Raw genomic sequence first — 253,681 nt, forward strand, 5'->3', positions numbered from 1 at the left:
AACATCCTGTAGAAATTCCAAAACATCCTGTAGAACCCCTGCAGACAGGGAAAATTTTAAGAACCCCCCCTAAATTTATAAATATAATAAATGGGCGAATCTCCATGGTATATAGGAAAAATGGAAGGCGATTTTATCAATAATATAATATGTATATATAATTTTTTGGCGAATCTCTCACCAGCCATGGTGAATATTTTACTCAATTATAAAATCTTGTAAGATCTTAGCGAGTCTTTCACTAAATAATAAAACTTTGTAAAGTCCTAGTGAATCTTAGCATAGGCTACATGCTGGTTTAATTCCCCCATTTAAATAGGCTACATTCCAGGTGAATACCATGGGTCAATACCATGTGCCATTTTGGTGAATACCATGGGTCAATACCATTTGCCATTTTTATTTTTATTAATTCTAATATTAGGGTTAATAATGGTTTTTTGCATGGTATTAATAACAATTTAGTCCATGGTATTTGTCCCATAGTATTTTGGCCATAGGTTTCACCTAAATATAACCCATTTTTTGAGTGTTCGTAAATATAAGGTGACTTATGGAGTAAATATAAAAAAATGTTTTATTTGTTTACCATACCTCTCGTTTATTTATATTTTTATTAATTTACCATACCTCTTTTACAAATATGGTATTTGGCCCATAGGATTCACTTAAATAAAACCTCTTTCTTGAGCCTTCATAAATAGAACGAGGGTTATGGACTAAATATAAAAAGAGGTTTTATTTATTTACGATACGTCTAGTTTATTTATATTTTTATTTATTTACCATACCTTTTGAGTAAGTATAAAAAGACGTTTTATTTATTTACCATACCTCCACTTTACTTATATTTTTATTTGTTTACACCCTTACATGTATATAAGGTGACTTATGGAGTAAATATAAAAAATGTTTTATTTATTTACCATACCTCTCATTTATTTATATTTTTATTAATTTACCATACCTCTTTTATAAATATGGTATTTGGCCCATAGGATTCACTTAAATAAAACCTATTCTTGAAAATGGGCGAATGGAAGTTTGTAAGTCCTAATTTCAAGGGCTAAATTTACCTTTTTTATCCTCTCCCTTAAAATAAGGCGGGCTATTTGAGGTGATTTGTAAAAATGTACTATGATACAAAATATTCACCCACTAAAAATTTAAAACCCCTTAATTTCGCCAAAGGGCGAACATTCGCCCCTAAAATTATCCTTGCCTGCAGACTTCCTGTAGAAGCTCACGAATGAGGTTTCTTGATAGCCAAACTCTGTGAAACTCTCTGGAAGGGTGTTAGGGACCCCTTAGGCCCTCTCTGAACCTTCCCAACCTCCTCCAAGAATTTCCTCTAGCCAATCCACCTCTGCACAGTCAAAAACAATTAAATTGCATGAATGATAATTCTGCCAACTTACTCAAAAATACAAAAAGATGTTTCTTTTCAGATTTCACTTCAGAAGTAGCTTAGTCACATGCATTTTACATTTCTAGAAGTCAATGGCATCTCTTTGAGTAGCTTGCATCCTCTTTCTTGCATCAGTAAAGCTAGCTGGTAAAATTAGGGTTTGTTAGGGTTTGCGTTTTCTTTCAACCTTTCAGTTTCTTTTTGCAAGTAGATTAGCTTCCTTTGAGTTAGCTTCCATCCATAAGTTAAAAAGATTCTTCTCAGAGCTCATAGAAGTTGGCTTAAGCTCCTAGCGGACTTGTGCCAGCTGACCAAGTGACAGCTGCAGCAAGAGCTAGTACTTGTGCATACAGCACCGTCGCTTCTAAGTTTGTTATGAACTTCCGGGTTGACAAAATTAAAGAAGGGAGTCCCAAGAGTTGCAGCATTATTGCTGCAATACTGGGGCCCACCACTTCCCCAGATATATTCAAAAATACTAAATCTGAGACGCATAATCCTATTGTGCTCTTTGCCTTTTGATCCAACTTCTTCCATTCTTCATCGGACACTCCCATTGGTTTAGTACCCAGATCTACCATGATCCAATGATCTTTATCCACCAATAGATCCTCCATCTTGAGTTTCCACAACTCAAAACTCTGACCATTAAATTTCTCGATCTCTATCTTTCCAATGCTCGCCATATTTTTTAACCACCAGAATCAATCTCGTAGATCTCCCACTGAACAGGGTCTACCACAGGCCCAAGCGAAACCCCTCAGCAACAAAGGCATCCCCTTGAAGCCAAAACTGCTCTGATACCAAATGTAGGTTTTAACCCCATACAGAAATTACCTGCATATGAATTCTAAAACACAGAAAATAAACAATGCGAGAGCATAACACATAAAACACATATACACAGAGATTTCCCCTAGATCCGAAAATCGGGACTACCAGCTTGATTTTTCATTATGCTCCTTTCAATGTTACAATACATATTTATACATGTCAAAGCATCCAATACCCTCGACCGAAAAACCATCGCGTCCAAAACCATGGACCGGAAACCATTGCGTCCAAAAACATGTGCAAAAATCATGCACCAAACCATAAGTGGGTCCACCCAACCTAACATAGGGTCCAAAACCAAAATTTTCCAGGGCGCTACCCTAGACCCCATAAAGTGGGGTTACGGGTGCCCCTCAAACCCCCTGTTACCTCCCCCCCTCTAACCCCTGGTTAACTACATGGGCTAGTCATGGAAAGAATATAACACATCCCAACAAAGATGGCTGGATGCGACCAGACCATGAGTTATCATATGTGATCCTTCTCACTACTGGATGGCTGCGACCATACCTTGGTTTCATTATGATCCTCTTTGACGGATGGTTGTGCCTATACCTGGATCCATTTACATGATCATTCTCTAGATGTTTGCATCCATGCCATGATTCATGTATCATTTGACAGAGATCTCACTTTATGTATATGTATATGTACTTTCTTGTAGGTTTTTCGATGACGGATTAGTTCCTCGCACTAATTTATAAAATAGTTTATCCCTCTCTCTGGCTCGACCTTCACGCTTTAGGGGGCATCTGTTACAGAACATTTTGTCACTATCCATGTACTCCCTGTTCCTTGATCCTGGAGGACCTCTATAGTGAACCCCAATGCTTTGCCTTCATGAAGAAACTCCCATTATGTCCCTCTTCATGAGTAGATCATTTCCATTTTGCACCATTTTCCCTGAAACTTTTTCTTTTCCCAGTTTTCAAGGCATGTGCAAATGACCTTTGTCTCCCCCATGCTGATGTGCAAAGATTAGCACTATTCCCCACATCGACTAGTGCAACCGAGCTGTGTTACAGTCACATGAGTCATGTTATGGAATTTTTTTTAAATTTGGAGTCGAAGCTTCCTGCTCTAGAAGCTCTGGAACGGAAGTCTAGTAAATGTTTTGGTTGGATGGGGTCAAGGATGATAGTTTGGGCTCCTTTCCCCTATAATGATGGAACTACCTAAAGGGATAAGTCCTTCTCCCATGAGAAGAGGATCCATCTCCCATTCATATTTCATATATAAATCTCCCTTCTTCCCAAGCACAAGCTAGTTAGAGTGTTAGCTGAGTGTGAGTATACTACTTTGATTATACAAGCAAGCTATTTCTAGTTGTAGCCATCTAGTTGTGTAAGGGAGAAGTGTGTTTGGTTTGGAGTGAAGTATAAAGGGAAGAGCCTTTAAATTATTTTTGTTTGAAGCCATCATGGAATGCTAGCATATGTGTGTGGGAACCTGGTCTTGTCAGAGGAAGACTGTGACATCAAGACGAATGGTTGTAATCTCTCTTTGGTATTAATATATGCAACTATTGATTGATTTCCTATATGTTTTGTAATATTACATATTCGTGTCTTGATGCTTCTTGACTCATTAAGTAGGTTGAATTACAAATTTTCTATTATTATGTTTGTGTGTTGTTGTTGTTTATTGGTTTCAGGAGCTCAAAGAAGGAAGCGGGAGATTGCTGGAGCAAGCAAATGAGGACATCATCAAGTAGGATAAGTGACCAAGAGGTAGGCCCTCTTGATTGATTCTAACCTAAAGAAATATTCCATAGAATGTATCTATTGTGGATAGACCCATTATCGGGCTAGAGGAATTCGTTCATGTCCGCACTTATAATTTTACTTCACCACACTTTTGTGATGAAAGGATAGTTGCAGCGCATATATCTAAGTTTTCTTTGTGTCTAGATAGGGATTTCAACCACATCAAAAGATGCAGAATGGTCATTCTATTTCCAAAAATATGTTATTATAAATATTTTGAGTTATATTGGCCAAGTTATGCCCATTTTAAATTAGTTTTTATATCTAAAACATCATTTGGAGTGGGTTCGCTTTGGAGACGTGCCCTCCCAACCCTCTTTAGTAGGCACCCACTTCAAATTCTTCAGTTTCAGCATAGAAAAATCTAGCTTGGGTTCTTTGGGGACATGCCCTCCCACCCCAAGCTATGTAGGCACTTGCTACTTCATCAATAGTCAGCATCACAGTAATGGATCAAAAACACAAAATCCCTGCCATCGAAGTCATTTGATAGGCTACACAAGTATCACAATTGGTTACAATCATTACATAGTATCTTTATCCTCGAATCTTCATTTTTCATTGTTATAGGTCATCTAAAAACCCACACTTCATTAAAGTCCATTTGTTGGGACGCATACTATCAATATCATAGTTGGTTACAAGCATTACAGGGTATCTCTATCCTTAGATATTTGTTCATCAAAGTTATGGGTTAACCACACAAAAGCCTTCTCTTTAGTGACTCTTCATATTCAACCAATGCTTATTATGAGGGAACTTCACACAATGGGGACCATTTCTTCTTAAGGAGGGAGGAATGATCTAAATGGAAATTGGCATCCACCCATGCTACTCACCAACTCATGGTATTTATCTGTGTTTAGAATATTCCCATAGTATAGTAAGTGAAATCCACGCATTGTATTCATCTTCCCAAGGTATTTATCCACCCATAGTATTGTAAGTGAGATCCACACATGGTATTTAATCACCCATGGTATCTACCCACCCATGGATTTTACCTATTGTATAATAATTTAAAAAATACTATAAGTAAGACGTCACATATTGCAAAAGGTCATATTGTCCACCACAATGTACATTTTACAGTTATTCTCTATTTTAATAAAAAAAATCTTTGTGGTTTGATTTACTGTGTGTTCTCCTTTTTCTTTTTCTCGCATTTAAATTTTTTAGATCTTGAGGGCCTCCTCCCAGGATCTACATCACGTTATCATAACCTAGATCTGGCTTTCACTTTCATGAAGCATAAAATTCGTAGCCTACATAACTGTAAAGCATTCAGCCGACTAAGTAACGCCTTGATACGTCAAGAAATCTGCAAAACCAAATTCTTGAACCAAATTCTTGCTAGACCACCTATCATTTATAGCCTTCAAAAATAATTTAAAGCTTGGATCAACAATTAGACACGACTTATGGGTTATCATCGCTGCCTCTACAACTCTTAAATAAGATAGGGAAGGACACTTGAGACGAATAAGAAAATTAATAATTTGAAGCCTTGGGGGATGGGTTGTCAAAATTCTGACTATGCTGCAATCTCAAAAGAAAAATGTCAAAACGCATATATGTCATGGAGATCAAGAAATTGCGTTAGGTTTGGCATCAAAAAGCATTATGATGAAATAAATCAAGGAAATACCTCGGTTGACCAGCGAAGAAGTGCTCACAAAATAGTAATGATAAGCTTGGAGGGGCTACGACCTACCTATCATAAGAAGTCAGCAAAACTTACTCAAGTGCAGTGACCTATATGAAATGTTATAACATTATAACCTGTGATGAAAATTCTACAGAAGACATGACATGGGTAACATATGACATAAACAATACCATCGAACTACGACCCTCAATAATTGAAAGATGCAAGAGTAGCATTGATCCCACCTATACGGGTTCCAATATGAACTTAATTAACATGAGTAATAATAGCGTTCCTAGCTCCACCCCTAGAATTTTAGGTAATAAAAAAGCAAATATTAATTTAATTAACATGACCAATCGGGTTTCTATCTCCAACCCTTGCATTTTAAATAAAAAAATTCATAAATATGTCTTCATATGAATTAAGAAGAGATGAAGTGGATGTCCTTAACAAAGGGCTTAACTTTCCCATAACCCCGAAAGTATTCTAATTGAAGAAATTATTTATAATCTTGAAGATGGGATTCAAGCTTTGAGGGATGAAGATAAAGAGAAAGTTAGACAAGAATGTGTTGTCATCTTAAGAAAATCAAGGCCTTCAAAAATCAATTTAAACCATGAACAATTAAGAACCCTAAAAGGTTTAAGGAATAATGAAAACATTGTCATTCTAAAAGTAGAGAAAGGAGGGGAAACAATGGTTATGGATAAAAATGAATACATCACCAAAATTAAAGACCACCTTTATAACAATAACATCTACAAGAAGCTAAAAGATAACCCTATTTCTTAAATTACCAGAATTGTTAAAAAATCCATCAAGGACTCAAACCTGAATGAAAGAGTGAAGAAGCGCCTATCTCCTAATAGTGAAATCACCCTGCAAATTTATGGAGCCCCAAAAATCCATATAGTAGGTGCCCCTCTCAGACCTATTGTCATCACTACTAGGTCACTAACATACGAATTGGAAAAATATGTTGCTAGAACCTTGACCCCTTTGGTTGGTAAGACTAGCTCATTCATAAAAGATTCCAACCATTATGTTGAATTGATTAAAAAAGGAAAAATAGATCCTGGTGATAAAATTGTAAGTTTTTATGTTGTCCAACTCTTCACGATGATACCTCTGGAGGAAGTTGTACAAGTTGTAAAAGAGGTCATGGATGCCAAACCGCAAAGCTCGCTGAAATATGTCTTCGCTCCATTTTCTTCACCTTCCAAGGTGAATTCTTTGAGCAAACATCTGGAGTAGCTATCGGGTCTCCACTCTCCCCTATGGTAGCCAACCTCTTTATGGATAAATTTGAAAGGAAATCTCTTGATACTTTCATGTTAAAGCCTAGATTCTAAATTACATTGGTTGATGACACTGGTGTCAACTGGACGCATGGGGACAAGGAGTTAGGTAAATTTATAGACCATCTCAACTTTATATCTGAAGATATCAAGTTGAAAATGGAGGTTGAAGAAAACAAAATCATTTTGTTCTTAGTCATTCTCCTCATAAGAAATGAAGATGGATCTCTTAGACATAAGGTATTCAAAAAGAAAACACATCCTCACACCATCACCCAACATAAAATATGGGGGTACTCAGGACTCTATTCACAAGAGCTTTCAGAATATTGGACATCTTTCATGTTGAAGATGAAATTGAATATTTAAGAAAGTTATTTGTAAACATCGGATATAAAAATATGGACATCATCAAGACCATCTGAATAGCTAGATCCAGAAATAAAGACAGACAACCTGTATCAAGAACCGAAATTTCTTAAGAAGAGAGTGTATATTCCATACATTCAGGGAGTCACAGGCAAGTTGGCTAGGGTTCTCAAAAAGAAATATATTGAAACTTCTTTCAAGCCACATTTAACCATTAGACAAAGGACGAGATCAGTTAAATATAGTCCATGTCACCTCCAACAAAAAGATTTTTATAAAGTCATTTGTTCATGTGGAAATTAATATATTGGAGAAACTTGAAGGTCCTTCAAAAATAGACTAAAATAACATGGCACAAACATAAAAAAAATGGTAGAAATTGATCTTCAACACTGGCGAAATATTCAACAAAAACTTGTCACCATATCTAACACTAAGGTTATCACCAGAGAAGACCACAAGTATAAATGAAAAATGTGTGAAGCCCTTGAAATTACTAAGCATGCTCACAATCTTAATAGGGATGGGGGACTGGAAGTAAGAAGAAACTAGATTCCCTTACTCTCCCACATAAGTGAAATACATACACCATTACATTCCTCTCCCCATTGACCCCTTTTTCTCTCCATGAATGCTCTTTCCGTGTCATCACGTATTACGTAACCTCTTCATGTTCAATCATCCCTCTCCCTTCTTTCCTTTATCTTGTTTTTAAACACTTTAACAATTCATTCTAATCCATAAATATTTTAATTAACCCTTTCTTTCCTCATATTATCTTATTAGTCCCTGACATATTAATTCCTTTTCATGATCCTTCTTACATCTTATTATTCCTAGATCATTATTATTATCACTATGATTTTTATCAACAATAATTTTTATAAGACCATAAAATTAATAATAATGTGCTTTATTATTATAATTATAATTAACACCATTATTAGTAATAATGACATTACTACTAATAATAAAATATTATAATTATTTTTTTCTTTTAATAATTATTATTATTAATATTAAAAGTGCCTATGATAATATTGATTTTATTCTAACATTATATTTAAAATTAGAATTAGAATTAAAATATTTTTTATTTTGTTTTTTGTTTCATATCTTTTTCATGAAATATTTTTTCTTTCATTATTTTAGGCTAGGGTTGATTGGTTGGTTCTCATTTTTTTTCTTACTTCCATACCGTATTTATTTCCTTTATACCCTTCTCTTCTTTGCAAGTTTGTCCTGATGTTGAGTCTTGTTGTAGACTCAAAACGTCGACTCAAAAATGTACACTGTGGATAGTCTGAATTCTCAATCTCAAAATTCTTGCCACAAAAATCTTCAAACTCTCATTAGTATGTTGTATGGAAGGGAAAATTGGACTAAGATTCGTAATTTGGAAAAGGTTAGGGTTAAAATTGAAAGAACAGAAGTTGATCTATTCTTCTTAAAAAATTGTTGTGATTATAACCTAGTTCCTACCTTCACTTTCGTGAAACATAGACTTCGCAGCCACCATAACTTTAAAGCATTTGACTGGCTAATGAAGTCCCTGATACACCAGGAAATCCACAAAACTAGATTCTCGTTGGACTGCCTATTGCTTGTAGCCTTCAAAAATCATTTAATGCTTGCATCAACAATTAGACATGACTTGTGGGTTATCATCGATGCCTTTGCGCCTCTTAAAGAAAATAGGGAAGGATGCTTGACATAGGAGAGACATAATAAGAAAATTAAGAATTTGAAGTTTCATGGGGTGGGTTGTCGAAATTTTGAATACGCTGCAATCTCATAAGAAAAAAGTCGAAATGGATATATGTCATGGAGATTAGGAAATTGCGTTAGGATTGGCATTGAAAAACATTATGATGATATAAATCAGGGAAAGACGCCTATTGACCAGCAGAGAAGTGCTCACAGAAATGGTAATGATAAGCTTAGAGGGGCTATGACTGGCCTGTCATCAAAAGTCAGCAAAATTGACTCCCGCGCAGTGACCTGTATGAAATCTGATAGAATTATAACTAGTGATGCATATTATACTAAAGACATGATAGGGGTAGAATATGACATAAACAATAACGAAAGAAGTACCATCAAACCATTGCCTTCAATAATTAAAATATGGAAGAGTATTGTTGATCCCACCTACGGGGGTTCCAATTTGAACTTAATTACCATGAATAATAGTAGCTTTGCTAACTCCACCCCTATAATTTTAGGTAATAATAAAGAAACAATTAATTTAATTAACATGACTTCTCCAAACCTAGCCTTTTAAATAAAAAAGTCGTAAATATTTCTTCATATGAATTAAGAAAATATAAAGAGGATGTCTTATCAGAACTTAAACAAGAACGCAACAAATTACAAATATAACCATAAATTCAGAGATGTAGCAAAAATAACACTTCATTTCATTAATACCAAATATTTAAATATGCTTACAAACATAATGAAAATAAGACTAGCTCGAGCGAAGATAGCTTATCTATGATAAGAGATGTGGCGACTACATGCCTGTGAACTATCTTACAATGAGGCTCGAAGGGATATCTCTTATAGAGAAAAAATGGAAAACCCTAAATATCCAAAAACCTATCCCTAGGAGATGAAGTGCCAAAATGAAGGGCCCCGTTTGGGTAAATTGGTACATCAACTTCCCAGGGGTCGTAACTTTGGCATACGATCTCCCTTTGACGTGCACAATGCCTTGTTATAAATATCTATCTGAGGATTACAAATTATGAGAAGACAACATAGCATGGTGACCCATGTTGGCCCCAATTTTCCCAAGAAACGTCACTTAGGAACTCAAAATGGCTCTAGAAGTTCAAGACCCGAAAAGCCGTGAAAAATAATAAACAATGCTACAATTAAGTCAATTGAAAAATTGAAAGAGACAATTGTGGGGGTCCAAGTGGAATCCGCTGTTGGCCATAAACATCCACTTGGATCAGTCCTCCTCCTTTTGGAAGCAATGGTCCCCATTGCATTGAGTGCCTCCACGAGATGGGGAAACTTCTGCTGAAATTGGTCCTTGGTGAGCCACTTTCCTTGGTGCAGGGGTTGGCCAGCTTTGATGACCCAATATAGTTGGATCTTCTGCTAGTGAGCGGTATTGAGCTATGTGTCCATAATCAAATCAGTTGTGGCTTGTCCCATGCAATTTGGGTTTAACTATGTTGGTGTGAGTTGTTCTACAATGTCTGATGTGTCCAGTAATGGTGGGAAGTATGGTCAAAGGTGGTCCGCATTGAACACTGGGAGTAGGCCAAGGAATGGGGTAATGTTGAGCTAAAGATAATTTTCTCCCATAGCTTTGGTAATGCTGTAAGGACCATATCGGAGTGGTCTAAGCTTCTGATGGTCTTGGTAAGGAATTCTTTCTGCAAATGCAACCATATTTTGTCACCCACCTAAAACTTGTGTGGCACCTGATGTTGATCATGTCGTTGCCTGTACTTGGCATTTGAATTCTCCAAGTTGTCATGAACCTGCTGGTGGATGTGTTGGATGCCTTCAATAAATCTGGTCACTTTATCATCCTTAGCCGATAAATGTGTGGATTGTCTTTATGTAGTCACATGAGGCATGGCAACATCAATCAGACACAATGGTTGAAATTCTAGACCAACTTGAAAGGGACTGCAACTAGTCAAGCTATGGATAACTCTATTATAACTATGTTGCACATAAGGAAGACTCTCATCCTAGATTCATGGATGCTTGGACTTGTACATGTGGAGTATCTGCACTATCATCCTATTAATCACCTCTATTTTTCCATCAGTCTAGGGATGGAAGGAATTCAACTTGGTGAGCTTGGTGTCCAACAGTGTCCAGAGGATTTACCAAAATGTGCTCACGAAGTTGTTATCTTGATTATATATAATGGTCTGCAGGATCCCAAAATGTTCCCATACTCGTTCAAAGAAGATTTTGACAGTGTCCTCTGCTGTGATACCTTTCTTGCAGGCCGCAAATATAACAATCTTAGAAAATTTGTCCACAACCACAAATACACAATCATTACCATGCATGGTTGAAGGGAGGCTAGACATATAGTCCATGGAGATGGATACCCATGGCTAGATGGGAGTAGCCAGAGGAGTGTACAAGCCTTTCTTCTTGATAGTTGGCTTGGCGATAGCACAGGCAGTGGAGGATCTGATATATTTCACAACATCCATTTGGAGTTTGCGCTAATAAAAGTACTTTTGTCATACATCCATAATTTTCTCCACACCAAAGTGTCATGCTACTTGATTGTAGTGCACCTCCCAAATTAGCTTGGCATGCTCACTTGAAGGAACACAAAGGTGGCTGAGGTCGAATAATAATGTGTGATGGAGGTGGAAATCAAGAACTTTCTTTCCATCTACTAGCATCTAGTATGTCTAGGTGAACTCTCGATCATTTTTTTATAGTTGTGGCCATCGAGAGGTGTTGTGGCCAGAAGAGTTGACAATAGTAATCAGTGTTGAACTGGGGGTCAGTTGAGACAATTTGCAATATTATTGGTGCTACCTTTTTTGTATTTAATGTTCAAGTGAAATTGTTACAGAAATGTATACCACTTATGATGGTGATCATTCTACAACTTTCCTTGTGTCTATATAAACTTAAGAGGTTAGTTTACTAGATGATAGTCTCCTTCCCCATGATGTAATGTTTCCATTGCTAGCCATCATGCATGATGGAATACATCTCTTTATCATAGATGGGTTACTTTTGAATTGTATCAAAAAGGGTCTCACTATGATAGGCCAATAGATGCTTGTGTTGGGTGAGGACTGCACCAATAACATAGTCTGTCACTTCTATCTCGATTTCAAATGGTCGTTGCAGGTCTAGAAATGTGAGTATCAGTGTTGAGTAGAGTCAATGCTTCAACTCAATGAAGGCCTTCTATTGGGACTCAGACTAGGAAAACTTTGCTTTCACCCCACCCATATTAATATGAATCAAGGGCCAGATGATATGGGAGAATCCCAACACAAACCTTTGATAAAAATTTGCAAGAACCAAAAAGCTATGAAGCTTCGTTAAAGTGATCAAGACTGACCAATCCCAAATGACTTGGATCTTAGTCGAATTCGAATGCACGCCACACTCATCTATGATGTAACCCAAATATTGGACCTGGATCATGTCAAATTTTCATTTCTCCATGTTGGCACATAATTTGTGCTGCTGAAGGGTTTGAAGGACCTGCTGAATGTGTTGCAAGTGTTCTTCTCAACTCTTACTGAAGATGAGGATGTCATCCACATAAAAAACCATGAATGAGTTCGTGAAAGGCCACAATATGTCATCTGTTAGCCTCATAAAAGTAGAAGGGACATTTTTCAACCCAAAGGGAATAACCAACCATTCAAAAAGGAATTCCTTGGATTTTAATGGGGTCTTCCATACATTCGTGGGCTCTACTGGAACCTGTGATAGCCAAATTTCAGATCGATCTTACTAAAATATTTGGCCCCCTTGAGTTGGTCCAAAAGTTCATCAATCTATGGGATTGGATACCTGTTCTTGACAGTAATTTTTTTTAGGGCCTGATAATCAATGCAGAGCCTCTAGGTCCCATCCTTCTTATGTACAAGTACAATCAAGCTCCCACAAGGTGAGGAACTTGGTTGGATGTGCCCTTTTTGCAGCAACTCCTAGATTTTCCACTTGATCTCTTCATTTTCCATAATAGATTGACGATATATCATCTTGTTTGGTAGAGGTGCTTCGGGCATCAGATGGATCGAATGCTTGACCTGATAGTGAAAGGGTACCCCTGTGGGTGAGGAGAAGATGTCCTTGTTTTCTTCCATGACTATATTCACCAGATTTTGCTACATGGAGGAACCCTTCCTAGGGGCCATAGATGTGGCTACGGTCTTCCCCTTACTTTGGGATCGAATCAGAAAGAAAAAAAATCTCCCAATCTCGGAGATGATCTTACTACATTTCTTAGTAGAGATCAAAGAGATGGTGATAGGTAGTGCTACCTCTGGTATCCTGTATAACTTACTACCCAAATAAATAATAACAAAGCGGGGTCTAGACTCATATGGAGCATGCCACTTCCACAAGTATGGTTGTCCTAATAATACATTAGAAACTTCAAGAGGACTAACATCACAAAGTACCTCATCCGTGAAGGGATTGATGATGTAGGGAAGGTGGCATTGTTGGATGATGGGGAGATCTCGTCGTTGGTGAATCCACCCGATGGTGTACAATTGCGGATGTTGTAGTTAGTAGACCCAGCAGCTTCATGACCTCTGCTAAAATGAGCTTCTTTTAGCTCTCGATGTCGACAATGAACTATAGTGAGAACACTTCACCCACATCTATGAGTGGAATAGGCATTCCCCCTCCTCTGGATATTCATGCTCAATCTTTTGGATCTTGGTGATGGCCACAATGACAGTAGGACCCGTGTCAATGACATGCTTCCCTTTATCATTCCCCTTATCAGGTTTTGACTCGGAGTCAGAACATGTGTCTTACTTGGAAGCCTTCATCTCAGCCACTAGTGACTGCTTGGCCCAACACTCACCTTTGTTGTGAGTGGAGCTCTTATGGAACTCACACCACTTTCCTGTGTCATTCTTTGTCTTCATGGTGTTTTTATTTTCATGTAGCTTTGGTGGGCTATCTTGGGTTGCCTTGCCTTGGCTTTGCCCTTTTCTCTATGGTTTGGGGGCACCTTTCTATTGCTTCAGATTCGTAGATCCAAAGTCTTGCCTTTTTTTGTTTAAAATTCTACTCAATATTGATAGTGGATCGGTACATCGTGCCGAGCGAGGAGATGTCTAGGAAATTCATCTCATCTTGGATGTACCTATGTAGGTATCCACAATACTTGAGTACCAAATTTTTATCATAATCCTTGATAACCAACTTCGTCTAAAGGGTATGAAAAACATTGGTAAACTCTGGTACGTCTTGGTCCCTTCCCTGACACAGCATGGTCTAGTTTTTGTATTTATCCTCATAGCTCTTGATACAGTAGCATTGCTCCTTGATGGCATCCCAGAAAGAATTCCAAGTGGTTGTGGCCGAAAATATTGAGGGTGTACTTTCTTCCTTCTTCTCATGTAGGTTTCCCACCAGTCCTTGACGGGGGGGGCAGCTTTGAGAAGTGAATAGGTAAGCATTTCCTAGCTGGAAAAATCATGAACAAATAAATATCCTTCTAGCAAATTTAACCATTTATCTATGGTGTCCACATCTATCTGGCCCTCAAATATGGGGATGTTAAAGTCAAACTGTACCTTAATGTGTGTGGCACTTCCAGAGTAGTTGTTGAAAGGAGATGCATCGCCCTTATGTAGAAGTTGAAGGATCTAGGAAAAGTTGTCCACTATCGCGTTCCTATGTTGCTTGAGCTCTTCTTTGAGCAATATTTTAAAAGGATTTCATGCTCCCTCATCTTTCTTCTCTTCTTCCATGTAAATTCGTCGGGATTTGCGAGGTTGGCCTTGCAAAGGTTCGACTAGTTCGAGCCTTAACTCCTTATATCATGACCTCATTGGGGACATGCAAAGTAAAACAAAGAAAGAGAATACCATTGTGATACCACTGGTTCGAACTTAAACAGGAACGCAAAAAATTACAAATATAACCATAAATATAGAAATGAAACAAAAATAACACTTCATTTCATTAATATCAAATACTCAATATGCTTACAAACATAATGGAAAAAAGACTAGGGCAGGCGATGGTAGCTTATCTCTGAGAAGCTATGTGGAAGCTACATGCCTCTAAAGAGTGTTAAAATGAGGCTCGAAGGCCTATTTATTATTGAAAAATAATGGAAAACCCTAAACATCCAAAAGCCTAACGCTAGGAGATGAAGCACCAAAACTATGGGCCTCATTTGGGTAAATCGGTACATCAACTTACCGGGCTCATAACTTTGGCATACAATCTTCACTTGACACGCACAATACCTCGTTAGAAATATCCATCCGAAGACTACAACTTCAGAGTGTCCATAATTATTTTAAAGCCCATATTGGCCAAGTTTTCCAAAAAAACATCATTTACGGCCTCAAAACAGCTCCAAAAGTTGAGGCCCTGAAAAACTGCCAAAAATAGTAAATTGTGCTACAGTTAAGTAAATTGAAAAACTGAAAGAGGTTGTGGTGGGGATCCAAGTGGAATGGAGGAGTGGCCACCAACATCCACCTGGATTAGTCCTCCACCCTTATCAAGCAATGGTCCCCAATGGATTGAGTGCCTCTATGAGATGGGGAAACTTTTGCTAAACTTGGTCCCTTGTGTGCCACTTGCCTTAGTGCCAAAGTTGGCTAGCGTTGACAACCTGATATAGTTGGATCTTCTACTGGAAATTTTTCTTGACCTATGTGTCCATAATATAATCAGTTGTGGCATATTCCATGCAGTCGAGGTTTAATTTTGTTGGTGTGAGTTGTTCTACAATGTCTGATGTGACAAATAATGGTGGGAAGTATGGTCGAAGGCAGTCCACATTGAACACTGCGTGTAGGACAAGGAATGGGGGGATTTTGAGCTTAAAATAATTGTCGATGTTGGTGCCCACTTTCCTATTCCACTTGGATCAATGTCCCTAACAAAGGGATTAACTTTTCCATAACCCCTAAGCATATGTTGATTGAAGAAATTATTTGTACTCTTGAAGATGGGATTCAAACTCTGAGGGATGAATATAAAGAGAAACTTAGACAATAATTTATTTCCATCTTAAGAAAAGAAAGACCTCCAAAAAGAAACTTAAACCATGAACAATTAAGAACCCTAAGAAATTTAAGGAATAATGACAACATTGTCATATTGAAAGCAGACAAAGGAGCTGGGGCAACAATGGTTATGGATAAAAATTAATACATCACCAAAATGAAGGACGACCCTTATAACAGTGGTAGCTACAAGAAGCCAAAAGATAACCCTATTCCTAAAATTACTAGAATTGTTAAAAAATCCATCATGGACTCAAACCTGGATGAAAAACTTAAGAAGTGCCTGTCTCCTGATAGTGAAATCATCCCTCGAACTTATGGAGCCCCAACAATCCATAAAGTAGGTGTCTCTCTTGGTCATATTGTCAACAATATTGGGGCACCAACATATGAATTGGAAAAATATGTTGCTAGCACCTTGGCTCCTCTAGTTGGTAAGACTAGCTCATTCATAAAATATTCCAACCATTATGTTGAATTCATTAAAAAGGAAAAAAGCTAGATCGTGGTGATAAAATTGTAAGTTTTGATGTTTCCCAACTCTTCACGAAGATACCCTTGGAGGAAGTTGTACATATTGTAAAGAGGTCACGGATCCCCAAACTGCAAAGCTCGCTAAAATATGTCTTCGATCCAATTTCTTCACCTTCCAAGGTAAATTATTTAAGCAATTATTTGGAGTAGTTATGGGGTTTCTACCATCCCCTATAGTAGCTAACCTCTTTATGGAGAAATTTTAAAAGAAAGCTCTTGAAACTTTCTTGTTAAAGCCAAAATTTTAGATTAGATTCGTTGATGATACTAGTGTCAACTGAATGCATGGGGACAAGGAGTTAAGTAACTTTCTAGACCACCTCAACAATATATCTAAAGATATCAAGTTCACAATGGAGGTTCAAGAAAACATCAACATTTCGTTCTTAGACATTCTCCTCATAAGAAATGAAGATGGATCTCTTGGACATAAGGTATTTACAAAGAAAGCACACATTGATAGCTACCTACATGCAGACTCACACCATCACCCAACACAAAATATGGGGGTACTCAACACTCTTTTCGCAAGATCTTTAAGAATATCGGACACCTCTCATGTTGAAGAAGAAATTGAATATTTAAGAAAGGTATTTGTAAACATCGAATATAAAAATATGGATATCATCAAGACCATTAGAAGAGCTAGATCTAGAAATAAAGACAAACAACCTAGATCAAGCAACTAAATTGTAAGCAAGAGAGTGTATCTTCCATACATTCAGGGAGTCACAGACAAGTTGGCTAGGGTTATGAAAAAAATAATATTGAAATGTCTTTCAAGCCCCTATCAACCATTAGACAAACGATAGGATCAATTAAAGATAGCCCAAATCACCTCTAACAAAAGGTTTTTTATAAAGTCATTTGTTCATGTGGAAATCAAAATTAGACTAAAAACACATGGTCTAGACATAAAAAAATGGCAGACTTGGATCTTCAACATTAGAAGAACATTCAACAAAAACATGTCATCATATCTTATTTGAACATACTAAGGTTATCACTAGAGAAAACCACAAATATAAATGAAAAAGTCATGAAACCCTTGAAATTATTATGCATCCTAACAATCTTAATAGTCATGGGGGATTGGATGTAATCAAAAACTAGATTCCCTTACTCTCCCACATAATTGAAATGCATACACCATTACCTTCGTCTCCCCATTGACCCCTTTCTCTCTTCATGAATAATCTTTCCCTGTGATCTCATATTACGTACCCTCTTCTTGTTCAATCCTCCCTCTCCCTTCTTTCCTTTATCTTGTCTTTAGAAACCTTAACAATTCCTTCTAATCTATAAATATTTTAATTAACCCTTTATTTCCTTATATTAGCTTATTTTTCCTTGACATATTAATTCCTTTACATGATTTTTCCTCTTCTTGAGTTCAACATCACACACCTTTGGGGGTGCCTCTCCAACTAGTCCCCCCTTGGGATGTAATCAGACCTTTGTGGTAGCATGCCTCTCAACCTAGTTTCCCCTTGGGATGTAATAACACATTTATCGTAAAACATAATAAAACATGCAAAAAAAATTGCAATAGGGTATAATAAGAACCTAGAGCATCATTACCCAATATTTTTCTTTTCTCAAACATGGAAAATTAGTATATTATAATTTAACTAAATAATTTTATTATTATTATATATCTTTCTATACCTTATTAAGTAATCGATAATATACTACATTGTTTTCTATTTTTTTAGAATATTAGCCAAGAATTTGCAGTACTTTATAACCTAGTGAAAAAATCGCCAAGATTTTAAAAAAAATTATAATTTAATGAAATATTCACCAAAAAAATTATATATGTATATTATATTATTGAAAAAATAGCGTATACATTTTTCTATATGCCATGGGGATTCACCCATTCTTTATACATATAAATTTGGGGGTGTTTTATTATTAATATTATAAATAACACCATTATTAGTAATAATGAAATTATTTCTAATAACGTTATAATACTAATAATAAAATATTATTATTGTTTTTAATAATTATTATTTTTAATAAAATTGCCCATAATAATATTGATTTTATTCTAACATTATATTTAAATTAAAATTAAAATATTTTTATTTGATTTCCTCTTTCATATCTTTTTCATGAAATAAGTTTTCTTTCATTTTTTTTATGTTAGGGTTGGTTGGTCAACTCTCATTTCTTTTTCTTGCTTCCATCCCTATTTATTGCCTTTATACTTTTCTATTCTTCACAATTTTGTCTAGCTGAATTATCTTGTTATAGACTCGAAACGTCGACACAAAAATGGATATTGTGGATAGTCTGAATTCTCAAACTCAAAAAGAAATAGCTCATTGCAAAGTTTGTAACACAAGGAACATGTTTGGAAAATTATATTTTCTATAAGAATAGCAAAAATATGTAAAAATATTGGTTGAGAAAAGGCCCATAAAGTTTCTAAGAAAAAAGGACTAAGAGCTTGTGAAGAGAAATTGGGGAAAATATTAAAGTTTATAACTCCTATATATTATGAAAATTCATCCAATTTGACTATATTTGAAGTTAATATTTTTACCTAATTAGATTTATTTCATTTTCTAAGAACATAAGAGGGAGTTTTGAAGAAGCCAAATATTATGGGAAAAATAAATACTAAAGATTTATTTTAGATATTAAAATTCTGTCAATATTTGAAGATAAGAAAATATTAATTAAACATGAATGAGTTTGCAATGATTTAATCAATATTTCTCTTATTAATTGATTTTTACCTTTAATTCTAATAATAATCTTAATAGAATATTTTTCTAATATAGACATTTATGATTATTTCTAATTGGTTTGGTGTAGATAACAAATAGACCATGGAAGAAAAAGAGTGTGGAAGATAAAAAAATCCTATAGCAACATAATTATAGGAAATTATATTATATCCTTTTTGTTTGGAGGTAAATCCCCTCTGCGGACAGAGGCGATCCCTACTAGTCCAAATAGGGTCTAGCAACAATCAAACAACGCTAACACGCAGGTTCCTAATTGCAAACTAAAGATTGATGATGAAAGCCTACCTGGATTCCAACGCTAGTACTTGTAGAAGAGTCGACGCTCCCGCTCCCTTACTCCGGCTGGTCACAGTCCCCACGATCCTCGTGCACGGACACCTGCACACGCAAAGAACGATACAAACACAAGCGTAAAATCCAATAAATGCAACTATATATCAGTCAGAAAGGATATAGCTCAAACACCATCATAAAGACAATAAGAGTGGAACCATAATGGTAGTCGTCTATTATTGATAAACAAAGAAGAATACAACCATAGTTCTGACGTCAAATCCTTCTCAAGAGGGCCCAGCCAACAAGTTCCTCAAGCATTCACCCTTCAAGGTAGATCTCCCAAAACAAAAACTCTCTCACTCACATGTTTACACAAGATCAAAACACTTCACAACCTTCCTTAAGCTCTCTAACAATCCCACACTTGTCACACGAGCTACCTATCAAGCTCACACACTATCAACAACACTCCAAACACTATGAATTCCAAACTAGAAGCTCATAGAAATGGTGGAGGCTTAAATAGGAGAAGGAGTCCCCATAAATGGTGGGAGGATGAGCTTATCTCCGAGGAAGGTGGCTCAAATGACGAAATAGACATGCCAGAGAAGGGAGGGCGACATATACAAGGCCAACAACCAGGTCTAGAGTCATCTAGAAGGCCGGCTGTTAGAACAAACTCGCCCAGACTGGATCATCATGGGTACATAACTGTACTGGAGCGCTGACATCACTACTGCATAACGGAGAAAGTCATGTCAGCGCGATCAAATATAAGAAACAATCGTGTTGTCTCATGAAATTCGACCATCGCGGGAATCACGTGTACTTCCGCGATGGCAGCGTGTTCGGTTTGTTTTGGGGCACTCATCAGTGTGTTTATTTTTACAACAGTCGCGATGATGAAAAAAACTTTGGCAAAGTGGGTCATTTGGCAACATCAGAGAGCATGAGCATGAATGATTTGGACTCATGACACAGTAGGAAGACTGGTATGAAGGCAGTGGCAAATTACTGTGTAACACTTTTTATCAGAGAAATTTAAAACATGAGTTGAGAAATGCAATATTATAGCCTCGAAAGAAAGAAGAGAAAGATAGAAGATATCTCATATTAATTATAAAAAAAAAAAGATCATACTTGATAATGAGGGGTTAAAAAATCTTGAATTGTGAATTTTATATTTTTATCAAGATTAAAGAAAGGATTTAAGACTTGATAGTTGAGTAAAATATGTAATTATAACTTGTACATTGTTATCAAATCTAATAAGAGATTCAAGGTTGGAGAACTTTTCTTTTAGATCTAATATTGAGGAACTATTACCAATTTTTGTTCATTATTGAGATTGTTTGAAGAAATATGGTAATATGTGTTATAGACATTTTTGTGTCTCACAGCATTGAGCTTGAAATGTCCATAATCCAAGGGATCCAAAGTCCCTAAAAGAGTTGTTCCTGCCCCTAAAGGAACAAGGTCAACCAATGACAGCTTCTCCCAGAAGTTCTCCACCAAAAACAACTCAGAAACAGTCAATTCAGGATCAATTCAGATGCTCTACTAGCTGCCTGCATTGCAATGCACCCCAGTACACAAGTAGGTGCATTGCAACGCACCTAAATGCACTACCAGGGTGCGCTGAGCGAGAAATGACAAATGGCAAGCTCATTCAACAAGGTGGAAAGACCCTGGAAGCTTCCAGAATCTTCCTCAATGACACTTGCCTCAATGAATTCGACCAGTGATGAGTAAGAGGCTCTCAGCCTCCAAGTGGAAGCAAGAACTGACAGAGAGAAGCCACAAGTCAAAACATAAGCTGACTCATCCTCTCTGCTTACATCTATATATGGATCCCTCATCCAAGAGATCCAGAGGCTGGAATTTTGTACTTTGCAGAGAATTGCTGTTGGTTTGAGATTGAGATTAGTGCATTGGGTGATTTATGCTTTGTTGGAGGAGAGGAAGGGATTCCTTTGCTGGGAGGTAGATGCTGGATCGGGACTCACTTGGTTGTATCTCCTCTTGGACTTTCTTATCATATCAATAAAACTATTTGAGTTTCTCCTATATGCTTGTATATCAATGATGCTTTGTTATATTTGCATGTTTAGTTTATATCTGATCCTAAACTAGTTATGAATGTAAATCTATGTCTTTTGTGTAGTTTCTCTCTTCTGTGATCTTGCAGGAACTTGGTGAAGCTGGACTAGTGAGGGAGTAGGCAGCGAGAATCGAACAAAGAGGAGAACGAGTGGATCAACAAACTAGCGAAAGACACAGGTTAGTTACATCCTTCTTCTCCATTTACATTTTATAAAGAAGAATTCGAAGATAGTTTTCCTTGTTTGTTGCTAAGGCACTATCACACCTTAGAGTGGGATAGGGGCATTCCGAATGGATACTTTTCCCAACAACAAATTGGCGACTCCACTGGGGATCGTATCTAGTTAGTTTGTTTGTGTTTCTTGTATTGTTTGTTTCATAAACACAAAAGTAGCAAACGAACTGCACTTGCCATTATCAAGTGCAAAGTAGCTGCTACTTCAATCCTTTCACTAGGATTTGTTTATGATCTGAACAGCTGATCCACAAATGCTCTAACAGCCCTTTGTGATAGCTCTTAGTCCTCCTTTAAATCATCCCTCTAATTGTACCTTATTGATAGCTTTTATCCGGCCAAAAACCGTAGATTAAACTGCAAACCGTGACCCAGAACCCAGAGACAATTCTCGTTTCTGCTTCAGCGCAGGCTCTATGAAGAGGTTCTGCATTTCAACGCAGGTCCCGAGAGGGCTACCTGTGCTGCAATTCAGTTTCTCTGTGTAAGGGGTGCGCTGATCAGCCTTTGCCTTGTGCAGCTGTGGTTCTCTGCTTCTTTTTGCTCAGTTTTCTCTCTGATTTTTGCAGCCTGTTATCAGTGTGTGTACCTATCTGAAACCCCTTTTCTTTGCCTTAATTCCGCCTCAGTTGTATAAAAGAAACTGTATTTGTTTTTGTGTATTTGTTACATCATTTGCAGTTTCCCATTACAAAAGTAAACTAGTCATACTGTCGCCCTTAGATCTAGACCTGTCGTAAGTGTCGTTTTGATCTTAGGAGTGAGTTTGTTTGTTGTTCACAGTTGATTACGCTTTTACTTTTGTCTTTTGGTTTGAATTTATGCATTTCTAGTGTCGAAACAAGTATTTAATTCAAAATCATAAAGTGTCGTAATCGTCTTTTTGATTTCGAAAGAAGCTTGTTTGTGTTTTCACTTGAAATCGAATTCAAATTTGTACAACAACTTTTTTTTTAGGCATCAATATTAAGAAAGTGAAAACAAATACATGCATATGTGCATTTTCATTTTGACAGTTTGTATGCTGATTTAGGAAAAGTGCATTTACAGTGTGCTCTATGCTCTTTGAGAAAAGATTGTGTCTTTCGTTTCCCCTTGTAGCTAGGATTTTCATTGTTGAAAAGAGAAAAAAGCTTGCTTATCATCTTTAGACTGCATTTAGGAATTGTATCATACATCTCGTGGTGATCCAAAAAGGCAAACTTCTAAGAAAGATCAACCTAAAATAAATTGAATGAACTTAACAATGCTTTGTAATTTAACGCACAACATAGAGGTCTAGGCTAGAGACGTGTTCCGGCGTCGTAAAACATGGTCACTGGTCGCCTCACTGATGGTTGGGTGATTCCTCCTTGGAGACGATAAGTGCCAGTACGAATTGTGCTCCCATGTATCGTCGAGTATATATTGGGAGACCCCTATAGGCATAAAACCTTTATCCATAGGAAGCCGTGTCGACCGCCCTACTGATCGCAATGCACTGAACACAGCATTCGGGAAGATTGACCGCCCGTACCTTAAAAAGTATTCTGCGGTTTTGCGAAAAGTTTGGCACACCCTCTACCTAGAACTCCAGAGCAGTCCCTTTCGTTCCTTTTCAGACTCCTTAATGGAAAAGGTCCATCTGAGAACTTGTCACTTCAGGCTCATTAAAAATCGAAGGAGACTAGAGTCATCTTTTGCTTTTTCTCGACTCTTTAAAATTGAAAAAGCAAGTTGTGTCTAAAGCGTCTAAAATTCATTTAATTCGGAAACATATTTCCCCTTTTGTATTTTAGTTGATCGAGTAATCCGCAATCGTGGAAGAAAGTCAATTGAAACCCCGTCATTCGCGGAGACTTACGAGTCAACCGTCTTTGTCTCCGGAATCGAAAAAAGTACGGACAAAGCGAACTCGTTTAACCAGTTCAAAATCTCCTATCAAAGTTAGAACAAGTGTTCCAACAACATCCGAGATTCCGGTTACTCCAAACATTTCTAGAAACCCTGCCTCTACAGAAGAAGTTCAACAGCCACAGAGGGACAGTGATACTGATCCCAGTCTGAGAGCAAATACTTGTGTAACTGAACCAGTTCCATCTGCAACCGGTTCGGAGAGTCTTGCTCATCAAACATCTGTCGCTGTCGATTCAACCCCTTCTTCGGCACCAGAAATATTTTACGGACCTGACGGTCTTCCCCTTCCACCTAGTTTGATTGCGATAGAGGAAATTATAGAAGATCCGCAAGCAAGTACTCCAACACATTTTGGAGTTGGGGTCACTCTATTTCCTTCGACATCAGAAGTTAGTCTACCACCAGTGGAAGTTCCTGTAGAATCGCTAGGTAATCTTTTGGATAGACTCAAAATGTCTGAACAACCGTCAACATCTAGGACTGTGTCGACTGACACAGCGACAGCAGAACTCCCTGCCATCACTCCGACAATGTTTGCCGGCGTACCATCTGTCCCGACTAGCTCACAACCGCTAGAAGGAGTCCATCCAGGGGCTATTTCGACAGTATGGTCCGTTCCTGTTTGTTCCTCCTGATGAGCCCCAATTTTTGGTAACAATTTGGGCTCATTTGGCCTACTTACCTTGCTCAACCCTTCATCTTTTATCACTTATGCATCATTTCTTAGTATATTCGTGTTATTTGTAGGAAGAAGTGTAGGCATTATATCTATGTGGCTAATACATGATGATTTCAGGTTTTTTGACACTAAATGGAGAAAAGACCACGCAGATGGAGACAAGGAGACAGCAAAGGTGGCATTGCGGGTTTATAGGGAGGTTGTCCACAGTCTTGAATGACCTCCCTCGTGATCTCCACCCTAACTCCGAGCTCCAACAGCTATCCCCACCGAGCTAAAAGGCAGCCAACGGATTCTACAGGAACAGCAGTTTACTTTTAGTTGGACAGCCAAGCTCCACTAATTGAGGAAGCCAACTTGATCCTCATCATGTATAAATATTGAGGCCGTAGCCTTTGATATGAGCTTTTTGAACTTTTGAACTACTGTTGCAATTTCTGAGTACGAGCTACAGCTCGGTTTTTGCTTTTTGTAAGCCAGTTTTGGCATGTTGTTAGACTCATGATTATGATATTTTAATAAAAGGTAGGCAGCTTTGGATTCAATTTTTAGTTCTTAAGGGAGCTATAGCTCTCAGGTTAGGGCCCAACCTGAGAGCAATAGACCTCCTTTTCCTTGTATTGTTACTTGTCTTTCCTTTCAGCACTTCATTTCTTTGTTTTGACATGCATTTGGAAAACACAGTCTGCTGATTTAATTTCTTTAATGTGATTGAGTAGGATTAGTTTATGGTTAAAGTGCTGTCAGCAGTTTAGATTAGAGTAGGAGGATTAGAATTCATTAGAGCTCCAAGAAAAGGTTGATAGTGCACTCACTGCCATCTCTGTTTAGAGATTGGGGGTGTAGACCGTACCAACCACCAAAAAACGCAGTCTTATACGTTCATGCAAGCTGCAACACAATCATTTCAGTCATAAAACCGTCCATGCATTCTGATCTTGAGCAATACTTCTTCGTTCCAACACCATGCACGATTCTTCTCCACACCTTACATTGCTGTTCGTTGGTTAAATAACATAGTTAGAATAAGTTGATGAATTCTTGGTTTTGTGCAGATTTGTTTCCTTTACACTGCATAGCATCACTTTATTGTGTTCTTCTTCTTCTCAACCGTGCCTAAAGCCACCTACTCAACCTCTGTTCAGCTCGTTTGCCTTCCAACCCTTCCACTGTCCACGTAGCTCCATCTTTTTGACCTTTCATTGCTTCCACCCTTCTATCCACCAACCAACTTACCCCACTCTCTCTCCATCTCATTCTCTGCCCCTGAGCCATCTCAAGCTCCATTTTCATCCTACCTATCCACCCATACCGCTCCTGCACTCCTCCATCACCCAAAACTCCAACTGTAGATCATCCTGTAGAAGTTAGCAGACTTCCTGTAGAAATCCCGAGCTTCCTGTAGGATCCCCTGCAGACATCCTGTAGAAGCCTGCAAACTCGGTTGCCAAGCACCTGAACATTGTGGACTTCTGTGGAATGATGTTAGGGATCCCGTGGAGCCTCTCCTAGCCCTCCTGACCTTTTCCAAGCCTTCCTTCCCTTCGAACCACCCCTGCACAGTCAATACCCAATAAGAAACAAAATCATAATAACTCCAACCACTTAAGCAAAAATATAAAAACATGTTCTCTTCAATGGAAGTAGTTTAAATTCATGCATCTCATATCACTAGAAGTAATGGCATTATGGTTAGAAGTTGCATTCCCATCGTTGCATTGTAAGAATTAAGCTAGTCAGGTTAGGGTTTACTAGGGTTTCCATGTTTGGTTGGCTTTCAGTTCATTCTTGCAAAGTAGGTTAATTTCCCTTGAGATAGTCTTCGTTCATCATTTAGAAAGCTTCTTCTGAGAACATATAGAAGTTGGCTTGAGCCCTAGCGGACTTGTGCCAACTGACCAAGTGATAGCTGCGACAAGAGCTAGTACTGTGCATACAGCACCGTCGCTTCCAAGTTTGTTACGAACTACCGGGTTGATAAAATTAGAGAAGGAAGCTCCAGGAGTTGTAGCATTATTGCTACAATACTGGAGCCCACCATCTTTTTGGCGCCGTTGCCGGGTATTAGTAATTGTTGCTTTTCTTCTATTTTCTTACTCTTGCTTTCCGCCAAGTAGTTTATTTCATTTCCATTTTGCAAAAGTAGCATAGACATTTCCTGCTTTCATAGATTAGCATTTCAATTCCGCAATTTCAATTTTGCAAGCGTAGATTAGTATTTCAATTCTACAAGTGTAGACTAGCATTTCCATTCCTACAATTTCATTTGAGCAAAGTAGATTAGTTCTTTCCTGCTTTCAATTCAATTCTGCATCTTTATTTCAGTAAGATAGTTAGTTGTAGATCAATCTGTTTCAGTTTTGCAGGTACCAAAGAAGAAAAAACAAAAGCAATCAAAAAAGTCTTTCCATTTCATGCCTCGTAGGAATTGAGATAAAACAGGCAAATTCTTACCCAACACCCCCACTACATCACTGAGTCACCCTTCTCTCTTCTTCGGTGACAGTGATCCAGAAGAACCTATAGGTGAACCTCCTGAGATATACGAAGATCCTATAGTAGAAGGAGAATTAGAGACCATCCCATCTGAAGCTATGGCTGACAATAGAGGAGAAGATGAGAGAATAGAAGGTGCCTTCCCCATCCGAGAGACCAATGGAGAGATGAAAATGAAGAACATTAGCCCCTCCGCTTTACCTCACTTCCATGGACTGACTACTGAAGATCCTGATACCTTCCTGTTTGAGTTTGATTTCCTTTGTAGAACCTATGACTATACTGAAGATGAGCAGAAGCTGAAACTCTTCCCTTCCACTCTTAAGGATGTAGCATTACGCTGGTTCATGGGCTTACCTGGGAATAGTATCACCACTTGGGCTCAGATGCAGCAAGCTTTCAATACCAAGTACCGGGATTACTGTAGGTCCAAGAAAACCAAGGGAGAAATCTTTCAGATGACTATGGGAAATGATGAGTCCTTAGAGGATTATGAGGAGAGGTTCCAACTTAGCTATAAGAGGGCCAGGTGCACACTTGACCCTGAATCCCTCAAGTTGGTTCTGCTCCGAGGAGTCCCTGAAGACCTCTTAGATACCCTTCACATGTTAGCTGGGGGGGATATTTACCAACTGCCTTATGAGGACATCAAGACTGTGTTTAGAAACCACTCCAGGGCAGCTCGGAAACGAGGTAGAGGAAACCTCCTCTCAGCTGGTGTCCCTTTCTCCAAACATGAGTTTGCAAATCAATTAGAAGACCTTAAGAGTGAGGTGAGATAGACCATTGCCATGCAACTGGACACATTCAGGATCCAGCAGAAGAAGGAAGAAGCTGAGAGAGCCTTGGCTATCTTCTGCCCTAGATGTACAAGGAGACACCCTAAGAACGAATGTCCATTGCATTCGGTTGAAGTGTGTTTCGTTTGTGAGGAGGACCATCCCACAAACCAATGTCCAACCTTACGTAGATTCAAAGCCATGTACCAAGGGACAGAAGCTCCCACTGAACCTCTCTATTTCCTCAACCAAAGGAGGCCACAAGGACCTAGACCTTACCAGCAGGGGATGCAAGGGGCACCCCAAGCTTATTACAGCCCCAACCAATCAACTCCTATGCCTTCCTCGGGTCCCCCTGCTCATCCTTCCTGGTCTATGCCTCCTCCATGGTCTTACCCACCTCAGTACCCTACTCAACCCACTACTCATTCATATCACTCACATGCCCAGCCACAGCCTTAGTGGAATGCACCTCAGTCGGGGTGGAGGCCCCAGTACAACACTCCTCCCGCCATTTTGCCTCCACCGCCAGTTCAACCTCAACCATTACCTCCTGCTCCTCGAAGGCAACCTCAAATGCCTGCTCAACTGAACCCGAACCCCAACAATAGACAGGCCCAGCAGGTATACACTGGGGAAACATCATGTCCTACCTATGCTGTGGAGATCCAGGAGATAAATCTTCGATCTGGAAACACTCTTCCGGATCGCCAACCTCCTCCCCCAGAGGATGAGGAAGATAAACAGGAAAGTGAACCAAAGGCTATTCCACCCTTTCCTGAGAGACTAACAGCCACCACACAAACCAACCCAGAGGAGGATGAGCTTCTGGGAGAGCTCAAGCAGTTGTGTGTAAAAATACCACTTCTCCAAGCCATCAAGGATGTGCCAATATACAACAAACTGGATAAGGAAAATTGTTTTAAACACCCAGGCAGGCGAAAGAGAGATGCTTCAACCATTGATGTCTTAGGAAAACTGTCTGACCTTATGTTAGGACAAGTCATCTACCCAAAGTATCTAGATCCTGGGAGTCCTGTAGTAGATGTCCACATCAATGGCACCATTATACCTCACACCTTGATTGATTTGGGGGATGCCATTAATGTGATGACCAGGGATACCATGCTCAAACTCAATCTTCAGGGTTCCTTGAGGAAGACCTCGACAGTACTGCAACTAGCAGATCGCTCCACTGTGACTCCCAAATGGATTGTGGAGGATGTCTTGGTCTCTGTCGACTCTTGGGAATACCCTGCAGATTTCTTGGTTCTGCAACCCAAGGCAAAGCTTACTGGATATCCTCTTATTTTGGGAAGGCCTTGGTTAGCCACTGCAGATGCTTACATAAGTTGTCGTGCAGGAAACATGACCATCAAAAATGGTCCTATGTCCAACCAGCTAGTCCTATACCCTCCTGCCCAACCCTCCTTAGAGCATGACTTACCATTGTGGTTGGAGGAAGGAGAAGAGGATGAGGTGTACTCAGCACCTCTGTGCACCCTAGATACCACTAGAAGAGACCCCCCAACCGAGGATGACTTGATTGAGACCTTCATCTAGAATCCACCTTCCAGTGCACTATCCTTAGAGAAATTGGTGGAGGATGCACAAGCCAGCACCTTAGTGGACCTTTGTACAACCAACCCTATCACTCCCAGAGTCAAAAATGTGGAGTTCGGCCTTGAGAGAATGTTAAAGATCAGCTCCTCCCTATCTCCTTCCCAGGAAAAGGAGCTGTGTAGCCTGTTGGCCAGCCATCTAGATGCTTTTGCTTGGAGCTATAAGGAGATGAAAGGAGTCCATCCTTCGGTCTGTACCCATCACATATATATCAAAGAGGACTGTAAACTAGTTAGGCAACCTCAGAGGAGAATGAATCCAGCCCTTAAGGACATTTTCAAGAAAGAATTGCAAAAACTACTGGATGCCGGATTCATTTACCCCATCTCAGATAGTGAATGGGTGTCCCCTCTGGTGTTGGTTCCCAAGAAAAATGGGAAATGGAGAATCTGTGTGGACTACCGAGAACTGAAAAAAGCTACCAAGAAAGACCATTTCCCTCTACCTTTCATAGATCAAGTGTTGGATGGACTGGCTGGAAAGAAGTTCTTCTCTTTCTTGGATGGGTTTAGCAGGTACAACCAAATCCAAATCAGCCCGGAAGACCAAGATAATACCACCTTCACTTGTCCTTGGGGTACCTTTGCCTACCGAGTCCTTCCCTTTGGGCTATGCAATGCTCCTGCTACCTTCCAGAGAGCTGTCTTAAGCATCTTCTCGGAGCTGGTCCCTGATGCAGTGGAAATCTATATGGATGACTTCACTCCTTATGGGGCCAACTTCCAGGAAGCATTGTCCAATCTGGGAAAATTCCTAACCAAATGCATTGAGATGAACTTGTCCCTTAGTCCTGAAAAATGTGAATTCCTGATGACTGAAGGGACCGTGCTAGGCCATACCATTTCTTGCCAAGGGTTGCAGGTGGATCCTAACAAAATTGCTCTCATCAAGAAGGTTCCACCTCCTCAAAAGGTAAGGGATGTTCGGAGTTTCTTAGGATTAGTAGGGTATTACAGGAGATTCATTAAAGACTTCAGCAAGCTAGCCTTGCCATTGTTTGGCCTGTTGGCAAAAGATGTGGAGTTTAAATGGACTGACGATTGTCAGAGGGCTTTGAATGAATTGAAGGACAAGTTGGTGTCAGCCCCAATCTTGAGAGGTCCAAACTGGGCCCTACCTTTCCACATCCACACTGATGCCTCGAACAAAGCCATAGGTGCAGCTTTAGGACAAGTTGAACAAAAACTTCCATATGCCATTTACTTTGTTAGCAAAAACTTGTCCAAAGCTGAACTAAATTACACTGTAACTGAGAAAGAGTTTTTGGCTGTGGTCCATGCACTGAACAAGTTCCGACATTATATCACTGGCTATCAAACATTTGTACATACAGACCATGTTGCAATTAGATATTTAATGAATAAACTAGATGTGAATGCTCGTATTATTAGATGGTTACTTTTGTTGCAGCAATTTGATTTGACCATTGTTGACAAACCAGGTAGAGAAAATGTTATTGCTGACTTTTTATCTAGATTGGATTTGTTTGCAGATGAGGATGGAACAGTGGATGACCAGATGCCCGATGAACATCTGTTTGCTATCTCAGTACTCTCTCCATGGTTTGCTGATATAGCAAACTACCTTGTTTCAGCACAATTCCCTCCGCACCTATCTTCAAGAGAGAAGAGCAGAATCATCAGAAAAAGTGCCTCATTTACTTGGATCGGGGGCAATCTGTTCAAGCTTGGCCCTAATCAGATCTTAAGGCGTTGTGTAAGGGAGGAGGAAGTCTCTGATATCCTCCTCACCTGTCATGATGGGCCTTATGGAGGACATTTTGCAGCAAAGAGGACTGCCTTCAAAATCCTGCAGGCAGGCTAATATTGGCCCACACTTCATCAAGATGTCAGAAGATATATCAGCCAATGTGACCAATGCTAAAGAATGGGGAAACCGACTCAAAGGGATGAGATGCCTCTCCAACCTCAAGTGACTCTTGAGCCATTTGAGAAGTGGGGTATGGACTTTGTGGGTCCAATCAACCCTCCTTCGAGGCAAAGGTCTTACATCATTGTGTGTACTGACTACCCGACAAAGTGGGTAGAGACCAAAGCAATCAAAGCAGCAACAGAAGAAAAGGTGGCCGAGTTCTTAAGAGAAAACATCTTCTACAAGTTTGTCTACCCAAGAGAGCTAGTCACCGATCAAGGGAGCTAGTTCACATCCAACTTGATTGAAGACCTACTAGCTCATCACAATTTCAAGCATAGGACTTCCACCCCCTATCACCCTCAAGCAAATGGGCAGGTGGAAGTCACCAATAGAGCATTGGAAGGGATCTTGACTAAGGTGGTGAGCAGCAGCAGAAAGGACTGGGCAGATCGTCTGGTTGAGGCCACATGGGCTTACAACACCACCTGGAAGACCACCACCGGCTTCACACCTTATGAGCTGCTGTCCATTGAAGTTGAATACAACACTTTGAGGATGGCAGCTCAGCTGGACCTAGATCTCAGCCATGCACAACAAGAAAGGTTATTGCAGCTGAATGGACTGGATGAACACCGAATGCAGATCCTTATCATGCTGTCAGGAGACCTCACCAGCACCTCCTCCAAGAATACTCCTTTTCTCCAAGGTATGTGCACAATTTCATCACGGCTTGAGTCTTCTACAGGAAGATGCAGATTTTCTACAGGAAGATGCAGACTTTCTACAGGAAACGCAAACTTTCTACAGGAAGCTCTGTATTTCTACAGGAAACTTCCTGTAGAAGTTCGGGACGGCCCAGAATTCATTGTATGAGGAGATCTAACGACTAAGGATCAGTTTGGACGCATGCAAGCTACTGTTGTCACCCTTGCACACTGCTGTCACCTCGTTCTACCATCCTTGTCGACATGCAATGAAGTTACCTGCACCAGCAAAGCAGATTGTTGAGTTATCAAAGAGAAAGCAATTTTTAAGGTAAAAAAAATGTTGAGATGTCATACCATATCCATCCCAGCCATCCATGAGCTCTGGGAGCGTGATCGTGAGGCCAAATCCTTCGTCGTGCAGCATGCACCCGAGGAGGAAAAACTGTTACAAGACATCTTGCGGGAGTCCTGTAACAGTTAAGCCCGCTAGAGTGCACACCATTCACAGCGCTGGCCATATGCAATGAAAACGCGGGCGCATGCAGCCAAAGCATCAAATCCATCATCGGCAGCCTGTAAACATGAACCTCTGGGCCTGTGCAAATTCATCAGCGGCAAACGAATCCACTCATCATCGTCCGAAAGCCGAAAAATCATGTTGCAGCCGCACAGGTAAGTGTCTCGACCCTTTCTTCCGTCAGATTGCATGAATTTTACTTTCAAATTGTTTGCAAAGTGTGAGGTGAATGGGTTGAGCAGTTGTATGGCCATTTGACTGGCCACGTCGACCAGTTAATGGTCTAGTCGGATGTTTGGGTGGCGGCCATGAAAAAAGGAATGGGCAGCACACACGTGAGAGCAATCCCGTCGGGAAAAACGAGTTAACAGAAGAGATGGCGGCGGATCTGTGGGGGGATGATGCGGCAGTAAGGGAACTCGCAGGTAAATGATGGGATGACGTCGTCCAACGGTCTGGCAGGGACAGCTCACCCCCGCGCCACGGATTCCGCTGATTCAAATCTAATCGGCTAGATTTCCACCCCATGTATTTATCATTCACCGTTTGAAACTCGAGTGATCATCCGGATCCCTCTGCAGTTCGATACTCCGAGCCTTTGGCCATCAGAACGCCTATGAAGCAACACCAAGAGCGCAGACCAACTGCAGTCTTTCCCAGAAATCGCGCGCTGCTCCTACAGGAACGTTGTTTCTACAGGAAGGCGGGTTCCTCACCTCAAAAGGTGGCGGATTAAAAAGGTAAACCTGAACTCTCCATGCAATTGGCTTTTGAAGGTGGCAGAATCGTCGTCTACAGTCTGGTCGTAGAAAATTGTTGCAATTGCTGTCTGTTGTGCATAAACTGTCATTCTACAAGATGTCAGTGTAATTAAGCTGTGTTAAGGTCCTCAGAGATAAGCTTCGTGGATTTTGTGCATGACAGAAGCGTAATTCTAAGCTCTGTCTCAGTAGACCAAACTTCTTCCGAATTCGCCACCTCTGGTTAAAGCAACAGTTTTTATCATGCCGGGTGGGTTCATTAGAAGGGAACCCACTGATTCAACAAAGTTAAGGGAAAGTCTTGAGGTGGTGGAGCTCTTCACACGGGTGCAATGGATATCCTTCTGTGACAAATTGCAGGGTTATGACGACGAAGTGGCAGAAGAGTTTTTGCAGGCTCTGAGGCCGAAATCCAAAACATTGGCCACCGTGAACTTCAGGGGCCTAAGCCTCAAGCTCACCCCGCAATATATCAGTCGAATTACTGAACTTCCAATGGGTTTGCCATGGGATAAGGAAGAAAGGAAGTTGGGCCAACAGGCCAAGAAAGAATTCTTTCCCCCAGAGGAGGAATTCTCGGAGGACAAAAATGGGGTGCGTAGACCCAGTTTACTGCCACCATGGAATGAAGTTAGCCTGCAGATCATGAAGTATATAACCTGCGAAGGCCGTTTTAGCATTGTGTACGGGTATCACTTTCGGTTGCTCACTAAATTGAGGCACCAGATTGATCTTCCTATAGAAAATAAACTGAGCATCCCTTATTTCCTGCTACAGTCTCTAATTGAGTGTGCCACAAAGTTAAAAGAAGGCATACCAGACTAGGTAGCCCACCATGGATTGATCAAACTTCTCGTGGAGGATGCGCTTCATTCATACAAGGTTCCTATCTCATGGGAAGCATTCAAAATTTGACAAGGGATGGAGACATAAGGATGTTGACTGAAGAAAGCGGTTCCTCCAGCAGTGAGGAGAAGGAATCAGTGGCCGTGGGAAAGAAAGAAACAGGCCAGAAGACGCCAACCACAGTGCAGAAGAAAGAACAAAGGAAGAAGCACAAGAAAAAGGATGCCAAGGAGAAAGATGACACACCCATATTGATAGCAAGAGAGAAAAGGTTGCAAGGCAGAACGGACAAAGCTGAGAAGGTCCACATCAGCAAAAGTACCTCATCAGCACCTGCAACCAAACCAAAAAGCAAAACTCATGCAGCAAAGCAAACCAAGGCGGCAACACCTGCTTCTACAGGAAAGCCGAAACCAGCTTCTACAGGAAGCCCAAAATTAACAGAAAAAGGGTCTTCTACAGGAAGCCCGAAATTGACTAAAACAGGGTCTTCTACAGGAAGCCCTGAAAAAGTGAAACCCAAGGAGAAGAAGGCTGACATTCTAGCAAGGGAGGCAACAGCTGTGCTGGCCGCCCTCAGCATGCCACCTAAGCCAAAGGAGAAGAGAAAGAGGGAGACCCCTCTATACTTTAAAGCTCGAAGAAGTGTCAGAATAAAGACGGGTAAGCCACAGCCTCCGTCTAGCAGCCCGATTGTTATTGAAGATACCCCTACTTCACCCAAGGAAAAGTCCCCCTCGAGGATATCAGTCACCTATGAGAGGGGGAGCCCAACGAAAACTACGTGGCAAGAAAATTTAGACCTATTGACTGAAAAAGCTCAGCTACAGGATGCCGAAAATGTTCTACAGGAAACTCTGGCCCGTCTACAGGAAATAGAAAAGATGGAAGGAGAAGGACCCTCATCACCACCAAGGGAGGGCGAGGTAGAGCCACCTAAAGAGGTAGAAAAAGAACATATACCAGAGCCCAGCCCTCAGCCTAGTCTGAGTTCATACTACACCTTTCTAGAGGCTGGCAAAATCATACCTTAAAAATTTACTGTGCCACTGTTTTTCGCATTAGAGGAAGAAAGAGTCTGTACACACACGTGGATGAAGATCGCCAAGTCAAAGGGTGTGGCGGACATAGGTCCTTTACAAGAGCAACTCAAGGAGGCCAGGAGTGAATTATCCATGGCTAAACATGTGGCCAATTGTCAAAGAGTGTACCTACAGGAAGAAAACCAGAAGCTAAGATTGCAGCTACAGGAGCTGAGGGTAGGGACAGGTACATCCTCCAAGGACACCACAGAAGAACAGCAGGGGAAAAAGGAACTGACCACCGGTCTTGAGGAGCCAATGACACATCTACAGGAAGCAGAGCAGCAAGCACAAATTGAAGTGAAAGCTTTAAAACATCAGCTGCAACAAAAAGAGGCACAGTTGGCCTGCATGGCCAGTTGGGCCATGGAGGCAATACAGTGCAGACAACCTGCCAAATCCTATGGTTTGTACTTGAAAGACCAATGGCTGCAGTTCCAAATAAATACCTTGGCACAAAGAGGTATTTCTCAGATCCAAGACCCACAGCAATTTTCTGAATTGTGCAGTACTAGTTCGTCAGAGGATAAGGCTAAATTAGCAGAGTTCTACCTCCACAATTTGGCCTTGCCTAATGTAGTCTTCTGGGATCCCAATACTACCTTGGGTGATATGCAATTAATGGCGTTCGCTTCATGGTTGAACCATGAGGATCAAAGAGCAGCAGAAGCAAAATTGGTCATGAACCGAGAATTAAATGAGCCATTGCTCATTCAAGCAGAACCAGAGGATCCAGTTGCACTCATCTCAGCACACCAACATTTGTCCACTGATCCTATAGCTTCATTAAGATATATGGATCAACAGGCCCAAGCCATAGCTCATTTTGAAGACATGGAAAGACTGTTAGGAGAAAATGCTGTCCAAGCATGCACACGCAGATGGAATACATTGGCACACAGTTTGAAAATCCGAGAGTACCATACCCCAACTAGGATGAGGCAAGCTCTGGTAAGAGTAGCCCTTTACAAGAAATCCATGCAAAACCTCCAAGCCAGCTGGATTGGCCTTAAACTCAGCCCACCACTACTGCTAGGATTGACTGAAGGGAGCACAGAAAAGGATGACAGTGAACAATGGGAAGAGGTGAATAGGAAAGCTGGGTTTCATATCAGCAAGGAGGACACTACTACAGAGGCTTGGGATGTAAGGGTAGCCATAAAAGCAATGAAGGATGAAGAGTTGGACTAGTTGCTCAAGGATGAGCAAATATTTTAGCTGGGGGGTGATGATGAGCCCCAATTTTTGGTAACAATTTGGGCTCATTTGGCCTACTTACCTTGCTCAACCCTTCATCTTTTATCACTTATGCATCATTTCTTAGTATATTCGTGTTATTTGTAGGAAGAAGGGCAGGCATTATATCTATGTGGCTAATACATGATGATTTCAGGTTTTTTGACATTAAATGGAGCAAAGACCACGCAGATGGAGACAAGGAGACAGAAAAGGTGGCATTGCGGGTTTATAGGGAGGTTGTCCACAGTCTTGAATGACCTCCCTCGTGATCTCCACCCTAACTCCGAGCTCCAACAGTTATCCCCACCGAGCTAAAAGGCAGCCAACGGATTCTACAGGAACAACAGTTTACTTTTATTTGGACAGCCAAGCTCCACTAATTGAGGAAGCCAGCTTGATCCTCATCATGTATAAATATTGAGGCCGTAGCCTTTGATAGGAGCTTTTTGAACTTTTGAACTACTGTTGCAATTTCTGAGTACGAGCTACAGCTCGGTTTTTGCTTTTTGTAAGCCAGTTTTTGCATGTTGTTAGACTCATGATTATGATCTTTTAATAAAAGGCAGGCAGCTTTGGATTCAATTCTGAGTTCTTAAGGGAGCTATAGCTCTCAGGTTAGGGCCCAACCTGAGAGCAATAGACCTCCTTTTCCTTGTATTGTTACTTGTCTTTCCTTTCAGCACTTCATTTCTTTGTTTTGACATGCATTTGGAAAACACAGTCTGCTGATTTAATTTCTTTAATGTGATTGAGTAGGATTAGTTTATGGTTAAAGTGCTGTCAGTAGTTTTGATTAGAGTAGGAGGATTAGAATTCATTAGAGCTCCAAGAAAAGGTTGATAGTGCACTCACTGCCATCTCTGTTTAGAGATTGGGGGTGTAGACCGTACCAACCACCAAAAAACGCAGTCTTATACGTTCATGCAAGCTGCAACACAATCATTTCAGTCATAAAACCGTCCATGCATTCTGATCTTGAGCAATACTTCTTTGTTCCAACACCATGCACGATTCTTCTCCACACTTTACATTGTTGTTCGTTGGTTAAATGACACAGTTAGAATAAGTTGATGAATTCTTGGTTTTGTTCAAGACATAGGTGATTTGTTTCTTTTACACTGCATAGCATCACTTTATTGTGTTCTTCTTCTTCTAAACCGCGCCTAAGCCACCTACTCAACCTCTGCTCAGCTCGTTTGCCTTCCAACCCTTCTACTTTTCACGTAGCTCCATCTTTTTGACCTTTCATTGCTTCCACCCTTCTATCCACCAACCAACTTTACGCACTCTCTCTCCATCTCATCTCCCTGCCCTTGAGCCATCTCAAGCTCCCTTTTCATCCTACCTATCCACCCATACCGCTCCTTCACTCCTCCATCACCCAAAACTCCAACTGTAGAGCATCCTGTAGAAGTTAGCAGACTTCCTGTAGAAATCCCAAGCTTCCTGTAGGATCCCCTGCAGACATCCTGTAGAAGCCTGCAAACTTGGTTGCCAAGCACCTGAACATTGTGGACTTCTGTGGAATGATGTTAGGGATCCCCTGGAGCCTCTCCTAGCCCTCCTGACCTTTTCCAAGCCTTCCTTCCCTTCGAACCACCCCTGCACAGTCAAAACCCAATAAGAAACAAAATCATAATAACTCCAACCACTTAAGCAAAAATATAAAAACATGTTCTCTTGAATGGAAGTAGTTTAAATTCATGCATCTCATATCACTAGAAGTAATGGCATCATGGTTAGAAGTTGCATTCCCATCGTTGCATTGTAAGAATTAAGCTAGTCAGATTAGGGTTTACTAGGGTTTCCATGTTTGGTTGGCTTTCAGTTCATTCTTGCAAAGTAGGTTAATTTCCCTTGAGATAGTCTTCGTTCATCATTTAGAAAGCTTCTTCTAAGAACATATAGAAGTTGGCTTAAGCCCTAGCGGACTTGTGCCAGCTGACCAAGTGACAGCTGCGACAAGAGCTAGTACTTGTGCATATAGCACCGTCGCTTCCAAGTTTGTTACGAACTACCGAGTTGATAAAATTAGAGAAGGAAGCTCCAGGATTATTGCTACAAAACTGGAGCCCACCACCTCCGGAATAATATCCGGCAACTCTTATGTTGAGACTCGACAAATTGATCCATTTGGAGGTCAATTTGGGCAATCCAGTCCCCAAGGGCAGACAATCCCCTTGAGTTCCGTATTACCACCGTATGGGGGGCAGTATGCCCTTTCATTACCCCCTCCAGGAGGATATCCATACGGGAGTTCACAACAATATTCAGGTTATACTAGAGTTATGTTAAGTGGTTGGGTACCTATACTACCCCAACAACCAAGGGTTGTATATTCGATGCAACAATGTGTACCTATGTCGAACATCCCGACAACACCAGCTATTGTAACAGTGTCACAAGTTCAAACACTGCCTGTTGTATGTCAACCTCAGATTTCTCAGGTTGTAATGCAACAGCCCCTTGACCCTGTGACTCAACCACAATCGCCAACTGGTGGGACGACACAGGTCCAAACGGGTACAATTACCCCACACCTTGGTCCAACAGTTAGTATAGCGCAACAGAACATGGCTTCACAACCGTGGCTGGTGCAATACCAACAACCACAATTCCAACAAGTATACCAAGGTTCTGAGCAGCAGATCTTTGCGAACAGTGGACAGCCGTACATTCAAAACGGTCAAAATCAACCAATTTACAGTGGTCATGTCCACCAACCGTATCAGTCGTACCAGCATCAATTACATTATGCTGGTATGCAAAGGCCAACTGCTCAGGAAATTCCATCATACCCTGGGTATGCTTCACCTAACCTGAATCAACAGTTACCATTCATGGCAACTTTAGAGTTACCTGATTTACACCATTTAACAAACGATCCAATTGCTTACGCCCCTTGGTGGCCAGTGATTCCTCATAAACTTCCATCAGATATTCCTAAATTTAATGGCAATCCAGGTGAAGACCCATCGAATCACGTGATGACATTTCATCTATGGTGTTCATCAAACACCCTAAACGATGATTCGATAAGGCTTCGCCTTTTTCAGAGGACGTTAACGGGTCCAGTGGCAAAATGGTATATTGAATTGCCTAGAGCTTCGTTCGACAACTTCAGCACCTTAGCCACGACTTTCTTAACCCATTTTCAATTACCGATCAGGTATGAAATGGGAACGGAAATCTTAACCATCTTCAAACAGACAACGACCACTCACATATCTAATCATATACATGAGTGGTGACGTCGTCGTAGGATGGTAAAAACGTACGTTCCCGATTAGCTATTCGCTGAATGGTTTATCAAGTCATTACTTCCTGCCATAACGGAAGATGTGGCGAAGGGGGGAGTCGTAATGGAAGAGCAAGTTATCGCTCGTGCGCAATATCTAGACTTGGTCTATACTCAGTCTGGCACGCTCTACGACAAAATACCTGATGCCCCTAGACCGGAATTCTCAATTCCTCCTCCTCCTAAATCAAACAATGACTCTCATGTCGGCAATGGTGTGATTGGCACGACAAACGCGAAATCGACAAAGGCTGCATCCAAGAAAGCCCGTAAGATTTCATATCAAAATGAAAAAGACGAAATTCTTGCTTCGGAAGTAAATGCCGTATCAGCAGATAAGGGCAAAGAAACCAAACAACCAGGAAGCAAGAAGAAACAAAGCAAAGGGAAGAAGAAGAAACAGGATGAGTCATCTCCTAAAAAATCTTCTTCAAACCCTCCTGGAAATAGGAAACAAAAATATCCATGCATGATATGCGATGAAGATCATCGGACTTTAGATTGTCCACACAAAGCTGAGCTTAAGAGATTCTTTAAAAGTTCGAAAACCTCAGCAGTGTTAACTGATCCGTTTCCAAATCCAGGAACAAATTTGGTTGATAGTGGAAATGCTTCCCCGTCTCAAGTGCTAATGTTGTCGATTTTGAAGCAGCAAAATGATGCTTTGATTTCGACAAGGAACAAAGATTATGGGAATCCGTAGTTGTCGAACGACAAGGGTAAAGATCAACCAAGTAGTTCGACAACAACTTCGACAGAAGTTGTACCACCCATCATTCCTGAATTAACAATAAAACCGCCAAAGGGAGTAGTACACAAGTCGACATTTAATCCTCGCGCCAGAGCGGCACAACATTATAACATAGTGGAAGATTTGGCCCAATCGCCATCCGCTATGTCGACTCTTGGTGGGGTTGATCCAAGGGATTCCAATCTTGTATCCTTTGACCACAAAGGATACCATCCTCAGTTACCAGCTCAACTAGCTTTCCTTATTCAAGTGAAAGCCCTCAACAAAACTGTTCACAGAACGATTATTAATGAGGGGGCATCTACATGTATTATGTCGATGAGTTGCTGGAAAACATTAGGGTCTCCAACCTTGTCGCGATATTCGACGACATTAAAAGCATTCGACGGAAGGACATATACCCCATATGGTATCCTAAATAACTTGAAGGTTGAACTAGGGGGAAAAACAGTAGAAATAGATGTTGAAGTCATCGATGGGAATCTTGATTACAACATCCTGCTAGGAAGACCATGGATATACGCCATGGAAGCTGTTGTGTCAACCTATTTTAGAAAGATTGCATTTCCCTTTCAAGGGGGGATTACGATCGTCGACCAACAAAACTTCCTCCCTAATGGTTCACAAGTTACAGGAAGCATTCCCAGGATCCATGGAAGCCCCCATTCGCTTCAGAATATCGGAGTAGGCCTACTAAAAGATCCTATACTAATGGTAAATTTCGCTCTTCCACCTCCAAACAACTTGGCGGAAGTAGCGTCGATAGGAACCTGCAATATGATATCTTCCACGAAGATCTCAGAAGACGACATCAACATGGATCATGCAATGGTTTTGCCCCCAAGCCCAATAGAAATATTGTAGCAATCAATGTTTCTAGCATGGGAGGTGAACCCAAATCAACGCTCATCAAGCATTTGGGTAGATAGGTCTAGAGAATATGGTACCCATTCAGATCCTTGGTCGCGAGTGCATGGAACCGACGAAGGAATTATACAATCAATGCTGATTGAAGGGACACCATGGAATGATTGCCACCATCGTTCCCTTCTTCCAGATTATGAAGAAGATACTCAAGATGACCTTTATCATCCTTCAGTTTTTGAATTCCTATCAAATACTGTAAATATGGTGGATTCCGAGCGAAACTTATCCAATATTGAAGAGACTATAGCCATAAATATCTCGACTAAAACGGATGTTGTAGAGAATATTTATGTCGACAAATGTTGTTCTCCTTCAGAACTGGAAATATACAACGCTCTTTTTCGCGAATTCAGAGATGTCTTTGCTTGGTCATATGATGAAATGCCAGGCATTGACTCGAGTATCATTGAACACGAAATTAAGATGTATCCAGATGTCAAACCGGTATGACAACGGCTCAGGCAGGTGCACCCCAAGAAAGCCGCTGCCATTAAGGCAGAAGTTGAAAAACTTCTCCATGCTGGTTTCATCTACCCGGTTCCTCTAACCGATTGGGTATCGAATATTGTCCCTGTTATGAAGAAACAAGGGACAATTAGAGTGTGTGTCGATTATAGGGATGTAAATCAAGCTTGTCCGAAAGACAACTACCCTACACCCTTCATCGACCAGATAATTGATGAATGCGCCGGATGCAAAATCTTTTCATTCATGGATGGATTTTCCAGGTATAATCAAATAAATATCCACCCACAGGACCAGTCAAAGACTGCATTCACTTGTCCGTGGGGCACATTCGCATATCGAAAATTACCCTTTGGTTTAAAGAACGCAGGGGCGACCTTTCAGAGGGCAATGAATCATGCCTTCCATGACATCAAGAACATCGTTCAACCATACCTCAACGACCTTCCGGCTCATTCGCGAAAGTGGACTGATCATCCGCAACATTTAAGAGCGATCTTTCTACGTTGTCAACACTACAAGATACGACTCAATCCACACAAATGTGTATTTTGCGTCGGTTCTGGTCGTTTACTTGGCTTTGTAGTCTCCAAGGATGGGATTCGTCTCGACCCTTGCAAGGTCTAGGCAATCATCAATTTGCCTCCACCTTCAAATTTGCTTCAGATTCAGAAACTCCAAGGGAAAGCAAACTTTCTGAGGAGGTTCATTCCAAATTACGCCGAACTTGCTAAAGGTTATACACTTCTTTTGAAAAAGGAGGTACCCTTCATCTGGGATCAGGTTGCGCAAGATTCCTTTGATGCTTTAAAAGACTCCTTAATAAAAGCATCATTAATGTACGCCCCCAATTATCAAAGAGATTTTAACCTGTATCTGGCTGCAGCAGATACAACCATAGCAATGGTTTTAGTCCAAGAAGTCGATGGAATTGAACACCCTATATATTATTTAAGTAGAAACTTAAATGATACAGAAAGAAAATATTCTTATGTTGAAAAACTAGCCCTTGCAGCTGTTCAAGCGATACAAAGGTTTCGACACTATGTCCTCTTTCGGAAAACTACCATTCTGTCAGATTGCAACCCCATGACTTATATATTGTCGCGACAGTTGCTGGGGGGCAAATATTCAAAATGGATAGTGATCCTTCAAGAGTTTGATCTGGAATTTGTAAAATCCAAGTCAAAGAAAGCTCTAGTTTTCACAGAATTATTGTGCGATTTCCCATCGTCGTCCAACGATGAAACATCCGAAGAATCAATCATGGATGAGAATTTGTTTCTGATATCTACAAGCAATGAGTGGTATGGAGATATAATAATTTATCTCCAGACCCAAAAATTCAGGCCAAATACCTCTCACTCTGAACAAAAACGTATACGATACCAAGCAAAAGATTACATGATCGTCGGTGATACGCTTTACCGTCGTGGTATCGATACAGTTCTGAGAAGGTGCCTCACCCACGAGGAGGCCGAAAAAGCCCTGAATGAGTGTCATTCAGGCACGTGTGGGGGGAATCAATCTGGATATACTACAGCACAAAAAATCTTACGAGCAGGATACTTCTGGCCAACCATGTTCAAAGATTGCATAACCGCAGTCAGAAGTTGCCATGCTTGTCAAATTTTTGATAGCAAAACCAGAAGACCACCCGCACCATTACAGCCGATAGTTGTTGTTGGGCCTTTTACCAAATGGGGCATCGATTTCATGACATGTAACCCCACCTCGACCGGGGGGCATGGGTATATTATAGTCGCCGTTAACTATTTTACCAAATGGGCCGAGGCGATGCCTACATTAGATAACACTCGTGAAACAGCTGCCCTTTTCTTTTTCAATCATGTAGTCGCCAGATTCGGCGTACCACAGGCTATAGTTACGGATCATGGATCGCATTTTCGCAATCACATGATGCTCGAATTAGCTACCAAACTAGGATTGTCTCACGACAGCTCTACTCCGTATTATCCGCAAGCTAACGGACAAGTTGAAGCGATCAACAAAGTCCTGAAGCGTATGTTGCAAAGGATGATCGGAGTTCACAAAAGAAGATGGCACCTAATCCTGTACTCAACCTTGTGGGCTTACTGAACATCGGTAAGGAATGCGACCGGGTTCACACCCTTCCAACTGGTATATGGCCTGGAAGCAGTCTTACCAGTCCAGTGCGAAATCTCGTCCCTTAAACTCGCAATCGATCTCCTCCCCGGAACTTCAGAAGAAGAGGCCCGTTTCTTGGAATTAATCCAATTGGATGAAACCCGTTGTGATGCCGCTTTGGCTAACGAAGCCCATAAGAAACAAGTTAAGGCACAGTTCGACAAAAATGTCAAACCCCGTGTCTTCTCAGAAGGTGACTTGGTCTTGCTTTACGACCAAGAATCCGATAAATTGGGAGCAGGTAAATTCAATTCTTTATGGATGGGCCCCTACATTGTTAAACGAGTGTTAGCAAAAGGAGCCTATGAGTTAATGGATTATGACGGAATTCCACTGGCGCAACCTCGTAATGGGTTGTACCTCAAGCGTTACTATGCTTAAATAGTAACCAATATGCTTTTGTTGTATTTTGTTTTCGCTAAAGTGGTCGTTTTGGTCGAGTAATCCACATTTTTACATTTATTGTAGATGTCAAACCTTTTGGAGACATGTGTTGGATATGCCGATGGAGCAAGTCGTAGTTCGCGGAACCTGTCCTCCGCAGCCTGGGCCATTTTTGACCCAAGCGGCGAGTTAGTAAGTTTCAGAGGTGTATGTATCGGTCAATCAACGAATAACATCGCTGAGTATAGCGCGTTGATAGAACTGCTCTCTGATGCCATCACCCATGGTATACGCCGACTAATCATCAGGCTAGACTTACAACTCGTAATAATACAACTCAATGGTATATATTTTGTCCGAAATCCAGCCATTTATCGCATGTTCCTAAGGGTTAAGATTTTGGAAAGACAATTTGAGTTAATTCAATACCAACATATTTCCAGAAACTTAAATACATTAACTGACTCATTAGCAAACTATGTGTTAGATAGACATTTGCGACATTTATAAAAAGAAACACATCATCAATGTTTTACATGTGGATCATATAACTCAACCAGAATAAAACCCCAGAAATCAAAATATATATATAACTGTTTATGGTTTACATATAATGTTCTGTAACCAAGACAAAATCGGTCACATGACCCAAAAACTCAAAATTCTAGGGGGCACCCTAGTCTCGTGATGCTCGTGATAGCACGTCACATCCTATGCGATCATGCGTAAGAGACGAGTCCATCGTCTAGGCACACCAGTAGTATGCCGCTGCAACTGTAAAGGTAACTCGTCGATCCTCACATCTGGAATACAGAGAGTAAGGCTCTCAACCTGCTCCTGCACAGCTGTGAGGGTCTCGGCCACATCAAGGTCACAAAGAATAACCCTCCCGGAAACCTCTCCTGCTGGGGCAGCAGCTGGCACTCTCAAGCGAACTACTGGACGAACAGGACCAACATCTGCATGTACACATGAGTTTGATTAAAGTCTTGATAGAATAAAGCACAAGGACATTATAAATAAAAACAGTAAACAGTGATATGGTCGAAGATTTTACCAATAGCGCCCCACTGCTCGCCATCTGGCAGTACTAAATCCGGATCACCCCGAAAGTCCATGCCAGCATATGGATACTCGGAATAGACCATCTCCTGACGATCAAACCACCTGAAGAAGGTATCAGAAAAAGAAATCTGAGATTGACCAGCATGCCTAAACATATGGTCAACCCATCTCTGCATGCGTGGTTCAGTAGGAGAAGGTAAGTCAAGATCAATGTACTGCGGCTACATCAGTGGTATCTTCTCCAAGGCAAAGGCGGTCAAAATAGAACCAAACCCAAAGTTCTTCAACCTCCCATCCTTTACCTTGGTCAACTAACTCTTCATCACAAGAAGTACTGCATCACACCAGTTGAATATTTTCAGTTGGAGGCACTCCAAGGCATGCTGCATATAGGATCTGTTGGCTACATGAAGAGACGCACTTCCGGCCATCCTACCAAAAGTATACAAGATAGACCTAAGGGACCTGTCAGTAACATCACGGATGACGATCTTGTTGTCTTTACTCGGCTGAGATCCTTCCCTGCAATACTAGCGGACATAATCTCTCACAGAGTCACTCCCTCAGGCCGAACCTGACAAAGAGATGGGGGCACCCCGCCTCGACAAGCCAGTCAAGAAGTAAATGTCTACTGCGGTCAAGGGGATAGATTTGCCCCTAATCTGGAAAACTTGATTGATAGGATCCCAAGCATCGAGCAAATACTGCAGTAGGTTGATCTGCTGTCTCATGGTAGAGATGCGGAAGAACTTCAGCAGACCACAGTTCCGCAGCACGTTCACTGTAACCGGATCATGTAGGGCAATCATGTCCTCTTCTTCATGTTCTCGTTCTCGCCATGTAAGGGTCATTTTTCTCCAATATCTCTGAAAAACAAACATGATAGGAGTTAGATCCTGGTTTTGATGAGAAACAGGCAAAAATTTTCATCAAAAACTGTGCAACAAAATCCTTTTCTGCGCCCAGCGCACCTGCACAGTGTTCCACCTGCGTTGAAGGTCAAACTGCCTTCATACTACTTGACATTTAGCGCAGGTTTCGAGTTCCCAAGGTGCGCTGATGGCAGAGCGACCCCATCAAACCCCAGGGGCTCAGAAAAGTAGGGAATGAAGCACAGAATGCAGAAAAGAAACCATGAAATGAAAGAGCTCAGGTTTAGCTCCTACCTGGTCCAGACGGCGCCGAGAATCGTCCACAGAATCTCCCGAAATCAGCTGATGAAAATCAAGGGGGAAGAGGCACCTCCAAAGCTCCAACAAACCAAGTTCAAATGAAATGGTAAAATGAGAGGTAAAAACACTTTTTAATTGCTTTTTACGTAGTTCAAAGTGAAATATTAGCGTTTTAATCTCATTTTCAAGCAAATGTTACTCATTTCTAACTAGTTTGATGCAGCAATTGAAGGTACAGTACTATCTTTGAAAAAGGCAAAGCTATTTATGGTAAAAAATCAAAACTAGACCATGTTATCGAGCAGTTTTAGCACATAGTTCATGCTCGTTAAAAAATAAACATAAGATCGAGCAAGTGTTTCAATCCGCATTTAAGCTCATTAAAAAATGAACTATCCTCCGGTAAATAACCACCGTGAATGTAAATTTATCAGCCATTAAAACCTTGGTCGTGTTTGCACCATTACCTCCACTTTTCCATTGGTCGATCATTCACCTCCATTTGATTGTTTACCCATTTTGAGGAACAGCTGCGAAGAGTGATTTCACTAACCATCTTTGTGACACCTGCCATGATTGGAAAATTCCAACCCTTACCTGGAATCAGCTGCTACCCGTTTTATCACTCGTTCCTCAAAAGACGAGTCTTCTTTAAGCTCTTTTCATCTAACTCGTAAAATATGAAAAGATTGACGAGTTTCGGCCTTCCAGCTCGTTAAAGCGACCGGAAGTGCTATCCCTCCTCTAGATTTTAATCTTTTTGGACCTGAGGGATTATTGCACAAAAAGATCGAGCGCTTGTTTTGTTCGGCTCGTTAAAACTATCGAAAATTCATCCCTTCTGTATTGTTTTATACTTTTTCGGACTTAAGGGATTAGATGACGAAAAAGGAACTTTGGAGTTATCTTTATGTACCTTTTCAGACTCTCTAAAAATGAAAAGGACCGAGTTATCTTTATCGTTAGACTCGTTAAAAAGATTAATAGCGACAAGCTTGTCTTTAGACGAGAACGAGTTTCACTGTCGCTAGGCTCGTTAAAACATAGCGATGGGTTTGCCCGAAGGGAAAATTATAGAACAAGCATATGTTATCCTCCTCAAGCTTGACAAAAATAAAGAGGTACTGGTCAGCAATGACTGGGGAAAAATTGGGAAGAAACTCAAAGAACTTTTATTGGTAGCAAGTCGCTCTTGAACATGACACTTCCACTCCGTGCCTGAGTCGGGTTGGGTTGTTGCATTCACCGGTCACATCACCATGGTCTCGCCATACCATCCACCTTTGGGGTAAATGCTACCAATCCATCATATAAGTGTCGCCGATATGTTCAAGAGAAGTCATCCAGTGAAGTCAACCGTGTCCCATCCACTACTGTACATTATCCTTCACTCTTTCATGATTGCCACCCTGAACCATATATCATCAGATCGTTTTCACCTCCATAAAAATCATTTGCGTCGTTCCGTGTCACTGATGTGGGATACATCAAGGCCCTCCTTTAACGGATCGCTTCTTGTCGACATCAACTCATTATCCAAGAAGTTGGTCTAGGAACACCCCCTTCAGTACTTTGAAGCTTGCATGCCTCAATGGCAAGTTTCTCACTTCCGGCGACAGGTATACATCAATGACCTTCGACCGAAAGATTTTGCGTGGTGTTCGACGCCAAGTCCTTTATTCACACCACGTGAATTGTACTGTAGTACCTTGAGGGTCATTATCATTATCGGTGATTCCTCTCGCGCTTGTTAACAGTTTACATCATTGACTGGTAATCAAGCGATGTCTTTCCATGTTCGACTTCAAAACATTTCTCACATGGATCGAATTGTACTTAGAGTGAAGATCGGACGAGATTGAAGACCCCGGATCTAGTTTCATCCATCCGGGCTGCGATATATATTCAGGAAAAATAAAGACATTGACATGTACAGCATTGCAGCACAGATAATCATCCTACCAAAAGGATGATGATTTCATCAAAATCATCAGTCTACCATCAGACGATTGTCTGTTCTATGTACAGAAAAATGAATTTATAAAGCTGAGCATGGGAATGCCCGCCTCAGCTAGATCATGAAAACAGTGTGAAAAATAATGTATTGTATTGTATCTTATTACAGGTCTCCTCCCAGCATTGAAAGAACTTCGGATCCTCCTAATAAAGCATTTCACCCGATAAACGGCCTCATACTTTAGGGGGCAACTGTTATAGACATTTTTGTGCCTCACAGCATTGAGCATGAAATGTCCATAATCCAAGGGATCCAAAGTCCCTAAAAGAGTTGTTCCTGCCCCTAAAGGAACAAGGTCAACCAATGACAGCTTCTCCCAGAAGTTCTCCACCAAAAACAACTCAGAAACAGTCAATTCAGGATCAATTCAGATGCTCTACTAGCTGCCTGCATTGCAATGCACCCCAGTACACAAGCTAGGTGCGTTGCAACGCACCTAAATGCACTACCAGGGTGCACTGAGCGAGAAATGACAAATGGCAAGCTCATTCAACGAGGTGGAAAGACCCTAGAAGCTTCCAGAATCTTCCTCAATGACACTTACCTCAATGAATTCGACCAGTGATGAGTAAGAGGCTCTCAGCCTCCAAGTGGAAGCAAGAACTGACAGAGAGAAGCCACAAGTCAAAACATAAGCTGACTCATCCTCTCTGCTTACATCTATATATGGATCCCTCATCCAAGAGATCCAGAGGCTGGAATTTTGTACATTGTAGAGAATTGTTGTTGGGTTGAGATTGAGATTAGTGCATTGGGTGATTTATGCTTTGTTGGAGGAGAGGAAGGGATTCCTTTGCTGGGAGGTAGATGCTGGATCGGGACTCACTTGTTTGTATCTCCTCTTGGACTTTCTTATCATATCAATAAAACTATTTGAGTTTCTCCTATATGCTTGTATATCAATGATGCTTTGTTATATTTGCATGTTTAGTTTATATATGATCCTAAACTAGTTATGAATGTAAATCTGTGTCTTTTGTGTAGTTTCTCTCTTCTGTGATCTTGCAGGAACTTGGTGAAGCCGGACCAGTGAGGGAGCAGGCAGCGAGAATCGAACAAAGAGGAGAACGAGTGGATCAACAAACTAGCGAAAGACACAGGTTAGTTACATCCTTCTTCTCCATTTACATTTCATAAAGAAGAATTCGAAGATAGTTTTCCTTGTTTGTTGCTAAGGCACTATCACACCTTAGAGTGGGATAGGGGCATTCCGAATGGATACTTTTCCCAACAACAATATGGTTGTTAATTTGGTTTTTGGGATATGTTATAATATCATTTTATATGAAATTTATTTTCATTATTTAAAAATGTTAGTTCACTTAATGATCGAAAATAATGAATTTATTCTTGTTTTTCAGTATTGAATTACATTGTATGATCAATTAAAAAAAAATAAAAAATAAAAAATAAAAATAATAATAAAAAAAAAATTAAATAAATAAATAAATACATTGGCCGTCCTAATTTCTCACATCATTCTTTAATAACCTATATATATCTATATATATATATATATATATATATATATATATATATATATATATATATATATATATATATATATATATATATATATATATATATATATATATATATATATACCCTAAACCCAGCTCATGGATACATCATTAAGATTGAAGATTATCTATTGTCGCGTCCCCTGATGATGGACTCACTTGGTAGTCCGAAACGTTGGGTTCACAAAACTCTACAACAGGTCATTACTCCTCTATCTAAAACCATCCTCACCTGTATGGATTCCCTATTTAACAATAATTTTATCATTATTAGATTAGGATTATATATAAGATTGCATTTACATAATTAAAAAAGAATGTGTTTAGGATTCATAAGAACTTCAATGAGAAAGTCACATTTTCATAATAACTATGTTTAGTGGAAAATCAACCACATATTAGTAGAAATCACTACACCAAATAACAACAAGTCTAATTGGGACTTACCACTAGGGGAGTTTCTATTTTTTGGTGTAAGAAATATTCCAATTATCAACAAGTCCATAACTATTTTGCTAGTGTTTGAGAAGAAGAATTCATTTTGATGGAGCCCAAATAAAATCATCATCATTCCAATCCAAAATTGACACTTTTCTAGGTATATTTGGCCACCATAAACATGATTTATTCATCCATAGTTATCCACTTGGGATTGGCCGCATTCCACACATGATTCTCACTACTCAAGCACCCATTTGTCTATACTCTCCATGGGTGACTCTCTTTGTGCATGAATGTTGAATTCCCTATGTCAATGAATGTTTAAGAACCTTTTTTTATTTGCTAGCCTCTATCCCCTTCTGTAATTTCCATGTTTAATGCAAATTGTTGCTATATAATCCCATATTTACCTCAGTCTCCTAGGGAATTTGTGGTTCAAGCTTAAAATCTAGGGGATGTACTTATCCCATCCCTTCCAAAAAATTTGAAGCATTATTGTAGCTACAAGTCTAACTTCTATATTTATAAGGGTAATTGTTCCAATTACCCAGTTATTCACAATCAATTTATTCCTAGGAAAGAGTAAAAATGATTAAATTTTATATTCAAATTAATCAAAAAGTATTGGCAAGAAAAATACCTACAACAACCTCACCACTTTCTTAGTGGCATCATATCTCATATCACTATTCATATGTCCCGAGTTGGGTGGGTTGCATTATCATATTAATTACTTAAACATTTAGATTACATATAATTTTTTAATGGATTCATCTAACTTGTTTTTATCATAATAGTGACAAATCTATGTCAACATAGAAAATGCAACACTGTCAACATAAGTAATTGCAATTAATTAAAAATTAACCTAAGGTTAAAATAACAATGTTATAATGAAGGTTTACGCCTCAAGAGATTTGATCTCCTTATCCCTTTATAGATTTGGAATTAATATGGATCTTAGTTACAATATTTCAATAGATAGTTGTTTGATATAAAGAAGGTGAGGAAATTGTGTGCACAAGAGAGAGAAAAATCCATCTTTATTTTAAATCATCCATGGTCAAGCTATCATGGATCAAGTAGGATCAAATCATTTTAGTTCAAAAGTTTGATATTAAAAATCTTGAAAAAAAATATGGACTTAAAGGAATTTCATCCGTCTTAATATGTGATAAATATGTACTTAAAACGGACGTATGGTGGTTTTATGTAAGCATGTCATCGAGTAATCAAACATCCTAACACTATTAAATCATATAAAATAATTACCCTTGGATATTGGCAAGCGAAAATATAGCAAGGTAAATATATGACCTTTTGGTACCTCTAAAAGTGCCAATTACGTTTCTTAGTGATTCAATACCATTTTCAAGTTTGTGATTCGGTCTTTCTTAAACCAATAATGATGCGATTAGGTTTTGTCCATATGTCATATCTATTAGAATATAATATATTTATTGAGTTTGAATTATAATAATAATAATTAAAAGAATTATTCTTTAATAAAATTTAATAAATATAAACTTTTTCGGTGGGAAAATAAATTATGGTAATGGAAATATTCCTATTATAATGTAAAAACCTTCCTCATTTTCGTAATGACGGAAGATCATATTTAATGCAGGCATGTTTTAGAACTTGCATACCTTCTTTTTTTAATCTGATTCAACATTACAGTTAAGAATATGCATGTTAATTATGATAGGCTCGAAACTAATCAAAAGAGAATATGTGCATGTTTATAAAGTTTTTTATAAACATATTTTTAGATTTCCAATAACTACATTTTAGAGAAGAATTTTCAGCCTAGGAATAAGGAAACAATATTAGCAAAGAAATGTGTTGGTAAGTAGTGTGCAGAAATTCCCTCATGAGTTAATTATTGAAACAGTCATAAAAATATTCCATGTTCGACAAATCTTAAAGTTATGGGTATCCCTCTAAAAAATGATGATAAGGTCTGCGCCTCAACTACAAATGATAAAACTATTGGTTGGGTAGAAGTTCATAGGAAAAAGAGAAAAAAAGGAGGAAGTCATGAAAAACTTTGGTGTGTAACACTAGAAATATTATGAATTTTTTTTTCAATTTAATGTAATTATCTTTCTTGAGTTAATATAATATAATTAAAAAAAAAATTACCTTTCAGCGCATCAACTTGTAGAGAGATTCTTTAAGTAGACCATGTAACCCTTAATATATTGTTTTCAAATATAACATTAAGTTAACAAATATAAGATTTAAAAACCTTTTATTGCATAATAGTTTCCCTAGAACTATGATCTGAGTTTTAAGATTTTAAAACCAATCAGTTGCAAGCTCATTGTTGAGATATAAAAACTTTTTGATGACCTGTGTATAAGGTCATTTGATTCAAAGAAATTCCCAATAACCTTAATGGGAAACCTCTCAAAAGCTCCATGCTTTGACTATTGTTGGGATATGTCAGCTACCTATACCAATAGGTTTCATATTTCATGATTGGCAAAGAAAGTTCCAAATATGCTCTGCTTTGGTGATGCAAAGATCCCATATTTCCAAGAGAAGACAATGTGTGTATATAGCTTGATGTTGTCCCAATTTTGATGGATGGTCCAACAGCCTAATCTGGATCATGCCATGTTTCAATTTTCTGTTGTAGAATAGAGAAAGAAGTCTATCCAAACTGTTTAATCTTGGCAGACCAGTAGCTTAGGTAGAGAATTAAGGTTCCCAACTGCTTAATCTAGGACCTTGGAAGCAATAAGGGTAGCCTTGGATAGAAAATCAAGAGAAAAAAGCCAAAGAAAAGAAAACGCACATAAGGGTCTGCAAATCTAAGTGCACCCTCCATGAAGAAACAAAAAATGCTAGGCAAGTAGATGGGTAGGTAGATGGGGTTGCAGAAATGTCACTCCTTTCAATTGAGTGTTTGATAACCTAGTCACAAAGGAATATCAGTGGATGGAGAAGCTCCTCTTCTATATCATGTGCAGCAAAGCAAAGGAGCATGTCTAACTTCCCATTCTCCCCTTTCCCATTCACTACTAACATCCCTTCATCAGTTGGGATTCATGGAAGAATTTGAGGTCTTATGGTGGTTCTTATTCCTTTAAAAGCCACATTTCTTGTCTAAAATTCTTTTCATTTTGATCTACTCTCTAAGCTAAGTGGTTTTCAAATAAACTTAGTGATATCACTCCTCATTCACCTGTTCATCTATATTAACCCCTAACTTCTACTATCTAAATCCCCTATGTTACCCTTTCCCTACTATTATAACACTATGGTGTATAAACCCCAAGCATTGTATAAATATCCCTCCCCTTGGCATTATAGCCATATGTTCACTATCAGGGATTAAATTGACATCTGGTCAGTTTAAGAGCCCTAAGCTTTACCCCTCTTTCCCCCTTCAGAAGTCATCTAACCCATTAAATCCTTCATTTGCTAAGAAACCTTGTGATAAACCCCTCCGTACCCCTAACCCGCTTCATTTGCAAAATACACATAAAAACCCAATTTTTCCCATTTACCCAAAGTCTTAGCGCTATGCGCATTTTTGTGAAAAACATTGAAAAACAATACAAATCCGCCAAATATTCCAAAGGTTCCCGTTGGGCTCAATCTCCAAAAGAAATATTATTTTAATCCCGCCCCCATCCGTATCGTCCGGCCACCTCGGCGATCCGTCAACCGTCGGATCGGGCCCTTTTCATCCGACGGCCCTCGTACATTTCGGACCGGCCCCGACGTCTGAACAATAGCTTCTGAAATCTGTCAGAGGGTGACATCAGGCCTCTGCCATGCGTCACCCCCACATCGTATCGGAGGTACCTCTAACAATTCCGCGTCCGTATGAAAGGCGGTGCGATATGAAACCGCTAACCACTTCCGGTTTCGGTGAACCCACCTGCCAGCGTCACCGCCAGCGTCATCACCGCGTCAGTGCCCTGTCCGCCATTTGCTCCACCTGTCTGCCACCTCACCATCCCCGTGGACCCCTCTTATGCCGCCACGTCACCCGATGACGTCATGCTGACGTCATCCAAAAAAGCGCCAATGTTCCAAAAAATCCATATTTTGGCCGAAATTTCGTGTTTTTTGCACTTTTTGCCAAAAATGTTGTTGTTTTCTCTGCATGAATTTCACGTCCAAGTGCACGCCAACCTGCTGAATTCGACCTGAAGACCGCTGGCGCGCCATTTCCACCTGCATTCGTGACCATTGGTCTCTGTATACCAGGTATTTATCCCTATGAATCCTTCCTGCACCTGTTTCGTCTGTGAATTGCCATAAAAAGCTTAAAACACTAAGAAACATATAATTCACCGGCAAATCCCCTGTGCCTGGTCCCCATTTGCACTCTAAGGTCGAAATTCACCAGCTGAGCTTTATATTACCAGAGTTTTCATAAAACTCACATTCTGTTCGCGCAATCGTGGACTGGTAGCTTAGACTGCACCAATTTGCTGTGAAAAAGAGTTTAAAGCCAGGCATTTGCCTTATCCATACTTTGAGCAGTATTTCAATTGCTGCAATTAACCATTTATCCTCTGTTCACCAGTAATTCACCTTCTTTTTGAAGAAAAATTCTTTGGTGTTGCTCTGCACAGTAACACCCGTTTACAAACAACAGAAATCCTAGAAGTAACCATGGATCCACCAGTAGCTCCTGTAGCATTGAACATTGCGCCTTTAAATGCCCCACAGAGAGAATTGGAGTGGCAACCTCTAGCAGACCTGGATTATCAAATATCAGAGGAAATGTTGTCGAAAACCAAGTTCCACATCCACCTGCTAAATGAATTGAAGACTAAACATGAGAGTGGAACAGATGTACTGGGCATATGGGATTCTTTCCTCCCCATCTTCAAACTCCCTCAGGTCAGACAGTTCCCTGACCTCATTCACCTATGTGCCGAATGCTATGACCCTACTCAGAGGGCTGTGCTTGACCCTTCAGGCTCAGTTGTTTTCTATATCACCCCTGAAGCTATCAAAGAGATGCTGCACTTCAGGACTGAGAAGAAACTAGTTCCTTTATCACTGATAGATTTGATAAATCAAGGAGCTAGATTGACAGATGCTCAGGTCACCAAACTCAATCAACTGTACATTGACTCTGACAGAGTGAAGAATCCTCCTCTCAACCAAGTATACCTCAACCAATTGGGCAGAGATCTTGCAGACATGATTAGTCCCATTCTGGGCTATAATTCAATTGAATATGTTGATGAAACTGTGCTGGTGGTCATGCTCATGTTCGCTCCTGGCAAGTCTCCAATCTGCTATGACTATGCCACCTATATCTCTGATAAAATACATGAGCAGTTGATGAACTTGGCAAGAGAAAAGGTGTTCAGATACACCTCTTACATCTACCACTTAATCCTATATTATCAACATGAAAAGTTTTCTTTTGTTGTGAAAAGAGTGGATGCCCAAGGCAATCCAAGGTCAGTGGTTTATTGGTCCTCTGTCTTCCATCACAGAGCTCACTCTCCATATACTTACTGTGAGTTCATAGATCTCTTCATCCACCCAGCCATGTCTCTACTGATGAGCTCACCTCCTCCAAGACTAACTGATGAGATGCAAAGGGTACTTCAGTTGTCTAAATTATACAGCATTGGGGACTGGTACTTCTACCAGAACCACACAGTTATAAGGATATATGGGTGTGAGTTGCCCCCATACAGATTGCTCAAATATGTGCCCATGAGACTATTTGCCCTAGAATACTTCAGGCAATTTGGGAATGCTGATGTGCTACACTTTTCAGGCAGAGGCAAGAAAGCACAGCTCAAGGTCAGGAACCAATTAGGCCACTTTGTCTACAACAAAAGGGAGGAAGGTTGGCAAGAGGCGGATAGAATGTTACAATCACTTGGCTTGCAAACCAGTTTCCTTTGGAAACCATATGACCCCGCTCACTTCATAAGCCTAAGAAGGGTCAAATATAGGTTGGCCAGTTATGACCACGTAAGGATCCCTCATATAGAAAAATATGCAAATCAAACAAAGTGGAGGAGGGGAACCTTAGAGGAGCCTCTCACACAAGAAGAGTTAAATCAGAGAGCACTAAGAAATCTGAAAAAGATGGCTGACCTAGAACTTTGTTCACAGGTGTTCAATCTTCCAAGCAGTCAAGAGGGAGCAGCTGCCTCTTCCTCCACAGCAGATCAGCAAAAAGCCAAAGCTACTGGGCAAACCTCTACCAAAGGCAAGGAAAAGGAAATGGAACCAGAACAGCCACCTCATGAGGAGGTGCAGCAGCAACAGCAGCAGGTAGAACAGCAACAGCAGCAGGTACAACAGCCACAAGAGGGGCAGCAAGAGAAAGAGCAGCCCTTACAGCAAGAAAAGGCAACTGGGGCCCCAATTTCCACTGAGCAGCAGGCTCAGGACACTGTACCTCCCAGGCAAGAAACAACCACTGAAGCCTCAGTCCTCCAAACCCCACAAAAGGAGGATATAAGTAGAAAGAGGGACAGAGAAACTCCCCTCATAGAATCCACCAATCAGGGAGAAAAAAGACACAGAATGAATCCCCTATCAGAGGAGGAAATGCCAATAGGACAGTCGCTGGGCATGGGCCCACCTAGTAGAGAAGCATCTGCAAGTTCCTTTCAACAGGGACAAGACAGAACAATGGGAGGAGAAGTCAGCTCCTCAAGCCACCAAAGAGAAGGTGAACTGGGCATCAAATAGCAGTTCATTGACATAAAGAGGAGAAGTGAGCCAATAAAAATACAACTATATAATCATTTGTTGAAGATGGTTCCTACTAACCAGCAAAGACTTATGTCCGCATATGATGTCAATGAGGGCAAGATGATCATGAGTCACTTCATGCCAACTGCATTGCAACCACAGTCCCCTACAGACTACTTGAGGACCAATCTTGAGGTCTTTGCCAAGGACATTGTAGGTTTTAACCCTGTACAGAAATTACCTGCATACGAATTCTTAAACAAAGAAAATAAACAATGCGAGAGCATAACCCATAAAACACATATGCACAGAGATTTTTCCATGGATCCCAAAACCGGGACTACCAGCTTGATTTTTCATTATATTCCTTTCAATGTTACAATACATATTTATACATGCCGAAGCATCCAATACCATGGACCGAAAAACCATCGCGTCCAATACCATGTGCGAAAAACATGCACAAAACCATAGGTAGGTTCGCCCAACCTAATATAGGGTCCAAAAAAATTTTTCCCGGGGCGCTGCCCCGGACCCCATAGAGGGGGGCTACCCGCCCCCACTCAAACCCCCCGGACATGGGGGGCTGCCGCCCCCCTCTAACCCCCCGTTTAACTACGTGGGTTAGTCGTGGAAAGAATATAACACAACCCAACAATCTCCCACTTGTTGTTTTCTTTCCACAGGGGGCCACAGGAGAGCTTAGTCATTTTTCTAGCCCTGAAACACCCATTGTTTCTCTACACCAAGAGAACTTCTCAGAGCTCACAGATTTTGTCAATGCATCTGCAGTATTCTTCAAAGTGTCCACCTTTACCAGCAACACCTTTTTGTCTTCTATCATATCCCTCACAAAGTGATACTGAACATCAATGTGCTTTGTCTTTGAATGATAAGCAGGGTTCTTTGCCAAGAAAATTGCACTTTGGCTGTCACAGTCTATTCTTATAGCTCCCTGTACTAACCCCATACTTGAACACAATCTCTGCAACCAAACTGCTTCCTTGCTTGCATGAGTGGCTGCCATGTATTCTGCCTCTGTAGTTGATAGTGCCACTACAGATTGTTTGTTACTCATCCAACTGACTGCACCTCCAAATAGGTTAAACACATACCCACTTGTAGATCTTCTCTGATCCAGATCTCCAGCCCAGTCTGCATCAACAAAACCATGAATATCCAACACTCTGTCCAATCCTGGCTTCCTTGGTAGCACAAACCATAATCACTAGTGCCACGCAAAATACCTGAAAACCCGCTTCACTGCTGTCCAGTGCTCCTTCCCAGGTTTTGACATAAACCTGCTTAATACTCCCACTGCATGTGCAATGTCTGGTCTAGTACAGACCATTGCATACATCAGGCTACCGACTACACTTGCATATGGAACACGGGACATGTCCTCTTCCTCTTCTTGTGTCTTGGGACACTGTTCAGCAGATAACCTCACACCTACAGGAATAGGAACCTTCACCGGTTTACTATCCTGCATATTAAACCTCTGCAGTATTGTCTCGACATACTTCCTCTGGTTTAACCAGAGCTTCCTCTTTGCCCGATCTCTTTTAATTTCCATGCCCAAAATATAGTTTGCAACACCAAGATCTTTCATGTCAAATTTGGAGGACAATTGGGTCTTCAAATCCTGGATAATTTCTTTGTCATTTCCAACCAGCAACATATCATCCACATACAAGACCAGATAAATAACACGGTCACCAATTAATTTAAAATACACACAATGATCTGCTTTGCTTCTGGTGAAGCCAAGTCCCCATATAAACGTATCAAATTTCTGATACCACATCCTTGGTGACTGTTTTAACCCATACAGAGACTTCTTTAACTTGCATACCAGTTCTTTCTTACCCTTCACCGCAAAGCCTTCAGGTTGCCTCATGTAGATTTCCTCTTCCAAATCCCCGTGAAGAAATGCTGTCTTCACATCCATCTGTTCTACCTCAAAATCAAAAGCAACAGCAACAGATAAAAGTAATCTAATAGAAGCTACCTTGGCAACAGGAGAAAAAATATCACCAAAATCAATTCCCGGCACCTGGGAATAACCTTTTGCTACCAACCGAGCTTTGTATTTCTCCACCTTTCCTTCTGCATTAGTCTTCTTCTTGAACACCCATTTGCTGCCAATGGGTTTCCTTCCAGCCGGCAACTCTACCAGATCCCAAGCCTCATTTTTGTGCAAAGATGCCATTTCATCAACCATGGCCTCTTTCCAGAGTTTTCCATCCTCTGAATCCACTGCTTCCTTCACAGTTCTGGGATCATCATCAGTAACAGACAAAGCAAAATTTGAACTGAAAGCAGATGGACTATACCTTTCTGGCTGCCTTTTTCTTCGACCTGATCTTCTCACAGCCGGAGTTAGTGGCTCTTCATCTTCTGATTCCTCATCTGCTGCAGAGTCTGATTCTTCCTCCTTTGGCTCAAACTCTATCTTCTCAGGTTCCTTTGGTTGGACTTCATGTTGAATAACATCTTTTACCTCTCTGAACACCACATCTTGGCTGTACACAACCTTCCGTGTGACTGGGTTCCAAAGCTTATAACCCTTTAAACCATCCTTATACCCAATAAAGATGCACTTTTCAGATTTACTATCCAACTTGGTTCGTTTCTCCTTTGGAACATGTACATATGCATCACATCCAAATACCCTCAGATGTGAAAGAGAGGGTTTCTTACCAGTCCATACTTCTTGTGGAGTCTTATCCTCCAACGCTGATGAAGGTGATCTGTTGATCAGGTAACATGCAGTATCTACCGCCTCTGCCTAGAATTCCTGTCCTAACCCGGCACCACTGAGCATGCTTCTTGCCCTTTCCATCAACGTCTTGTTCATTCTTTCTACAACTCCATTTTGCTGAGGTGTATATGGAGTAGTCTTATGCCGTGCTATACCACACTTCTTACAGAATTCTTCAAATTCCTTGCTACAAAATTCTCCACCATTATCTGTCCTCAACACCTTTATCTTCTTCTCTGTTTGATTTTCCACCAGAGCCTTAAATTCTTTAAACCTGTCAAAGACTTCAGATTTCTTCTTAAGGAAATATATCCATGTATTCCTTGAGAAGTCATCTATGAATGATACATAGTACACAAACTTACCTATTGATGGAACCTTCACAGGTCCAAACACATCACTGTGCACAAGCTCTAATATCTGTTTCGTCCTCTTACCACCAGAGGGGAAACTCACCCGATTCTGCTTCCCATACACACAATTTTCACAGAAATCAAAATCTAGAGAGCTATCATTCATACCTTCTACCATACCTTTACCATGAAGTATTCGAAGGCCCTTCTCTCCAATATGTCCAAGTCTTTGATGCCACAACATGGTCTTCTCTCCAGAGACCACTAGATTTTCTACTCCATTTTCAGGAACCATAGAACTATTGCACCCATCAACAACAGTGCTACCTTGCAGCTTGTACAGAGTTCCAATCTGAACTCCCCGCATCAATATCAGTGCTCCTCAAACCATCTTGCAGGTATCTTTCTCGAACACCGTCTTTACACCTGCATCATCCAACTTGCTTACAGAAATCAGATTTCTAGCCAATGCAGGAATATGTAGAACACCCGGAAGTGTTCTAACCCTTCCACCTTGCAGCTTCAACTTTACTTTTCCCCGACCAATGATTCTAGCCTTCCTATCATCTCCTAAGAAGACATCACCACCATCGTATTTCTCATACTCGCAGAACCACTCTCTATGGGGAGTGAAGTGAAAGGATGCACCTGAGTCAATCAACCATGCCTCATGATCTACATGTGTACTTGAAGAAGCCAAGTACACATCCCCACCTTCATCTGAGGTGGTTTTCGCCTCTGCAGAAGGAGCATCATTAGATCCCTTTCCTTTATCAGGAGCTTTAGATTTACAATCCCTTCTGAAGTGTCCTTCCTTTCCGCATTTCCAGCACACCACCTTTGTAGGTTTTCCTGGAGATTTAGATCTCCCTCTAGATTTAGATCTCCCACTCGATGACTTATTTTTGTTTCTATTCTGGGACCGTCCTCGTACAGACAAGGCATCACCATTCTGGTTGTCCATATTCTTCCGTCTCATCTCCTCCGTCAGCAAGGCTGAGACTATTTCATCAAACTGCAAAGCAATTGCATTGCTACCTATTGCAATAACCAGACTATCCCACGAATCTGGTAGAGAACACAATAGACTGATGCACTTATCTTCATTTGAAATTTTAATATCAACAGATAATAATTGACTTACCACAGTATTAAATGCATTCAGATGCTCTGTCACCGAGTCTCCATCTTTCATCCTCAAGTTATACAGCTTTTTCCGCAGGAACAGTTTATTCACCAGAGACTTAGATTGGTACAAAGTCCCTAACTTGACCCACAAAGCCTTTGCCGTAGCTTCCCCTGATACATTCATCAATACTGAATCTGAGACACACAATTGTATTGTGCTCTTTGCCTTCCGATCCAATTTCTTCCATTCTTCATCGGTCACTCCCGATGGTTTAGTACCCAGATCTACCGTGATCCACTGATCTTTATCGACCAACAGATCCTCCATCTTGAGTTTCCACAACTCAAAACTCTGACCATTGAACTTCTCAATCTCGATCTTTCCACTACTCGCCATCTTCTTTCACCACCAGAATCGATCTCGCAGATCTCCCACTGAACAGGGTCTACCACAGGCCCGAGCGAAACCCCTCAGCAACAAAGGCGTCCCCTTGAAGCCAAAACAGCTCCGATACCAAATGTAGGTTTTAACCCTGTACAGAAATTACCTGCATACGAATTCTTAAACAAAGAAAATAAACAATGCGAGAGCATAACCCATAAAACACATATGCACAGAGATTTTTTCCCTGGATCCCAAAACCGGGACTACCAGCTTGATTTTTCATTATATTCCTTTCAATGTTACAATACATATTTATACATGCCGAAGCATCCAATACCATGGACCGAAAAACCATCGCTCCAATACCATGTGCGAAAAACATGCACAAAACCATAGGTAGGTTCGCCCAACCTAATATAGGGTCCAAAAAAAATTTCCCGGGGCGCTGCCCCGGACGCCGTAGAGGGGGGCTACCCGCCCCCCTCAAACCCCCCAGACAGGGGGGGCTGCCGCCCCCCCTGTGACCACCCCGCTGCGCAATCGGCGCAACGAAGGGGGGCTTCCGCCCCCCTCTAACCCCCCCGTTTAACTACGTAGGTTAGTCGTGGAAAGAATATAACACAACCCAACAGACATCCACCCGATGGATCAAATTGAACTACACAAGCAAATGGGTGAGATGGTGTATGCCTCCTTGGAAGACAGGACTTTGGTGAACTACAGGCTAGAAAATAGCCTAAACAACACCACTGCCCAGCTGGAGTTGGAAAGAGCATCCTCTCAAGCAAAGGACAACAGGATCAGGGCCTTAGAAGACATAATCATAGAGATTGGGCATGATCCCAAAGACATCAAGGGCATACAAGCATTACTAAAATTGAGGGATGCGGACATGGCAGCATTGAGGAAAAAGGTCAAAGTCCCAGCAACTATTCACCCTCAAACTGAAGAGGTTGCTCAGCTAAGACATGATCAAGATGCTGCAGCTTTGCTGGTGTCTTTATACAAACAGCTGATCCAAACACAAGAGAAGCTGGGAGAATCAGAGGCTGCACAGGCAGCATTGCAAGCAGCATTACAGCAAAAGGAAGGAGGTCAAACATCTCAGCCTCCTCCAGAAATAATTAACCTTGAGGAAGCTCCTCCAACTACTGCTCCCCTTACTCAACAAACAGAACAGGCAGCACCTTCTACCTCAGCACCAGCACCAACAACAGAGCAGGCCCCAAGCCTGGACATGCAAAAGCTGAGGAATGAAATTCAGGCCCTGGAAGCCCAAATGACAGAACTAAATGAGGCCAGGGAGAATTTAGCCAAGGTAAATGAAAGATATGATAAATCAAAACAAAATGTGGCTGAGAAAGGGAGAGAGATAAAGGCACTCAAGGAGAAGATAAAGGAGCTGGAAAATGAGCTCAAACTGGATAAAGTAGTGGCTGAGCTCAAAACAGTGCTATGGGCCAATATTGGCCAATCCATCACTGACCAATGGCAATTTATTGAGACAATTCATGAGCAGATGGAGCTCATTGCAAAAGCACATAGGGAAATCCAAAGAGCTAGGGCATCTCTAGGCAATATGCCTGAGGTTGCCAATAGAATGATCAATGTGCTTAACAACAGAACCAGTGCTCAGTTGGCAACTATGGGAATCTCCAACAGGACTGAGACTATTTTGTTAATAAAAAGGGTCCTAACACTAAGAAGCCTGGTGCAGACACTAGATAGAAGGACCCAGGACATGCAGACAGAGGTGAATAGGTTCATGGACAAATTTGTGGCATTACAAAACAGAGGTCTTCCTGGCTTACTGAACAGCGCAGGAAAGCTACTTACACATGAGCAGTATGCCAAGAGGGTGAACACCTTTGCCACAAGTCAGATCACAGAAAAGGCCAGCACCTCAGAGGAAACAGGGCCAGCAACAGGACAAAGTCTCTACAACAGAGTAGAGAACTTATTTTTTATCATGGATGAAATCAAACATCTGTTTGAAGTGCCTCCCAATTTCTACAAGTACACAGAGGCAGATGAGACATTAGATGCAATTTTGAGACACCAATTGCCCACACAGGAATACTGGACCAAAATGATACAGCTGATATTGTAAGCCAGAGCCTGTAAAATCAAGTTTTGTTTTTATTATTCAAATTCATAAGTGATCATGCACAGAAAAAATTGGTAAAATCAGCATGAATGAAAAGGTAAAGGCTGAGCCAACTCAGCAGAACTATTCGGCCAGCAAAGCAACATAGACAGCTAATAGGTGACAGGGCCGAAAAGCTACAGCACGACAGCCATAAAGGCACATTTTCCAGCATTAAAGCAGAATGTTCAAACCGACTCAGTGGCCTCCTAAGCTCAAAATATCTTCTGACAGACATAAAGAGCACTGATTTTGTATTCAATGATGTAATAACTTTCTTATCTAATATCTTGAAAGTTGGTAAACGCATTCATTTCTGAGATAACTCAATGCTCAGATATTTTGTATAACCAATTGTATATATTTCCCCCTCGCATAAGCTTGCAGGGGTTGTTGTTTGATTTCTTTTGAAGAGCTTCTCATGCTGTAATTTTCCAAACTATTAATACAAAGGCTGATGGAATTTCCAAAGCTCTGCGTTATCTGAGTCATTGTGGTGTTTTGCTGAATGTTACGGGATTCCTGCGTGTTTCATGGCACAATAAGTTTTCTTTAAACTCTCGTTATGTGTTTTTGTTATCTTTTCATAGCTCATTCATGTCTCTGTGTTCTATAGTTAATGGCAGAGAAAAAGAATAGTTTCAGGACTTATTCACAGAATACCCTGAACTCAATCTATGTTGTTATGAATGTTTTCTTCAGTTATGGTCATAAGGTGTAATTCTTAATTGCTGCACTTTCAAACTATAGTTTTCACAGTGATTGTTGTTTCAGGAATTCAAGTTTGCTCCTGTGCAACATATCTCTTTCTCACACCCAGCCTAGTGAAAAATTCTTAACTGCTTTTCACTGATTATGTTCACTTCACCATCACAATTTCAATTTTGTTTCATGAAGTAGGTAAATGGCCCTGCAATTCCAGCAACTCAACTCAATATTTCAGACAACCTGTAGCCACAGACTCCATTGCCCAATGGATTAATACTACCTGAAAACTTACACCTTAGATGCAGAAGACATCCCTCAACCAAAACATAAAACAAAACCCTGAATATTATAGCTAGCATAAAATACTATCAAAACATAGACAAATCATAAAGAGAGAGCCCTCTCTGATTACAGTTTGGCTAGAGGCTGTAACCCAAAGATTGGTTAGTGGTTACCCCGGCCGTATTCCCTTGGGAGTCAAAGGGAACAACCTGGGTGTTAACAGGATAAAACTTGAAGATAATGTTTACATGATAAGTTTAGAGTTGGTTTGGGATTTGTTTCAGAAAATATCTCAACCCCCCATATTCATATTTAGAATCAGTTGGATCTCAATCCAACTATATAGATGTGTATAATATTTGTGCTTGGAAGGGTGAAAAAAAAAATTGAGTGCAATTTTGTTTTCTTACTTGGTATTAGAGCCCTTTTGGGGCTCACTCCCATAAGGGAGGGCCTGGGGATATGCAGGCTTAATAATTTCTTGTTTTGTGTGTTTATTCGTCCATCATTTGAGTGATTGTTCTTGTTTGGACATTTTCTCTTATTTTAAAAAAGATACGCATTGACAGATATGTGTCATCCAACAAACGAGAGTCGTGCTATATGAGATTTGTGTGAAAAAAGTAATTTTGTGATCCCATAGTGCAGTGGGATTTTGTAGAGCTTGTCATTCATTATTGATGAAGACCTGACATAGGTGTGCATATTGATACACGGTACCTTGGAGATAGTCACATCTTTAAGGCTACTCATATTCTAGCCACGCTTTTTTCAATCCTCAAGAAAATTGCAAAGACAAATTTGAAAATAGAGGTTGTTGATTATTGTACTAGGATACCACTTTATTGTTGAAACTCACAAAGTGAGCTCGAAGACTCTCCAAGAGAGCTTAACGACTCACGGAATGAGATTTCTCATTTCATTTCTAGAAGTTACAATTTATAGCTGGTTGAACCGTAGATTCAATAGTGAACCTGCCAACAGTAATTCATTCTTCACCTAAATCTACCGACTCATGCCAACTCTTAATTCCTCACAGCTTGCCACCGACTAGCCATCATGAGAACATGCATCTGTATTAATACTCTAACAAACCTCCCCTTAATCATGATGACCTAAAGTTTAAGGTGCATGTTCGTCTCAGTCTCAGCTAAGGCATACAATAGTACATAAAAAAACTTGATAAGGGGGCTTTTATATTTTGTAGTTGGTTTCACACAGCATAACTCTCTTCAGTGGACACAATGTTGCAGACACCCCTATCTGCCAACACTCCACTAGATACTCTCTGTGATATATGCCATATAAGCATCACGATCGTCACAACATTCTTCAATTGACACTCAGTTGCAGACACTCATATCTGTCAACACTCCACTAGATACTATAGGCGCCACACAGGCATCACGATCAACACAATCCTCTTTAGTGTAAAATTGGTTGCAGACACTCCTATCTGCCAACACTCCACTGGATCTACACCACACATGCATCATGGTCGGCACAACCCTCTTCAACGGACACTCAGTTGCACACACTCCTATCTGGCAACACTTCACTGGAAATTATATGTGCCACATAGGTGTCACGGTCAACACACCCCTCTTCAGCAGACACTCGGTTGTAGACGCTCCTATCTACCAACACTCCACTGGAAACTCCTACACCGCAGAGGCATCACGATTGTCACAACCCTCTTCAGAAGACACTTAGTTGCAGACACTCCTATCTGGAAACACTCCAGTGGATCTATGTCACACAAGTTCCATTGTAGGTTTTAACCCCATACAGAAATTACTTGCATACGAATTCTTAAAACATAGAAAATAAACAATGCGAGAGCATAACACAAAAAACACATATACATAGATATTTTCCCCTGGATCACAAAACTGGGACTACCAGCTTGATTTTTCCTTATGTTCCTTTCAATGTTATAATACATATTTATACATGTCGTAGCATCCAATTGCATGGACCGAAAACCATTGCGTCCAAAACCATGGACCGAAATCCATCGCATCCAAAACCATGGACCGAAAACCATCGCGCCTAAAACCATGTGCGAAAACCATGCATAAAATCGTAGGTAGGTTTGCCCAACCTAATATAGGGTCCAAAAAAATTTCCCCAAGCCGCTATCTCGGACCCCGTAGAGGGGGGCTACCCATGGAAAGAATATAACACAACCCAACATTCTCCCACTTGTTGTTTTCTTTCCACTGGGGGCAACAAGAGATCTTACTCATTTATCCAGCCCTCCAATGCCCATTGCTTCTCTACACCAAGAGAACTTCTCAGAGCTCACAAATTTTGTCAATGCATCTGAAATATTCTTCAAAGTGTCCACCTTTATGAGCAACACCTTTTTGTCTTCTATCATATCCCACACAAAGTGATACTGAACATCAATTTGCTTTGTCTTTGAATGATAAGCAATGTTCTTTGCCAAGAAAATTGCACTTTGGTTGTCGTAGTCTATCATTATAGCTCCCTGTACTAACCCCATACTTGAACACAATATCTGCAACCAAACTGCTTCCTTGCTTGCATGAGTGGCTGCCATGTATTCTGCCTCTATATTTGATAGTTCCACTACATATTGTTTCTTACTCATCCAACTGACTGCACCTCCAAATAGGTTAAACACATACCCACTTATAGATCTTCTTTGATCCAGATCTCCAGCCCATTCTGCATCAACAAAGCCACGAATAACCAAAACTCTGTCCAATCCTAGTCTTCCTTGGTAGCACAAACCATAATCACTAGTGCCACACAAATACCTGAAGACCCGCTTCACTGCTGTCCAATGCTCCTTCCCTAGTTTCGACATAAACCTTCTCAATACTCCCACTGCATGTGCAATTTCTGGTCTAGTACAGACCATCGCATACATCAGGCTACCGACTGCACTTGCATATGGAACACGGTACATGTTCTCTTCCTCTTCTTGTGTCTTGGGACATTGTTCAGCAGATAACTTTACACCTATAGGAATAGGAACCTTCACCAGTTTACTATCCTGCATATTAAACCTTTACAATATTGTCTCGACATACTTCCTTTGGTTTAACCTGAGCTTCCTCTTTGCCCGATCACTTTTAATTTCCATGCCCAAAATATAGTTTGAAACAACAAGATCTTCATGTTTAATTTGGAGGACAATTGGATCTTCAAATCCTGGACAATTTCTTTGCCATTTCCAACCAGCAACATACCATCCACATACAAGAACAAATAGATAACACAGTCACCAATTAATTTAAAATACACACAGTGATTTTCTTTGCTTCTTGTGAAGCCAAGTCCTCGTATAAATGTATCAAATTTCTGATACCACATCCTTGGTGACTGTTTTAACCCATACAGAGACTTCTTTAACTTGCATACCAGTTCATTCTTACCCTTCACCACAAAGCCTTCAGGTTGCTTCATGTAGATCTCCTCTTCCATAACCCCGTCCATCTGTTCTACCTCAAAATGAAAAGCAACAACAACAGATAAGAGTAATCTAATAGAAGCTACCTTGGAAACATGAGAAAAAATATCACCAAAATCAATCACTGGCACCTGGGAATAACCTTTTGCTACCAACCGAGCTTTGTATTTCTCCACCTTTCCTTCTGCATTTTTCTTCTTCTTCAACACCCATTTGTTGCCAATGGGTTTCCTTCCAGCTAGCAACTCCACTAGATTCCAAGCTTCATTTTTTTGCAAAGATTCCATTTCATCAACCATGACCTCTTTCTAGAGTTTGCCATCCTCTGAATCTACTTCTTCCTTCATAGTTCTGGGATCATCATCAGTAATAGATAAAGAAAAATTTGAACGGAAAGCATATGGACTATACCTTTCTGGCTACCTTCTTTCTCGAACTAATCTTCTCACATCCAGAGTTTGTGGTTCTTCATCTTCTTATTCCTCTTCTGTTTTAGAGTCTGATTCCTCCTCCTTTAGATCAAACTCTATCTTCTCAGGTTCCTTTGATGGCACTTCATGTTTAATAACATGTTTCGCCTCTCTGAACACCACATCTCGGTTGTACACAACCTTCCTTGTTACTGGGTTCCAAAGCTTATAACCCTTTAAACCATCTTTATACCCAATAAAGATGCACTTTTCAGATTTACTATCCAACTTGGTTCTTTTCTCCTTTGGAACATGTACATATGCATCAAATCCAAATAACCTCATATGTGAAAGAGAGGGTTTCTTACTAGTCCATACCTCTTGTGGAGTCTTATCCTCTAAAGCTGATGAAGGTGATTTGTTGACTAGGTAACATGTTATCTCCACCGCCTCTGCCCAGAATTCTTTTCCTAACCCTGCACCACTGAGCATGCTTCTTTCCCTTTCCATCAATGTCTTGTTCATTCTTTCTACAACTCCATTTTTCTCAGGTGTGTATGGAGTAGTCTTCTGCCATGCTATACCACACTTCTTACAAAATTCTTCAAATTCCTTGCTGCAAAATTCACCACTGTTATTTGACCTCAGCACCTTTATCTTCTTCTCTATCTAGTTTTCCACGAGAGCCTTAAATTCTTTAAACCTGTCAAAGACTTCAGATTTCTTCTTAAGGAAATATATCCATGTATTCCTTGAGAAGTCATCTATAAATGATACATAGTACACATACTTACCTAGTGATCGAACCTTCACAGGTCCAAACACATCACTGTTGCTAAAGCTCTAATATCTGTTTCACCCTCTTTCCACCAGACGGGAACTCACCTGATTATGCTTCCCATATACACAATTTTCATAGAAATAAAAATCAAAAGAGCTATTACTCATACCTTCTACCATACCTTTACCATGAAGTATTCAAAGGCCCTTCTCTCCAATATGTCCAAGCCTTTGATGCCACAACATGGTCTTCTCTCCAAAGAACACTATATTTTATGCTCCACTTTCAAGAACCACAAAATTGTTGCATCCATCAACAACAGTGCTACCTTGCAACTTGTACAGAGTTCCAATCCAAACTCCCCGCATCAATACATGTGCTCTTCGAACCATCTTGCAGGTATCCTTCTCGAACACTGTTTTTACACTAGCATCATCTAGCTTGCTTATAGAAATCAGATTTCTGGCCAATGCAGGAATATGCAGAAAACCTAGAAGTGTTCTAACCCTTCCACCTTGCAACTTCAACTTTAATTTTCCACGACCAACAATTCTAGCCTTCTTGTCATCCCCCAAGAAGACATCACCACCATCATATTTCTCATACTTGTAGAACCACTCTTTATGGGGAATGAAGTGAAAGGATGCACCTGAGTCAATCAACCATGCCTCATGATTTACATGTGTACTTAAAGAATCCATGTACACATCCCCACCTTCATTTGAGGTGGCTTTCGCCTCTGCAGAAGGAACATCATCAGATCCCTTTCCTTTTTCAGGAGCTTTAGATTTACAATCCCTTTTGTAGTGCCCTTCCTTTCCACATTTCCAGCACACCACCTTTACAGGTTTTCCTGGAGATTTAGATCTCCCTCTACATTTAGATCTCCCACTCGATGACTTATTTTTGTTTTTGTTCTGGCACCGTCCTTGTACAGACAGGGCATCACCATTCTAGCTCTCCATATTTTTCCATCTCATGTCCTCTGTTAGCAAGGATGAAATTATTTCATCAAACTGCAAGGCAGTTGAATTGCTACCTATTGCAATAACCAGACTATCCCACGAATCTGGTAGATAACACAACAAACTGATGCGCTTATCTTCATCTGAAATTTTAATATCAACAGATAATAACTAACTTACTAGAGTATTAAATGCGTTCAAATGCTCTGTCACTGAGTCTCGATCTTTCATCCTCAAGTTATACAACTTTTTCCGTAGGAACAGTTTATTCACTAGAGACTTAGATTGGTACAAAGTCCCTAACTTGTCCCACAAAGCCTTGGTCATAGCTTCCCCTGATACATTCAACAATACTGAACCTGAGACACACAATCATATTGTGCTCTTTGCCTTCCGATCCAACTTCTTCCATTCTTCATCGGACACTCTCATTGGTTTAGTACCCGGATCTACCACGATCCACTGATCTTTATCCACCAATAGATCCTCCATCTTGAGTTTCCACAACTCAAAACTCTGACCATTAAATTTCTCGATCTCTATCTTTCCACTACTTGCCATCTTCTTTCACCACCAAAATCAATCCCACATATATCCCACTGAACAGGGTTTACCACAGGCCTGAGCAAAACCCCTCAGCAACAAAGGCGTCCCCTTGAAGCCAAAACTGCTCTGATACCAAATGTGGGTTTTAATCCCATACAGAAATTACCTGCATACGAATTCTTAAAACATAGAAAATAAACAATGTGAGAGCATAACACATAAAACACATATATACAAAGATTTTCCCCTAGATCCCAAAATCGGAACTACTAGCTTGATTTTTCATTATGTTCCTTTCAATGTTACAATACATATTTATACATGTCGAAGCATCCAATACCATGGACTGAAAACCAAGCACAAAACCATAGGTAGGTCTGCCCAACCTAATATAGGGTCCAAAAAAAATTCCCCGGGTGCTGCCCCAAACCCCATAGAGGGAGTCTACCCATGGAAAGAATATAACACAACCCAACACTCTTAAACAATCCTCTCCAACAACGTCAACAATAGAGTATACTCCACTCTCCCATCACAACCATAGAGCCCACAACTCTGTACACCATCGAGCTTATAGATTTGGCTATGGGCTCATAAACTTTTAGTCTCACCCTTATGCCCCCTTCTAGACAATACTAGACTACACACAGCTCCATGGGCTTTGGCAGTGAGTCTACCACATCTCACAACATCCTACTTGAGATTTGAACAACACTTCACGGCACAATGCTACACACTCAGTGTCTTTCACATGCTCCAGGGTTACACACAACTTCAAACTCAATGCCTCCTTTACACAGCTTAACAAAACTGAGCCCACACACATCTTCTTGCTTCAACTACACTTCACTTCATCCTTAACTTACCTTTCGACCTCACACAGGAGACTTAGATTCTTCTTGTAGCAACTTTAGCTACAACAATCGGTCAAGAAAATTGACCTCCTTCCGTGGCTCAATCTCCTTAGGCGTATCCACTCAATCTCCGCACAAGCTCGACATTCTAGTACACCAATTCATGCTCTCTACTCAACAACAAAATATTTCACTTTCAACACAACTCTACGTTTATGCACTGCACCACAACGGTCACTCCTTTTAAAGATTGCAACTATGCCCAAATCAATCCACTGGATTTCTTGTACTACCAACAAGGATATCTCTGTTATATCCTAGTAGCCACAAGGCCACAGGACGAATTCTAGGGCCCTCATAACCAAAATGTAGACCAAATTCTTATGCTTCATTATAATTATCATCAACTCCACGCCCTTCGCCTTAATGAACCTCTCTTTGTTTTCTGCGGGCATCACAATTAGAAGAACTCGAGGAAGAACGACTTCTATCTGGATTTCATCAGCAGGTACAAAACCAATGTGAAAAGGCCTGGCACAACCGCGATATCAAGTTTCGCACCTTCAAGGTAAACAACTTAGTGATTTTGTATGACAGTAAGTTTGAAAAGTTTCTGGGAAAATTTAAAATGCACTAGGTGGGACAATACGTGGTTAAGGAGATCATAGACAGAGGCATGGTCCAGCTAGTCAAACTAAATGGAGAACCCTTCCTAGGCAAAGTAAACGACAGTCACTTGAAGCCCTACATGGGTGGGCCGGCTATCTGACTAACCGGCCGAAGCATAGTCTTCGCGACTCGAGGAGTCGGACAAGGGCACGGGACAATAAACACATGTAGCAGATGTCAATACCAAGGTAAGGACACAATTCAGACATAGATGATTAAGAAACAAGAATGTAGCAGGTACAACAGGCAACAGTTCAATGCATTGTGGACATTAAGGTCGTTCGGGACCAGTTGGAGGGACTCCATGCCAAGATGGTCGCCTCGACAGAGTGACTTGAGGGCGTGTCATGATTTTTGTGTTGGGGGCCTGTTGGGCATCAGATCCCCCGGCAGCATGTTTTGGGGCTCAAAGCCTAGGTTTTGGTCAAATGTATTATAAGACTCCGCCAATTATGGGCGCGAAGTGCGAAGTATAGGTTGAGTCATAGGGTTGTCCACCCTAAGTTTTGTAATGTAATGTAATGTCATATCAGCCTACCCACGGTTCGCGGACCATGGGATTGTATAAATAGAACGAGGCTCTAAGTTGTAAAGATAGCTAACTAACAAATTAGAGATAGAGGCATACGAATTGTTGTAGCATAGAGTAAGATTCTAAGTGTATTGGGTCGTAGTAGTAGGAAGATGCTCTGCAGCTGAGTGCGCAGAGGCCTAATAGAGTCCACAATTGAGTGCACAGACCCCTCCAACTGAGTGCACAAGGCGGTGTTAGGTCAGTAACCTTGAACGAAGAATAATAAAGAGAAGTTGATTCCAATTTCTATGTATCTGCTTTTGTATTACGTTCTATGCATTTAAGTTGTTTTGCTTATCGCACACACTTATACAAATGATGAATACAGTGGTAAATATCAGTAAACTTACACAGATAAGTAAGTAATAGGATAATAACAGGTTAATAGTAAGGAACTTGGGTAATAATATGCTTTGCGCCCCGAGTAGGGTTGCAAAAAGGCAGCATCATAGGTTGCGAGGGACTAATAGATGCGCGTAGTGATGTGCGGAAACTGACGGAGCTCATCGGACATCCCCAGGGTGCGGAAACCTGGTTCTAGCACCCTCCCATACTACTTCGGGTGAGACCTCAGCCCGCGCTCCACGAACTGTTGCTGAAAGGGCCAGTAGTACCGGGATTTGTTTGGCTAAATCACCTCTGAACCTGGGTCAGGCACCTACAAGCCAACACACGACCTCGACTATGCCCTCTAATTTCTTCAAGGCCTCCAGGAGGCTCAAGTCTACAACATTTTCTTACTCCATATTCTCGCACTCCCACTTGTTGTTGTCCTCCATGGCCTCCACCATGCTCTCTCACACTGAATTCATTGTGTATGTTTCTTTGCAAGACTGACTATTGAGGACCAAGCAATGGAGGCTTTGATCTTGTTTTTCCTCTACACAGAAGTCAACAACAGGTTAAATCTTCTGACTCGACATCCTCCAAGCATAGGGCAGACAACTCCTCCACACCACCACTCAGGTTTAACAATCACTTTGGTTTAACCACCGCTCTAGAGCTTACTTGAACATGGCTCTAATACCATGTTTAAAATCAGAAAGTGAGCTTCAAGAATTTCCAAAAGAGAATGAACACTCACAGAATGAGCTTGATCATTGCATTTCTATATGTTACAATTTATAGCTCGTTGAGCCACAGATTCAATAGTGAACCTACTGACAGTAATTTATTGTTCACCTAAATATACCAACTTCTGCTGACTCTTAATTCCCAGAGACTGTCACTGACTAGACATCATGGGAATAGGCGTCGAGATTAATACTCTATAATTTATTTCACAGATCTCCAAAGAAGAGAATTTTTGCATGTCGCTTCCATCATAGACCTCAATCCCTATACTTGATGCATGAGACCACAACCACTGTCTTGGCTTATGGCATTTACAAGACTGATTTGCTGGAAAATTATAAATTGAACTCTACCATGCGAGTATGAAAACATGTGTCAATGCATTTAAAAGGGGCCAGTTGAAGGTTCTAGCTCACATTTTTTACAGAACACAATGCTCGAGGTCGAAGAGGGTTGTAGAGGAAAGTGGAGCTTATAGTATTGCATAAGAAGCTAATGGCATGTCAGACTCAATATAGTTAGAGTGCTAAATTAATGAAATCAATCTTAATATTCTTTTCCCTGCACAAGTCCTTTATCAAAGATGAGATCTAGTCATAAGAGTCATTGGAGTTGGGCCCTAATATCTAACATAGCCCATCCCCATCTCCAAGCTGGAGTTGTACCAACATTTTGTTGTTCATGCCCATCGAAGTATTACAAAAGCGAGGTGGTGTTGTTGAAGTTAAGAATTGTTTTTCTTTCAACAACCCACGTGGATGATTGCATGGGTCAACTAGTTAATGACCAATGTGCCCAAACCCATTGTTGGCAATGTTTATAGCTGTCAAATCTCTTTTAGCCAATGGGTTGGTGCATTTGATCCTCTGCGCATTGTGCTTTCATGAGCGTAGCTATGAGAGCATTCAATTTTATGCATTTCTGATTTTGTTTTGGTGTGTAGAATTTTATAATGAAAAACCAATTAATGAATAGAGGAATATAATTAAATTAATGGTTCTATATCTTCATCGGGGCTGAGAGAACTTATCATTAATTTGATTTTGTGAGCCTATTATATGGCTGCTCGCTCCTATGGTGATTCAGGCTTCAAGATCCATGTGTGTAGAAATGTCACTTGCATAATTTATTGCTTGATAAAGTCTAGTATTGAGATTTTCTTTTGGTAGATGGAGAAGTGTCAATTATACAAAGTTCATCAAAGATAGTTAGAGGCAGTTATGTCTTAAATGAGTTGAATGGAAGGCTCAAAGGTTGTGGTGGTGAAAAGATCGTTGTGAGGAAGACTTCAGAGTAGGGATAAGTGTCGAGGAAGACCAGTCCCACAAATGCGACATTTTAATTGTAATATTATTGGAATGTAATTTCAACTGCAGTAAACAGTTGAACAGCAACGACGTCTGCAAAACAGTCAGCTTTCCACTTGTGATGCAATTCATCACAAATCGCAGATGTTACCCTTTCGTCTGCTTCCCTTGTTATATGCGATGCGATCGCAGATCGCCATCGCGACTTACCCTGTTGCTTCCCCGATCATGATGCGATGCGATGCGATCTTATCGTAGATCGCAGATCATGAATATTAGCCCGTGCGTCTTAGCCCTCCGCAACGTTGCGATGCAATCTGAACCATCATAGATCGCACTTTCACCTGCATATGGTCTCAGCCGGTCATACGCTTTTGATCCAACGGCCATTATTTGTTCTTACCTTGTTCATGCCATCGCCATAAGTGTCTTTTCGCCATTTACTTATTTATGTTCCCAAAGGAGAAGGAAGATCAGATCCAGCTCTTGGACATTGAATGCTCAGCTACAACATTAATAAACAGCATGGTCGAGAACAAGAAGAATGCGCCACGTGCTGGTGCAATAAACGATTATGGGTTTCTTACAACAGAGCTGGCCGCAACATTTATCAATTATGGGTTACCACAAAACTGACTCAAGAGGCACAAGCAAAATGTATGTAAGATATTTTGTGTTGTTCATTATATATAAAAAAGTGCAAGGGCAGACACAGTAGTGTAGAAGTAAGAGTGAGTTATGTAATTTCTGAAACACACAGCAGTGCTGAGATAGTGAAATTAGTCTCTGGAACTGAAGCGTTCCTGTTGTAATCCCTTTGTAGAGGAAGACTATTTTGTAACTGTTTTTTTTGTTATGATTAAGATCCTATATTGAAACAGAGCATTGTTCTCTGTGCAATTTCTTTTGTGTTTGAAATCAACAAAAATTTACATCATGGTATCAGAGCTAGTCTAGGCAATCAGTGAGTCAAAAACAGAGTTTGTTTTTCACTGTAGGAGCTGTAAGAAGCTTATCGAGCAGAGAATTTTTTTTTTATTATACAGTCAGTATCTCTTCTTTACTCATACACGTTAAGATGGCACATGCTGGAACTGGTTTAACAAATTCCCAACTGCCACAGTTTAATGGGAAAAATTATAGTTATTGGTCCATAACAATGAAAGCATTGTTTTCTTCTCAAGGAATATGGGAGCTGGTTGAAACTGGCTATGCTGAACTTGCAGATGCAATAGCATTGGCTGCTTTGACAGTAGCAGAAAGAGACCAGTTGAAGAGTGACAGGAAGAAGGATGCCAAAGCTCTCTTTTTTCACTTCCAATCAGTACATGAAAGTGTTTTTCCACGGATTGCAGCAGAAACAAAATCCAAGGAGGCATGGGATATTCTCAAAACTGCCTATCAAGGCATGGAGAAGGTGAAGACTGCAAAGTTGCAGATGTTGAGGAGAGAATTTGAAACACTCAGCATGAAGGAATCTGATACAATAGATTCATTCTCCACTCAGGTTATTGGGTTGATAACCCAGATAAGATCTCATGGTGAGATTCTTGAAGAAAGAAGGATTGTAGAGAAAATCTTGAGAAGTTTACCCTCAAGATTTGAAGCTATTGTGGTAGCAATAGAAGAAACAAAGGATCTCTTATAGTTAACAGTAGATGAACTGAGTGCTTCACTTATGTCTCATGAACACAGACTGAGTAGAGGAACAGATTCCTATTTTGAGCAAGCATTCAAGACTCAGATGTCTTTTGGCCAAAGAAAAGGTCGGGGCAGAGCAAATAACAGAGGTCGTGGAAGAAGCCAAAACAAAGGCAGAAATAATCCTGCAAGCACAAGTGGAAGGAGCTGCAATCAGAACCAAGATGAAGGTTCAAGCAAACAACAAGCTCATGGACAAAGGTATGACAAATCCCAAGTCCATTGTGATTATTGTAAGAAATATGGGCACTACGCCAATGAATGTAGGAAAAAACAAAATGACATGAATAGTAGACAGAATGCTAATTTTGCAAATGAAGAAGATAAGAATCCAAAGATTGTGATGTTAACATGTAACATTGCACAAGACAAACAAGAAGATTTTTGGTTCTTAGACTCGAGTTGTAGTAATCACATGACTAGAAATATTGAAATGTTTGCAAATCTGGATGAAAATGTGAAATCTGAGGTAACAACAGGAACTGATAGTAAGATATCTATCAAGGGTAAGGGTAGAGTCAGTATCCAAGCAAGAAATGGAGAACAAATGATTGTGCCAGAGGTATACTATGTACCTGGTCTGAAATGTAATATTTTGAGCATTGGACAGCTCATTAACAAAGGTTACAATGTTTTCTTCAAAGATGATATGTGTACAATAAGAGACATACCTCCAAGTAAGAAGATCATTGCATAGGTACATATGACCAGCAATAGAATGTTTCCTCTCAAACTCAGCGTAGACTTGAAGGAAGGAAGAACTATTGCAGCTGTAACACAAGAAGCCTTTCAGGAACAAGTGAAAGATGAGAATTGGTTGTGGCACTTGAGATTTGGACATCTCAATTTCGGAGGCTTGAATCTGTTGCACAGAAAGAGAATGGTAAAGGGATTGCCATTGATCGAGAAACCGGACAGCCTTTGTGAACGCTGCATCTTGGGCAAGCAACACAAAGAAAGATTTCCAGCAGGAAAGAGTATAAGGGCAAAAGCACCCTTGGAAATTGTTCACTTTGATGTGTGTGGACCGATGCAAATACCATCATTTGCCGGAAATAAATATGTTTTAACTTTCATTGATGATTACACTAGAAAGACATGGGTGTATATGCTGAAATAGAAGAGTGAAGTGTTTGAGAAATTCCGCCACTTCAAAACTCTTGTTGAGAAGCAGTGTGGGCATTATATCAAAGTGCTCAGAACAGATAGAGGAGGAGAGTACATCTCCAAAGACTTTCTGCAGTTTTGCAGAGAGAATGGCATACAAAAGCAGTTCACCGCAAGGTATACACCTCAGCAAAACGGTGTTGCCGAAAGGAAGAATAGGACCATTCTTGACATGGTCAGAAGTATGCTGAAGGCAAAACACTTGTCGCATGAGTATTGGGCAGAAGTTGTTACTTGCGTAGTTTACATCTTGAGTAAATGCCCAACTAAAGCTTTCATGAACAAAATACCAGAAGAAGCATGGAGTGGTCAAAAGCAAACTGTCACTCACATGAGAGTATTCGGTTGTGTGGCATACGCACATGTACCAGATCAGCTAAGGAAGAAGCTTGACAGTAAGGGGGAGAAGTGTGTCTTTATTGGCTATTCTGATGAGTCAAAGGCATAAAACCTCTATAATCCATCCACCAAGAAATTGATAGTAAGCAGAGATGTGTAGTTCATTGAAGATGAAGCTTGGGATGGAAGCTTAGAGAAGAGAGTGAATGTGAAGACAATTGTGTCTCATGAAGAAGAAGAGGAAGGGACAACAGCAAATAGTCCTTCCTTGGTGGTTCCTCCTCCACCACAGCAAGTACAACAAACCACACCACAAGCTGGAATTCGAAAAGCCTTGAGAAGTCAAGGAAGTGCTTCTCCAAGCACATCACAGGGATCAACAATACCCTCAAGTTCAGATGGAACTCCAAGCACACCAAGAAGACCAAGATTCAGAAATCTGAATGAGATTTATGAACAAGGAGAGGTAAGTAAAAATACCGGTCTGAATTCATTATTCGCTTTGTATTGTCATGTTGATGACCCAGTTCATTTTGAAGATGTTGTAAATGAAGATAAATGGATTGAAGCAATGAATGAAAAAAATGGTGCAATTGAGAAGAGTAAAACATGGGAGTTAGTGGGCCTTCCCGAAGGCAAAGATGCCATTGGAGTTAAGTGGGTATATAAGACCAAAAGCAATGCTGAAGGCAAGATTGATAGGCATAAAGCAAGGCTTGTTGTGAAAGGCTACAAGCAGCAACAAGGCAAAGACTATGATGAAACCTTTGCACCAGTAGCAAGGATGGAAACAGTCAGAACAGTGTTGTCTATTGTGGCACAACACAAATGGAAGATTTATCAGATGGATGTTAAATCTGCATTCCTGAATGGAGTGTTAAAAGAAGAGGTTTATGTTGAACAACCTCCAGGCTATGAAGTTAAAGGCCAAGAGCATAAAGTCTGCAAACTGAAGAAGGCTCTTTATGGGCTGAAGCAAGCTCCAAGAGCATGGTACAGTAGAATAGATGCTTATTTGATTGAGAATGGGTTTAATAAGTGTGATGGTGAACCCACACTCTACATAAAGGAGAATGACAGTAAGATTCTTATTGTTGTTTTATATGTAGATGATTTGATTTTTACCAGTAATGATGCTTCTCTCATTGTTGATTTTAAAGCAGTCATGAAAAGTGAATTTGAAATGACTGACTTGGGCTTCTTAAGATATTTTCTTGGAATTGAAGTAGACCAAAGTGAAAATGGTGTTTTCATTTCTCAAGTTAAATATGTAGAAGCAGTGTTAAAGAGATTTAACATGCAGAACAACAAGGCAGCTGTGACTCCAACTGTAATGGGGTTGAAATTGACCAAAGAAGACAACAGCAAGGATTTTGATCCAATTATACAAGAGCATAGTTGGCAGCCTTACATACTTGACTGCAACTAGGCCAGACATTATGCATGCTGTGAGTTTAATCTCCAGATTTATGGAAAGACCGAAAGAGACTCATTGGCAGGCAGCCAAGAGGATTCTAAGGTATGTGAATGGAACGAAGGGGTTTGGTATTTTATACTCCTCTTCTGAAAGTTTCATGTTGACAGGTTACACTAACAGTGATTGGGCTGGAAGTGTTGATGATAGGAAAAGCACATCGGGATATGTGTTTCATATGGGATCGGGAGCCATCTCATGGGCTTCCAAGAAGCAATCTGTTGTGTCTTTGTCAACAGCAAAGGGAGAGTATGTGGCAACAACAACAGCAGCATGCCAAGCAGTGTGAGAAGAGTTCTCAGAGATCTGTGTCATAAACAAGAAAATGACACAACCATTTACTGTGACAATAGCTCGACAATAACATTGTCTAAAAACTCTGTTTTTCATAAAAGGAAAAAGCACATAGACACCAAATTTCACTTCATACGTGAATTGGTTAGCAATGGTGAGATTGTTTTGTAGCACTGCAGAACAAAGGAACAGTTGGTTGAGATCTTGACAAAACCATTGGGCAAGAAAAGTTTTGATCATTTTAGGAAATGCCTGGGTATGCAGAAAAACCCAGCAATTAAAATTAAAGGGGACTGTTGGAATGTAATTTCAACTGCAGTAAACAGTTGAACAACAACAGCGTCTGCAAAACAGTCATCTTTCCACCTGCGATGCAATCCATCGCAAATCGCAGATGTTACCCTTTCGTTTGCTTCCCTTATTATATGCGATGTGATCGCAGATCGCCATCGCGACTTACCCTGTTGCTTCCCTGATCGTGATGCGATGCGATCATGCAATGTGATCTTATCGCAGATCGCAGATCGCGAATATTAGCCAGTGCGTGTTAAGCCCTCCGCAACGTTGCGATGCGATCTGAACCATCGCAGATCGCACTTTCACCTGCATATGATCTCAGTCGGTCATACGCTTTTGATCCAACGGCCATTATTTGTTCTTACCTTGTTCACGCCACCACCATAAGTGTCTTTTCGCCATTTACTTATTTATGTTCCCAAAGGAGAAGGAAGATCAGATCCAGCTCCTGGACATTGAATGCTCAGCTACAACATTTAATAAACAGCATGGCCGAGAACAAGAAGAACGTGCCACGTGCTGGTGCAGTAAAAGATTATGGGTTTCTTACCGTAGCATTTATTAGTTATGGGTTACCACAAAACCGACTCAAGAGGCACAAGCAAAATGTATGTAAGATATTTTGTGTTATTCATTATATATAAAAAAATTCAAGGGCAGACACAGTAGTGTAGAAGTAAGAGTGAGTTATGTAATTTCTAAAATGCACAGCAGTGTTGAGATAGTGAAATTAGTTTCTGGAACTGAAGCGTTCCTATTGTAATCCCTCTGTAGAGGAAGACTATTTTGTAATAGTTTTTTTTGTTATGATTAAGAACCTATATTGAAAAGAGCGTTGTTCTCTATGCAATTTCTTTTGCGTTTGAAATCAACAAAAATTTACATCAAATATGTCATTTTTTAAATTTATGCTCATGATGTTAATTTTGATCATGTTTTAAAAGAGAGACTTGATAATGTTTACATGATAAGTTTACAGAAGTTTAGAGTTAGTTTGGAATTTGGTTGAAAAAATATCTCAACCCATATTTATATTTGGAATTAGTTGACTCTCAATCCAACTATATATGTAATATTTTCATTAGAAAGGTGGAAAAAGATATTTCTGAATGCAATTTTGTTTTGTTACTATAAAAGGTCAATGCACGTTCATCGTTATAAGAATATCATTAAGAGCGAGGATTTTCAAAATATGTATAGTTTTATCAAAAATAAAATATTCCAATAACACATTTTCAAAATATTCTTACATAAGCCATAATACATTCAATCAATCTTAATAAACAAAATCAACTGAAAAGATATACCTTGATTACTGACCGAGGTGGTCTCTTTTCATGGAAATGCTTAGAAGATTAAGATTTACCAGCAATTTTTCATTTCGAAGGATTTGCCAGAAAATGTTCCAAACTTATTCGATACCATCCAAAAAAACTGTCACGATTATGATGAAATGAAGCAGTATCTCCTGAGCCCTTGCTGGCCTGGTGCTATGTTTTAATCCATACACTCAGAACAATGCATTTTGGAAAAACATGACATATTAGAGACGATATAGTGTATGCGCCATAATGTTATTTCCTGGCCGTCCATTCTGCAATTTCAGGACTGTCACCCTTGCTCAGATTATTCAATGGTTAGAAACCAATGCGTAGGACGGTTGCTGATGTTTGGAGTTTGGAGGTTCTGTTCGACGTCAGTCTCTGTCGACATTAACTCTGAGCAAAGGACGAGAGCGAAGAGTCTATTTCAGCGATGGGACGTGGGGAGTAAAGGGTGATTGTTGACTCACTGAAATTCACGGACCTTCAAAAGTGGTTTTTTGTTTGTGTTATGTGCATGGTTTGCAAGTGATAGCAGATTATGATCAGTTGTTGGAAATTATATCTAGGGGATTTGCTAATTGGTTTGTTTGAGTCCGAAAAAATGCGTACTCGGCAAAATTCTGAGTTGATCAATAAGTGTATTTGGCATTCGCCATTGAGCGAAAAGTTTGGTTGCTCTCATTAATTTTCTGACGGACTGCATCTATCGAGATTTCTCACCCATGTTTTACGCGAGAAGGCTGGTTGCTTTCATTAACTTTGTAATCGACTGCAACTATTAAGACTTCTCAACCATGTCTTGCGCTTTAAACCATGGAGCCAATCGAACGTGATTGAAAACTAAAAATATGTTCAAAACATTCGAAAGCAGAAAATAATCCCTAAGTCACTGAAAAGTTAAAAATGTGATTGATTTTAATATTAATTAAAAAGACAAACATAAATAAAACATAATGAACAAAAGCACTAGAAGAGTAACCATCTTAATTAAATGGCTAGTTGTTTTAATAGTCATATATCACTCTTAATTAAATGGCTAGTTTGTTTTACTAGTCATATATTTATCGTATGTTTTAATAGGGATATATTTGTGATAAAATGATCTGATTGATTTTTTTATGTATATATTTCCCAACAAAATAATTTACAGAAGACTTTTAAATTAAAGCAAAATATATTTTATTTATTTCATTATTTATATTTATATTATTTTGAAATTAGATTTTGTGTATTTTTAATTTAATTATTAATAATTATTAAATAAATAATAGAAATTTAAATAAAGATAAAAGGTTGAGATTTATTTTCAAAATAATTATGTTAATTTTTTTATTTTAATTAAAAATCAATATAAAATTAATACTTTATTCTTGCTAACAAAAATTACCTTTTTGTCTTGACTAGTTAGAATGAATATTGCAAAAATTAGAACTAATTCTCATGAGCTTAAAGGTGAAACACGACATTGGTCTATTCCCAAAATACCTTGGCACAAAATCTTTTGGGATACTAAAAAGATCACAATATTAAAATCATTTTGTCTTGGACTGTCACACCCTTACTTAGATCCGTTCCTTTTTTCAAAACATTTGCCACACTACCAACCTTCTCTACTTGTTAAATCAACAAAACTATAGTGACCTAGACCATATTAATCTTATTGAATATTAATCATCATTATCATTATCATTTTATTCTTTTATATATATGTATTTATTTTAATAATAATATTTTAAAATAAAATTATAATTATTTATTTTCAATATTTTTTTAAATTCTTATTGTTTAAAAAAAATATACTTCATTTATATATATATGATGATGATGATGGTTAACGTCCACTGAGACCAAACAATGGTCTATCGGACCTAAAGAAACAAATTATTTATTTTGATTTAAGATTTGATTTAAGATTTTATTCCTATCTATATAGATAGATAGATATATATAATTATAATATTTTAAAATATAATTATGAATTGATGCATTTTCATATTTAATAATAATTTAATTTATATAATTTATACTTAGTTATATTAAAAAATTAAATAAAAAAAACATTTTGAATATTGAAAAGTACCTATGTTGCGTGAATATGTGGAACGTAGGAAGTTGGGCACTTAGGTACGGGTTCGGAAGTACTAGAAGTTTCCCCAAAATTTACAGGAAATTGTGTTCGGAAATGCTAGAAGTTTCCCCAAAATTTACAAGAAATGGCTAATAGGGAGCAGTAATATTATATAATAACAAAATTAAAATATATTTTAATTATATAATTTATATAATAATCAAAATTAATATTAAATTAAAATATTCAAATATTAACATCACTTTAAATATATAATCTCCTTTATATATAAATATATTTTCTGGTGTCTCCCTCCCTGAGTCTCTCCCTTATATATATAAAATATTAAAATGTCAAGTTCATTATCAGTTCTATATTCTCTGACAAGTCTTTGAAACAATCTGCCTTAAAAAAACAAAGGAACAGTTTTACCTATGTTTCTCTAATTATTCTTAAGAGAAAAAAATAAAGCAACTCTAATAGTTAAGCATTCACTTCCACATACAATATGCACACAATAGTATTTGTAATAGGTTTCCTCCCACCTCTAGGGAGCAATTCCAGTGTAAAAGAGAAAAATACAATAATATTTGTATTATCAGTTTTTCATATTACACTTGACAGTTGATTGTTTAGAAAATAAATAGAAACCATAATACAGTCTAATGAGGTTTCAAAATTTTTGAGAAATTTTAGTTATATTTCTTAAGTTTTCATATTTTGGGTGTTTTATAAATTTTTTTGATGGTGCTAAATCTATTTCCACTATCAATTCTACCATCAAAATCAATATTTAAACCAACTTACTATCAAATTTTATAAATAAATAAAACAAAGGCGAATTAAACCCATTTTTCTGAACTCCACACAAATTTGCTACCTAAATAGACAACGCCATAACCTGATTTTCGAATTAATACCAAGTGACACACGCATATAATTAACATGTGCGTGTTACCGTGTTCCTTTAAAATCTAATTTGGCAGACCAGTTGGTAAGCTAGATGGAGAGCATACAGCAACATCCCACGCTGAGAATACATGACAAATGTACAGATATGCAGTTGCAGTGCCATTCTGCTAGATGCTGAGCCACATAAAGAGCATCCAGCAACATCTCACGTTGAAAAAACATGACAAATGTACAAACGATGCACCGTCTGTGCTATTCTGCGATTTCAGGACAGTCCACCCTTGCCCGCACTATTCTATGGTTGGACAAAAAGGTAAGGACCGCAGCTCATGCTGGAGTTTAAATGGAGCTTGAAGGCTGTATTGTACAACAGTCTCTGTCAACATTAATTTAACCAAAAGAAGAAACCGTACAGTATCTTTCGGCAATGCGACGAGCGCTCTAAAAGTGAATATATTTACTCAAAAAAATACCCGCCTTCCACTATATGCATAGTTTGCAAGTGATAACAGATCGAAATTAGTTCTGGGAAATTCTAAATCCATGGAATGTGGTAATTGCTATGTTTTATAATTTGCAAGTGATAACAGCTCGTAATTAGCTGTAGGCAATTCTCAATCCCAGGTAATGTCCCAATTGCTATTTTTTAATTTAGAAAAAACATGCTTGAGCAGGGAATTGTGAACTGCTCTAATACGTAGATCGTCAGTCCTGATTGGAGTGAGAAGGGTAATCAGTTTCATTAATTTTCTGTTCGACTGCGTATGGAGATATCTCACGAAAATATTTTACGCGAACAGTATCAATGTGATTGCGACTCTGACTGAATTATTGCAATGGAATTCAATTTGAAGGCAAACCCCACTGTATTATTGAAATTGAATTCAATGTGAAGGGGACTCTGACTGAACCAGACATCACTTATAAATTTCAGCAGAACAATGAGTACTCGTTTTCAATGACCACACCAATGCACGTCTGAACCATATTCATATGTGCATGATGTGGCTGAGGTAGGTCTAGTTAGTCATTCTACGATAAATTCAAACAGAATGAAAGCAGTAAGTTATTAATTTCCAGGCTTGTACATACAAGTGGACCCCAAAACTTGATTGTTACTTCAGAGGAGTAATGGGAACCGCCACCCAAGCAACTTTAGCGAGGGGCCCTTTCGCTTCAATAATACATGGGTTCATAGATTTTAATTATTTTAATGTATAATATAGCTGTTGATGTTTTATTAGATAGTTACTCACAACAAAATCAATGAAATTATATTAAAATTTGAAATCTAGGGTTAATTTCTTTTTAGATTTTTAGATTCATTATTTTATTTTTTATTTTTATTTTATTTTATTTTATATTATATGTAGAGAAAAAATGAAATATTTTATCATTAAAGAGAATATTTTACATGATTTTAGTTTTTGTTAGTGACTGTTTTTGTTTGCTCTCTAAAAATAGAACAAATGTGTTGTTTGATATAAAATAGACAAAAACCTCGGAAAGGAAAAAACAAATGACACAGAGGGGAACAACAAAAAACAGATAACACAAATGTACTATATCGTAAATAGAACGGGACGAGAGACCAAAAGACCAATGCAAGAAAAATATGCCAAGGAGCCAATGATTGGATCTCCAAGGAACCTTGGCTTCTCATCGAACCATCCACAAGCTAATCAAAATACATATGCCAAAGGAGAAGAGATAGAGCACGCTTGGAGAGAGCATCACTATCTGAATTTTTTTCTCTCTAAACATGCTCGAAAGAAATCTCATAGAAAAAGGCCTTTAATTCTTGAAAATACATATGCCGAAGGAGAAGAGATAGAGCACGCTTGGAGAGAGCATCACTATCTGAATTTTTTTCTCTCTAAACATGCTCGAAAGAAATCTCATAGAAAAAGGCCTTTAATTCTTGAATCCTTTGCATATAGTTGCAAAGAGAGGGAACCTCCAAAGCATTCTGACCATGGATCCAATGGATCACAGAGAGAGAATCCCCAACGATCAGGACCATATCAATGTTAAGCCACAAAATTACATGAAGGGACCCCATAATGCCACCATTTCAGCCCTATAGTTATGCCCATTGCCTTGAAACCAATGAAAACGAAAGAGTAAGGAAGGGTCAATTTGGAGATAGACACCACATCCACAATTCCCACCAGAGGAGGCCCTATCAAAATAGTATATCACAAAGATGTCGTCCAAGTCAACAAGCGAAAAGGTCTCAGGGGTGGTGTTGAGAACCCAAGGGCCAAATTCATGGAAATGAGCTACAATCCGTAGAGAAGACAGCTTGACATCTCGAGGAATGCCTTCGAAAACATACTCATTCTAAGTGCGCCAAATGCCCCATAAAACATATAGAGGAGCTGGCTTATAGGATTTTACTTGGCATTCCCATGAACATTTATAACCAAGTATAGATGAACTATCACTAATAACATGGATTCCTAAGATAGTGGACACCTCCACCCAAATGTCAGTTGCAAAGGGACAGAGTAAAAATAGATGGTGGCAATCCTCTATGTCAGACTTACAAAGGGAGTATCTACCAAGGCCCATGAAGCCTTTCTTCAGCAAAATATCCCAAGTTAAAATACAATTATTAAAGATTAACCAAGTGAAACATTTGACTTTAAAGGGACTTCCCAACTCCATAGATGTGCAAAGAAATCTGCATAAGGTAAGTATTAGATACTAGAGGCAATATGATCATACGCTTCATTGACAACAATGCTTCCATCGAATATATGGCCTCCCCAAACCAATCTATCTAGTGGTTGAGACAAAGAGATTCTTGCCTCATAGAGGAGGTTGCGATCTCCTTCCCATTCGCCCTCCAAGAACTATGGGATCCCAATTTTCTATGCATGAGGCCAAGATGGAATAGATAGTGGAAATCGACAACCCCTCCAAATGTTGGCCAAATTGTGAAGACGCTGCTAATTCAAGATGTTGATGATGGGAGCCGAGAGGAAATGTGTTGGCTTATGGGGGCCTGACCCAAGTTCGGAGTTATTTAGCCAAACAAATCCCTACACTATTGGCCCTTTCAGCATCAGCCCGCGGAGCGTAGACTGAAGTCTCACCCGAAGCAGTATGGGGGGATGATGGAACCGAGTTTCCGCACCCTTGAGATGTCTGAGATGCCAATTTAGTCCAACTAGAACTGTCTTCATGCAGGTCATTTCACGCACTGTCCCAACCTTCAATAGCTTCGTGATCTGTTATAATCATCTTTCACACAACCCTAACCAGGGGCTAAGATGATTTCACGTTGTTAGGACATGAACTGCACTATTTCCCCAAACTACACCGCGTATCTTGCTTATATTCTTGACATATCTTAGTTAACTTCGCGTAAACAGATGTTCTATCTTGAATTCACTTAATCAATAAAATTATACACATTCGCACATCATATAAGTATTAGAAGTGAATTTCATACCCAAGATAACATATGCATAAAACAGGAAATAAATACATAGAAATGATAGGAAACTTTTGTTGGAAATAATACTGAGAGGGGGGGGTGAATCAGTATTATCAGATCATTAAAACTTTTTCAATGCTCAAAACATATACGCTACTTCAGTTAAGTGAACCCGTGTGTACACGCTACTGTGTCTAATGCAACTAGCGTATATCCAGAGATCTTATGATTCAGTTAGCTTATCTTCAGTAAATGCATCTGAACATTATTAACCATATTAACAGTAAACAGGTGCAGTATAACAGAACAGATCATCACACAAAAGCCACACACATGAACACAAAGATATAAGGTGGAAACCCAATGTGGGTGAAAACCACCTGCTGCAAGTCATCTCAATCTTCTTCTTAATAAGAAAATCCTTTTACAATATTTGTACTGGTGCAGTCTTATACCAGTACGAGAGCTACAACCCCCTTTGCTCTTGTACTAGCCGATCCATTTACTAGTACACAGGCTGCTACCTGCTACAATGCTCCAAAGATCTTCCTTAGCTTTTGTACTAGCTTAGATACTAGTACGTAGGTGCTTGCCTACAGTCTTCTCTCCTCTAGGTACCACGTTTCATCAATTTTCAGACTGGATACACTGAAGCACAACACATAATCTGAAAGGCCACTTTTCATCCAATTTTCATACTGGACCCATAACTATCATTGAAGCTCAAAACAATCATCAAACTCTGAATCACTGAAACCCTGTTAACAACACCGTCACCAGAACACAGAGCAGACACAGAACTCTGTAATAACCATCAGACCCATCTGCAACTTCAAATGTCAAGCTTTACAATGTATACGCTACTTCGATGAATCAAACCCGCGTGTATACGCGCTTTTGCCAAAGACAACCCGCGTACAGATCTAAAAATAATTTCTCATAACTTGCAGCTGTACCAGACATCTGTTATACTCATAACACTTATAGAACAATACATGCGTCAGTATGTAGATCTAGAATAAGCATCATAAAGATAGTTCATTTCAAACCATTTGATCCTGATCTCTCCTTAGATCTTGTTCTCCATCAACCGGTGAGATCTCTCCTTAGCTCAGATCAAGCAATGCATCATCAACCCATAACCTGCATACTGGATCTAATACTTCATCAGATATTCAAGACATTTCAGATACCCTTGCCTAATGATTTTCTTCTCCTTATATAGCCTTAGGCCTTGTTCAATACCAAGAGCCAAAGCCATAGAAATCCAATACCATCAACTTCAAAACTAGGGATCAACACGTCCGTCGAGACACCAAGGTCCAAAACCATAGGCACAACTTCCAAGGAATAACCGCCATGGACCAAAGATAAGATTTCCACATACACGCGCTTTTACTGAAGCCAACCTGCGTGTACACGCGACTTGGGCTTAATGAACCTGCGTGTATGAACTTTCTCTTCTTCTTATAGTCTGATCATCAATTCCTTGCTGCTGACCTTCTGTACTATGATTTGTCATCAGTGTGGTTTGCCATCAAGGACAACACTTATCTCATAATGCCAACAATCTCCCCCTTTGGACTTGATGGAAAAGCTAACTTGTCACACTTAGAACTATCATCTGATTCCTTTGAGCTGTCCTCCATCAGTCACATCTGATATCTCTTCTGAAGATTCATCCAGTTATACATAAGTGAGATATTCTTCTGTGAGAGGGTTGCCATCAAGTACAACACATGCATCATAATGCCAACAATCTCCCCCTTTGGACTTGATGGCAACAACACCAAATCACTCTCCCCCTTTGACATCAAGGGCAAAGGGTGGACCAAGATATTCTCTTCCTTTGCTGAATCATTCCACTGTCCATACTCCCCCTGAGTACCTACTGAAATCTCTGAATATTCTCCCCCTTTGTATATGCCAAGGTGTACCAATCTGTCCATGCTCCCTCTGAGTACATGCTGAATCTCTGTACCGCTGAAGTGTGCTGTTCATGCTCTTCCTGACTGTAGGCAAGATCTGCAAAAGATGTTCTTCAAGAAGAACATGACTCTATATATCATAAAAGACCTTCCTATCACCAAAGACTCATACATACATCCATCTCTCAACTAAGTGAGGATATACAAAAATTGACTCATCCACCCAACCAAGTGGGGATACATCAAAAGTTTACATATGACAACCAATCATATTGCATCAATCATCCCAGGCATAGTGGGGAAACCAAAATAGGCCGTTACATGACCTTGACACCATGAAAGAGATACCACAAAAGAGATATATGACATAGAGACGTAAGAACTAGACCAAGACTTATGAAAGTCACCAGCAGCATCTGATAATCACCATTCAGATCAGCAACCAAGAGATCCTTCTGTTCTCCTTTCGCCTTTGTTCCACCTGAAACCAACAACAAATGTGAACCAGAACCAAAAGCTTTAAGATAATGTCAACAATGCATCATTGGAAGATTATCTGCTCCCCCTGAACCTGTGCCAGATGATCTCTGTCAGACCCATATCAGACTTTCTGCAACCAACATCTGTCCCTGCTGATTTCCTTCAAAAATCAATATACGCGTCTGCATCCATATAAACAAGCGTATATACACGGATAGGCCTTATGAAACTCGCGTACAACCATTTTCATATCAGCAACCTGTAAATGTCCTGCAGCAAGGTATGTCTGAACATAGATGTCAACTCCTCCTTTTAAACATCATCATGAAATCATTCACATTACATGTGAAACCACCATAGCCATTTCATCAACGTCAAGATCTACATGATCCAAGTATCATTACTTCGGAACATCTACATCAATCATATGTAAGTATAAACCTATCATCATATAGACACGAACTCATCATCATGTCTCCAACAAAGTGACTTTGAGGAGTCATCCATGTATCAGCACTATGTATCTTGAGCTCAAACTCTTTTGACAAAGCTTCTTGATATCATCATCAGCAACAATCCTTATCCACATGAGTGCCTGCATCATAACTGTATGATCTTTATGCATATGACAACAACAGTATATAAGTGACTCATCATCAAGTGAGGAAGATGTGTATTCAAGCTTTGTACTTCTCCTTGTCCTTATGAAGATCACCATGTAAGCACCATATATGCATCATCAAAGAATCAACCATAAATCTAATCTGAACATCTTCTATGCAACTTCAAGAATTATATGAGAGTTTATCATAGACAACTCACAACCACATCATAGCAAGATATATCATTTAGCCATATAAGAATCATCACCATAATGCCAACAATGAATTACTAAAGGCATATGCTCCCCCTCAACCAGTGCCATCTGTTAGATCTGATCATGCATATATCAGCAATAAGCATCAAAACATCATCATCCTCAAGTTAGGATCAAAACACTTCTAGATATCATACAAGTAACAAAACATTTCCACACATCCTCAGCAGACTGTAACCAATAGAGCAAATAATAGACTGAATCATATCAGATCCTTTTTCTGATCCTGTCCCCACTGCTTTTCCTCAGACTAACATATACGCAACTTTGCAGTGTCTAACTCGCGTATGTACGCGACTTCCCTTTAAGGAACTTGCGTATGAGATTCAGAATGCTGGAGTTTTACACTTTCAGCTCCCCCGAGTCTGATATGTCTGTGCTGTGCTGTGTCTCAGTACATTGTGCTGACTGTACTTCCTTCTTCCTCCATATCTTCAAGTGTGATGAGGTTTTCTCCTTTTGGTGTGATGTCCATCCTTTGTTCCTGCATTCCTTTGCTATATGTCCAAGCTTGTTACATGCATAACATCTTACATGTTTCATATTCCTCCTGTAGCAATCAACAGCTTTGTGACCAAACATATTGCAAGCAAAGCAATATCCATTAAAGTACCTTGAGTGTGATGATCTTTCTGCATGATGGTCTTGAACCCTTCTTCTTCTACATCTAGCTGCAACATGTCCAAGATTATGACATACATAACATTCAACATTATTCATAGGAGGAGTAAAAGATTTTCTTTGAGGAGTCTTTTTCCTTGATTGTTGATGGGGTTGACCTTTCATCTCCTTGTTGATCATTTTAGTTTTCTCTTTAGAGTTCCTTGCCTCACCTTGTGAGCTAGATTCACCTTCAACAGATTCATGAAAACCAAGACCAGTCTTGATAGCAGGAGACCTTTGACTACTAAGAATATCATCCAAGACTTTAGAACTATCTTGAAATCGTAAAAGCTTATCCTTTTCTTCTAGTTTACCTTTCAAGATATTTACCTCAACCTGAAGCTGTTCTTCCTTTTCAAGAGATTTCTTTTTCAAATCTTCTTCACCTTTCCTTCCTTCTTCCATTTGTTCCCTTAGTTTGAGAATCTCCTTTTCTTGTTCTTCATTCAGATCCTGTTGCATTTGACGAACTCGGAAGGCACATTCTAGTTGAGATTTTAAGCTGGTGGCTTCGTTTTCTTGTTTTGCAATAGCTTGGAGTAGATCTGTATTCTGCTTCTTTGATTCTTCAAGATCTCCTTTTAGTGAGAGGATTGTAGCTTCAAGATTTTCATAGTATCTGGATCTATCTTTGAGTTTCTTGATGGTTGTGCTTCTTTCGTTGACTTCTTTTCTTAATGATGTCACTTCATGCTGCAATTTTTGACATTGGTCTTCCTTGTCCTTGAGTAGCTTTCTTACCTTGTTTCCTTCTTCTAGTTGGGCCTTTAGTTTGGTAACTTCTTCTTTGAAAGCACATTCCCTTTTGTTCAATAGATCTTGTTGATCTTTAACTTCGTCTGTAAGCCTTCTAAATACTGCCTCTATTTGATACTTTTCTTGCTCACCCATAAAAGCATGTTCAGTATTTTCACTATCACTTCCATCACTTTCACAAGGAAATATAGCAGGAACATCAGAGGATAACACATTCATACCTGATAATGATTCTGAATCTGATTCTGAATCTGAAGAACTTCTTATACCTAATCCCCAATCGACTCTCCCACTGTCATAGATCTTCTGAGATGTCTTCTTCTTCTTATGAGCTTTCTTCTTAAGCTTCTTTCCCATTGTTCCACGGATCTCCTTCAAGCGATCAAGCTTCTACCAAAGGACCTGCTCTGATACCAATTGTTGGAAATAATACTGAGAGGGGGGGGGGTGAATCAGTATTATCAGATCATTAAAACTTTTTCAATGCTCAAAACATATACGCTACTTCAGTTAAGTGAACCCGCGTGTACACGCTACTGTGTCTAATGCAACTAGCGTATATCCAGAGATCTTATGATTCAGTTAGCTTATCTTCAGTAAATGCATCTGAACATTATTAACCATATTAACAGTAAACAGGTGCAGTATAACAGAACAGATCATCACACAAAAGCCACACACATGAACACAAAGATATAAGGTGGAAACCCAATGTGGGTGAAAACCACCTGCTGCAAGTCATCTCAATCTTCTTCTTAATAAGAAAATCCTTTTACAATATTTGTACTGGTGCAGTCTTATACCAGTACGGGAGCTACAACCCCCTTTGCTCTTGTACTAGCCGATCCATTTACTAGTACACAGGCTGCTACCTGCTACAATGCTCCAAAGATCTTCCTTAGCTTTTGTACTAGCTTAGATACTAGTACGTAGGTGCTTGCCTACAGTCTTCTCTCCTCTAGGTACCACGTTTCATCAATTTTCAGACTGGATACACTGAAGCACAACACATAATCTGAAAGGCCACTTTTCATCCAATTTTCATACTGGACCCATAACTATCATTGAAGCTCAAAACAATCATCAAACTCTGAATCACTGAAACCCTGTTAACAACACCATCACCAGAACACAGAGCAGACACAGAACTCTGTAATAACCATCAGACCCATCTGCAACTTCAAATGTCAAGCTTTACAATGTATACGCTACTTCGATGAATCAAACCCGCGTGTATACACGCTTTTGCCAAAGACAACCCGCGTACAGATCTAAAAATAATTTCTCATAACTTGCAGCTGTACCAGACATCAGTTATACTCATAACACTTATAGAACAATACATGCGTCAGTATGTAGATCTAGAATAAGCATCATAAAGATAGTTCATTTCAAACCATTTGATCCCGATCTCTCCTTAGATCTTGTTCTCCATCAACCGGTGAGATCTCTCCTTAGCTCAGATCAAGCAATGCATCATCAACCCATAACCTGCATACTGGATCTAATACTTCATCAGATATTCAAGATATTTCAGATACCCTTGCCTAATGATTTTCTTCTCCTTATATAGCCTTAGGCCTTGTTCAATACCAAGATCCAAAGCCATAGAAATCCAATACCATCAACTTCAAAACTAGGGATCAACACGTCCGTCGAGACACCAAGGTCCAAAACCATAGGCACAACTTCCAAGGAATAACCGCTGTGGACCAAAGATAAGATTTCCACATACACGCGCTTTTACTGAAGCCAACCTGCGTGTACACGCGACTTGGGCTTAATGAACCTGCATGTATGAACTTTCTCTTCTTCTTATAGTCTGATCATCAATTCCTTACTGTTGACCTTCTATACTATGATTTGTCATCAGTGTGGTTTGCCATCAAGGACAACACTTATCTCATAATGCCAACAACTTCTCTTTATTAATACTTCCAACTGTTACATACTCGACTCGCCCTGCACACTCAACTGCAGGGGTCCGCGCACTCAACTGAGGATTACTAGGCCTCTGTGCACTCAATTGTAAAGCCTTCTCCTACTCTACAACCCAAAACTAGACTTTACTCCACAGAACTATCTCGCATACATCATATGTTCATCTTTTCTTCTTTAAAATTGATCTCTTAACTACTTAGAGCCTCACTCTATTTATAATATCCCATGGTCCATGGACCATGGGTAGTCTCTACAGCCTACATTACAATAACAAAACTAAGGGTGGACAACCCTATGATTCTTTTATAAACTACGTGCTCCGCACCCACAAAATGCGAAGTCTTTACATCAGAATTACAATCTTTGATCAAAATTTGGGCTCTAAGCCCCAAAACTTCCCTTAGGGGATCCCGCGCCCAATAGGCCCCCAACACAAACATCATGACTTGCCCTCGAGTCACTCTGTTGGTGCAGAGATCTTTGCATGAAGACCTCCCAACTCTGACTGGATCGCTGCAAGTTCGGCAACGCACTGAGCGGCTACCTGTTGTACTTCCTCGACGCATTGTTCAGTGACCGCTGTGGCTGAATTGCTACCCTGGATCCTTTCCTGCATTGCTTGTAGCTGCATGAGCTTTGCTTCAATGGAGGCTGTAATGGTGTATGCCTCATCAATCCATGGTTGTAAGCGTGCCTTCAAAACTGCTTCCTTATGCTGAGTAGCATCCACCTGCTCCTTGAGCGCTTTAGCCTGCTGCATCCTCGCGAGCCTCTATGTAAGGGCAACCATCTACACGGTCCCTTTTACTTTGTCGTATCTCTGTTGTAGCTCGCGTGCCTCTGTCTCTAGGCATTGTATGTTCGGGTCCTCCTGCAGGGTGGTGAGAACCTCGAACGACTGCTTGAACAACTTTGTGTAGTCTATCACTGCACTGTTAACCTCCGCTATTGTTGCTGTAATCGTGATGGTGCGCTGTTCCTTAACCTCTGGTGGAGTTGAAGGTTGCGCCTTCAATTGCAGTTCTGCTATCTGAAGGTTCAACTCCAACTGAACCCTGGCCATTTCTTCCTTTGCCTCGCGCACCCCTACTGCTAATTTTCAGATGCGTGCCTCCACTGGTTCTTCTGCTTGGATGGCCAATTCCGGGACCATCTAGTAGGCTTCCTCCACCACCTACACCATTTGTCTATTCTGCACCACTACCTCGTCACACTGTAGGCTCAACTGTTCAATGTTGATGCGCTGCTCACTCATTACCTGGAGCGCGTGACCCTCCCTAGCTTGTAGTTCTGCAGTAACTCCATCTTGCAAAATATAGAGTGTCTCGTGAGGGAGCACAACTATGTTTAATCCGATTCCCTTCAACCCGCTGACGATAGGCCTATCAGCCTCATTTTCTATAATGAGTGCTCCATCTAGTAGCACTATGGTGTTGGTATATGGGCACGCAGCATTTCCTCGGCCGCGGACATGCCTACTATGACGCTAGTTGACACAGTGCTAGCCTGTGGAGCGTGCACCTACAACTCCTATATTTATGCCCGGAGAGCCCCCAACACCATCCGGTGTTCCTCCTCAAACTATTGGAGGGCCTCTGTGGTTACATTCCTCACTGTCTTGCCAATGTCATGTAGATCCCCCTCAGTGAGGGTGATCGGGTTGAACAAAGTCTTTGAAGCCTTCGACTTCTTTCGCAGCTCAACCTGTTCTCTCAGGCGCCGACATTTTAGTTGGGTGGACGCTGTCTGCGGGTCCGTGGCACCTTGCTCTATATCGGTCTCCATCTCTGGTGAAGGCTACTTCTGTCCTTTGTGCGCTTCTTCTACTGCTCTTCTGCCAACTTCGTAACGTCGTGTGCTGCTTGGGCCTTAGCTGTTGCTGCTTCGTTTCTGTGATTTTCTGCCAACTACATCATCCACAGTTTTGCCTCTCCCTTTTTCCGCTGCACAGTGGACTTCTTTGCTTCCACCACAAAGCTGGCTAGGGCATGCCACTCCGGCGGCCACGAATCAAAGACCGTGAAGATGACATCATATGTCACCAGATAGGGTAACTCGTGCCACGTCTTCGCGGGGTCCTTCTGCACCCTAATGTAGACATGATGAAAATATGCCTTGAACTTCGTGAAGCTTTGCAAACTCTTGTATACTATGGACGATAACCACGGCTTGTGATTAATCCCCATTCTGATGTTCATCTCCATGAGCACCTAAAATATTTTTTTGTCCCTTATCCTTTGTGCATCCCTAGTTTCTGACAGGGAAGCATACTTCACTGCCTCCGGAGGGTCCTACGCGATTGTTGGGAACTAGCTATCTTCGGGAAATTCCCATGCCACCAATACTATGGACAACAGAAGCCATGCATAGTGAAATTTTTTTCCATGCACCTATGCCTCGAAGCCGGTCTGAAGGAACTCTCCACACAAGTAGTTTGCCCAGTTGAACTGGACCCCTTCTGCGCACTGCACTGCTAGTGCAACCACCAGCGTGGGCAACTCATCCGCGCAGCACTTCCGCATAACCTTCCCTGCCAATATCTGTGTTGCGACTTTAACTGCAGGGTTGTTGATGCTAGAAAAGGCGTACCCTCTCTTTTTCTTCTCCAGCTTAAACTTCTTCTTCATGACCTCTGCGATGGCCAAATCATCGCTCTTTCCCTTCGAGATGTTTGCTGGGTCCTCCCCTTTGCAAGGGAGCTGGGTAATTCTATGAATCAAATGGTCTGTGATGGGGATGAGCTCCTCTAGCCACAAGCACCCATCATGTACCAGGAAGAGCAGTTGCCTGATGAAAAAAATGGTCACTGGGGCATGATGGTAATGTGGCACCCAGAGCAGGTTTAGCAACCCTGCTTTCTCAACTCCTCTCAGCCATTTACGCGGCTCCAATTCTACGATTTCAGCTCGTGCATCTTTCTTCTATCACATGAGCTATGTGGTCACGAGATGCGTGAATGTCTCGTGGTCCGCGAGATCCCAATCCTCAAACTTCAGCATGGGCACTCGTCCCAAGTGCGCTCCTTCAAAAATAATGTCATCAAGGAGTAGCGGAGTTTGCAGAGAGCTCTTGCTCTCATCTATATCTTTGGGCACCTTCACTTTACCCTTCCGCAGAGGAACATATGTAGGTAGTTTGGTAAGAGGGTCTGCACCCTGGGTTTCAACCTCCATTTCTACATCCTCCTCCTCTACCAGGATTTTTTCAAATTCTTCTTCCTCATCGGCCTCCAAATTGATAGCCTTCCCCTTCTCTTCCATGGTGAACCTAGTCCTCAGTGGATTTTTAGTTGATACGTGCACCAGTACCATGGCCTGCTTCTCTTTCTTGGGTCTTGGTGTGCATGGAGATTTAGGGATTTCTACGACTATCCTGACACTTTTTGGGGCTTCCACTTCTGTAATGGCCTACGTTGCTTCCTCGGCAGTCACTACTCCAGTATTCATGACTTCTTCAGGGGCTGCCATAGTGTGATTCCATAAGTATCTCAGCGTCTTGGGTAATTTCTCAAGCAATGAATTCGCCTTCAGAATATTGAACAAGTATGGGTTCATGAATTTTTGTGCGCGCAACAACTCAGTCCTCAAATTTTCAAGTGTTGTTTGTTGGACAACCCTTTGTAATTTATAATGCCTTTTGAATTTGAATTCGACCGTTCCCCCCACATTCGGTCCATTAATGCTCGATTGGCGGCATATTTTCAAGAATATAGCTCATAAAGTTCGCCTTAAATGCTTGCCACCCTGCTCCATTTGGTCTCAAAGCAAGCATCACATCAGGAATAGTCACTGTAATGGTCACTTTCTAGCCGACCTGTACGGCAGCACAACTACCCTCCCATTGTCGTAGACCCTGGGACACTTTGCTACTGCGCACAGTCCTGACATCGCACAATCCTTAGGTAGATTACTTTATAGTCTCGTGCCTCATTTCAGCTGCCTGGAGCACTAAGACTATGCTTCTATCGGCTAGTCAGATGGCTGAGCCGCCTGTGTATGTCTTCAAACAACTGCTATTGACTTTTCCTAGGAATAGTTCTCCATTTAACTTTACCAACTGCACCACGCCACCATCTGTGATCTCCTTAATAACATACGGTCCCAGCCAATGCATTCTCAACTTCCTTGGGAATTTATCGAACTTACTATCATACAAAAACACCAAATCATTTACCTTGAAGGTTCGCAACTTAATATGTCGATCGTGCCAAGCCTTTTCGCACTGCTTTTGGACCTACTGGTGAGATCCAGCCGAGAATCATTCTTCCTCGAGCTCCTCTAACTGTCCAAGCCTCTCTTCCAAGGCTCCGCAATCCGTCATACCTGTGAGCACTACTATGCGTAGACTAGGCATAATGTATGCCATAGGCATTACATCTACTACTCCATAGACAAGCCTAAAAGGTGTCTGTCCCCTTAGTTTCTTGCACGTCGTCCTATAAACCCATAACACTGCAAGTACATGCAGGTCCTAATCACTCCACTATGCATTGCATACTTTGTTTACCGCATTGCATACCTTGGTGAGGGCTTCTGCATGCAAAATCTTCTACGTGATTGCTCTTCCTGCATAATGTCATCCCAACATTAAGAACCATCTGTGAGCTCCCCCCCCCCCCCTTCCCCAACACATGCTTATTGACCATGTATTTCATCGTGGAGTACATGTGCATCTGTGTAGGTTGGGGCTCTTTTCCATAGGCCTACATCCTCCTAGCCAGATGCAGGTGCATACCATCCTGTCCATTGTACTTATCTATCAGTCACACCCTAGGCTTCCCAAATCATGTGCGCATCATTCCCCTACATTTTTGCCAGTCATCAAAGCTCCCTTTATGTGTAACCCATGATCTTGTGGGCATAGCGTGCAATACCCAGTCCAAGACCTGGAATCGCTGCTTTTCCGGTACTTCTCTTTCAATTTTATCCAAGAAGGTATCTACCCCACCTAAACCATCGTAAGTAGGCAGGTCACTTACTTCTGTCGATACGCAGCGCAACAACCTTGTCATCATATTACAATTCAGTGTAGTTACCTCATGTAACCAGTTCTGCCATCCCTCTATTTCCTCATCTGAATCCGAAGTATAGGAGCTTTCGCTCTCCCATGCAATCCTCCCATCTGCGATGGGATTCATCCAATCCTCGTTTCACGTTGCTATCTTATAGATGCAGTCCAAATCATCATCACTTTCATAATCACGCACCGGCTCCGTATAGTGGGATCCTTCACCAGGGTCCAGGGGTACAATTACACGTAGTGACTTCTTTTCAAAAAGCATTTTCCACTTTATCAAATTGATCACTCGTTCATGTCAATGGCCTAATAAATTCCTAAGAGCGTGGGGTAGGGATTGCTATCATCAACAATGTCTATCACTTCAAATTTTTCCAGCGCACTCACTCCCTCTATAACCACAGTTATTCCCTGCAATCACCCCATGGGTATTATTTTTTGTTGGTTTTCCATCCTTAGCTGAATTGGAGACCACTATAGCACATGTCTCCCCATTTTCTCCCATGTCTGCTTCGACATAACATTTGCATTTGATCCCAAATCCATAATTACTTGGTCCGTCTCATATTCTCCGATCTGCGTGGTTAGTCTCATCTCTTTTGCTATTCTTGTCTTATGCTTTCTGATCTTCCTGACTATGCATGGTTCTCCAGGCGTGGTCCCTGCACATCTATTGATGAGTTCCTGTAACCCTTTCACCGCCTTAACGTAGCGCAGTAGCTTCATACATGTTTCCAGGAACATTGTGAGCATAGATGGGTCCATTTCCAGCTCTGTTTTATCTTTGCTTCCTGAAGTGGAGGCATCAACGAAGCTCTTCTTAGCTTCCATGAAGGTTTCCTAAGTGCACTCCAAATAAAACTATGCTTCTTTCACAAGAGCTTTGTGAACCCAAGTACTATCTTCCGACTATTTACCTTTGTCATCTCCCATCGCAATTCCACTTCAGAGCACAATGTTCACATTCATATCTTCCTCACACAACTCAGACCTCATCAGCTGCAGGTTCTGAGTCGGGGGATGTGGTAGCGCTCCTTTGTCACGTAACCTAGCTATCAGTGTATGACACTCTTCTATCTCATGATCAAACAAGGTGTAATACAAACACGACAGGCACATTGGATTCATGCAATAACAAGCATAATGTCCTGGCCCTCCGCAATTGTAGCATATCAACTGTCCGTGACCTCTTCCAAGTCATCCTCTGCCTCGGCCTCGTCCGTCCCCCTGAAATATTTTTCACGCCATTCTTGTATTTTGGTCAAGGGGCCGCATTTTAGCCCGAACTCTGTAGGTGGGATTTCTATCCATCATTAACTCAAAGCTTCTACAAGTGTGCTCATCGTGTCCCACTAACCTACAAAAGTTGTAGAACAACTGTTACAAATTTTGCATATACTTCTGTAACAAGTGACAATTGTCCATGGCATGTTTTCCTGCTATTTGAAAAATCGCGAACTAGAAATCAGGTGTCGCGCTAGGTCCTGCTTGTGCTTCTAGCCTTAAGGGTATTAGTCCTCCTCCTGTGAGGTAATTTTTCAAAACCAGGTAGTGGTCCTTATCATGACCCTGACCCTTGCATTTTACGCACCATACCTCTTTGCGCACTTCTGGTTGAGCTGTCCTGTCCTGTTTCAGACTCTGCATCTCAAGGCATAAATTCTTCAGCTACGCATGTGTTGGCTTATATGGGCCTGACCCAGGTTCTAAAGAATTATTTAGCCAAACAAATCCCGCAGCTACCTTCCCTTTTGGCAACAGTCCACGGAGTGCGAACTGAGGTCTCACCCGAGGTAGCAGGGGAGGGTGATGGAACCAGGTTTCCACACCCTTGGGATGTCTAGCTATGGTCTGGAGGTTTCATGCACCGTTCCACACGTCGCGCTGCTCGGTTTCGCATAGATCTGAACAAAGAATAATCTAGTTATTGGCGCGTCGTTAACAAATCTAATCTATTTGGTGAAGCATTGTAAATCAGATCTACTTAGAAGGGTCTTTAAGTAAACATTTAACAGTTTTAACCAGTTCGTGCACTTAGACTAAACTTAGACTCACATATGTCTATACCATAAGCAAATGCGCATAGATCCAACAGTTATAATAACCATACCCAAAGTCAGATCCACAATAACTCAAATTGTAACATAGAGATTATAGAGGAAACTTATCTTTATTTTCACTTTATCACCAATACATCCAGATCTGCCCTGTGCACTCAGCTGCAAGGGTCTACGCACATAGCTACATACTCTTCCAGGCCTCTGCGCACACAGCTGCAGAGCCTCTATCCACTACCCAAACCCTCGACTTGGACTTACTGACGCTTATAGATTATTCTCCTCAAAAACCCATTACATTACAGATCCAAGACCATACCCAACATAACTGCCTCTGCCTCATAGAGCCGCACTCTATTTATACCTTCCTTTGGTCCGCGGACTGACTTACTTCCTATTAGTTTATATTATTTCTTTGGCGAAAAACCCTTTGAATCGACTTTTTACATTTCGTACTCTACATATTTCAGAGGTTTACAATGTTTTTATCCTACTTTCTAGGTTATCAGACCCAAGACTATTACGCAGGACCTCTGCTACCCAACAATCCCCCAACACAATTATTATGACTTGTCCTGCGTCACTCGTTGGTGCGGCGATATGCGCTACCATGGCTTCACGGTTCACCTACCTCTAAGTGACGCTCGTCATCCTACTGCTCCTTCGTTGTCTCCTATAACGCTTCATCCGGCTCCTGCTTCATTGTTTTTCCAAATTATTGTGACCGATACTGCTCATTTTTCTCTACTCGGTTAACACAGAACACCCCCTCCTAGGATTTTAGCTATAGTGGGGGAGCTGCATACAGGACCTCCTTGCACCATCGCAGCCATTTCCGGCCTTCATATCTACTCTTCGCACTGTCTGTGGCATCTTGTGTTGCAAATTTGCAAGACCTATGCTGCTGTCCATGAGATCCCGATCCTCAAGGTCCTTCAGAGATGACTTATTAACTTTGTTTCTACCCGTGGTCTCCATTTGTCCATCCTTTCACCTATCTCATGTGGTTTGCTGACTTGCCCTTGGGCGAGCCAACAACATCCGGACCAATTCTGCTTCATGTCTCTCCTTTTCTGGTACATCCCTTACTGTTGATGTTGCATGCTGCGAGACGCCTGCAATTGTCACCACCCGATTCCTTAGCGAGTCCTGTTTCTTCATCGGCCATATCACCACCCTCAGGCTTACACCTAGTGCAGAGATAATGAAAAGCCCTATATCGATAACCAGTAGGTCTTCTCCCAAAGTGTAGATCGCCCGGTGGATGCCTCCTGACGATTTATAAGTGATTCAAATTTCAAATTCAATCGTTCCCGCCTGGTTTAGCATCATCATGTAAAATCTGTGGCAACTCGTTCCATATCTGGCTTGTACTCTTTCTCTTAATTGCCCGCCGCCTGCTCCCTTTTTCCATAATGTAGACATCTTGTCATAAATAGTGATATGATCGGTAACCTTTTCTCGTAGCAACACAGCAGCGTACTTCGGACCACGCGACCACGATCTTGGTGATGAGCCAGATCAATGTGTATCCTGGCATGCATGCCTCTTTCCCCCAAACTGCTTTACTATCCTACGCTCTCTTTCAACTGGCTGGACTGGTGAGACTTTCCTACGAACTATCAGTATGGTTGTCGGCCCGCCCGTATAGAGCTTCAGGCGAGTGCCATTCACTCGGTCCGGGAAGGGGTCTCCATTGAGTTTGGCAAGCTGAACCATGCCCCTATTGGTAACTTCTTTGATGACATAGGGTCCCAACCAATGCATTCAGAGTTTTCCAAGAAATTTCTTGAACTTACTGTCATATAGCAATACTAGATCATTCTCCTTGAAGGTGTGAAACCTTGATATGCTGATCATGCCACGCTTTCTTGCACTATTTTTGTACTTGCCGATGGAATCCGGCCAAAAACAATTCCTCCTCTAGTTCCTCTAGCTGTGTGAGCCTTTCCTCCAAAGCCCCGCGGTCTGCCATACGTGTGATTGTCGTGATTCGAAGACTAGGCACACTATATTCCATAGGCATAATAGCCTCCTTGCCATAGACTAACTAAAAAGGCGTCTGTTCCATCAACTTCTTGCACGTGGTTCGATATGCCCATAGCACAGTAGGGATGCACAAGTCCCAGTCATTTCGTCATGCATTACAGACCTTGGTCAGCACTATCTCCAAGATTTTGTTGAATGCCTCAACGGTCCCATTCACTTGTGGGTGGTATGGCGTACTCTATTGTTAATATATTTGGAATTCCTCAGTGAGTGTGCTAATGGTTTCATTCGGGAAATGTGTTCCCTGATCGCTCATGAGAATTTTGGGACAACCAAACCTTGTCAATACGTTCTCAAACGAAAAATTCACAGCTGTTGCAGCCATGCAATCCTTAACCGACTATGCCTCTGCCCCACCGAGTCAAATAATCTATCGCAGTAATGATATAGCGCGCACCCATATTCCCTCGCGATTCGATAGGTCCTACGAAATCGATTGCCCACTTCTCGAATGGCTGTAGCATCATCTGTGGCTGTAGCGACATTTCATCTCTCCATGATGGTTTCCCCGTCCGTTGACATACGTCGCAGGATTGGCAGTACTCTTTCGAATCCTGATGTAAAGTGGGCCACCATAATCCTGCGCGAAGAATCTTCTGGGTTGTGGCACGACCTGCATAATTCCCACCAGTAACCCCCCCATGTGCTTCGGCCAGGATCTATCCTCGCCCGAACTTCGGGACATATCGACGCAATATGTCGTCATTGCCCATTTTGTAGAGGTGTCCTACAATCACGGTGAATTCTGTTGCACGTATCGCTAATTCTTTCTTCTGCTGAACAAAATAGCCATGTGGTGCAGTTCCTGTAGTTAAGAAATGGATTATATCCTCAAAGTGACCATCCGTTATGTGCACTGCATATAGCTGCGCATTTGGGAGTCCATCCTCTAGGTTTGTGGGTTCTTCTCCAATCTCAATTTGGGACAAGTGATCGGTGCCTGTTTTTAGATGTCCTGGATTTACAACGACCTCAAAGTCATACTCCTGGAACAACATAAACCATCTACAAATGCGCCCCCCCCCAACGCAGGCTTGTTCACCAGGTATTTTAATGCTGAGTGATCAGTATACATCTTAAAGTGGCCTCCAAGCAGATAGTGGCGGAATTTTTGAAGCATGTATACCATCGCTAATCCTTCACGCTCAGTAATGGAGTAATTCTTCTCAACTTTTGACAACTGGCGACTTTTGAACATGATCGGGTGGTCAATCCCTTCCGCTCCTAGTTGAGTAAGTACCGCCCCCAATGCGATACATGACGCATCGACATGCACATGAGATTCGACGTCCCATTTCGGAGAGACCAATATAAGGGCTAATGCCATCTTTGCCTTAAGCGTCTCCAAACTTTTGTTGCATTCCTCATTCCAACAATAAGTAGCATCTTCCTTCAGCAACTGTTCTATCAGAGCTGTGATTTGAGCGTAGCGTTTGATGAACTTCCGATAGTAACTCGTGTGTCCCAGTGTGGCGCGTAATTGTTTGACACTTTGTGGCACTTGCAGATTGAGTATGACGGTGATCTTTGTTGGATCCACCATCAAGCCTTGGTTACAGACCACATGGCGCAGCTGGTTCCCGAATGGGACAAGGAAAGTACACTTCTTTAGGTTTAGCACAATTTGGTGTCAGCAGCAAGTATCCACCATCAATCGTAAGCTCACTACGTGCTTCTTAACTAGTCCAAACATGGTCCAGTGATCAAGATAGACCTCTAAGAACTTGTGGATAAATTCTTTGAATGCCACTACTACTATTCGTGAAAGTATCGCCAACACATTCTTCCAAAGGGCATCACCGTGTACTAAAAGCAACCCCATTCAGTGGTGAACGTTGTTTTACTCCTATCGTCTGGTGCGATCTTGATCTAGTGGTATCCTGAGAACCCATCCATGAAGGAGTAGGCTTCCTGCCCCCCCACATTTTCGAGTACCTCATCTATAAACAGTGTTGGAAACGGATCGTTAACATAGGCATCATTGAGCTTCCTAAGATCCACATAGATGCGAATCTCACCCTTATGTTTCTTCTCCTGCACATCCATCGGACTTACCCAATCATACTCCTTGACTGGTTCAATGATCCCTACTGCCAGCATCTTGTCCAACTCTTCACGGACCTTTGCTTTATATTTTGGATTCAATCGGTAGGGTCGCTGCTTCACCAGTTTCCTATCTGGCTTCAACGTTATCTTCATCATTCCCAAGTCTCCTAGGATCCCTTTGAGCTCTGTGATCTTTGTTGGGAACAAATCTCAATATTCTCGAAGCAATTCGACAACCTTTTCCACTGTGGCATCGTCCCAATAGTCCCCCAGCATTGCATACTTCGGCTCTTCTCCAGTTTTGATATTGACTTGTTTTGGTTTTAATGGCGCCATGATATCTGGATCTTTGATTTTGGGTTCGTGCACCTCACGGCTCCCGTCTGATTCCAGAATAGTTACATTTCATGGATCATCCTCATTATCATCTACCTGGACATTATAGCATTCGAGGGCTTGACTCAGCTATCACGACCAATCAGGTTGCATAGTTTCCTCTGGTTCCAGTGGTGCCTTGAAAATGGTGGCCTTTACCAGATGTAATGCTTCGTCTATGAGATCCATCCATTGATCTTCGAAGAGGAATGTCGACAAAAACCTTGCGTGCAAGATATCCCACTCGCCTGTGTCATGTCGGAGCTCCACTTCAGTATACTAGTTTCTGGGAATGATGTCCAAGGTGTGATAAAATAAGTGCACCCATTGTGGCTGAGGTTCCCCTCTGTAGGCTTTGATCCATCTAGTAAGGTGCATGTGTGGGTCATCACGTGCATCGTATTTCTCTGTTATTCATAGTTCCAGTTTTCCAAATTTGATCTTCATCATGCGCCTACAGGCGCACCAATCTTCGAACATCCCTTCATGTGTGCCCCACCATTGTGCAGGCGTCACGCATAGCGCCCACCTCATCGCATCAAACCCTTGGTGCTCTAGTACTGCGATTTCAAATTTGGTTAGAATTCATGTATTATTGTCAACCAATCGTACTTCGGCAATTCGTGATCCTGGGCCCTTACGCAGTACAAAGATTTAGTCACCATGTTGCAGTGTAGTGTGGTTAACCTGTTGCGCCACCGCTCATCTTCCTCTTCTGAATCCAAAGTGTAGGATTCTCCATCACCCCGTGATATTCATTTATCCTCCATTATCTTGACCCATCCTTGCCTTTGGGTAAACATTACGTTGTTGTCGCGTTCTCTGTCGCGCACAGGCTCAATGTAGCGCAGTCCTGCAGCCGGATCTAGCAGAATGACAATGCGGAGTGACTTTGTTTCAAATATAATGGTCTGCTTCTTTAAATTAATAACCCCATTCATGTCAGTGGCCCAATCTATTCCTAACAATGCAGGATAGGGTGTACTTTCATCCATGAGTTCAATAACTTCAAAGTCTGTTCAGGTACTAGCGCCGTCAAGGTCTACCGTAACTCTTTGCAACCTTCCCATGGGCAGCACCTTCTGCTAGTTTCCCATCCGTAATTGGATAGGGGACCATTATAGTGTAGGCTTGCCCATGCATTCCCAAGTCTATTTCGACAGTACGTTGGCATTTGAGCCCAGATCCAAAATGACCTAATCCATCTCATAGTTGTTGATTTGCGCTGTTAACTGCATTTCCCTCCCGGTCCGTGATGCATGTCTTCCGAACTTTCGAACGACTCAAGGTTCACTCCATCCTGCGCATCTATTTATCAACTCCTGTAAGCCTTTAACTACCCTGTTTTCATGAAGAAACTTTATACATGTCTCTAAAAAGGTAGTTATCATCGAGGGATCCTTGTCCAACTCCAGTTGATCCCTACTACCTGGGGTAGAGACCTCCGTGAAGCTCCCCCGAGATTCTAGATATGTCTCCTTATCGGTCCCTAAGTTCTTTCCATCCACTCCTGTGGCCATGCCACTTCTCAATACCATGTTGACTTTGGGATCTTCCTCGCAGGGTTCAGACCTCATCATCTGCACATTTTGGGTTGTTTTTGGTTGGTCTGCCTTTTTTTGGTGAATCTGTGCTATAAGTGTAGGATAGTATATCAACTCATGATCGAATTGCTCATAATAACTACACGAAATTCTAGTTGGGTTGGCACAATCGCGTACGTAATGTCTTGGTCCCCCACAGTTGTAAAATATTAGCTACCCGCGACCCCTTCTTGGCCCCATTTCGCTCTGTCCTTGTCCACGACCCTGGAACCCACCACACGCGATCGCCACGGTTGGATCCTGACCTCGTGCCTGAGTCTGCATTCTATAAGTAGGTGACTGGTCCAATAACAATTGGTAGCAACGACAGTCTCTTTCCTCGTGGCCCACCAATCTACAAAAGTTACAAAATAGCTATTGGGGGGTCTAGTTGTATTTTGGTTATAGATGATAGTTATCAGTGTTGTGCTTTCCTCCCACCTGACAGATTGTGCACCAGAGCGGGGCTACGATGCTCGATCCTACCTGTGACTTTGGTCGCAATAGTGTTGGTCCCCTCGTTGCCACAAAATTCACTAAGACTGGGCAATGATATTTATTGTGTCCCTGGCTTCTGCACGTTATACACCATACTTCCTCTCGGACTTCTGGTCATAGTACCTGTTCTTGTTTTAACTTCTTCATTTCCAAACACAAATCTTGGATCTGTGCTTGGATTTTTTGAACTCCCAACCCCGGGTCTTGTAACAAAGTTTCGTGTAACCTCATTGCTGTCTCTAGCGCTTCGGCCTGGGTTGAGATCTTCTATTGTGATAAAGTCGTCCTCAGATGTGGTGTTAAGGATGCCATAAACCAAGTGCAATGTTGCACATCCGTCAATGTCATGTTAGCCTCGCGAATAGTACTTTTCAGTCTTTGGTCCAAATCCCACAGAGTTTCACCAGGCATCATCGTGATCTCTTTGAACCCTATAATCGATTGTGTTTTTGACTTTGACTGAATAAACTCCTTCTTCAATTCGGTCTGGATTTCTACTGTCCCCGCCATTGGGTGATCGCTTGAGTACTTTATGTACCATGTCAGTACTCGGTCCTGCAGCGTGCTGACTAAGGTAGCCTTTTTGATATTATCCTCCGCAATTCGCTGCGCGTTCCATACTGATGTTAACACAAACCAGAATTGTTCTAGGTCTTCTCCTCCTACTCCTTTGAATACCGGTAACTGGATCGCGCTCGTCATTGTTACACTTGAACTACTATTGTTCCTGGTTTCTTCCCTATTGAGTCCTCGTGTTTCACACCAAACACCCCTTAGGCAGATCCCGGTCTCAGTAATGGAACCATTTGTTGGGTTATGTGGGCTTGACCCAAGTTCGGAAGAATTATTTAGCCAAAAAAATACCGTAGCTACAGGCCCTTTCAGCAACAGTCCGTGGATCGCGAATTGAGGTCTCACCTGAGGTAGCAGGGGAGGGTGCTGAAACCAAGTTTCTGCACCCTTGGGATGTCTAGATGTGGTCTGGAGATTTCGCGCACCTTTCCACATGTCGAGCTGCTCGATTTTGCGCAGATCCGAACCCAGAATAATCTAGTTATTGGCGCACTGTTGACAGATCTAATCTATTTGCTAAAGCATTGTAAATCATATCTAATTAGAAGGGTCTTTAAGTAAACATTTAACTATTTTAGCTAGTTCACACACATAGACTAAACTTAGATTCATATATGTCTATACCATAAGAAAATGTGCACAGATCCAATAGTTATAATAACCATACCCAAAGTTAGATCCACAATAACATAGATTGTAACACAGAAATTGCAGCGGAAACTTATCTTTATTTTCACTTTATCACCAATACATCCATATTTTCCCTGTGCACGCAGCTGCAGGGGTTTGCACACACAGCTACAAACTCTTCCAGGCCTCTACACACACAACTGTAGAGCCTCTATCCACTACCCAAACCCTCAACTCGGACTTACAGACGCTTACAGATTGTTCTCCTCAAAAACCCATTACATTACAGATCCAAGATCATACCCAACAGAACTACCTCTCCCTCATAGAGTCACGCTCTATTTATACCTTCCTATGGTTCACAGACCGACTTACTTCTTATTATTTTATATTATTTCTTGGGTGGACAACCCTTTGACTCGAACTTTTACATTTCATGCTCCGCATATTTCAGAGGTTTACAATATTTTATCCTACTTTCTAGGCTATCAAACCCAAAACTGTTACGCGGGACCTTTGCTACCCAATAGCATGGATCTGTTGGACTCCTAAGTTAGGATCCTGCATCAGGGTGTCATGTAGCCTCATAGAAATCTCTAAGGCTTACGCCTAGGTCATTATATTTTGCTGTGATAGCACACTCCTTAAATGTGGCATTATCGAAGCTACAAACCACTCACGATGTTGTCCATCCATCAAATTCATATTAGCTTCGTGAATCATACATTTCAGCCTCTAATCCAGCTCCTAAGGAGTCTCATGTGGTAGCACCATGATCTCTTTGAATCCAATGATCGACTATGCTTTATACTTTGGCCTGCTAAAATCTCTATTTAGAACTGCTTGGATATCTGCGATTCTTGCATTTAGATTATCATTGGAGTGCTTAATATACCAGGTCAGTGTGTGGTCTTGCAGGGTGCTAACCAATGTCACTTTCTTTATATTATCATATGTAACTCCTTAAGCTTCCCATACAGCCCTTACCATGAACTAGAATTGGTCCAGATCCTCATTTTCCAAGCCTTTGAACACAGGCAACTTCACTGTGCTTTCCATATTGAATCGTGGTGGTGGTGGAGGTGCTATGGGTGAAGATGGAAGTGATGGTGGTGAAGCTGGTGGTGGTATGGGTGGAGGTGATATTCACGGAATTCGTTTCCTTATCAGATGGATTGCACTTCACGGTGAGACCCTCACGAGCTCTTCCTCATCCCCTCGCGGAGATGAAATCAAGGGGCTAGTTTCTAGTCCCTTAGTTTCTTTGTTTCTGTAAGCTTTTCCACTTCGCATAGCTCCAAACATCAATGTAACTATATAACCCTTTTTCGTACAATAGCATTTTAATCCAAGCATTCAAAGACTTTACATACTTACCTCGCGGTCCTTTGAGAAAGTGTCGCTCTAACTCGCTATAGCTAACTGAGGTGTCAACTGCGAACTCAGTAATGAATCCTCCTATAATACGATCAAGCCAATGATCAACAGTGCACATGATCTTATGCTCCGATGCTTCCAACCTTCACACTAACTCCAGGCTCCACACAATAGGACTGTCAAGTTTCCACCTTCCTTGGCTATCTGCTAGCTTTGCGATCCACTGGTATAGCTCAGTAGGGAAGGACATGAAGAAGATTTCATGGATCTATGTGTACAGATAGCAATCTAGCCACTCTTCTTTTGATAGTCGCAGCTTCCTGTTCTCCTGCCTCGCGAAGTCGTGAATTCTTCTGTCCAACCAACCTTCAATTTCTTTCATAGTTGGATTCCAATGATACGACATCAGACATCTCTAAGAAGATTCTGGTCCCGGCAATGGAACCATTTCTTGGCTTATGGGGCCTGACCCGGGTTCAGAGTTATTTAGCCAAACAAATCCCTACACTACTGGCCCTTTCGGCATTAGCTTGTGGAGCGCAGACTCAAGTCTCACCTGAAGCAGTATGGGGGGATGCTAGAACCAAGTTTCTGAACCCTTGAGATGTTTGAGATGTCGATTTAGTCCAACTAGATCTGTCTTCATGCAGGTCATTTTTCACACTATCCCAGCCTTCAATACCTTCACGATCTGTTATAATCATCTTTCCCGTAGCCCTAACTAGGGGTTGAGATGCTTTTGCATTGCTAGGGCAATGATCTACACTATTTCCCCAAACTACACCACGTATCTTGCTTATCTTCTTGAAAAATCTTAGTTAACTTCACGTAAATAGATATTCTATCTTACATTCACTTAATCAATACAATTATACACATTCACGCATCATATAAGTATTAGAAGTGAATTTCATACCCAAGATAACATATGCATAAAATAGGAAATAAATACATAGAAATGATAGAAAACTTCTCTTTATTAGTACTTCCCACTGTTACGGACTTGACTCGCCCCGTGCACTTAGCTGTTGGGGTCCACACATTCAGCCGTGGACTACTAGGCATTTGCGCACTCAGCTGCAGAGCCTTCTCCTACTCTACGACCCAAAACTAGACTTTACTCCACATATCTATCTTGCATACATCATATGTTCATCTTTTCTTCTTTAAAATTGATCTCTTAACTACTTAGAGACTCGCTCTATTTATACAATCCCATGGTCCACAAACCATGGGTAGATCCCTACAACTGACATTACAATAACAAAACTAAGGGTGGACAACCCTATGACTCTTTTACAAACTACGCGCTCCGCGCCTATAGAATGCAGAGTCTTTACATCGGAATTACAAACTTTGATCAAAATCTATGCTCTAAGCCCCAAAACTTCCCTTGGGGGATCCCGTGGCCAACAAAAAGATTGTTGGTCATTCCTTTGATGGCATCCATCCCAAGTTGGATCTCCTGGCCATCTCCAACTGTCCACCGAATATTACTACAAAGCCATCGGATCACTTTCCTAAGGCTCTACTAAATGAACAATACTGAACAAATCGATGGGGCCCCTCCTCCAACCCATTCCTCCAGCCCCTAATGGTGTATGTATTTGGTAAACATAATGCTCTACCACTATCCTCATTCAACAAAAATCCTCGAGTGATTCATTTCTAATAGGGCAAGATTAAATCTCCTAAATTATAGAATGCCCCATCCGCCCTTCTTGATTGGTCTAGAGATAATATTTAACCCATGAGCTAGTTCTTTCTATCGGATCCAGACCCTGACCAAAGGAATTTGGCATCGATTGAGTCAATTTTATGAATGATTGATTGGCAAATATGAAATAGGTGCATCCAAAAGACTGGAATGCCTTGCAACACCACCTTTATCATAATGACCTTGCCCCCCATTGTTAACCATTTGTGGTCCGAATAGGATAACATATTTTCAAATTTGGTGACAAGAAACTCCCAAAAAAATCCACCAAAAAAAACCCTTTGGTGCCTTAAATTACTTTTGAAAGGTCTTAGACCCCAATTTGCCAAACTAGGATCCAACAGTAAAAATTGTCCTATGAGCGAATTCCTTAACCTTTTTTCACTTTGAATGTATAAAGATGCATGAAAAATAATATAATGATGCAATAAATATCACAAGTACCCATTTTATGAGGCTTTTCATCCCCAAAAACATCTACTAATTGAGGTGAGAAAAATATTTCCTCCAATTCCTCCACCTTCTCCCTAATGTGCCATTTAGCTTTTCATGAAGGTTTTATTTTCAACCCAATCTATCGAAGGCCATACTACCTATTTCTTGTAGTTCTATACCTCTTCTACAAAATTGTATCATTTCTGAACTCTTCCTTAACATCTTGTGCCAAATCCTCTATCGACGTTTGGACAAGTTCCTCTTCTTGATATAGCCTGGAATGCTTATAGATTTTCATATTCTCATCATTCACCACTAAGTAAATTTGCATGTATGGGGTTATAATAAGTATATAGGTGTTATTTCCCATCTTCTATAGTGTCTCAAAGGGACCATATTGCACAACCTTCATTTTCTTACCAAGATCCTCTAGTCTCTCCCTCTTCAACAATAACCATACTTTTTCACCCACCTTAAGCAACATCTCTATTTTGCATTGATCATTTTTTGCCTATATTTTTCCTATGACTTTTGTAGTGTCGCTTATATATCTAGATGGCTCTTTCTAATCTTATAAAAAAATATATTTTCCCTTAAAGAATCCCTTGTAAGATCCTCCGTCACTCTTCCTTGCTACCCATATGCAATATTCAAAGGTGAAGATGGAAAATATCCAAAAATGTTTCAAATGGGTACATACTAGTAGAAGTGTGGATTGATTTGTTATAAGAGTGGTGTATATATATTATATTTTCCTCGTAAGTCTTTAGATGCCTCTTATCATAACCCCTCAAAAGTTGCACCAAAATCCTATTGACAACTTCTACTCTCCTTGTATATCGTCTATCTTCTCACACATTGTAGTCCAAAATACACTAACAAATGTTGTGTCACTATTTGAAATAATGCTCCTTGCTATCCAAAACTACACCCAAACCTATCCAAAGAACAACTTTGCTACTTATTTCCCATTGATGGTATTTTTACAAGCCATTAGAATACGCATCTTCATGAACCTATCAACCGCCATGAATAGGTAGTCATATTAATTCCTAGTTTTTTATAAAAGCCCAGAAAGTCTATGGAAATGCTTTCCCAAGGATGAGTGGGTATAGGAAAGAGATGATAAATACCCTATTTCTCATAACTAGGCTTGTTGGTATAACAAAACATGCATGCCGTTATGAACCTAACTACCATTAGGGGAATTTTGAGGTAAAAAATGGGCCTCAAAAAGAAAAATGTAATAACAAAATTAATTTTAAAATAATCAACAAGATTCTAAAGGATTATTTCATCCCAAGAGGAAAATATTTTGGAGGGATGAGAAAAAAACTATTTCTTTTATTTGTATTTTTGACTTATTTCCTTATGAGATTACTCAAATTTCAAGCACAGACATTCGTTGGATGTGGAATTAAATTTTACATCAAATGATTCCCCACTCTACATACTTTTGATTAGACCCACATTGACGAAAAATGGAAATACATGAAAAAAACATCTTCAACATGCCTTTTTTTATGTAATTTCATTTTCTTCAATGTGGGTCTACTAAGAAGTATGTATAGTGGGTATTTGTTGGATGTGGAATTCAAGTTTTCATCTAATAGGTGTCTACACCTGACATTTTAGTAATCCCATAAGGAGGTGTTATAGACATTTTTGGGCCCTACAACCCCAAGCATGAAATGTCCATAAACCAAGGGCTCCTAAGTCCCTAAAAGTGTTGTTCTAACCCCTAAAGTAACAAGGTCAACATATTACAGCTTCTCCCAGAAGTTCTCCGTGAGAAACTGCTCATAATTGGTCAAAACAGGATCATTGCAGCTGCTCCACTAGCTAAGTGCGTTGCATCTCACCCAAATACACTGTGAGAGTGCGTTGCATTTCAAAAGTCCCTTCTGTGGGGTGCGATGGGAGAAAAATGACCAATGGCAGTGTCATTCCGCGAGGTGTAGAGGCAATGGAAGATTCTAGAATCTTCTCCTGTGACACTTGCCTCACTGAATTCGACCAAGGATGAGTAAGAGGCCATCAGTCTCCAAGTGGAAGCAAGAACTATCAGAGAGAAGACACTAATCAAATCACAAGCTGACTCATCCCCCTTACAGATATCTATATATGGATCCCTCATCCCAGAGATCCGGAGGCTGGAATTTTGCATATTGTAAGGAATTGTTGTTGGTTTCTTGAGACAAACATCAGATTGTTGGGTGATCTAAGCTTTGTTTGAGGTGAAGAGGGGCTTCTTTGCTGGGAGGTTGATGCTGGGTCAGAACAACTGGTTGTAACTCCTCTTGGCTCTTTTCTTGTTTATCAATAAAAGCTATTTGAGTTTTCCTCCATGCTTTTGTGTCATTGATGCTTGTTACATTTGTATGGTCAATTTACATCTGATCCTAGATTGTTGATGGTTATAGATCCATGTCTTTGTATAGTGCTATGCTTCTGTGATCTTACAGGCACTTCGTGAAGCTGGGCATGCAAGGGAGCAGGTAGCTCAGGTCTATGAAAGAAGAGAGGGATCAAATCAGGAGATTAGCGCAAGAAAAAGGTTGGTCTTTCTGTTCCTCTCTATCTATAATTCATAAAGGAAAAACAAAAGTAGCTTTTCTCTGTTTGTTTCTAAGGGAGCTGTCACACCTTAGTGGGATAGAGCAGTTCTATATAGACACTTTTCCCTGTAACAAAATGGAGACTCCGCTGGGGATCTAATTAGTTTGTTTGTTTATCATTCTTTGTTGTTTGTTTCATAAACTTACAAGTAGCATTCGAACTGCATTTGCCATGAAAAATGCAAAGTAGAAAACTACTACTTCAATCCATCTACTGGATCTGTTTATGATTTAAACAACTGATTCACAAACTATCTGATTGCCCTTGTGATAGCTCTTAGATCCTCCTTAGATCTACCCCTGATTGTACATTACTGATTGCTTTTTGCTCGGCCAAAACCCAAGAACTGAACTGCAAACTGTGACTCGGAACCCAAATAGAGTCTCGTTTCTGGCCCAGCGCAGGTACTGTTCAGAGATTCTAAATTTCAGCGCACTTCTCGAGTGGACAACCTGCGTTGTATTTCAGATTCTCTGTGTTACAGGTGTGCTGATCAGACTAGCTCTGTGTAGTTGTGGCTTCTGTGGTTCATTCTTTCCAGTTCTATTCCTAAATTTTTCTGCCTGTGATCAGTATATGTCTGTTTGAAACCCCTTTTCTTTACTGTTATTTCGCCTCCTTTGTACAAAAGAACTATAGATGTTTTTGTGTGTTTGTTGAGTCATTTACAGTTCTCCTTTGCAAAAGTAGCGTAATCGTACTGTTGTCCTTTGATTTGAAACTGTCACAAGTGTCGATTTCAATCGTAGGAAAGAGTTTAATTGTTGTTGATGGTCAATTATCTTGTTACTATTGCTTTTGGTCTGAATTTGTAATTTTCTAGTGTCGAGAAGAAGTATTCATTTCAAAATTGTAAGGTGTTGTGATCGTCTCCATTTTTTGATTTCGAAAAGAAACTTGTTGATATTTGTCGCTTGAAAAGAAATTCAAATTTGTGCATCAACTTTCTTTTTAGCATTCATATACTAAGAAAGTCGAAAACAAATACATGCATGTGCATTTGCATATAGACAGTCTGATTGGCTTGATTTAGGAAAGTGCATTTAGAGTGTGCTCTTTGCTCTTTGTGAAAAGATTCTGTCTTTCTTTTCCCTAGTAGCTAGGATTTTCATTGCATAAAGGAGATAAAAAGTTTGTTTATCATCTTAGATTGCATTTTAGGAATTACATCTACATCTCGTGGTGAACCCGAAAGGCAAACTTCATAAACAAGATCAACTTAAAATAAATTCAATGAATCTAACAATGCTTTGGAACTTAACGCACAACATTTAGAAGTCTAGGCTAGAGACGTATTCCGGCGTCGTAAAGCCTGGTAACTGTTGTTCTCACTGATGGTTGGGTGATTCCTCCACTTTGAGACGATAAGTGCCAGTACGGACTTGTGCTCCCACGTACCGTCGAGTATATTTTGGGAGACCCCAATAGGCTTAATCCTTTATCCATAGGAAGCTGTGTCTGCCACCCTATCGATCGCAATGCACTAAACACAGCATTCGGGAAGATTGACTGTGGTACCGTAAAAAGTATTCTGCAGTTTTGCGATTGGTTTGGTAATCCCTCTACCTAGATTTCCGGAGCAGTCCCTTTCGTTCCTTTTCAGACTCCTTAACGGAAAAGGTCCATCTGAGCACTTATCACTTCAGGCTCATTAAAAATCGAAGGAGACTAGAGTCATCTTTTGTTTTTTCTCCACTCTTAAAAATTGAAAAAACAAGTTGTGTCAAAGCATCTAAAATTCATTTAATTCGGAAACATACTTCCCCTTTATTTTAGTTGATCGAGTAATCTGCAATCGTGGAAGAAAGTCAATTGAAACCCCGTCGTTCGCAGAGGCTTACGAGTCAACCGTATTTGTCTCCGGAATCGAAGCCAGTACAGACAAAGCGAACTCTTTTAACCGGTTCCAAATCTCCTGTTAAAGTTAGAACAAGTGTTCCAACAACATCAGAGACTCTGGTTACTCCAAACATTTCTGGAATCCCTGCCTCTACAGAAGAAGTTCAGCAGCTACAGAAGGACAGTGATACTGATCCTAGTCTGAGAGTAAACACTTGTGTTACCGAACCAGTTCCATTTTCAACCGGTTCGGAGAGTCTTGCTCTTCAAACATCTGTAGCTGCCGATTCCATACCTTCTTCGGCACCAGAAATATTCTACGAACCTGACGGTCTTCCCCTTCCACCTGGTCTGATTGCCATAGAAGAGATTGTAGAAGATCCTCCAACAAGTACTCCATCACAATTTGGAGTCGGGATCACTCTATATCCTTCTTCATCAGAACTTAGTCTACCACCAGTGGAAGTTCCTGTAGAATCGCTAGGTAATCTTTTGGATAGACTGCAAATGTCTGAACAACCGTCAACATCTAGGACTGTGTCGTCTGACACAGCGACAACAGAACTCGCTGCTATCACTCCGACAATGTTCGCCCGTATACCATCTGTCCTGACTAGCTCTCAACTGTTAGAAGGAGCCCACTCAGGGGTCATTTCGACAGTATGGTCTGTTCCTGTTGTTCATCCGGAATAATATCCAGAAACTTTTATGTTGAGTCTCAACAAATTGATCCATTTGGAGGTTAATTTGGGCAGTCCGGCCCCCAAGGGAAAACAATTCCCTTAAGTTCTGGATTACCACCGTATGGGGGGTAGTATACCCTTTCATTATTCGCTTCGGGAGGATATCCATACGGGAGTTCACAACAACATTCAGGTTATACTGGAATTACCTCAAGCGGTTGGGTACCTATACTACCTCAACAACCAAGAGTTGTATACTCGATGCAACAATGCTTACCTACGTCAAATGTACCAACTACGCCAGCTATTGTGACGGTGTCACAAGTTCAAGCGCTGCCTGTTGTATGCCAACCTCAAGTTTCTCAGGTTGTAATGCAACAGCCCCTTGATCCTGCGACTCAACCACAATCGCCGACTGGTGGAATGACACAGGTTCAGACGGGTACAATTACCCATCATCTTGGTCAAACTGTTAGTATCAGGTAACAACACATGGCTTCACAACCATGGCTAGTGCAATACAAACAACCACAATTCCAACAAGTATACCAAGGTTCTGAGCAACAAATCTTTGCTAATAGTGGACAGCCGTACATTCAAAATGGTCAAAATCAACCATTTTACAATGGTCATGCGCACCAACCTTACCAAAGTTACCAGCATCAAATGCATTATGCCGGTATGCAAAGACCAACTGCTCAGGCAATCCCATCTTATCCTGGGTATGCTTCACCTAACCTGAATCAGCAGTTACCCTTTGTGGCAACTTTAGAGTTACCTGATTTAAATAGGTTAAGAAATGATCCAATTGCTTACACCCCTTGGTGGCCAGTGATTCCGCATAAACTTCCATCAGATATTCCTAAATTTAATGGAAATCCGGGTGAAGATCCATCAAATCACGTGATGACCTTTCATCTATGGTGTTCATCAAACACCCTAAATGATGATTCGCTAAGACTTCGCCTCTTTCAGAGGACGTTAACAGGTCCGGCGGCAAAATGTTACATCGAATTGCCTAGAGCTTCATTCGACAACTTCAGTACCTTAGCCACAACCTTTTTAACCCATTTTCAGTTACCAATAAGGTACGAAATGGGAACAGAACTTCTTACCAATTTCAAACAGACAACAGCCACTCACATATCTGATCATATACATGAGTGCCAACATCGTCGTAGAATGGTAAAAACGTATGTCCCCGATCAGCTCTTAGCTAAATGGTTTATCAAGTCATTACTACCTTCCATCACAAAAGATGTGGCAAAGGGGGGAGTCGTAATAGAAGAGCAAGTTATCGCTCATGCGCAATATCTGGACTTGATTTACACTCAGTCCGGCACACTCTACGATAAAATACCTGATGCCCCTAGACCAGAATTCTCAATTCCTCCTCCTCCTAAATCGAACAATGACTCTCATGCCGACGATGGCGTGATTGGCACAATAGACATGAAATCGACAAAGGCTACATCCAAAAAGGCCCGTAAAATTTCAGGTCAAAATGCAAAAGATGAACTTCTTTCTTCGGAAGTAAATGCCGTATCAACAGATAAAGGAAAAGAAACCAAACAACCAGGGAGCAAGAAGAAAGGCAAAGGAAAGAAGAAGAAATAGGAGGAATCATCACCTGAAAAATCTTCTTCAAACCCTCCTGGAGATAGGAAACCAAAAAATCCCTGCCTTATATGCGATGAGGATCATTGGACTGCAAGTTGTCCACACAGAGCTGAGCTTAAGAAATTATTCAAGAATTCAAAAACCTCCACAGTGGTAACTGATCCATTTCCAAATCCGGGAACAAATCTGGTTGAAAGTGGAAATGCTTCCCCGTCTCAAGTGCTAATGTTGTCAGTTTCGAAACAGCAAAATGATGCTTTGATATCGACTAGGAACAAAGATTATGGGAATCCACAGCTGTCGAACAATAAGGATAAAGATCAACCTAGTAGTTCGACAACAACTTCGACAGAAGTTGCGCCACCCATCATTCCTGAATTGACAATAAAACCACCAAAGGGAGTACTACACAAGTCTACGTTTAATCCCCGCGCTAGAGCGGCACGGCATTATAATATAGTGGAAGATTTGGCCCAATCGCCATCCGCTATGTCGACTCTTGAAGTACTACAGAATTGCCCATCCCAAAGGCAGGCTTTATTATCAGCCATTGGTGGGATAGACCCAAAGGATTCCAATCTTGTATCCTTCGACCATAAAGGATACGATCCTCAATTACCAGCTCAACTAGCTTTCCTTGTTCAAGTGAAAGCCCTCAACAAAACTGTTCATTGAACAATTATTGATGAGGGGGCATCTACATGCATTATGTCGATGAGTTGCTGGAAAACCTTAGGATCTCCAACCTTGTCGCGATCTTCGACGACATTGAAAGTATTCGACGGAAGGACATATACCCCATATGGTATTCTAAGTAACTTGAAAGTTGAACTAGGAGGGAAAACGGTAGAAATAGATGTTGAAGTAATCGATGGAAATCTTGATTACGACATCCTACTAGGAAGGCCATGGATATATGCTATGGCGGTTGTTGTGTCAACCTATTTTAGGAAGATTGCATTTCCCTTTCAAGGAGGGATTACAAACGTCGATCAACAAAACTTCCTCCCCAATGGTTCTCAAGTTACAGGAAGCATTCCCATGATCCATGGAAGCCCCCATTCGCTTCAAAATATCGGAGTAGGCCTACTAAAAGATCCTATACTAATGGGAACTTTCGCCCTTCCACCTCCAATCAACCTGGCGGAAATAGCATCAGTAGGAACCTGCAATATGATATCTTCTAAAAAGATCTCAGAAAACGATATCGACATGGATCATGCGATGGTTTTGCCTCCAAGCCCAATGGAAATATTGTAGCAATCAATGTTCCTAGCATGGGAGGCAAACCCAAATCAATGTCATCAAGCGTTTGGATAGATAGGTCTAAAGAATATGGTACCCCTTCAGATCCTTGGTCACGAGTGCATGTCACCGATGAAGGAATTGTACAATCAATGGTAATTGAAGGGGCACCATGGAATGATTCCCACCATCATTCCCTTCTTTCTGATTATGGAGAAAATACTCAAGATGACCTTTATCATCCTTCAGTCTTTGATTTCCTATCAAATACTGTAAACACGGTGGATTCTGAGCAAAACTTGTCCAACATTGAAGAGACTATCGCCATAAATATCTTGACCAAAACAGATGTTGTAGAGAATATTTATGTTGGCAAATGTTGTTCTCCTTCAGAAGTCGAAATATATAACGCTCTTTTTCGCGGATTCAGAGATGTAACCTCTGTCTCAATCGAGGAGTTTTAGCACATAGTTCAAGCTCGTTAAAAAATAAACATAAGCCATGAGCAAATGTTCCCCCCCGCATTTAAGCTCATTAAAAAATGAACTATTCCCCGGTAAATAACCATCGTGAATGTAGTACTTCAGCCACTAAAGCCTTGGTCGTGTTTGCACCGTCACCTCCACTTTTTCATTGGCCGATCATTCACCCCCATTTGATTGTTTACCCATTTTGAGGAACAGCTGTGAAGAGTGATTTCACTAGCCATCCTTGTAACACTGCCATGATTGGAAAATTCCAAACCTTACCTGGAACTAGCTGCTACCCATTTTATCACTCGTTCCTCAAAAGACGAGTCTCCTTTAAGCTCTTTTCAACTGACTCATAAAATATGAAAAGATTACCGAGCCATTGGCCTCTCCAGCTCATTAAAGGGACAGGAAGTGCTATCCCTCCTCTAGATTTTAATCTTTTTGGACCTGAGGGATTATTACACAAAAAGATCGAGCGCTTGTTTTGTTTGGCTCGTTAAAAGTATCGAAAATTCATGCCTTCTGTATTGTTTTATACTTTTTCGGACTTAAGGGATTAGATGACGAAAAAGGACCTTAAGCGTTACTACGCATAGACTCATTGGCAAATTATGTGTTAGATAGACATTTGCAACATTTATAAAAAGAAGCATTTCATCAGTATTTTCACCAGGATCATGTAACTTAACCAAAATAAAACTCCGAAAATCAATATATATATATATATATATATATATATATATAATTGTTTATGGTTTACACATAATGTTCTATAACCAAGACAAAATTGGTCAAATGACCCAAAACTCAAAACCCTAGGGGGCACCCTAGTCTAATGATGCTGGTGATAACAAGTCACCGCCTGTGCAATCATGCGTAAAAGCCTAGTCCACCGACTTGGTACACTAGTAGTATGTCGTTGCAACCTTAGGGGCAGCTCGTCGGTCCTCACATCTGGAATACCAAGAGTAAGGCCCTCGACCAGATCCTGCAATGCTGAAAGAGTCTCGACCACGTCAAGGTCGTGAAGGACAGCCCTTCCCGCACCCTCTCCTGCTGGAGCGACAACTGGCACTCTCAGGGGTACTACTGGTCGAACTGGTCCAACATCTGCATGAGCACATGAGTTTTGATTAGTCCTGATAGAAGAAAGCACAAGAACATTGTAAAGAGAAATGATAAATAGAGATATGGTCAGAGAATTTACCGATGACACCCCACTGCTCGCCAGCAGGCAGTACCAAATCCAGATCACCCCGGAAATCCATACCAGCATATGGATACTCGGAAAAAACCATCTCCTAACGGTTGAACCACTCAAAAAAGGTATTAGAGAAGGAAATATGGGATTGACCAGCATGTCTGGCCATAAGGTCGACCCATCTCTACATCTGTGCCTGAGTCGGTGGATGTAAACGAAGTGAAACATACTGCGGCTACATCAGCGGGATCTTTTCCAAGGCAAAAGCTGTCAAGATAGAACCATATCCAAAGTTCTTTAATCTTCCATTTTTCACCTTGGTCAGTTGCTATTTCATCATAGAGAGTACTGCATCACACCAATTGAACACCTTTGGCTCAAGGCATTCCAAGGCGTACTGCATATAAGACTTGTTGGCCACGTGAAGTGCCACACTACCAGCCAGTCTAGCAAAAGTGAATAGAATGGTCCTCAGGGACCTGTCAGTGACATCTTGGATAATGATCTTGCCGTCCTTACTCGAATGAGATCCCTCTCTGCAATACCTGCGAATGTAATCTCTCACAGATTCACCCCCATGGGCCGAACCTGATAATGAGATAGGGGCACCCCGCCTCGATAAGCCGGTCAAAAAATAGATGTCCATGATAGTCAAGGGGATGGACTTGCCCCTAATCTAGAACACCTGGGTGGTAGGATCCCATGCATCAAGAAAATATTGCAACAAGTTGATTTATTGCCTCATGCAAGAGATGCGAAAAAACTTGAACAGGCCACAGTTCCGCAGTGCATTTATCGTAACCGGATCATGTAAAGAAAGCATGTCCTCTTCTTCATGCTCACGTTCTTGCCATGTAACAGGCATTTTGCTCCAATGAATCTCTGAAACAAACAAGAGAAGAATCAAGGTCGTGATTTGGTGAGAAACAGGCAAAAATTTCCATGAAAAGCTGTGCATAAATGGCCCTCCTTGCACCCATCGCACCCGCAGTAGTGTTCTAGGTGGGATGCATGCTGACTGGCCAATGGCCAAGCCAGCATGCATCGGACCTTTCGATGTAGAAGAGGTGCAATGGAGCCAAGGCGAGTTTTTCAAACCCCAGAGGCTCAGAAAAACCAGAAAACATGCTCAGAATGCAAAATGGAAAGAATGAAATTAAAGAGCTCAGGTTTAGCTTCTACCTGGTCCAGACGGCACCAAGAATCGTCCACAGAATCTCCCGGAATCAGCTAGTGAAAATCAAAGGCGAAAGCACCTCCAAAGCTCCAACAAACCAAAGTTCAAATGAAATGGTAAAATGAGAGGTAAAAAGCACTTTTAAATTACTTTTCATGTAATTCAAGTAAAATATTAGTGTTTTAACTAATTTTTCAAACATATATTGTTCGTTTCTAACTAGTTTGATGAAGCAATTGAGCAGGAAGTACAACCTTTGAAAGAACAAAGTTGTCAATGGTAAAATCAAGAAAATCAATGACCATTATTTCGAGCAGTTTTAACGCGGAATTCAAGCTCTTTAAAAAATAAACATAAGCAATGAGCAAATGTTCCCCCCAAAGTTTAAGCTCATCAAAAAATGAACCAATTTCCAGTAAAAAACCATTGTGAATGTATTACCATCAGCCTTTGAAGTCTTGGTCGTGTTCTCATCATCACCTCCACTTTGTTTTGACCGATCATTCACCTCCATTTGATTGTTTACCCTTTTGAGGAATAGCTGCGAAGAGTGATCCTATTAGCCATCCTTGTGACACTACCGTGATTGGAAAATTCCAAACCTTACCTGGAATCAGCTGCTCCCATATTTATCACTCGTTCCTCAAAAAACGAGTCTCCTTTAAGCTCTTTTCAACTGACTCGTAAAATATGAAAAGATTGCCGAGCCATTGGCCTCTCCAGCTCGTTAAAGGGACCGGAAGTGCTATTCCTCCTTTAGATTTTAATCTTTTTGGACTTGAGGGATTATTACACAAAAAGATCGAGCGCTTGCTTTGTTCAGCTCGTTAAAAGTATCGAAAATCCATCCCTTTTGTATTGTTTTATACTTTTTCGGACTCAAGGGATTATATGACGAAAAAGGATTATTGGAGTTTTCTTTACGTCCCTTTTTCAAACTCTCTAAAATTGAAAAGGACTGAGTTATCCGTGTCATTAAACTCGTTAAAATCGAATAGCGACAAACTTGTCCGTACAGACAAGAACGAGTTTCACTATCGCTAGGCTCGTTAAAACATAGCGATGGGTTTGCCCGAAGGGAAAATTATAGAACAAGCATATGTTATCCTCCTCAAGCTTGACAAAAATAAAGAGGTACTAGTCAGCAATGACTGGGGAAAAATTGGGAAGAAAACTTGAAGAAACTTTATTGGTAGCAAGTCGCTCTTGAACATGACACTTTCACTCCGCATCCGAGTCGGGTTGGGTTGTTCCTTTCACTGGTCACATCACCATGGTTCCGTCACACCATCCATATTTGGGGTTAATGTTACCAATCCATCATGTCAGTGTCGTCGATATGTTCAAGAGAAGTCGCTTAGAGAATTCACCTGTGTCTCACCCACTGCAATACATTCACGCTCCATTCTTTCATGACAGCCACCCTGAACCTTATATCACCAGATGCTTTTCACCTCCATTAAAATAATTTGCTCTGTTCCGTGTCATTGATGTGGGATTCACTAAGGCCGTCCTATTACGGATCACTTCTTGTCGACATCAGCTCATTATCCAAGAAGTCGATCTAGGAACAACCCTTTCAATACTTTGAAGCTTGCATGCCTCAATGGCAAATTTCTCACTTCTGGCGATAGGTTTACATCAATGGCCTTCGACCGAAAGATTTTGTGTGGTGTTCGATGCCAAGTCCCTTATTCAAACCACGTGAATTGTATTGCAGTACCTTGAGGGTCATCATCATTATCAGTGATTCCTCTCGCGCCTGTTAACAGCTTACATCATTGGCTGGTAATCAGGCGATGTCTTTCCATGTTCGACTCCAGAACATCTCTCACATTGATCGACTTGTACTTTAAGTGAAGATCGAATGAGACTAAAGACCACGGATCTAGTTTCATCCATCTGGGTTGCAATATATATTCAGGAAAATAAAGACATCAAATGTACATCATTACTACACAGATAATCATCCAATCTAAGGGATGATGGCTCTACCAGAATCATCAGTCTACACTCAGACGATTGTCTGTCTTATGTACATGAAAATGAATTTATAAAGTTGAGCATGGGAATGCCCACCTAAGCTAGATCATGAAAATATTATGAAGATAATGTATTGTATTGTATCTTATTATAGGTCGCCTTCCAGCTTGAAAGAACTTCAGATCCTCATGAGAAAGCATTTCACCTGACATCAACAGATTAACGACCTCATGCTTTAGGGGGCAACTGTTATAGACATTTTTAGGCACTGCAACCCCAATCATAAATTTCCATAAACCAAGGGCTCTTAAGTCCCTAAAAAGTGTTGTTCCAACCTCTAAAAGAACAAGGTCAACTGATTACATCTTCTCCCAGAATTTCTCCATGAAACACTGCTGAGAACTGGCCAAAACTGGACCATCTCACCTGCTCCATGGTCAAAGTGCACTGCATCTCACCTAAATACACACAGTAGGTGCGATGAATCTTGAAAAGACCTTCTATGGGGTGCGATGGGCAAGAGTGGACAAATGGCAAGGTCAATCTGCAAGGTGGAGGATCATGGAATCTTCTAGAAACTTCTCCTGTGACACTTGCCTCTTTGCATTCGCCCAGGGATGAGTAAGAGATCATCAATCTCCAAGTGGAATCAAGAACTATCAAAGAGAGGACACTAATCAACTATCAAAAGCTGACTCTCACCCCCCTTGCAAACATCTATATATGGATCCCTCATCCCAGAGATCCAGAGGCTGGAATTTTGTATCTTGTAAGGAAGTGCTGCTGGTTTCTTGGTGCAATATCATAGTGTTGGGTGATATAAGCTTTTCATGAGGTGAAGAAGGGCTTTCTTGCTGAGAGGATGATGCTGGGTCAGAAAAATTGGTTGTAATCCTATTTGCTCTTTCTTGATTATCAATAAAGCTATTCAAGTTTTCCTCCACATTCTTGTATGATTGATGTTATATGCATTTGTGTGGTCAATATATATTTGGTCCTATATTGTTTATGATAATAGATCTATGTTCTTGGATAGTGTTATGCTGCTTTGATTCTACAGGTGCTCTTTGAAGTTGGGTAGACGAAGAAGCAAGTGGTGAAGATATATCAGAAGGGAGAGGAATCGAGCAAGGAACCAAGCGCAAGACAGAGGTTGGTCTCCTTATTCCCCTCTTATCTATTTCTCAACGAAAGTAGTTTTAGTTTGTTTGTTTGTAAGGTAGCTACCAGCCGTAGTGGGACTAGCAGCTCTACATAGACACTAGTTTTCCCGATAACACCGTCAATGTTATAGTTGTTACATTGGTTATTAGGGTCATTACATTAGTCTGATGTGGTTGTCATCTTCTTGTCCTTCCCCCTTTCCACCTCCTCTTCCCCTGCTTGGAATTTTCCTGGTGCTCTTTCTTCTTTGACCCACTTGACTTCCTTTTGTTCTCACCTATGTTTTCTAAGTACTATGCCCATACACAAGCCTCATAAAAAAATCTTAGGTTGAACAAGATCACTTGCTTTAACAAATAGCTATGTAGACCCCCAGATACTTAAGGAGTCTATCTGGGTTGTTTTCTAGGATATCCAACATTATGGCCACATTTTTAAATTTTATGGTGTACTATTGTACACCCTATCCCAATCTCTCCCTAAAGTAATGAAATTGGATACATCAGTCCTCTACATACTTGATAAGGTAAAATTATGACTTTATGAGGGTTGAAATCCTCCCACTTAATCAGTGAAGGATCTCCCTCCAACCTCAAGGTCTTTATGTGGATTTCCAACTAGGTTACGGCATGGCCCTCTAAGTTCATCCAAGAAAATCATTTATTTTTGTTCTTCCTTTATATGATGAACATTAAAATAAGCTTCTAATTTTTGTATCCAATAATTTAACTTGATAGCGTCAATCTCACCTTGACATGGGTTGAGGTCAACCTTCACTTCCACTTTTAATAGGGATCGTGAATGGTCCATGGCACATGAATTGATTTGTTCCTTTTTAGGTTCTTTCTTAGATTCACTCTCTAGTTCTTCTCGATCTGCTATATTTTCCACTAATCTTACCTCTACATTAGAACCTCCATCTTCTCCAAATAGCCCAAGATAATTTTTTAAGGTCACCATGAGGAGGCTCGCATTACAGTTTACATCTGTGACTTCTATTTCCAATAGTGAAAACCTCTCCTATGTGGGATCTTGAGGGTTATTCATAGATTCTACAACCATGACTGGGGTTTTATGACTTTTAGATTAAATGATCTCAATCCCCTACAAATCCCTACAATATACTAGAAGAAACTTATTGTAATGCCAATGTGATTAATACACTACCATGATCTCCCACTAGATGATTAATCATAACATATATATAATGAAATCATACTTAAAATATTAAATATACACTACGAGGGTTAACTCCTTAGATTTATGGATTCATTAATTATTGTGTTATGCTTATACATGAAATAGATAACATATGTAGAAAATAAATAATAGAAAAATAAAATCAAATTCCCTAATTGATATAATATATAACCTAGAAGCTCTTTTGGGATAAGACCCAACTAGAAGATGAGGTTTCTCTATTATCCTTCTCTAAATGTAAAATGCATGCAAGTACAAAGAATTGAGACATGTGGATCATGGGCTACTATAGTCTAGAGATCCTATTTCTTTTCCTCTCCCTCTCTATCCACCATCAACTACTTTTATCCTCTACGAACAAAATGCACTTAAGTAGAATGGAACACCTTTTCCTACAAGTGGCCCGATTACAACACAACTTAGTAGCCCACTAGTGGTTATGTTTGATTACTTAAATTCTTATCTAAAGTTACAATATCAACTATTCTAGAGTCTTCTTCATCATTATAAATTCCTAACACTTTTTCCATGAATAATGGGGGCTTTTGTAGCATCCCCTAGACTCGTGATGGTCAAAGTAGGAGGGTCAAGTCCCGAGTTCCATAAATTTTGCATAAAAACTACGTTTGAGGTGATTCTTATGCCATTAGAAAGGTATATCTATGTATAATAGTGCTATGGTGTGAAAAAATTAAGAGGAGAAATTTTACCCCCCCAATAAACAACTTTTGATGACTCAAACTGCCTCCAGAAGGATTTAGACCTTAACTCGCCAAACTGGGACCCACCAATAAAAATCATCTTGCGAGCTAATTCCTCCACTTTTTCCATTTTTAAAGAATAAATATGGATGAAAAATAATGTAATGATTCAATATGGACCACATTTCCCCATTCTAGGAGCATTTTAGTCCCCAAAATATTTTACTAAATGAGTTGAGGAATTTTTTCCTCCACCTACTCTCAAGTGTACCATTTAGTTTTACCTAGAAACTATAATTCCTACCTAATTTACCAAACGTCATACTACTGTCGGCCAGATAAATCATTCTTGCGGACAAGACCAATCTCCCTAGTATCAACTGATGTCTAGTGACACGCAGAACAAGCAAATCTACCTTTCTCTAAATACTGCAATTTATAAATAAAAATGAAGAGTTGTTTTAGACCCTACTTAAGTCCAACGCTAGTTTGTGGCTGCCACGCTTCGATCGTCCGAATGAGTTTCCTTTAGAGAACCTACAAACAAAATCAAGCACACATCAAATAACACCTGCATAGCTAATATAATAAATCATATTCATCATGGTGATCAAGGAATCCATGAAATAAACCATAAAAGACAGCTTATTGAGAAAAATAAACTTGATTGTATTAACTTTGAAAATAAGAAGAACTTTACAACCTTTGGTGCCTTGATGTTGTAAAACATCCTCCCAGGGTCCAAACAAGAATCTCCTCTACTTTGACAAGCCTCACACTCTTCCCAATGAGATCAAAAGGTATGTAATCTCTCCTCTCAAGCTCAAATAGGAAGTCTAAATTCCAATAGCATTTACCGTAAAAAATATTCAGCTTTCAACCTCCTCAGTAACCAGCCCACTGCCTCATTTTATAGTGCAAAGGAAGGAGGTTACAGGTCCACCTATGAAGGGATAGAGTCCTCCTTCAAAGGGATAAGCTCCCCACATCAAGGGGTTAGCTCCTTTAGGTATGGGATGCATGCACCTTAAAGGAGCGAACTTGCCACCTCAAGATTCCCTCTAGAAGCTTCCAAAAATAACCCAAAGTGAGTTTTTAAGAATTTACTTGCGCCTTTTTGACTTTTACAGGGGTCCACACCCATTACACAGAGACAGAGTGGTTAGGTACGCAGGGGACATGACCAATAGGTGCGGGACCGCAGGTAATGCTAAGAGAAAGTGCGGAACCAGAGTTTTAGATATTTTTAATGGCTTTCTCTCATTTTTCAAGGCTTGACATGAAGAGTTGAGGTTTAAGAGTTGCAAAGGAGGAAAGTATGAGTGGTGATAGACTCACACTGATTGCAGAATGTCTTTGTTTTGAGTGATCCTCCTGACCTGCAATGTCCTTCTTACAACCTGCAATTATTCAATGGAAATTAGCTTTATTTTTCTTTTCTTTTTCTCTTTTTGTTTTCTTTGAAAAACAACTAGGGTGCCTCATGGAGGTTTCCACCCTAATTGCCTGCCTTGGGTGCCTCCAAGGGAGGTTTTCACCCAGAGATCTTATTTTCTTTTCTCTTTTTTCCCAACCCATTGACTGCCTCATGGAGGTTTTCAATCAATGAGCCAATCTAAGGCGCCTCTGAGGAGGTTTTCACCTTAGATTTTTATTTTCTTCTTATTTTCATCTTTTTTTTTTTTGTTTTTTCTACCCTACCCTACTTGAAAAACAAAATCATTTTCAAGTGTAAGAATACTTCCAATGGAGCCATGTGCACATCGAGATGAGAGACAAGATGATGTGGAGGCTTGAAATGCATGCTTGGACAACATTCCGGATTTCAGAGACCAAATGATCTGACTCTGAAGGGATCAAACATTGCTAAGGAAGAGAGTACCACTGCAACTTAGTGACCGTCTGAAACCATATCTCAATATAGCTCTGATATCCTTGGTTCTTTTGCTGATCTGGATCATGTTTCATGTCACCTTCTAACATGACTTCCTCATCTTGCTCTTTTTGTTGATCTTTCTCTTGAATACATGGAAGATTTGATGGTAACCATGAAGGATCTTTCTTTATCTCTGCTTCTGATGTCTTCTCTTCATCAAGTAAAGCCCATGGTTCTTTGATTTCCTCTTCTGAATCTTCTTTTGCCTGATGTGGTCCTTCAATGCTTTCAATATAGTCTCTTTTTTGCAATACTCTTCCTGAGCTATGGTGAAGATCATTGAGCTCAAGAGCAGTTGTTTGGACATGTTGTGCCTCAGCTTTGCAATTGGGTTGAGCTGCTCCATGGTATGGTTTTGGAAATGGTGGTACGGGTAGTTGAGTGGAGGTGTGTATTTGAGATGGATGCGGATGGGGTTGTGGTTGGGTAGGCATTTGGGGTTTCCTTGGTGGAGCAGGAGGTAATGGTTGTGGATGAGTAGGTGGTGGAGGAAAGGAAGCGGGAGGAGTGTTGTATTGGGGCCTCCACCCCTGATGAGGTGCATTCCACTGAGGCTGTGGCTGAGCATAAGAGTGAAACGAATGAGCAGCTGGTGGGCATAATAGGGATCTATGAAGGAACAAGGAGGAGGTTTGAACCAGGAAGGATGAGCAGGGGGACCCCAAGAAGGCATGAAAGTGGCTTGATAGGGGTCATAATAGGTCTCAGATGTCCCTTGCAGTTCCTGCTGATAAGATCTAGGTTCATGTGGCCTCCTTTGGTTCATATAGTAGAGTGATTCAGTGGCTCCTTTTGCCCTCTGATATGCAGCTTTGATTCTAGGAAAGGAAGGGCACTGATTCGTAGGATGGTATTCTTCACAGACGAAACACACTTCTAGGGAGTGCATTGGACATTCGTCCCTAGGATTCTTTCTAATGCACCTAGGACAAAAGATGGCCAAAGCCCTCTTGGCTTCCTCTTGATTCTTTTGGATCCACAAGGTATCCAATTGTATGGAAAGAAACTGCCTCATATCACTCTTGAAATCTTCCATCTGATCTTCAAATTCATCTTTGGACAAGGTGTTGCTCCCAACATTTCTGCTTGTAGCCTTTTGCTCCAGAGGAATGGTTTCTTCTTCTTCTTCCCTTGAGGTTCTTCAAATATGTCTTGCTATGCACCTAAGGGTTCTTTAATCACAGCAATCGAAGAAGAGAGAATGTTGGCTGTGTGAAGCAGTGGGGGTGTTGTGCAATCATTTTTCTAACTTATCTCTACTCCTACAAGGCATGAAATGAAATCTTTTTGGTTGATTTTTGCTTTTTCTACTTCTACCTACAAAATTGAAATAGATTGAACTACAACTAACTATCTTGCTAAAATAAAAATGCAGAATTGAAATGAAAGCAGGAAAGGACCAATCTATTTTGCTCAAATGAAATTGCATGAATGCAATGCTAGTCTACGTTTGCGGAATTGAAATGCTACTCTACGCTTGCGGAAATGAAATTGTGGAATTGAAATGCTAATCTATGAAAGCGGGAAATGCTAATCTACTTTTGCAGAACGAAATTGCATAATGGAAATGAAATAAACTACTTAGCAGAAGGTTGTAGTGGAAAATAGAAGAAAAGAAGCAATCACCAATACTCAGACGCTTCCCTGGCAACGGTGCCAAAAAGATGGTGGGCCCCAGTATTGCAGCAATAATGCTGCAACTCCTGGAACTCCCTTATTTAATTTTATCAACCTGGTAGTTCGTAACAAACTTGGAAGCGACAGTGCTGTATGCACAAGTACTAGCTCTTGCCACAGCTGTCACTTGGTCAGCTGGCACAAGTCTGCTAGGAGCTTAAGCCAACTTCTATGAGCTCTTAGAAGAAGCTTTTTAACTGATGGATGGAAGCTAATCTACTTGCGGAAAGAAACTGAAAGCCAAAAAGAAACGCAAACCCTAGCAAACCCTAATTCTACCAGCTAGTCCTATTGACGCAAAGGAGAGCATGCAAACTACTGACAGAGATGCCATTACTTCTATGAAGGTAAAATACATGTGTCTAGACTACCTCTATCTAAAGAAAACATCTTTTTGTATTTTTGAATAAGTTGTTAGAGTTATCATGCATGTGCTTTTAACTATTTTTTTTACTGTGCAGAGGTGGATCAAGGAGGAGAAATGCTTGGAAAAGGTTGAGAATGTTTAGAGAGGGTCTAAGGAGTCCCTAACACCCGTCCAGAGAGTTTCACAAAGTTTTTCTATCAAGAAACCTCGTTTGTGAGGTTCTACAGGAAGTCTGCAGGGGTTTTATAGGATGTTCAGAGATTTCTACAGGATGTTCTGTAATTTTCTACAGGATGTTCTGAAAAGAGGATTTTGGAGAATGGATGGAGGGAAACAGGTGGAGGAACGAATATGGAGGTGAAATAGGGGTGTAGGGGAGTTCAAGACTTGGAGGATGGAGTCGAGGAGTGGTGAAGATGGTGAGATTTGTTCAAGGAGGGATGAAACGATGTTGCACAAGAAGATGAGAATCATGGCAAGGTAAGCGAACGAGGTAAATGTAAGGTAAGGGTTCTGAGTGAAGGATGAAACAAGTAGGTTGGATGGAGTATGTGCAGGTAAGGAAGGGTAATAGGTACTCTGCAAGTGGTTTTTCAAACTGAACAAACAAACACTTATAAAACCTATGACCTAGTTACTTTACTCTATTCTGACCTAAGTAACAACAAAAGGAAATGAACAGCAGTTTATTCGAAATGGAATGCGTGAACTAACTTATGCCACTAAGAAATCATCAACTGAAGCATTTAAACACTACTAATATCAGCATCTACAAAAGCGGTTTCCAACACTAAGAATTGCATGGCAAAGCAAAACAACGTTTTTGTTGGCAGCAAAGTCACATTGGTCCCAACTCATGATTCCACTGAGGGGGAGGTGAGATCCAAGGTGTTTGGTAGCCTTTTTCTAAAGACCTTCCCTATGATTAACCTATCAAGCAAATCTGAACATGAAAAACCTTTTTAATCATCAAAAGCAACCTAAACAACAACACAATATTTAAATTTAAATAGCAGATTTTATTCTAAGAATGCAGCAAAGACACATGAAAGTAAACAAAGGAGGTATTGGGCGCTTGAGATGGGCCCAACCCCAAGAGCTACAACTTCCTAAGAGAGATTTAGATCTGGTGCAAAGCTGGATTTATCTTTATTGAGCAAGAAAAGAAATGTTACATTCCAAAAACTGTCCACAAGGAGAACTTGAAAATGTGCTGAAATCAAAGCTAATCTACTGCCTAAAAATCGAATTACAAGTTATCTATCTTCTACCTACAAAGTGACTAACTACTGGCTAACAAAAATGACTAACCACTAGCTAACCAAAATGAGGCCCTAAGCCTTCTTATTTATACAAATTCAGGACCCCAACAGTCCTCCTAAACTTTAGGGACTCGGCTGCCCAAAACTTGTAGTTAATAGCAGTCCTACTTGACTTGCTAGGCTACCCTTGTGTTAATTGATTTGGTGGCCCTTGAACTCCGAGCTGATGGTGGAGAATTTGAGGTAACGGCTCATAAATGAAGGGGACACCTTCCTACAAATCCTCTCCCTTGTTCTTCCACGAATTTGGCTGCCAAGTGCTCATTAAAACCTTCAATTTTGTCTCCAAATTGACCAAAAAGGCTACACAAAGCACCCATTAGACTTGTTGGCATAATGACTAACCCAATTCACTCTATTAGCATAAATATAATAAAAAACATGCAATAAACTAATGAGAATGGTGGATTAAGTCGAATTAGGAGGTCGAATGAGCCCAAATAATTATCCATTTTTGGGGCTCATCAGTAGGCATTCCCATACTCAGATCAAAAACTGACTAGAGAACTAACTAAACTGCTCTGATATAGGAATGTTCTTGTAATACACCACAAGTATAGAAATACGTAGACACAGTATGGGCATAGCCATATGTTTATGAATAGTCCACTGTATAATGAATAACAAGATTCCTCGCAGCCTGGATGGTGGAAACTAGATCTAGGGTCTTGATTTTTGCTTCCTGAACTAGTACGATTCTATCCATGTAAATGAATGTGTCGTAGTCGAACATGGTAGAAACCACTTGATTACCAGTCAATGATGTAAACTTTTAACAAGTGTGAGCGAAACCACCAATAATGTCAATGGATCTCAAAGTACTTAGTAAAATCCATGAAATGTGAATAGATGAGTTGATTTCGAACATGTCATAGAATCCTTTGATCGAAGGTCAATGATGCAACCGGTCGTCGAAGGCGAGAAACATGCCATTGAGGCATGCAGATTCCAAGGTACTGACGATTTCTAGATCATCTTTCTAGATAATGAGTTGAAGTCGATAGAAAGCGATCCGTCGTAGGCAAGCCCACAACACGAAATCATATATCAAGTTTGAAGAAATATATTTGGCAAGGACTAACTCAAGGATGGTCAAGATGGATGATAGATATTTTGTAGATGAATGGTTTATTTGAACTGACCTCTTGAATACATAACGACACTGCAGATGGTTTGGTAACAATTGACCCAAAGATAATACCCAGAAACCAGCTGAAGACTTTCAATATGGTTTGATTAACTGTTAGGCAAAGGATTTCCCAACCCAGGTGAACAAAAAGTGTCATGTTCAAGAGTGGTTGAATGCTTTTCTGAGACACAAAGTATAACAAACAGGTTCATTTTTCTCTCTTTTCCCCCACCATTTCTGGCAAGTACCACTTTATTTTTGACAAGCTTGAGGAGGATAACATTTGCTTGGTTACAAGCTCACCCTTCGGATGAGTCCAACTTAGTTTAAAATTTGAACCCTAAGAAGGAGTGGTCTGTTCCTGTTTTAAAATTGAACAAGTCCTTTACTGTTAAATTTTAACGAGTCCAGCATAGGAGAAACTCGGCATTTTTCAATTTTAGGGAGTCAAAAGAAAAACTTAAGAAAACTCCATGGTTGTCCTTTTTCGTAAATTTGTGTCTCCCAAGCTCGCAAAAGTATAAAATAATACTTGAGAGAACCGCTTGACCATTACGATCAAGGAGTACTTTTCATAATTAGTGTCTTTGATCCGAAAAAAAAGTAAAAAAGCGAGCAAGGACACGTCGTTTTATAACCAATATCGAACTTGAAATGACAAAAGCCCGACAATCTTTTCATGTCTCTACGGTTAGAAAAGAGTTGTAAGTGGACCTTCCTTTTAATTCCGTTTTAACGAGCTTGAAAAGAAAGACTCGGCAATATTTTCATATTTTATGAGTCAGAAAAGAGCTTAAAGAGGACTCCAATGTTTTTTGTTGAAAATGATCAATTTTCCCTAAAAAATCTGATATTCTGCACAAAAACTCAAACATTACTCATACCTGTTTAAAATAAATAAAAATGCATAAAAAAGTTACCTTTTTAAAGTGAAAAATAAACAATTTAAAAATTCATCTATTCAAAAAAGCTTATAAAAAGGGATTTTGTAAATTTATTTTTACCATTTGACTTCAGAGTGAGAAAAGAGAGCTTTTGGGTAAGAAGCTTCCTGTGAATATTGCGGAAAATGCATTTGTTGGAATCGAAAACCTTCACCTCCAGGTAATCCACATCACTTTAATCTTGCATTTCAACCATTTGAATTTTGTTTTTAGGCTTCCATTTTGATTTTTTGGAAAAAAATTAGTTGAAAAGACCGCTCGCGGGGGTCCGCAGGCGCAACACGCAAAACCTGCGGACCCCGACTTTTTCTTACAAAGGAAAGAGCCAGGGGCGCGCAGCTGCTACTTGGGCAGAGTACGAACCTATGCACTATCCCTAACTAGAGGGTGCAGACCCCACGAAATAGGTTTTAAAACTTCAATTTTTTCATTTCTGCCCAAAAAATTTTGAACTAAAATGTTCTAATCCGTCGTTTTTGCAATGTAGGATATACACAATGCTCATTTGGCAGGAACGGGAGCACGAAGATGTGGACCTTGCTGCAATTAATCATCAGCCCTCAATAGATGCATTAAGAGCATGCGGGTTATTTAAATTCTGGGCCATTCATGGCATGAGGGCCCAAGTATACTTTTTCCAGTGGCTGGTGGACAGATGGAATATACAGGACCAATGTTTCATTATTGGTGGCCACCGGCTCAAAATGGAGCTAGAGGACATTTACTTCTTGATTGGTTTGCCCAAGAGAGGTGAACGATTATCTCTATTCGGGACTAGGCCAGGTGGCCAGTCTCTTGATAGTCTCCGACTAGAGTTTTGTAATGACCAAACAAAGGACAAAGGGGTTGATGTCAAAAATATTTCCTGTCCTGAACTTAAAGTGATTGCATTTACTATCACCAGACTCTACGGAAGTGCAGCACTGCATGTAGCTATCAGATCCCAAATGCAAATGGCAGTAGATTATTATCGAGGCACCATCTTCAACTGGTGTGAAGCTGTGTTGGCAAATGTAAAAGGCCAACTGACTAGAGCAAAGAACGGACAACTAAAAAACTTTGGATATGGTCTCTTAGTTGTGATCTTTGGTCTAGAGAAGGTTCCGATGTTGGTTCCACAACAGCTTTCCATTGGAGCTGGACTTCCCCGAGAACCTAAGCTAATGCGCTGGGTTACAGTTATGGCCTGTCATCCTGAGGAGGGTTTAGAGGTTGTTCAATTTCCTCCTGAGTATTTTCGTTGGTTGGAGAACCAAATTTTCGTGATTCAGAATTTTCCTTATGCTGGGATGGATTATCGTGGTGATCTAGACATGACTCTTCCACCAGGAGAGTAGTGGGATGATTCAGGTAAAATCATTCTCAACATTTTCTAAGTTTTAATTTTTTGTTGTTTTTAAATCATCCAAAACTGATAGTAAAAAGTTTCAAATGCAGATGTGGGCCCACGGCGACTAGCCACTCTCCGGCCCTATGAGAGGAGACACCCAGCTGTAGCAGTACTGGACCCAAGGGACGAATCTACAGAGACCCTGACCAAATTGGAAAATCATCTAGAGCGTTTGACAGTAGATATTCCAGAGACTAGCATAGATGACATTCCCCTTAGGTTACAACGCTATGTGATTGGGGTCCCAAGACCTTTCAAGAGGTTCTTTTGTAGGGTGGCCCGAGTAGTGGTTTCTTATCATAATCATCACCAGTGATAGGATGATCACTTTTGTAGACTGGATACGACATTTTTTCTTTTTGTACTATCATTTTTGCCGATCATAAGGTGTTTTTCAACCTATGATCGAAGAAGATGTATATTTGACACACCTCTATGCTATGCTATATCACTATTACTGGCAACATGTAAAACATGTTATGGAATGTTTTTAAATTTACTGTTTGATTATTGCAAATGTCAATTTAACATTCAAGAAGCAATTGCATCTGCTAATGTATTTAAATATCTTGGAATATGTTGATATTCAATGTAATCAAATTCACGTTCCAAGAGACGAACTCTCAAAAATAATCTTAATAACACTGGAATTCTAATGGCATAAACTCTATTAAGTTGCAATACAACGAGTTAGAATCTAACCTAACAATCAAACTCTGAATCCCAAATGAGATGGATTCAGATAATAACTCAATCACTGCACTATACTCTGCAATGTTGTTCATTGTTTGACTGAGGCTTACCCCATGCATAGATACCAACTCATGAGAGGGTGAATAGCTAACCCAAACTGCGGAAGAAATGTTCCATGTATTACGACAAGCACCATCAGCGAAACCAATATATGTTTGAAGAGACGTCGACACCTGCAATATCAAGAGTAAAATCAAGATAAGCAGGAATAATGATGAAAACACTCTCTAAACTAAGCACACTTTTCTAATCTAAAACACACCAGCTAGAAAGAAAAACTAATCTAACTAAAATCTCCACACCTAGATTTAAGCATAATATCTCTTTAGATAAAGACCATTTCTAGGTTTACCCAAAGAGACACCTTCAAAATCTACCAATTCATAGGCCCCTTTCACCAGCTTTCACTTAACAACATAAGGACCATGCCACATAGGTACAAATTTTCCAACCCCTAGCTTATTGTTTGCTTGATCGTATAGTAAGATTGGTCCCCTTACGAAAAATTACGAGGTGTAACATTTCAATCATACTGAGCTTTAATTCGTTTGGCATGAGTTTCAATTGCTAATGTAGCATCACGTTGATTCTCATTTAGCTGAGCTAAGTACAACAAACGTTACTCCTCTTCGGAAGTGGCTGGTAGTAACTCTATGGCTATTTTCAATGACGGAATTTCGCATTCAATGGGTGACACAGCTTCCAAACCATAAACCAGTTGAGAAGGAGTGAAATGAGTTGATGTTTTTACTGAGGTTCGATATGCCCAAAGCACTGAAAATAACATGTTATGCCAATTCGACCTGTGAATACCAATGATTCGTCTGAACGTAATGACTAGAACTTTGTTGATGGCTTCAACCAGACCATTAGCCTGTGGGTAATATGGAGTAGAACTATCGTGACGCAGGCCAAGTTGATCTGTTAGTTCAGTCATCCTGATGTTTTGAAAATGACTCCCATGATTAGTAATAATCACTTGAGGAACACTGAATCTAGTAATTATATGATTGAAAACGAAAATTGCAGTAGTTTTGCCGTCTACCGAAAATGTAGGCATCGCCTCGGCCCACTTAGTAAAATAATCTACCACAACGATGATATATGCATGCCCCCTGGCCGAGTGAGGGTTACATGTAATAAAGTCGATACCCCAATTTGCAAAAGGACCGATGACAATTATAGGGTGGAGAGGAGCAGGTGGAGCACACATCTTTCGATCAAAAAATTGACAATTGTGGCATTTTCGAACCGCATAAATACAATCTTTAAATAAAGACGGCCAGAAATAAGTAGCGTGCAATATCTTTTGGGCTGTGGCATACCTAGACATATGACTGACACATGCTCTAGAGTGACAATCATTTAGAACCTTTTCAGCTTCTTCATGGGTTAAACAATGCCAGAAAACAGAATCTGCCCCACGACGATAGAGTATATCTCCAATAATTTTGTATTGTTGGGATTGGAAGCATATTTTCCATCGCTGAGATCGTGAAATTTCGGGCCAAAAAGATTGGGTTTGGAGATAAACAATGACATCTCCATACCATGGATTAAGAGTGCTGATAAGAAACAAGAATTCGTCTGCAATGGGCTCTTCCGCCACAGTTTCAGTATCAGCATGCTGGAAGTCACACATCAATTCAACAAATACCAAAGATTTCTTTGCCTTGGATTTTTCAAATTCCAAGTCAAATTCCTGCAGGATAACAATCCATTTGGAATACTTGCCCCCTAGAAATTTTTTGGTCAAAATATAGATCATAGGGTTATAGTCAGAAATTACGATAGTTTTGCATAGTAAGATGTAATGATGAAATATTTGGATAGCTTGAACAGCTGCCAAGGCCAATTTCTCCACATGCAAATATTTAATCTCAGTTGGATTCAGAGTTCAACTAAGATAGTAAATCACATTTTCACTACCAAATTCATCTTCCTGAACTAAAACCATCCCAATGGTGGAATGAGAAGCGGTGAGGTACAAGAAGTAATCCGGGTTGTAGTTGGGAGGATGCAATAATGGTGCATGGGTCAATGCATGTTTAAGTGCATCAAAAGAGTTGTCAGCTATCTCATCCCAAAAGAATGGAGTATTCTGTTTCAACAACTTGGTAAAACCCTTTGTTATCTCGGCGTAGTTAGGAATGAAACGACATAAAAAGTTTGCTTTCCCTTGCAAACTTTGGAGTTGGTGAAGAGTAGGAGGAAGCAATTTGACAATGGCTTCAACCTTCGAGGGATCGACACGAATGCCAGCTTTTGAAACAACGAATCCCAGTAAACGACCTGTTTCTATACAGAAAACACATTTGTGTGGATTCAGCCTAATTCAATAATGCCTACATCTCATAAAGATTTCTCGTAAATGAATGAGATGATCGGCTCTACGTAATGAATGGGTAGGTAAATCATCGAGATAGGGCTGCACAATGTGCTTGATGTCATGAAACGCGTAAGACATAGCTATTTGAAAAGTTTCTCCAATGTTCTTTAATCCAAAAGGTAGTTTGCAATAAGCAAGCGTCCCCCATGGAAAAATGAAAGCCGTTTTTGGTCGATCAACAGGGAGTATGTTAATTTGATTGTAACTGGAAAAACCATCCATAAAGGATAAGATTTCACTGTCGGCACAATCATCAATGATTTGATCGATATAGGTACTTGGATAATTGTCTTTGGGACAAGCTCGATTAATATCCCTATAATCGATACATATTCTTATCATTCCTTGCTTTTTGTTAACATGAACAATATTTAATACCCAATCCGTTAAGCGAATTGGATAAATGAAACCTGCTTTAAGTAATTTCTCAACTTCTACGTTAATAGCAGCAGCTTTTCGTGGATGTATCTGACGCAAACGTTGCCGGACAGGTTTAGCATCCGGGTAAGTTTTAATTTCATGAACAATAATTGCTGGATCGATTCCTGGCATTTCTTCGTATGACCAGGCAAACACGTCACGGAATTCTTGAAATAGGGCTTTATAAGTTTGGAGTTCATTTTCCGTACAGGAAGTGCCTATATGAATGTTTTCAACAATTCTAGGTTTAACTGAAATGTCAATAGGAACCATTCGAGAAATATTTCCCAAATTTAATTTAGAATCAGGATTTTGCAAAGGATTCTGTGGTTCTTTGACATAATCAGTAGTAAAAATAGATGAAAAATCATTTTAAAAATGATCAAGCTCAAGTAAAAACGAAGATCGATGATGAAGATCTTCCCATGGTAAATCATCAATAGACAAAATTTCACGAATCTGCTCATCCATATGAACAAGCTCGGAAAAAGTTGTTGAATCTGAGCTTGACATTGAAAGTGATTCTCCATGGACCACATTCATTAGATCAATTTCGGTTGAAGAAGGGTCGGAAAATGACTGTACATCCTGATACACAATTTCATAGGGACTCAAAGGCATCGCATCACCAAATGAATCCACCTCAAACTCAGAAGGTACGATCCAAGGATCATCAATAACAATAGTGTTGGATGAAATCATATGAATAGTTGCAGTAGAAGGTGATACGTTAGGAGGAGGAAAGGAAAAAATTCCCAGTAAACCAGAATCTTTAACTAATCCTACCCCAACATCCTTATAAGGGATAGTTGTTTTGCTAACATGTTGGATACTTCTAGAAGAGGCTGGGTCGGATGAAAAGTAAGTCAACTGGTTTATAGTTACGATCTTTCCATTATGAGGAAACTTTATAAACCGAAAGACCGATGAAACAACAACAGTCATAGCATAAGACCAGCTGCAACCCAAAAGAAGGTTGTAATCCAGAGGGGCATCAACCACCTCCACATCTAGATTAACGGTTTTGCCTTCAACCCCTATAGGTAAATCATGTAGAATGCCAAAAGGATGGAACCCACGACCATCAAAAGCCTTTAGAATCATCGGGGATTGATTGAGTGTAGGATAACCAAGTGATGTCCAACACTGGATCGACATAATACACGTAGAAGCTCCCTCATCAATTACAGTCCTAAAGCAAGGTCTATTTTTGACTAACACTGGAATCTGGAAAGTCATTTGATGAGGTAGGCGAGGTGTACTATTTTCTAAATTGAAGACTATAAGGTTCGACTCCTGAATATCAACAACTCCTATAGCCGACAAAAGTAATTTAGCTATGCTGGGCATGATTGCAACACCTCCAAAGCCGACATTGTTGAAGGGGAAATAGCTAAATCTTCAACAATGTTATAATTCTAAGCAGCTCTCGCATGCAGATTGAAAGCTGACTTTCGAAGTATACCTATAGCAGGCAGTTTGATTACTAAGTCTGGGTTAGGTTTCTCGATCTGTAGCGGATCAGAACCAGGAGTTGAAATTGATGGGTTTGAACTAGAATATTCTGCTTCCTTACCACCAACAGGAATTTTACTGCCATAATATTGTGATTGCGTTGCAATCCTAATATGAGACATCATCATTATGAGTTCTTCTGAGGCATTTGAGGAAGAACCGATCATCTTAAGTATCTTGACTAGGAAAAGGATCCCTCAAGACAGCAGGCATTTGAGAACCTTTGACGATTTTCGCAACCTTAGCACGATGAGGGCAGTCTCTTGTAAAATGCTCTTCATCACAAATGAGACAAGGATAGCGAGGTTTACGTTTCTCATCAGTAGATTCAGTTTTATTTGGTTTCTCTTTCGAATTTTGTTTATTTTTCTTCTTCCCTTTCTTTTTACCGCCGATTTTGATTCGGTCGTAGATGATTCTACGACATGAATATCGGCAGGAATTTCAATGGAAGAATCTCCTATCAGGGAATCTGGTAAAGTTATAATAGGAGAAGAATTCGTTGAATATTTCTTCTTAATTTTGGTGTTAACTGAACCAATCATACCGTTAGCGGCATGAGACCTTGAAGGAGCTGCAGTTATTTGATTTTTTTTTCGGAAGGTCAGGAATTTTTTCGTTTAAAGTACCCGACTGTGTATAAATGAGGTCAAGGTACTGAGCTTGAGCAATTACTTGCTCTTTAGTAACAACTCCAGCCTTAGCTACATCCTCAGTGATTTTAGGTAACAATGATTTAACAAACCATTATGCTAAAATTTGATCCGGAATAAAAACTTTCACTAAACATCGTCGACGTTTCCATTCATGAATATGATCTGAAATATATGCGGATGTTGACTGTTTCAATGAAGTTAATAATTCCATGCCATTGTCATATCTAACAAGCAACTGAAAATGAGTTAAGAATGAAGTGGCTAACTGACTAAAATTATAAAAAGAGGCTCGCGGTAATTCAATGTACCACTTGCCCGCAAGACCAATCAGAGTGTGTTGAAAAAGATGTAAGTGAATTGAATAATCTATAATGGAGTTAGATGCACACCAGAGGTGATAAGTCATCACATGGTTTGATAGGTCCTCTCCTGATTTACCTTCAAACTTTGGAATATCACTGGGCAACTTATTCGGCATTGCCGGCCAAAACGGGAGATAATTAATTGGATCATTCGTAAGGAGATACAAATCACAGAAGTCCAAAGTTGCAATAAACTGTAACTGACGATTAGGGTCACGAAAACCCTGGGTCATAAGACCAGCCCTAGGAGGAGGATATACAGGATAACTTGGAATTGGAATTGCATTTGGGATATTATATCCTCCCAGAAAACCAGGATTAACCAGACAAAACTAGGGTTGTTGAGGTTGCTGATAAGTATATCCATGGTATGGTTGGTACTGGTAAACTAGGCTTTGAACAGCAGGACCGAATGGGTACTGTCCCTGGTACGGTTGATAAGTGAACTGTGGCTGACTTGTGACAACCGTACTTGGACCAAGTTGTCCTACAAGCATCTTAATCGAAGTCTGAATTGTAGGTCCGGACTGAGGTAAAGTTGCTTGAGGAGTTGATGTAGGAACAGTAGAAACCAGAGCTGTCGATACTCCAGAAGTAGGTGGGGTAGATTGAACAGAAGCTACAGTAGTTGCAGCAGTCGTTTAAGGCAGAGTTCAAGGCGAACTAGGCCCAGACTAATGAGCTGCACGAGGTGCAGAAGTTTGAATAGTAGGCTGGACAGGTTCCTGGGTTGAACCAGAAACCAAAGGTTGTCCAGATTGAGATGACAACTGCACATTAAGTTGCAAAATCTATTGAGTTTGAGATGGATCCCACACCATGTTCATTCCAAGGTATGGACCCATAGAAGGTTGAGCATATTGAGGACCATAACCGGGTTGAGGGTAGGGCTGATAATTCAAAGGTACATTTCCAGCTCCTTGTACAAATGATTGACCAGAAGGTGGTTGGAAAGCTTGGGTTGGGTACTGACCTTGAGGTTGATAACCTTGAGGCACGTACTGAAACTAGGGTTGACCTTGAGGCATATATTGATACTAGGGTGGACCTTGAGGTATGTACTGAGTCTGGGGTTGACCTTGAGGAATGTACTGTCCCGAAGGAATGTACTGTCCTTGAGGTTGCCCCCCAGGCAATAATTGAGTACCTTGAGGTTGCCCCCCAGGCGGTAACTAACTACCTTGAAGTTGCGGATTTGGAATAGTACCAGATATCATAAGAATTTCTTCTGCGCTCAATGGTTTAGTTCCGTTATTACCAGTTGATAGCCCATGTTCAATGGGTTCAGGAGATGCTCCCGAAAAAGTACCAGTGAGTGACTGATACCTAGAAGGAACAGAAGGACCGCCATATAAAAATTCTTCCGATGATTGGGAAAACATGGATGACTGTATCGACATATTCAAAGGAGGATAATAACCTCTAGGTGTTGGATGAAAAGGAACGCAAGGTGGTGAAAAACTAAGACCCAGATTTTCTAAAAGGTTCGTCAATGAGAGGTACCAAGCATCCCTCCTAGGTGGACTGTAGAAAATTGATTCACGCTCCCTAAGTTCTAAAGTTGGTTGATTTTCAGGGAGACTTATATCTTCCTCTGGAATAACAAGTTCTTCAATAGAAATAAGTCCCAAGGAAGATTTTGGGTAATGATCCTTCCTACCCTGGGTGAACCAGGACCACTGGAAGTTGGAGAAGAAAATCTTGAGGATGGAGTAGCAACAGGTTCAGTTTCAGGCTCAAAAATTTCAGGTTCTTCGGCTAATTCGCTAGTAGAAGAAATACTACCAGTAACTTCGGAAAATGAAATTGTTTCGGAAATATACTCTGTTGCTTGAACTTGATAATCAGGATGAACAACTAAAGAAGATTCTCTATCTTTCGGTGACCCAACTCTACTGTCACTAGGAGTTACAAGAGCTCGCAGCCCTTCAAGATGGCTTGGTGAATACTCAGAGGTTGCCCCCGAAGTCTATGGGATTTTATCGATAATTTAGCCACGATTAAATATTTTAATTACTTCACACGCAAACAAAGAAAATCTCAATGAAGCCACCTAAAGTCTCTAAAGAAACAAAAAATTGAATCACACGCCTAAAAAATCTAGGAGATCAAACCACACACAAACAGTAACTTTCCATACCAAAAACACTAGTTGGTGATGAAACCAATGTCGCAGAATTCAATACAGAAAGGGTGGTTGGAACAGTTACCCCGACAACCTACTTAATGAAATAGACTGGCACAAGTTTCTTCACAAAACCATCTCAAGTGAAGAGAACCCCCTAGAGAGTCCAAGTGAGTCTAGTCGACGTCTGCTCCAGGTATAGTGGGATCTTCCCTCCACCGTCACCTTAGGAAAGAATCCTATAGATTATGGTCACTATGGTTACCAACAAAAACAAATATACCTGGGGGAACAGTCTACGATCCGATACACACGCAAGGGCAGAGTAACAAAGCTCAATCTCCTTGAAGGCTCCTTGAAATAATCCAAGGTTTACCAACAAGTGACCCCAGGCTCCTCGACAATGATAAATCCAAGGTTTTACCGTTTTTAATACGTGTATATCTGTTATCGTTCCCAATGAGAAAGGATTGATTACCCCACTGGTTCAGATATGATATTGTGCTTGACTCCTTTAATAGGAGTTTCCCATAGCATAAATGTAACAATTGGAATTTATTTCCTACCGCAAGATATAGCTACTTGTTAGTTTTAACTATCTTGGAGAGTTAATTACTCCCTACTCCAAGATACTAACCTTATGTTGCTGATAAGAGCCCTAGAAATAAAAATATTGCTAGATCAAGTTTACTCTAAGCGTTATTTTACAGGTTGTTTCTTAAGTCAAAAGGTATGGAAATGAAACTTTATGGTGTGAAGACTCGACTCCAAAACACTAAAAATGCACCTAAGATGATAAACAATTATTTTTCTTCAACGAATTTCTAGCTAAAGAAAGAGTTGAGAATGTAATTCTTCAAAAAACAAATCTTTCTTCAACATATAAACAAAAAGAAAATATTTTTGTCTTTTTCAATAAACTCAAAACGAGACTACTAATTATGCTCACGAAAAAATCCTTTTCTTTTTCAACACTCAAAAACTACAGAAAACAATTTCTTTCAAAAGATATTCTAAAATATCTAGAAAACACTCAAAACTATAAAAAACTATGCTTGAGATCTAAAAATTTCTAAAAACCTAATTGAAGTAAAAGCTTACAAAAATTCTTTTTGTGGATGTTTTACTTAGTTATTCAGCAAACTAAGGACTAATTCGTTCAGAAAAACAAATTAATAAAAAAACACCCAGCTATGTTTTCTTTTTTAGAAATGAAATTCAAAACTTTCAAGCAAGTTCTTTCAAAGCGTTTCAAAGAGAAAATGAGATCTATTTCTCAATCAGGGCAGATTTCTCAAATCAGTTAGACTCATCTGGAAGACCAAATAGACCAGGGTAATCTAAGGTTTCTTAGGCTTCTCATCTTTGAGTTACTACAAATACCAAGCGAAAATCAAACCAGGCACACAAAACTTCTAGAAAATCACCTAAAACCAAAATTCCAATGGAATTCACTTACAAGAATTTTCGACTGGACACATGCAGATCTGGGCAGAGGCTAAAAAACGTAAACAAATCCTAAGCTTAACTGGATGAAAATATTCTAGGTTTTTCAAAAATTTGACAAGATCCGCAGGCTTCTGGTATAACCAAATGCATTACCGCTCTGTGTAGTAAAGTAATAGTGCAAGGATGTCCGCACTGTGTTACAAACAGAGCATGCGGTCCTCTTTCAAAAAAGTGAAAAACAAAAAACAATTCAGAATCTAAAATCTACCCAATCCCACACACATCAAGCAAAAATAGAAACAAGAAAATGCTTCTCAAGTCAAAGTAAAATTAAAGGCAAAAACCAACATTCAAGTCCCCAGCGGAGTCGCCATTTTGTTAGCCGGATAAATCGTTCTTGCGAACAAGACCGATCTCCCTAGTATCAACTAATATCTAACAATAAGCAGAACAAGCAAATCTACCTTTCTCTAAATATTGCGATTTATAAATAAAAACCAAGAGGTGTTTTAGACCCTACCCTAAGTCCAATGTTATTTTTTGGTAGCCACCCTTCAACCGTCCGAATGATTTTTCTTTTGAGAACCTGCAAACACAAACAAGCACACATCAAATAACACCTGTGTAGCTAATATAATAAATCATATTCATCATGGCGATCAACGAATCCATGAAAGAAACCATAAAAGACAGCTTATTGAGAAAAATAAACTTGATTGCATTAACTTTGAAAATAAGAAGAACTTTACAACCTTTGGTGCCTTGATGTTGTACAAGCTCCTCCCAGGGTCCAGACAAGAATCTCCTCTACTTTGACAAGCCTCACACTCTTCCCAATGATATCAAAAGGTATGTAATCTCTCCTCTCAAGCTCAATTAGGAAGTCTAAATTCCAACAGCATTTACCCTAAAAAATATTCAGCTTTCAACCTCCTTAGTAACTAGCCCATTGCCTCATTTTATAGTGCAAAGGAAGGAGGTTACAGGTCCACCTATGAAGGGATAGAGTCCTCCTTCAAAGGGATAAGCTCTTCACATCAAGGGGTTAGCTCCTTTAGGTATGGTATGCATGCACCTTAAAGGAGCGAACTTGCCACCTCAAGATTCCCTCTAGAAGCTTCCAGAAATAACCCAAAGTGAGTTTTTAAGAATGTACTTGTGCCTTTTTTACTTTTACAGGGGTCCGCACCCATTACACAAAGACAGAGAAGTCAGGTACGTAGGGGACATGACTAATAGGTGCGGGACCACAGGTAATGCTAAGAGAAAGTGTGGAACTAGAGTTTTAGAGATTTTTAATGGCTTTCTCTCATTTTTCAAGGCTTGACATGAAGAGCCGAGGTTTAAGAGTTGCAAAGGAGGAGAGTATGAGTGGTGATAGACTCACACTGATTGCAAAATGTCATGGTGACAATATTTTGTGTAACAACTACCAATGTCCTTTAGTTCTAGACTTCTTTTGAAAAATTGTATCCTATGTCAACTCTTCCTAAGCATCTAGTGTCAAATCTTCTATCAAGGTATGACCTATTTCTTTCCCTGATTTGGAATGGAAGGCTCATATATTTTCATATTCTATACATTTACCAATGATTAAATGTGTGTTAGGTCCCTATAATACTAGTGTATTTCCCATATTTTTATTGTTAGTGTATCCTCTATTGGTATTGTTGTGCCCATGTATCCCACATGTTGTTATTGTTGTGCACCATAGAAGCCCACTATTGTTATTGTTGTTCCCTTATATTATTATTTTTATGTAGGATATGATTATATTTTGATCCCTTAGACTCCTATATATACCAAGGAGGTCTTATCATTTACATCATTCAAGAATTGTTAATTTGTATGATGTAAAGGAGGTTTCCCCCTCGAAGAGCCTAATTTTTAGGTCGTTGATCTGTCCACCATCCATCACATCATCTTTAAGAGAAAATTGTTGTGGAGCGATAAAAAGGTGTCTTTTGAACTCCTAATTACCTTCACATTAATTATCAACCCAGGGACGACTTTTTATTCCAAGAGTGTACTGAGTCTGAGGCGGCTATTTACTCAAGAGTAATGTTTAGTAGTACAGCGTCCAGAGAACACAAGAGTAGACGGATGCTAAACTATGACTAAATTACTTCAAAAGGATAAAATCACACAAGACAGCTTATCAGTCAAGGGTGCGGAAGCGATAACCCATCCCTCTAGAAACTGATGGAAAAGAAATTAGAGCATGGACCAAAGTTCTGGGAGCTAGGCAGCGATTGCTGAGGCTCACGACAGCCTTAGACCTTCTCTCACACCAAAACAACAAATGCAAGTAAATGGAACAGCAGAAAGTAAAATAGAACAGCAAATAGGAAATGGAACAGCAAGTCTAAAATGGAACGACCGTAAATGGAACAACAAACTAGAATTAAAGGAATCTGAACAGCAAACTTTAATTAATGGAAATGAACAACAGCAAAGCCAAATTAATAGCAATCTTTACTCTAAGAATAAATCGAACAGCACAAGGAAATAGAACAGCATTGATTAATGATGGAATATGAAACAATGCTGGAAAGTCAAATATAAATACACACGGCACACCTTAATAGTAATCTGATATGGTAACCCAATTATCAGTCTTAGTTATAAAGAATACGACTGTATTTTGTAATGGAACAGCAACGTTCATAGATTCAACAATCGCAAGGAAATATGATTTCTAAGATGAAAATAATACCAATGGTCAAATGTTACAACACAGGCACTCCATAATTGAATAGCAACGGTATCCTGTAAAAACCATTTATATCAGCACTTAAAGAAACAGCAATGCGTTGCAAAATCGATATGATATTTCTGTCTCAGAAAATGAGATTACGTGACAGAGCTGTGATGTAAAATAATATAACATACCAGATTACCAAATAAAATGGATAAGCAAACCACGCATAAAACAAAAGAATATAATATACAGTAGCAGCAGCAGCGTACTCCACCAGAGGCTGGGCCCTTAGCCGCCAGCTGACGCTGCTGGGTTACTTCAGAAGGAAAAGAGTGAACAGCAACGCCCAAATTATGTATTAATCATTAAATAGTGAAATCATTACAATAGTTGAAGCTTTGAGACTTACAACATAAAACAATCCTTCCTTCCTCCTATCCTATCATGAATCCTTGCTTCTGAATCTCTAATTCAAATCATCAATTCGCCATCATTCGAATCCCCAAAGTCATCCTGAAGTCTCCCCCTCTCTGATCTTTGTTTTCATTTAAATAGAGAAAGATCAGAGAGCAGTTATAACATAGATAATTACAACATGATTTCTTTTACAAATTTGGGTTGATTCTAACCAGATGATTAACAAGAAAATATATTTCCTTTCATCTCTCAACAAAAGCAACACGAATTTGGGTTTGCAGCTGAGATTTGGAGGACGGCCACAACAGCAAATCTGAGAAAATCGTGCTCAAAGAACCCTACGTTTCTCTCTGTACAAGCCGAATTTGGGCAAACAGTTCTTTAGAAAAGTTAATTAGGCCCGTTCTGGACAAAACCCATGTTCCGAATTTCTCAAATTCGTCTTCATTTGCTCAGAATCTCAACCGCAAAACTGTCACTCCTTAAACCAGCGAATTTCTGAGTTGGCAGATTTAAAAATCAAATCTTCAATCTGGAAGTTACCTTGGAGGCTAAAAATGGTGAATAATGTTATAACCAACTTATTAGAACTATCATTGATAAAATAATGCATAATCATCAATTTATTAGAAATAAAGGAGAATAAATAATATAAGAGCATAAATCATCATAAAATGGATTTATATAATAAATTATAATAAATGACATGATGAAGAATGGTAGAAATGGGTGGAATAAACGTTCACAAGTGACAATAATAATGGCATATTAACGACCCAACATACCCCCACACTCAATATGTTGCATGTCCTCATGCAACGAAAACTGAATATATTGCATGTCCTCATGCAACCCAAAGACAAAAACCCATGTGTTAACCAAGCAATAAAATAAATATGTTTATTTCAGCGCATAAAATGGATAGAACAAATGAATTCTTCGTCAATTAATGAATATTCAATTTTAGGAATCTTGATGAAGGCATAACAATTTTTACATTGACAGTCAACTATGAAGTTGCAACAAAATGTGATATAGATAACAACAAACTTCATTAACCATTTTGTCAAAACTACAAACCAGATTTTGTTGAAATGTTGCAAGTAGATTTGTAATATATGAAGGCTTCTATGATCCAAAAATCAGATCGTTTTGATGCATGGATCATGAGATATAAACAAAATGGCTGTAGGTGAGAGTGCATGATTTCCAAAATTTTATGAACCAATTTATCTTGAAATTATCTAGGTATGTGTATTTTAATAGTATGTCTGTGTTTCCTAGAGATCACAAGAATGGAGTTCATAGTTTTAAAAATATGTGGAAATCAATTTCTGCACTGTGTAAAAATGAAATTGTATGCCTTAAAGGAGAAAGAAAATAGAAAACATCCATCATGCATAGCAATTCCTCCCCCTCTCTGAAAAATTAGCATGTCCTCATGCGATGCGAGAAAACAAAGAGAGGTGGTTGCTACCAGCTGTTGAATTCTATGCTTGGTGTAAAACAACATGAAATAAGGGAGGTGTTGACAATGAATAAGAAGAGCAATGGATGATAAAGAATATGAATGACATGGTCATAAGAAAGAAATGAAGGACCACTCACCCATACTCAGAAATGATATGCTGCTGAAAAAGGGAAAGTGGTAAAGATGTGAAATGAAAGATGACAAATAATGCTCAAAATAGATTTTCATTAAATTCTCCTAAATTCATAATAAATTAGAAAACTATGCGATTTTACCTCAAGTTTTACCTCCAAAAAAAATGTGGAATGACATATATGGACTGACAGTTGTTGAAGCTGATGTAGACAGAGTTGGTGCTGAAAGTGATGCAAAAGGTGGAATCCAGGGAAGCACATCATGTCTGAAGAATTGTTCACGTTCGCGAGCCTCTACTGTGAAGTGCAATAGTGTGGTCATGCTACGAATAGAATTCTGCCCATACTTGTTGTTCTCCTGTAAACAAAGCACTATTTTGCATACAATGTGCTTGAATCCATAGTGTTAGTGTTGAATAGCAACAGATAAGATGCATGCAAAATTTCGATTAGAAAAACTTATGTATACATGCAAACTAAGATGTTGTCAAATGAACAAGGTATGGCAAAGTGCAGTAATCATATCGCATACAATCCCATAATGCATAAATTCCCCCCCTCCAATTGGAAAATGGGTTCCATAACCATAAAGCATATGAGAGGGGTGGTGCGGACGGCAAGGCAATGGAATGAACAATATATCAGTAAGTGAAGCAGAGTACACTTATCAATGATAGGACGGTGAAAATTATGGTTATGTTGAGAGCAAAGTGTGTAAAGATAGTTATGAATAAGAGATAGGACGCTTTGGATTGATGATAGTTTATACAAAACAAAAAAGGACAACAATATGCTAAAAAGATGCTTTGCTGATGGTATTCTAGCTGAAAATGATGTGATTGATCATAAAACAATTTCTCATGCATAAAGGTTCAAACAGGGAAAAAGTTAAAGAAATAACTTCTCTGATAAAAAGAAAATAAGAAAAGAGTATTATAATAATAATTGACGAAAAGATATAACTTCAATACCATAAGCAGAGCCGCTGCTGCCAGCAGGCGTCCATAGCCTCGGCAGGGTTGCTTTTTAACCCATATAAGCCAGGATCCTCAATTTATAAATGGAGAGTTTTAGTGCTATTCTACAGAAGAGATCAGTGTGCTGGTGTGGTAACCAGACAACCACACTGCCATTCACTAGGATGTAGCAAGAGTGATCAGGCCGGCTCGTGATGAGACCTCCTGTTCCAAGGATAATTTGGCTATCCAATGGATCATAACCCTGGTGTGGTGGCCATAATGGGAATGTCACTTTGTTACAGCCTTATGAACATGGTAGGCTGGCTCGTAATGAGACCCCCTATCCTCGATCTGCGAACAAATTTTTGTTATTATTACACATTTTTATGATAAAAAGAGGGAGGCTCAGTACTCCTTAAGAGCAAGGATGGCGGAAGAAGTTGAAGATGTCAATAGAAAAAAATATACCCATAATCTCATTTATTACAGACAAAGAAGATTATAACCAGGGATGATGGAACCAGCATGGTATTAAGATGATCAATCAATATCATGTTCAACAGAAAACAATGCAGTAAAGTAGTATATAAATAATTGTGTCTCTTTTGAAAAAAATCTTTCATCAAGGAGCTGTCCTGTTAAAGATCATAACGTGAATGATATTAACTCGCTTCAATAGAATCCATAATTCTTGTCCTCATAAAAGTAGTGTACTTCATGCCATGAAAGAGAATCAGGAAAATGTGGTTGAGATGAACTAGGAATAATTCCACAAGAGGAAGAAAAGGGTTGCTCTCAAAAATACTCCCAAAGTGTTGCTTTTTTGAATGAACAGCAAAAACACTCAAAAAAGTGTTATTCCTTGTAGGGAACAACAAAGGAAATGCACACACAAAAAAAATGTGAGAATGCGAATGCCGTTCCTTTGGAAAAAGGAACAACAAAAATCAAAAGTACCGTTCCTTTGAAAAAGGAACATCAAAAATGACAAGTGTCGAAGTGTTGTCCCTTTCGAAAAGGAATAGCAAAACGTGAAAGTGCAAAAGTGCTGTTCCATTTCGAAAAGGAACAACAGTTGTTCCATTTCGAAAAGGAACAGCAAAATGTGAAAGTGCAAAAGTGCTGTTCCATTTCGAAAAGGAACAACAGCTGTTCCATTTCGAAAAGGAACAGCAAAACGTGAAAGTGCAAAAGCGCTATTCCATTTCGAAAAGGAACAGCAGCTGTTCCATTACGAAAAGGAACAGCAAAATGTGAAAGTGAAAAAGTGTTGTTCCATTTCGAAAAGGAACAGCAAAACGTGAAAGTGCAAAAGTGTTGTTCCATTTCGAAAAGGAACAGCAAAATGTGAAATTGCAAAAGTGCTGTTCCATTTCGAAAAGGAACAGCAAAACGTGAAAGTGCAAAAGTGCTGTTCCATTTCGAAAAGGAACAGCAACTGTTCCATTTCGAAAAGGAACAGCAAAACGTGAAAGTGCAAAAGTGTTGTTCCATTTCGAAAAGGAACAGCAAAACGTGAAAGTGCAAAAGTGCTGTTCCATTTCGAAAAGGAACAGCAGCTGTTCCATTTCGAAAAGGAACAACAAAACGTGAAAGTGCAAAAGTGCTGTTCCATTTCGAAAAGGAACAGCAAAATGAACTGTGAAAAAGGAACAACAAAATGAATGGCTGAACCAAAAAGTGTTATTCCTTTAGAAAATAGCAAAACGAAAATGATGTCCCTTTGAAAAAGGAACAGCAGGAACGACAAAAATGCACACAAATGCTGTCCCTTCTGAAAAGGAACAGCAAAATACACAACCATAATATGCAAACACGCAAAGAATGAATTAGCTGTTCATTGCATTGATGCTGAGGATGAGTTGCACTTTGAATGAAGCAACACCTGAAACACAAAATATAAAAGAAATTAGAAAAGAAACAACAAAAAGCAGTATGTAAATAAATAAATTGAGTTACAACAACTATGATGTTATGTCAAAAAAATGATCTATTTGAAAAATGTTTTGGCAACAGTGACAAGACATGAATCTTCAAATGGAAATCAATTCTTCATTTCTTCTATTATGAATCCATTGGGTAATGATTTGGATGAAATTCCTTTGTTTCATTTAAAATTTCTTTCAAAAATCACTCGTCCATAAATTGACCTTCTTTATTTTCACAAGACCTGCAAAAAACGAGTTTCTACCTGCAATAAAACATTAAATCATGGAGAAAGAGAGGTACGCAGGCTCCCCTAATCCAAGAATTATGTAAAAAACTAACAAGTAGTTACTCTGTAGAACAAATCCTTGGAGAAAATAACAAAGTAAAGTTTATTTGTTACCTGCGGGAGAGCAGTGGCTAATCATACTAACCTGCAGTGTTTTAATCACAACTTCTTTGTTTTTCGTCGAAATTGAGTGATTCCAAAGCCAAATGAGAGCTAATTCAAAGTTTTATCTCCATTAGAAACAGGTTTTAAAGATTCAATGATATGATATGTCAATTTTAGTTAGAACAACCTGCATAATAGAGTCATTGTCGATTACTCGGCTTAGACCAACAGTTGATATTTCAAGCGTATCTTTTTCGTTTGATGTCGGATTCGAATGATTCAAATTGGAAATGAAAATATATTCATTTATTGATCTCCAATAGAAACAGGTTTTGAAGACAAGAAGAATTTATAGGTCAAATATTGTAAGGAACAGCCGGAAAGACAGAGTTTTAAGAGTGCTGATTTACGATAGACAGTCAGTATTTTGATCATAACTTCCCCATACGATATTAAAAATGAGTGATTCCAATTGAATTGTAAACTAGATTCATAGGGGAATCTACCATAGAAACAGGTTTTAAAAATTCATTCATTTAGGCCTCCAAAAACTGACTGTCCCAACTCTGTTCCTGAGCTGCCCGCTAGACATCCGGTCAATGTTTTGGCTCTAACGTTTTCGTTTCAAATCCAAATTGAGTGATTCAAATTGGGTTAGAAAGTATACATCAAGGACTACTTAGGGTAGAAACAGGTTTTAAAAATATGGTCATTTAGGCCTCCAAAAACTGACTGTCCCAACTCTGTTCCTAAGCTGTCCACTAGACACCCTATCAATGTTTTGGTTCTAACTTTTTCGTTTCAAATCCAAATTGAGTGATTCAAATTGGGTTAGAAAGTAGAAATCAAGGGCTACTTGGGGTAGAAATTTTTTTTAGAAATATTCACTTTTGGTCCCTCAAAACATGACTGTCCCGACTGTTTTTCCAGAAAGTTCATCAAGCCCGCAAGCCAAAAAAATGAAATTCAAGCATTTTTTCAAATTGGTGATAAAAATGAAAATGAGTATTTGTAGAACTTATTATTTCCATTGTAAATCATCTACATACACAAATTATTAAAAAAAAATTATCACCGATGTTGATTTCGATAGCATGTTGCAACAAAAACAACTAGTTTTACAAAAGAACAAAATGCACTTATTTATGTCCTTTATTTTATTTTATTTTATTTTTTCACTAACCTACTTTGATTGAAGGATGAATATGACTATGTATATGAGTACTTCCAGTGAAGCCATTTTCGAAATACGGCTTCACGTATGCACATACCCAAATTTGAAAAATGCATGTTAATGGATATTAGGGTATGAGAAGCCAACTTCCCTTAAAAAAATGGTATCAAAAATTGTTGAAGCATGGAGTGATGTTGCAAACAAATGATGGAGTGAAACCAATCTTCAATGTATCCTTTATTTTCTTGATTTCGCATAGCCATCATATCATGAAGTTCTTGAGCTTTTAAAATAGCTTGTTGATGCATAGTAAAAGAAACCTCATTTTCTTCCATAGCTTCTACAATTTTTGCATTTGAAACATTCTGAATCTCATTGTAGGTTTTCTCTAATAACACATGTGAGATAGAATGGGTGGGAAGGGTGGGTAAATTTGTCAGTTCAACATTGTAAGCATGTTGTACTGGTTTATTATGGTGAGGGTGTGGAATTAGTTGAGCAGGAAAATGTGTATGGAATGGAGCATTTTGATGATGTGGTTGATTGGGTTGTGTGAATGGTTTTGATGGGCAAGCAAGGTGTTGTGAAAGAGATGGTGGAGAATATGGAGAATGTGCTTGTGCTACAAGATGAGGGAGAGTAGTCATGCCATCATAAGATGAACCATGCCCAACTTGTAAACAAGATAGGTGGTTATATTGAAATTGACATGGCTGCCCTAACACATTAGCATTCCATAATGGATTATGCAAGTATGACAATGGAGAAAAAGTGTTTTGAACCATACCTATAGGCCTTGTTGCAGCTTTCCCATCTCTTTGATATGCCACTTCCATCCTAGATAAGGAAGAGTGAGTATCTATGAGATGCTCCTTTCGGTCATAAGGGCAAAACACTTCATCAAATTCTTGATTTTTCTGAACCTGCAAAACGTCCAATTTTTCATTTAGAGAGCTAATAAAATCAATTTTAAAATGTTCAAGTAAATCATTGATTTCAGCTCTCATGTCTCCTGTTCTTGTAGCAGATTTGGAAAACAAAGAAAAAACATCTCTAGGATTCTTACCAGCCTTGGAGATTCCTCTTGAATACCTTATGCACAACTCACAAACATCATCATATGATAACTGAAAAACATCACCTTTTCCTATCAGATTTAAAAGTTCTAAAAATTCATCTTTGATTCCTCTAAGAATGAGTGTTTTTAAGATCTCTTTTTCCAAATGCTTATGCTTTGATTTTTGAAGGTTATAATGAAATCGATCTACATAATCCTCCAAACTTTCATCTTCCCCTTGTATCATACCGAAAATATCTTCATTGGATTTGCAATAGTCTTGGTACTTCTTCAAGAATATGTTCTTCATGTCCTCCCATGTTTGGATGCAATTCCCACCTAGGCTCATGAACCATCGGAGAGCTGCTCCTTTTAGAGTAAGAGGAAACACTTTCAATCTTTGATCGTCAGTACAATAATCATATCCTCTACAAAGTATTTCGAACTCAAATAAGAATGTATCTGGATCTTCATGAAAATTTGGTAAAGATGGGGGAATTATTTGCGGTTGTGTCACTTCCTAGATCTTTGATAGGAAATTCAAAAGTAGAAACGTGAGCCATTTCTTACCATAATATAAGATGTTCTTCATGTGTTTCTTCAAGGCTCCTTCTTCAAATGTTCCTGTCAATCGGTTAGTGAAATGGGTGGTGCTTACATCACCACTTGCGTGAGATCATGTGATTCATTTTTTTTTAAATTTCTATCTTTTTCCTAATCATTCACACAAAAATTCAAACATCTATTTCTACTCTAGGTTCTTTAACAGTCCTGCTGGAAAGCGGACGGGGGAGCAGGGCTTTTACATGCTCCGTACGCAGGTTCTTACCTTCCGTTTTTAAGATCCAACTCTTCCCTAGCAGGCACTCATCAGATTCACACTACTCTTTAGAAATGGCTACACTCTCCCCAGCAACGGCGCCAAAATGTGGAGCGATAAAAAGGTGTCTTTTGAACTCCTAATTACCTTCACATTAATTATCAACCCAGGGATGACTTTTTATTCCAAGAGTGTACTCAGTCTGAGGCGGCTATTTACTCAAGAGTAATGTTTAGTAGTACAGCGTCCAGAGAACACAAGAGTAGACGGATGCTAAACTATGACTAAATTACTTCAAAAGGATAAAATCACACAAGACAGCTTATCAGTCAAGGGTGTGGAAGCGATAACCCATCCCTCTAGAAACTGATGGAAAAGAAATTAGAGCATGGACCAAAGTTCTGGGAGCTAGGCAGCGATTGCTGAGGCTCACGACAGCCTTACACCTTCTCTCACACCAAAACAGCAAATGCAAGTAAATGGAACAGCAGAAAGTAAAATAGAACGGAAAATAGGAAATGGAACAGCAAGTCTAAAATGGAACGGCTGTAAATGGAACAGCAAACTAGAATTAAAGGAATCTGAACAGCAAACTTTAATTAATGGAAATGAACAACAGCAAAGCCAAATTAATAGCAATCTTTACTTTAAGAATAAATCGAACAGCACAAGAAAATAGAACAGCATTGATTAATGATGGAATATGAAACAATGTTGGAAAGTCAAATATAAATACACACGGCACACCTTAATAGTAATCTGATATGGTAACCCAATTATCAGTCTTAGTTATAAAGAATACGACTGTATTTTGTAATGGAACAGCAATGTTCATAGATTCAACAATCGCAAGGAAATATGATTTCTAAGATGAAAATAATACCAATGGTCAAATGTTACAACACAGGCACTCCATAATTGAATAGCAACGGTATCCTGTAAAAACCATTTATATCAGCACTTAAATAAACAGCAATGCGTTGCAAAATCGATATGACATTTCTGTCTCAGAAAATGAGATTACGTGACAGAGCTGTGATGTAAAATAATATAACATACCAGATTACCAAATAAAATGGATAAGCAAACCACGCATAAAACAAAAGAATATAATATACAGTAGTAGCAGTAGCGTACTCCACCAGAGGCTGGGCCCTTAGTCGCCAGCGGACGCTGCTGGGTTACTTCAGAAGGAAAAGAGTGAACAGCAACGCCCAAATTATGTATTAATCATTAAATAGTGAAATCATTACAATAGTTGAAGCTTTGAGACTTACAACATAAAACAATCCTTCCTTCCTCCTATCCTATCATGAATCCTTGCTTCTGAATCTCTAATTCAAATCATCAATTCGCCATCATTCGAATCCCCAAAGTCATCCTGAAGTCTCCCCCTCTCTGATCTTTGTTTTCATTTAAATAGAGAAAGATCAGAGAGCAGTTATAACATAGATAATTACAACATGATTTCTTTTACAAATTTGGGTTGATTCTAACCAGATGATTAACAAGAAAATATATTTCCTTTCATCTCTCAACAAAAGCAAGACGAATTTGGGTTTGCAGCTGAGATTTGGAGGACGGCCGCAACAGCAAATCTGAGAAAATCGTGCTCAAAGAACCCTATGTTCCTTTCTGTACAAGCCAAATTTGGGCAAACCGTTCTTTATGAAAATTAATTGGGCCCGTTCTGGACAAAACCCATGTTCCGGATTTCTCAAATTCGTCTTCATTTGCTCAGAATCTCAACCGCAAAACTGTCACTCCTTAAACCAGCGAATTTCTGAGTTGGCAGATTTAAAAATCAAATCTTCAATCTGGAAGTTACCTTGGAGGCTAAAAATGGTGAATAATGTTATAACCAACTTATTAGAACTATCATTGATAAAATAATGCATAATCATCAATTTATTAGAAATAAAGGAGAATAAATAATATAAGAGCATAAATCATCATAAAATGGATTTATATAATAAATTATAATAAATGACATGATGAAGAATGGTAGAAATGGGTGGAATAAACGTTCACAAGTGACAATAATAATGGCATATTAACGACCCAACAATTGTAAGGTTCATGCAATGAAATATCGCATTGAGCATCAAAAAAAGTTATCCAACTCTTAAAGGATAAACTCACTCTGCCGTGGAATCAAATGAAACAATAGGCAGATCAACATCGTAGTGAAAGAAATTTTGTTGTAGGTGACTGGGTAATTTTCCAACTACACTCATACAAATAAATGTCCCTTGAGCAAGCTAAGAAGGATAAATTATCACCCAAGTACTATGGTCGTTACAAGGTGTTGCAAAAGATTCGTACTATGGCATACAAATTGGAGTCGCATGCATATTCCTGAGTACACCAAGTTTTCCATGTTTCATGCTTAAAGAAGGTTATTGATGATAAGATCCCATCTCAATCAATGTTTCTAGAACTTGACAAAGAAGGAAAAATCACATTTGAGCATGAAAAGGTCACAGAAACAAGAACCTAACAGCTACGTAAACGATTAATTTCATAGTATCTCATTAAGTGGAATAACTTACCCTCTAAAGACTCCACATGGGAGGATGAGAATTTTATACATAATCATTTGGAAATACTCAAGCATTGATGACAACACATTTTTGAAGGAGAGGGGAATGTTAGGTCCCTATAATACTAGTTTATTTCCCTTATTGTTATTGTTAGTGTGACCCCTATTGTTATACTGTTCCCATGTATCGCCCATGTTGTCATTGTTGTGCCCCATAGAAGCTAACTATCATTATTTTTGTGCTCTTACATTATTATTATTATGTAGGCTATGATTATATTGTGCCCCCTTAGACTCCTATATATACCAAGGAGGTCTTATCATTTGTATCATTTAAGAATTGTTCATTTATGTGATGTAAAGGAGGTTTCCCCCTCGAAGAGGCTAATTTTGAAGTCGTTGAACTATCACTTTTGTCATTTGGCTACATAACATTGTGCATATGTGGTGGTATACTAAGTTTATAACAATTATCTAACACATTATCTAGTATCTCATAGGGATCATATCACAAAGGATCTATTTTCTTACTAGGACCTGGTAGTCTCTCCTTGTTGAATGGTAACCATACTTTGTCTCCCACCTTGAATGACCTCTCTATTGCATGCACGTTCTATGTTGATCATGCATAACATTGTGTTTTTCCCATGACTTCTAAAGTGTCCCTTGTTGTTGGATTTGCGGGGCTTGACCCAAGTTCAATGTTAGTTAGCCAAACAAACCCCTACACTACTGGCCTTTTCGGCATCAGCCCATAGAGCGCAGACTGAAGTCTCACCCGAAGTAGTATGGGGAGATGCTGGAACCAAGTTTCTGCACCCTGAGATGGTCGTGATGTCAGTTTTTACACTCAGCCCCTGCTTTCACACAGGTCGCTAAGCCTTAGGCCTTTGTCAGTCTACCCCTTTATTCTGCCCTTCAGTACATCCCTGAAGGTGTACGATTGACCTTCACGTAGCCTTAACCCGTGATCCAAGTAGTTCCGCGAAGCTATGACAACATATTGTATAGGTTCCCAAGTTATCTTAAGTGTTATACCTATCTACTAATCAATCATAGTTAGCACCGCATAAACTGATATTCTTACTTGCATTCAATTAACCAATATGATCACATATATTAGCGCATCACATAAATATTGTAAATTAAACCCAAAACGTAATACAAGAAGATTCATTAACAACAACTAGATACATAATAATTGCAGATTAATTCTCTTTATTGATATCTTTAAGTTAATACAAACTCTATCCGCCCTACGCACTTAGCTGCAGGGGTCCACGTACTCAAATGCATAGCCTCTACCTACGCTAAGACCCGAGAACACTTAGACTCCAATGCTTAACTCCTCACTTCATTCTTCGCTATCTCCTCTTAGAGCTTACTTACTTAGCTCCTTTTTCTACAATCTCATGGTCAGTAGACCATGGGTGGATCTTTACATCCAACTTTACACCTTACAAAATAAGAGAAAACAACCGTTCATGACTCTTGACACCTTTGCACTCCGTGACCACAAAATGCGGAGACTTTACAACTTTATTACAAAATTGTCCCAAAACATGGGCTTTTAGCCCCAAAACTATCCTTGGGGGAACCCGTTCCCAATAGGCCCCCAACACAAACATGGTGACTCGCCCTCGAGTCACTCTATGGGTGTGGAGATCTTGGCGCAAAGACCTCCTAGCTTCAACCCCACTCCCATGAGGGCCCTGACAGGTGGTCTGTCAGCTTCATTTTCTGTGGCCAGTGCTCCATCCGACAACACTATCACTCAGGAGACCTTCGCACGCAGAATCTAGGAAGCTTCTGAAGTACTGATAGCGAGGCTAGTGGACACCATATTAGCCTGTGATGCATGGGTCTGCAGCTCCTAAAAACCCGTCTAGATGGCCCCTAATAGTAACTGTTGTTGTTGCTCAAACTGTTGTAGTGCCTCTGTGGTGACATCCCTCACCGTGTCTCCAATGTCATTCAAATCTCCCTCTGTGAGAGTGATTGGGTCTAGTGATGCCTTACTAGCCTTGCATTTATTCCTCAACCCCATTTTTCTTATTCCCTTGGATGCTTGATGCGATCTGATGTCGTCTGCGGTTCCCCCCCATGTTGCTATGTTCGCTCGTCCATTTCTTCCTCTATTTAGGGTGAAGGCGACCTCGTGACTTTTTAAGAGCCACGCTCTGTTTCGACTATCTACTTTTCCATCTATTGGGCGGCATCATGCTCTGCCTGGGCCTTGTCAACAACCTCCTTCTTCCTTTTCTTGGCCAGCTATGCAATCTTGAGTTTCGCCTCCTCCTTTTTGCGCTGCACGGTGGACTTTCTTGACCCCACTGCCAAGTCTGAGGTAGTGCGCCACTTTTTCGGTCAGTGATCAAGAACTACATCAATCGCGTCATCCGTTGCCAAGTAAGGCAAGTCATACCATGTATGTTCAGGGTCCTTATGTGCCCTAATCGATACGTGGTGAAAGTTTGCCTTTAACTCCACGTACTCCTATATTTTGGTAAACACAATAGGTGACAATTACAGTTTACGATTGATCGCCATGCGGATGTTCATTTCCATCAAGATCCAGAAGATCTTGCTATACTTGATGCACTGAGCATCCTTGGTCACCAACAACAAAGCGTACTTCGTTGCTTCTGGCAGGTCTAGTGTGACTGAGGGGAATTGACTGTCTTCCAGTAGCTCCCAGGCTACTAGCAGAATAGATAGTAAGAGCCATGCATAGTGGAAGGTCTTCTTGAGCTCATGTGCCTCGCAGTAGTTCACAAGGAACTCACCATAGAGATAATGCGCCAAATTAAACTAGACTCCTTCAGCACATTGGGCTGCAAGAGCAACGAGTGGTATCGACACTTCATCTGCACAACACTTCCTCATAACCTTTGCTACCAAAATCTGCTTGGCCACCTTGACTGCAGGGTTAGAGATACTCAAGATGGCATAGCCTCATGGCTTCCTTACGATTTTGAATTTCTCCTTCATGGCCTCCACGAGGGCCTACTCGCCACCTTTTTCGCCAAACATCATGGCCAAATTTCCCCTATGTAGGGTAGCTGCATGATCTTATGGATCAATTTGTTGGTGATGGGTATTGGCTCCTCCAGCCACAGAAATCCATCGTGCACCAAGCATAGCAGCTGCTTGATGACCAATACTATAATGAGGGTGCGATTGTAGTGTGACACCCATAGAAAGTTGAGAAGATGTGCCTTGTCTAATCCCTTTAGCCACTTCCACTGTTCTAATGCAGTCATCCCGGTGGTTGTGTCAACAATGCGGCACACTAGCTGCTTGATCGCCAAGTGCGGGAACTTCTCATGGCTAGCTAAGTCCCAGACTTCTAGTTTCAATAGAGGAATCAGCCCCAATCGCAGTCCTTCAAAGACGATTTCATCTGGTAGCAGAAGTGTGTGTAAGGCGACCTTGTTTTCATCAATGTCCTTCGAAACTTTGGTCTTGCCCTTGCGTGAAGGGACGCATTCGGGAAAATTAGTGATAGCATTAGAACCCTCGACTTCAACTTCCTCCACTTCCAGACCCAATTCCTCGTCATCCATTGGGATGTCCTCAATTTCTTCCTCCTCTAGCTCCAAGTTAATGGCTTTTCCGTTTTCCAATGGGGTAGGCTTGTCTTGCGGTGGGTTTCTTCCTGGTGACACACGCATCAGTATTGCAACCTGCTTGCCCTTCTTATCCTTCGCACTCTCCTTGGTTGGGGTCAGCTTCGATCTAGGTGTCCATGGTGATTTGGGAACTTCAGCTAATACCTCTGCAACCTCTGGAGCAACTCCCTCTACTTCCCTAACAACTTCCGGCATAGCCCCCTCGGCTATCACTGCTTCAGTTCTCATAGCTTCGGATCCAAAGATAAAATCACGGATGAATTTGCGGTTGGATTCTAGGAATTGATAAAACACTAGGCAGTCAAGAAATGTTGCGAGGAATGCATGGATCATGCAAATCTAAGAGCTCATCAACACAATGTTCAAAATGAAAAGTGTTTTTCATTGGGCCTCCACCTATAATTTATAAGGCCTTTTGAATTCAAATCTGACCATTCCCCCCACATCCGGTTCATTATTGTTAGATTGGCGGTAGATTTCCAAGGATATTACCCATAAAGTTTGTCTTAAATGCCGGTCGCCTGCACCATTTGACCACATTCCTACCATCAAATCATGAATAGTGATTTTAACGATCACATTCTGGATAACCTGCGAGATTTCTCCCTGGGTAGCACAGCTTTCTTCGCGCTGTCGTGAACCCTATGACATTTCCTTATCCTGCACAATCCTCTAATCGTGCAATTCCCCAACCTGGACAATATAGTTTATAGTCCCCTGCCTCCTTTTAGCTGCCTGGAGCGCTAAGACTATGCTACCCTCATATAGGCACCTAGCTGGATCACTGGTGTATGGTTTCAATCGGCTGCCATTCACCTTTCCTGGGAAGGGATCTCCATTCAATTTAACCAACTAAACTACTCCACCATCGGTAATCTCCTTAATGACAAAGGGCCCTGGCCAGTGCATTCTAAACTTCCATGGAAATTTATCAAACTTATTGTCATATAACAAAACTAGATCATTTACGTCAAAGGTGCATAGCTTAATGTGCTGATCATGCCATGACTTTTTGCGTTGTTTTTGGACCTGTTGGTGAAATCTAGCAAGAAATCTCTCTTCCTCAAGCTCAGCAAGATGCACGAGCCTCTCTTCCAGGGCTCCATGATCCGTCATACCCATGAGTGCCGCTATCCGCAGACTAACCACAATGTGTTCCATGGGCATCACTGCTTCAACATCATATACAAGCCTAAAGGGTGTCTGTCCAGTCAATTTTTGGCATGTCGTCTAATAAGCCCATAGTACTGTGGGTATGCATAGGTCCCAATAACTTCGCTGAGCATTGCAAACCTTGGTTAACGCGTTCTCCAACACCTTATTGAATTATTCCACTGTCCCATTAGCCTGTGGGTGATAAGGCATGCTTTTTTGGTGATATACCTGAAATTCCTCCATCAGCGCGCTGATTGTTTTGTTCAGAAAGTGCATACCATGATCACTCATCAAAATCTTTGGACACCCAAATCATGTCAGTACATATTCAAAGAGGAGCTTCGCAGTAGTCGCACATGTGCAATCCTTCACAGGTTGTGCCTCTGCCCACTGAGTCAAATACTCAGTCGTGGTGATAATGTACCACGCTCCCGTCTTCTTTCCTTGGGGCTAAATGGGTCCCACAAAATTTATCACCCATTTCTCGAAAGGTTGCAACGTTATCTGTGGGTTCAGAGGCAGCTCATCTCTCTGCGATGACCTACCAGTCCTTTGACACACATCACACACCTTGCAGTAAGCTTTTGAATCCTGATGGAGGGTTGGCCACCACAACCCTACATGTAGAATCTTCTACGTGGTCTCCCTTCCTGCATAATTCCCTCCCACGACGTCCCCATGAGGATATGTGAGGATACTGCTCCTTTCAAAATCTGGTACATATCGTCGTAATACTTTATCAGATCCTATTTTGTATAGATGTCCGAAAATGACAGAAAATTCTGTTGCGTGCACCACTAACTCCTTGCTCTGCTGGATGGTGTAGCATTCTGGGGTGATTCCTATCATTAGGAAGTGTATGATGTCTTCAAATTGACCATCTGCGACACGCACTACAAATAGTTGCGTGTCAGGCAATCCCTCCTCCAAATTAGTGGGCTCTTCCCCCGTCTCGATGCGTGACATATTGTCTGGTCCTGCATTCAGTAGTCCAGGCTTCACAATAATCTCAAAATCATACTCCATAACAATAAAAACCACCTATAGCGTCTCGCCCCCAACATGGGCTTATTGACTCAGTATTTCAACAGAGAATGATCTATATACATCTTAAAATGTCCACCCAGCAAATAGTGTCTAAACATCTGGAGTGTGTATACCATGTCTAACCCTTCGCACTCGATGGTGGAATAGTTCTTCTCATCCTTGGATAACCTCCTGCTTGTGAATGTTATAGGATGGTCCAATTCTCATCCACTAGCCTGTGTCAGTATTGCTCCCAGTGCAATACATGACACGTCTACATGTACATGAAACTCCTTATTCCAATCTAGGAAGACTAAAATCGGCGCGGTGACCATTTTTACTTTCAATACATCCAAGATTTTCTGACAATCCTCATTCTAGCAGAATGTGACATCCTTTTTAAAAACTTCTCCATAGGTGTGGTGATCTACTCATAGCCCTTGATAAACTTCCTTTAATACCCAGTATGTCCTAAGGTTGTTTGGAGCTGTTTCACACTCCTTGCACCTCCAATTTAAGTAACATTGCGATCTTCACGGGATCTACCATCAGTCCCTATCTACAAACCACATGACCTAGCAGAGTCCCAAAAGGAACACAAAACAGGAATTTCTTCAGATTGAGTGCAATCTGGTACCTTCAACAAGTATCTAGCATCAGGCACAAACTTGCCACATGGCGTTTTACCAACCCAAACATAGTCCAATCATCAAAGTACACCTCCAAAAACTTATGAATGAATTATTTGAATGCAGTGATGACTATGTGCGAAAAAATCACAGGCGCATTCTTCAATCCAAAAGGCATTACAGTGTACTGAAAACATCCCCACTCAGTCGCGAAGGTCATCTTGCTTCTATGCTTAGGTGCGATTTTGATTTGATGGTATCCAAAGAACCCATCAGTGAAGGAGTATGCTTCTTGGCCACCTACATTATCTAATACCTCATCAATGAATGGAGTTGGGAAGGGATCACGTACACAAGCGTCATTCAACTTCTTGAGATCTACGCATATCCTTATTTCATCCTTCCGCTTCTTTTTTTGTACCACCATTGGACTTACCCAATCAGATTCTTGTACGGACACAATGATGCCTGCCACGAGCATCTTGTCTAGCTCTAAGTGGACCTTCTCCTTATACTTTGGATTGAGATGGTAAGGTCTTTCCTTAATGGGCTTAGCGTCGGGTTTTAACGTGATCTTCATAACGCGTAGGTCTCCTATTATCCCCTTTAACTCCATCATCTTGGTAGGGAACAAATCTTGGTATCCACAAAACAATTCCGTGACATTATCTACTGTCACGTCATCCCAGTAATCTCCAATCTTCGCGAATTTGGGATCCTATTTTAGTTTCAATGTCACAGTTATATCAGGATTCTCATTCTGCGGTTCCTCAACCTCACGGTGACCCTCAGTTTTAGGGATATTAATCTTTCGTGGATCCTCGTCTTCTTCTTCAGCATTCACGTTATAGCATTCTAGCGTGTGGCTCAGTTGAGTAGTCCAATCAGGTTGAATTATGTCCAAAGGATCCTACGGTATCCTAAAGATTACTGCTTTAAATTCTTGTAGCACTTCGTCAATACAGTCAAACTCATCTTCGAAGCCGAACGTCATTATGAATCCTTTGCGTAGAATATCCCACTCACCTATACCATGGCAGAGCTCTGTTTCCAAGTACCAGTTCATCGAGATGACATCCAAGGTGTGAGAGAACAATTGCACCCATTCAGGCTAGGGCTTCGCTCCATAAGCCTTAGCCAATTTGGCCAAGTGTGTGCATAGATCATCCTTCCCATCATATTTATCTGTCACTCATACCTTCGGCTTCCCAAAGCATGTTCGCATCATCCTCCTACACTCACACCAATCGTCAAAGCTACCCTTGTGCTTACCCCACCATATTGCAGGTGTAGCGCGCAATGCCCAGTCAAAAGCCTGGAAGCACTGCTTCTATGGTACTTCCCTCTCAAATGCCTCCAAAAATACATCTACAGCGTTCAAGCCATCATAAGTGGGCAGATTTCTTGCCTCTGATGGTATATAGCACAGCAACCGGGTCATCATGTTACAGCTCAGCGTGGTTACTTCATGTAGCTGATTCTACTAGTGCTCTAATTCTTCATCAGAGTCTCAGGTGCAGGAACTCTCACGATCCCATGTAATTCATCCATCCACTGTCAGATTCACCCAATCTTGGTCTCGCGTTGTTATTTTATATATGTAGTCCAAATAGTCATCACGTTCATAATCACGTATTAGTTCAATATAGCAAGATCCTTCAGCAGGATCTAGGGGTACTATTACATAAAGCAATTTCTTTTCAAATATCATATTTCGCTTCCTTAGGTTGATTACCCCATTCATGTCAGTAGCCCAATCAATGCCAAGGAGCGCAAGGTAGGGGTTGATGTCATCCACAATTTCTATCACTTTAAAGTCAGCCAATGCACTCACACCTTCAATATCTACATTTACTCCTTGCAGCCGTCCCATGGGGATGATCTTCTACTCATTTTCCATCCTTAACTAAATCAAAGACCACTACAACGCGGTCTTCTCATCTACTAACAAGTCTTCTTTGGTAAAAAATTCACTTCTAACCTTAGATCCAGAATAACCTGATCCATTTCATATTCTCCTATCTACGTGGTGAGTCTCATCTCTCGTCCTGTCCTTGCTTTATTCTTACCAATCTTCCGTACAATGGGCGGTTCACCCGGAGTGTTTCGGTGCATCTATTTATAAGCTCCTATAACCCCTCCACAGCCTTGCTATTGTGTAGCAGCTTCATGCAAGTCTCTAAAAAGGTCGTAAGCATAGAAGGGTCCATTTCCTGATCAAGCTTATCCCTGCTCCCTGAGGTAGATTCCTTATCGAAGCTCTTACTTGCTTCCATGAACGTTTTATGTGCGTGGCCAAATCAAATTCAACCTCCTTCACTAGAGCTTTGTGAACCCATGTGTTGTCTTTGGGTTGTTTCCCCTTATCATCGCCCATTGCAATTCCACTTGGGACACTATATTCACATTCAGATCCTCTTCATGAGGCTTAGCCCTCATCATTTGTAGGTTTTGAGTCGGCTGAGGTGGTAGCACCCCTTTGTCACATATCCTTGCTATCACAATAGGACAATCCTTTGTCTCATGATCAAACTGAGTACAATATTTGCATGACGAACGCGTTGGGTTAGTGAATTCACGGGCATAGTGTCCTGGTTCCCCACAATTGTAACAGATCAACTGCCTCCAACCTCTACCCTGTCCTCCTTCGCCTTAGCCTCGTCCGCCCCCCTAAAAGCTTGTTCGCGCTATCCCAGTGCTTTGGTCAGGAGGTCCCGTTTCTGCCTGGACTCTATAGGCTGGTGTTTTCTCCATCATCAATCCATAACTTTGGCAGCTGCATTCATCATGCCCTACTGGCCTGCAAAAGATGCAGAAAAATTGTTGCGGTGTTTGTACAAACTTCTGCAGCAAATGGAAATTATTAGCTATATGTTTCCCTGCTACCTAACATATAGCGCACCATAATGCTAGCCCCGCGCTCGGTCCTGCTTGGGCTTCCGGCCTCAAAGGCATTAGTCCTCCTCCTACAATATAGTTCACAAAGCCCAAACAATGGTATTTGTCATGTCACTGACCTTACATTTCAAGCACCATATTTCTTCATGCACCTCTGGTCGAACTATTCTGTCCTGCTTCAAACTTTGCATTTCCAGGTAAAGATTTTGCAACTATGCATGGATCTGTTGAATCCCCAGATTTGGATCTTTCATCGGTGTTTCATGCAGTCTTATGGCAATCTCCAAGGCCTCTGCCTAAGTCGTAATCTTCAATTGTGACAATGCAACCCTTAGGTGAGGTAGGAGCAAAGCCGTGAACCATTCGTGGTGCTGTCCATCTGCTAAGCTCATATTGTCTTCGCAGATTTTACACTTCAATACCTAATCCAATTCCCAAGGTGTCTTACCTGGTTTCATCGCAATTTTCTTCAACCCTGTTGGGGCAAAGTGATTGCCTGTGATTTAATTTGTCAACCTATAGGTTTTGTAAACTTGTGAAGCATGCGTGCACTGTATGTTCTAGAAATTGTCTTTCAGTTTAGATCAATCTGACTACAAAATAATGAAAACCAATTCATCTAATATATGAAATCAAATAATGAAAATGAAATTCGAATAACCTACGAAATCAAAAACAACAAATGTATTCTTAGTTACTCCAGTATTCAATTATGAAGTGTTACCTTCTTGAGATGATGTGTAAGCAACTATTTATACTTTAACTTCTAATGTCCTAGAAAAGCAAGTAAAGTGTGCAAAAAATAACCCAGTGATTGCATGTAACAGATATTCAATCATTCAATCTTGAAATATGATTAAATTAATTTCTTATAATGATCTTTAGGAATATCAGTTAATGCAATTAAATGAGGATCTTAAAAGCAAATATAAAAGCATGAAAGAGTAAAGCTCAATGATTGCATAGGTTGAACATTCAATCACCCAATTTGAAGTCACCTTCTTGGCTTGATCCTTTATTCACTTATACAATGAATTGATAGTTTGATCTAAGAAAGTAAATAACAAAACATGAAAGGAAACTAAATAACTATGAGCCTTTGCCTCAAACTTAATCCAATTAGAAAATACATAAATCTTCCCTATTGAAATGTTTTTAGAAAAGAAAAGATTACACAATCATTCTAAAACTAATACTAAGAAAACAAATGAACTTTAATATATAAAATCAATTAAATCTCACAATTATTAGATGTCCATTCCAATGTTGTATGAGTATGGAAAGTGAAGAAGCTCCATATGCAAGCAAAACGAAATCTTCAAATCTCCAAGTATAAGCTCCAAATTCTCTATTAAAAACATGAGCATTTCTCCAACTTTACACATGCATTTCAAAGGAGAAGGCTCTCCTATTTATACAAAAACATAAGAAGCTACCCTATTTAATAAAGATCCACTAAAATCTCATATAGTTACAACCAAATAGCTGATAATGAGACACATATCCCCTAGGTGTCTGTTATAGACATATTTGGGCACTGCAACCCCAATCTTATACATCGATAAACCAAGGGCTCTTTAACCCCTAAAAGTGTTGTTTTATACCCTAAAGGATCATGGTCAACTGATTACATCATTCCCTAGAAGTTCTACCTGAAAAACCACTTAGAACTGGCTAAAACAGGACCATATTGAATGCTCCACTGTCAGGGTGCGATGCATACTGACTACTACACTAGCCAGGTGTGATGCATACTGAAGAAGCCTTTTGTGGGGTGCGATGAGCGAGAATGGACAAATGTCTGAGACAGTTTGCTAAGTGGATGCTCATGGAATCTTCTAGAAACTTCCTCTATGACACTTGCCTCTCTGAATTCGCCGAGGGATGAGTAAGAGATCCAAAAAATATCCAAGTGGAACCAAGAACTACAAGTGGAATGACACTAATCAAAAACCCAGAGATGATTCACACCTTTGAAAACATCTATAAATGGATCCCTCATCTGAAAGATCTGAAGGCTGAAATTTTGTAATTTGTAAAGAGGTGCTGATAGTTTGTCTTTGAGAAGAAGCATTTTATTGTTGGGTGATCTTGCTTTTCATAAGGTGAAGAGGGCTTTGATGCTAGGAGGATGATGCTGGATCAGACAGTTGGGTTGTAATTCTCCCTTCTATTTTAATAAAGTTATTTGAGTTTTCCTCCTTACAATCATGTATTTGTGAATCTTGTTATTTGTGAATGCAATTGTATATTCAATGTATTTCTAATTTTTCATTGTTTATGATATAATAGATCGAGATGCTTTGATGGTGTTTTGTTACTTTGTTTCTATAGGTATTCTCTAAGCGGGACAAGTAGGAGAGGAGTTTCAAGCTCTATCAAGGGAGAGAGAAGTCAAGCAAGGAGTCAAATGGAAGATCCAGGTTGGTCTCTTTGCTTCTCTCTTATCTATCATACATAAAGGAAATTGCAAATTGCTTTGATTGTTTGTTTCTAAGATAGCTGCCAATCTTAGTGGGACTAGCAGATTGAAAAGACACTAGTTTTCCCGGAAACAAAATGGCAACTCCACTGCGGATCGAATAGTTTGTTTGTTTTTTATTGTCGTTTGCTTTATAAACTACAGACGGAGCCTGAAGTTAGCCAGATAGCCTTCAAACTGCTCTTGCTATGCAATTGAAAAGTGGATGAATGCTGCTTCAGTCAATCTCCGGGTTGGCTTATGAACTGAACATCTGATTTACAAGCATTCTAAATGCCCTTGTGGTAGCTCAATAACCTCCCAAGATCATACCCCTGTACTTTTCTTTTTACTGACCATTATAGCTTAGCTTAAATCACTGAACTCAGCTACAAATTTGAGCAAAAACCCAACTCAGTTTCGCTCCCTGGCCCATCGCACTATCTATCATTGGAAGCCAGTATGCATCGCACCTCCCATGTGTAGCAGGTGAGATGCATCCCTGTTTCTGTGAAGCACAGGTGCGATGACTGAGTAATCCTATTTCCCTCCTTGAAATTTGGTTTTTTGTCCTTGTTTTCAGCTCTGTTTGATTGTGTTTCTGCTTATGAACAGTATCTCATTGATGAAGCCTCCTTACTTTACATAGTTCAGCCTCCATTAATTAGGATTAGTAAATGTTTTTATGTATTTGTCCATCATTTATGATCCTTAGTCAAAAATTTGCTTAAATCAAACTGTCGTCTTGATGCAAAAAGTGTCGTAGCTGTCGTTTTGTATCAAAAAAGAGAAGTGTCGTAAAGTCTTCCCTCTCTAGATAGTCGATTGAACTTTTTGAAGTGTATTTGATTTGAATTGTTAATATTTGAAGTGTCAAAAGCATCTTTCTATTCGAAATCGAAAAGTGTCGTTTAGTCTTCCTTTCATTTTGAAAAGAAATTGTCGAAATGTCACTTTGAAGAAAATATTTCAGATCTATACTCAGTTTTCCTTTTTGACATTCCTCACATTAAAGTGAACGAAAAACAAATACATGCATTTGCATTTGCATTTAGACTATTGTTGTGCTGTACAACAACCCCCCCATTTCTAAAAAGAATTTACATAAAAAATTTAATAAGAAATGGGTCCTTTTTTAAAAAAATCAACTTAGTTAAGATTTGTGTGTCCACAAATAGAAATTGGTATCAACCCATCATAAGAAAAAATCCTTATTAAAAGGCCTGATATAAATGAATCATTTTATAAAGCCTTTTAAAATAAAATTTTAGTGTTGCTTTGAGTAAATATTATAAAAATTTTCTTTATTGCGATAAAGCGATCGGAGATCGCATATCGCAATAACAAAGGAAACACACACAAAAGCGAAAACCTCATCCAATCTCTACGATCCAAAAAGGTAATCTCAATCGGGAAATCAGAGGAAGCAAATGACAAGCATAATAAAACAGAGCCCCTTAATTCCTCTGATGCGATAAAGCATATCGCAATCAACAAATCAGCAATGTCAATAATAAACAAACACATGAATAAAGGCATGCTCAAAACCCCCAATGTGATAAAGCAAATTGCAATCGGCAATCAACAGAATCGCATGACAAAGCAATAAATCCCAAGCTAAGTCTTGACTGCGATATATTAATTAGGTGCGCATCTCGGAAATACATTTAAAAGGTTTGCATGCATTGTATCACCTTTAGGTAATCGAAGATATTTAAAACAAGTGTTAAAGCCTTTCCCTTTGACATTCCCGATTGCCAATTTGTGATTTATCGCCGATCACTGATAAAAGAAATCTAAGGCACGCTTGAAATAATCATTCGGCATATGAGCAATGTGATGGGCATTTAAGATGTTATTTACCACGATTGACAGGTTAAACAGCTATTCAATAAAGCAGTTAAGGGTAGATCTTTTATTAAGATATTATCCGTGGTAATCTTTAACTATATCTCATAATCACTTGCCAATTTACGTAACTCTTTTCATTGTCATATTGGCTTGCAGAAAAATTTCTCTATATCACGGTTTGCAACTGTTTGTGTAGAATTCCTCTGAAACCAGAAATCTGGAGAAAATGGGGTAGAAATCAAAGAAGTTTGCAACAACAGCTCCTCTAGCCAAAGATCCAAGACCAAGCAAAAAAGGATTAATCTCAAATACGGCATGTCTTTGTTTGGGAAACACTAGCTGGGAGAGTATCTATAATTTGATAGAAGCAGAGGAGCGCGAAGAGTTATCAGAGGAAGCCACAGCTGATTCAACTAACAAATCAGAAGGAACCCTTAAAGAATTGGCTTATTCCTATCTTCACAGGATTGCAGCTCGAGCTAAAATCTTGTCATATACTGATGTAATAAGATGTCTGGTAGAGAAAATTCCAGTCTCGGACAGAACCTTTTGGACAGCTGATGGGAGGATATTTGGCTCATTTCAGCCTGAGGATCTCAGAAAAATGTATCACTTACCTGAACTTGAGAAGCGATACAATAAGGCGTTCCTAGAAGTGTTTGCAAAGGAAAACGATTCAGAGTCAACCCTGATAAAGCAGTGGAGGCATTTCCCAGAAAAGCACAAACACGAGTCATCGGGTAAGTACTCTGTCGACTCATTGGCTTCCCCTTACTGCTATGCTGGAGCTATGATGTGTAGGATGAGGGGAATACATGATTCTACTAAATTCACTATAGAAATGGCCCCTCTAATGGAAGCTGCAATCAATGGTTATGTGATGGATTGGGAAAATATTTTGTCTGATAAACTAGCCACAACAATTCTACAATACAGAGCAAATGCATATCAAACTACCAAGACCATTCCCTAATTCTATTACAGTGCATACATTATGGATACTATTTGTTTCAATTCTGATTTTTCGTTACTCGAATGGAGATGGACTCCCCAAGACCCTAAACCAATCCATATTTATCATGAGCAGTTATGGAAGACTCTTTACAAAAATCATCTGTATAAAATTTGCAACGGTTTTATTTTACCTATTTATTACTCTATTTTTAATAAGCCAGCTCTGAGGATATCCCAAGAAGCAAAAACAGACTTGAAAATAGTAGGTAATTGGTTCGGGGAGGAAAAATTTACTTATTTAATGCTTTTTAGTAGCCTTACTAAACCCCATTTCCTTCCCCTGTATGTGCTCGATAAACTATTAGCTAGAGAATTGGCTTATCAAATAACAGTAGAAGGGACATCAAAAACCCTTAGAAATTCAAAGAACAAGGTATGGCCTATATTCCCTTTGCGATGCGGTGTTTTCACTCTTGATGATTACAAGCACGCAGAGAAGGAGACAGAAAAGATACAAATGCTAAATCTTGCCACAATTCCTAACAGGCAATATGATCCAAGAAAAGTTTCCTATAATGTTCTGGAACAAGCCAAACTTTCTAAATTTGATCACGAAGCAGATGACTTCGATGATCTATTTGCCTCAACTGAATTATTATTTCAAGTTGAAGGATTGGCTAGAATCAGGGATCAAGATAAAGTGCTAGAAACATTTAATAAGCTTAGAGAACAGAGGTTGCAAACTTTTCTTTTAGACCTATTAGTCACAGTCCCTACAGTTCAGCCATCTAGTCAAGCTGAACAAATAGTTATTAGTAAGACCCTTGATGTGGAAAAGGTCTCCGAAAAAGAAAAAATGCCAGAACAGGAACAGGAATAGGGAAAAGGTAGTGAACTCATGGATACAGACATTCACATTGATCCCAAACTACTCAAAGAATGGCAACTGTTCGACTCAATCATAAGTAATACTGAGAGCCTACAGGGATTTAGCACGCCTGAAGTAACTACTAGTCACACGACATCAACTAATACGGTTCCAACTGAAGGAACCAACAATCCACCCATGACTCAAAAGGATATAGAGATGATTCTAGAAAACCCATCTGATGACATCATTCTACATGTAGAAGAAATACCACCTTTGGATGTCTTCTATAGCCCTAAGCATAGGGCTATAGTAAAGATACAAAGGAAAAAGAGAAAGCTTGATCAATCTTCTCTTTTGCCTGCGCAGATGGAAATAACTAATGTGGTATGGAGAGAGAAAGTCAATCCTTCCAAAGACCTTACTAAACTCTTTCAGTATGTTGGGGCATACTCAGCAGCTACTATGGGCAAGGCATTGGAAGTCAACAATTTTCTTAAAGAAAAGTATCAGAAAATTGTTTCGCTAGAGGCACAAGTATCTGACAAGAAGCAAAGGATAGAGCAGTTAGAACAAGAGTTTACAGCACAACAGCAATCAAACAACCAGTTAAACGAGCAATTCCTCAAAGAGAAGCAGAGAATAAATCAAAATGTTGTTCAGAAACAAAAGGAACTATCCCTAGCATTGGCCAAGCTGAAGACAATGAATGAACAGTTGAGCAAAACAAAAGATGAACAAATCACTCAACTGTCACTACAAATATAGAGGTTCAAAGGATTTCCTCAAGTAACAGAGTCCAAATCAGAAGCTCTCCAGATTAATAAGGCATTAACTAATCAATTGAACTTACTATGCCATAATATCTCTCTTGCTAAGCCCCTTTGTGAAATTTCTTCATCAATGATTGATAAGTCAGTCGAGGCAAGGGAGAAATTGGAGTAGGCCGATGAAACACTAACAGAGTTTCTTTCTTGGCAAGAAACCAAGGAAGGACAAGCTGAAAATCTGCCTCAAATTCTGAAATCACATAAGGAAATTCTATTCCTAGAATGGCAATCTCAATTGATGAAAGTGGAGAGGGCAACTTCAAGATGAAGATTAGTGACTGGTAATCTAATTGAATTAATTAATGACACTTTTTATTTGCCTAATTTAATTTTAGAATGCACTCCAGGGAACTGCCATCAACCAAAGCATTGGAGCAGAAATGAAAACATGAACTGGAAAAGAGGGAGAGATTGATCGTGGGCATTCAAAGTTTAACATGGGACACCTTTTGGTTCTTCCTTGTTAAATTACATAGTCAAAAGGCAGCGATGAAATGCTTAACTGAAGCAATTGGTTACATGATTCCTGAAATTAATGATGCTACATATCCTGCCCAACTACATTCACATATGAGTCACCCTCCATAACTGCAACCAATTCTTGCCATATGCCAGCTCAAGCTGAAGGATAGTCAACTAAAATAGTGAATCATTCTTACGGACTGCAAGCATGTATATTTCTGGGAGATTTTCATGATTTGGTTATACCAGCTCACAACATTTTTATTTCATAGTTAGTTAGTTTAGAGAGTATTTATAGACCCTTTCATGTTTTTGGAAAGGGTCCTCCATTTTTGTGTTAAAATTTGGATATATATTTTTTATGAAGACTGGACCTATATTCTGAATTTTAATGAAGAATAATTTAATGGGATATGCACTATTGCTTTTTGTGAGAGTATTTCTAAGTTGAAAGACGGGATCTGAATGTGATAGATATTGAAGGGGATTCAAATTACATATGGTACTATTATCTATGTCTTTGTTTCATTATTTTATATGAATCAACATTTATTCATTTTTTCTATCATTTGATATATGTATGTGTTTTAACAACATTCCTTTTACTTATCACTATTGAATGTTTAAGGGATGTTACTTTTTCATTCATATTTATGTCAATGGTATATGAAGAATAGTGTAATAATGTTTTAATTATTACTTTGTTTAACTACTTGAACAAATTAATTATCATATGAGTGAATGTTCTTGTTTATAAATGGAGTCATCCATATGCCTACTTGTTAATAAGAATTACCAAAAGTTACACTAAAACACAGATTTCCCGGGATAGATTAGTTGCTTATATTTTTGCATTTAGAATAAATCATCCATCATTACCATTAGATAATAAAAATCAATCGCTTATCCGTCCTATTTACAAATCATTAGGAAACTGGTCCCATTATATGCAGTTGGGGCCACCACACCAAACAAAAAAGGGGCTGCCTTTAAGGTCCGAACCGGGTGGTTTTCCCCGATGTCGATTTATCGATTTTCGAGGCATCAACATTTTTGGTGCTAGAATGAGGGCATGAACTGTGAATGGTGAGCAAATCCAAACCTACAATCCATTCTGAGAGTAAAACTCCCTCCACCTCACCTCTGACTTCTTCTTTGCATGCTGGAACTCCAGTCTTGAAGAAAGAATTAGAGGAGACAACTACCATTGCTCAATCCCAAAATATCCAAGATAAATTAAGTCCTGAATCTCCTGAAGTACAATCTCTCATCCTTAAACTTCAAGGATTCTCAATATCACCACAGAAATCTGAGGTATCTCAAGGCAGTGTGACTTCGCAATTCATTCCTTCTCACCCCCTCACCAGACTTCAGAGTGAAAAGCTTGGTATTGAACCTATTGAGTTACCTTTGCCTAAAAGGAAAAGGGAAAGGAAAACAACTGAAGGATCTGACAGTGAAACTTTCTCATCATCATCCTCCATTTCATCTTCTCCATTGTAAAGTCAACCATCCACTCCTCCATTACAATTGTTGTTCAACAGGGAATTGGAACTTCAACATCAGCTTCTCAACTTTCTAGAACTTCATCGACATTATCATCTATTAGTAGCTTAACAATGGCACAAAATCCATGGAGCAGTCACTATCCTGCACCTTTGCACCCATTGCCAGCACATCCTGAAAAATGGTTGCCAAAATTTAATCAAGATGTAGGCATACTAGCAGATGAACACATTAACAACTTTATGTTGTCAGTTAACCAAAAAGGAGTTACAGAGGAAGATGTGGTTGTTAGGATTTTCCCTTATACCCTACAAGGATTAGCTAGGTCTTGGTACTTTTCTTTACCATCAGGATCCATTACTAGTTGGAATATTTTTCAAGAACAATTCTTGACTAAATACGGTGATGACAGATCTGTAGCAACATTCTTTCAAATCTTAGGACAGAGTCCAAAGAACCTATAAAATAATTCAATTCATGGTTTAATAAACTCTTGAATAAGATCCTGACCGCCTCTAAGCCTAGTGAAGAAATTAGAAGTGAATTGTATATAACAACTTTACCTTCAAACATAGCTACCTTTGTAGATAGAGCTGGAAAACCTACTCTAGCAGAAAATATGAAAGAGGCAATTGCTGTGGAAAAACGTATCACCGCCTTAGAAAAGAAAGCTGCTCTTGAAGACAGAAAATTTAAAAAAGTCTCTTTCAAAGATGATTCAAAGAAGAAAATGGCTAAAGATCCATACAATATGGAAGGTCTCCAAAAAGTTCTCAAGACTATGTCAAATGAAATGGTAGAAATCAAGAAGCAGGTAGCTGAAACTTCAACAAAAATGCCATTTAGAAACTTTAAGAAACCTGAATCAAAACCACCAAATGCTATATCCAATGCAGACTCAGACCTCGAAGAAGATGAAGAAGAAGAGACAGTCTTATCATCTGAAGAAACTGAAGAAGAGGTAACTGTTGAATGTCATGGGATGTGGGACTTCATTCTACCTAATTCCGATACAGAAAATGAATAGGAAGCTTTCCCTGTAACTACCAGGAGTAAGGGCACTCCTGAACCTGTTTAAGTAAATCAAAAGAAAAGGAACACGAGTACCCCTACAAAAGAGAAAACTCCTACAAAGAAGTCTCCAGCCCCACCTTCTCAAAATCAGCCATTAGCTTCAAATCCACCGATAACAGCTAAAACATTAGTAGTTACAGACTCTATGGATTACAACATTATTGAAGACATGAAGAAAACAAAGGCAAATATCACTATGTCTAAACTTAGTAAACTCAAACATCAACAAAAGTTGTTGCTTAAGGAGTTAGATGTAGCACCTTCTTCTCCTCTTCCTAATGCTGTATTGTCCAAAGCTGCTAATGAAACAGGTAAACCACCTCCTGGTAGAGTAGAAGTTACTGATGCTGTCCTAATCGGAGATAGATCAAATTCCCATACTCCTCCTTTTCTCTTAACCTACAAGATCTATAATAGAAATCTACACAACTGCCTGATCGACTCAAGGGCTTCCTCGAATATAATGCCAGCTTCAGTTTGTTCCAAACTAAACATTGAACCCCAAAAGTCTGCAATTCATATTGTCTAGTTGGATAGAACTAAGGTCCAGGTTTTAGGAGAAATCAACTCAGTTACCATTAGGTTATTAGCTGACCCAAGAGTGGTTCAGAGAATTGATATTTTAATCGCTGATACACCTGAATTCTATGGTTTGATTTTGAGTAGATACTGGTCTGAGAAACTTCATGGTTATATTTCCACCGATTGGTATCATATGTGGCTACCTTATAAAGGAAAGCCAAATCAGATAAAGATTGATCGGGAGAAACATATGACTCATATTGTTACTGAGTTTGAACAAGAAAACCAACCAATAGCATTCAACAACAACATTTTAGGTAATTACTCATCTGAATCATTCTTTGGCAATTTCACTGCTCAATAATCACCCTTCTCAGTTAATAATTTCACATCTCAAATCGAAAAATTTTCTCAAACAGATTCTTCAAGGTGTGTTAAAATTGCTGAGGAAATTGTAAATAAAACTGTAGATGAATCTTTGTTTTGGTCATTAAATTTTGATGGGTCTAAATCTAATGAAGGTGCAGGAGTGGGATGTATTTTAGTTAGTCCTGAGGGAGAAAAGACCATGTTATCATGCATGTTAGAATTTGAGTGCACAAACAATACGGCTGAATATGAAGCCTTGATTCAAGGACTTTATAAAGAAATTGGTTTTAAAGTTCAATACTTGAAAGTGTTAGGTGACTCTGAAATTGTTATAAGACAAGTCATAAATACTATACATTGCCTTTCTAGTCACCTTAAACATTATCAATCCTTGGTACAAGACCTTATATCTCAATTTTTAGCATTCAATATTTCTCCCATCCCTAAATCCCATAATGTAGCAGCAGATTTACTAGCTAACGTTGCTTCTAAGCTCCTTCCATCCGAAGATTACAGTCCCGATAGATTTTCAATAGAGTTAATTTTTAGACCATCAATTTCTGATAATGTCACTAACTGGCGAGTGTTCAATCATGATGATGACATTTTAAATTTGTTAACTTCTGACAAGTCCTATGATGATCAAACTTTTGATGAAAGTGAGCATGATCTTCAAATTAAAGAAAAGCTTGAAGAAAACTCAATACCCAAACCAGTGGTCAAACTTGAAAATCTTTATGACATCAAAGACAGGTTTAAACAGGTTACTAATTCAAAGCTCCAAAGTTCTACTTGGAGATTTGAATTGATAAACCTTGGTACTGAGGAGAATCCACAAAACATCAATTGGGATTAGGACTTTCTTCAGAAGAAAGAATTGCATTCATTAGATTATTGCATAGATATAAAAATGTCTTCACTTGGAAATATGATGATTTGAAAACATATGATACATCTATCATACAACATACAATTCCAATGCTTTCTGAGCAAAAACTAGTACAACAAAAATTAAGGAAGATTCATCCTAACTTAGAGAGTCAAATAAAATCTGAATTAAACAAACTCTTGAAAGCTAAGATAATTTTTCTTGTTAGACATTCAAATTGGGTGTCCAATATGGTGCGAGTAAGGAAGAAAAATGGTAACATTAGAATTTGTATTGATTTAGAAATCTTAACAAAGTAAGTCAAAATGATAACTTCCCTCTACCAACAACGGGGCAAACTCTCCATTCAGTTGTTGGTTCTGAACTAATGTCCTTCTTAAATGGTTTTTCAGGGTATAACCAAATTTTGGTGCACCTTGATGACAGACTTAAGACTACTTTCAGAACTAAGTGGGGAACTTATGCCTATCAAAAAATGCCTTTCAGGTTAATCAATGCTGGAGCCACATTCCAAAGAGCGATGGACATAGCATTCAAAGGTCTAATGAATAAATCTGTAGTTGTCTATTTAGATGACATTACTGTGTTCTCTAAGAAAAGATCAAGTCATTTGCATGAATTGAAACAAATCTTTGAACGTTGTAAAAGGTTTGGCATTTCACTCAATCCTAAAAAATCATTTTTCGCTCTTGACCAAGAGCTTCATTGTTTAAAAGGATGGTATTTATATTGATCCAAATAGAATCAAAGAGATTTCTAATATTCCATTTCCTCGTAATAAAAAATCAATGCAGTCATTTTTAGGTCAAATTAACTTTGTAAAAATATTTGTTCCAGATTTTTCATAGATTGTTTTACCATTACAAACCATGATCAAGAAAAATTCAGTGTTTAAATGGGGGCCTATAGAAAAGGAGGCATTTCATTCCATTAGACAATCAATCATAAATGCCCCTGCTTTTTTAAGCACTCCTAATTTTTCAAATCATTTCATTTTATATACTCTTACATCTCATTCATCTTACGCAGCAGTGCTGACACAAATTAACGATCAAAACTTGGAAGCACCAATTTCATTTTATAGTTCAAACCTTCAAGGTGCTGAACTAAATTACTTCGAAGTTGAAAAACAATCCTTTGTTGTATACAAAGCCATTAAACATTACAGAACCTTTCTCTTAAAGGCTCAGAAAAAAGTTAGTCCCTTTTTTAGCAATAAGACAGTTACTAGTTTAAAGGGAATTGGGAGAAAAAAGAGCAAACTGGGTCACAACGTTACAAGAATATGACTTGGAAATTAAACCAGCAAAGATTGTCAAATGGCAAGGTTTTTGCAGGTCATTGGTAGGAGCTTCTAATATTCAAGAACATGAAGGTACAAACGATATTGAAGAAATCAATCACATAAGTACCACTAATCCTGAATTCCAATATGCAGATTTGATTTTCTATTTGAAAAATGGATATGCTCCTTCTAATCTTTCCTATAAAAATAAACGTGCTATAAGATTGAAAGAGAAAAACTTCATGATTGTTGATGATGTGTTGTTTAGATGGAATTATGATTCAATTTTGTTAAGATACTTAGAAAAACCTGAAGTACAAAAGGTCTTGCAAGAGCTACATGATGGTCTGGCAGGAGGACATTTTGGAGCTGATACAACAGCCCACAAAATCATTCATGCTGGGTATTACTAGCCCACCTTGTTCAGAGATACTCATGAATATGTAAGGAAATGCCAAATATGTCCAACTATCAGTGGAAGACAAAGGAAGCTAGCCTTCCCTTTGCAACCAGTGAACATTGAACAACCCTTTGAATAATGGGGATTGGATATCATTGGAGAAATCACTCCAAATTAATCCAAACAACACAGGTATATCCTTACAGCTACCGATTACTTTACTAAGTGTTGGCATTATGAGATAAGTGTTGTCCTTGATGGCAAACCACACTGATGACAAATCATAGTGCAGAAGGACAGCAGCAAGGAATTGATGATCAGACTATAAGAAGAAGAGGAAGTTCATACACGCAGGTTCATTAAGACCAAGTCGCGTGTACACGCAGGTTTGATTCAGGAAAAGAGCGTGTATATGGAAAACTTATCTTTGGTCCACGGCGGTTATTCCTTGGAAGTTGTGCCTATGGTTTTGGACCTTGGTGTCTCGACGGACGTGTTGATCCCTAGTTTTGAAGTTGATGGTATTGGATCTCTATGGTTTTGGCCCTTGGTATTGAACAAGGCCTAAGGCTATATAAGGAGAAGGAAATCATTAGGCAAAGGTATCTGAAATGTCTTGAATATCTGATGAAGCATTAGATCCAGTATGCAGGGTTATGGGTTGATGATGCATTGCTTGATCTGAGCTAAGGAGAGATCTCACTGGTTGATGGAGAAGTAGATCTAAGGAGAGATCGGGATCAAATGGTTTGAAATGAACTATCTTTATGATGCTTATTCTAGATCTACATACTGACGCATGTATTATTCTATAAGTGTTATGAGTATGACTGATGTTTGGTACAGCTGCAAGTTATGAGAAATTATTTTTAGATCTGTACGAGGGTTGTCTTTGTAAAAAGCGCGTATACACGCGGGTTTGATTCATTTAAGTAGCGTATACATTGTAAAGCTTGATATTTGAAGTTGCAGATGGATCTGATGGTTATTTCAGAGTTCTGTGTCTGCTCTGTGTTCTGGTGACTGTTGTTAACAGGGTTTCAGTGATTCAGGGTTTGATGATTGTTTTGAGCTTCAATGATAGTTATGGGTCCAGTATGAAAATTGGATGAAAAGTGGCCTTACAGATTATGTGTTGCGCTTCAGTGTATCCAGTCTGAAAATTGATGAAACGTGGTACCTGGAGGTGAGAAGATTGTAGGCAAGCACCTACATACTAGTATCTAAGCTAGTACAAAAGCTAAAGGAGATCTTTGGAGCATTGTAGCAGGTAGCAGCCTGCGTACTAGTAAATGGATCGGCTAGTACAAGAGCAAAGGGGGTTGTAGCTCCCGTACTGGTATAAGACTGCACCAGTACAAATATTGTAGAAGGATTTTCTTATTAAGAAGAAGATTGAGATGACTTGCAGCAGGTGGTTTTCACCCACATTGGGTTTCCACCTTATATCTTTGTGTTCATGTGTGTGGCTCTTGTGTGATGTTCTGTTCTGTTATTTTGCACCTGTTACCTGTTAATATGCTTAATAATGATCTGATGCATTTACTGAAGATTAAGCTAACTGAATTATAAGATCTCTGGATATACGCGAGTTTCATTAGACACAGTAGCGTGTACACGTGGGTTCACTTAATTGAAGTAGCGTATATGTTTATGAGTATGAAATTGAAAAGTTTGATTGATCTGATAATACTGATTCACCCCCCCCTCTCAGTATTATTTCCAACAATTGGTATCAGAGCAGGTCCTTTAATAGAAGCTTGATCGCTTAAAGGAGATCCGTGGAACAATGGGAAAGAAGATTAAGAAGAAAGCTCATAAGAAGAAGAAGACATCTCAGAAGATCTATGGCAGTGGGAGAGTCGATTGGGGATTAGGTATAAGAAGCTCTTCAGATTCAGAATCAGATTCAGAATCATTATCAGGTATGAATGTGTTATCCTCTGATGTTCCAGCTATATTTCCTTGTGAAAGAGATGGAAGTGATAGTGAAACTACTGAACATGCTTGTATGGGTGAGCAAGAAAAGTGTCAAATAGAGGCAGTATTTAGAAGGCTTGCAGACAAAGTTAAAGATCAACAAGATCTATTGAACAAAAGGGAATGTGCTTTCAAAGAAGAAGTTACCAAACTAAAGGCCCAACTAGAAGAAGGAAACAAGGTAAGAAAGCTACTCAAGGACAAGGAAGACCAATGTCAAAAATTGCAGCATGAAGTGACATCATTAAAAAAAGAAGTCAACGAAAGAAGCACAACCATCAAGAAACTCAAAGATAGATCCAGCTACTATGAAAATCTTGAAGCTACAATCCTCTCACTAAAAGGAGATCTTGAAGAATCAAAGAAGCAGAATACAGATCTACTCCAAGCTGTTGCAAAACAAGAAAACGAAGTCACCAGCTTAAAATCTCAACTGGAATGTGCCTTCCGAGTTCGTCAAATGCAGCAGGATCTGTATGAAGAACAAGAAAAAGAAATTCTCAAACTAAGGGAACAAATGGAAGAAGGAAGGAAAGCTGAAGAAGTTTTGAAAAAGAAATCTCTTGAAAAGGAAGAACAGCTTCAGGTTGAGGTAAATATCTTGAAAGGTAAACTAGAAGAAAAGGATAAGCTTTTACGATTTCAAGATAGCTCTAAAGTATTGGATGATATTCTTAGTAGTCAAAGGTCCCCTGCTATAAAGACTGGTCTTGGTTTCCATGAATCTGTTGAAGGTGAATCTAGTTCACAAGGTGAGGCAAGAAACTCTAAAGAGAAAACCAAAATGATCAACAAGGAGATGAAAGGTCAATCCCATCAACAAACAAGGAAAGAGACTCCTCAAAGAAAATCCTTTACTCCTCCTATGAATAATATTGAATGTTATGTATGTCATAATCTTGGACATGTTGCAGCTAGATGTAGAAGAAGAAGAGTTCAAGACTATTATGCGGGCAGGTCATCTCAATCAAGGTACTTTAATGGATATTGCTTTGCTTGCAATATGTATGGTCACAAAGCTGTTGATTGCTACAGAAGGAACATGAAACATGTTAGATGTTATGCATGTAACAAGCTTGGACATATAGCAAAGGAATGCAGGAACAAAGGATGGACATCACACCGAAAGGAGAAAACCTCATCACACTTGAAGATATGGAGGAAGAAGGAAGTACAGTCAGCACAATGTACTGAGACACAGCACAGCACAGACATATCAGACTCAGGGGGAGCTGAAAGTGTAAAACTTCAGTGTTCTGAATCTCATACGCAAGTTACTTAAAGGGAAGTCGCGTATATACGCGAGTTAGACACTGAAAAGTCGCGTATATGTCAGTCTGAAGAAAAGCAGTGGGGGACAGGATCAGAAAAAGGATCTGATATGATTCAGTCTATTATTTTCTCTATTGGTTACAGTCTGCTGAGGATGTGTGGAAATGTTTTGTTACTTGTATGATGTCTAGAAGTGTTTTGATCCTAACTTGAGGATGATGATGTTTTGATGCTTATTGCTGATATATGCATGATCAGATCTAACAGATGGCACTGGTTGAGGGGGAGCATATGCCTTTAGTAATTCATTGTTGGCATTATAATCCTTGGTGATGATTCTTATATGGCTAAATGATATATCTTGCTATGATATGATGTTGTGAGTTGTCTATGATAAACTCTCATATGACTCTTGGGGTTACATAGTTAATGATCAGATCAGATTTATGGTTGATTTCTTGATGATGCATATATGGTGCTTACATGGTGATCTTCATAAGGACAAGGAGAAGTACAAAGCTTGAATACACATCTTCCTCATTTGATGATGAGTCACTTATATACTGCTGTTGTCATATGCATAAAGATCATACAGTTATGATGCAGGCACTCCTGTGGATAAGGATTGTTGCTGTTGATAATATCAAGAAGTTTTGTCAAATGAGCTTGAGCTCAAGATACATAGTGCTGATACATGGATGACTACTCAAAGTTGCTTTGTTGGAGACATGGTGATGAGTTCATATGATGATAGGTTGATACTTACATATGTTGATTGGTGCAGATGTTCCCAAGTAATGATACTTGGATCATGAAGATCTTGACGTTGATGTAATAGCTATGGTGGTTTCACATGTAATGTGAATGATTTCATGATGATGTTTAAAAGGAGAAGTTGACATCTATGTTCAGACATACCTTGCTGCAGGACATTTACAGGTTGTTGATATGAAAATGGTTGTACGCGAGTTTCATAAGGCCTATCCGCGTATATACGCTTGTTTATGTGGATACAGACGCGTATATTGATTTTTGAAGGAAATCAGCAGGAACAGATGTTGGTTGCAGAAAGTCTGATATGGGTCTGACAGAGATCATCTGGCACAGGTTCAGGGGGAGCAGATAATCTTCCAATGATGCATTGTTGGCATTATCTTAAAGCCTTTGGTTCTAGTTCACATTTGTTGTTGATTTCAGGTGAAACAAAGTCAGAGGAAGAACAAAAGGATCTCTTGGTTGCTGATCTGAATGGTGATTGACAAGATGCTGGCGATATCAGTTATTTGTGACTTTCATAAGTCTTGGTCTAGTTCTTTCGTCTCTATGTCATATATCTCTTTTGTGGTATCTCTTTCATGGTGTCAAGGTCATGTAACGGCCTATTTTTGTTTCCCCACTATGCCTGGGATGATTGATGCAATATGATTGGTTGTCATATGTAAACTTTTGATGTATCCCCACTTGGTTGGGTGGATGAGTCAATGTTTGTATATCCTCACTTAGTTGAGAGATGGATGTATGTATGAGTCTTTGGTGATAGGAAGGTCTTTTATGATGTATAGAGTCATGTTCTTCTTGAAGAACATCTTTTGTAGATCTTGCCTACAGTCAGGAAGAGCATGAACAGCACACTTCAGCGGTACAGAGAATCAGCATGTACTCAGAGGGAGCATGGACAGATTGGTACACCTTGGCATATACAAAGGGGGAGATTATTCAGAGATTTCAGCAGGTACTCAGGGGGAGTATGGACAGTGGAATGATTCAGCAAAGGAAGAGAATATCTTGGTCCACCCTTTGCCCTTGATGTCAAAGGGGGAGAGTGATTTGGTGTTGTTGCCATCAAGTCCAAAGGGGGAGATTGTTGGCATTATGATGCATGTGTTGTACTTGATGGCAACTCTCTCATAGAAGAATATCTCACTTATGTATAACTGGATGAATCTTCAGAAGAGATATCAGATGTGACTGATGGAGGACAACTCAAAGGAATCAGATGATAGTTCTAAGTGTGACAAGTTAGCTTTGCCATCAAGTCCAAAGGGGGAGATTGTTGGCATTATGAGATAAGTGTTGTCCTTGATGGCAAACCACACTGATGACAAATCATAGTGCAGAAGGACAGCAGCAGGGAATTGATGATCAGACTATAAGAAGAAGAGGAAGTTCATACACGCAGGTTCATTAAGACCAAGTCGCGTGTACACGCAGGTTTGATTCAGGAAAAGAGCGTGTATATGGAAAACTTATCTTTGGTCCACGACGGTTATTCCTTGGAAGTTGTGCCTATGGTTTTGGACCTTGGTGTCTCGACGGACGTGTTGATCCCTAGTTTTGAAGTTGATGGTATTGGATCTCTATGGTTTTGGCCCTTGGTATTGAACAAGGCCTAAAGCTATATAAGGAGAAGGAAATCATTAGGCAAAGGTATCTGAAATGTCTTGAATATCTGATGAAGCATTAGATCCAGTATGCAGGGTTATGGGTTGATGATGCATTGCTTGATCTGAGCTAAGGAGAGATCTCACCGGTTGATGGAGAAGTAGATCTAAGGAGAGATCGGGATCAAATGGTTTGAAATGAACTATCTTTATGATGCTTATTCTAGATCTACATACTGACGCATGTATTATTCTATAAGTGTTATGAGTATGACTGATGTCTGGTACAGCTGCAAGTTATGAGAAATTATTTTTAGATCTGTACGCGGGTTGTCTTTGTAAAAAGCGCGTATACACGCGGGTTTGATTCATTTAAGTAGCGTATACATTGTAAAGCTTGATATTTGAAGTTGCAGATGGATCTGATGGTTATTTCAGAGTTCTGTGTCTGCTCTGTGTTCTGGTGACTGTTGTTAACAGGGTTTCAGTGATTCACGGTTTGATGATTGTTTTGAGCTTCAATGATAGTTATGGGTCCAGTATGAAAATTGGATGAAAAGTGGCCTTACAGATTATGTGTTGTGCTTCAGTGTATCCAGTCTGAAATTTGATGAAACGTGGTACCTGGAGGTGAGAAGATTGTAGGCAAGCACCTACGTACTAGTATCTAAGCTAGCACAAAAGCTAAAGGAGATCTTTGGAGCATTGTAGCAGGTAGCAGCCTGCGTACTAGTAAATGGATCGGCTAGTACAAGAGCAAAGGGGGTTGTAGCTCCCGTACTGGTATAAGACTGCACCAGTACAAATATTGTAGAAGGATTTTCTTATTAAGAAGAAGATTGAGATGACTTGCAGCAGGTGGTTTTCACCCACATTCGGTTTCCACCTTATATCTTTGTGTTCATGTGTGTGGCTCTTGTGTGATGTTCTGTTCTGTTATTTTGCACCTGTTTACTGTTAATATGCTTAATAATGATCTGATGCATTTACTGAAGATTAAGCTAACTGAATTATAAGATCTCTGGATATACGCGAGTTTCATTAGACACAGTAGCGTGTACACGCGGGTTCACTTAATTGAAGTAGCGTATATGTTTCTGAGTATGAAATTGAAAACCCCCCCTCTCAGTATTATTTCCAACACTAAGTGGGTCGAAGCAATTCCTCTGAAGACAACAAACTCTAAGGTAATCATTGAATTCATAGATCAGTTCATTATTACCAAGTTTTGTGTCCCAAACGCTCTTATTTTTTATAATGCATCTTACTTCTCTGGTAATTCTATACTTGAATTTTCTATCAAAAGAGGATTCAAATTTAAATATTCTACGAACTACTACCCTCAGGGTAATGGTTTAGCATAATCTACCAATAAAAATCTTATCAAAATCATTAAGAGAACTATTGAGCAGAATCATAAAAACTAACATAAGTCTTTGATATTTTCACTATGGGCTGACCAAATAACATAGAAGGCCTCAATAGGCACTTCCCCATTTAATCTAGTCTATCGAAAGGAGGTTCTCATACCAGCAAATTTGGTACTTCCATCACTAGCCTTAGTGCAGTTTATTGAAGAAAATCCTTCATCTTCTATTCAATTGAGACATGATCAGATCCTGAAACTAGAAGAAGAAAGGGAGAAAGCTCGAATTACACATGCAAAACATCAGCAGATTATTAAGTCTTCTTTTGATACAACTTCAACTGGCTCAAAACATTTACAAGTTGGTGATCTAGTTTTGAAGTGGGACAAAGCCCATGAGGATAAAGGAAAACACGCTATGTTTCTGAAAATGTGGCTTGAACCATTCAAAATCAACGAGAAGATAGGCCCTTTTACATTCATATTGCAAGATCTATCAGGAAAGAGAGATTCTCTTCCTGTCAATGGCCTTATTCTGAAAAAATTCTTCAATTGAGGAGGTAACCCCTTCTCCTTTTGTAAATATTCAATTTTCAGCTGGATTTGTGTGAATATATTAGTTTATTTAATATCCTAAGAAATAAAGTTGTGAGCAACATTCCATTGGTCTTTACTATATTGAAAAAGTTACTCAAAATAAAAGCAATTTTAATATTTACTTTTAAGAAATGGAAGCCTTTAAGGAAAAGGAAAATCCTAGGAAATTAGGTATAATTAGATTCTGAAAACCCCATTTTATTTTTGTGAAATCTTCTCAAAACTTAGAAATACTGTAAATCATTCTAAAGTTTTAAAAGCCTAAAAACGGTTATCAATACAAAACAAAGACTGATTCAATCTTAGCATCTTCAACTCTCAACCCTGTCATCTATGTTCTCTTAAGGAGAAAATTGTTCATCCCATCCATCAAAGTTTATAAATACTCAAAGTGTAATTCTAAAATATATTTGATATAAAAGATAAGAGATCTTATTACAAGCCTGCTTACCATGATCATAGGGGAATAGTTCAACTAACATTACTAACACTGCATACCAAAACAGGGTAATGGCTTATAATTATAAGACAAGAGGTCTCATCATAAGCCAGCTTGTTCAGTTAAATTACAACCAGTGAATAGCATTGTCAATAGCTAGCCACCAAACCAGGGCAATGGCTTTTTATCTTATAAAATAAAGAAATAAAGAAAAAAGAAAATGCAATACAAAAAATGTGGAAACATATCTTTTGGATTCATTCTTTTTAATTATACTCTGAAATGGATGGAACAATGAATGATCAAATGGTTAAAAGGTAACCCTACCAAGACTATAGACGTTTTTTGGCAGCATCGACTCTACTTATGACAAAGGAGTCAATATAAAAGCTAAGTTGGAAAAGTCTTTTGTTTTATCATTATTAACCAATTAAGGTTTACTTAAAGCTTAGAATGTATTTAATTTTAAGATGAGAAAGAAATAGCAAAATAATTATCATGATAGTAAGAATTTATGATTATCTAGTTATATTAGATTTTCTCTATCAATTAAGGTTTTCAGAGTAAGAAAGTCAAAGTATTATATTACTTTCTCAGAGATAATTGTTTCTCTCAGTGAATCGCCAATTGTTCTTCTGTACAACAACCCCCCCATTTCTAAAAAAAAATTACATAAAATTTTTAATAAGAAATGGGTCCTTTTAAAAAAAAATCAACTTAGTTAAGATTTTTGTGTCCACAAATAAAAATTGGTATTAACCCATCATAAGAAAAAATTCTTATTAAAAGGCCTGATGTAAAAGAATCATTTTATAAAGCCTTTTAAAATAAAATTTTAGTGTTCCTTTAAGTAAATATTATAAAACTTTTCTTTATTATGATAAAGTGATCAGAGATCGCATATCGCAATAACAAAGGAAACACACACAAAAGCGAAAACATCATCCAATCTCTCTGATCCGAAAAGGTAATCGCAATCGGGAAATCAGAGGAAGCAAATGCCAAGCATAATAAAACAGAGCCCCTCAATTCCTTCGATGCGATAAAGCATATCGCAATCGGCAAATCGGCAATGTCAATAATAAACAAACACATGAATAAAGGCATGCTCAAAACCCCTGATGCGATAAAGCAAATCACAATCGGCAATCGGCGGAATCACATGACAAAGCAATAAAGCCCAAGCCAAGTCCCGACTACAATATATTAATTAGGCGCACATCTTGAAAATACATTTAAAAGGTTTGCATGCATTGTATCACCTTTCGGTAAATGGAGATATTTAAAGCAAGTGTTAAAGCCTTTCCCTTTGACATTCCCGATCACCGATTTGCGATTTATTTCTGATCACCGATCAAAGAAATCTAAGGCACGCTTGAAATAATCATTTGGCATATGAGCGACATGATGGGCATTTAAGATGTTATTTACCACTATTTACAAGTTAAACGGCTATTCAATAAAGTAGTTAAGGGTAGATCTTTTATTAAGATTTTATCCGTGGTAATCTTTAACTATATTTCATAATCACTTGCCAATCGACGTAACTCTTTTCATTGTCATATTGGCTTGCAGCAGCATTTCTCTGTATCACGATTTGCAACTGTTTGTGAAGAATTCCTTCGAAACCAAAAATCCGAATAAAATGGGGAAGAAATCAAAGAAGTCTGCAACAACAGCTCCTCCAGCCAAAGATCCAGGACCAAGAAAAAAAGGATTAATCTTAGATACGACATGTCTTGGTTTGGGAAACACTAGCTGGGAGAGTATCTATAATCTGATAGAAGCAGAGGAGCACGAAGAGTTATCAAAGGAAGCCACAGTCGATTCAACTAACAAATCAGAAGGAACTCTTAAAGAATTGGCTTGTTCCTATCTTCACAGGATAGCAGCGCGAGCTAAAATCCTGCCATATACTGATGTAATAAGATGGGTGGTAGAGAAAATTCCAGTTTCGGAAAAAACCTTTTGCACAGCTAATGGGAGGATATTCGGCTCATTTCAGCGTGAGGATCTTAGAAAAATGTATCACTTACCTGAACCTGAGAAGCGATACAAGAAGGCATTCCTAGAAGTGTTTGCAAAGGAAAACGATTCAGAGTCAGCCCCGATAAAGCAGTGGAGGCATTTCCTAGAAAAGCACAAACACGAGTCATCAGGTAAGTACTCTGTCGACTCATTGGCTTCCCCTTACTGCTATGCTGGAGCAATGATGTGTAGGATGTGGGGAATACATGATTCTGCTAAATTCACAATAGAAATGGTCCCTCTAATGGAAGCTGCAATCAATGGTTATGTGATGGATTGGGTAAATATTTTATCCGATAAACTAGCCATAGCAATTCTATAGTACAGAGCAAATGCACATCAAACTACCAAGACCATTCCCCCATTCTATTACAGTGCATACATTATGGATACTATTTGTTTCAATTCTAAGTTTTCGTTACTCGGATGGAGATGGACTCCCCAACACCCTAAACCAATCCATATTTATCATGAGCAGTTATGGAAGGATCATTACAAAAATCATCTGTATAAAATTTGCAACGGTTTTGTTTTACCTGTTTATTACTTTATTTTTAATAAGCCAGTTCCGAGGATATCCCTGGAAGCAGAAAGAGACTTGACAGTAGTAGATAATTGGTTCAGGGAGGAAAAATTTACTTATATAAGGCTTTTTGGTAGCCTTACTAAACCCCATGTCCTTCCCCTGTATGTGTCCGATAAATTGTTAGCTCGAGAATTGGCTTATCAAATAACAGTAGAAGGGACATCAAAAACCCTCAGAAATTCAAAGAAACATGTATGGCCTATATTCCCTTTGCAATGAGGCATTTTCACTCTTCATGATTACAAGCACACATAGAAGGAGACAGAAAAGATACAATGCTAAATCTTGCCACAATTCCTAACAGGAAATATGATCCAAGAAAAGTTGCCTATAATGTTCTTGAACAAGCCAAACTTGCTAAATTTGATCACGAAGTAGATGATTTCGATGATCTATTTGCCTCAACTCAATCATTATTTCAAGTTGAAGGATTGGCTAGAATCAGGTATCAATATGAAGGGCTAGAAATGTTTAATAGGCTTAGAGAACAGAGGTTGCAAACTCTGCCTTTAAACCTGTTAGCCACAGTCCCTACAGTTCAGCCATCCAGTCAAGCTGAACAAACAGTTATTAGTAACACCTCTGATGTGGAAAAGGTCTCCGAAAAAGAAAAAATGCTAGAACTGGAACAGGAACAAGGAAAAGGTAGTGAACTCATGGATACAGACATTCACATTGATCCCAAACTACTCAAAGAATGGCAATAGTTCGACTCAATCATAAGCAATACTGAGAGCCTGCAGGGATTTAGCATGCCTAAAGTAACTACTGATCACAAGAAAACAACTAATACGGTTCCAATTGAAGGAACCAACGGCCCACCCATGACTCAAAAGGATATAGAGATGATTCCAGAAAACCCATCTGATGAAATCGTTCTACATGTAGAAGAAATATCACCTTTGGATGTCTTCTACAGCCCTAAGCATAGGGTTGTAGTAAAGAGACAAAGGAAAAAGAGAAAGCTTGATCAATCTTCTCTTTTGCCTGCACAGATGGAAATAACTAATGTGGTATGGAGAGAGGAAGTCAATCCTTCTGAAGACCTTACTAAACTCTCTCAGTATGTTGGGGCATACTCGGCAGCTACTATGGATAAGGCATCGGAAGTCAGCAATTTGCTTAAAGAAAAGGATCAAACAATTGTTTCGCTGGAGGCACAAGTATCTGACAAGCAGCAGAGGATAGAGCAGTTAGAACAACACTTAGCAGCACAAGAACAATCAAACAACCAGTTAAATGAGCAATTGCTCAAAGAGAAGTAGAGAATAGATCAAAATGTTGTTCAGAAACAAAAGGAACTATCCCTAGCATTGGCCAAGCTGAAGAAAATGAATGAACAATTGAGCAAAAAAAAATATGAACAAATCGCTCAAATGTCACTACAAATAGAGAGGTTCGAAGGATTTCCTCAAGTAGGAGAGTTCAAATCAGAAGCTCTCCAGATTAATAAGGCATTAACTAATCAATTGAACTTGCTATGTCATAATATCTCTCTTGATCAACCCCTTTATGAAATTTCTTCATCAATGATTGATAAGTCAGTCGATGCAAGGCAGAAATTGGAGTAGGCCAATGAAACACTAATAGAGTTTCTTTCTTGGCAAGACACCAAGGAAGGACAAGCTGCAAATATGCCTCAAATTCTGGAATCACATAAGAAAATTTTGTTCCTAGAATGGCAATCTCAACTGGTGAAAGCGGAGAGGGAAACTTCAAGATACAGATCGGCGACTAGTAATCTAATTGAATTAATTAATGAAACCCTTTATTTGTCTAATTTAATTTCAGAATGCACTCCAGGGAAACTACCATCAGCTAAATCATTGGAGCAAACATGCAAACATGATCTGGAAAAGAGGGAGAGATTGATCGCGGGCATTGAAAGTTTAACATGGGACACCTTTTGGTTCTTTCTTGTTAAACCACATAGTCAAAAGACAGCGATGAAATGTTTAACCGAAGCAATCGATTGCATGATTCCTGAAACTAATGATGCCACATATTCTGCCAAACTGCATTCACATATGAGTCACCCTCCAGAACTACAACCAATGCTTGCCATATGCCAGCTCAAGCCGAACGATAGTTAACCAAAACAGTGAATCATTCTTATTGACTATAAGCATGTCTATTTCGGAGAGATTTTCATGATTTGGATATACCAGCTCAGCATTTTTATTTCATAGTTAGTTAGTTTAGAGAGTATTTATAGACCCTTTCATGTTTTTGGAAAGGGTCCTCAATTTTTGTCTTAATACTTGGATCGGGAGTTGCACTACTATGCTTCCAATATATATTTTTTTATGAAGACTGGACCTATATTTTGAATTTTAATGAAGAATACTTTGATGGGATATGCACTATTGCTTTTTGTGAGAGTATTTCTAAGTTGAAAGACGGGATTTGAATACGATTGATATCGAAGGGGATTCAAATTACATATGGTACTATTATCTATGTATTTTCTTCATTCTTTTATATGAATCAGCATTTATTCATTTTTGCTATCATTTGATATATGTATGTGTTTTAGCAACAGTCCTTTTACTTATCACTATTCAATGTTTAAGGGATGTTACTTTTTCATTCATATTTATGTCAATGGTATATAAAAAATAGTGTAATAATGTTTTAATTATTACTTTTTTCAACTAATTGAACAAAGTAATTATCATATGAGTGAATGTTCTTTTTTATAAGTGGAGTCATCTATATACCTACTTGCTAATAATAATTACTAAAAGTTACACTAAAACAGAGATTTCCCGGGATAGATTCTTTGCTTATATTTTTGCATTTTAGAATAAATCATCCATCATTACCATTAGATAATAAAAATCAATCACTTATCCATACTATTTACAAATCATTGGGAAACTGGTCCCATTATATCCAGTTGGAGCCACCACACCAAACGGAAAAGGAGCGGCCTTTAAGGTCCAGACCGAGTGGTTTTCCCCGATGTCGATGCAACGATTTTCAAGGAATCAACAATTGTGTGCGAAAATTGATTTAGGAAAAGTGCATTTAGTGTGTGCTCTTTTCTCTCTGTTTGAAAGAATCGTAACCTTCTTTCCTTAGTAGCTAGGATTTTCATTGCTAGAAAATAAACAACGATTGTTTATCATTTTAGATTGCATATTTAGGAATTTTATATCTACATCACATGGTGAACCTTGAAAGGAAAACTTCTAAGCAAGATCAACTCTAAAATAAATTTCAATTAACTTAACAACACTTTGGAACCTAACGCAACACATCTAGAAGTCTAGGCTAGAGATGTGTTCCAGCATCGTAAAATCTAGTAACTATCGTTTTCATCGAAGGTTGGGTGATTCCTCCTCTTTCATATGACAAGTGCTAGCACAGACTTGTGCTCCCCGTACCATCGAGTATATATTGGGAGACCACAATAGGTTTACATCCTTTATCCATAGGAAGCTGTGTCTGCCGCCCTATCGATTGCAATGCACTTAACACAGCATTCAGGAAGATTGACTGCCATACATAAGTCCTTGGTAATTTCTCTTTAATTTACCACCAAGGTGTATATTGCAGTTTTGCGATTGGTTTGGTAATCCCTCTATCTAGATTTCCAGAGCAGTCACTTTCATTCCTTTTCGACTCCTTAAAAGAAAAGGTCCATCTGAGCACTTGTCACTTCAGGCTCATTAAAAATGGGAGGGGATTAGAGTCATCTTTAGCTTTTTCTCGACTCTTAAAAATTGAAAAAGAAAAGTTCTGTTAAAGCATCATTAAAATTTATTTAATTCAGAATAACATCTCTGTTCCTTTGTTGATCTTAGGTTGAGATAATGGAGTCCACCAATCAAGGAATCCCTCTTGAGGGGAATCCTAGTCCATTTTCTTCTTGGGGAGATATTGGTGCTCCGTGTATGGCAACATTGTCCCTTCCAAGAATCACAATTGGTCTGCCGGTATGGCTTTTCTCAACCTCTGTTGTTCATAACACTGTGATTCCTCAGCAATCGAATCAGCAACTAGTTGATACCGAAAGTGACCCTTCACCTTCTTCTTCGTTTGTTTCTCCCTCCCCTTCTTCCTCTTCGCTTGGTGAAAATTGTTGGCATTATGACACAGATGTGGCGCTATGGCATGACTGTTGTCCTTAATGGAAACTCACTCAAGTTTCAAATCACTATTCAGGCTCTCAAAATCGTAGAAAAAGAGATACCTGCAGGTGCACCTAACAAAAGCTGCGGACCCGCAGGTTCCCCGAACAAGAAGTGCGGACATATCGACAGGTTCTCCGAACAAAAGGTGCGGATGTCAAATTCACTCACTTTCATGAAGAGAAGCACGCGCACATGGGAATGTTTATTATTGATCCATGTTATTTAGTCCGACGTTTTTGATCCTATGGTTTTGGTCCATGGTATTGCATTCAAAAGAGTTGAACCCAAGTATTGAGTCCTTGGTATTGTTTCTCAATGGTTTTGGTCTATGGTTTGAGAAAGGCCTAGACTATAAAAAGGGAAGGAGATCATTTGGCCCAGACACTTGTGAATATTGAATATCTTAAGACCTACAATTTTGGTGATCGGTTTGCCAAGCTAGATCTGGATCAAGGAGAAAACCGTGAATTATAAGGCGGATCTATTGATAAGTCGAGGTCTCTTTGGCGCATGATCAGATCTGTGAATTTGACAGACTGGGGTACAATTGAGGACTGATAAACTGCCTATATCCGGAGGTCCGCAAGCGAGATACGGCTCAGCTGTGAAGGTGCACAGTCTAGTAGATGGCGCAGGTGCGGAGGTCCACAGTCCAGAAGACAGCGCAAGTGCGGAGATACGCAGTCCAGTAGACGGATCAGGTGCGGAGGTGTGCAGTCCAGTAGACAGATCAGGTGTGGAGGTGCACAGTCCAGTACATGGATCAGGTGCGGAGGTGCGCTGTCGAGTAGATAGAGCAGGTGCGGAGTTGCGTAGGCTAGACACAACAGAAGTGCGGATATTCGTAGGTTTCTATTGGTGAAGTTGCAAACTTTTCTTGAAATATTTGTTGGCTGCCTTTTGTTTATTGCTGCAGAGTTCTGGGTTTAGATTACTGGTATTGCTTTTCCGGTAACTACATTCTGAGAAGCTATTGGTTGATTTATTAGTTGATTGTAAAAGGAGATTGGTTGATTCACATGTACTTGATGATTATTTGATGTTCATGGATCCAGTCTGAAAATTGATGAAACGTGGTCCCTGGAAGAAAAGAAGTAGGTCAGCACCTACGTACGAGTAGCTCAGCTAGTACAAGAGCTAAGGGGGTTATAGCTCCCTTCCAGGAGAGTCTGGAAAACGAGAGAGGGTTGTAGCTCTCTGCAGGTTGCAACCTATGTACTGGTAAAGGACTGCACTAGTAAAGAATCATTTTAAAAGAAGTTTCTAATTGAAATAAGATAGAGGCACATTGCAGCAGGTGGTTTTCACCCACATTGGGTTTCCACCTTATATCTGGTGTTCTTTGGTGTGACTGTCTATTTTTCTTGTTCCTGTTCATTATTATATGGTACTGACATTCAAATTAATGGTCAACATCTGAAGAATAAATTAAATTATAAATCTAGATGGAATATTGAAAAGAATTTGATAATACTGATTCACCCCCCCTCTCAGTACTATTTCCAACAATTGGTATTAGAGCAGGTCCTTCAGAAGAAGCTTGATTGCTTGAAGGAAGATCTATCATCATGAGAAACTACGAGAGAGAAGCATCGATCAGGCCACCAATTTTTGATGGGACAAACTTCGTATATTGGAAGGTAAGAGTTACTGCCTATCTTCAATCTCTTGGTACAGAAGTCTAGGATATCATAGATACAGGGTACACTTTTCTGTCTGCAACACCTATAGATCCGGCTGGTAAGAAGCAATATGAAACAAATGCAAAGGCTATCAATACTCTATTAGGATGTCTATCTCAATCAGAGTTCATCAAGGTTATGCAGTACAAATTCGCAAAATAAATATGGGATAAGATCGTTCTGAGCTATGAAGGAGATGAACAGGTAAAACGAGCAAAACTTCAAACCCTCAGAATTCAGTATGAAAATCTCAAAATGTACAATGATGAAAGTGTGGCTAACTATTTCCTTCGTGTAGATGAGATTGTTAATTGTATGAAAAGCTTGGGTGAAGAAATTAAAGAGGTTGTTGTGGTTGAAAAAGTTCTAAGATCTTGTCCCCTAAGTTTGAATCAAAAGTTTCTGCAATAGAAGAAAAGGAGAATCTATGGAACCATACCATGTCACAGCTGCACGAAATTCTAACTGCTTACGAAATGAGGAAAGGAGGACCATCAGACAGGAGAGAAGCTGCATTCAAGGCTTCAGGCAAAGGAGATTACTATGAGTCAAGACATCTATCAAAAGAAGAAGAAGAATCAAATTTTGTCAAGAACCTTCAACGAGGTGCTAGAAGATTTAGAGGTAAGTTACCGTTCAAATGCTTTGCTTGTGGAAGAGTCGGTCACTATGCTGCAAAGTGTCCTCATAAAGATAAGCTTGATAAAGGTAAGGAACCTGTCAGATGGAAAAAGAAATAGAATGTAAATAAGAAAAGCTATTACACTCATGAAGACAATGATGGACTTTCAAATAGTGATGAAGATGAACAAGGTAACAATTATAGACTTTTAATGGCTTTTGAAGATGATTATTTCATGGATGCTATAGATGAAGAAGGTCTGTATGAAGAGATTTCTAAACTCAAAATTTGTTTAGAAGAGAAAAATATGATTATTGATACTCTGCAATTCCAACTGGCTGAAAAAGAAAAACTTCATGAAAAGTTAGAATGTGAAATTGTTGGTCTTAGAAAAGAGATTGAGAAAACAAAAGCTCTCAATCTTAGATTTGTTAAAGGATCTGAAACTCTGGATGAGATTATCAATGTGCAGCGTTCTCCACTAATCAAGAAAGGTCTGGGATATAATGAAGAAGCATCTCAAGCATCCACCTCCAAAAGTTATCTTGATGCAGCAAGGAGGAGCGAGCAAAGGCCTAATAGAAATCATAAGGTAAATCAGGGACAATTTACCTCAAGAATGAACAAAGACTATCAGGTAAATCAGGGGCAATCTACTTTAAGGACAAACAGAAGCTACAACCAGCCTTAGGTAAAACCTTCTCAATTTGCCTCAAGAATGGATTTCAATAGAAACTGCTTGGTTGGTAGATTTGATAATCATAGGAGTTTCTTCAATGGCCAATGTTTCTCTTGTCATAACTTTGGCCACAAAGCAGCTCAATGTGTTGCCTATACGACAATCATGACTAGAGAAGCTCAAAAACAAAGGAGTATGATTGGGATCGGGAAAAGAACATACAATAACTTTTCTGCTCTTGAAAATGAAATAGAATGCTTTATTTGTAACAACTTTGGTCATGAAGATTCTGAATGCAGGGGCAGGTTTTGGCAGACAACTCAGAAGGAGAAAGCCTCAAGTGTCAAAACATGGAGAATGAAGGAACCACAACCAAAGATATGTGGTATAGCTTTATATACGGAAGGGTAAGAAAATCAATGGTACATCGACAGTGGTTGTTCGAAACACGTGATGGGTGATAAGGAAAACATTCAGTCATATAGTGCCTTAGAGAAGGAGAAGAAGGTCTCTTTTGGAAGTGACACCCCTGCTCTCATAAAAGGTAAAGGTTTTGTTCAGTTAAAAGAAAAGGTCAAAGCTGGAAATGTCATGTATGTTGATGGCTTAAAGCATAATCTATTGAGCGTCAATCAGATGTGCGATCAATGAACTCAGGTAATATTTCGATCAAATGGATGTAGTGTTCGTGATCTTGATACAAGAAAAACAGTGATCAAAGGCATAAGAACTCCAAATAATTTATACATATTCAAAGAAGGACAACATCAATGCTATCTAAGTAAGAATTATGAACATTGGCTACGGCACAGAAGATTGGGTCATCTAAGCTTCTCACAAATAATGAAAGCATGCAAATACCAGGCAGTTCGTGGTCTTCCGGACATCAAAATTCTAGACAATACAATATGCAAATCATGTCAGTTTGGTAAGAAAACTAGAACTAACTTCCCTGAGAAGGAAGGATCAGCTAGCAAGCCACTTGAACTGGTCCATACTGATGTATGTGGTCCATCTAGGAAAAGGTCACCTCAACGAGAAGAATATTTTATATTATTCATTGACGACTTTTCCAGGATCTGTTGGATAGGACTTATGAAGCACAAAGACGAAGCCTTTGAAAAGTTCAAATCATTCAAAGCCTTGGTGGAGAACGAATCAGATCACAAAATCAAATGCCTCAGGTCTAAAAGAGGTGGGGAGTTTACCTCGAATGAATTTTTCGACTTTTGTGAGGAACATGTAATAAGAATGGAATTCTCTACAGCTAGGACTCCTCAGCAAAATGGTGTAGTGGAAAGGATGAACAGAATGGTTCAACAAATGGCTCGTGCTATGCTTGATGAGTCTGGAACTCCCGCAACCTTCTGGGGTGAAGCTACATTTGCTGCAGTTGTTATTCTCAACAAGACAAATATCCGGGTGAACAACACTCAAACTCCTCATGAGCTCTGGTATGGTGAGACTCCTTCAGTAAAACATTTGAAAATTTTTGGAAGCAAATGCTATATTAAAAATAATGATGAAAATCTTGGCAAGTTTGAACCTATAACAGATGAAGGCATTCTCCTTGGTTATTCTCCTCATAGCAAAGCATAAAAATGTTACAATAAAAGGCTTGGAGGATTTGTCGAGAGCATTGATGTAGTGGTGGATGAAAAAGAAAACACTCCCAGGCAGGTAAGATTTGAAGACTTCGAAGATGATGAGGACTATCCATCAACCTAAAATCAAGTTCATGATGAAGAAGAAACCCATGAGGCACCAGAGGAACAGATAAGGATAGAAGAAAAGACTCCATCCAAGTATGTTCAAAAGAATCATCCAGAATCTCAAATTTTGGGGCAAAAGGAGGCAGGTATACAAACAAGAAGAACAATTGCAGAAGCTTCAAGATATTTGGCATTACTCTCCTCCACTGAACCACAAAATGTAAAAGAGGTATGCAAAGATGAATGCTGGGTCAAGGCAATGGATGAAGAACTTGAGCAGATCGAAAAGAACAACACTTGGGAGTTGGTCCCTAGACCAAAAGATAAGAATGTCATAGGGACAAAATGGATCTTCAAAAACAAGTTGAATGAAAATGGGGAAGTAATTAGAAACAAGCCCAACTTGTGTGTAAAGGCTATGCTCAACAAGAAGGAATAGAATTTGAAGAAACTTTTACTCCCATAGCTAGACTTGAGGCCATCAGAATGTTCCTTGCTCTCTCTAGCTTTCAGAAGTTCAAAGTATTTCAAATGGATGTGAAATCAACCTTTTTGAATGGAGACTTAGAAGAAGAAGTGTACATTGAGAAACCGGATGGTTTCATCCTTGGGAATGATCCAAATCTTTTATGCAGACTAAAAAAGGCTCTCTATGGTCTTAAAAAGGCTCCAAGGGCTTGGTACTATCGCTTGGACAAATACCTTCATCAACAAGGTTTTTCAAAAGGATCAGCAGATAGCAATCTTTATATAAAATTTGAAAATAACAAATTGCTAATACTTGTTGTGTATGTATATGATATTATCTTTGGCAGTAATGAAGAAGCTATGAGTCAAAACTTTGCTTTGGTAATGCAGAAAGAATTCAAAATGTCATTGCTTGGAGAGCTGACATATTTTCTTGGTCTACAAATCCAACAAAATGAAGGCAGTTTCTTTTTATCTCAAACCAGGTACCTCAAGCAGATTTTGAAGAAATATGGCATGGAAGATTCGAAACTAGTATGTACCCCTATGGTTATAGGATGCAACCTCAGTGCAAATGATGAATCAGAAGTAATGCATCAACCAACCTATAGATCCATGATTGGAAGCCTGCTTTATTTGACAGGTACCCAACCAGACATCATGCATGCAGTAGGAATAGTTGGAAAATTTCAGGCAAATCCAAAGGAAACTCATCTTCAGGCAGTTAAGAGAATCTTCAAGTATTTTCAAGGAAATAAAAACTATGGCTTATGGTATCCTAGAGATACAGATCTCACACTTCATGCCTATACAGATGCAGATTGGGCCGGAAGCATGGGTGACAGAAAAAGCACTAGTGGTGGTGCATTCTTCATGGGTTCCAGATTCGTATCTTGGTTCAGCAAGAAACAGAGTTCAGTATCATTATCTACAGCTGAAGCAGAGTATGTGGCTGTTGCATCTTGTTGCACACAACTTCTTTGGATGATGCAAACTTTGCAGGATTTTCAAATCACTTGTACTCCACCTATCTCCATCTTATGTGATAATACAAGTGCTATCAGTATCTCAAAGAATCCTGTCATGCATTCAAAGACTAAGCACATATCGATCAAGTATCATTTTCTCCGGGAACAAGTGTTGGAACAAAAGGTAAAATTGGAGTATGTTCTCTCTAAGGAACAAGTTGCTAACATTCTCACCAAACCACTGCCCAGGGAAACTTTTGAATACCTCAGACAGAAGCTGGGGGTAGTTGATGCATCATCTTGCTGTTAAATCTTGTCTGCTTCAGAGATTGTTGGTTGTACGCGAGTTTCATATGGGGTATATGCGTACATTTGTTGGTTTATGGATTGGTCAAAGACCAAATGGCACAGGTTCAGGGGGAGCATATATTCTTCTAATAATGCATTGTTGGCATTATTGTAGAAGATCTTGCAGGAGCAAGTACAAAAGAAGAACATGGATGATGATCTAAATATTGTTGCTTCTTTTGTCAAGGTCATGTAACGGCCTATGTCTGGGATGAATGATATAATGTTTTTTGTTGTCATATGTAAATTTCTGATGTAAACCCACTTGATTGGGTGATGAATGTATGTATAGAGTCTTTTGGTGATAGGAAGGTAATTTATGGTGTATGGTGGATTATGGTTCTTCTTGAAGAAAATTTCTTTTGCAGATCTGGCCTATAGTCAAGGGGAGTACAATCAGCATAGCAGAGCAGAGTTTTCAGCATGTTCTCAGGGGGAGCATAACCCTTTGCCCTTTATGACAAAGGGGGAGAATGACTTTCAGGATCTTGGGGTTGCCATCAAGTCCAAAGGGGGAGATTATTGGAATTATGAGACAGATGTGGCACTATGGCATGAGTGTTGTCCTTGATGGCAACTCACTCAAGTGGCAAATCATTGTTCAGGCTCTCAAAATCATAGAAAATGAGATACCCGCAGGTGCGCCTAACAAAAGTTGCAGACCCGCAGGTGCCCCGAACAAGAAGTGCGGACATACCTGCAGGTTCTCCGAACAAAAGGTGCGGACGTCAAATTCACTCACTTTCATGCAGAGAAGCGCATGCACGTGGGAATGTTTATGATTGATCCATGGTATTTAGTCCGACGTTTTTGATCCTATGGTTTTGGTTCGTGGTATTGCGTTCAAAAGAGTTGAACCCAAGTATTGAGTCCTTGGTATTGTTTCTCAATGGTTTTGGTCCATGGTTTGAGAAAGGCCTAGACTATAAAAAGGGAAGGAGATCATTTGGCCCAGACACTTGTGAATATTGAATACCTTAAGCCCTGAAATTTTGGTGATTGGTTTGTGAAGCTACATCTGGATCAAGGAGAAAACCGTGAATCATAAGGTGGATCTACTAATAAGTCGAGGTCTCTTTGGCACATGATCAGATCTGTGAATTCGACAGACTGGGGTACAATTGAGGACTGATAAAGTGTCTATATCCGGAGGTCCGCAGGTGAGATACGGCTCAGGTGCGAAGGTGCGCAATCCAGTAGACGGTGTAGGTGCAGAGGTCTGCAGTCTAGTAGACGGCGGAGGTACGCAATCCAGTAGACGGATCAGGTGCGGAGGTGTGCAGTCCAGTAGATGGATCAGGTGCGGAGGTGCGCAGTCCAGTAGACGGATCAGGTGCGGAGGTGTGCTGTCGAGTAGACAGAGTAGGTGCGGAGCTGTGCAGGCTAGACACAGCAGAAGTGTGGATATTCGCAGGTTTCTATTAGTGAAGTTGCGGACTTTTTTTGAAATATTTGTTGGTTGCCTTTTGTCTATTGCTACAGAGTTCTGGGTTTAGACTACTGGTATTGCTTTTCTGGTAACTGCATTCTGAGAAGCTATTGGTTGATTCATTAGTTGATTGTAAAAGGAGATTGGTTGATTCACATGTACTTGATGATTATTTGATGTTCATGGATCCAGTCTGAAAATTGATGAAACGTGGTCCCTGGAAGAAAAGAAGTAGGTCAGCACCTACGTACTAGTAGCTCAGCTAGTACAAGAGCTAAGGGGGTTGTAGCTCCCTTCCAGGAGAGTCTAGAAAATGAGATAGGGTTGTAGCTCTCTGCAGATTGCAGCGTGCGTACTGGTAAAGGACTGCACCAGTACAGAATCATTGTAAAAGAAGTTTCTAATTGAATGAAGATAGAGACACATTGCAGCATGTGGTTTTCACCCACATTGGGTTTCCACCTTATATCTAGTGTTCTTTGGTGTGACTATCATTTTTTATTGTTCCTGTTCATTATTATATGGTATTGACATTCAAATTAATGGTCAACATCTGAAGAATAAATTAAATTATAAATCTAGAGGGAATGTTGAAAAGAATTTGATAATACTGATTCACCCCCCCTCTTAGTATTATTTCCAACAATAGTGATACTAGTAACCAAGTGGCTAAGAAGAAGAAGAAAGGGAAGGAGAATAAGAAGAAGAAGTTAGTTAAGCAACGCGGCAACCATGAATCATCTTGTGAAAACCCACACATTAAGTCTCCTAAATATCCTTGTCTAATTTGCAAAGGAAACCATTTTCATTGAGATTGTCCTTGCATTCCGCGGATCTTGAGAGAATGGTCTCCTCATTCTCACCATCCGGTGTCATCAACCTCTGGTGATCATGTTGATAGCACACCATCAACTAGTGAAAATGAAGTTCCTGGATAGAAAGGAAAGGTCAGAATCCATGTCAATTATGTGAAGAAGACCATCAACTTTGCCAATGTCCTTTCTTGGGTGAGGCCAAAGGAGTCTTGCATAACCGTCCTGCTTCACTACAGCGACTTCCACCTCGATACAAGAAACTCTCACCAAATCCTTCGCTAGTTGAAAATCTCACTGACACAACTCAATCTTCGGTCAAAACACTTATCGTTGAGAGTGAACTTTCTGAGTCCATACCGGACCAAAGTTAGTAGGTCAAGATGGTAGTTGACCCAGTCTCGCCTTTGGGAGGTCCGCCTTCAGATGATACAATTTCCAACAGAATGAGAACGATATCGTTCAAATTATTTTTGTTAATATAGAGTCTGATGAATTTGGGGGTAATCTGCCTATTCCTTTACAACAGGAGAAAAATTCCCCAGTTCAAGGGGTTCATTCGACCATTTATTCGGTACCCCCTCCAAGAAATCTAGTCATTTCCTTCGATTGGAATCAACTAGCAAGACCCCGCTGTTATAGATATTTTTGGGCACTGCAACCCCAATCATATATGTCCATAAACCAAGGGCTTCTGAGTCCCTAAAAATGTTTTTTCATGCCCTAAAGGAACAAGGTTAGCTGATTACATCATCTCCAAGAAGTTCGCCACAAAAAACTGCTCATAACTGGTCAAAACTGGACCATACAGATTGCTCAGTGCTAAGGGTCTGATGCATCTCACCTGCCCAGTGTAAAACGTGCGATGCATATTGGAAAGCCCTTCTGTAGGGTGCGATGGGCGAGAATTGACAAATGGCAGAGACAGTTTGCGAGGTGGATGATCATGGAATCTTCCAGAAACTTTTCCTGTGACACACTCTTCTCTAAATTCACCCAGGGATGAGTAAGAGATCATCAATCTCCAAGTGGAATCAAGAACTGTCAGAGAGAAGACACTAATAAAAATCCCATAAGCTGACTCACCTCCCTACAGTCATCTATATATGGATCCCTCATCCCAGAGATCCAGAGGCTGGAATTTTGTATCTTGTAAGGAAGTGTTGTTGGTTTCCTGGCGGAATATCATAGTGTTGGGTGATCTAAGCTTTTCATGAGGTGAAGAAGGGCTTTCATGCCGGGAGGATGACGCTGGGTCAGATCAATGGGTTGTAATCCTCTCTTCTAATCTTTACATCAATATTTTCCTCCACATTCTTGTATGTCTGATAGTATATGCATTTGTGTGGTCAATATATATCTGGTCCTATATTCTTTATGATTGCAGATCTCTGCAATTTTAAGGTATTATGCTACTTTGACTTTAGAGGTACTGTTTGAAGCAGAATGGTTAAGGGAGAAGCGGCAAAGACCTGCCAGTGAGAAGAAGGAACAAACAAAGAGCCGAGCGAAAGATCGAGGTTGGTATTCTTTGATCCTCTCCTATCTACTTCTCATAAAGGAAAACGAAAGTAACTTTAATCTATTTGTTTCTAAGATAGCTACTCGTCTTAGTGGGACTAGCAGCTTTGCATAGACACTAGATTTCTTGATAACAAAATGGCAACTCCACTAGGGAGCAAATAGCTTGTTTGCTTGTTTATACTTGTTTTCTTTATAAACTTACAGACGGATCCTAAAGTTAAGCCAACTAGCCTTCAAACTGCATTTTCTATGCAAGTGCAAAGTAGATCAATGCTGCTTCATTCTATCTCCAGGTTTTGTTTATAAACTGAACAATCAATTTGCAAACATCCTAATTTCCCTAGTGGTGGCTCTAGTAACCTCATTAGATCAACCCCTGTGATTTCTATTTACTAACTATCATTAGCTCAGCCTAAATCCCTAAACTAAGTTGCAAATTGTGACCAAGAACCAAGTTGAAGTCTCATCCCTGGACCACCGCACTTTCTCCTCTTCAGAATCTGGATCCATTGCACCTCCCGTGTGTAGTAGGTGCGCTGCATCACACTTTCCCTGTGTTGCAGGTGCGCTGATCAGATAAGACCTCTTCTGCTTCCAGATTTTGGTTTCTTTGTTCACTCTCTTCAACTTTATTCAAGAGTTTTGCTGTCTGTGATCAGTATACCACTGTTGAAACTCCCTTCCTTTGCATGATTCCGCCTCCATAGTACAAATAATTGTGAATGTTTTTATGTATTGTGCACCATTTACAGTTCTCTTTTACAAAAAGTAGCGTAATCAAACTGTCATCTTTTGATTTGGAAGTGTCACAAGTGTCATTTTCAGTCAAAGAAAAGAATCCTATCCTTCTTGATGGTCGATTATACAGTTACTATTGTACTTGATTTGAATTAGTAGTTTTTCAAGTGTCGAAAGTAGTTTTCAATTCAAAGTTGCAAAGTGTCGTCATTATCTTCCTTTCTTTTTTGAAGAGAAATTTGTTAGTATTGCCGCTTTGAAAAGATAATTCAGATTTGTACTCAGCATTCTTTATGTCATTCACACATTAAGAAATCAGAAAACAAATACATGCATGTGCATTTCCATTTAGACTGCTTGTTGGTTTGATTTAGGACAGTGCATCTAGTGTGTGCTCTCTGCTCTATGTTGAAAGAATATCATCTCTCTTTCTTTAGTAGCTAGGATTTTCATTGAAAAAAGAAGATTAAACGATTGTTTATCATCTTAGATTGCACTTTAGGAATTATATATCTACATCATGCGGTGAACCTGAAAGGAAAATTTCTTAAGAAAGATCAATTGTAAAATAAATTCAATGAACATAAAAACGCTTTGGAACCTAACGCACAACATCTAGAAGTCTAGGCTAGATACGTATTCTGGCGTCATAAAGCCTGGTAACTATCGCTTTCATCGTAGGTTGGGTGATTCCTCCTTTTTGAGACGACAAGTGCCAGTACGGACTCCTACTCCCATGTACCATCAAGTATATATTAGGAGACCACAATAGGCTATATCCTTTATCCTTAGGAAGTCGTTTCTGCTGCCCTATCAATCGCAATGCACTGAACACAACATTTGGGAAGATTGACTGCCATACCGTAAAAATTATTCTACAGTTTTGCAATTGGTTTGGTAATCCGTCTATCTAGATTTCCAAAGTAGTCTCTTTCGTTCCTTTTCAGACTCCTTAAAGGAAAAGGTCCATCTGAGCACTTGTCGCTTCAGGCTCATTAAAAATCGAAGGTGACTAGAGTCATCTTTTGTTTTCTCTCGACTCTTAAAAATTGAAAAAGGAGGTTGTGTCAAAGTATCTAAAATTTTTTTAATCGGAATAATGTCATTGTTCCCTCGTTGATTGTAGGTTGAGAAAATGGAGTCCACCAACCAAGGATTTCCCCTAGGAGGAAATCCTGGTCCTTTCTCCTCTTGGGGAGATGTTGGTGCACCTCATATGGCCACATTGTCACTTCCAGGATTGACGATTAGCTTGCCAATATGGCTTTTCTCGACCTCCGTCGTTCAGAATACCATGATTCCTGAACAATCAAGTCAGCAACTAGATGATACTAGAGTTAACCCCCAACCTTCTACTTCGTCCGTTTCTCCCTCTCCTCCTTCCTCTTCGCTTGATGAAGCCGGTAAAGAAAAAAGTCTAGTAACTAAGAAGGAGAATAAGGGGAAGGAGAAGAAGGAAAAGAAGAAGAAGGAGCCAAAGGTAAAAAGGGGTAACCATGCATCATCTAGTGAAAATCCACACACGACACCATCCAGACCTAAATCTCCATGTGCCATTTGCAAAGGGGACCACTATCATCGAGATTATCCTTGTATCCCCCGGATCTTAAGGGACTGGTCTCCTCGTTTGCAAACTCCAATGTCATCAAACTCTGACGATCATGTTGAAAGCACACCATCAACTAGTGAAAATGAAGTCTCTAGACAGAAAGGAAGATGTAAATTTCCTTGCAAACTGTGTGAAGGCAATCATGCCATCCACCGTTGTCCCTTCCTGGACGAAGCTAAAAGAGTCATGGATAATCGTCCCGCTTCACCGTTGCGGCTTCCTCCTAGATACAAGAAACTCTTGCCGAGTCCATCACTAGTTGAAAATCTGACCTACACAACTTTGTGGTTGATCGAAGCATCTATCATTGAAGATAAACCCGCTGAATCCATACTAGACGAAAGTCAAAAGGTTGAGGCGGCAGTCGACCCGGTCTTGTCTTTGGAAGGTCCATCTTCAGATGATACAATCACTGAAGAGAATGAGAATGACACCGTTCAAATTCTTTTCATAAACACAAACTCCGATGTACATGGGGGAAATCTACCGGTTCCTTTACAGCAGGAAAGAAGTTCGTCAAAGTCATACCCGACCGTTTATTTGGTCCCACCTCTGAGCAACCTAGTTGTTTCCTTCGATTGGAATCTACTAGGCAGACCCCGTTTACCAGCTAGTGTACCATTCTGAATCATTGTTCAAACCTACAGAATGGTCATGGTCGGTACCATCATAGATGAGGGGGCTTCTGTGAGTATCCTTTCCTCAACTGCTTGGAAAGCGCTTGGTTCGCCATCGCTTCTGCCTGAGATGCAGAATCTAACAGGCTTTGATAAAGGAACCAGTCGACCATTAGGGATCCTTCCAAGTTTGCCTATAACCTTGAGAGGGAAAACCGTGTATCTGAACGTAATGGTAGTCCAAGGACCTTTAGATTATAATCTACTCCTTGGGCACGACTATATTTATAGCATGGGAGCCATTGTCTCCTCACTCTTTCGTTCCCTGGCTCACACATAGCTAATAGTCAAATACCATCCCTAAATGGTCTTTTCATGCAATTAATGTCTCATCAATCTCCAGCCTGTCCACCTAAAGAATGCGAGTAATTCGGTGGCCATGACTAAAACCTAGGGGGCATGCACCTTGGTCTGCTTCAGCAAAAAAGCTTCAAGTATAGGGTAGGTTTCCGCGGAGGATATATGACTAGTCTAACACACCCGTCAATATAGGGAAATGGGATTAGACTGGAATAAGGTACCTCTGTTAGAAGGTAGGCCTTTCCTGATAGAACGTATGTTTTATCTGCAAATTGAAGGGTAACCTAGAAAAGGTAGGCCTTTCCCGATAGAACAATTGTTTTCTCTACAATCTCTACTTCTTTATACCTAGGGGCATGCAAAGCTTTTGTGCACAAGTGAAAAGTGACCAGCGTAATGCTAACTCCATAGTTTTGCTAACTTCAACTGCTTAAGTTGGGTGAGTGGTCGAATCGACCGTTCGCCTTCGCAGGCGGCGAAATAAAGGAAAAAATTTCCTACCCGACCTTAGTAGTTAACTAACCCCTAGGATAGTAGTTGGTCATTCCTAGCTTGCATGCAAGAGGCAGCGGAGCAAATTTTCGAATGGTGCAAGCTCCCTAAAAATTGAACCTATCGATGAGACATCCTTATTATACGACTGACACGAGAAGTTTTTATGTGAAGTTCAACCTTGTTAAAAATTAAACCTAAGCAATGAGCAAACATTCCCCTCAGAGTTTAACCTCATTAAAAAATGAACCAACCTCCAGTAAATAACCATTGCGAACACATTATCATCAACCTTTTGAGCCCTTGTCATATTCTTACCATCACCTCCACTCTGTTTTAGCTGATCATATGCCTCCATTTGATTGTTTACCCTTTTGAGGAACAGCTGCGAAGAGTCATTCTGTTAGCCATCCTTGTGACACTGTCATGATTGGAAAATTCCAAACCTTACCTGGAATCAGCTACTACCTGGAAATATCACTCGTTCCTCAATAGGTGAGTCTCCTTTAAGCTCTTTTCATTTGACTCATAAAATATGAAAAGGTTTCCGACTAGTTGGCCTCTCCAGCTTGTTAAGCTACTGGGAGTGCTATCCCTCCTCTAGATTCTAATCTTTTTGGACCTGAGGGATTATTACACAAAACGATCGAGCACTTATCTTGTTCGACTCGTTAAAACTATCGAAAATTCATCCCTTTCGTATTATTTTGTACTTTTTCAGACTTAAGGGATTACATGATGAAAAAGGATCAGTGGAGTTTCCTTTCTATCCCTTTTCAGACTCTCTAAAATTGAAAAAGGACCAAGTTGTCTTTTCCATTAAACTCGTTAAAACCAATAGCGACAAACTTGTCCAGGAAGACAAGAACGAGTTTCACTGTCGCTAGGCTCATTAAAACATAGCGACGGGTTTGCCCGAAGGGAAAATTATAGAACAAGCATATGTTATCCTCCTCAAGCTTGATAAAAATAAAGAGGTACTGGTCAGCAATGACTGGGGAAAAATTGGGAAGAAAACTTGAAGAAACTTTATTGGTAGCGAGTCACTCTTGAACATGACACTTTCGCTCCATCACCATGATTGAGTCAGGTTGGGTTATTCCGTTCACCGGTCATATTACCATTGGTCCACTGTACCATCCATCTTTGGGGTTAACGCTACCAATCCATTTCAGAGTTGTCGATATGTTCAAGAGAATTCGATCAGAGAATTCACCAACCCATCTTATGTGTCATCTGCTACAATACCTTTACGCTTCATTCTTTCATGACTGCCACCTTGAACCCTGTATCATCAGATCATTTTCACCTCCAAAAGTCATTTGCTCCATTCCGTGGTGTAGATGTGGGATTCATTAAGGCCCTCCTACGACGAGTCACTTCTTGTCGACATCATCTCATTATACAAAAAGTCAACCTAGGAACAACCCTTTCAGTACTTTGAAGCTTGCATGCCTCAATGGCAAGTTTCTCACTTTCAGCGATAGGTTTACATCAATTGCCTTCGACCAAGAGATTTTGTGTGTTGTTCGTTGCCAAGTCCCATTTTCACACCCTGTGAATTGTACTATCGTACCTTGAGGGTCATCATCATTATCAGTGATTCCTCTTGTGCCTGTTAACAGCTTACATCATTAGCTGGTAATCAGGGAATGTCTTTCCATGTTCGACTCCAGAAAATTTTTCACATGGATTGACTTGTACTTCGTTCGAAGATTGGACGAGTTTGAAGACCCCAAATCTAGTTTCATCCATCCGGGTTGCGATATATTCAGGAAAAATAAAGACATCAAATGTACATCATTGCTGCATAGATGATCATCCGAATCAAAGGATGATGGCTCTATCATAATCATCAGTCTGACACATAGACAGTTGTCTGTCCTATGTACATGAAAATGAATTTATAAAGTTGAGCATGGGAATGCCCGCCTCAGCTAGATCGTGTAAATATTATGAAGATAATGTATTGTATTGTATCTTATTACAGGTCGCCTTCCAGTTCAAAAAACCTCGGATCCTCATGATAAAGCATTTCACCCGACATTAAAATATTAATGACCTCATGCTTTAGGGGGCAACTGTTATAGACATTTTTGGGCACTGTAACCCCAATCATATATGTCCATAAACCAAGGGCTTTTGAGTCCCTAAAAGTGTTGTTTCATGCCCTAAAGGAACAAGGTCAGCTGATTACATCATCTCCCAGAAGTTCTCCACAAAAAACTGCTCAGAACTAGTCAAAACTGGACCATACAGGTTCCTCAGTGCTAAGGGTACGATGCATCTCACCTGCCCCGTGTAAAAGGTGCGATGCATACAGGAAAGCACTTCTGTAGTGTGCGATGGATGAGAATGGACAAATGGCAGAGACAATTTGCAAGGTGGATGATCATGGAATCTTCCAGAAACTTTTCTTGTGACACTTGCCTCTCTGAATTCGCCCAGAGATGAGTAAGTGATCATCAATCTCCATGTGGAATCAAGAACTATCAGAGAGAAGACACACTGTCAAAATCCCAGAAGCTGACTCACCTCCCTGTAGACATATATATATGGATCCCTCATCCTAGAGATCCAGAGGCTGGAATTTTGTATCTTGTAAGGAAGTGTTGTTGGTTTCCTGGCAGAATATCATAGTGTTGGGTGATCTAAGCTTTTCATGAGGTGAAGAAGGGCTTTCATGCTGGGAGGATGACGCTGGGTCAGATCAATGGGTTGTAATCCTCTCTTCTAATCTTTACATCAATAAAGCTATTCAAGTCTTCCTCCACATTCTTGTATGTCTGATAGTGTATGCATTTGTGTGGTCAATATATATCTGGTCCTATATTGGTTTATGATTGTAGATCTCTACACTTTGAAGGTATTATGCTGATTTGACTTTACAGGTACTCTTTGAAGCGGAATGGTCAAGGGAGAAGCGGCAAAGACCTATCGGTGAGGAGAAGGAACAAACAAAGAACCGAGCAAAAGATAGTGTTTGGTATTCTTTGATCCTCTCCTATCTACTTCTCATAAAGGAAAACGAAAGTAACTTTAATCTGTTTGTTTCTAAGATAGCTGCCCGTCTTAGTGGGACTAGCAGCTCTGCATAGACACTATATTTCCCGATAACACCCACCTTCCATCTAATGCACCATTCCGGATCATAGTACAAGTTTACAAAATGATCGTGTCTGGTACTATCATAGATGAAGGGGCTTCAATGAGTATCCTTTCCTCAACTGCTTGGAAAGTGCTTGGTTCACCATCACTTATGCCTATTACACAAAACTTGTCAGGCTTTAACAAAGGAACCAGTCAATCATTAGGAATCCTTCCAAAGTTGTCAATAACTTTAAAAAGGAAAACTGTTCACTTGAATGTGATGGTAGTCCAAGGACCATTAGATTACAATCTACTTCTTGGATGTGACTATATATGTAGCATGGAAGCTATTGTTTCCACACTCTTTTGAGTGATGTGTTTCCTGCATGAAGGAAAAATTGTCTAGCTTATCGACCGGCTTTCATTTCTTGATTCAAACACAGCTCCAAGTCAAACATCATCCCTAAATGGTCTCTTTGCATCAAGACTATCTCTTCAACCTTCATTCCATCCACCTGATTGTGACGGGTAGTCCGGTGAATGAAACAAAGCTTAGGGGGCATGCACCCTAGTCTGCCTCAACAGATGAACACATCTGAAAAGATAGGTTTCCTTGTAGGTTATGTGATTGGTCTGAAACACCATTCACTTTTTTCTGCGTTTTGGATGAAACCAAGGAAGTGTTTTGTCTACTCTATAAATGAAACCATCCTACCATATGAATTTCCTTGTAAGTTAAGTGATTGGTCCAACACACCATTCACCTTTGTCTGTGCTGCGGATGAAGCCAAGGAAGTGTTTTGTCTACTCTACGGACAAAACAATCCTGCTTAACCGCAGTGACTTCCATATGGTTACCTAGAAACTCTCCTTTCCTCGATGCCTGGGGGCATGCAAACCTTTTTATGCAAGCGAAAAAACAACTAATTTCATTTTCTTAGCTTTCTAGATTTTTTAACTTTTTAGTTTTAACTTCTTAGGTTAGGCGGTTGGTCTGGAAATGTCTGCACAGCAGACAGACCAAAGGAAGGGTTTTGTCTAGATGGAAGACAAATCCATCCTACCTAACCTCAGTAGTTCCTTAGCTTTTTAGTTTTTCTAGCTTTTAGTGTGGCTGTTTCTAGCTTACACGAAAAAAAAATGAGCATATGTTATCGTAGAGTTCAAGCTCACTAAAAAATGAACCTACCAATGAGAGACATCTTTAACTACTGGTATGAGTAATGTTATTGCATGGTTCAAGCTCATTAAAAAATAAACCTATCACTGAGCATATGTTAATGCAAGGTTCAAGCTCATTTAAAGATAAACATGCCTTCAGTAAATGACCTCTGTGATTGCCATGCTATCAGCCTTTTGAGCCTCTGTTGTGTTACTACCATCACCTCCATTCTTTTGGCCGATCACGCACTTCCATTTGATTGTTTACCTTTTGAGGAATAGTTGCGACGAGTGGTTCTGTTAGCCACCCTCTTCACACTACGATGTTTTGAGAAGTTCCAGGTTTACCCGGAACCAGTTGCTACCCTAAAATGCCACTCATTCCTCAAAAAACGAGTCCACTTTAAACACTTTTTAGACTCGATAAATATGAAAAGATTGTCGAGCAAATGACCTCTCCAGCTCGCTAAAGTGATTGGAAGTGTTGTCCCTCTGGTATATTTTAATATTTTTCGGACCTGAGGGATTATCTCACAAAAAGATCGAGCACTTGTCTTTTTTAGCTCGCTAAAGCAATCGAAAAGTCATCCCTTGCGTATTATTTTAATATTTTTCGGACTCAAGGGATTATGCTACGAAAAAGAACTACTGGAGTTTCCTTTTCGTCCCTTTTCAAACTCTCTAAACATGAAAAGGATCGAGTTATCCTTGTCGTTAAACTCGTTAAAACAATAGCAAAAAACTTGTCCACCCAGACAAGAGCGAGTTTCACTGTCGCTAGGCTCACTAAAACATAGCAACAGGTTTGCCCAAAGGGAAAATTATAGAACAAGCATATGTTATCCTCCTCAAGATTGACAAAAATAAAGAGGTACTGGTTAGCAATGACTAGGGAAAAGGGAAAGAAAACTTGAAGAACTTTATTTGTAGCAAGTCGCTCTTGAACATGACACTTTCACTCCATCACCATGATTGAGTGGGTTGGGTTATTCCGTTCACTGGTCATATCACCATTGGTCCTCCATACCATCCATATTTTGGGGTTAACGCTACCAATCCATCTTAGTGTCATTGATATGTTCAAGAGAAGTCACTTAGAGAATTCACCATCCAACTAATGCCTCATCCACTGCAATACCTTCACCCTCCATTTTTCCTGACCGCCATTCCTGAACCTTGTATCATCAGATCTTTTTCACCTCTGGAAAATCATTTGCTTTGTTTTGTGTCATAGATGTGGGATGCATTAAGGCCGTCCTACTATGGGTCACTTCTTGTCGACATCAGCTCATTATCCAAGAAGTTTACTTAGAAACAACCCTTTCAGTACTTTGAAGCTTGCATGCTTCAATGGCAAGTTTCTCACTTCCAGTGACAAGTTTACATCAATGGCCTTCGACCGAAAGATTTTGCATGGTGTTCGACATCAGATCATATATTCACACCTCATAAATTCTACTCTAGTACCTTGAGGGTCATTATAATTATCGGTGATTCCTCTCGCATCTATTAACAGCTTACATTATTAGTTGGTAATCAGTGATGTGTATCCATGTTTGACTTCAGGACATCTTTCACATGGATCGACTTGTACATCGGGCGAAGATTGAATGAGTTTGAAGACCCCGAATCTAGTTTCATCCATCCGAGCTGTGATATTTTCAGGAATATAAAGACGTCAAATGTACACAGAAGCTGCATAGATGATCATCCAAGCTAAGGGATGATGACTCTACATATAAAGAATCACCAGTCTGCAACTGTAGACGATTATCTGTCCTATGTACATGAAAATGAATTTATAACGCTGAGCATGGGAATTCCTGCCTCAACTAGAACATGAAAATAATATGATGATGATGTATTGTATTGTATCTTATACAGGTCACCTTCCAGTTCGAATACCTTGGATCCTCATGATAAAGCATTTCACCTGACATCAAAAGATTTACGACTTCATGCTTTAGGGGGCAACTGTTATAGACATATTTGGGCACTACAACCCCAATCTTATATGTCAATAAACCAAGGGCTCTTTAACCCCTAAAAGTGTTGTTTTATACCCTAAAGGATCATGGTCAATTGATTACATCATTCCCCAGAAGTTCCACTTGAAAAATCACTCAGAACTAGCCAAAACAGGACCATACTGAATGCTCCACTGTCAGGGTGCGATGCATACTAACTGCTACACTAGCCAGGTTCGATGCATACTGAAGAAGCCTTTTGTGGGGTGCAATGAGCGAGAATAGACAAATGTCTGAGACAGTTTGCTAAGTGGATGCTCATGGAATCTTCTAGAAACTTCCTCTATGACACTTGCCTCTCTGAGTTCGCCCAGGGATGAGTAAGAGATCCAAGAAATCTCCAAGTGGAACCAAGAACTACAAGTTGAATGACACTAATCAAAAACCTAGAGATGACTCACACCTTTGTAAACATCTATAAATGAATCCCTCATCTGAGAGATTTGAAGGCTGAAATTTTGTAATTTGTAAAGAGGTGCTGATAGTTTGTCTTTGAGAAGAAGCATTGTATTGTTGGGTGGTCTTGCTTTTCATGAGGTGAAGAGGGCTTTGATGCTAGATCAGACAGCTGGGTTGTAATTCTCCCTTCCATTTTAATAAATTTCTTTGAGTTTTCCTCCATACAATCATGTATTTGTGAATCTTGATATTTGTGAATGCAATTGTATGTTCAATGTATTTCTGATTTTTCATTGTTTATGATATAATAGATAGAGATGCTTTGATGGTGTTTTGTTACTTTGTTTCTACAGGTATTCTCTAAGTGGGACAAGTAGGAGAGGAGTTTCAAGCTCTATCAAGGGAGAGAGAAGTCAAGAAAGGAGTCAAACGGAAGATCCAGGTTGGTCTCTTTGCTTCTCTCTTATCTATCATAAATAAAGGAAATCACAAATTGTTTTGATTGTTTGTTTCTAAGATAGTTGCCAATCTTAGTGGGACTAGCAAATCGAAAAGACACTAATTTATGACAGGTCACTTCTTGTTGACATCAGCTCATTATCCAAGAAGTTGACGTAGAAACAACCCTTTCAGTACTTTGAAGCTTGCATGCCTCATTGGCAAGTTTCTCACTTCCAGCGACAAGTTTACATCAATGGCTTTCGATCAAAAGATTTTGCGTGGTGTTTGACATCGGATCATATATTCACACCACGTAAATTGTATTGTAGTACCTTGAGGGTCATTATCATTATCGGTGATTCCTCTCACGTCTGTTAACAACTTACATTATTGGCTAGTAATCAGGCGATGTCTATCCATGCTCGACTTCAAGACATCTTTTCACATGGATCGACTTGTACATCGGGCGAAGATTGAACAAGTTTGAAGACCCCGAATCTAGTTTCATCCATCCGAGCTGTGATATATTCAGGAATATAAAGACATAAAATGTACATAGAAGCTACACAGATGATCATCCAAGCTAAGGGATGATGACTCTACATATAATGAATCACAAGTCTGCAACTGCAGATGATTATCTGTCCTATGTGCATGAAAATGAATTTATAAAGCTGAGCATGGGAATGCCCACCTCCGCTAGATCATAAAATAATATGATTATGATTTATTGTATTGTATCTTATATAGGTCACCTTCCAGTTTGAATATCTTGGATCCTCATGATAAAGCATTTCACCCGACATCAAAAGATTTATGACTTCATGCTTTAGGGGTCAACTGTTATAGACATATTTGGGCACTGCAACCTCAATCTTATATGTCAATAAACCAAGGGCTCTTAAACCCCTAAAAGTGTTGTTTTATACCCTAAAGGATCATGGTCAACTGATTACATCATTCCCCAAAAGTTCCACCTGCAAAACCACTCAAAACTAACCAAAACAGGACCATACTGAATGCTCCACTGTCAGGGTGCAATGCATACTAACTACTACACTAGCCAGGTGTGATGCATACTGAAGAAGCCTTATGTGGGGTGCGATGAGCGAGAATGGACAAATGTCTGAGACAGTTTGCTAAGTGGATGCTCATGGAATCTTCTAGAAACTTCCTCTATGACACTTGCCTCTCTGAATTCGCCCAGGGATGAGTAAGAGATCCAAGAAATCTCCAAGTGGAACCAAGAACTACAAGTGGAATGACACTAATCAAAAACCCAGAGATGACTCACACCTTTGCAAACATCTATAAATGGATCCCTCATCTGAGAGATATAGAGGCTAGAATTTTGTAATTTGTAAAGAGGTGTTGATAGTTTGTCTTTGAGAAGAAGCATTGTATTGTTGGGTGATCTTGCTTTTCATGAGGTGAAGAGGGATTTGATGCTGGGAGGATGATGCTGGATCAGACAACTGGGTTATAATTCTCCCTTCTATTTTAATAAAGTTCTTTGAGTTTTCCTCCATACAATCGTGTATTTGTGAATCTTTTTATTTGTGAATGCAATTGTATGTTCAATGTCTTTCTGATTATGCATTGTTTATGATATAATAGATCGAGATGCTTTGATGGTGTTTTGTTACTTTGTTTCTACAGGTATTCTCTAAGCGGGACAAGTAGGAGAGGAGTTGCAAGCTCTATCAAGGGAGAGAGAAATCAGGCAAGGAGTCAAATGGAATATCCAGGTTGGTCTCCTTGCTTCTCTCTTATCTATCATACATAAAAGAAATCACAAATTTCTTTGATTGTTTGTTTCTAAGATAGCTGCCAATCTTAGCGGGACTAGAAAATCGAAAAAGACACTAGTTTTCCCGAAAACAGTGTCTAATAGAGTTCTAATCCAAATAAGAAATGATGAGACACCGCATAGTGTTACAATCCAAATAGGACACATATCCTTCTTTGACCTTTATCCAAATCTCCTTTGAAGGAAATTCGAATTTGAGCATTGGAGGCCACATAAGGGTGCCTTGGAAGCTTCCAAATGACCTACACATGTCATGAAACTCAAGCCACATATATAGATACATGAAACCATGTTAATTTCCTAGTTTTTAATCATAAATTCACTTTAAACAGATAAAATAAATAACTTTGGTAAATAAGGATCCTAACCCATATATTTATGAAAATGGTGGCTAATGAAAGGTTATATGGTTATGGAGTTGCGACATGTGAGTGAAATGGTGGTGATAAAGGTGAAAGTGGATGTCATTTTGAAGACATTTTGGAGGCCCAACAAACCCCATAATCGACTGTGCCTCGAATTTAGGCCTACTGAATTCTATATTCAGCGCAGTCTAGATCTCTACTAACCCAATGTTTGGGTTATCATTAGAATACTTGACGTACCGAGTTAACATACAATCCTACAAAGAACTGACCAATGTTGCCTTCTTCATGTGATCATTTGTGACACCCTGAGCTTCCCATACAGCTTTCACAAAGAACCAAAATTGGTCCAGGTCATCATTCCCCAAGCCCCTAAACAAAGATAGCTTCACTGAATTTTCCATGTTGAATTGTGATGGAGGTGGTGGTGGTATGGGTGAAGTCGCAGGGGATGGTGGTGAAGTTGGAGGTGGTGTAGGTGGAGGTGGTAGTCACAGGAATCCATCTCTTATTAACTAAACTGCACTTCATGGAGAAGCCTGCACTACTCCCTCTTCGTCACCCAACGGCGGTGAAATCAGTGGGCTATATTGAGGACCCTTTATTCCTTCGTTTCTGTAAGTCTTCCCACTTCACATAGCTCCGAACATCAAGGTAGATGCATAGCATATTTTTCGCACAATAAAATCTTGATCTAGGTATTTAAAGACTCCAAGAACTTAAATTGTGGACCTTTGAAAAAGCGTCACTCCACCTCACTGTAAGTAACTGAGGTATAGACCACGAATTCAGTCATGAATCATCCTATGATGTGATTGAGCCAATAATCGATAGCACAAGTGATCTTATCCTTAGAGGCTTCTAGTCTCTGTACTAACTCTGAGGCCTAGACAATAGGACCGTCAAGTCTCCACCTTTCTTGGCTATCTGCGAGCTTCACGATCCACTCGTATAACTCAATTGGAAAGGAACAGAAAAAGATCTTGTAGATTTCTGTATATAGGTACCTGTCCAACCACTGTTCCTTTGTCAGCCACAGATTTCTATTCTCTTGCACAGCGAATTCGTGGACCTTCCTATCCAACCAGTTTGCGACCTCTTTCTTAGTTGGATTCCAGTGATACAACATCACACATCTCTTATGCAGATTCTGGTCCCAGCAGCAAAACCATTTGTTGGATTTTTGGGGCCTAACCTAGGTTCAATGTTAGTTAGCCAAACAAATCCCTACACTACTGGCCCTTTCGGGATCAGCCCGTGGAGCGCGGACCGAAGTCTCAACTGAAGCAGTATGGGGGGATGCTGGAACCATGTTTCTGCACCTAGAGATGGTCTTGATGTCAGTTTTTACCCTCGGCCCCTGCTTTTGCACAAGTTTCTAAGCCTTAGGGCTCTGTCAGTCTACCCCTTTATTCTACCCTTCAGTACCTCCGCGAAGGTGTATGATTGACTTTCGTGTAGCCTTAACCTGTGATCCAGGTACTTTCGTGCAACTATGACAACATACTATATAGGTTCCCAAGTTATCTTAAGTGTTCTACTTATCTTACTAATCAATCATAGTTAGCATCACGTAAACTGATATTCTTACATTCATTCAATTAACCAATATGATCACATATATTCTCGCATCACATAAATATTGTAAATTAAACCCAAAACGCAATATAACCAGATGCATTAACAAGAACTAGATACACAGTAATTACAAAATACTTCTCTTTATTTATATCTTCAAGTTAATGTAGACTCTATCTACCCTGAGCACTCAGATGCATGGGTCTGTGCACTCAGCTCCGGACTTCCACCTTAGGCCTCTGCGGACTCAACTGCAGAGCCTCTACCTACGCTAAGACCTGAGAACACTTAGAGTCCAATGCTTAACTCCTCACTTCATTCTTCGCTATCTCCTCTTAGAGCTTACTGACTTAGCTCCTTTTTATACAATCCCATGGTCCGCAAACCATGGGTGGATCTTTACAACTGACTTTACACTTTACAAAATAAGGGTGGACAACCCTTCATGACTCTTGACACCTTCGCGCTCCGCGGCCACAAAATGCTAAGACTTTACAACTTTATTACAAAACATTCCTAAAACATGGACTTTTAACCGCAAAACTGTCCTTGGGGGAACCTGTTCCCAACACTTGCACCTATAGATGTATCTACCTAATCTTCTCAATAGTTTGATCATGAGATGGAGGACTGCCCCACACTAATAGCGAGGTTTCGTGATAAAGGAATACTCCAGCCTTCCCTGACTCAGAATCTGCAAATGATGAAGTCTGAGCCGCACGAAGAGGACCCAAATGTAAAGATCATGCTCCGAAGTGGTATTACGACAAGAGATGACAAGGGCAAGCAACCTGAAGAAAGTTCTTGGGTTAACAAGGCTCCTATAAAGGAACTAGAGTTTAATTTGGAGCATGCAAAGGAGACATCCATGGAAGCCAAGAAGAGCTTCACGGAGGCCTCCACTTCAAGTAGTAAGGACAAACTAGAACCAGAGATGGACCCATCAATGCTTACTACCTTTCAGGAGACATGCATGAAGCTATTGTGTGACAGCAAGGCTGTCAAGGGACTATAGGAAGTCATCACTAGGTGCGCTGGGTCAGGCAAACCACGTGTAGTCTAGAAGCTCGGGAAGCAGACAACGCAAACAGGAACGGAGATGAGATTGATTGCGCAAATCGTGGAATATGAAATGGATCAAGTGATTCTGGATTTAGGATCGGATGCGAACGTACTGCCAAAGCAGACATGGGAGCACATGGGCAGGCCTATGTTGCAATGGTCTCCTATTCAATTGCGAATGGCAAACCAGCAGAAGATCCTATCGATGGGAAGATTGCAGGGAATAACGGTAGACATCGAAGGTGCGAGCGCGCTTGTAGGTTTTGAAGTAAAAGAGATTTTTGATGACATTAATCCCTATCCCACATTATTGGGAATAGATTGGGCCACTAATATGAATGGGGTGATAAATCTGAAGAAGCGCAAAATTATTTTTGAGAAAAAGTCACTATGTGTAGTGGTACTATTAGACCCTGCAGAAGGATCGCGCTACATAGAGCCAGTGTCCAACGATGATCTAGACTATATCTACAAGATAACCGCTCGGGAACAAGATTGGGTGAATCCTACAATGGATTGCAGGATTTCATGGGAGCGCAAAAGTTCCTGCACATCGGATTCGGATGAGGTAAGGGAACGATGGCAGAATCAGTTACACGAGGTAACCACACTCAATTGAAACATGATGATAAGGTCATTGCGCTGTGTGACAATAGAGGAAAGGGATTTGTCAGTGGTGGATGAATTACTGAACAAATTTGAAAGAGAGGTGCCAGAACAACAATGTTTTGATGCTTTGAAATGGGCACTGCGGGCTACGACTTCAAGATGTTGGGGTAAGCATCAAAGAAGTTTTGAGAAGTGGCGCGACTGCAGAAGAATTATGGTTATATGGTTTGGAAAGCCTCAACTGCGGATGGAAGTTGGGTATGATGGATGAAGCAGTGTGCATGGCCACCTCTCTAGATGGGTACAGGCATATGGTAAGCAACCTGCATGAACGCACACCGTCCTCATGATAGGAACCAAGACCAATAAGCAAGAGCGGGCGAGACAAAGGCGTGAATGACGAAGTATGATAAGACCAAGCGCGCCAAAGATTATCCATAGGGAAGCCTTTGACAAGGTGTGCGAAGTGCTGAAAACGGCCCACCATGTGAGACGCACTGACTGGGACCTACACGTACCAAAAGTTCTATGGGCTTATAGGACCCTGTGCAAAACCCTAATCGTGTAAGCACTTCCAAAGCTGAAGTATGAAGCAGAGACTATAATCCTTATGGAGCATGCAAAGCTTAGTTTGTGCATAGCAGCACCCGTAGTTACGACAGTCCGCGAAGCCCGAAACAAAGGAATCACACAGCTACGAGAAACAGAACACATAAAACTTGAGGAAGAAATCCGACAGGGAAACCTTAGACTTCGCAAACTTGAAAAAGACCAGTTACGGCTGAGGGAGAAAAGCGCTTCGATGGATGTAGAGGTCAATAAGATGGAAGACGAAATAAAGGAAGCATTCCTCGTCAAAAAACCGAGGGTGGAAAGGCAAGGTGCGTACGATCATACTGACAAGTTGGAGAACTATCGCCATAAACTAGTTAGCCTGTTGCCTTGGCTTCAACCCCATATCGCCAAACATAATGACCAGGGTAGCGCATTGCAAGTAGTAATGGACGTGAGGCCGACCATAACTATGGAAGATGGGGATTCTTCATGAACCGTGGTGGAGGATGGGATGGAGGCCCACATGGGTGGTGCGACCACCTGACTCGCCATAGGAAGGACAGTCTTAGTGCTCCAGGAAGTTTAAAGGAAGCACGGAACTATAAACTATTATGCCCAGAGACTGCGTGATATTGGGGATGCGCGCAGAAGCAGAGCGTCATAGGGTTCGCGACTGTGCACAGAGGGCTACGCTGCCATGCGAATTAGTCAGAAAGTGACTGTTGGTGTCACTATTCACGATGGGATGCTCGCTTTGACGTCAAATGGAGTGGGCGGTGAGAATTTAAGACGAAATTTATGTGCAAGATTTGGGAAGATCTACCGCCAAGAAAGCATTAATGGCCCGAAATTGGGGGGAATGGACAAATTCAAATTAAAAAGGCACTATAAAACACAAAGGGTTGTCCAGTGAACAACACTTGGTCATTTGAGAACTGAGCGCTTTAGCAGAGCACTGAGAATTGAGAGCCGAGTGATAACTGAGCCCCTAAGTTCACGAGTGACAGAATACAGCTGAGATATGATGACAGCTACTAAGGATGGTTTGGTAATTGAAGAGGAAACCGGCGACGAGGCTGCGCAGAGCCCCATGGTGGAGTATGTTCTAGAAGACATCAAGGTCGTGATAGAAATCCACAAATCACCGCGAACACCGAGGCCCAAGGAAGATAAACAGGCAATGGCCCCCATACACGTGTCCCCAAGGAACCCACTACGCAGTAAGCTATCAATGACTGATAAAAGAAAAGGCTATCACGATCGACACAAATGAGGAAGAAGAAGATTTATAGGCCCTTATCGTCACAGTGGAAGAAGATGAAGATATGGAGGAAGATATTCAACCTATATGCCCTGCACTACCTACGTATGTCCCTCTGCGGAAAGGGAAAACCAAAGTGTCACAGGTCCTGGATGAAACGAAGAGTTCAATCAAGACCCCGCTCCTCCCAGATGGAATTATGTTTGAGGACACGCACCTAGGCTGCGTGCCAACCATGAAGTTTGAAGACTGGGACCTCGCTGACCACGCGAAGTTCCCTCACCTGGAGACTGGGAACCTCATGAAGCAGAACACTGAGGGGGCGATGAGAACGTTAGAGCTACGGAAGTGGCTGTGTGGTGTGGAAAAGGCTGGGCTGCTGAACTTATTATGGGTGTCACATTTCCATCTCACGCCCATAACCATTTTCGTCATCAGGCAGCGGCTTTGACTGGTGCATGATGGGTATCTATGGATGGAGGATCCTATCCCCATCATGGAAAACCTAATTCATCACATTTCTCGGCTCCCCTACAAGGCAAAGGACCCCGTGACCATAGCCAAAGGAAAGGGTAGTGATTTGGCCCTTGCAGAAGCCATGAAGACAAAATACATGTTGTAGAAGAAGAAGAGCGGCTACTCCATCTATAGCATCAAGGACAAAGGGGTATGTGTAGCAACCCAAATCCTGGCCAGTAATGTTATGAGGAAGTGTCACGCCGATGAGGTACTGGCGTCGATGGTCACACTGGCCGAGCAATGCATAGAGGGGGTTGAGTTCAACTGGTCTAAATTCCTCTGGGAGGAATTTTTGACAAATTGTCACGAAGCCCAGGGGTAGGGTAAAACCTTCCACTATGGGTGGTTGTTGTTATCCATAGTGCTCGTAGCAGGGGAACTACCAAAGGACAGTCAATTCCCCAGCATTGATAGAGAATTACCAAAGGCCGCCAAGTACACTTTGCTCTAGGCCACAAAGGACGCGAAATGAATACGCGACACCAAAATCTTCTGGGTACTCATGGAGACGAGCATCAAAATGTGGATCAATCGGCAGTCACACCTATTGCCTACGGTGTACAAAACTCTGCAAATTTTTGCAGAGTTCAAAGCCGACATGCATAATGTATACATCAGGGTGTGCAAGGATATAATGAAGTAGTGGGTAAAGCTCCCTTTTATAGCCACTGACGATGCTATCTTCATTGTCTTGGAGACATGGCCTCCGAAATGACGTGTCCCAAATCTGGCAGAACTAGAGAAGTCAGAAGCACAAAAGAAAAAGGATGATGCGAAGCTGCACATCACACAATTGGCCAAGAAAAGGCAGCAGGAAACAATAGCAGCTAAGGAAAAGGCAGCGCACAAAGTGGCACAGAAAGTCACCGAGCAGACGAAAGCCACAAAAGTAGCAACAGCAGCATAGGTGGTAGAGGCAGCAACCATGAAGGCAGATGAGGGCCAAGCAACATCCTCGTAGGGCCAGGAGGCAGAGGACACATAAACAATAGAAGGGAGTGTGGACCCAGGGACCGCATCCACACAGTTGAAGCAGCCAAACATCGTAGAACAAGCAGGACCAAGGAGGAAAGTCAAGGCCTCGAAGTTGGCCATTGACCCAATCACCTTAACTGAAGGTGATCTCCATGACATCAGCGAGACAGTCTGTGATGTCACCAATGAAGCACTTCAGGGTTTTATGTAAGAGCACCAAACTATGTTGGGGGCCCTCAAAGCATAGCTGCAGGAGTTGCAAGTGTGTCCCCCTTAGGAAGGTACCCTGTTAACCCATGTCACAGCCAGAACTTCAGCAGCAAAGCAGATGTTGCACGCGAGAATGGAAAATACAATAGTGTTGCCAGAGGGAGCTCTAGTGTCGTAAGATGTGATCGATCAATTCTAGATTAGCATGATGAAAGGCCTTGGACTTAATTTGGCTACCCTTCCGTGGGAAACACTATATCTGCTACAAGATGGGATATCAGCGGAGCTGTGTGCTAGGGAGAGCTGCACGATCCAAGTTCTTAGCGAGCAGAAGCTGAACATAAAACAGCTTAGCTTGCAGTGCGATCAATTAGTGTCACAAAATCAACATTTGGCACAGATGGTAGATGACGCTTGCCGACGTGTCCTAGAGTTGGTCATCCCAATAGATATACCAGTAGAAGTGTGGATCCGCGGCTTGGAAACTGAAGTCTGCGAGGCTAGAGAAGAAATGACAAAGGTTCAGCTGGAGCTAAATCTTCAAATATCTGAGCTGCGATTGAAGGCGTAGCCTTCCACTCCCCTAGAAGTCAGAGAATAGCACTATAGCACTATCACAACAGGGTTGGTAGAAATTGTAGGTGCAGTGCGAGACTATACCGACCTATTGGAACAAGCACTTGAGGTCCTCACGACTTTGCAGGAGGACCCCAACATCTAGCACCTGGAGATAGAGGCACGAGAACTCTAGTAGTAATATGAAAGTGTCTGAGGAACTACGCAAACAGTAGTCCTCACTCAACAGCTTGCAAGGATGCAGCAAGCTAAGGCACTAAAGGAGCAGGTGGACACGGTGTGACATAAGGAGGAAGTTCTCAAAGTGCACGTTCAGCCATGGATTGACGAGGCCTTCATGATCACATCAAATATCGAAGGAAAGCTGGCACACATATAGGGGATGCACGCACAGATGTAGGGAAGCATGCCGGACACAGAGGTCTCAGATGAGTCGATGCAAAAGCTTCAGCAAGCAACAACGTAGTGCGCTTCCAACATCAGCACAGTTCGAGGATAGTTGAAGGGACTTCGTGCCAAGATCGCTGCACCGATAAAGTGACTCGAGGGTGAGTCGCAATGTTTGTGTTGGGGCCTGTTGGGCATGGAATCCGCCCGCTGCATGTTTTGGGGCTCAAAGCCTATGTTTTGACTGAATAATGTTGTAAAGGCCACTGGGTGTGGAATTATGTCAGAGTCATAGGGTTGTCGGCCCTATTTTGTAATGTAATGTCAGCCTACCCATGTTCCACGAACCATGGGATTGTATAAATAGAGCGAGGCTCTAAGTGTAAGAAGTAGTTAAGAGAGCGAAGTATGAGATATAGAAGTAGAAGCATAGAGCAAGTGGAAAGTGTGTCTTGAGTCCTTGAGTAGGAGAAAGCTCTACAACTGAGTGCACAAAGGCCTAGTTGTCCACAGCTGAGTGCACGGACCCCTCTAGCTAAGTGCGCAGGGTGAAGTCGAGTCTATAACCAAAGGAAGAAAATAATAAAGAGAAGTTTTATCTGAATTTCGTGTATTTATTCTTGAGTTATTACATGTTTGGTATCAATTGAAAATATACTGTTTATTTACTGCGCACACTTGTATGAATGATTTATATTGCTAAGTATACTTTACACATGTAAGTAAGCTAAGTTAATCCACTAATAGTGAAATACTAGTAAAGACTTGGGTAATAATAGCGTTCAACCCCCGAATAGGGTTGTGCAAAGGTAACATCATAGGCTGCAAGGTACAGGTAAGTGTGCGTAGCCACGTGCGCTTAGGGTCGAACCGCGGACCACTTGAACTCATCAAGCATCTCCAGGATGTAGAAACCTAGTTCTAGCACCCTCCCATACTACTTCGGGTGAGACCTTAGTCCGCGCTCCGTGGACTGTTGCCGAAAGGGCTAGTAGTACGGGGATTTGTTTCGCTAAACCACCTTCGAAGTTGGGTCAAGCCACAACAAGCCAACAGTGGACTTGGAAGCGGCAAAATAACTTTCAAACATGCAAAAAATTATCAAAGAGAAGGATTCTCAAATCAAATAGGTCATGGAAAATGTGGCAAGAGCAAGGTTTGTCATCTCCTTCCTTGAGCAAGAAAATAGTCAGCTTAAGGTTAAACAATTCATCATTAACAAAGAGCAATCCAAGTTGTTGCAGAAAGGAGGCAAAGGTAAAGTAGTGTTGGAGCCTCTTGAACATGAGGAACGTGAAAATCAAGTTAACAAAAAGAGGCCAAGGACTAAGGGACTCAAAAAGGAATTGAAGGAGGAGAAAGGACATAATCTGCTAGATGAAGACCTAGACATGGAGGACAGAATTGCCTTGGAGATCAATGAGGATAGAGAGTATTGGGTAATTAAGGTCAATTACCACTTATAAAAGCTTATTGACAAAGCCAATATGGATAATCAACTATTGAGACACATGGCCCATCACTATCAGACCAGAAATATGATTTGCAACATCAAGCTGAAGCAGTTGAAAGACAAGCTAAAGGAAACCCTAAAGGAAAAAAATGAGAGATATAACTTGGAGATGCTTAATGAAGAATTCATGAGGGCATGACATACCTGATTTTTCACTTCATGACAAATTTTGAAGGTTTTATGAGCATTTTTTGTTTTTTGAGAATTTTCGTGCCAAATTCAGAAATTGGGCTAGTCACAGAAGCACACCGCCTTGGTGTTCTGATTTTTCCTCTGGGCTCCAAATCACAAGTGGCTTACATTTTTAGAACTATGATAACCTCATATCAAAACCCATTTCATCAAATTTCTCATACAAGACACATATTTTGAGAAAAGGGAGAAAAAGGGGTGAAAATATCATCATTTTTCCACTCTTTTTGACAGGCGCTGCACTTCTGGAGACACCTTGGGAGAATGTGTTTTTGAAGGCCTTCCCATGGGTAATTTTTAAAAATTCAAGGTGTTATGGAAACTAAATAGGCAAGGATAGTTGATCGTTCTCTCATATCTCAATTTGGACTTCAGGAAGGTACCTAACAGTGGGATCAAAGTTGGCACTACACTTCTACAAATTTCTGAGTTTTATTTTAAATTTCACTGTGTAATTTCCTATGGTCAAAGTCAAAACTCATGATGTAATTGCATTAATTCAAGTTTAGATGATGTAATCATAAATAAATATACATGATAGGTTTTTTTTATGATTAATTAGTCCTCATAAAGGAAGAAAAATTCAAAACAAAGTCTAAGAGAAGAGTTTGTATTTGACCTTCTGACTCTCACCTGTTAGTTGAGAGAATCTTGGAAATAGTTCCACCACTTAGGAATTCGACTCCTGAAGGTGGGAAATTTGTTTGATTGAGTCTATACATATCATTTTTTAGGTAGTGGATCCCCCACGTAATGGTTTTGGGACTTAAAGCCCACAATTTTTGGTAATGGTATTGTAAAGCCTCTGTGAAGTGTGCGGAGCGTGAATTGTAATAAGTCAAGTCAAAAGGTAGTCCACCCCAAAATATTGTAATTTAATCTAGAAGGTGTCAGCCTACCCATGGTCCACAGACCATGGGAATGTATAAATAGAGCAAGGTTCTAAGTGTAGAAGTCAGTTTTTGGTAAGCTTTTGTTCAGATCTTACGTGTATGGGTTTTTGAAAGTGATATTCACTCTGAGTCTGTAAGTCTGATTCATAGGTGGTAGTAATAGAAGAGGCTCTGCATCTGTGTGCGCAAAGGCCTAGTAAAGTCCACAGTTGTGTGCACGGACCCCTGTAATTGAGTGCGCAAGGTGGAATTGGATTGTACAGGAACATAAGATTAATAAAAGATAAGTGTTTCTGAAATATCGTGCATCTGCTTATAGATCTGTGTGTTTATTCTTCTGTTATGGTTTTATGCATCTCTTTAAGGTTTATGTTGGCGTGCACTTGTTATGAATATTGAATGATTGATAAAAACTACTGAATTAAGTCAGATCTATAATTAAAACATACTAAGGGTAAGGGATCTAGACAGCGCCTCTTCGCGCTCGGTACAAGGGCTACGCGCTGGTCAGATAGCTGCGCTAAAAAGCACAAGTGTGAAATATCTGTTCGCTAACTCTCCAGACCTCATCAAGACATCTGTAGGGTTGTGAAACCTGGTTCTAGCACCCTCCCATACTACCTCAGGTGAGACCTCAGTCCACGCTCCGTGGAATGTTACTGAAAGGGCTGGTAGTTTCAGGATTTGTTTGGTTAAAACATTTTTGAACCTGGGTCACGCCCTTTCAAGCCAACAAATGGTTCCGTTGCCGGGACCGAGATTTGCCTAAGGGATGTCTGATGTTGGAACACTAGAACCCTACAAAGAAGGAAATTGAAGGGTGATCACATTAATGATTAGAATGACGCGGAGCAGAAAGGTCTACAAAGGTATCAAATGGCTAGGAAGTAGTCCTTTAATTTCACCTCCATGAGCGAGCGAGGAAGAGCACGCTCGAGTATCTCCGAAGAGTGCAATTAGTTTGATCAGGCAGTGTGTTCCGCAGCTATCACCTCCACTTACGCCATCACCCACTTCACTGAATTCACCTCCATCTTCATCTACCCCACCTCCGCTAAACCCATAGTTCAGCATGGAAAACGCGATCAAGCTACCTGTATTCAAAGGAGTAGGGAATGAAGATCTAGATCAGTTTTGGTTCGTAGTAGGAGTAGTGTGGGAAGCACACGGGGTTATGGATGACAACATTAAGAGGGCCACATTGGTAAGCACACTACAGGATCATGCACTAACATGGTATATCAAACACTCGAATGATCACCTAAATGCAGGAATAGCGTAGATTCAAAATGTGCTGAATAGGGAGTTTAGCCGGCCGAAATTAGAGACACAGTCAATCATTGGGTTTAAAGAGATCACAATGCTTCCAGGCGAAATCCCTGGGATCTAGATCAGAGGCTGAAAAGTACGATCCATGAGGCTAATATGACATTGACAGATGCACATCACTGCACGTGGTTTGTGGCGTCTTTGACACCACACCTGAGGATGGCGTTGTCACAACAGAAGCTCTCAACCCAGGTAAAAGCATTGGAAATGGTGATGACGTTGCATGAAACACCAATACAAGATCTGGGGTTGGGAGTCCAACAAATCCATGCGCAGCTACAGAACCTATGCTTGGAGATGCATAGTTTGAAGCAGGATAGGGCACCTCGGCCAGAAGCACGCAAAGAAGTGTGGTGCATAAAATGTAAGGGCCAGGGGCACGATAATAATCACTATCCGGTATTCGCAAACTACTTGGCAGGAGGGGGACCAATGCTGTTGAGACCAGGGGCACAGGTAGGGCCAAGTGTGGCACCCGCGCTCTAGTGCGCGATCTGTTAGGTGGGAGGAAAGCACACAATGGACAACTATCACCTATTTCAGAAGTATACATAGACTTCACAGCAGTTGTTTTGTAATTTATGTAGATCAATGGGCCACGATGAGTGGACATGTCGGAGCTATGATCTAATGATGGATAGGACCCCAACTTATCGAATGCAGACAGAAACGCGAGGCCTCGATCCAACTACAGCAATAGCATGTGGGGGATTTCAAGGGCGAGGACGAGGACGAGGAGGAATGGGGCCTAGAAGGGGCCGCAGACATCTAATCTGTTACAATTGCGGAGGACCATGGCACTATGCTCGCGATTGTACCAACCCAATGAGAATATCTTGTTTGTACTATGAGCAGTTTGATCATGAAATGGTATATTATCTGACACTGATCGCATAAATGCATGAGAAAGGGGTGCTACAGCCTACTCTGACTCAAAATATCCAAATGATGAGGTCCGAACCATGTGAAGAAAACCCCAACGTGAACATGATGCTTATAAGTGGCGTGACCACAGGGGAAGATAAGGGGAAAAAGCCTAAGGAAGATACATGGGTTTGCAAGGCTCCTACAAAGGGACCTGAGTTTGGCTTGGAACACGCAAAGGAGACGTTTATGGAAACTAAGAAGAGCTTCGCGCAGGCCTTTACTTTAGGTAGTAAGGATAAACCAGAGACAGGAATGGATCCTTCTATGCTAACTACCTTTTTCGAGACATGCATGAAATTGATGTGCAACAATAAGGTAGTTAAAGGACTACAAGAGTTGATCGCTAGGTGCGCAGGGTCTAGTGAACCACGCGTAGTCCAAAAACTAGGAAGGCATGCACTGTGCACTGGGAGGGAAATGAGATTGACGACGCAGATCGACGAGTATGAAATGAATCAGATAATCTTAGACTTGGGTTTGGATGCAAATGTGTTACCAAACCAGACATGGGAATGCATGGGTAGGCCCGTGCTACAATGGTCTCCTATTCAATTATGGATGGTGAACCAACAAAAGATCTTGCCCATGGGGATATTGCAAGGAGTAACAGTGGATATCGAAGGTGCGAGCACACGGACAAACTTTGAGGTAATAAAGATTGTGGATGACATTAACCCTTACCTCACATTGATAGGAATAGACTAGGCCACAGATATGAATGGATTCATCAACCTAAAAAAATGAAAGATGATATTCAAGAAAAAGTCCCTACGTGTAGTAGTTCCGTTGGATCCAGCTGAAGGAGAGCACTACACTGAACCCGTGCACGATGATGGAAGTGATGATGAGCTGGATTGTATCTAAAAGATAACTGTGCGAGCCCAGGATTGTCTAAATTTGACTGCAGATGGAAGGGTCTCGTGGGAGCGCACAGGTTCCTGCCCTTCAGATTTAGACGAAGAAGATGAACACTAGCATAATCGGCTGAGCGAAGTGACAACACTAAATTGTAATATGATGATTAAATCACTGCGTTGCGTAACAACCCAGGCTCGAGATCTACCGACATATGATGGGTTGACAGCGGTGGATGAATTCTTGAACAAGTTTGAGAGCATAGTACTAGAGCACCAATGGTTCGATGCATTGAAGTGGGCGCTGCGTGCGACACCTGTGCGTTGGTGGGGAACACATCAAGGAAACTTTGAAAACTGGCACGGCTGTAGGAGGATGATGCAGCTACGGTTTGGGAAACTGGAACTATGAATAACCAAGAAATACGATGGACGCAATGACCCACGCATGCACCTCACAAAATGGACCAAGGCCTATGGAGAAGAACCTCAGCCTAAATGGGTACACTTATTCTATCATACCCTGGATGTCATACCAAAGAACTAGTATACCGAGATAGAACTCCGACATGGTAAGAGCAAATGGGATGTCTTGTGCGAAGGATTTTTTTTAACATTATCATTTAAAGACCCATGGGCGGATACTGTTGACGATGCGCTGCAAGCTGTGAAAGTTGCCATTTTAAAAATACCACAGGAACCACGGGAAATAGCTCAACTAGTATGGTCACCTCAGTTAAGCTATGCCCTAGAATGTTACAACGTACAAGTGGAGGATGATGATGATGACCCCCGAAATATTAATATTCTAGAAACTGAAGGGAGTTATGAAGTTCGAGGACCCTGACATCACTGCGCTGCTGAAAAAAAAGCAGGTAAACATTGGTACAGATGCGGAGCCGAAGTACGCGATGCTTGGGGACTATTGGGATGATGCCATGGTGGATAAGGTCATTGAGTTACTTCGCGAATATCAAGACTTGTTCCCAACCAAAATCACAGAGTTAAAGGGGATCCTTGGCGACTTAGGAATGATGAAGATTACTCTGAAACTAAAAGCAAAGCCAATTAAGCAGTGGCCTTACCATTTGAATCCAAAGTATAAGGAAAAGGGTCGCGAAGAGTTAGACAAAATGCTTGTGGCAGGAATTATTGAGCCAGTGGAAGAATTCGACTAGGTGAGTCCTATGATAGTGCAGGAGAAAAAACATAAGGGAAAAATTTGAATCTGCATGGACCTCAGAAAGCTTAATGACGCCTATGTTCACGATCCATTCCCAACACCGTTTACAGATGAAGTATTGGAGAATGTTGGAGGATAGGAAGCTTACTCATTCACAGATGGGTTCTCAGGGTACCATCAGATCAAGATCGCACTAGAAGATAGGAGCAAGACAACCTTCACGACCGAATGGGGTTGTTTTCAGTACACTGTTATGCCCTTTGGACTGAAGAACACGCCAGCAAAATTTTCGCGCATAGTGGTGGCCGCATTCAAGGAGTTCATCCACAAGTTTTTGGAGGTCTATTTTGATGATTGGACTATATTTGGGTTAGTTAAAAACCATATAGCGAGCTTACTATTGATGCTGGATACTTGCCGACGAAACTAGATTGCGTTGAATCTTAATAAGTGAACCTTCCTTGTCCCCTTTGGAAATTTGCTCGGCCATGTGGTCTGTAAACAAGGCCTGATGGTGGACCTTGCGAAGATTGCTATCATTCTCAATTTGGAAGCACCGCAAAGTGTCAAAGAACTACACACCACGTTGGGGCACACTGGCTACTATCGTAAGTTTATTAAGAGCTATGCACAAATCATGACACCAATGGAATGATGATTGTAAGAAAAGTCTGGAGGTTTTCAAGGAAAAAATGGCATCCGCTCCCATCTTGGTTTTCCCAAAATGGGACATCGAACTTTATGTACATGTTGATGTGTCGCGTATTGAGCTGGGCGTTGTACTCACGTAGGAAGGTGCGGAAGGCACCGATCACCCGATTGCATTCGCAAGTCGGCAGTTGTCCAAAGCCGAAAATAACTACTCTACTACTGAGCATGAGGGACTGGTGATGGTATATGTGCTCCAGAAATACCACCACTATCTACTTGGTGGGCACTTCAAGATGCATACCGATCATTTCGTGTTGAAATATCTAGTGAACAAGGCTGTGTTGAGGGGGCGCATATGCAGATGGTTGTTACTATTTCAAGAATATGACTTTGAGGTCATCATAAAGCCACGATTCTTAAATGCAAGACCAAATCACCTATCATGAATTGAGAATGGTGAGGAGCCAACAAATTTGGAGGAGGGACTACCTAATGCACAACTCTATGTAGTGTGCATCACAGACGGCCACTTCAAAGATATAATCCATTTCTTAACCACAGGGACAGCGCTGCAGGGATATTCAATCCAGTAGAAGAAAGAATTGGTGGTATGTGTGGTGGATTTTTCTGTTATCGCGAGGCACCTCTACAAAATGGGAAACAATGAGATATTATGAAGATATGTACCTGAATTTGAATGGGGGTAGATCCTCGTAGAAGCACATGGGGGGGCTACAAGAGGACACTATGCGAGATGGGAAACAACACAGAAGATTCTTCGCGCTGGACTATGGTGGCCAACTTTACATCAAGATTCGAAAGGGTACTATCAGGCCTGCGATGTATGTTAACGGACTGGGAAACCATCGTGAAGGGATGAGATTTCCTTCAATCCACAGATGACGCTGCAGACATTCGAAAAATGGGTGATAGACTTTGTGGGGCCCATCAAACCTCAAGCAAAGACAGGTGTGCGCTATATCATCACCGCGATAGAGTACCTGACTCAATGGAAGGAAGCACAGCCGATTAAGGACTGCACGATTACTACAGGTGAAAAAATTTTCTTCGACAACGTGTTGACACGGTTTGGATGCCCAAAAATTCTAATGAGTGACCACGGAACACACTTCCTAAATGAAACTATCAGCGCACTCACTGAGGAGTTCCAACTGTATCATCAGCAAAGTACACCATACCACCCTCAAGCTAAAATAGAAGCATTGAACAAGATTCTGGAAACTGTGTTGACCAAAGTATGTAACGCACAACGAAACAATTGGGACTTGCGCATACCCACCATCTTATGGGCATACAGAACCACATGCAAGAAATTGACGGGTCAGACACCTTTCAGGTTAGTCTACGAAACAAAAGTCATCATGCCAATGGAATACATTGTACCCAGTTTATGAATAGCAGCGATGAAAAGCATGGTAGGTTGCGAAGCTTTGGAAGAGAGGCTCGCACCACTGGAAGAACTTGAGGAAGAATGGTTTTTGGCAGGATTCCATCAGCAGGTACAGAAACAGAGCGAGAAACCTTGGCACGATCGCCATTTCAAGTTGTGCACATTCAAAGTAAACGATTTAGTATTACTGTATGACAGCAAGTTCAAAAAATTCCCTGGAAAACTCCGCATGGATTGATTGGCACCATATTTGGTGAAAGAGGTCACAAATGGAGGCTTGGTCCAGCTTGTCAAGCTTAATGGAGAGCCCTTCCCAAGAAGAGTAAATGGCAGTCGCCTGAAGCCCTACACGAGTGGGCCAGTTGTCTGACTAACTGATCGAAGCACAATCTCAGCACTCCAAGTAGTTGAAAGAAGGCACGGGACTATAAAGGAGTCCGCAGGAGAGCTCTGCGGAAATAGGGTTCCGTGCAAGGCAAGTCTATCACAGGAATTGCGCTCATGCATAAGGGGGTGCGCTACTGCACGAACAGGCTGGAAAATGACCGTTAAGGTCACCGTTCATGACAAGATGGTCAATTTAAGACAACAAGGAGTGGACGGCAGGCAATTAAGACACGGAGTCAAAACTGGATTTGAAATGATCTGCCACCAATGTCACATTAATGAGCCAAAAAAGGGCAGAACGGTCGAATTTGAATTTTATCAGGCCTATAAATCACGACTGTTCATCCACCGAACAAATCGTGGCATCTTGAGACTTAAGTTATTGCGCTATCCAATAGGTATGGACCCGTAGAACTTCGACGCTTTGAGAGTAAGTCCCATGGTTGTGACATTAGAGATGCAAGCCCTTTGGGACAACGTAATGTCGACAGCCAAGGTCACCGCACCGAGCCCAACGTCAGCAGTGGCAAATGTATCAAAAATTCCCTGATAGATAGCAATACTGGTCCAGATGTCACCACGAAACCCACGGTCTGGTAAGTGATCTATGAAAGATAAGGGCAAGATGGTGAATCTTGGGATAAAAGATAGAATTCCATTGAAAAGTGCATCCCTGGGTCGCGTGCCCATGATGAAACTTGAAGATTGGGACCTCATGGATAGCAACAACTCTCTTGCAAAAATGCAACACAAGCTTCAACAGACATTGAGCATATTGGACCAAAGATTGCAAGCTTGCCACTCTTGCACAAAAAGTTCATGCATTTGACATCTCAGCTAGAGCTAAAATCCTATGAGGGGTCGCTTTTTGTTAACCTAGCAGAGTACAATGAGCATCATCCATTAAGCAAATTAGTAGGGGTAATGGAGCAAGAGCTTGAAGAAGTGTTGCAAGTGGCAAGGATGGAGCAACAGATTATAGTACGTCACTCATAGGGATGCTGCACCGCGAAGCCTTGGTAGCGGGCCTCGCCACACCGACAAATGACTCGGGACGAGTCACGATGATTGTGTTGGGGGCCTGTTGGGTAGCAGATCCCCCGCGTAACGGTGTTGGGACTTAAAGCCCACAATTTTGGGTAATGGTATTCTAAAGGCTCCGCGAAGTGTGCGAAGCATGAATTGTAATAAGTCAAGTCAAAGGGTAGTCCACCCCAAAATATTGTAATTTAATCTAGAAGGTGTTGGCCTACCCATGGTCCGCGAACCATGGGAATGTATAAATAGAGCAAGGCTCTAAGTGTAGAAATTAGTTTTTGGTAAGCTTTTGTTCAGATCTTAAGCGTATGGGTTTTTGAAAGTGATATTCACTCTGGTTCTGTAAGTCCGAGTTGTAGGTGGTAGCAATAGAAGAGGCTCTACAGCTGTGTGCACAGAGGCCTAGTAGAGTCCACAACTGTGTGAGCGGACCCCTGCAGCTGAGTGCGCAGGGTGGAATTGGATTGTACAGGAACAGAAGATTAATAAAAGATAAGTGTTTCTAAAATATCGTGCATCTGCTCATAGATCTATTTGTTTATTCTTCTATTATGGTTTTATGCATCTCTTTAAGGTTTATGTTGGCACGCACTTGTTACAAAGATTGAATGATTGATAAAAACTGTTGAATTAATTCATATCTATAATAAAAACATACTAAGGGTAAGGGATCTAGACAACGCCTCTTCGCGCTTGGTACAAGGGCTACGCAATGGTCGGATAGCTGCGCAAACAGCACAAGTGTGAAAGATCGGTTCGCGAACTCTTCAGACCTCATCAAGACATCCCTAGGGTGCAGAAACCTAGTTCCAGCACCCTCCCATACTACCTTGGGTGAGACCTCAGTCCGCGCTCTGTGGACTGTTTCCGAAAGGGCTGGTAGTTTCAGGATTTGTTTGGCTAAAACACTTTTGAACCTAGGTCAGGCCCCTTCAAGACAACATCATTTCTCATTCAGAGAGAGGGGTTGGACTTTTGTGGAGAGGATTGTACCTTATGTTTTCTTACAACTAATCAAGGAGCAGTTTCAGCTATATTTCATGAATACTTTTCCAATGAGTCTATGGTGTTGTTTTTCTTTCAGATCAGTTTCTAATTAATAAAATCATCTCTCTTTCCATGCTTTATCTTCTTCTTTTTGTTTTCCTTACAGACATATAGACAAAATTCTTAGATTTAAGCTCTGTTTATGTGGAAAATCATGCTTGTGTTTCTTTCCTTCTATAACTAATTAATTCATGCTTATACATGCTCATTATGTTCTCCTAAACTCTCACACCTATACTACATTGACAAAAACCTTAAGTTCACCATAACATACTGATATCTAACTCCTATGTATACCTGTTATGGTAAACTTGAGTCCTTGACCTAATTACCTACTCTAATCCCTAGCCCAGCAAATTAAAAAACCTTAAATTGTCAAATACTCAAACAAGACTTTTATATCTAGAATAAAACCTATTTCCTTCAGTTATTCATTGAAAAATCCTTAGAGAGATCCCTCTATGGTTCAGTAGGGTTAGCTACTAAAGTGAAAGTGGTTCGAGGTTACCTTTTCAATTTTCTCCTCAGCCTAGGAAATTGTAGGGGATAACACCCACCCTGAGGGGTCCTAAGACTTGTAGAGCGCAACATCCTGGAGCACGTTGTTGACTCTGTTCATCTGCCCAAGGCGTCACTAGTTTGCAACACTTCTCTGCAGTAAGATGCCAAGGATCTCCATGGCATACTACTTGTTGATGTCTAACTCCCAGGACTTGATTCTCGTCAAGAGCCACCGCAAGAGCTTTTCCTTCTCACAGATGGACTTTGACACCATTAGGTGGATCTCAATCATATTTTTTATTATGGCGAGGGTGTTGTAGACCGCAGCTGACTCGTCAGGGTTGTCCTCGTCGAGTGAGGAGAGGTTTTGGATAAGGAGCTCCAGGGTGTTTTTCTCCACCAAGGCCTTCATACGCAACAACTCCTCATGGATCTTGAGCTCTAACTCAACAAACTTGTCTAGTTGGTCAACGTATTTCATGTGGGCCTCCAGGTTGTCACGGAGGCAATGCTTGAAGTCCAACACCATATTCTTTAAGGCTTGGGCATCCACAACCTCGATTGTGCCCTCTAATTTCTTCAAGGCCTCCAGGAGGCTCAATTCTACACCATTTTCTTAATCCATATCCTCGCACTCCAGCTTGTCGTTGCCCTCCATGGCTTGCACCACACTCGCTCACACTAAATTCATTGTGTATGTTTCTCTACAATGCTAACTATTGGGGACCGATCAATGGAGGCTCTGATCTTGTTTTTCCTCTACGTAGAGCTCAACAACAAGTTAAATCTTCTAACTCGATGTCCTCCAAGCGTAGGGCAGACAACTCCTCCACTCCACCGCTCAGGTTTAACAATAGCTCTGGTTTAACCATTGCTTGATCTTTTTGGTTTAACCACCTCTCTAGAGCTTACTCGAAAATGGCTCTAATACCATGTTTAAAATCAAAAAGTGAGCTTGAAGACTTTCCAAAAGAGCATGAACACTCACAGAATGAGCTTGATCATTGCATTTCTAGATGTTACAATTTATAACTCGTTGAGCCACAGATTCAATGGTGAACCTATTGACAGTGATTTATTGTTCACCTAAATATACTGACTCCTATCGACCCTTAATTCCCGGAGACTGTCGCTAACTAGCCATCATGGAAACATGCATCGGGATTAATACTCTGTCATTTATTTCACAGATCTCCAAAGAAGAGAATTTTTTCATGTCTCTTTCATTATAGACCTCAATCCCTATACTTGATGCACAAGACCACAACCACTTCCTTGGCTTATGGAACTTACAGGACTGATTTGTTGGAAAATTATAAATTGAACTCTACCATGCAAGTATGAAAACATGTGCCAATGCATTTAAAAGGGGCTAGTTGAAGATTCTAGCTCACATTTTTCACAAAGCACAATGCTCGAGGTCGAAGAGGGTTGTAGAGGAAAGTGGAGCTTATAGTACTGCATAAGAAGCTAATGGCTTGTCAGACTCAATATAGTCAAAGTGTTAAATTAATGAAATCAATCTTAATATTCTTTTCCCTGTAGAATTCCTTCATCAAAGATGAGATCTAGTCATAAGAGTCGTTGCAGTTGGGCCCTAATATCTAACATAGCCCTCAGTGTTAGTAAGCCCTCGATCCCCATCTCCAAGCTAGAGTTGTACCTTATTTTTCTTTTCATGCCCATCGAAGTATTGCAAAAGAGAGGTGGTGTTGTTGAAGTTAAGAATTGTTTTTCTTTCAACAATCCACGTGGATGATTGCATGGGTCAACTAGTTAACGACCAATGTGCCCGAACCGTTGTTGGTGATGTTTATAGCTGTCATATCTCTTTTAACCAATGGGTTGGCGCATTTGATCCTCTACCCATTGTTCTTTCATAAGCGTGGCTACTAGAACATTCAATTTTATGCATTTTGTGATCTAAACGAATAGTTATTTTGTTTTTGTGTGTATAATTTTAGAATGAAAAACCAATTAATGAATAGAGGAATATAATTAAATTAACGGTTCTCTATCTTCTTCGGGGCTAAGAGAACTTATCACTAATTTGATTTTGTGAGTCTGTTATGATCGGTCCTGTGGTGATTCGGGCTTCAAGATCCATGTGTGTAGAAATGTCAGTTGTGTTACACAGTAATTTGTCACCATCCCTATTACCCCTTCTCCCGCACATTGGAGGACTTATTCTAGGACCTGTGAGAAGTGAAATAACCTGAAAACACTTGCATTGTATCCCCTTGAGTATGTACTTCATATGCCCTGAAGACACCTTCTGCAAAATACCCATAAAAATAACCCTTTTTCCATTGGCGCGGTTCCACTGTGTATCACTAGCGCCAATAAGGGAAATCCTCCAAAGAGGGCGTGCCAGTTGGCACTCTGTCTCAGAGTCGTACTCGCACTAGCCCAGTTGGGTAAAGTTTTTAACAAACAAACTTACGAAGGTTCTTCCTAACCTATTCATGAACCGATTCCATCTTGAGTTAGTTCAGTTTGGCTTCGAATCTCCATAGAAGGGAAGTAGTTCTCCACCTCTCATGGAAGCTTCTCAGTGATAAAGCCAATCCCATGAATCTTGTGGATGACCCTAACTCCTTCTCCTCTATCTATAAAAGCTTGTCCTTTTGCCTTTGACAATTTAGTCTCCAAGTTCCAAATTCTAAGTCCCAAAGTCTGAGAGTTTCTAAGCTCATGCTACAAGAAGCCTTATTCATTCCCATGAGGCTAAATCTTAAGTGAGGAGATTCTTATCCAAGTGACCAAGGAGAGAGAGGCTTGTTCCCCATTCCCAACAAGCTTTGCAAGGCATGTGTTGCTGATCACCCAGCCAAAGGAGGATTTGACATCAGAACTATGGTTGTATTCTTCTTTGTTGTTTATCAATAATAGACAACTATCATTATGGTTCCACTCTTATTGTCTTTTGTAATGATGATTGAATTATATCCTTTCTGACTGATATATAGTTGCATCTATTGGATTTTATGCTTGTGTTTTTGTCGTTCTTTGCATGTGCAGGTGTCCGTTCACGAGGATCGTGGGGATTGTGACTAGCCAGAGCAAAGGAACGGGAGCGACGACTCTTCTACAAATATTAGCATTGGAATCCAGGTAGGCCCTCATCATCGGTCTTTGATTTGCAATTAGGAACCTGCGTGTTAGCATTGTTTGATTGTTGCTAGACCCCATTTGGGCTAGTAGGGATCACCTCTGTCTGCAAAGGGGATTTACCTCCACAACAATTTGGCGACTCCACTGGGGAGTTGGCTTTTTGTCTTGTTCTTCGTTTTGTCTTGTTGTTTGATTTGTAAACTTTAGACAGGGCCTGAAGTACGGCTAGATAGCCTTCGAAACGCTATTGCTCCGCATTAGCAAATTAGATCAATGCCACTTCAGTCCATCTCCGATTTGGTTTACGAACTGAACGGCTTGGAACTTGCCTTGTTTCTTGGTTTCTCCTACTTGGTTAGCCTTCTGGGTTGAATCCCTGTGTTGCTTCTTGCTCTTTGGTGTACCTGGGTACTGTTGACTTAGCTTTGGCTCGTTTTTTTTTTATTTTTCCATAGCAAACTCGGCTGGCACTTTTTTATAGCGTTACAGTCGCTCCAGTTGGCGCCAGTTTCACATTGACAACCCACGCCAATCCCTGAAAGTCGCTAGTTTCAACCTGACAGTCGCGCCAGGCCTGGGAACTTTTGAAGTTTGCTTGTTTCTGAGCTTCCTGAGCTTGGTTTTCTTAGCCTCAGGGGGGGCTAAATTGTGTATGAGTATTAATCGCCTTTGAGTGTTTTTATTTTTTTATCTTTGGAACTCTCACCCAATTTTCTTGATTTGCACTTGATTGGTTCTTGGATTACATTAGAATCATCTTGTGTTTGAGAATTCTCTTACATAGATCACACTTGCATAATTAGAATTTTCATTTTCAGAATGTGCATAGATTACATTTGCATACTTTTCAAGTGAATTGTGCATAGATTACCTTTACCCTTTGGATGTTTGCCATTTTCTATCGATTTCACATTTCTAGCCCTAGGGCATCTAGTGGCTTTTTGTGTCAAGCCTTCCTTAGGAGTTTTGGTCTTCTATTAGTCCAGTCAACTTTCTGAGTGCTCCTTTGCACTTGTTTAGTGGTTGTTAATCATTTTATTGCGTTATTTGGGTGACTTGCTTTGTTTTCACTTGAATTCCGCTTTGTTTCGCTTTGAGCCTAGATTACACGGCTCACTGGTCTCTTTGGGACTTTTCTTGTTCTTTGGAGGTTTGCTTGGTGATTTAGGGAACTGAATGTGCTTGTATTGAATAGAATTTGTTTGTTGTCATTTCTCAAAGTTTGTTTAATGCATTTTTCCATCAACACAAAAGAAAAAATCTCTTTTGCTTTGTATTAGTTAATGAGAATTAGAACTTTTCATTTTGATTAGTGATTAGTGATCTTAAAGAAAAGTTTGTTAATTTCCATTAGCTGCATTAGGGAAGTTCTTTGTTGTTTTGTGATCATTTCATTTGTGTGAAAGCTCTCAAACCCTCTCATAACTAGCATTCATTGAATGAAATGACATATTTTGGCATATAGTTTGCATTTAGGGAATTTTGAAACATTACATACGGTAAGGCCTGAAAACTAAAACCTAATACAAGATCAACTTTAAAATGAACTGAATGAATCTAACAACGCATTGGAACATAACACACACATTTAGAGGTCTAGGCTAGAGACGTGCTCCGGCGTCGTTAAACCTAGTCACTTTTGTTTCACTCAAGGTTGGGTGATTCCTCCTTCCGTGACGCAATAGTGATCTAGCACGGATTTAAGCTCCAACGTACCGTCGAGTATATGGGGAGACCCCACTAGGTTATCATCCTTTATCCATAGGAAGCCGTGTCTGCCGCCTTACAAGTTGTAATGCACCGAACATAGCATTCAGGAAGATTGACTGTCGTACGGAAAGTCCTTGGTTTTCATATGATTACCAAAGTGTATATGCAGTTTTACGGATTTGTTTGGTAAACCTTTTGCCTAGTTCTCCAGAGTAGTCACTTTCATTCCTTTTCGGACTCCCTAAAAGAAAAGGTCCATCTGAGCACTTGTCACTTCAGGCTCACTAAACATTCGAAGGCAACTAGAGTCATCTTTTTGTCCTTTTCTCCACTCTTAAAAAATGAAAAAGGTCAAGTTACATCCTTGCGTCTTAAAATTTATTCGACCAAGATTCACATTTACCCGGTTAGACCTTGTTTGCATTAGTTTGAGTAGGGTTCTTTCTCGTTTGTGATGGAAACTTTTCCAGAGTTTACCAACCCAGGCATCCCCTCTGATGGGAATCCTAGTCATTTCCCTCCTTTTGGAAATGTTGGTGCTCCTTACATGGCAATGTTGTCCCTTCCTGGGTTAACTGTTGGGTTGCCTGTTTGGTTGTTCCCAACCTCTCTGGTCCCTACTGTCTCAACTGCTGGTCAATCAGTTCCTCCACCTGAACAACATCATGTTGATCTTAAGGTGGACCTCTCCCCTTCTTCGCCTGTTTCTGTGTCCTCATCTTCTACTTCGCCTGGTGAAAGTCTGGATTCAAGTAACCAGGTGGCTAAGAAGAAGACGAAGAAGAAGAAGTCTCCTAAGCGAGAGGTTAAAAGTACAACTCAAGTCGAGCCACCTTCTGCTCCTCCGCAGAAGGTCAAATTTACTTGTAGATTGTGCAAGGATGACCACCTTCTTCGTGATTGCCCTGGCATTCCCAGGATCTTAGAAGTATGGTCTCGCGATCCGGCCCGCCCCTCATCGTCCTCTGAAGCTCATGGCGATGCTACCTTCTCAACTCACAAAATTAAAGAGAAAGGGAAGATTCGAATCCCCTGTAGACTATGTGAAGGCAACCATCCCCTTCACCTTTGTCCGCTCATGGGTAAAGCTTCCATTGCTTTGGAAAGTCTTACAGCTTCTTCACCCCAACTTCCTGTTGGTTATTAGAAGCTCTCTTCTGACCCCCTCCCCGTGGACAACCAGATTGACTTAGATTCTTCTCTTGTCTGTCCTCCTCCTTCCAAACCTGGCTGTGCCAAGCCTGCTGCAGACCAACCATTGGTCGGAGAGAGTGTTGACTTGGGTTCATCACCTGTTGATTACTCTGTTCCGGAGGAGCATCGTGATTCTACTACTCATGTTCTTCTCATCTCCTTAGATTCTCCTAAGTCCGAGAACGACCCTCCTATCCTCGCTAATCAAGGGGGTCCTCCTTCGGCTCCTGTAGAGCAGGGGAGCAATCATACGATTCCCCCACCAAGTAGTTTGGTCATTTCCTTTGACTGGAGTCGTTTGACTACATTTCGCCTTCCATCCCATGTGCCTTTCCAGATTACAGTACATGCCTATGATAAGGTAGTACCTGGCACTGTCTTGGATGAGGGTGCGTCGGTTAGTCTCATGCCTTTCACTACTTGGCAAGCTTTGGGCTTCCCACAGCTTGTGCCTGTCGCGCAGAATCTATTAGCGTTTGACGGAGGAACCAGTCAACCTCTAGGGATCCTCCCGAAGCTTCCTATTACTTTGGGAGGCAAAACCATCTATATAGACGTACTAGTTACCCGAGGTGCTTTAGATTTCAGTCTTCTCCTTGGCCGTGACTATGTTTATGCCATGGGACCCCTTGTCTCTTCACTTTTCCGTGTGGTTTGCTTTCCACACGACGGAAGAATCATGGCTATAGATCAATTATCGTTCTTTAGTCCCCGGGTGCCTCCTTCACAGTTGTCATCCCCTCCTGGTTTTTATCCACCAGTTGTATCTGCCCCACCACAGATCAACTACGTGGCCACTTATTCCGTGCCTGTATCCAGTGATGTTTCCGTCATCCGTAGTGTCCTGGGGGCATTAGGTTCTGACTTTCGAGATGTTGTCCTTCCACCAGGAGTGGTACTCTTGGAAGCCACGACTTCCTGTTCATTATGTTGAAGTTCGGTCAGAGCATAGTTCGGTTTCCTATGTTAAGCTCCTTAAAAAATGAAACTAGGTTTGGTCGGAGCATAGTACACTTTCCTATGTCAAGCTCCTTAAAAAATGAAACTAGATCTGGTCGAGCATAGTTCTTGATCTTGTGTCAATCTCGTTAAAAAAATGAAACAAGGGTTATGAGGATAGTTCTTTTACTGTGACAACCTCATTAAAAAATGAAACAACTCCCTTTCCCAATCAAGTCTTTTGATTAAGATCTCGTAAAATACCAGTTGAGTCTTTCCAAGATCTCGAAAGTGAACCTTCATTCCATCCACTTTGTTGAATGTAATGAAGCTTGGGGGGCATGTACCTCATTTTGCGTCATTATGTTGGGGGCATGCGAACTCATAACAAGCATAGTTTTTCGTTTCAAGCTTGTGTAAACATGAAACTGAATCCAAGCAGAGTTCTCCATGGTTCAAGCTTGTGTAAAAATGGACCCATACCTAATTCACATCTTGTGATTGCCGCCTATCCACTAAATTCTGTTAGATGATCCTTGGTTGTTTCATTCCATCGCCACCATCTCTTTGGCTGATCATATGCTTTCACTTGGTTGTTTTTCCTTTCTTGAGGAACCGCAGCAATGAGTGGTTTTATTAGCCAGCCTCTTGACCATTACATGTTTTGAGCAGTTCCACCATTTTCGGAATGAGTTGCTACCCTTTATACCACTCGTTACTATAGGAAGAGTCACCTTTAAGCTCTTTTCTGACTCGTAAAATATGAAAAGATTGCCGAGTATTTTTCCCTTTTTGACTCGTTAAAGAGAATAAAAATGGAGGTCTACTTTCAGCTCTTTTCTGACTGTTTAAAGACGAAAAGATTGCCGAGTTTTCCCTTTTAACTCGTTAAATGGAACAAAAGGCGGTCTGCTTTAAGCTCTTTTTTGACCGTTTAAACACAAAAAGATTGTCGGATTTTTGTCGTTTCAGGCTCGTTATTGGTTACGAAACGACGTGCTTCTGACCACTTTTCTAATTTTTCGGGTCGGAATCACTACTTAAGAAAAATACTCCTCAATCATAGTGGTCGGGCGGTTCTTTAGAGCATTGTTTTATACTTTTTTGGGCTCGAGAGACACAACTTTACGAAAAAGGACACCCCTAGAGTTTCAGGGTAGTAGTCGAGAAAGAAAGAACTTAGGGAAAGTTTGGAACTTACTTTTTAGGACTAAGCCAGCGAATAAGGGAATTTGTGTGTACATCCATTCTGTTGTCTTTTCAAACTCTCTAAACATGAAAAGGCGTCGAGTTCTTCCTTTGTCAGGCTCGTTAAAACTTGATGACATTGGATTCCGTCGAAATGACACTCACAAGCATATGCTATCCCCGTCAAGCTTGTCGATAAAAATAACTGGGGTACTCGGCAGAAATGGTGGGGAAAAATGGAACCACAATCATTGTCGTGTCGGCAGTATGTCGCTCTTGAACATGGCACTTGTCTGCATTCGTGTCTGTGTGGGGACATCTCATCTTGTTTTTACACTTGCCTCCGTGGGTTTGGGTTATCTTGTTTGACCTCTCATCTGCTCATTACCTCGTCACCATGACCATTGATCATTTGATGTCAAATACTGCCGAGTCCACTGTCGTGCCACCAATATGTTCAAGAGAAGTTGACCTCTGTAGAATACTCAACCTCCCTCTGATACCTCACACAAAGCATCTTATCCTTCTCTGTCTCATGTCGATGATGTGGGAAACATTATGGCCCACCTTCGATCAAGGTCACTTCCTGTCGACTTCAGCTCATTATCCAGGAAGTTGACCTAGAGACTCCCTTTAGGTGCCTTGGAGCCTGCATGCCTCAATGTCAGGTTCTTCGTGTTCGACGCGAGGGTTTCATCATTGGCGTCCGATCGAATAATTCTACGGGTGTTCGACGCCGGCTCACTGATTTGCACGCTGTAGATTGTACCTATAGTACCTTGAGGACCATTGTCATTATTGGTGGTACCTATCGTGTCTGCTAATAGTTCTCATCATTGACTGGTAATCAGACGATGTTCTTGCATGTTCAACTTCGACTCCCATATTCGCATGCTTGAACTTGTACTTTGTTCGGGTCGAGATGGAGCGCAAGACCCTGGATTTTGTCTGTTGCGATCCAGGTTGCGATTTTGTGGATTATTATGATCATTACATGACTCATTCACTGGATGGTTGCAACCATGCCTGAGTATACTTATCGATCCTTACTGGATGGCTGCGCCCATACCGTGGATCCAGCTTTTTATGTACTCTGCTATGGATGGCTGCGCCCATACCACATGCGTCATGTACTTGAGATATCAATTGTACTTCTTCATGCAGGTTCTCCGGCGGCAGTGTTTTTAGTTGGCCATGGTCTTGTAAAGCATTTCACCCCTCTCTCTCTCTCGGGCTTCATGCTTTAGGGGGCATCTATTACACGGTAATTTGTCACCGTCCCTGTTACCCCTTCTCCCACACATTGGAGGACTTATTCCGGGACCTATGAGAAGTGACATAACCTAAAAACACTTGCATTGTATCCCCTTGAGTATGTACTTCATATGCCCTGAAGACACCTTCTGCAAAATACCCATAAAAATAGCCCTTTTTCCATTGCCGCGGTTCCACTGTGTATCACTAGCGCCAATAGGGGAAATCCTCCAAAGAGGGTGCGCCAGCTGGCGCTCTATCTCAGAGTCGCACTCGCGCCAGCCCAGTTGAGTAAAGTTTTTAACAAACAAACTTACAAAGGTTCTTCCTAACCTATTCATGAACCGATTCCATCTTGAGTTAGTTCAGTTTGGCTTCGAATCTCCATAGAAGGGAAGTAGTTCTCCACCTCTCATGGAAGCTTCTTAGTGATAAAGCCAATCCCATGAATCTTGTGGATGACCCTAACTCCTTCTCCTCTATCTATAAAAGCTTGTCCTTTTGCCTTTGACAAATTAGTCTCCAAGTTCCAAATTCTAAGTCCCAACGTCTGAGAATTTCTAAGCTCATGCTACAATAAGCCTTATTCATTCCCACGAGGCTAAATCTTAAGTGAGGAGATTCTTATCCAAGTGACCAAGGAGAGAGAGCCTTGTTCCCCATTCCCAACAATCTTTGCAAGGCATGTGTTGTTGATCACCCAGCCAAAGGAGGATTTGACGTCAGAACTATGGTTGTATTCTTCTTTGTTGTTTATCAATAATAGACGACTATCATTATGGTTCCACTCTTATTGTCTTTTATAATGATGATTGAGTTATATCCTTTCTGACTGATATATAGTTGCATCTATTAGATTTTATGCTTGTGTTTGTGTCGTTCTTTGCATGTGCAGGTGTCCGTTCACGAGGATCGTGGGGATTGTGACCAGCCGGAGCAAAGGAATAGGAGCGACGACTCTTCTACAAATATTAGCATTGGAATCTAGGTAGGCCCTCATCATCGGTCTTTGATTTGCAATTAGGAACCTACGTGTTAGCATTGTTTGATTGTTGTTAGACCCCATTTGGGCTAGTAGGGATCGCCTCTGTCCGCAGATGGGATTTACCTCCACAACAAGTTGCATAATTGACTGCTTGATACAATCTAGTATCGAGATTGTCTTTTGGGAGATCGAGAAGCGCCAATTATACAAAGTTCATAAAAGATGGTTAGAGGAAGTTATGTCTTAAATGAGTTGAATGGGGGGCTCAAAGGTTGTGGTGGTGAAAAGAGCATTGTGAGGAAGACTTCAGAGTAGGGATAAGTGTCGAGGAAGACCAGTCCCACAAATGTGACATGTGAATTGTAATATGTCATTTTAAAACTAATGTTCATGATGTTAATTTTGATATGTAAAGATTAAAAAAAAGACTTGAACATGATATTTACATGATAAGTTTAGAGTTAGTTTGAGATTTGATTGAGAAAATATCTCAACCCCATATTTATATTTAAAATTAGTTGACTCTCAATCCAACTATATATAATATTGGTCATTAAAAAGGTAGAAAAAAATATTTATGAATGCAATTTTGTTTTGTTACTATAAAGGGTCAATGCACGTTCATCGTTATAAGAATATCATTAAGAGCGAGGATTTTCAAAATATGTATAGTTTTATCCAAAATAAAATATTCTTATATACGCAATGACACATTTTCAAAATATTCTTACATAAGCCATAATACATTCAATCAATCTTAATAAACAAAATCAACTGAAAAGATATACCTTGATTATTGACCGAGGTGGTCTCTTTTCATGCAAATGCTTAGAAGATTAAGATTTACTAGCAATTTTCATTTCGAAGGATTTGCCAGAAAAAAACTGTCACGATTATGACAAAATGAAGCAGTATCTCCTGAGCCCTTGCTGGCCTGGTGCTATGTTTTAATCCATACACTCAGAACAA

General features: G+C 40.1%; 1 pseudogene; it reads right to left on the reverse strand.

Annotated features, from left to right (window-relative positions):
* Nucleotides 1–72,454: 72,454 nt before the first annotated feature.
* On the reverse strand, nt 72,455–242,986 carry LOC149256284 (uncharacterized; annotated as a pseudogene).
* Nucleotides 242,987–253,681: the final 10,695 nt, after the last annotated feature.

Source organism: Pinus tabuliformis, chromosome 7, assembly GCF_031772625.1.
Source record: "Pinus tabuliformis cultivar Carrire ecotype Pingquan chromosome 7, CPIR1, whole genome shotgun sequence".
NCBI classification, from domain to species: domain Eukaryota; kingdom Viridiplantae; phylum Streptophyta; class Pinopsida; order Pinales; family Pinaceae; genus Pinus; species Pinus tabuliformis.